The 288358-nt window shown below is 39.3% G+C and overlaps 2 protein-coding genes and 2 long non-coding RNA genes across 14 annotated transcripts; 2 read left to right on the forward strand and 2 right to left on the reverse strand.

Annotated features, from left to right (window-relative positions):
* Positions 1-13147: 13147 nt before the first annotated feature.
* LOC129347993 (uncharacterized) lies at positions 13148-17255 on the forward strand. Its single transcript, XR_008600376.1, has 3 exons — positions 13148-13376; positions 14005-14163; positions 15093-17255. It is a non-coding gene; the product is annotated as an uncharacterized LOC129347993 (long non-coding RNA).
* A 19357-nt stretch (positions 17256-36612) lies between these two features.
* Positions 36613-159632, reverse strand: ntng1a (netrin g1a). 11 transcript variants are annotated; one of them, XM_035953057.2, is made up of 10 exons: positions 156742-157538; positions 144830-145490; positions 97962-98605; positions 68509-68681; positions 55688-55714; positions 51087-51131; positions 49976-50035; positions 48236-48403; positions 45729-45863; positions 36613-38313 (listed from the first exon to the last, which is right to left on the reverse strand). In XM_035953057.2, the coding sequence occupies exons 2-10, from the start codon at positions 145076-145078 to the stop codon at positions 38057-38059; spliced, it is 1758 nt and encodes a 585-aa protein (XP_035808950.2). In that variant the 5' UTR covers positions 145079-145490; positions 156742-157538; the 3' UTR covers positions 36613-38056. The 11 variants fall into 11 exon arrangements, with proteins under 11 accessions (XP_035808950.2, XP_054863054.1, XP_054863053.1 ...); XM_055007079.1 differs by lacking the exons at positions 48236-48403; positions 156742-157538 and adding an exon at positions 159275-159631 and having other exon boundaries at positions 49976-50032; XM_055007078.1 differs by lacking the exons at positions 48236-48403; positions 156742-157538 and adding an exon at positions 159275-159631.
* Positions 159633-169174: 9542 nt separating this feature from the next.
* On the reverse strand, positions 169175-173152 carry prmt6 (protein arginine methyltransferase 6). Its single transcript, XM_055007087.1, has one exon. It carries the CDS (start codon positions 173089-173091, stop codon positions 172042-172044), a length of 1050 nt encoding a protein of 349 aa, XP_054863062.1. The 5' UTR covers positions 173092-173152; the 3' UTR covers positions 169175-172041.
* Positions 173153-273729: 100577 nt separating this feature from the next.
* Positions 273730-275174, forward strand: LOC118470459 (uncharacterized). Its single transcript, XR_008600341.1, has 3 exons — positions 273730-274110; positions 274813-274921; positions 275078-275174. It is a non-coding gene; the product is annotated as an uncharacterized LOC118470459 (long non-coding RNA).
* The last annotated feature ends 13184 nt before the right edge of the window (positions 275175-288358 follow it).

Here is a 288358-nt window from a genome sequence, read left to right on the forward strand (position 1 = left end):
AGAGTGGCTTTTGCTAAAAGTACAGTACTAGTCCTTTTACTAAGATAAGCTTTGCCTGCTGGGCCTTAACTTGTAGTGTAGCACTATTATTTTACGGTATTTGTAAATATACTTTAGGATCCACCTGCTTCTAAACCTGATGGCTACCAAAGCAAATAAAAGCAAAAGAAGATCCACAGAGCCAGCATGAGTTTAATTTGTTAAGCGAATAAGTGTGACCCATATCAGTTCAAGGGTAAAATAAATTAGAAATCAATAAACAAATACAGTTGGTAACTAAAGAGCATGCTGTGCCTCAAGGCGCCGCTTTTAATAAGAACTTGGGTGAGCAATTTTGGGTTGGCGGATATTTATATATAAATATATTAAACAGTTGTTTTTAATAAGACAATAGTAAGATGGACCCTGATAAATTCAAGGCTGAGACACACATTTTGATTTTGACCATGAGTGCTGAATTCACTAATAAGGAAACAGCTTCAGCACCTGCAGGGTTACACTGAGCTCATTAGGGGCAGCATGTAACTCTTTAATACACATAAATCATGAAGAAATATGGACATGAAACAGCCTCTGGACCTCACCGTGGTCAGTTTCATCTCTGTAAGCCCAGCTTGCCCGAAAGTGAACGTTCTGGCGCAAATTGGGGCTTTAATGACGCAGCTTTTGTTGTGTTACTGCCGTGTTTTGTTGCTGTTCCCTCAGCAGGACTTAAATAACCTGCAGCCAGTGGGGTGCTGTTTCTCACTACCTTATTGGCTAATAAGTGTGAATGAATGTGGGGATAAACAGTGGGTCTTGTGGCTGTGATCATGCTGATAATAATGAACCGAGTAAACCTGACTTCTAAATATAAATGAATGCAAAAAAAGGTGCATGCTAAGAGTACTGTGGGTGTGTGAAAACATGTAGTGAATAGTTGTACATATGTTGAAGAAGTTGTGTGTACAAGACGCAGACCATATGCTGGTGCTTCTCTGCAAAAATGACCAGAACCGGGTCTTGTTTTTGTGTGTGTGTCCATGTGTGGGTGGTGGTCTCCTTGGCCATCTGGTGCCTGGTTACCTGCTGTAGCTGAAGCTAGAATGAGGCTCGGACACCGAAAAGGATCAATGGTGCCGGACTATAGCAGCCAGTGCTGTTGGCACTGCAGGGGTGGAAAGAGATGCTGTACCAAATGCCCACCAGGCGGGCTTTGCCTTGGCCGGACCAGTGTGGATCAGACCCGTCCACTTCCAGCTGAGGCTGGACCACCAGTGTGACAGATGGCTGGGTGACATCCGCCTTCTTCGCTGTTCTGAAAGAATGTGAGACCCGACTTTTTGGATTGCTGCAGCCCCGTCTGATATGAGATTGTGAAGATTTCTATGGCACTGAGGCTGTAGGACGAGAAGCACCAATAATACAAACACAGGGATGGAAGGCACTGGACCTCTGATCACAGGATCCCATGAATCAAAGTATGAACTTATACACCGAACAGAATTTGTTCCACAGGCAGAATTTTATTTCACTGGACAGAAATTTGGTAGTGTGGGTTTAGTGATTCATGGGCATGCCAGCTCATTAGAAGTATGTCTAACATTATGTCCACACCCCTGAGTGTGTTGACTCGCTACTAAAAATGTCACAAGTAGATGGAAAACATTTTACAGTGCATAATTAGTCAAAATATTGCACTCTGCAAACACACCAGCTGCTGTGCTAAAATAACATCCTAATCAGCCAACTGCATGACTGATGAGTTTAGATAAAGTTTGCAGCACTTTTGTTACTTTGTGTTGAATCCTGGCCACTGCATGGTATATGTAGGCAAGTGTGAACTGAATAACATCGATCATCACATTATAATGCAATATTCTTCGATTGATATTCATCATGCTGTCTCATCATCATCGCAGCATCAGGGTGGTTCCTCACTGTCCCACAGTCTTTCTCCAACATGACAGTGACTCCAAACATACAGCCAGAGTCACAATGAACTATCTCAAGCCCATATTTTAACATCAAGTCATCAAACTTCACCAACTTACTTAAAGATCTGTGGCCTGTGCGCGAAGTACGTGCTGAATATAATAGATCGTTTGTGGACTCTAAGCCTTGAGTTTCTAATTTGGCCCTCATCTTGTTAGGCTTTTAAAACTGGATGCACTGAGTGAGGGGTGAATTGGACTCTAAATTACAGGTGCCCCACCCTAAAACATCCCGTTTTATCATCAGTTTTACTATAAATAAGATCATAATTTAGAAAATGATCATCATGCGGTATTAAAACTACATGAACTCATGACTGAGATTATAAACTCTACTCTAAACATTTACTAATGTTTGCATCAAGTCATTTCCTTATTGACTTCTATGCAATCAGACTTTTTTGCAACAACAGCAGCTGCCCCCTGTTGGTGATTAAAAATAATGCAGGTTTAATGAATTTCCACACTGCGTAAAGGGGCGACATCCACCTTCTACATACAGTACATGGTCCAAAGTGGCACAAAAACCCATCAGAATAGTTTTACTTCCTAAAACACAAAGGTTATTATAAAATCCAGCCAGAACTATTTGGATATGGAAGATTTTCCAGTATATCTATGCTGATGCTGAAAAGTGACAAATTCAAAAGCTGCTACATTTGGTCAGAAGAACAAACCTCAGGTCAAACCAAAGTGAAGAAATAAGAAAAAAAAACATTTGTAAATATTGCATCTGACTTTTAACACAGACATTTTCTTACTGTTCCAATAACAAAAATGTACCAACAAATCTTGTGGTCAGCTGTAACTTTTTTCGTCTATTTGTCACTAGCAATAGCTACATCATAATGTGAGTTTACATGTAATGTTGAATAATTATCGGATGTGAGGGTGACAATGGATGTGGAGGGTTTCTGGTTACCAGATGTGGGACACGTTGATGTTGGAGGCTCTGTTTCAGGTGATGATACTAACAGTGCTGGACAGGATGAACAGGTTAGGACGAGGCTTGCCAGGAAATTAGAGAAGGAGGTGAGATATAGTTCTACTCCTGAACCTTAGTTACCAACTTCATTTCATTCAATTAAACCTCTGTAAACTTAGAAACTCTTTTCAGGTTCTGCACTATAAAAAGTCGGATTGTTTGACATGACATAACAGAACTTTAACCTTTAGATGCGCGAGTAATTGGACCCTACACTCTTCTATCAGTGGGTCGACCCACATAAGAATTAATGTGGGGTTTTTTTTTTTGCCACTTTTGTCATTTTGGTAAAGAAATAGAATTTGTATTATTGTTTTTTGTTATATTTTTGTCCACACAAGAATGATTTCATGTTTGAAATCTGTTTATTTTTCACTTTATAACAGATTGTGAACATTTTGATAATTGAAAACAAGCAAATGTTACACAGAGCAGCAATAGAAGAATGCCAAAGCCCATTTTGTTGACATTTTTCCACTCTTTTTCTCCAGCTGTTGCTGCTCTCCATCCCTCCAAGTTTGTACACTTCATCCCCTCTTGTATGATATTATCAATGATAAAGAGTTTGGGGTAGTCATAGAAACATTACAATTTCTTTAAAAGTATTAAAGGCAACTTAAACATTTAAATGGAATGATATGAAAAACATATTTTTTGAGGAATAGCTGGAATATGAAATGATAAGAACTTGACCTCACTGGGTCATTTTTGACACACTTATGAATCTAAGGGTTAAATGCAATGATTCAGGCACACATACAAGACAATATTTAAAACTTTACTTTTTCTTTGTGTCAAAAATATCACCATCCAAATGATGGCCATTAGTAGCAAGTCCCTCTAATACCTTCTAGAAAAATGTCCTCCTTTGTGAATTAATACGATTATTGTACAACGCATGCAGTAACAACAGTGAGGACACAACAGAATCTGCTTGGCTATCTGAGCATGTTTCAGTTTAGCACTGCAGCCATTTGTCTACTTTCCCTTCCGTCTCCTTTTTTCCAAATCCTTCATAAAATCTGCCATGTTTTGACTTCTTCGACTGCACTCCATATATCCCGGTCTATTTCTCACTCTGTCTCGCTTGTGCTTTCTCTGGTTTTATTGCTGTCTTTTGGGGCCATGAGGGAGCCATCATCATTGCCAGACGGTATGGCTGCTGTGTGTAAATATCAAGCAGCACTCTTTCCCCCCCTGTTTTCCTGGAGACTATCAGCACTGCATAAACACCGAGGTGCTGTCTACGGAACACACTCAGACAGCTCATCACCATAAAAACATACACACACACACACACACACTTGTCCATTCAGAAACACACACTCACTCGGATGTTGCAGGCATCTTTCGGTACTGGTTGCCACTACATTACTGTAGCCTCCAGCTTACTCTCCTGCAATAGTTATTCATGCAGTGTTGATTCAAAGCAGTGTATGTGTGCTATAGCCCCATGTGCATGTTGACATGGCTTGGCATTGCTCAGGAACAAAAGTGATTGCATTTATTCCAGCTGGCACCGCCATGAAAAACACTCATGCATACTATAGTGCACTTTTCATAGCTGCAGTTCTGTCGCAGCCTTCTTTTTTTATTCACACATACGAGCACAAGCGCACGCCAGCTATAATGTGTGCCCCCACACACGTATGCATGTGCACACACTGGTAACAGATGGTGGCACAAACATCGCATTCGATAATAAGCAGCATTATGAAACTGTTAAAAATGCACCCTTTAATTTCCTGAAGGGCTCCCTCTAAGATTTATCTGCCACATTATACGTGCAATATTTAACACATTCAGCTCCCGTCTTCTAAGAGACTCGCTGCTCTGAGGTGCTGTCCTTCCAGATTCACATTCAAGGTCAACCAGCAAGCTTCCTGCATCGCTGAAACACAGAGCTTAGAAGCAGGTAAATCTAAATGTAAATGCATTGAAATGCACAGCAGACTTGACCAAAGCATTTTACCGGGATACAAAGCTGATACTTGCAGCAGTTATATTCAGTCTGTGCTGTAAATAACCACTTTGGTGTGATGACACCCTGCGTGTCGCACTCTCAAGTTGTTTTTCAGTGTTAGGAAAAAGATTAAACAGAAGAAAAAACTGGGAGTGTATCTGTGTTTGCATGTGCACCCGTGACCTCGTCATGCTATATATCTAGAATAAATCTATGTGGAAGTAGCAATAATACATGGCAGAAGGTTATAATATATCAACCTCATGTAACATTACAGTTATTAGTTCTTTCCCTAACCAGTATGACCTAAATAATTCCAGTAGGCTGACATCAGTTACCATGGTTACATGACAGTAAATCATCACAAATCTGCACTGTAGTCTACCATATGTGATTGTGAAATAAATTATACCTCATTAGTGGATTCTGTGCATAATGATGTATTTGTAAAATTATGTACTCTGTGTTTAAATACACAGCACACTAGGACTGTGGATTAACCCTCTGAACCCCAAAACATTTCATCTCTGATAAATGGTGTAATTTCAGTGACTTTTTTAAAGACAGGAGCTGTAAAAACAGAAAGAATCACCAGCTTTTTGACTTTCCATGATCTAGCCTATTGATGATATTTCACAAAAATAACTTGATTCTACAATCTCATTTAAAAATTAGCCAAAAATACATGCTTTGCACAAAATAGATTCTGTAAAGGACAAAAATTCTGCACTCCACAGCACAAATGGAAAGGTTTTAGTGACTTAACTGCAACCAACAGTCACATGACGGGAATTCAAGGACTTTTCAGCTGAACTGCAGGCTGTGTTTGTATAGAGGAGATAGGAGATGCATGTAAAAACTAATTTAAAAATTTAAGTATAGTATAGTATTTAGAAACTTTTTTCCCAGGTTTGGATACAACTATGGAAATGTTGTACATGTTGATTCCATAAGTTTACATTTTTTTGATCAAATAAAGAGTCAAACAAACTCTACTTTCATATTTAGCATTTTTTTTATGATTTGTGGGAATATAGCATTGTCAGTCTGGACTGAGAGCATTTTTGAGTTCACTCTACTCTAGTCATGGTTTCTGGAGTTCATGGATGCTGTTTCCATCGAGATAAAGGAGCATAAAAAGGCCAAGAAACTGTTTGGGGTTCAATGAGTTAAAATCTATGCAATGTATGAAAACAGATTAAACCAGATTAGACTAGATTACATTAGAATCACTAGTCATTTGTCATGATTAGTTGCTGGTATCAAAATTGTAATAGGTTGTACTGTGTCTATCATTCCCATGCTGCATTCAAATGTTGGGCCGAGGCTCCTGGGATTCATGGGAAACAATGAATGTATGTGCCGGATGAAATGAACAAGCCAGCATATTTTACATCATCTGTGTGACAAGCACATATTTCATGTAACGACACAGTCCTGGAAATTAACAGCTGATTGCAGGCATTTTGAACAGGAAACCTATTTGCAGAGGCACAATTACTGCTAGATGTGTAGCTAAAAAGAATAAATAAAGTAAAACACATATCCATGTAGCCATTGTTCTTACAAAAAGAATATAAATATGGGGGAAAAGGTCTCAGGTGGTTTGAAAAACTGACACAAATTTGTGATGTTTCAGTAAAGGAGAGAAAGCTGTGTGTTGACATGTTTTGCTTTGTTGAAAGGCCTCAGTATGTTTTACTGTATAGCTTTAACTCATGCAAACTTCCATACAGGTCAATCCCATATAATTATATTTAAATTTGTAGTTACAATCCTGAAGTTTCCTAAAGTATCACTTGTGTCATCCTGAATCACTGGAAGTTGTACATTAAAAAATGCACATATAGAATCCAGCATTCCATGCAATAGCTCAGACTTAAAAAGATGCTGTGTTGAATTTGAATATTTTTCTTACTATAAATATGATATTGCTTCAAGGCACCGCAGGGACATGCGGATACAGAATGTGTGATGTTAGTTAACAGTGTAGAAAGTGTTATCTACTTTTGAAGCAACCTGAGGGCAAATTTAGGAGAAGTACTGGGAACATTAAGTCTAAAGTGGGCGAATGAACTCCAATCACCCTTTTAATTTTACTCCCGCAGATTTAAATTTTTAATTGGTATTTTGACTCGTGCTCGAGTGAAGTTCATCACAACAGAGGTGCGTCCACATGTCCAGGAGAGGCTGGAATTCTCTCCTCCCCTGTGGTTTGTTCGGGATGCCGGAGCTCACACTGATCCACTCCAATTTGGCAGCGGAGATGAGGAAAACTATCACCCTGTATGGTAAGCTGCTGCCTCGGTTAGATTTCATTTGCCCCTCTCTTGAAACTGCATTAGCCCATCATGCCTTGTATTACTGAAGTGGGACTGGAAGGATTTTCCGGCAGCGTATAACTTGTGTTACAGGATCCTCACTGCTGTAATGATTAGTTCAGACAGGCCATATGACATGACACTTGCCTGACATCAATTATATGAATGACAATCACGTATCTAATTTGGCAGTTTAACTGAGTGAATGCATTTGCCCTACCGTGATATTGTGTTTGGTTTGTGCATGTTGTAATGAGGCTGCTGGGAAACATTGTTACTGCTTATATAATGCATAGACGTACAGCATGTGCACAAGCATGTATAAATCTGCCATACATAGAGTAGTTTTCCCTCAGAGCACAACTGTGGTTAGAGGTAGTTGAAAGAAGACACCTAGAGCTGTCTACAGTATAGTATATATGCAGACCCCTGGCTCCCCCCTCTGTGGCAGGAGGATGATGGAGATGTGGGAGGCAGAGCTTCTATTTTGGGTTGTTTGAGTCAGGCTCACTCTGCTTTGCCTCTCTCTTTCCCTCCTAACCTCAACTGGCAATCGTGCCATTCGCAATGTGCCCATTCCCCAGTGTCCCCCGGAGCACCTCCACATGTATTCAGCTCCCATTTGTCATTCCTGGGAATGTGGTGGCGTCAGCACTTATGTCCCAACCTCCACCGATGGCACCACACCACACCACTACGAGAAATTTCAGCCCCGCCTGAGGTCACCCTCCTCCCTTATTACAGTTTTATATCTTCGGTGTGATGGATAATGATGATGCTGTTGCCCTATTTAGTCTGCTGTGGCAACCAGGCTCACGCATGAATTGCTCATTCAGTTGTGTTTCATTTATGCCTTGGCTCGCTACTCACAGAGCTGTTAGCTACACTTGTGCATTTAATGCCAGACCTGAATGAGCAGAATTCTGCTTTATAACCAGTGGTGTGTTTCTGGTCAGTGGCAGCTGGCAGCATAACTGGATAAGAGATACGTGAACATTTTAATGTATTATGTGCAGGTTTTCAATGACCTTTTTTCACATGATATATGACCTGTCAGTGTAGGGGCAGTACTGGTGTAATTAATAACATTAACAATGACTCTGAATAAACTGAAGCAAATAAATGAAATTCTGCCACCATTCATTTTATTATCTATATTTGCATTTCTTACTTTATCACATAAGTATCTTTTGTGGAACAGCTCTTCAAAGAAGCTGAATTTTCACACTGTGGGACTTATTTTTGATATGAAAATAATTCTAATAAAACTCTATGGCAATGATAGTGACAAGTTACCTGCAGCTGGAATATAACACATAGCATGGCTTAGTACTATTACTACAGCTACTGTGTAATAACACAGGGGAGCTCACTTTTTTCTCACTCTTTCATGATCTTGCCATGCTAAGTTGTTATTTATCATTATTCCAATAAATAAAGAATATAACTAATAAGAATATAAATGAAAAGGAGTTGTTGCTGTGTGTTTTTCAGAACCACAGTGAATTATTTTGTTTTTCTGTTTTGTTTTACAGGAATTAACATCAAGAAGGTTTGCTTTTCTAATGTTAGAGTTAAAATGTTTATGATATAGTGCCATCACACATCAGTGGTGATTGCAAGAACACCAAGCATTCCAGTACCTTTATTAAATTAGTAATGAATCATGCATTAATCATAATTAAATAATGAGCTCATGTGATACATGATCCTGATCATGTATCAAAGGTCATTATTTAATGAAGATACAGAAATAGATACAGAAAAATGCAAATGCATGACAAAAACACCATAACCTGAGTATTTGACAGAGCCTCACCCCACAAACATTTTAGAAATCGTAATTCCAGGCGAGCTCATGTCCTATTAAATTGAGCAGACCTTCCCTTGGAATCCCCTCGTAGTTTGGAAACTGGTTGAAACCCTAAGTTCTAGGGGAGCAACATAAAACTCGATGAAGAGTATGAAAAGTCAGCCTTTCTGATTCCTTTATAGCCAATTATAAAAGCTTAAATTGAATTTCAGGGAGAGTGAACACCAAAATAACAAACAAACTGCTAGAATTAAAGCCTGCAAATGATACAAGAAAACTTAAAGCAAACACCAATTAAAAGTAAGAAAGCAGTGCAAATTTAACAGAAGCAACCACCACCTTTCCAACATTTAGCTGCCTGTAACACACAAATGAGCTACGGACTAATTCTGCACTAAGCCCTGTCAGTAATCTCAGTGTAAATGTTGTAGTTTAAAGCAGGGGGCAGAAAATGGCCAAGAATCCTCTTCAGTTATACAATCAGATGGTCTGTGATTGGCTGCAGGATTCACCTGCCAACAGCAGGAGGATGAACTAAAAGTGATGTCCACAGACCTGCTGTGAAGTGATTCTGGCCTGCAGTGACCTCAGTTGGTATTTCAACCTAATGCACACTCCAAGTAGAAATGATGAATGCCTTTTTTTGATTTGAATCACTTTGTTCAGCTCAGTTCAAAGACTTTAGTCACTGGATGTGCAGCTTTTTTTTTTTTTTTTTTTTGCTGAGCAGTTGCATCACCGTTCAAATCCACTTAAGCACAATGGTCGGGGAGTGCGTCATCATTCACACGACCCGACGCTCAGCACCCATTCAGTGTTTTCAGTTCAAGCTGCCATGTTCAGCTGAGTACAAAACAGACCCATATGAGCGCTGTGCATGAGACTAATAGCTCGGCAGTCTATTATTTATGCGTTTTTAATGAGCTACTGATCCACTCAGGGACAGTGGTGATTTAACATTTTAAGCTAACTTTAAAAATCATTGATAGACTTCACAGTTCAGGGACTGAACAGTGTGTATGTACTGTGGATTTGAAAACAGGTGCAACACTGTGAGGGCAGTGAGAGTGAACCAAATGAGTAAAGCTGCAGGCTGGAAGGCTGAACAATGAGCTGAAACTCATTATAAAGCTCCTTAAAGCCGAGGCTAACTGCACATTCAGATGATGATTCTCTGTAGGTTCATCACTTTGCATGATTCCTTTTACTTTTTTCCACATTGTCATTTGATATATCATAAAAATATTGATCACAGCTGCATTAAGTCTAAAATATCATGCATCTTAATGTGTGCTATAAATCTCTATGTCATTGAATCTTAGTTTGAAATTACTGTGATAAAGACAGATATAGATACAGTCCTACAAAACCTCTTTATAATGGGAGGAGAACATGTTACAAAAAGCTAAATAACGTGTTCAGTTAAAGAGATTTTTCCTGGATTCATTCCACTCACAAAACCAGAGACGTGGTTTATGTGAGAGGATTTTTCTATAATGAATCACAGCAGCTACTGAGACGAGATGTTTAGGCCTCCGGTAACTTGTTGAGCAGCTAACAGCAGCCCTCATTTGAAACAGATCTGACAGCTCTGTGCTCATCCCTCGTAGCTACAACACTCACTTACGGAAACACAAAGACCCAACGGCAGCGTACACCGACGACGATCTAATAAATTAAACTCAATTAATTACCATGTTTAGCATAATTCTGGAGTTTAACAAAGGTCTTTGTGGTAGATGTATGCAATACAACAATTATTCATTTTGATGAGCAGGGATTATAAATGAGGCAATTAACACCCTGTCAGATTGGAGGGGAAAGGCCCTCGCTACCCGTTCTCTCTGAATCCTACTTTTTTGCATGTAAACCTCAGAGCGGAGTGCAGCAGCGGCTGGTGTCAGGCTGTCAGATGGGGAGGGCCGAGGGTCAGCTGGGTGCTGGAGTGACCGGGACAGCAGTGGACAGTTGACCCCATCAAAAACACAGAGCGGCTGAGTGGAGATGCTGCATCCCTCCATCTTCTCAGGTTAACCTGATTTAACTCACACACACTCACACACATGCACACACACAGGCTGCCAGCGAGTTCGGTCCCCAGGCGAGAACTGGGGCTGCAGAGAGGGGGAACACATTAGCCTAATAAGGGCCATCTGGTGGCCATTCATTAACTTGACCATCCTTGAAGTCCCCGACCCAAAATGTCATTTTTCACTTTGCTGTGAAATCCGTTAGGTGACAAGATGAACTTGGGCCAAATTACCAAAGATGGAAAACATGAGTGTAACAGAAAGACAGAGCAGACAAAGAGCTGGAATGTGAGGACGAGTGGTGGAGCTGAGAGACGGTGACGGGGAGTGGGAGCACGAGTGAAGCCAGAAAGGGAAGATAATTAGCAGAAACTGTACACGCTGTGGGCTGATCCTGTGTGATGCTGTTAGTGACACACTGAGCACTTTTAACCCACTAGTTAATTCTTCATATTATACACACAGCTACTAATATGTGTCGACAATTACTTTTCTCACACAAAAATACAGAAAAATGTGGCGGTGAAAACAACAGCAGCTCTGACGTCCACTAAGACACAGTGGAAACGTGCTTTGTGCAAGGATTAATGAGAAGACACTGTGACAGATACCTTTGCAGTGCATCTCAGACCTTGACTGACACTCATTTACTATGATAAGTGATTCTTAAATGAGTGTACGCTCACACATGTGAGCTGCAACGCCCTCATGCAACAGGGGGTCTGCACGGGTTTAATCAAGCTGTCTGATTAGATGCCTGCATGGAGAAGCACCTTTCTGTCTCATACCAAAACACTCCACAAGGTCATATGCAAATGCTCCTATAATTTCTCACAGTCTTAAAATTCTTTCAAGTGGTAATATGAACGGTCAGTCTGTTTTCTTTTTGTAATCTGCGGTGCTAAGCAGTCATTCCTTTTCTCTGCAGTTTCCAGAGAGGATACATGTGTTTTTATTTCAAATGCTGTTTGCTATCTGTGTTCAAGGTTGTTTTAGGCGCAGCAGGTGAAATTTTCTGGATGGTTTTACATCATTACAGCACATTGAGAGTCTTATCTCAGTAAATTGTTCAACATTCTGTTTTTTATAAGACCTCATCATCATGCAAGGGTAAACAGTCTGTCCAAACTTACAGAATCATTTTCTCAGCATAGCTGATGTGTACATTAACATATGATGTACAGGATAACATTCCCCACCTTGGCTCAGTGCTACTGTCAATACTCTATTGTTATATGACGAGTGACAGAGCAGGAGATAGCTGGAGTTTCTGTGTGTGCTCTTTGTCTGGTCCAACATGTACCTTGTACATGTTCTTTATTCATGTTCTCAGTGTCTTTTCAGTGTCATTCATTCTATTGAATCTTTCCTTCCCACAGTTCAAATACACTTTTTTATTTCTGCTCCTGGATGCTTGAAATCCTTGAACCCTTGTTTGTTTTTTTTTTGTTTGCTTGTTTCTTCCTCTGAAAGCCAAGTTTCTTACACATCAGAAACTTTTCATGGACACTTCCTTTTTTCCACCACAGACACTGTTATACTCGTAGCTGCTGCAGCCTACTTCATGTCGTTTGCTATACTTGTTCCCCTACTAAGCTCTGCCAAACCAGCCATTGCTGGTTGATGCAATCGCTCCCAGTGCACCATCGCAGGAATGCTGCAGCGCATTCCAGATTTAATTTTCCTTTCTGTTGGTTAATTACACTCCAAAATCTCAACTTTGCGCATTGAAGTTCCACATTTAGAAGTTTTCTTGCCATGAAAATAACCTCTTCCTGTGCCTAGAAATGACTCAGATGAACTGTTCCCTCTAAACTGCGCGCGTGCGCAATTGCGCACTGCTGACACGGTCTCACGCACAGAAAATCTGCGCTGCGCACAAAAAAAAATCCAACCTAAATTGTAAATAAAATAAACACGTAACAATTCATTCTATGCTATTTTTCGATGTGAGTCAGTGAGTTACCGGTGACTGGCTGCTGCAGCCAATGATGCGATTCACATACGTATTTACCATAGACTGTATATAATGGTATTTACGCAGCTAATCAACGTCAGGCGTCCTTATGTGCAGCCACCGTTGTTCTCGTAGATATGAATGAGTAGATAGGACACGCCCCTTTGAGCTGCGTGCTACAGCGAGGCTAAGCTAGTGGGGGAAAAGTTTCAGTGCATTCCGTTGATGTAGACGGCGTGAAAACGGAAACAAGTATGCCGGCTCACTGTGCTGCATACAGTTACACACTGCGTCGTACGATTGAGACAAGGAAACCTGGAATGACTTTTCATAGGTAAGAATAGTTTTTGGCTCTTTTTTCATTATGAAATCTTGTTGAGAGCTTCCAGTCTATGAGAGCTAACTAGTTAGCCACTAGCAAAACGCTAAGGCGAGCTAGCAGCTTGACAAGCAAATACCAGACGATTAATAGTAGCTGTAGTATAGTTGTACAAGCAGTAGTAGTAATACTAAAAGTACAAGCAGTAGTAGTAGTATAAACAGCTGTTAGAGTCGTAGAAGTAGTATCAGCATTTGTAATAGTATTACAAGTTGTAGTAGCAGTGCCAGTATCAGCAGCAGTAGAGTGTACTACTACTACTAGTAGTAGTAGTCACATTGCTATTACTACCACCAATACTACCAATAGTAGTTATAAAGCCTAACTCATGTATATCCAGATTACCATCTATGTTCTTCCTCCAAACCCATTTTATGATTGGGATTACAGGCAGTTCTTTAGGACTGCTCTCAAATAATTGAAATGTTACTAAACAAGGTTTTACTTATCAAATTAAATAGCTCTGGTCTCCAGTAAATTGGCGAATTCAGTTCTTTGTACATAATTTATTAGCATGATTTCTTTTTAATATGTTGTGTACAGACTTAATTACTTCTCTGTCTACTTTTCTTACTCCATGTAGGTTTCCCAGAGACTATGGGTTGAGGAGGAATTGGAAGTTTGTCGGCTTAGACCTGGTGTCATTCCATCAGTGTTAAACTTCCCGGCTCATCTTGGAAGAGTACGTGCCAGAAAGACCACGACCAAGCAGCCTTGAGATCTTAGACAGCGTCTCCCTGAGGTGGGTGTCGATGGTGTTCACAGTCAGGTCTGTGGTAATCCCGTCAAAAAACAAAACAGAAAAAAATCTAGATTATAAATCAACATGTAACCAAAGCACTCTGTGTATAACGCCATAGTATAGGATGTAGTTCAGAAAATGTCAAAGTATAGTATGCTTTACTCAAGAATAACATAGTATGGCCTGTAGTTCATAGTACAGCATGTTGACAAGAAAAAAAAACAAAACATAGATTATTATGTGGTTCAAAAAGCGCAAAATGATAGGATGTTGCCTAAAATTGTCATGTATGATATGTGGTTCAAAAAATGTCATAGTGCAGTATATTGTCAAAATAGTATGTAATTCAAGAAAACATCAGAGTATAATATGTCATCTAAAAAATGCCATAGAATAATAATTTCATTGCACAAGTAAAAGTATAGTAACTTTTAAAACTGTTCGAATTCTTATATGTTGCTAAAAAAACAAAAACAAAAAAAAGTCACAGTAATATGTCAATTAAAAAAGCCTATAGTATAGCGTGTCGCCCAACAAACATCATAGTATAGCATGTCGCTCTAAAAACGTCACAGTATAGCCTTTAGTCCACAGCTGTCAGTAGGTGAGGAGCAACACAAAAACAGTCCAAACGCTGGTTTCCAGAGGGTTAGACGAGTATTTATTTGAAAGAGTAAGTTTACAACAACACAACATGTGAGGGGGTTAAAAACAAATGGGTGTTAGTAAAATAAAAATAAATAAACAGAACTAAAAGTGAACTTCATGTTGACATTGATGGGCATTCCAACCAGGAACAAAGTAAAAGATAATCAATACGAAAAAAAACTCTTCCTGTTCACCTCTTAAAACCCAAAAACACACCGCAGTAGCATCCTAAACTAAAACTACCAATGGGTTCCCTGTTTTCCTTTCTGAACAATTCAAAGGTCCCTCTCTATCTCCCCACACATCCACCAACCACTGGAACACATCTCCAAAGTTCTGCTGGGCCAGCTCAGCTTCCCCTCAGAAGAAGTGCTGCCACCTGCCAGATGAAGGAGCCTTTTGAGAGGCAGCTGGCATCGTGATTGGACTGTACTTTGGTCTGTTCCAATCCAGCTTCAGCTCCAGAGACGGCAGGCGGGACGAGTCAACGGAGGCCGGATGGACGAAGGCATGCAGCTGAGTACAATCCAGAAAACAACAGAGGAGGAGTGCAGCAGCCCAGAGCCAGAACAACCAGAGTAGCATCGTATGTCTCTTAGAAAACATCATAGTATAGCCTTTGGTATGAAAAAACACCATCATATACATTGGATATTGTACAAATAACAAGTCAAAGGAAAGAGACATACATTGTAGAATTCTAGTAATTGTGGGCTGACTGATTTACTGATTATCAGTATTTTATTTTTTACTGATTTACGGTAATAAATACATTTAAAAATGGTGCTACTTTGGCTCTGAACCTTTATCTACCTGTGGTCGCTCTGTCTTCTGGAGTGATTTGATTGGTTATACGTCACGAATAAAACTCCTTTAACTTAACATCTGTAAACAAAACAAAAACGTATCAACAAAGTTTTCTGTTAGAGTTTGTGTTCTTCTAAGTTTAACTCCAAGATTTTAAATACTTTCATTTACTGCAAATGAATATCTACTCCAAATGTCTCACTAATAATCATTATCAGCCTTAAAAACCCACAAAACACCCCTCTATACTCCACCACACTTAGTACAGTCCGGTTCCCCCTTCTATAAATCTGCTTGGAATCTTCCACTTCCTGTTTGTCAAAGTGGCCTTCTACCTGGACAGGTTTTGTTGGAGCTCATGCAACAAACATTTTGGGTAACTGCACTTTAATATGGATGGATGACACTGAATTAGAGTCTGTTTTAATGAGACTGAGTTAAGATGTGTAGCTCTGTCATTAAATAGGAAATTATTTCTCAGAATTCACAGAGAAAAGTCTGAAATGTTTGCTAGGTTAGCGTCCCACATGTTCTTTGGCTCAGCTAAAGCTAACTCTCTCCAACTTCTGGATCTCTTGAGTTGCTTGTTGTTAAAATATCTTGCTAGAGGTGCTGAAGCTCAGAAAGTCTGAGATGTTTGTTCAAAATAAGCTCATTCTCAAGTCTGATCTGAACTGTCCTCTTTTGTTTGAACTTTCCCTAAACTTAGGAGTTAATGACAGAGCAGCACATCCAGACTCAGTCTCATTTATGTAGAGATTAAACTTCAGTGTCATTCATTGATGTTAAAGTGCAGTTTTTCAAATGTTTGTTGCACATGCTCCTGACCAAACCAGTCCAGGTGGAAGACGATGTGAAGAGAAAGCTCCAGAGGATGAATATCACACATTTACGTTGGAAATAAATGTCCTTTAATTAGACATTGTCATGCAAAAGTTGGATTTCCCTTTAATGATGTTCAAATCTTTGTTGAGTGTTTTGTTGATGTTGGTTTCTAAATGTTTTCTGACACTCGGCCCCAAAGATTAAAACCTTCTACGGCTCACAAGCTGCAACAATTCACACATTATCAACTATCTTTCTGACTAAACTAAGATAAAAAGTGAAAAACTGCCTGATTCCTGCATCATGAATGTAAATCTTTTTGGTTTTTATGACAGTAAACTGAATATATTTGGGTTTGACATTTTATAAACCAAAACAAGAAATGAATTACTGGAGAAAACAATCAACAGATTAATGGACAAAGAAAATGTGTTTTCCAACATATATGGCTGAATTACTCCAACATTACAAGATACATACAATTTGAATTCAATTTTATTTATATAACGCCAATTACAGGTCAAATTGTCTCAAGATGCTTTATTTTTATATTTTTTGTCATATTTAAAATATGACAAAGTAAGAAATTTAAACCTCTTGACTAATCCAATTTATTATTTGGTTTTTAAGAGACTAATCGACAATTAAAATAACTTTCTCCACTAAAACTAATAAACATGAGGTCAAATAGAAGGAACAGTTTTAAATACTGCAGTCCCACGACGACAAGAATAAAGTTTGTCAACAAAAACTAAATCTGCTGGTGGATTCCATTAAAGTCCTAATAAATGATAATAAAGTGTGATACTAAAGGTTTGTGGTGCTAAAAATGTCAAAGTAAAGATATCAAGTTGAACATCTGGATGGAGGTTGATAAAAGTTGACCTCCCTTCATTTCTCTGGAGCGACTCCATGGATTTTATGGATGGTGGTTAAAGACCTGCTCTTCTAGTGGTCTTCCTTCTAGTCGCTGTAAAAAGTCAGTCCATCCTGGCCGACTTCAACACCTCTTCATGACAACTTGTTCTGCCTCCGACCTGGTGGAAACTCCAGAAACTCGGGAAAACCTGTGGAGACTCGAAGAACTCGTGGAGACTCGAAGAACTCGTGGGGCGGGGGAAGGTGTGGTGGGTGGTGGGGGGAGGTGGGGGAGTAGAGGGGGGAGGCCGCCACCCACCTCCCCGCCTACTCTCCGCCCTGACTCCACCCAGACTCCGCCTTGGCTCCACCCATGTGGTCACTTCAGGAACTACGATGCCAAAGGGACGACGAATTTATTTCTTTGTATCTGATCTGTAGCTCAGTGAGTTAAGGATTTGCCTATGGAGCTGCAGGTCGCTGGTTCAAGACCAGACCCTTCTTAAGTTTTATCAAAATCCTGACAAAGACAAAGAAAGAAAACTGCCACTGGTGGGTCTTGAACCTGCGACCCTCCGCTTGGTAGTCTCTCTTCTTATCCCCCTGAGCTACTCGCTCAGATACTAATTCTTCTTTTTTTTGCGCATTTATCATCTATTTTTTGTCGTTTTCGAGTTTTTTTTTAACTCGAGTCTCGACTCGACCGTTTTTCTCAGGAGGTTGGACTTCAGCCTTTGTGCTGGAGGGTGGAACCCTCATTTCCAAGACTTTCCAAAGCCTCCAGCCTCCCGAGTCCTCAGGACCTGAGCTTTCAGCACAGTCTGAGGGCTGAAATTTTCTAAGTCCCACAGTAGTTCTCTGTTAGTTTGAACCTTTCAGACAGTCCGAGGACTGAAAACCTCGAAGTTCTTGAGTAGTTCTCTGTTAGTTTGAACCTTCAGACAGCCTGAGGACTGAAATCTTCAAAGTTTCTCAGTACTTCTCTGTTAGTTTGAACCTTCAGACAGTCTGAGGACTGAAATCTTCAAAGTTTCTCAGTACTTCTCTGTTAGTTTGAACCTTCAGACAGTCTGAGGACTGAAGTTTTAAAAGTTTCTCAGTACTTCTGTTAGTTTGAACTTTATGGTTAACAGAAGCCTTAAAACTTGTGACCATGAGTCTTGATTTCACATTTAGATGATCCATCTGAGTTCTTCTCAGACCTTCACCTGTGGGTTTTTCAGAAATCCTTAACAAACTTTGATTCTCTTCACTGAACAGTAAAGTTTGTGGAGATCAGAAGGTAACATTAGTTTAATCAATGCCTTCAACTACTAGTAGACTTTATCTGGAAAGCAGTTTTCTGAAATGAGTTCTTAGTAAATCTGTCCCCAATCAAACCAAGAACATAGAAAGAGGAAATGTTTGAAGAAACAACTTGATGTTTTCGTTTCAGACTAGAAAACGCTTTAAGACTTTTATCTGTATTTGCTCCTTTTGATCGTTTTATTGTCTCTTCTGTTTAATTTGATCTTCTAAAGTCTAACTGGTGTCTTTTCAAATGTTTTGTCTTTAGTTTGATTCTTCTTAAACATTTAGGTTTGCTCTTTTCTAACCTTTTATTCTTTTCTAATGTCTGATTTGATTTCCAAATGTTTTGTCTTTTTAATGTTTAATTGTTTTTTCAAATGTTTTATCGGCTTGTTTGAGTTTCTTTTTCTTTCCCAATATTTAATGTTTCGATTAAATCTTTAAGGTTTTTCCTCTTTAAATGTTTTACCACCTTTTAATGTTTAATTTCTTTTAAATGCTTCATTGTATTTTCTGTTTAATTCCTATTTGAAGTTTTATTGTCTTTAAGATGTAATTTTCTAATTAAACATTTAATTTTTTAATTAAATGTTTTGTCTTTTTAAAGGTTTAATAATCTAATTAAATGTTTTGCATTTTTAAAAATGTTTAATATTCTTCTTGTTTAATTGTATTTTTTAAATGTTTAATTATGGAAAATATTTTATCTGTAATTTTTAATATTTGTATTTTAAAAATTTTGTTTAATTTCATAATGACATGTATTGTATCTTGTTGAATTATCTAATTCAATATTTTGTCTGTTTAATATAATTTAATTGTATTTAATGTTTAACTCAAACAGACAAAATATTGAATTAGATAATTCAACAAGATACAATACATGTCATTATGAAATTAAACAAAATTTTTTAAAATACAAATATTAAAAATTACAGATAAAATATTTTCCATAATTAAACATTTAAAAAATACAATTAAACAAGAAGAATATTAAACATTTTAAAAAATGCAAAACATTTAATTAGATTATTAAACCTTTAAAAAGACAAAACATTTAATTAAAAAATTAAATGTTTAATTAGAAAATTACATGTTAAATTTCTTAAATCTTTTTAATAATAAACTTTTTTAAAGGTTTTATTGTATACATTTTTTTCCTTTGATTTAATTGCTTTTTGTTATGTAGTTTATTTCTTAATCTCTTTCTGTCAAGATTTTAACCCCAACCTTAAAAATGAAATAAACCCTTAAATCACAATGAAAATACTTCTGTTGTCACAATCATGAGTTAGTCAATTATTCAGTTTATCAATTCAACTTTATTTGTTTAGCACCTTTTACACAGATGACAAAACTAAACAAGCAAAGAGAAAAAAACTATGCTAAAACTAGGATTGAAACGCAAAAACATTTTTAAAAAAGATTTAACATGGTAATAAAATATGTTGTGTCCAGGGGATGGAGGGAGTTTATTGAAGTCTTCTTGGGCTCACATGGGAAATCATTTAAAATATAAACTTGATATTCAGTCTAAGGAAACTGCAGAGCGACAGAAGAACCAACAATATCTCCTGTTTTCTCCTTTAATGAGTCGACTCTTCTTGTGCTTTCAGACCAAAGAACTACAGACTCTTCACAACCTGCTCAAACTCTTGGTACAGGACCTCACCACACGGTCAAGAAGGTTTCCATCTCATTTCTACTCTGAAGCTCACCTTCTCCTGCTCAAACTGCTGACAAATGTTTCTGCTGCTCTAAAGTCTGGTCTCCAGAACTTCCTAAAAACTCTCAAAGTCTCTTCTGCTGCAGGTTGCTTTGTAGAACTGTTCCAGAAAACCTCACTAAACCACATGGAGGGGCCTCAAGATAGTCGTCCAAATGAAACCATACAAAAACCAAACTAGCACAACCCAAACGCTAAAGTCTCCTGCAGCCTACCAGAGAACCTCTGAGAACAGAGAATCAGGACAGGAACTCTTACCTTCTGGACAACCAACGCTGGTTCTCAAACAAGAATACAGAATGTGTCTGACCAAAAACCTCTAAAGACTCACTACAGCCAAGATAAAGACACAACTCAGCTGCAACAAATCCACTAATCACTGCACACATTAGCACCATGTGCTAACTGTGGCTAAAGAACCACATTTACCAAGACAACTATCCAGTACAAAGCCCTAAAACACACCAAGAAACACATTAAAGACGATTTTACTGCTGGAAGCTGCAAGCCAACGCCTAAAGAACAAACTGAAGCAATGGAGCCAAACCCGGTTCACTGGTGAACAGAAGCAGAGGAAATGTTTGTCTGCAGCTAAATAAAGCAGGAAGACACTGAGCTGCTCAGGTGTTCCTGATAACACCAAGCTGCTCAGGTGTTCCTGATAACACCAAGCAGCCACCTGGACAGCCAATAGGAACACAGCTTACTGGAAGTCCAGAGGGCTGGCTTAGTGAAGGAAATTTAGTTTAAAGTTGAAGCAGAAAGTTAACAAAGAAAGTTGAAAACCACCTTCTGATCCCTGAAATCTCTGAGTTTTCACACAAAGAACACCTGAACATGTCAAACTGGTTCCATAGTAGAACCATCATTGTAAAAACGTCATAGTATGGTGTGTTGCTCAAAAAACATTAGGACCCGGCTGTCAGGGGACAAACATGTAAGAAACATGAGAACAGAGAGAACCCAACCAGTAGGTCACAGTTTATCATCATCTAATCATCTCCTGAAGTCCATATGGTGAGAGACATCAGTATCTGGTTGTTAATTTACCAGAGGATGCTTATAATCATGCTGATGTGGTCTGTACTCTGCAGTATTTTAGTGACTCAATAAATGCCTAAGTTGTTTTTTTTTAATGCTTTTTAGTTTTTAATAAACATTTAACAGCCTATATGTAATCAATAAATGGCCTTTGCCTATCTTAAGAAAAATTCACTCAGAACTCTGATATGTTAACAGTACTAAATAAATCAATAAATACATGCATACACACAAAAATAAGTTAATACATTAACTGTGTTAAGATAAGATTTAGATTTTTAAAAAAGTTGTTTATGTTTTTGCAGAATCCAGTATTGCTCACTGGTTGGTCATTACATTTTGTTAGTTTGATTTCACTGTTTAAAATGATGCCACCTCTTTTCAGACAGAACCTGTGATAATAAAACAATACAAAATTTTTAGTTCCGTGTTAATAAAGCACTTAAAGCTTTAAGTATGGCTAAATGCTTTTTTCAAAATTAAATATATCACTCCTTAGGTGGTAGTGGCCCCAAGTTCAGTAAAGTTGGAAAGATATTCACAGATTGGGACTTCCAGCATCAATAACTCATTAGATATAGGTTGTCAAAACATAAACGGTGCCTCTTTCTCATTGTTGCAAGGCAGACAATGTGCTACAAGCCCAGTTTTATCAAAAGTAGCTGTCTTTCAAGCTACAGGAATAACATTAGTGTCTGTGGAGTGAACAGGGTCCGTCTGCAATTTGCAAAACCACTGCAATAGTAAAGAGACACAAATATTCAATAACTTCACTCTTATACATTGTAGTGTCACTAAAATCACTGCAGCCTTCAACTGGCTCCTGTTGACAAAGTGTTTTAACAGAAATGTAAATGCTGTAATTTGATTCTTTTAATGAACCATGTAACTTGAATGGATGTGATGCTGGTGTGACCACAGTGCACACGTCTGATGTTGCTCACAGTGGTCCAAGGGACGCTCAGGGAGTTTGTGTGTTTGCTCACACTCAGGAAAAATTAGAGGAAACATTGCTCAGATGTAACTCTGCATGTTGCTACCTCTAGATATTTGAAGCCCCTGGTTCTCTCTCCATGTAGCGCTACTAACTCACCAATCAGCTCACCTTCTACTCTGCTCAAACGCTGTAAACCTACTCTAAAGCCACATAATGACAAGCTGTGCAGCTTAACATGAACCCAAACCATTCCTTTGTTACATATGAAACCCTGGAAGTCTGACTTTATGTTTTTCACACTGTCATCGGAGAACATGCTCAGTCTGGGCACTGACTGCTCATTTTGATCATACTGGGTCTTTCAGCATATTAAAAACACACCATTTGGTAATGTGGACAATACTGGATTTTCACAAGAGGGAGTCTTACATTTCTGCAAAATAAACTACAGAGGGATTTACCTGCATTTAGAGGCTTAATAAGCACTGTGTGAGCTCATTTGCTAAGGGTTTAAATGTACCAGACATTCATTTATATGTAAAACTCTTGCACTCTAGCTTTAAAGGAGACAAGTTTAACTCTGATAGAGACATTATATGGTGGAGAACCACAATAACTGCATGCAAGGAAAAAATACAACACATCATGTGTCATCTTGGTTTATCATGTTGGAATGGTAGCATTTTCCATTTAGTCAAGACACTGAGACATTGATTGATCAGACTTTACCAAATGGTTTAAAGGCACAGTTGCTCAGAGTTCTTAATCTTATCCATCTACCTGCCATGGAACAGGAGAGTAAATTTCATTGATAAAACAAGCAACAATACAAGCCCAAATAGTAACAAACACCAGATAAAGCAAATAACTCTCAGAAGTACAACATGAAAGTCAGCAGTGTCCATACAACTGATTTAAAACTTCAGTTTCTTTAGTTACTGGACCGACATGCTGAGACTTACAGCTATTTCCAGTCACCTGCTGGGTCACTCCTGACTGGAGAGATGGTCTTGTACGTGGCACAGGGATTTATGAAACCTGCCTGGACTGGTGTTGCTATGGTGACCAATTGGCTTGGGTAACGATCACACTGCTTATTCATTATTAAACATATGGGATCACCGAAGTTATTATCCAGAGACGTGGCATCAATGCCTGGTATTGCTTTGACATAAGACACACAGATGGTGGACAAACAGAGTGGAAATACAGCTAATATTAGTTTAAAGGTCTTTGGACTCCTGTGCATGTGGGTTTTAAGAGTTGGGAAATTGGCAGATATAAAATGTCAACCATATTTCTCAACCTGGATTTAATCTAGACAGACACATATTGGGAAAATGTGAGTGAATAACTACAAACACGGCTAAATCCATCATTGTTTAATAGTCTGGAAGTGCTTGATTATGTGGTCAGGATGTATATTTTTTCCTATGCTCCTTCTACCTGATTTAATTTTCTACACTGCTCTAAAAAACAGGGAATGATGACTGTCAGTGGGGTAAGCTCAGATTTATTTATATCTTCACTACAGCTGAAGCAAACCAGAGCCATGTGCAAAACTTTAGTGGAAACTTGCCATACATAATGATTTCACTCACACCTGTTTGTGTCCTCGGGGACACACAAAAGCAAAAGGGAGAAAAAAAAGAAAAGAAGGTGTTTTCTACTGCTCCTTAATGAAGCTCTTCCCAGGCAACAATGTAGGTTACCGAATGCATTTGCTCATCAGCAGATTCTCAGCTGGTTGGACACGAGTTTCAGGGAGCGGTAAAAAAATGATAATGAGAGAACATAAGACATTTTCTGTGAACCTAAAAGTTCAAAGATAATGATGTCACTCATCTCAGTGCTTCCCCACTGTGTCTGTAATCAAAGCTTCTCAGTTGTATTTTTAACATTGCATACATGGAATGATTTTCCTCATCTTTCTCAACACTGTCCGACATTTGTTTCAAGCTGCCCAGTGTCGTCAGTCTTGCTTCACGCGGAGCACATCCCCAAAGGCGGAGTAGATGTTACTTGCTCAAGGGCACTTTAATTCCAGTGGATGAGAAGCAGAGCGGGAGATTTTCATTTACTCTCCCTGGTTGTAAGAGCAGAGCTGCCAAATAACACACTGTGCTATCCAAACCCTGGAGGTTGCCCAGCGGTCCAGTCGCCAAGCTGAAGCACTTTTAGCCATGTTTGTGTCTTTACCATCCAATAAACTGGTTCCGTTTGATTTGCTGCCAGAGCCTTTGCAGAGATATTCCCATTAGTTGGGCTGGACAACAATACGGCTGATTATCCCATCCTTATTAAAGCTGCAGGGATGCCAACAGTGGAGCAAACTGTATTTACAGCATCAGAGGTGCTCTTTTGTTCTCCCAATAAAGAGAAGATACAGGAATGTTGGCTAATGATGGCACAGATGACCATCTTGGCCCTCATTTGTAGTTAGCAGGCTGCATGAGGCATCACTGTCTCTCTCAGATCGTCACCTTTTTACTCCCATCTCCCACTACATGCTGTACCTGCAGAAACATCAAAGATAGCAGGTATTAGCCCTCCTCTTTGAAGGTGAACAATGCTAGAGTGATGCTAATTCTCTAACCTCCATTTCCTTTACTTTAAAGTGGAAGAAGCTTCAAATGAAAATATCAGAAACTGTCAGGCATGGCCTCATTTTTCTCAGTAACCAGAGACAGTAAAGGAGGGAATTATTTAGCTAGGATGGCCTTACATACAGCACAAAAACGTCAAACTATGAATCTCATTGATTGAATCACCATCTACAAAAAAGAGGGAGAGAGAGAAAAAAAAACAAACAAACACAGCCAGTCCTGGCAAGGATTTCTTTTCCCAGTGTGGTTTTCAAACGCTTAAGCTGTGATTCTCACATGTCTGAAAGTGTTTGTACATCAGGTGTCTTGCCATAGGCATGGCGCCGAATCAATTCTATTTCTGCTGAGACAGATGTCTCTGGTCTTATTAGTGCATCACAGACAACACTAAACACTGATATAAATGCCTTTACCTGAAGATATGTGAACAATAACCGTTGAACCAATTACTGTCAAAACAAACCCACCCTGACTGACGGTAATGTGCCAAATAGCTTTTCACTTACATCTTTAATTCAATAGATTAAACCGCCTATTAGGCACAAAAACAACCAAGAGGTTCAAAACTGGGGAAAAAAGGCACTAGAAATTTAAAAAAAAAAAAAAAAAAGTGGATCTCTGTTCTTGCTATGTGAGCTTTGTGACTTTTTATTTGACCCTGCATTTGTTCAGGTTATTAGTATATATACATATAAACACTGCACAGCCAAAAAAAAGTCCAACAGTCTAATATTTTGTTGGACTGCCTTTAGCTTTGAGTATAGCACGCATTTGCTGTGGCATCATTTCAATAAGCTTCTGCACTGTCACATAATTTAGTTCTGTCCAGAGATGCATTAATTTTCCACCAAGATTTGTTATTGATGATGGGAGAGTCGGACAAAGTCTTCTCCAGAACATCCCAAAGATTCTCAGTGGGGCTGAGGTCTGGACTCTGTGGAGGACAATCCATCTCATGTTCCCTGATCCACTCATTCTCAATGTGAGCCCCATGAATCCTGGTATCATCATCTTGGAACATGTCCATGTCATCAGGGAAGAAAAACTCCATTGATGGAAAGACCTGGTCATTCAGTATCTTCAGGTAGTCAGCTGACCTCATTCTTTGGGAACATAACGTTGCTGAACCTGACCAACCCCAGATCATAACTCTAACCCCCACAGGCTGGTAGTTACTAGCCATGATGAGGGCATCACTTCATCTGCCTCTCTTCTTACCCTGATGCCCCCATCACTCTGGAACAGGGTAAATCTGGACTCATCAAACCACATGACCGACCGCGTTCGTTCCTCAAAGATGATGGTTCTCCACTATCCTTCAGGTTTTAATAATTTGTTGGATGGTTCTTAACCTGATTTTAGTAGTTTCAGAAATCTCCTTAGCTGTTTTCTTTGCTTGATGCAGGCCAATAATTTGACCCTTCTGAGACACATTAACATCCTTTCCATGACCACAGGATATGTCTTCCAACATGGCTGTTGAAAAAATGAGAAGCTCCTCACTGCATCAGCTAGGGTTAAATATGTATGTGTGTATATATATATATATATATATATATATATATATATATATATATATATATATAGAGAGAGAGAGAGAGAGAGAGAGAGAGAGAGAGAGAGATAGATAGATGGATATAGGTAGATATATAGATATACAGGGAGAGAGAGAGAGAGAGAGAGAGAGAGAGAGAGAGAGCGAGGCTGTTGACACTGTGGTGTGACACACTGTTTGTCCACAGCACACACTACATCTGTGGAAAACAGCCAGTGTGTACTCAGGCTGATACTATACACACTGCAGGGAAGAGCATGACACAGAAAACAAACAGTCTGTTACTTCAAATCTCTGCAATTCTATATTCAGTCATTTGCTTTATTTTTGACTTTGACACCAGGATACAGCTGATTCAAGTGTGTCATGAGAGTCCGTCTGTTCTCACGGAGCCGTACAGTGTAAACCCTTGTAGGGGGAGTTGTACTATTTTTAAAACATACAATCTAATGACATGGATTTCTCAGAGAGTAACAATCAAAGTATTTAAAATACAACTGAAAACAAAAGAGTTGTGGTCTCAACTAGCATACTGACACTAAAACAGCACACTCCAGGGTTTTGATGTGTTGTGACAAATAAATAAAAAGTCAGAATAAATGACTTGGGGCCTTTGAAAAGGAACTGTTCACTCATGCAGATGGTTTCCCTCTTTCAAAGGTTGCGTGGGTGTATATGGATGTGCTTGATTAACATTTCCCTCACAAGCAACGTTAACATTCATATTGTTATGTTGATCATTATGACCTGAACAGTGAGCAGAGGTCCGATCAGGTAGAATCAGTCAAAACTCCTGGATGGGTCTGAAAAGCTTTCTAACACTGCTGTTTTATTTTTTTTCAGTGTGAAACTGATCTTACATGCAGGTGACAAGTGATGTAACAAATGCCCTACTAGGGGACATACACAGTTTAAATACTAAATATACAATCAACACAACAATGCAGGGTATAGAATACATAATTTAAATAATGAAAAAATATTGAAATATTTCAAAATCTATTGGATGGATTGGCAGAGATTTACACTACAGGCGCACATGGTCTCCAGGGCTCAGTTGGTCCGAAGTCATTGATTGGATTCCTGCTATTGGACTGAAAAAAAAAACAACAGAAAATGGATTAGATCACATTTTGATCAAACCTTCTCTCTGTGTTGTTTTTCATGAGGTCCAAAAAAAAATAAATCATGATCCCTGCAGAAAGCTGTGTTCAGGAAGGATTTCAGGAGAAGTTAGACAAATATTACAACATTTCTGTTATAATAATAATAACAATACTGGATTAGATTTTTATAGCGCTTTACAATGAATCCATTATTCATTCACTCACACATTCTCACTCTGGTGGTGGTAAACTACATTTGTAGCCACAGCTGCCCTGGAGCAGACTGACGGAAGCGTGGCTGACAATCTGCGCCTACGGCCCCTCCGACCACCACCAGCATTCACATGCATTCATACCCCAGTGTGAGTAGCAGCACTGGAGGCCAGGTGGGTAAAGTGTCTTGCCCAAGGACACAACAGCACATGACTAGGACAGAGCGGGAATCGAACCGCCGACCCTTCGATCATTGGACGACCCGCTCTACCACCTATGCAGTAAATGCAGTTATGCAGTATATATACATTTATATATATTTTGCACTTAATTTCTCTAACTGTTAGAGAAATAATGTAGACATTAGACTACCTGTTACATATTTCAGTATAGGAAAGTAAAAAGAAAGGCTTTTCCCCATATAAACATGGGAACAATCCTAAACAATGTTTTCTCTACAAATGAAAAACAAATGAAACAAAACTGAATGAAACACATTTCAAAATATCCACATTATATTTGTGAATAATGTGTTTTTTTCACATTTTTTTGTTGTGGGTCAGACAAAAGGTCTGACTGTTTAATTGAAAGTGAAAATAGAAAGGGACGTGGTTATTGTTTGTTTCTGCTGTATTCTGTCTCTTTAAATAGCAACACTTAAAGTGACCCCATGTGAGTTGTTCTGTGTTTGTATCTGAAACTTAATGACTGAATGTAAAGTTGCTTTGTAAAACAGACATAAAAATAGATGGATTATCTGATCCTGGATAGCAGAACATAGGATTTCTAAATCTAGATCAGTTTAATCCAGATTAAAGTGTTGAAACATCCAAACCAAGATGATGAATCTAACTAACTTTACTGTTTGCCAGTGTTTTCCTCTAGCAACACCACAAGGTTAATATTTGCGATGCTCATGAGTGAAAGATCAGAATTACTTGCTGAGATTGCCCGTTAAGTAGAATATTCATCTCCCCCTCGGGACAAATTGAAATGACTTTGATGATTCTTTAATTTTTCATGCCGAGTCACCAGAAGGTCAAAATTTGAAATTTTCCGATACCATTAGCCTCAGCTTTACTCTGTGTTTAGTGCTAATTACTGAATGCTAAACTGATGTATTGATTATGGTAAACATTATACCTGCTAAACATACACGATTTTCCCATGATTATTTGAACATGGTGACATTAACATTTGACTCGCTCTTAAAAATGATCGATCACAAAAGACTTTTGAAGTTATGGATGAATGATGCATGAGAGGAGACTGATTAATATTTGCACCAATATAGAATTCAAATGACTTTATTTTCACTTAAGCTCACCGAGATAGTATAACATGAACGAGCATCTTAAATACTGCTTGTTGTCCTTGTCTTATGAGTAGTTTTGTCCAGATTGCAGTAAAATAATTAGTTAGGTGTGATTATGATTCTAATTTTCTCCTTTTGACATAGTATGTGTACAGATCAGATTTATAGTTTTTTTGCACGTGAATTTTCTCTAGCATTTCAAGAAGTGGGACTGCATTTACCAAAATGATCAATACTCAGAGAGCGCAGCCAAAGCTGCTCAGTCGTTGTGTCATTTCTGATGGCTGAAATCTTGAAAAAATTTGTGGCAGAAATCACGGCACTATAGAATGTGACCATTTAATATAGACGTACCCACGAACAAAATGACCTTGTGCTGAGCACAGGTGTGTGTTATGCATGTGTACGTTATGTACAGATACCGAATCATGTGACCTAAATATGTAGTGGACGGCGGGAACTGATGGGACTCGGAAACACCCCCACAATTTAATCAGTTGCTCCCTGTATCATTTCTGATGGATAAGTCCTGATAAGTCTGCAGTGGTGGATTTGTAGTAGGATCACAATCATGTGATCATCAGCAGGCAGCTGACGTGGCGTTCCCTTGTTGTCATAGTTACAGTGACACCGTGCCACTATCTTGCAATGATACAGAAATTTTTAACAAATCCGTGGCTCCAGACTATAAGCTGCATCACTGGCAAAATCTAATCACTTGGTCCTTGTGTCATTTCTGATCTTCCTTGAAAATTTCAACCAAATCCATTTGTCTGTTTTTGAGTAGTGTTGTGAACAGACAGACAGACAGACAGACAGACAGACAGACAGACAGACAGACAGACAGACAGACAGACAGACAGACAGACAATAACAATAAGGGGAAAAATCAAAAAGATTGTATTCAGCATTGAAAAAGTAACTTTGTGCAAAAAAATCTAAGTAAAACACATCTTCAAAGAGCATTTCCTATTTCAGTGTCAGAGGTATTGCACAAATATTCACCAAAGTGTCAGAAATGAATACTGTTTAAGGAGGTAAACATACACCGATCGTCACATAACTCTGCTGATCCTCGACAGAGAAATAATACTATCAAATACTATCAAATTCTCCAGTCTTCATTAATATTTATTTTAAAATTAGCCCCAGTGATTTCTTGTTTTCCTTTCCACTTTGTATGTGCAGCTGTAACATTACCAAGTCCTTTTACGAAGCGCAGACATCATAAATAGGATTATTCCCAACTCTGGTGCAATTCTATCCACAGAATTACCAGTTAGATCTGGCTCTAGTTTCTGGTTACAGGTGCATCTATGAACGGAGCAGCAGAAACCTGTCGCTGCAACATCAAACCTGTTCCAACCCTGTGACGAAGGCTGGTGTCACCTCCCCTTCACTCCTGACTCTCCCTGCCATCAGAGCCGTATTTGACATCCATCATCCACGCAGAGCCACGATGGGATTTCACTCTTTACATTTCAAATACTCGCCTGCTCAGACACATCAGGAGAGTCAAGTATTTTAAAGTACTGGGGGAAAAGCATGATGAAGCTGGAGCCAATATGACTTATCTCTGTACCCCGGCACAGTGTTTCCACTGCAACAAGCCTCGGTCTCACTTCACAGTCCCTTTGTCTCCTGTGTGTTTTCTCACTCTGACGGTATGACGGAGCCCAGCACCAACATAACAGACTGTACTGATATCATGTGAATCACAAGGTAATGAAGAATGTGTTTATTGTTACCGATCTACAAAGATGTGGTACTTTTTTTTCCTGGCGAGGGGCACAAAATCACTAATAAAGCACCATACAATAGTGCTGCAACAAACGCTGTGTACAACATACATGTTACTGGATTGCATTGGATTATATTGTAAAGTGTGTTTGTCACAATGCCTGTAGAATACATTTTCAACTTACAAAAAAACATCAATAACATTCTTCAATTTTAACATTTCTTCTGCCTAACTTTAATAATAACCAACGATTTCAAACACTGCAGGAACTGACGATCTGACATTTCCCCCAAGAAAAATGGATATAACACCTATATGTTGCTGCTATTTAAAATCCAGGATGTAACACTTTATCACCAGAAGGAGACGTATTACCGTGGTAACATCACTGTGGAAACTCTCAGGTGTCCCGGTCTCCAAAGGAATCTGTACCTTTGAAAAATGGAGCCTTGAAAGTATTCATTAGTTAGCCAAGCAGCGAGATTACCCCGCTAATGCCAGCGTGATTTAAAAGGAAAGATGTAGGCCAAAGGAAAAAAGAAAATGTTTTGCCTTTTCAAAAGAACCATTTCTAAAGGAAAAGGAAAGAAAGAGAGTATGACTGTCGAACAATTTCAGTCAAGCTCTGTGAAAGCTTCTCGCTGAGGAGCAGCTTAGTATTCACTAATGGACGTACTGTATGTCTGGTCTCAGTGTGGAGAAAACTGGCAATGGAAAAAAGCACCGACCACTCAGCACCCACACTGTAGGAAAAAGAAACACTGATCAATAAGTGCTGTGTGCGGTTCAATAAGTGCATTGATCATCACACACAAACACATCACAACCATAGCGGGAAAAATAGTGCTAGGCCAAGGTCAATACCTCTCAACCCGACCTAATGTAAGTCTGCTTGGGTTTGCTTTCACTGGCTGTCTTACAGAGCATTTGTCAATGAGCATCTGAAGTAGAGACACTGAATGTAGGCTAAAAAGAAAAATGTTCGACATGTGAGATGCCTCTGTTGATGCCTATGGGTAGAGTTCTTTTTTAGTCTTAAGCAATGTCGGGATCCAGGACTTTTTTTGGCCAACAAGGACACATTGTGTAATCACTTAGCCAACCTGAACAAATGGGAAATCTGTGCATTTACTGTAAGAAAAGGTGTCTGTGAACATATAGTAAAATCCAGTTTAATCTTAAAACTGCTATGAGCAATATTTTTATATAAACAATGGGTCACATGGTTGTTTTGTATGAGACAACTGTTACTTGTAGTGAAGAATCCAATGAGAGTATCATCTAACCCTCAGCTCTATGGCGTATTTTAAGAACTTTCTATTCCTTACTTGGTTTCCAGCCTCATACCTTTGCTATGGTTCACACTTAATGCTCTTGTTTTTGGCAGCTCAAGAGTTTTAAAACTCAAAACAAAGTTACCAAGTAAAATGATCAACATAGAGAGTAATTCAGTCAGCAAACTTTGGTGCTGAAAAATAAAACCAACACTAAAGAGCACAGTTCCTTGAATGGCCACTTGTGGCTGACCCCAAAAGTGAGTCAGTCCCCATAGGTCTCCATGTTGAAATGTCCAATTTTATAGCAGAAGTACACCTTTACGGTCTGGTACTAAAACAGTGTTGGTCTCTAAAACTAATATTCCAGTTCATGATAAAAGAATGGGGGCTGAGATTTTAAAGAAATCATCTGTTCAAATTGTATAAAGGCTTAAAGTGACGCATAAATAAAGGTGTGACCACTTTAAGTGACCATCATAGGACAGCTCATATCCTAGAGACCTCTGCTCATTTCTGGATAGGCTGGGAGTTAGAAGGAGAAGTAAGGCTCTGACAAAATGGCGACAGCTGGAGCAAACACTGATCTCCAGAAGCTTTCAGGAAACCAGTGGGTGACGTCATTTTACAGGTAAAGAGTCATATCTTTCCCTTAGGAAAAGGTGTTCGCTAAAAACAAAGCCAAAGGAAAAAAATAACATTGGATTAAATCTGATTTGAAGCTTTTAGCTAGATTATACATGAATAGTAATGGAGTTTTGTTTGTGTGCAAGTTTCCTGTACTAACAAGCTCATTAATGACATCATTTCTCTGCATCTGAGCATAAATTGTCCAGCTAATAATCCTCATACTCACGGCACAAAAGTAAATAAGTGTGTTGTATTTCCTAATATATTGAAACGTCTGTGTTCAAAACACACCACAAATACAAAAAAACATAATTTGAACCATGTCTAAATGTGTTTCTGTGCCTTCTTGTCTCTTCCGTGATTCATTTTGCTTGAAGTCGACGACTAGAAATATATTTCCATCCACTAAAAATAGTAGATGGGTAAAGTTACCTGAAGCTAGTTTGAAAACCAAGGATGCATCTTATGGGTATTTGGCTAAGTATAGCAAATGGGAAACACGGAAATATATTATAACACTAGTTCTGTGTTATATACCATATGAGAAAAGGAACTTTACATTGCATTATGACTTAATTCAGTATAAATGGCAATTACAAGTCATTACATATGGATGTTTGGACTAAATGTGGAAGATATAATGAGGCATTTTCATCCCTGCTACCGTGACAAGTCCTGACCTCAAAAGGTAACCCTATCAAGTTCTCGATTTCTTTGATTTTGTCTCTCCAAGACAACTTACAAGTCCTTAACTTCTGATTTGAATTGCTGCATTTGACACTCACCTTTTTATCTGCACAAATCTGACAAAAATGCTCGTCCCCCCTTTGAGCGGCGGTGACCTGTGAGCGACACGAACAGTCGTTACATGACGGGAGAATTCCCGCTAATTACAGCACACTTTCAAAGACACATCTGCTGCCTTCAGTGCTGAAATGCCTTTGCTGAGTCACTGACAGATAAATTCCACACTGTTTTTGCTACGGGGCAGAAATAAAAAATAAAACACCCATTGCCCTTTTAAACACTTTTCACCAGTCATTTCCACAAAGCACATTACGGAGGGGAGATAATCCAGCGGCGGTAGATGGTTTGCTCCGAGGTATTTTGGCGATGCTTCATGGTTGGGTCAGCCAACAGCTGCTGGAGGTGAGATATCTAGGATGAAGTCCTCTCCCCAAACGACATCAACTCTATTTTAATTCTCCACGCAGCATGGTGCATTGACACCTGGGCTGAACACATGGTTAAAATTAGGGCCACTGTAGGGGACCTTGACAAACAAGTGACTTTGACTGAATTCATCAGGGCGTCCCTGGAGTCCCACACTTCTCACACACACACAACACTGGGGCTGAGGAAACTTTGTTTTAGTTTGTGCTGTCCATGAGCTCTAATTTTCAGTTTTAAAAGACAATTGTTGCATTAGTCTGCCTGTGTTTTGCTAACTCAGATGGAAATAGTGTATTTTCAGCACTTTAGAAGAAACAGTTAGAGGTTTTATTTGCATTTACAGCACTGAAGATTTCATTCTTAAAATCTGGACGTGTTTTGGTAGCTCGTGATCAGACAAAAACAAGAAAATTAAATATCTGTATCCATTAATAAAGCATATTGACACCAGTATGCCAGGAAACAGCAGTCTGTTGTTACTGAGGCATTAGCACAACAATCAATGGTTCTAACTTTTTTCCTCTGTCTGAGTTAAACTTTTAAAAAAAACAAAGGATGGACTCTGTTTAGCCGGAGCTGCGGCTTGAATATTTCAGGTTATGGATGAACTGTCGGGTGTCTGACAAGACCCACTATATAAACTTTGAACACAGGCTCTCAGGGAGACATCAATAGTTGTAAATATTTAATTTGGTGCCTCCGACAATGCATGACACTGAAACAAATCTTTACCAGATTGAATTCAAGATAAATAGCACGGAAATATTACCAAAGCTGATACACAGATTTTTATGCCACTATTTTGTCAGGGTGGCCTCGTTGGGGTTTTTGTTCTATAGATCGCATATTAATTTATCTAATGTGTCAGCGGTTTTGAAGCAGCACTAAAGGCTGTATGGCATTTCATACTGTCTGTGTGGTTATAATTGAAATAAACAATAGAAAACGGATGGAATTCATAAACTAATACTTGCAGTAGTTTACTTTTATTTTCCATTTTATAAAGTCAATGACAGACAAGCGTGAGGTCTTTTAAACTGGTTTTAAATACACTGATCATGAATCCCTGTGCACAGAGCGTTAGGTATCAGGATTAGTATTAACAATAAACACGAGGAGTTCCATGATGTCTTTTTTAAACCATTATAAAGGGCAATTTTGTATCACAATAGGACTCACTCTAGGCTCTTATTATAGCTTGTGTCCTGTTATTACAATCTGAAATATTTGTGAACACTCAGAATTGATTCGATTCACAGAGCGTAAACAGACAATGTAATTAGACATTGAGCAAACTGACACTCCTCTCTGTCATTGTACTAAATATGACAGCATACTATATAAAACATAATAAGAACCTTTAAAAAAAGCCTGTTCCAACTGAAATTGCTTCACAAATTTACTATGTTTTATTGAAATATTAATCAGTATTCTGTGCAACTGTAATGTGAAGGCATAAGTGGTTTATTTGGCAAGATTATAAGAGTCTAATAATTTCTGAGGCATTTCAAAAACACACATAAAATTATGTCATTTGGTTCAATTGATACAGAAAATAAGTTTGTCTCTGTTAGAAAAGCTGCATTTTAAACCAGTGGTATACTGGTATGACATATATGTTTGCTCAGGCACTATTCTTAAGTAAAATTAAGTACAGTTTAAAATTACTAACAGGATTAATAGAACTATTAGCATTGTTTTATACTAATAGTTCTTTTATCTTCTTGTTCATCCTTTTTACAAGAGAAATGCTTTACTTTTTATGCCACTACATATATCTGATTAATGTAGTTACTAATTTATTTGCACATTAAGACTAATAACACAAAAATATAAAAACTAAATATGACTGATGTAGTATTTTCGGATTGTATATCAAAAAAGGCAGAAACTAATAAAATACAGAACTAAACACTGACTGACCGATGCTAGAAATGTACATAAATACTATGCTTCAGACAGATTTTGAGGTCACTGCACTTTGAAGTTTTTAGTATTTTCATTTTTCTGCTATTTTATACTTTTAATCCACTACAACTGCTGAGTTCAGTTTAGAAAAAATAAGCGGGGGATTCACAAATCACTCAGCAAAATACAAAGTTTTTCAAATCAGCCTTCCCTTTAACAGCTGCAAAATTTAAGTAATGATCATATTAATGCCACTGTAATTGTAATTGAGTAACACCATATTAATCCTTCTGAAATCAGTCATAAATACTTTTCTTTTGGTGTTTTATATACAAACAGCATTCAGTACACAGGAGTGTATTGAATGGCGCCTATATATATTGCAAGGAGGTATTTCTACACTGTGGCGTTGCTTTAATTCTCACTGATAGAACTACATTTCTTCTACCAAGCAAAAATGCTTATTTTTTATTATTGGAAATTTTATTCTTTACACACACTGAACTGTACAGTGTCACATTTGTTTCACGCTCAACTGACCTGCTGTGCACCAATTAAATCACTCTCCAGGGGACTCTGGCACTTCATTTGAAAACATTTTTCAAACATACCAACTGAACACTGTCTTTAATTTTAATATAATGCGTTGCTAAATTACATAGTTCTTTTTTTTGGACGTGTCTTTGAAACTAGCAACCCTGAATTAAAATGTTAATAATGCAAATACTGGATTTGGATGATTCTTGATACAGAAAAGGTCAAAATGACATCTAAGTTCAACAAATGATTGACACAGTTTAATTTTTAAACTTTTATTCACTTAAATTCTCAAGTGTTAAAGCAAGAATAAAACATTTATAATGTCCTTTGGTGGGATTTTATTACACTTTATTAATACTGTATATGTAAACTGATATTCTTTGATGCCAGCACGTTGCCAATACAAAGGAAAATCAACTGCACAACTAAAAGTCATAAATAAAAGAAGTGAATGTAAGAAATGGAATTAAACTGAGAAAAAAAAAACAATTGCTTCTGTATTTGGATGTCTTAAATAGATACATTAAAGGTTGCCTTTTTTCAATCACAGTTCGGCAAAGATACAAAAGGACTACATGACTCTCTTTTTTTGTTTGCTCTGTCAAGAAAAGAACTTGCAAATACACTGATGGTTTTCTATGCACTTCTCGTCTGCTCAGGTGAAAACTATCCTCGGACCATGATCGTAGCGAGCGTGGTGGCTCTAAGATAGAAAAAGAATCAGACAGCTTTACTGGAGTATCTTTTTGGAGGAGGGGTAAAGGAGGGGAGGGGGCGGGGCTTCTTACACATGTGCATCACTAACATCGGACAAAAGAATCTTTCAACCAACAAGGGTTTTACAGAGTAACGTTCACGAAAGCACAGGTCAGTGGCAGCATGGTGAGGGACTCGGAGGGTCGGGAGGAGGGGGATGAACAGGAGGGAGGATGAGATAGAGCTCGAAGGAGAGACAGAAAGATAGAGAGGGATCAACGTGGGCAAAGTTTAGTGTCACAAAGTGGCAGTCCGGACAGATTTCCTTCTATCCACAATGCACTGACAGCAAAGAATGCTTCTTGGGTTTTTCACCTCTTTCTGTTTGTCGTCGCATTGAAGTGTAACAGTTTAGTTTCTGAGGCCAGTCTTTGCCATTCAGCAGGGATAGTTTGTTTATTTGAGATTTCTTCGGCGTCAGTCCAGCCAACATTAACTCGCAGAAGCATCCCGGGGGGATCGGCAGCCACTGTCGGCTCGTGCGAGAGCTGATTGGTCGCAGCTGTTGTTGCCGTGGCAATAAGAGAGGAAGTGAACAAGTCTGTCATCTTCAGTTATCCCTTCTCAAACTGGAAGGAGCTCGTGTACCTGGTATGGCTTAGAGGGGGAGGGGGGACTCACTGTTCTTTGCTCATTTTACTCTTAATAGGCAAACGCTCATATTTTTAATAATATCTGGCTTTTTTAGAAGTATATGTTTTTTCATTTCTATATATTCTTTGAAATTAGATGAAAAGGTTTTGCACTCATTTGTCTGGCACATTCCCTTTATTGTCAGCGCGAGTGTCCATTGAGTCTGGCGGCGGTGAAGCTCAGTACATTACAGTCCAGAAAGCTCATGGTTGTTCTTTTTTAATGGGTGTTGATTATTTGAAAGGAAGGGACGGGAGGGTTAAGGTGGAGGCGGCGGGTAGTGTGTCACTCCCACCAGGTAATGGGTCTCTTTAGAGCACGGCGGGCCAGCAGGAGGCCTCTCTCAGCAGTGCCGAGCCCAGCATCAGCAGCATCAGCAGCCTGGAGGTGGACGGAGGCGTCAGGGGGGCCTGGCCCGAATCGGGGCCCCCGCAGCCGCCCAGCTCCGACTCGCAGCGGGGCTTCTCGCACAGCAGGCCCGTGTAGGCTGAAGGACAGTTGCAGCGGACGTTGTTGACACACACCCCGCCATTTTGACAGCGCAGGAGTTCGTTGTCACACACCCGGGCTGCGGTGGGAGCAATGTAAAAAGAGACAGCAGTGAGAACCCAACACACACACAAGAGCTGGGCAACACTTTACTTGAAGAGCATCAAAAGCACATTATCAAATCACAGAAACGCCTGAAATATTGGAGATAAATTTAAAATTCTTTGATGTTCTTGTAGTACTTAAGAAACTCACAAAAGCTTTTCTTCGAGTAAAGTGTTACCACATTTTCTCCAGATTTCTTAAGGAATACGTTTCAGGAAATATACTTATTCAACATCTTGCCTGTAGTTCGATGGAGATAGATCGGTGCCAGACTAATACCTGTGCAGTAAATATGGAGATGGAGAGTTTAGCTTAGCGTTAGCATTGTGTAGCTCTGTCCATAAGTTACAGTTTGTTTTACAAGTGGTTATTTGGCAAAAAAAACTACCACAAAGGAGCATACAACCTCATGGAAAACATGTCATTTTATACACTTCACTATGGACTAACAAACAAAGTATGTCTTAATCAGTGAAATTTAAACACGCCGATTACAATGTCCCTGATGTTGGTCTTTATGCTAAGCTAATTTACTCCAACTGCATATTTACTGCACTGAGATGTGCACCAATCGTCTGATCAAAAACGTTGCAAGAAAACAAATAGGTATATTTCACATAATGTTGAACTAGCATTTAAACATTTCACCAGTGGAGCAAAAATTAGGATACATACACGTAAAATGCATGTAATTTAGATTGATTTTTAAGACTCTGCAGTGCATGCATTGTGATAAAATCTTTGAAAATTTGGACAAATAAAGTTAGTAATGTTAGTGTAAGCTTAAGAGATAGCAAACACGTTAAAGCCAATGTAAAAACTAAAAAAAAACAACAAAAAAACCCCGATGCTTCTAGTGCCCCCTGGTGGTAGCAATAAAAAATACATAAAAACTTGACACATAGTTGCTTTAAGGTCCTTTTTTAAAACACCATCACACTTGTGATTTAAACCGGTGACACTTCCTCCACAGTTTTAACACCCTTTAAATAATTTAATGCCACCGTTCACATTTTTATAGTGAGCAGAGTTTTCATCATTCTTTTTAAAATGTAAGCTCTGTAAAACTTCACATCCTCCTATAATAATATGACATGCAGTTAAACATTACAACATCTGACATTTAACCATGACAATAGTGAGGATTTTAAAGCTTTTACAGTCTGAGGTTGTAACACAATTCTGTCTCTAACAAGACTCCTGTCCGTTGGTCTAATAACAAACCTTATTAAAGCCCCATCAAATGAGCCATGTTGCAGCACAGAAATCCACACTTTCCTCAAAGCCTGCACGGCTTTCCCCAAACAGCACTGACTTTAGACAAACTGAACGTCAGGTGAAAATTGGTGTATATTTAGAGCTGGGACACCGAGGCCACTCTATTCCCAGCGGAGGCAAACTGTCAAGCAAGCTGGAGGCAAACAAAGCAGCGCTGCACAAACTAATAAACCAACAGAGACAAATAAACAGTGATAAACACAGGGGCCACTTCTGCCCATTTCAGTCCTTTATGGGAGTGGAAAACAATGTGGTGAGCAATCTATGAACTCTCTGGGACATAAATATCACAATAACAAATATAAGACCTCTCTCCTAATACTTCGGATTGGATGCATGCTGTCTCCCAGGAATAGCCAAATAGGGTTTTGATGGGAGGCTTGTTAAGAAACATTGACTGTGTGAATCCTATTTGTGCCACGTCTGTTTTGTTGGAGAAGAGAGAGCTGCTGTTTGGCTCAGTAAGTTTTGCTTCAGGCCACAGCTCACCAATTACCATGCACAACTAGATCCAAATAAGACATCTGAACTCCGTCTTTGTTTTTTTTCCAGCTGACATACCAATTTCATGACCAATTCAACCACTCAGAGGAAACTACAGTAATGAATTAATATATACAACTGCAACCACTGCTGCAAAACATAGTCAGCCTTTGTTCTCTTGGTTTTCTGCTCATAAAGAAGCAACAGTTGAACTTGGTAATTAGACCGTCTCCTCCAGGATGGCAAGGAAGAGCCAAAAGCATTAATTAAAGAATCGTGAGGGCTTGATATGATCAGTACACAGGAGAGACTCCTTTAATTAGACAATGACCTTTCATCTTGTCCATCTTCTTCCTCCTTGATGTCGTGATAGAATGCTAATATGCATTTCTTAGTGGTTTGTATTCCTCCTGTACTCTAAATTTCTCCAAAAATACTCGAAATGAGTTGCAAGACACTACTGTGTATGGCTAGCTTTTCAAAATAAAACCAGCTCAAGGTCAAGCTGGTGCGACAGGCGACAGCACAAGAGACTAGGAAGTGATGCTCAAGCAATGCTGGCTTCATAAGAGACGATGGCAGCTTTACAACGTGCAGCACCTCACAATAACTGAGAATTTAGTCCAAATGGATTTTTATGACAACAGTATAACCTGATGTGAATAATCTTTGGTTTAAGCTATGATCTGGAAGGGAAACCTCACGGAAAAGACAACACAACCCTTCCCTCCACTTGAGGTGACTGCAATCCATTAGGACAACCCTATCCCACCATTCACAGCTGTGTATGTTCACTCTTCGCTCCCTGTCGCTTTTGTCTCTCACTGCTGGTCATAAGGTGAAGCAGCCAAATCCACACAGCAACGTTGGCATTTGATAGTGTGAAACCTGTAATAAGCCAAAGTGGGCTTCGTTGAAGGTTAACAGTTACAGGAATGCCAGATTAAATTGCCAGTTTTTGATGTAAACATCACAGGTTCCTGCACAAACAGCATGCAGTAATCAGTAAACGTGATTGTAGTATTTATCATGTATACGATATATGTATCATGTAGATATAAATAACCAGATTTCTCTGTGCCTCATGTAAACACCGCATCCTGAATGTGATCAAAACCAGAATCATCCTCATAACCACGACACTGTTGCCCAACTAAACACAGTCAGGGATGTACGTTTTAATCAAAGTAATTTCCAAATCGAATTGGTTTCATTTGTCAAAACTTCAGCTAAAAACTACTTTTTAGGCAGTTGTAACCAGTTAAATTCAACCATTGCAACCCAACGATAAGACTGAAGTTGCAACCAAGTGTACAGCATCCAGTTCAGCTGTGTTGGTTATAAATAAATGTTAACTAATAGCTATGTGGGATGGCTGACAGCTAACAGCTATCTTGAGCAGCATAGTTTTCAGAACTAGTTCATCGTCTTCCAGAAAATAGGCTAAGGTCAAATATGACAACATATGAATTAAGCAAAATAGCTTGTTTCTTTCGGAAAGATGGGGAGAAATTGTTAAGGGCATGAGTCCTCTGTGATTAAAATGTAATTTTCTTCTGACTCCTATCAGTTGATGTGCATTATGTGTACATAAAGGTATTGTGAGTGAATGTTGGCTTTAAGAATCATCCCATTAAATGCTGCACAATGCTCCAAACTGCATCGCCAGTTAAGTTGATTTCAAAGGAATGTTCAGGTAATGCCAAACCCCTGCAGGCAGACTGCTTCATCAGGTGCCAATTAAGCTAAGCTAAAGTCCAAAATGAAGCAGAAATATTGATCATTTAAAAAGAAGCATCAATAACAAGTTGTTGCCAAAGATGTAGGGTCAGTAAGATTAAAGGTACTATAGCACTTTGAAGGGATGACCACCTGAGGGCACATAAAGCAACAGCGGAGGGTATAATGGTTCATAAACTCTCCTTTTACTGTCTGTTGGCTTGAAAACTCACTTGGGGTGAGAATTCTTTTCAGAGCTCTGCACCTTTATCTGCTTTCAATTTCTCACATTAACCATTTTGCATTACCGCGTGTAAACAGAGCCGGCACAGGCAGTAAATGACAAGATTTGTTGCGTTTACTTTTGATATGAGTGATAATATTTAGAGAGGGGACCAATGAACTAGGTGAGCCTGACTGGGAAAGTGATGTGTTTGACGAGAGATTTAAGTTTTAATTGCATTTTTCAGTCTGCATGCAGATTGAGTCTGGTCCATGCACATAAATACTGCAGCAGCACGGACGCGAAATAAGGTCGAGATTGAAAAGTTTTCAAACTTTTCCAGTTGGAGAGTCATTGACAGATCTTCTTGGGCAGGGAATGTTTCAGGTGTTTCTCATTTAAAATGTTTTGTGGAGAACATTTTGTGCAGCTGATGTGATGACAAATTCTCAGCTGAGTATTTTTTCCACTTTTGTGACCCATTGGTTGTTCAGGTAATCTTTCTAATTCGTATGGAAAAGTGGCTATTTAAGTTACAGCCAGAGCAGTGAAGGATTTTTTTAGATGCTAAAACACAACCACAAAAAAAGGGGAAAAAATCCATAGTGGAGTAAAGATGTCTCCACTAAGGCTTCAGTAGACCACAATGCAATGGAGTCAAGGCTTCATTATTGAAGACTGTCAGGACAACACAGTGTAAAACAATGTGAACTCTTCACCTGCACTAAACTTAACATAATACTATTCTATGGAACCCTATGGCTGTAAGGATGCTGCATGTTTCTCGTCTTGTTGAATGGTGCTCATTGTTGGAAATGTTTCATTACTTTGATAGGAGCAGTTTGAGAAACGTTAGTTACAGCCTCAGTACACAGGAACTTGTTTAACTAAGGAGGCATAAAGTACCACATTTTAAAATTAACCTCACAAATGTGTTTTGGCCTTTGTTACTTCTCTTGTACGTTTGACCTTCTCTGTGCAGAATGTTGTATGCAAAGAGTTCAACACTAAAAGACTCATCTGCTGAAGGTTTCTATGAGAATTGCACATACATCAATAAAGTTCTTTGTAGGAGACATCTTGTACTCAGAAGTTAAACTTCTGAAATGAACAATATTTTAATATTCATAGGTTCTGTGTTTTTCTGTGAGGGAGGGGTTTTTATAAAATTTTTAACCAGGTAATTACAATTCTTTATGGAAAACCATATCAGACTGAAACTGCGTTGCAAAGCTGAGTATTTTTATATATCCTTCCACAGTACTGGATTCTCAGCCTTTTTACGTGTCGCAGTATTGCTTAAAGCTCTTAGATCTGGTAGGGGGAGGAAAAGTTTGAGGCATACTGATGCAGAAGTTTTGAGAACATGCAAATACTTCACTCAGTGCTGTTTGATTTTCTGATCACTGCTTCATGACTAATCTGACAAATAAAACTACTGATCCATTCTGTGCTCTCTCGCGCTGTATGTGACTTCCCATCTGCTTAACTTGGCACTGCATAACAACAAAAATATATTTTCTCTCACTTTTTCCCCCCTCCACTTTCTCTTGTTGCTTGTAAACATTTAATTACTGCTGTTCTACAGCTCTGCATTCTCAATATTTCTGTTGGTAATGCCGGATTTGCACATGTATTCATCCTGAGATGCTATGGGATGTGGGCCATATCAGTGTTTGCCTTCATGCCTACCTTTTGTGTAGAAACAGATGTGCGTGTTGACAGTGCGTATTTAAGCAATACACACTGAATATTTTAGTCCAAACAGAAACAGTGCATTTTAATGAACATCCATTTCTCTCTAGAACTACTAAAATAAATCACTGACAAATCACTGAATTTAAATAAGAATGCACCAGGCTTTAAAGCACTCTCATGGTGCAGACTAACAATAGCTAAATACAACAGGGAAGCAACAGGGTTATTTCTAACAATGTGGTGTCAAGCTGCTGAAAACATGCCATTAAATATACTCAACATTCAGCAGGAATGACAGTTGACTGAAAGTCATAATTTAGTTCTTTTGGTTTTCAATCAGTCTCATCCACCTCCACAGCAGCTCCATAGATGAAACAGACAAAGTTGCGTGCTGCATTGCATTATGGTCGACTGAGTCTCCTGCCATGAAAGAGAAAAATTCAGTCTTTTTGAGTTTGACGTAACATATTCTGCCTTGAACAGCACCAATGAGCAGATGTTCCTGCGAGCCTGAAAACTTCAAAACCTGACATTTACCAATTTAGACCGTAGATTGTTCAGCAACACACATTTAGTTACACATCGAACAGTGCGCTCATATTAAAGCTAGGGTAGGCAGTATTTATTTGGGGTCAAATTCCTTAATAAGCATTCACCATATTGCAATTATAGTTGTCTGAGAAGCAACTAGTCTTCTGCACCTCCATGTGGTATTGTTCTCAAGCTTTACAAAATCTTCTTCAACCAATCACAGGACTTTTAATCCAATTTCCAATCAGAGGGGATGAGTTGTGGTGGCACAATGGGAGAAACAGAGGACTTTAAAAGTGTTTACTTTTAGCTTCAGCATGTGGATTATTTTTATTTTATGTTGTTTCTTTCCAGCTTTCTCCTTACTGCAGCTTTAAGACTGCATTTTTTTACATACACCGTTACAGGCTTTTCCACAATGACGTACTATCTGGAGCTTAACTAGCATAAAAATAAAGGTGTGCAAGTCTTTCCTGATCCTTTGCACTGCATTAACGAATGTCTTATTGGATCAACATTCCAAGTTTTGTGATCAGACGAATACTTCACAGAAAGCAGACGAAACCTTTCACCATGATGATAATGCCACACCTTACCAAATAGATGGCACTGCCCCGTGGAAAAAGTCTACAAATCTGAAGTAACTTGATACAAAGATGACAAGTGCCAATTAGTAGCAACTATTATCTGATCTGACAATAAATTTTGAGAGTCCCCTAATAAGCAAAATAAATAAAAATCATAAATTAGCAGATCCGAAGAGGCTTAGTTCTTCATCAGAGAGTTAAATCCATCATCCTGAAGTGTTTATTTTTGTTGCCTTCATGTCGTTTTGTCAGTGAAGTTTGTCTCTGTGAAAAATTTGTGACATTTAAAAAACAACAACAAAACACTACATAGGGCATGCATTGCAAAATGACCAGGGGAAATACAAACGATAGACAGTAATAAATGGGCTGGAACTCAAAATGACCTGCATTCTCCTTTAAAAAATGTTGGCGTTGGATGACATTGTCCTGTTGTGGATTGGCAAGGGAGTGATGGCTACCCAAACAGATCACAGGCAGCCTGTCAAGCAGACAATATTGACTCAGCTGTTGTGTTGTTGGTGTGTGACACGGCTGGATAACTGAGTTACTGAGCAGCATGCATCCTGCCATGCCATTGCTTTGTTCTCTATTTGAGCCATAAAGGGCACCTACTGACATTACGCTGGTAACGCAGCCACAGCAAGTGTGAAATGCAGGTGCAGGTAAATGGCTTAGTATATTGGGTTAGCTCGTGTTTTGTGTTAGGTCTGTATTTGTCAAGGCAGCTGCGCATGTGCCGCGCATTCTTCCAGCCAAAGCTCAGGAATCGCACAGAGAAAAGACATCAGAGAGAGAACAGAAGAGAGACAGAGCGGAGGGGGAGAGTTGTCTGGAGCTGCATGGTGCGAGGGTTGTGGTTCTACTTACATTTGCAGCCATCGTCCCACAAATAGCCGGGTAGACACTCCTGACACTTAGGCCCTGTAGTGCCCTCCTTACATATACAAAATCCTGTGCCATTACAGCGATCACTGACTGAGCCAAAGGGATTACAATTACACTCTGGAAAAACAAGACACACACATACACACACAGGCTGGAGAACAGGGTGGTGCTTTGACTTCCCGGCACACGTCTAGGACTTTTCACAGCGTGGACCACAGTCCTGGAGCTCTATTATAAGCTCAACAAGGCGTTTGATTATTATCTTAAAAAATGCAAATAGACTTAAAGACTCATACAGTAAAAAAATGCTACCATTTCAACTGTAATGGAGACAGAATGAGAAAGAAATGAAGCTGGTTCTAGATGTATGATCATTATATATTCATTACAACGTATTTGTAATTAAAATATAATTATTTTTTCTGTTATACAAGTACAGAGCGTGCAATGAGCAATTATGCAAAGCATTATCAGTAGCTTTGATTTCAAATGGACAAAGTGAGCTTATCTGAACATGCTCTTATAAAATCTGAGTCATTCATACAGTTAGAGATAGAAAAAGATGGAAAGAGAAGACAGAAAATGTGATGCGCTGGTATCAGATGGATGATGGCATGAAACAGAGATAAAGACTGAATGAGTTTTTAGAGGGATGAGGGTGCAGTACATTGAAATGGGCATTGTTGTAATATGTTCTTTAATTCTAACAACTGTAAATACTTATTGTTATCCTCTGACAAGGATTCGGCACAGTCTTTAAATGCCTCTTAGCCATTAACGGAGGTGAATAGTCATTATTCACAATTACTAAAAAATAGCTTGTAAAAAATAACCTGTCAAGTCTCTAGCGTCCTACACTTGACTGACCTCCTGACGTTCCACAGCAAACTGGAGCACTCGGCAGTCAAAGTGACACCTATTCTGACAGTCCCTGACCATCACATTGCACCTTCTGTGGCTGTGCTGGCTGCACGTGGCTGCACCCGAGTGACATCCAGGGGTAAGGCAAGAGGAGGGAGGTGACGGCAAGTGACAAACTGGGGGGTCAGTGAGAGAGAGGCAGGGCGACGGCGAGTTTGGCACGCAGTAACGCCTCGGTGACTCTTAATGCCTTGTGACGGGTTTCAGCTGCTACTCCTGAGGCCATTTCATGTATATGACATATGCACTTGTGTGGCACCTCTGACTGGCAGTGTGACTCCCCGGCAACATTTCTCGCAGAACTCTTGTTGCTTGTCAGACTGCCCCCTCAGGACTCACAAGTGCACCTGGCGCTGAGCATTGTGAATTCGGACAACACGTGCTAGCTGAAGAATTCATTAGGGAGCCAAACTATTGCTGTAGGAAATATGTGAAATGTAATTTTTACACATAACCAACCTAGATGATGCAGTTTATGGATGTCTGCATAAAAGTCATGAACAAAATAACAGAAACACCAGGTGAAAAAAGCCTTTTAATTTTGACACTGTAGCTACAATTAAATAGGCAAGTCATGTTGGACTGTATCAAGTTAGTTGCCACTTTAAAGACCAATTTCACGTGTATCAGATTTTAAAGAAAGCATGGCCTATAAGCAAAAGAGTAATATTTAATATGCTTTGTTCCCAAAATGATACAATTTGCATCAACATGGAAAACTGGGGCTGACACTTTTAAAGCTTGGTTTTGGTTCACATTAAATAAGTGTTTATTAGTGAGCTCTTTAAGGTGCCGGTAGCCAATTTTGGTTACAGTTAGACACAGTAGAGTGAGCTGTTTTCCTCTATCTAAAGTATTTGTGCTAAGCTAAGCTAACTAGCTGCTGAATACAGCTTTGTATTTTGTATTTCTTTAACATGGAAAGAATTTTTGAAGAAAATTGCGACTTAAACGACAGTGGCAAAGCGAGACCATGGTGAAAAATTCAAATTTACCTGTAATAAATAAAAAAAAATAGCTATTTTGATCTAATTTTGGTGTTTTCATTGGATTGTGTTCATGCTTTATTTTTCTGTATGTGAAAATCAGATAGTTACAGCTTTATATCAATGCTTGGCTCAGCTGGAAAACAACTGCAAATTGCTACAAAAAGAAATACAACGTAGGTAGCAGCTAAAAAAAAGGCAATGCCCTACCTCAGTACATTTCTTTAACAGCATAATTATGCTGTACTGCATTAACCCTGAGTCAGTGTGCAGGTGTTAATACCACACCTTAGAGAAAGACGATATATCACTTAAGCACAGAGTTAAAGTGTGTGTCTGAGTAAAGCTGAGTGACTGTCATCCTGCATTCCGTTAAATACTTATTCTGACACTGAAAGCAGAAGAAGCAAAAGAGGAAGACCACTGATGGACGTGGAGAGAGGAAGGTGTAGTGATGATGAAGTGGTGAGGGATGAAAGGTGACACTTTCTCTGGTGAGGAGTCAAAGACAGGAGTTGAGGCAAAGAAAGTGTTTGTGGTGAAAGCATGGTGGCAGTGAAGGGGGCCGGATGGGGGACTAACCTATGCACACATTTTCATCGTCCAGTTCTGCTGAGGCATTGCGGTAGTAGCCCAGCTTGCATAGCTGGCAGTGCTGGCCCCTAGTGTTGTGCTTACAGCTCACGCAAATGACGGTGTTTAGCAGCTCGATGTAGCTGCATCGGTTGGAGTGGCCGAAGCATTCGCAGTCTTGCAAAGAAAGAAGTGTGGCGGCAAGAGAAGGAGAGAAAAGAAAGAGAGAGAGACGCGATAGGAAGTGTTGGAATTGTTGCTGTTGCTGGAGGGCTACGGCGGTGGGGTTAGCAAAAGTCTGAGCGAGGCGCCATGGCATGCGAGGTTAAAAATGGAGACACTGCGTGGTGGTAGGAGGAGGAGAAGATGTTGAGGAAGTGATGAGCGGTAAGGTCTTTTATGATTAGTCTGGCATGGGCACAGCCAGAGGTAGAAAGAGACATCACACAAAAAAGCACGGCGTTAGAAGAGGTCACATTACTTCAAGCACACCACAACACGAGGCGAGGAAGGCTCCGAAATGATGGCACAGAGACACGATCACATCGGGAACACCACACAGCATGAGGCAGCTCAAACCATGAATGAAATGGACCTTTCAACCACTGGGAATGGTATAGGGGGAATTCTGAGGATTTTTGTGTATTTGAGCTCTTAATGTCATGGTTTACCTGATTTGAAGTGAGAGGATGAGATGAAACTTAATATCACGACCCACTGCAATGAATGGCTGTAACCCCTAATTTACCTGACAAATATTTATTGAGTAGCTGGGTGGTTTGTCTTTCTCCAACCCAACTTAGAGGATACTGTCTTCAAACAGCAATCAGTAAGGCATGTGAGCTTCTGGTGACTTGCAGCTGGGAGAGAGTGTGTTATTGCCTGCTATCCAGAGTGATGTCATGCTTAATTAGATATATGGAGTTGAAGCTGGACTGCAAAATTCTGCTACAGTCTATGATAGTCACTGGCAGCCCTGCCCTCAAGGCATGCAGGATAGTAGGGTGTAGCCTCGCCTCGGCTCTCTCCGACGGAGGATCAGTCTGCCACGCTGAGTGACCACTGACACCATGTGTCACAGTGCAGACAGATGTGACCCTTAAGCCTCACTGGCAGCCGCTCAGACAGAAAGCCCACTCACGGCTGCAGAATAAGGGGTTAGCTGATGGGGCTTTCATCCAAGGGATTGTGGTTATTAAGAATCCGTATTGAGGTCAGTTCTCTCTGTCCGGCCACTAACAACCCGACAAGGCTTGGACACGAAGGAACGGTAAGTCCAGCTCACTCTACCTTTCACCTAAATCAGCAAGTCTTATCTGAGTGTAAGCTTAGATCTTCCACATTAGATGCCTCACTCTCGCAGACATACTCTCAGAAGACAAATAATCTCTCCTTTCTAGAAATAGGCTAAGGTCATAAATCATGCACGGACGGGGAATAAAAAGTCTTGGAAATACGTCACTCCAAAAATAGTTGTAGTCTCAAACACCCACTTTATTTGCACTGAAAAGTAAAATGATTTCAAGGGACTTTTATAGTGTTTAGAAACGATTCCATAGACGAATGAGTCCTTAACGTGCCCCGACAGTGAAAGCCATCAGTCCAGTACTGAGCTGGAGGTTTGGATACAGAGTGCACTGGGTTAGTGCTACAGAGGGTTAGGGGGCTTATAGGTAAACAGAAACATCATACAGTCAGAGGGCTTGGGTGTCATCTGGGGGGGCAATGTATGAATTCCAGAGCTCCTACCTCGCTTGCTGTTTGCAACGTGGACAGAAGGGGCAGTGGACAATGCAACTTGAGGAGCTACTAGACAAATTAAAAGAAGAAACAAACAAACAAAAAAAAACATGATATTGCAATTAAACATAACACATGTAATGTCAGAGAATTAAGAATACCAAGCATCATGCCTAATAAAAATAGAACAGTAAAAAAAGAAAGAAACATACGCAATAATGATGAGTGATGGCATTGAGAAATAAGGAGTGACATTGCCAAGTGAAGCTGGCTGCATGTAGCAGCATCTGTTACAAATGCCTTAGATGCCGAACAATTCAAATATTATGGTCCCTCTTTTACGCTTCATTTCATTAACAAGCGCATTGTATAATTCAAGCCTCTGTGTATGTTTCCCTAGACAGAAACTATCCCCTGACAAACTACTCTGCACCTCGGTGGAGGCCAGCCAAGAATTTTCACCCTATAAATTTGTGCACAGGAGCGTGGGTAAGGAAACTGGGTAGCAGTGAACACATCAATCCCTCCATTCTTTTCCGGTCATAAAACAAACAGTGGGAAAAAGAAATAATAGGGCCAGCCTCTGCTATTGTCCTTGGTGACATAAGGCCTTGACACATACACTGTGTTCGCTTGGCTGCAGTCATGGAAACACAGAGCTGAGTGTTTGTGTACTAGTTGCGAGGTGGCTGCGCATCGCATCAGCATGATGGATTAAACTGAGATGAGGGCAACATCTACATAAAACTGCCATGAAACCTCTCCTGCTTTTCATCTTTCAGCGCTAATACACAGTTGAGTGGCCCTGCAAGCTCTACACCTAATTAAAAAGTTTATGTATAAATGTTCAGTGCACACATTGAGTGTTCGAGAGGATAAAGTGCGACACTGCAACTTGTTGCAACACTGTGAACACACAAGCCTCCTCTTGAGCAGTCATCAAGAGCAAGACAAGCAGACTGAGAATGTTTGGTTCTGTCAGGAAGGCTGGAAAAGGGTAAGATACTACCCCCAAAACACCCTCAGCGACCAAGGAGTTATTTCTTTTATTACTATACAAACACTGGGGTTAAATGAATCTGTGAAAAAACATAATTGTTGCATAATCTTAGATGCCTACCTTCTTTTCGGTTAGCGACACCTAGGGATGACACATTCGGCCGAACTGCGTGCAATTGAGAGAAACCAGGAGTTATTCATGTGTCCTTGCGTGATGCACTTAACAGACCGTTTAGAGGGGGGACTACGTGGTAGTTGACACACACAACTGGAGACACGGACATGTCCAGCATGACTCAAACCAGTAAAATCAGGAAACAGCAAATACAATGGGGCAGGGCTGACATGGACGAGCAGAGAGAATGCATCCAAAGACCCATTTAGAGGACATTGGAGAGACGTTGTATGTAATTTGTGTGACTTCCATGATCTGGCTGTGTATGTGTATGCTGATGGCAATGGCAATGATGAGTGAGAAATGGAAGAAAAAAGATAAAACCCTGTTAAACTTAGTATTTAAGTCATGATTTATGCAAGAGAGTCTCAACTATGTATAGCAAATGAAGACGTTAGGGGGGCATTTTGTTTAATTCATCACATTGACTATGTAATCAATATCTAATTACAGTGTATTTCTGGCGGAGGAATAACAATGAATAAATAATGGCAGGTGTTGAGACTTGGAATGACGGACTGCTGTGGGTAGCATAACCTCATAATTACATACAAGTCAGTATTTCCGTGTCAGGGAAATACTTTGCGGTTGGAAATGGAGAGGACTCAAGCAAAGGGAGGAATACGGATAAGTTTCCTCATTGTGCCCCTTCATCTCTTCACTTGATCTTTCTGTCCTTTTGCTATTGACTCCATGAATCATGCAATCTTGGGCAATTAACATCCTCTGGTGCCTTGGCAAGAAGCCTATTACCCTACGTGTGAATAGAGAATAAAACTGCTGTTCATAAGGCGAAATCGTTTTTTGGGAATGACTTTCTCCCACTGAATAATTGTTTCTGTGCTCTTCTACTGGTCTGGGATTAAATAATATATTAGCTTGGAGCTTGGCGTGTCTACACACAATGACAATCACTTTTAAAACACCCTTAGCATTACCAGTCATGGTTTTCAAAACTGCTTGAACAAAATACTATCATGCAGTATCTCCTGTCTCATCCGGCTCTTTCATTTATTTATTTTTTCATCTTCCCAAAAAATGTTTCACAACTGATCCTGCGTGGGGATTCTGGCATCTATGATGACTGCGGCATCTCCAGTGGGTTATAGTCATATGAGTCACTGGATGAGAGGCTCTTTGAAAATGACAGATTAACAAATAAAGAGTTTCAGAAAAGCATCACCACTCAAGCTCAGCTCTTATATATCTTAGAAACTGTCAAGTGCCTTTTTTTAAAAATCTGCATTTACACCCTTTGTTGCTCTGATAGGCATTTAGCGGTGGAGCTGTTAGCTCAAAAACAAATCTGACTTGCAAGGACATAAACAATTACCGTGTGACGAATACACAAAGTATGCATTATTTGGTGAAAAAGGAAACACACATGACAAAACCGCACTGTCCGGATCTCAAATGTCTAATTGGTAAAGTAAGTTAATTTTTAATTATTCTGTGTTGGCAACTGATTGGATGTAATACACATCTGGGTTCCATTAATTATTTTGTTATGGGGAATATTCAGGTAAGGTGAGCTAAATGAGTGGTGACGGATTTTAATCAATGCCATACTTATAATGAAATGCAATCTTGCAGAGCCAGAATTGTTTTTTAAAATATTAATTTCACTTTAATGGTCCGCATTAGGCAATTCTGCCTGGCTTAATAAACTTGAAATAGAATTGAGAAAAGTCAATAAGGAATTCAATTACCTTCAAACAACAACATGAAAAGTGCAGGGCTTTCTTTTTTTCCACACAATAGCTTTGCTTCCAGTCCTTTTAGCAACCTCAAGGACATCATAACCTTTTTTTCCCCCACTCTATTCCTTGTTTAATAATGCGCTGAAATAAATTTGATTTGTGTTTGCACCAAAAACAGCCTCATCCTCTTCAGCGTGCTTTAAAAAACAGTCAGCATGTTTAGTTTTTAGCGTCGTGTTGCTTCTGTGGGAGGCTGCTGCGACTAGACAGCCACTCGTGAGAAACCTAAATCCCTGTGGGCCAATCTGGATGAGAAGTGAAGACTTTGGTTTGTCAGAGTGTCCTTCTACATCTCCCACCCCCCCCAAAACACACACTCAGACAGACACACTCTCAACCACACACTTATCAGCATGCACACTCGCCCTGTAAAGGATTTGAGGACAGCCGTTGGACATGGTCTGGCCTGGCATTTTGGATGGAGAGGAGTGATGTGCAGCAGTGAATATGTATGTATGTATATACAGCATGTATGAAGAGCATGCAGACACATACTAAGTCATGCCATGCGTGGAGAGGGAGCATAATTTGTGGTGACGGAGCCAAGCAGTGGAAGAATTTCAGGGGAAAGGTGACGGGTTTGGTTCTTTTGGCCACATGTCCATTTCTGATTCATGACATAGCATCAGACTTTACAAACAGTGATCACCTTCTGTGCAAGCTACCGCGCTAAAGTCTGATTAAAAACCACCTGGGAACAATCTGTTTCCACCCTATGTCGCCCACAGCATGTTTTGGGAAACTTGCCCAGCAGTCATCTTAGTCCTTAAAATGACAAAAACAAGACAAGTTGGAATGTGTCATGCACATGTCCTCTGGGAAACTTTGGCTTGGCCATATTTCAGCATAAATTGGATGCTGAGTGAAAGTAAAGCAGGAATTACTTTGAAAATCAGAACTTATATCCATCTCACAACCATGAGAAATAGTTAGATATTTTAGTGGGTGTTAGGTGAGAAGATTGCCATTCTGTCTGCTCCAAATCCCATTAATACTATAACTACTACAAGTACTACTACTACTAATAATAATATTAATAATAATACCATCAGTATTAAGACACCATTAGTACTGACCCTCAGTTAAGAAAACTATATATGACAAAAGTGAGTTTTAGGAAGAGATTTGAAGGAGGATACTCGGTTTGCATGACTAACATCTTCAGGCAGGAAGCCCAGACAGCAAAGGTCAGGTCACCTTTGGTTACATGACAAGAATTAGGAACCATTAGTAGAGACCTGCCGTGGGTCTCAAGCAGCCATCAGACCTTAAAAACAATGTTGAAATCAAGTCTAAAACTCCCCCAGTAGCCAGCAAAGGGCAGCAGGGAGTGGTGTAATATGCCTGCTTCTCTCAGTATTTGTTAAAAGCCTGGCAGGAGCATTTTGTATTAACTATAGTCTCTGAATGTTACGCTTGCTGGCACCAGGGTAAAGTGCATCGCAAAAGTGGAGTCTGGATGAGATAAGAGCATGGATGACCTTTTCTCAGTTTGCAGAGAAAAGGAATGACCTGATCTTGGTTAGCCGTCTCAGTAGGGCAAAGAAGGGCTGCACTGCTTTGGTCACCTGAGCATTAAGGACAACTGCGTCAAAAATAACACCAACTGTGGGCCCCTTTTCAAACATTATTAGGAAGGCACCCAGACTAGAGGGGAGATTACCACTGCTGCTAGTGCTGGGGCCACAGGGCGTACTTAATTACTTCTGATTTGGAGGCACTGAGCTGCAGGAAATGTTTGGACATCCGATTTTTAATTTCAGTAAAACAGAACATAATACAGAATCCATCCATGGTAACTATCAAGCTTTTTCAGGACATATAATTGAGTGTCATCTGTGTAGCACTGGATAAAACTAAACAAATGTAAGAGTAGTATCAATCTTCTCATCTAACTCCCAGCTTATTTAATTCTCAAAATGCTGAACTATTTCTTAAGCCAAATTGGAATTTAAAATATGAGTATAGCCATGCCTGGTATGGGTGTTTGGTGTCTAAATGACTGTAGTGTCTGCTGCTGTTTATCATCATTTAACTTGTGATCAGTTGATCTACTTTATGAAAAACTTGCATGCCTCTTTAACCAGCCAGTCAATGTAGGATCATGATCAGGCGGAGAGGGAGCTATTTACTAATCAATCCACTGCCCAGAGAATAAAGGATACTCGCTAAGAATAGGGCAATGAAAGAAAAGATTAAGAAGAATTGAGCCGGGCCGTGAATGCACTTTGACTTGTTCAATACAGTCCTATGGTTCCTGCATCACACCGCCTTCCAGGCAGCGGTAACTTGAGACATGGCACCTCTCTTCTTTTCTCTCCTCCTCAGGGGCTACTGGTTGACGAAGATAATACCAGCTGAGGCGCTTGCGGCTTATATTAAAATGACCTCCTGTGACATTATACTGCCAGAGAGGTCTTGGCACTTTAATAAAGTCTAGATGCCATTTATTTATAATGCATGGGAGAGAGGAAAAAAAACAAATGACATTCAGCATGCAGAGCCAGGCAAGTGTTATCTGGTTCACTTGAGTTTGGATAAAGTAAATTAATATGCCCACATCATGACAACATAGCCTCCAGCTATTGCTTATATGTACCCCCCAGTGCCCCCTCCCCTCCCAAAAAAAGCAGGTTAGTCGACAATTGCTGAGTGATTCTTTGTAGGAAGATTGGAATCAGAAATGAACACTTGGCACCAAATTTGGGGATGTACGGTGAAGGGTGGAACAATAGGCAAAGCAAAGCATCAAGCATTCATAGAATTCCTTTGTAAGTGTTTACTTACTAACTGGACCAATGTTATTAGGAATACCTGCAAGAGAGGAAGAGAAGAAGAATTTAAATTAAGAAAAAACAAACAATAATTGCAACATTTCTCTTTGTTTATTGACAGTTCTGTATACCTCATAGTTGACTTTTTTTAGACGAACGCGTGAATCATCTTAATGAGCTGTATACACTTGAAATGACAGTGTGAGACTGTGTCAATGTTAGTCTTGTTCCCGTGATTCGAAAGTGTTGCCACAGTTGTTGATAATGCCAGTCGCTTCCCTCTGCTACAGCAAAAGGTATCACAGGGCTGCACAACATGTCATGTGCAGAAGTCTCATCGCAAGAAAAAAATGTGAAGTAAGGCAACTTACAGAATGAAAACTTTCACAGTTCTGTCTGTGTATTCTGAAAAAGTTTAACAGAACACAAACAGCAAAACAATGTCTGGTGGAAAAGAAGTGCAAAGTTAGTTGTATGGAATTATTTCAGCTACAGAAAGACGGATGTTGAGCAGAAACAGGTAATCTGTCGGCGGTGTTGTGCAATTGTTGTCACCACGAGGCAACACAACTGGTTTGTTTGACCATTTAAATCAGCACCACTGAGTGCAAAGCCAGAACTGAATGGCATCCAAAGCAAAAGACTATTCCAGATGCTTTTGCCAGTGTTACACCATATGATAAAGGTTCCAAACTGTTTTTTTCAGCTGTTTTTAAATGATCTTTTATTTTTGAAGCAGATGTGCTCGCTTACAAATCATCCTAATCACTTTACAGTCACAAATTCTTTTTCAAAAAAGTTACTCAAGTCATCTGGTAAAAATTGGCGTATTTTTTTTCATTGCAATATGTATCCGAAAACCCAAAATATTGCAACGCCGTCATTTCAAATATCGTGCAGCTCTAAAAGGTACACACCCCAAAATGTCCCAACATCATTAAAAAACTATTTCAGTGAAAACAACAGGCTTTTGGCGGTCAGACTAGAATATTTTAGTAATTAAATCGCATCGGTGCGAAGGAAATCTGCTGTGAAACACATATAAGACAGAAATCTCATGAGCACAGACACAGTCACACATGCATATCCGATGGCATCAGATGGCAAACTCTGCTTCTGACACCAAAGGAGGACATGTGTTATCCTGCTGTCTGCCTGTCCGTCCCTCCATCGAGCAATCTCTTGAGCCAGGCAGCCACTGAGCAGATAATACAGTCTGTCTCATCCCCATGGTGACCAGATCGCTCCCATACCAGGACGTTGGCTGGCCGAGGATCTGAGGAGACTGAGACGTTCACAGACTTCTGACGCCCGTCATTCCGCCCATCTGAACCAACTGCCGACATCTTGGTTTGTGTATTAATTAGGACTGGAAATGTGAATGGCACACGTGTTCACATTTGTGGTGGCATCAGACAACAAGAAGACAATGTTAGAAAGCACTTTGCCATCTTTCTCTGTTTGAATCTGTATTCCTCAAAGGCACACGAACACACCGGCTGTGTATTTTTGGTCAGCATTCGACTTCAGAAGAATTTGTTTTCAGGACATCGACGCCAACTCCACTTTTTCTAATCATCCCTTTGAACGGAGGCCCTCCCTCCCTCCCATTTGCTCTACCCCCTGCCCCCAATAAGGCAGTCTGCCCGCAAAAACAAACAACCCCCTCACTACAGGAAGGGAAGCATGCTGGGCAATAGGAGACATGCGCCCACATTTCTTCTAAACTGAGGAGGAAGAAACGAAATAAAAAGGCTTCTCTCTTCCTTTCTCGCCCGCATCATCTGCTCACTATCACACCTACAGCTGAGGAAGCCGAGGAGGCATATGTGCAGGATTTTTTGGTGGGGCCTTTCATCTAATGGAGCCGACGCCGAGCATCTCCAAGCACTCAGGGAAAACATGAGGATTTCCTGAGAGCGTGCATGTGTTTGTGTACACGGACTTTGATCAAACTGCTGTCATTCAGTCACTTTTCCTCTGATCTCTGCCTGCAGGTTGTATTTAGGAGCCAAATCTGTGGCCTGTCAGAGGACTGTGAAGTGCAGGAGGCTATACTGACATATGGAGACAGAGTGTAATAGATGTCAAACCTCAAGAGGCAGGGCAGATGTGAAGCAGAGGACAGAGAGGACGGGGCAAGGACAGTCACAATCACAATCATCTTAATTGCCAACTACTGTTTCATTTGGCAGCACTGGTTCACTAAAGAGTCTATACTGATACAACAGAATAGTAAAATCCATAAATTCAAACCAAATCTTAGTCTGCCTCAATGTAAAGTGCATAGTATTTGACTATATGAAAATAATAGCTATTATTGAATGTTAAATGCTGATGTTACAGTTGTAGTCACAAGATTCTAGCATGATAGCATCTACAAAGCAATCTGTACAGGGTTTTTATTATAACCCTCTTAATCCCAAAACCCAACGGCAGGTTTGAAAGGCCAGTTCTCTTTAAGAAATTGCAAAAATGGCACCTTATATCAGAGAAAGAAACTGTAAAAACAGACAGAACTGTGAGAAAATTGATTGTCCTTGAAATGCGCATTTGTGTTGTTGAGATATTTTGGCAAAATAATTTTTGATTGTATATGCCTTATTTCAAATTCTTCAACAATAAACTGTTTGCTCGAACTAGATTTGGCAAAGAACAAAAAAATCTGCAACTAACAGTCACATAACAAAAACTCTGGGACTTGAAATATTACTAGGTCCAGTTTGTTTTTCACTGTTGATAACACCAGGGGGCACTTTGAAACCTGGGGGCAATATTGTACATGTAGAATCAATTTTTTAAATATATTTCTTAAAATCTATGTTTGTAAATTTAATATATTTAATGCTTTTATTTTTTTTATGATTTCTGGCATTATAACTGACATATTGCACAGATTAAATGTTCGAGTTCTCTCTACTTCTGCTTATGGTTTTGCTGTTTCCACAGAGGTGCAAGAGTGAAAAATGAGTCCACAGTGAGTGAAAATGTGTATTTCAGTTTAGAAGTTTAAAGGAGTGAAATATAGAAGGATTAAAAGGAACATTTTCAGTTTAGTTTATTTCTATTTTTTTCCTTTCTGTTTGTTTGTTTGCCGTACCGCAGATACACTCCCAGCTATAATTTCAACCAATTTATTTCCTTACAGTTGCAAGCTAGAAATGAGAAGGCTGCTTTTGTTTGAAAAACAAAGCGAACCCCATCCTTTTCAAAAATAACTAAGAATTTTGAGTGGCAAATCTGTCCCTGTTGTTTCTGTAAATTGCAGCTCTGCTATGTGTGAACAGGAAGCCTGACAGTGCAGTGAAGTGCAGCAGTAACTAAGGGTTTAACAACCTCGCATGTGTATTTGTGTAATATCCAGCTTCTATAATAATTATTGTGCTTCATCATGTCAAACATTAACACTATCATTATCTGCTTGTAGGTGCATGACCTCAATTAGACATGTTCACAGAATTTAAAATGTGATACTAGACATGTTTTAGTTCTGTAGCCATTAAAACAGTAATGTAGCGCTAAAAATAGCCTGATTAAGTAGCTGAGAGAGCAATACTAGACAAGCACTATCTACATCTGGAAGATTAGCAGCGGACCCACTACATTAAGTAGAGAGCAGCAGAAATCCAAAATCAGAGACTGAGAGTGGGTGACTTGCTCTTCTGAGTATGGTGCAGGCTTCCATTAGTGTGTAACTGTTCACAGCTTATGTGGAGAAAACATTTACAATGTGCTGCACTGTACCAGCTGTACATGAATGCTGGTTGCTTTCAGCTAAATGTCAAAGATATAGCAGCAATAGGCTGAAGAGGCTCTGCACTTAAATGACATGTTTTAAACCCATCACACCACAAAGTAATATAATGTTGATGTATCACATATCAGATGGTTCATGTCTATACAAATGATGTGTTATATTCATTATGCATTGCTCTATGTTGTGTTATTTCCCCACCTGCCCTCATGTAATATATTTAAATGTTAATTAAAATAACAACTAATTTGTCAAATTGCCACTTAGTTGAGTTCAGGGTCAGGTAACCTTTTCTTCCAGGTCATGATCTCAAACACCAGTGGCCTGCCAGTGCAATTATTCGCTGCTTTATGAACAACCTGTGGGGTTCCAGCAGATCCAGGGATCCCATGTCGGGTCATTCGATTAATTTTCAATCACCGTCATTTTCAATCCCCTTCACCTGCCTGGCCACGCCATTATGGGCCACGGCTGCAATCTAATTTTGTCCTATCACACAGGAAGAGCATTAGGAGCTGCTTATGTTGACGGTGTGCGCCATTGATTTTTATGCGCTATGCAGGGATCACGGTTGCGAGCTGCTGGGTGGTGAACATGATCTCTGAGGGGCTGTGTGATTCACTGAACACGATCTGTGCACATGTGGGGTCAGCCCATGTGACACGCACACAAATGGAGGCATTAAAACACAGTAGAGCTTCAGTCGTGTGCGGCATCAACAGACTTGCAATAAATCTCACTTCACAGAGCAGAGTGGTTAGAAGTCTCAGAGATGTTTACTCGACACCGGATCGGTTCCAGTTATGCTGTCAACCATCCAAGACCTCGCTAATGGATTATCAGAAACCCATAATAAAATGTTCTCCCGTGGATAATCAGGCTCCAAATCTTTGGCACACATCCTATTTTATCACTAAACAAGCTCATCTGTCACTTATTCTCCCTCAGTGTCACTGCTCAGAACAGAAAGAATTTTCCATATGCATCCTACAACTCATTCCACTGTCAGGAGCATTCAGTTGTTGTTGTGGAAGTCAGATTACTTGTTTGTGCATGTATGACTGTGTGGTTCATTACATTGTTTCTGTCAGTATCCATTCTGCTCTGACCTTCAGTGTGTCTCACCTGTTTGCTTTGGCGCTACCTGGACTTCCCTGGAAAGGGGCTTATCTGCAAATTTCCACTGCAGGCAAAGTTGGTAATTACTTTCCCTGGCTTCCATCATTTTACAGCAATCCATCAAAATCTGGAGCTCTTTAGTGATATAGAGCCTGCTGATGGTGACAGGCATTGCTAACTGGTTAGCTGCGGAAAGGCTGCCAAAACACAAGCGTGAGGCGAGCGAGTTGATCGAATTCCTCAGGAGCAAAATTACAGCTTTTCTCGCCGGAGTGCCCGGCTTCGCCTGCTCTGTCTCAGAGTGTAGATTTGAATTGAAAGTGGCAAGTCTTAAAGTGCCCAGGAGCCAAGTTGGAAGAAGCACAGTTTAAGATTTCAGCGATGGAATGAGGTGTACGTCGGTGCTGGCAGCGATGGGGGAAAGAGGAAGAAAAAAAATCTGGAGATGGAAGAAACAAATATTTGAAAGAAAGATTACCGTCACAGCTGCACAGAGCTGAGATGTGGAAAAGACAGAGTAAACAAGCCTGGTCTCTGGGGTGGTTGGGGGTGTTGTGGTGGTGGTGAGAGAGAGAGAATGCTTGCATGAAACAATACCGAAAGATGGTGCGAGAACAGGCAGAGGCAGACGAAGAAAAAGAAAAGAAAGGGGAAAGAAAAAGGTAGAAGGGAAGAAAAGCAGAAGGGAATGAATGAGAGGATCCAAAACGACAGTCGATGAGTTTTACAGAGAAGAAAGAGAGAAGAGAATGAGGGTAAAATGAAATTCAAACAACTTAGGAAAAAGGAGTAAAGGCACAAATGGGTGGGTGTTGTATGTGACAGAGAGGGAGGAGGGGGAGCAAAGCTGTGTGTATGGATGCATTAACATATGCTGCTAATTGAATCCACAGTGGTGCTGTGAGCCTGATGCAAAACACAGAGCAGTCAGTTTGACGCTAACATTTAAGGAGGATTGACACTCAAGTGAAATGTAAGATTAACAAAAGGGCATTCATTTTTTTTTTTTTGCAAAAAAGCCTCAAGTAATAATTTCTTATAAGTTGAACACATGTATTGGCATATGTGTAATGTTATTACATTAGTACTTTAATAGTGCCTCATTGGTGAAGTAATTAGACTAATGTGCTATTTAGGACTCTGATCCCCAGGACTCATTAAACCCTTTTAATGCCTATAAATATATAGTTGAGGAACAGCATTTTTTAAAGACTTTTTTTTATGTTTGTGCAAACCATTTAAGTTAAAGTCAAATCTGAGGAAAGGAATCCATATATAGCGACCCATATACAGTAACTGTGTTCAAGCACAAACAATGAGATTTATTTTTCAGTGGCATCATCAGTTCCTGTGGGATTTGCCATTGAAATACTTCCCCTGCACAAGAGGGAAGATCAATCAGACAATCTATATTTGTGTGTCTATGTGAAGGAGTGAGATGTTATGTGTGTGTGTGTGTGTGTGTGTGTGTGTGTGTGTGTGTGTGTGTGTGTGTGTGTGTGTGTGTGTGCGTGCGTGTGTGTGTGTTAGGTTTCCACAAGCAACAATCAACACCTCCCGGTAGGACAAGGAGACCAATAATCAGACTGGAGTTTCTGGAAGCTCTGCGCTTAATGTGCACAAGTTAGAAAACAATGGCAGAAAATGCAATTTGTATGAAATAATAATTGTTTCTACTGTGGCGGTCACCTCCAGATAGAACGAGTGCTTATTATCATGCTAATCTGGGATGCAGCATGTGCTAAATGCTCAGTGGGAGGATTCGTGCCAGAGAAATCCACTGCAAGTCCACGCCTTTCACCGCTTTGATCAAAGGAGATCCATAAACTCTGAGGCTTGCTTCAGCTAAATCTGAACAAGCGTCTCTTAATCCTGTGCTGATTCAGTGATCTACATTTGATCAAGATACAAGGAACAAATGAAGACCTATTTTGTGAAAATGTTATGCATCATTAAAGGAAATAGATTATTTGTAAAAAAAAATCAGAAAAAACCCCCACAGAAGCCTGTTTCACTACTTCCTGACTGCGACCATTTAAAAAGTCTAGACGCTGGCACCAAAGACTTTCAATTAGTGGTGTCAGTCAAAACATCACACAACAAATAACTCCTCTGCTAGTCCCTCAACAGACTAAAGGATGTATTATGTACAACTGTGTGATCATCATAAAAAGGAAATGGCTGCAGGGGATGAGTAGGATATCTTATTATGGCTGTCATAACAGCTATCATCCAACTCAACAACTGAACATTTACAAGGCTGTCACCGTGCAGCAAGGCCGCACTCACCTTATGTAACTTCACCGCTTATGTCACCATGTAGACACAGGTCACAACCTTCAACAGCCTCTCTCTATTCAGTCCTGCAAGCTTGTCTTTCACTGGTGCCATTTGCCCTGGATGAAGACAGACTGTCTCTGTCCATGGGTGAACAACTACATAATTACATGAAAGCAGTCTGCAGGTGGATTTGAATTTATTTTTTGTGTGAAGATTCAAGTTTATATCAGCAACTTTTACAGCGATAAATCATCCAGATGCCCTTCTGTCCTTAAAGTAAAGCAAAGCAGCCCTATTTTGCATTTTTCCACATGCATTCATCTGTCTTTCACTATGTTTTAAATTCTGTCTGCTGTGTGTGGATTTCAGCCCAAACCCATTTGCTCCTGTAAGATCTTTAAAAATAGGTTATGGATGCAAGATTTCATTTTTTGGTAGTTTAAACAAATGTTACTCAGCCATTACTAAGTGCCTCATTCATTATGTGCGTACACCTGTCAGTTGCAACATTAAAACCACAGACAGCTGGAGTGTATACCACTGATCATCTCATTACAATGCACTGTGGGTCCTGCATTCATGTAGATGTTATTTTGACACTCACCTAAACCAGACTAAGCACAAGTCCCCCTGGCAACAGGACCCCCACCTCCAGCAGGTTAATATGGCCAGGCCTGTACTGGAAGAAGTCAAATCCACAGAGGCCCCACCCTGCAACCTACAGGACCCACAGGATTTGCAGCTACTGTCCTGGTCCTGGGCATCTTAGGACACCCGCAGAGGGTCAAGAATACATGACCCACTGAGTCAGAGCACTTTTGGGAACCTGAAGTGGAGCCTGGTGGTAGTTCACTAGTGGCAACAACGGCACAGAGGAAAGAGACATATCAGGGTTTGGCCACACAGGCAAAGCTCTCTGGTGGGATCAGATCATTATTATCTTTACTTACTGTTTGTGTTAATAAGAAAAATATAGCATGTCACCAGATTTATGTTCCACAAGCAGCTGTAAATGTTTTACATTATCATTCAAAAGTTTAGTATCACTTGGAAATGTCCTTATTTTTGAAAGAAAAGCATTTTTTTTCAATGACGATAACATTAAAGTAATCATAAATCCAGTGTAGACATTGTTAATGTGGTAAATGACTATTGTAGCTGGAAACAGCTGATCTTTAATGGAATATCTCCATAGAGGTACAGAGGAACATTTCCAGCAACCATCACTCCTGTGTTCTAATGCTACATTGTGTTAGCTAATGGTGTTGAAAAGCTAATTTATGATTAGAAAACCCTTGTGCAGTTATGTTACTACATGGATAAAAGTGTGAGTTTTCATGGAAAACATGGAATTGACTGGGTGACCCCAAACTTTTGAATGGTAGTGTATTACATCGAGTAAAATTATTGTTTCAGCAGATTATCCCACCATGATATAGCCAAACTTTGAGAAAATTAGTAAGGTCATAAAATGAAGAAGAATCAGCTAATCAGGTTTTGATATAGATCCAGAAGCAGATTGAGAACTTCGTACTATTTCCTCCTGTCCAAATATCAAATTTAATTTATGGAATGTGCTACCTTAACTGAAGTAAACTTTCCCACTGATGCCAGTCTGTGTTCTGTAGGGTGTCAGTCAGATGTGAAGTAAGTTCAAGAAGCTTTCTGGACTTGACTAACGGGGCTAATCTCTTCCTCCAACGTACCTTCACACTGCACGCAGACAGGAGCGATTTTCTTTCCAAATCAAGTTTTCTGTTTAATGTGCAAATAAGGATCCTAGCTTTAATATAACATTCAGGATACATTTTTACTATTTGAAATCAACTTTTCAGAGGCCACCAGGAACTGCCCCCCTCCACCGACGGCTTCTATTTCCCTCTGTATCCTCAGCCCTACAGTGAAATGAACTGCCATGGTTAATTCTCAAACTGATCCCTCTCCTTCTGTCTCCACAGAGGAAGGAAGCGAGAATGAGTGAGGATGAGAGAAGGCTGGGGAGTGTGTTGGGGGGAGTGAGAGACCTAGACAGAGAGAGGGAAAGCGAGAGAGACAGAGCCACCCCAGAAGGCTGAGCTAGCTGTGACAGAGAGTGATGCCCACTTCCCCTCCTTTCTATCTCTGCCATCCTTTTCTTTCTTCATCACTTTTTAAATCCCGTTCTTCTTCTGCGCTTCCAACACAGCGCCATTGTAGGACGACACATCACGCCCCAGCCCCATCCACACCCCCTCCGAATGATGATTCATCGACCTCCTTATCGCATCAGACGACTTGATGGGCATAGTAAAAAGAAATTAAATCTTAATTAAATTTTCATCTTTGACAAATTTGTCTCTGCAGAGCTGCCATATGCTCGCTGGGTTTGGGGGAAAACATTGAGAGGGAAGGAGACTTTTGGAATTTGTGTTGAATGGGTCTTGAAGATTACAAAACAGCACAAGGTGCGTTTTTCTGTCAGCCTTGTGCACATTCTTTTCTATTCAGGAGGGATAACCTTGCATTCCTATAGATTTTTCACTGCGTTATTACATTATGGATTTTTCCACCTCCAAGACAAAATATAATAATGCACTTTATACTAGGACTGTTTTTCATCACTCGCAGGGCAAAGGGAGAGTGTGTGTGTGTGTCCTTGTGTAGCTACGAATGTGTGTGTGTGTGTGTGTGTGTGTGTGAAAGCTTTGAGGAGTGCAGGTCTAGATGAGCACCTGTGTGTGTGTCACCTTTTTTAATAATGTGCTGTCAGTCTGGGCTCTGGGAACGGCCATTTCACTAACCCTCCCTAAGTCTCATAACGCCGATCCTCTGGGAGGGGGAATAAGTCATCAGTGGTCGAGAGTCCTCGAGTGGCACCGAGAAAGGCAGAAATCACAGTGGATGCGATAAGGAGACGGGGCGGGATAAAAGTTGGGCTTTCAATTAATACCTGCACACTTGAACTTATAGGCTGTATAGGTTCCTGGTGCCCATCACTCTGTTTTAGCCGATATATTTGAGGAACAGTGGCTGCTGTGGAGCCTGTGTTAATGTGATTCTGTAAGGAGAGGATAACAGGAACGGGGTAATGCTGACTTTTAATATTAAACGTAAATGCTATATCCGTCATCCATTCATCCATTCATTCCTGGCACTGCAAAGTCTCCAGGTGAGCTGCTGGACCCGGATCATCTCACAGCTCCTCACATCCGTAACACTAAACTACTGTGTGTACAGAGCGCTGTCTGACACCGTGTCCTTGCTTTATTTGTACCCCAGCAAGAGCAGATGTTGCTTTTCTGTTAGGGAGCAAAATAAATAATAAGAAGCCAGAGTTTAGGGAAATGGAAATTCTAATATATTCCAAAATTTGTCTTGCTTGTAAAAAGCTTTGCATTCTTCTCTCTTGTCAAGGCAAGTTTCACTGTCGAGCCTGATATCACAAACAATGGGCTTCATGCTAGAATTATTTCTTTTTACTCTCAGAATGAATCTTTCCTAACTCTCTCACTGCAGTTTGCTCATACATGCGCTACAACTAGCATTCAGCAAACTCACTTCAACCTGAAAAACATTTATTTTTTTGGCTGCTTGGGGGCAGTGGAGATGAGTTGGGAACACAGCATTCACATATCACCACCTTTTCAGTTTACACGGCATTTATGGTGCAACATGAACATTCATTTAAAGACAGGATTCTGGCCACTTTCTCCAATATTCATTCACTTTAGCTTAATCTCTTTGTTTCTACCAACTGTTTGATGATCAGTATAAACAATGACCCTACATTACTACACAATATTTCCAGTTATATCTGCTCATTTTATTCACAAAACTGTATTTCAAGAGTAAAAACAACAAAACTTTTTTTAAGAGGAAATGGCCAAGTATCAAATATAGGACTACACTAACCAAAGTTGCTCAAGTTCTGTGCGAAGAAAACAAGCAAAAAAAAAGAATCTCCTCATATGATGCGATGTTACTAGAAGACAAAGAGGTTGGCCCACTTATTTCATCTCAAGCAGGGGTAAATAATTGCCTCTACTCTACATTAGCATTGCAGCTGTAGCAGGACAGCATTATTTATTAACTGTAATCCATATCGTGCATTGGTGTAAAGGCCTGGACTCCTACATCAGCAGGTACTTTAAAATATAGTAATGCCAGATCATGAAGATGTGATGCCAAAGTCTAGGCCATAGTGACTGATATTAACCTGTTAAGAAAAGATGCTGCAATCACAAGTAGATGCTAAAAATTGAACAAACTCCGGAAGTCTTTTGACAGTATGCATTTGCAATCATGTCTTGTGTGCAGGATTGAGAGAATTGCACATTGTAGCGACTTAAATATTCTTATTTTTCCCAGGATCATGTCAAATCAGAAATAATTGGTGAATGAAACACTCCCTTCTACTTTTTCAAAAGTGTGAACAGGAAGGCAGCACATGGTTAACAGTCAAGGGTGGAAACACTTGTATTTGCATCACAAAGCAAGACGGAATCACTCGGGATTTATGTTTCCTCTGGGACATTGATGTGGTGGTTATATAGATTTTCATTTTTGTTTTTCCCACCAGAAGGTAAAAAAAAATAAAACATCACTAAGACTAGAGGTTCTGTTCAGCCACATATACAGTAATCATCTCTGTGTCTACTACCACCTCTTGATATAGTGTTCTGTTGGTGTGACTAAGCCAGAATATTCACCACAGTAGTGTTTATTTCATGAGGTCTGCGAGTCACTTCCACCGTTGAACACAGTTTAAAGAAATAACTTGAAACTGAAAGGTAGTGAGAACTGAAACCCTGATACTGCACACTCAGTTTGTTCACATACTGAGGTGTGAGCATGTGTGACCTTTTCAATCAAAGCACTGACTTGATGCTGTGGGTGTTTTGTAAAGGATAGGCAGACGGTAACGAAGAGTGAAGTCAGACACAGGGCATCTGCTACTGCTGCTGCTGCTTTTGGGCAGTGTTTTCTTACACTTGTGTTAACATGGGGTCAGGAAGGAGGACTCTGAGATAATCCTCCTGCAACTACTGAGAAGTCAAAGCTAAAAATGTAGAATGTTCTGTGCATACTAAGTTGCTAATATAGAGCAAATTTTTCCTCATTTATTGCTGCAGCACAAGTCTGAAACAGCTTTGAGAATTCTGTTTTTTAAAACTATCTTCAGTGCTGTTATGCATGTTCTCTTTGCCCAAATGTAGCCTAATTTGACATGATTTATGCAAAGGCTAAGTACAATTCCAGCTACTCGTAATATGCTTCTTTATGTCACAACATAGTGCTACCAGACCAGACAACAGAACAGAGAAATAAATCCTATTTTTTTTAGCTTTACTGCACCCTGCTCTTGATTTTGGTCATGTTTGTTTCCACATCACATATTGAATAAGTTTGTCTCACCACCGGCTTTTCATTTCACCTCTTTTGTCTTTTTGAAACTCTGTTAATTCTATCACTTTGCTTTGAAACGTCTCACTCCTTATGTGGTGACAGTGCAAGATGACACATGATACTGCTAATTGGGATATAACTTTAAATTTGGTTTAATTAATTCGACAAATTCTTCATTATTATAGTGTGCATATGTTTGTCTATATGTTATATGCTAATTCCTGCACTCTCACGTCGTCTACTGTTGTAATTATTCAGCATGTCAGTGGTGATTGTTTGTGTGTGTCTGTACTCACAGATATTAGCCGTGCCCTTGGGGATGGGCAGGTAGGAGCCAGCGCTCCACGCTCGACCCTGGTAGTTCCTCTTACAGCGACCGCAGTCGGGCCCGGTCGTGTTGTGTTCGCACTCGCAGCTCAACTTCTCTTTGTCATAGACGCAGCTGTTGGCATGAAGATTGCACTTGCACCTGTCAAAGAGGGGGAGGAGGGGGCGGGGGTAGGCAGAGGACAACCAACATGAGTGAATGGAAAACAGACAGCTTTTATTTTGTTGGACAACGCGGCTGAAGGGCAGAGCGTCCTTGACTGGCGGTGGCATTGGAACACAGTCGGAACAGTTAAAACAGTTGCTTCCTCAACTTCAAGAGGCGCTAGTTCAAAGGAGGCAGGCGACTGTACGAGCAAATCTGGCATCATTATTTCCTCTCTTTTCTCTTCCCCCCCCTCCCCACCCGTGAAGGTAGCTCAGTTTTAATTGTCCCACTGGAGGATGCATAATTGTTGTAAGGTCACAGTCGACGGGCGAGGGGAGATCGGGAGGGAGAGAGGGACAAAGAGGTGCGAAGGGGGACGCCGAGGAAAGCAAGCCGAGTTAAATTGTGGAACAAGCACTTGGAGAATGAAGGAATTGAAAGGCTTGTAGCTGTGCAAGACGATGAATAGCTCAGAGTTAGCCAGAGGGCAGCATGGAGCAACAGCACGACTACCTCCTCTATGACAAATTAATATGAGATGAGATCTCAGAAGCATATTTTCAGTTTGGAAAGAGGGACTCCCTTAAGGTACACTAAATCCTCACTCACATCCTGCTCACCAGAACCGCCATTTAACAATAAATTCATTTTCTGCCGTGGCTGGATGAGTATTCAGGGGATAGCTATCTGTTAAATTAATTTATGAGCCTCTTGCAGCATGAGGTACTTGGAGGGATGTAGAAAATTTAGAATTTCTAGACCTTTGCAGCAGAAAACAACGTGTGCTGTGAAATGTTCCACACAAAAGTGGTGAACAGGGACAACACATTTTAATGTTAGAAGTAGGTGAAAACTCTGAGCCTGTAAGCAGAAGCATTGCATTTCTCAATCTTTTATATGCAGTAACTGTCTATATCTTTGTCAGTGTGATTAAGCTACATCAAACACGGAATGTTTTCATTGTTTTTCTGTTCACAGGTTGCTGCTCTAATGCTGACATGCAGCACAAGACACTCACAAAATCAACCTCACTGTTTTCAAAGTGTACCGATAATCCTGTGCCAATACCTGCACCAGGAAATCTGACTTCCAAGAGTCAAGTCTCATTATAGATAAATGGTTCTGTGTCTGTCTCAAAGCAGTGGAAGGGACATGGAGGTAAAGGTGTTGCAGGAGCAAAGAGATGGCACAGATTAAAACAGATAAAGTATTAGTGAGAAATTCCGGTACCAGCTGGCCTCTTTCACCCCACACATTCAGCCTCACCGCAGCTTGATCTTTGAATAAATATAATAATTCCGAGGAAGGGCACAGTCTTAAACCGCTCACTGGTTCTTGACCTTGATACTAAACCACCAGTCTGCTGTTTGCCACAAACTTAAGGGCTCTGCTGAATGAAGGGATAAACACAAGAAATGTCACCAGTAGCAAATGTTTGCAGTTGTAGCTAACCAACATAAATTCTGTAAATAAGGTTCTTATATGGCTTTTGGCTTTTTGACATCATTCTAACATCATGAGCATACTATGTGCTCATGCAATTTAGCAACACCAACGCAGATACAATCATTTTAAATATTCATATTATATTCTTTTAAATCATGTCATATTATGCTTATAAGCATAATAGTCTGGTTTGGGACACCCAGTGTTTGGAGTTAGCACTTGTAGCTCATATTAGAAGTGCAAAAGTAAGTAGTCTACACCTTTTATTTTTATCATGTCGGATATATTTTTAATCAGCATTTTAATATCTTATGCCGCTCGGTCTCAATAACACTTTTTGACAGTCTTGGTCTAGTCTTGGAATTGACCACATTTTTACTCTGTCTTGTCATAAGACAAGACAGAGTAAAATGTAAGACAAAGACGATTCTTGATTTAAACCACAAAGAGTTCATCTGCAAAAGAGTTTCCAAAGGAAAACACTAATCTGCAGGTGAATTCAGCAATTCAGTGTTTACTGAGGGAAAAGTCAAACTTTTAAATATCAATCTGCTTCTGTATCAAAACTCTTCAGAAATTCTCTCAGTACTCACTCAAAGAGATTTATCAAATATAAGCTATACATATTAGCTACCTATGTATATATTGTACCTTTCTAGTCTTAGTGGTGAAATGCAATGGTTTGCAAGTTCCACATTTTATCATCCGTCATGCAATATGGAACCCGCACTGGTCTGGACCTGGTCTTCATTTGCTCCTCTAGTACCTTAATCTTTACTTGGTCCCAACCATAGCCTATAGATATAAGATGGATATAGCCACTGTGACATCATTGATTGGCTTGAGGATTACCACACTGAAACATCATCCTTAAAATTTGATGGATGTCATTTAGATTTTTTTTTTAACTGAATATAATAAGTAAGGTGTAGATCTGGCAGAGACTTGGTAGCACCTTGTCAATCACAAGGTATGCAAAAATAACACCCAAAATAAACATCATGCCCTATTAAAGGAGACTTGCAACTATCAATTGAGACCATAAACTCATTAGGAAAATGTTTACTGAAGTAACAAATCAAGAGAGAACTAAGGTCATTTTCTCATAAACGTCTATAGAATCTGACTTGTTTTACACCAGAGGAGTCACCCCCTGTTGGTGATTAGAAAGAATGCATGTTTAATTTGGCATTGGCTTGACTTTCTTTAATCTTAATGGTTAAGTCAGTCTTTAACATTAGATTAATAGTCTCAACCTCTCAACTTTTTCTCATTTGTGGGTTGCCCTGTAGAAAGAGTACCAATGAAACTAAGAGAAGCTAAAAACGTTGATCTAAGTACGATGTTTGAGTTTTATTTTGAACTTTAGCTATAAATGTGACAGCTGGCCCTAAATGGATTTGACAGGGGAGCTGAAAGATTTTGATCAAATGCAATCCAGCCCAATGCAACCAGGACGATGAAATTCTATTTGGTCATGACGTTCTCAGTAATACAAATATTACCGCCACTCTCCTCTCACTTCAAATATTTTTCCCCAATCCACAAAACTAAAGCAGTGGCATAAAGGGAAAATAGAAAGAATGCAGAATGAACAATTTATTTCAACTGCTCACATTAGTGTGGTTGCAGTGACACTACAGGCAGCGATTTATATCTGGGCACGTCCAGATAAAGCAGAGCTTACATTTTTCATGTTTGTTTGAAGTTTCACCCTTGTTATGGTAGTTCTCTGGTACCAATGTTCAAAAAATAATGAAGAAAAAGAAATAAGTGCAGCTATTCTTTTGCTTCACAGTCATCATTTGGATGCATCTTTAGGAGTCCGAATTAAGCAGCCTGACTGTGACATCCTTTAGTTACAGTAGATTAAACCTTCTGCAACAACCTTCTGTAGTTTGATTGATAAAAAGATGCTGCTGTTAAGTCAATGTATAGTTAAAATCAAGACAAGATCAGAACAAGTCTGATGCAGCTCTGCACAGTGTGTTTTCCCACTTTTCTGTTGTAAAAGTTTGATTTTCAGACAGCATATATGTGTGTGGAGCGAGGTAGGCGATGTTTGGTGAAACGACTTCACATGGAGCCCTTTGTGGTTTAACCTTCAGCTTCTTTTAACATCGGCAACATTTTAATCAGCGTCCAGAAATGATAGCGCCATCGGCATAATGATGGAGACCGCCAGTGAGGCCCGCAGGGTCTCATACCCAGCAGCTCTGTTGTGCTTCCAATCAACATTGGCTCCTGGATGTGGATACCAGGGGAGGCTCGCTCACTGCTGCAGCAGCAACAACATCTTCAGAGAAAGAGCAAAGTAAACTAGTATTTAACAGCATTTCAATAGCAAATTTCCTCCAGGGCTTCCCATGCGATGCAATGTCTTCATTTCCTATTGGGCCTGCTTCACTTTGAAAGCTCTGCGGGATGTCTTCTCCTGGCTTTCTATCAGTCTTTGCATCATTCTCTTCATATCTCTCTTCTCCATCCACCTATTGGTCTGTCATTTTTAACTCTGCTCCAGTATCTCCCATTAATAAATATTCATGGAGCTAAGGCGTCTTTGTTTTCGTGTGGTGCTCTCAAAGTGATATTGCTCAAGGCATTATTGAGTGTGCCAGCCACCGCCTGTGAGCTAAAGGTCCTGATATGTATTCATAAAATTACCCATGAGGCTGTGAGCTCAAATTGCTACACTGGCAAAAAAAAAAAAAAAAAAAAAAAAAAAAGGAAGAAACCGTCACTGAAGTTTTGATTTCATTTTGTCAGAAAGAAAGCAGCAAACATATTCTCATATCTGACAAGGGTTTAAAGTTCTCCTTGAAACGTTGGAGACAGTAGATATTGTTGGCTGCAAATTTATTATTTTTCTTTGCTCTGGTGGTGCAGAGCTGCACGCTGAGACTTAACTTACCTGGAGCAGTTTGTCTGACCTCTGCAGTAATAGGATTCTGACTGACACCATGGGTGCCCACGACATATTGCGCCTTCCCACTGATGATGCCGGCAACAACAAACAAAAACAAAGCAAGATAAAGGCCCTGGTTCTCAGGAAAACACCAGTTTCCTTTCTATCACTTCAGCCGCTATCTACATAACGCCGCTCAGCCAAGTTCGTTCCCAGCCATCGTTCTATTTCACTCATTGTGGCATCAAAGCCAAAAGTATCAACCACTAATTAATAGTAATTATCCACAATCCAAGCCTCCAACATCCCCGATGCACAAAGCTGCTGATCCCAACAAATTGAGCAGACTAAACTCAACATGGTCCTTAAGTGGGTTAACTAAGTGAAGCAATTAAATTTCAATCTAACGCCCAGGTGTTTTCATACGCAAGCCAATTGGGTCAAACGCTCGGTTAATAAACGCTTTTTTTAGCGCTTGTCTGCATCCGGTGTCGGCTGCAAATGAGCGACAACACACCGGGGGTTGCGAGGGGCAGGCGGTGGGGTGGGGGGAGTGGCAAGGGGCAGCTGGTTCAGAGAGCGCTACGGCTTAATTATGTGTGATGAAAATGAAATAGAAACACAGGAGAGGCTGGGAAAAGAAGGTCTTGAGGTGTGTGCATAAGTGATTTGTTGTCAGTGTAATGGTTAATTGTGCACACAGAAGGAAATCTACTGTACAATATATTTGTTCCACCTGATCTTCCCCAACACACACCTCTTATAGTGATATACACTACTGGCTCCTTCCCCGTTGTGTAGCTTGCAGCTGCTGTCTGAATTGACTTTAAACGGATCAGCCTGCCTGCTAACGTGTTACCTGCTAATTGCCTCCTCTACCTCCGTCCCCCTGGCCCACAGTGCATTATGGGAAGTGGAAGGAGTGAGCTCTCAGCACAAGCTCTCCTGGGAGGGACCTCAGCCCCCCCAACCTCCCTCCTCCTCCTCTCACTAGAAAATAGGCAGTAAGAGAAAAATGGAAGCTGCGAGAAAAATCATGACAGTTTTCCTGTATTATTTCTCTCTTAAACATCAATATTTAATTCAATTTGTGAGCCGATATGGCGTGAGTAAAAATACACTTACAGAGCCAGTGATGTGATCAGTTAATACGGTATATGTACAGTTTAACCTAAGAGCAATGCTGGTGGTAAACTGGAAACATCTTTAACATTAACACCACTTGAGAATTCCTCAACATGATACACAACATTTACACATGCTGACTTAATGGAGTATTTAGCCACGGTACATTGCCATAAATGTGTGGCAACCACCTTTTGGTCTGGTAAGATGAGGTATATGTTTTCTTTATAATTATATTTGTAAACAGGTCCATATTCAGTCCTATAACCTTTCATTTTGTTTTATGTATTTGGACAGCTGGCAACTAGAAAGAGAACGCAGGAGACAAGCTGTTGCAAGAAGTTATCTGAGGCCAGAGAGGGCAGGGCTAGCAAACAACAGTTTTCATTAACATTTCTAAAGATGCAGCATGCGTGGAAAAACTTCATGTCGGGGGGTTAATTCTCTGCAGAACCCACAGCCATGACTGCTAAGTGGGACTATTGGAAACGAAGGCTTAGGAGTAGCCAATTAAGCCTGGGGCTGGCACACAAAATTAGGCTGTTTAGTCTCACCAAAAAAGTGACATGTCTGTGTTGGTCAACAGCACAAAATATGTTACTGCAACTACAGAAGAAAGGCTAATCACGGGGTGGGACTTGCTATCATAGCAACATGGAAAAAAAACCCAAACTTTTTGTTTAGCATTTTAACCCTAACAAAAATATTTTCTATAAATTAATCAAGCAGTTTTGGTGCCTAAAGTTAAGCAAGTAAACAAAAGGAAGCCGCAACCGACAAATGCAACAGCAAATGAAACTAAAGAGCGACACAAAACTGGACCACATGGGATTCAAATGGGTAAAAGTCCTGTAACACATGCCTCCAGCCTCCTTACATACACTTTATTGCTATACATGAGATGTAACACTTGCGTCACGCGATGCAATTGAAAAGAATGGGCAAAAATCCCTATAATTGTACAGTAGCTAATGGAAGGCAACTCAAAAACATGGACTGCATAGAAAAGATGGTCTTATCCATTACAACGTGACCCATTGGATTGTGGATGTTTAATTAAAGGCTTGAGATCTGCATTTGGCTGTCATTATCTTGGTCTTCTGAAAGTGGAAATAATAAGGGAAGGATGGAGCTCAAGAACTTAAGGACACTATTGACAGCGATACCTTTGTGACCTGTCAAACACAAGTTAGTCCTGCCCTAATACATATCCTGTTTCATTGTATAGAATTATTCTAAAAGGGATCACAATTACAAAAATTAACATTATACTGTATAAAAAAATCTTGAAACTAATGATTGAGACAATAAACTTCTTAGGAAAATGTTTATAGAGGTATTTTCGAGTGTATTTTCTAAAGGAATTCTTTATAATCAGACTTGTTTTTGTAACTAGAGGTGTCGCCCTCCACTGGTCACGACAGAGTGCAGGTTCACATCATGTTTTTAAACCCAGTGATCAGGTCCATCATTAATATCCATTCCATGCATTCAATGTCTGTCTTTTTCTAAAGGTTTGTCTCGGTACACTCTGGTCTTAGTCATGACTTGTTCTTGAATACAACACCAACAGCTTATCTCATTTGCATTTTTTCAAACCCAAAGGCTCCATCGATCTTTTAAACACGATTAATGCTTAAAAATCTGAGGATTTAGAATTTTTTTAATTACTGTTTTCATGAACGATTGTGTGGTTCTTGCTTTCTGTTGTATGAGCTCGTTATCAGTCTGAAGGATTACAAGATCTTCCAAAACTAACACACCTAGATAATAAATATTAGTTTTAGTCCTTCAGCTATATAATAAGCTGCACAATGTCAAGAAAATATTACAATACATCCTTGTCATCGCTCTGTAAGTTCCTCTGTTGTTCTATGTTATTGAGGTAAATGTGCTGCCTGCCTGCATCAATCCGTTCGAGCCATCCATCTATTGAATCTTGAGCATTACTAATGTATGGAGTTGGACATGCTATCCAAGCAGGAGTCAATCAAGAGGTCTTTACTGCCAGTGACATGCCAAGCCAGTTCAATATAATCGACATGCTGGGCCTCACTGATACTGCTTTCAGCTAAAGACTGGCTGTGGACCCAGCGGCACAAAATGCACTGTGGAGGCATGAGAAAGCTTCATCGCTGGGAGGATAGTGCAGTGCAGAGCTGAAGGCGAGGCCAGGTGGAGAAGTGACATTAACTGATCTTGTCATTTCATAAGCAACATCACTGCTCAGAGGCCTTAACGGAAGTAAATCCCCAAAGATGCTGCACAATCGATCAGTTTGGGTCGGTAGCTAGTCTTCAGACTGCGAGAGGTTACACTGCATTTGACCTCAGTATGTGTGTTTGTGTGTGTGTGTGTGTGTGTGTGGGACAGTGTGAATGTGTGGGTAAAAAGAGAGAGAGCGAGCATTTGTGCTGCCTTATCTGCAGCCACACCATTTGTCTTCATTCATCTGATGTTTTTGTACAAAAAACATCCACTTAAGACAAAAAATGTTATTTACTCAGGATAATAATTTGATCATTAAAAGTAAAAATAAAAATTGTGGATATTTAATACTGGTGTAACTGTTTTATCAATTAGCGATCTCAGGGAAAAGCAACTACTGCCTTCATTTAAAAGAATTAAATATAGACAATAATAACAGCCAATACTTTTTTGTTGTAATCTGTTATCTTGTTGCTTCTTACTAATGTCACTAGCCATTAAACTTTGGCAGCCCTCTTCTTTGTTACTTAATCCCAGTGTCTGGAGCAGACATTTCCCATGGCTACACCCACCAAGGACCATAATCTGAAACCAGAGTAGGGCCCAAAGAGCAGGTGTAATTACAGAAAATGTTGGCAGTTTCCCAGCTAACAGAGGGGCTAGCTCTTAGCACGCTTAGCATCTCTTATCCTGCTTAAACCTCGGGTGAGGGTCATTAACAGCTCAGGTGGTTACTATGTTCATTGTTGTGTTGAAAACAAAAGTCACTGGTAGACCAGGGAGGCAAATGTTGAAAATGAGGAGCTGCATGACATCCTGGTGATTAATGAGCAGCACAAGATGCAAGAAAAAAAATGCTTGCAGGAGTGTGTGCAGGTGTGTGTGAGAGAACATCCAGATCTGGAGAGCTCCATAGGGTTTGTGAGTGTTTACATATGGCCATAGCTTTTGTCACTATTTAACTGACCTGTGATCTCAATTGTGTGCTTGCAAAAACAAAGGCTTACAAAAGCTGACAGGTTTTGCGGATTATGAATTAAAAGGATTTTCTGTACCTAAGCCTGCAGAATGTTGGGGGGAAAAATGGTTCCTGAAACTGATTTATCATTGCAGATTTAATGCTACAGCAGGGGGTGGTGGCATAGCTGGGATTTAATATCTGGGAAAAGCAGGTGTAAAACTTAAGTTATTTATTTATTTAGTCAGATGTTTTTTGGAGCACAAAAAGAGAGAGGTGGCAAGTGAGAAAGAAAACCAGAGAAGTAGACAGATAATGGTGATGTCTTTAAAAGAACAGAGAGGAACCAAAGGAGAACATTCAATGTTCTTCTTATTTTAATAAAACTTACTTAATAAACACACACACACACACAAACCCACCCACCCACCCACCCACCCACCCACACACACACACACACACACACACACACACACACACACACACACACACACACACACACGCACGCACACACACACACACACACACACACACCAGTTTTTTCTTACCTCCTCCATTCTGCACATTGTGGCTGCAAGTAACATCTTTGGATCAATTCATTTCTTAATTATTCATCCTTCTAGCCATCTATTTCCTTCTACCACAGTTGGATTGCAGTGAAAGCAGACTACACAGGACATTTCAGACATTCCTCTTTCCAGTTCCTCCCACGGGATCCGAAGGCGTTCCTAGGCCAGATGAGATACACACTCCCTCCAGTGAGTTTTGGGTCTAATGCAGGGTCTCCTCCCAGTTGGATATGCCCAGGATACCTTCAAATTACACCCAGGAGGCATCCAAATCAAATGCCCAAAACACCTCAGCTGGCTCCTTTCGACACAAAGGAGCAGCAACTCAATTTTAAGCTCCCACTGGATGTTCAGCTCGTCACTCTTTTCTCTAAGGTGAGCCCAACCACAATGCAGAAGAAACTTATTTAGGCTTCTTGCATCCATAGGCTCATTCTTTCAGTCACTACCCAGAGCTCGTGATGACAGGTGAGGAATGGAACGTAGAGTCGCTGATAAATTGAAAGCTCTACCTTCCGACTCTGTTTCCTCTTTACCACAATGGTCTGATACAACACCCACATTACTACCTGTCCATCTTATGGTCCTATTTACCATCATTTATGAACAAAATACTTAAATTCCTTTGCCTAGAGCAGCAACGAACCCCCAACTCAGAGAGAACAATCCACCTGTTTCTTGCAGAAATTTAAGGTTCTGTATCATTCCAGGCAGAGCAGAGCAAAATGCATTTGAAATTTAACTTCTAGGGAGGGCTGCACAGTGGTTCAGTGGTTGGCACTGTTGCCTTGCAGCTAGAAGATCCCCGGGGTCTAGGAGTCTGCATGTTCTCTCTGTATATATGTGGGTTTTCTATGGCTGCTCCGGCTTCCTCCCACCCTCCAATAACATGCTGAGGTCAACTGATGATTCTATATTGTCCGTAGGTGTGAATGTAAGTGCACTTGTATGTCTCTAGGGGTCTCTATATGCAGCCCTGTGATAGACTGGTGACCTGTCCACGGTGTCCCCTGCCTTCATCCTAAGTCAGCTGGGATAGACTCCTGCCCTTCCATGGCCCTAATGAGGATTAAGTGGTGTATAGATAATGGATGGATGGATGGATGGAACTCCTAGGGAGAGCAAGTGGTAAGTTTGCAGCATATAGCTTTACTGGGAAAACAGAGATAGCAAGATAAAACAAAAAAATCCCTTTTCACCATCAACACTTGAGTATCAGCTGTATTGCAAAAGATCAGTCCCAAAAACAGAAACAAAAAAAAAAAAAACACGAGTGACAGAAACAAACAATTCAGCAGCACAGTAAAAGATGTATGAAGATGGGGAGCTATCCGTTCAGCACCACAAAATCCCAACACAAGCTAAAAGAAACGCAGAGTGTTCACTGATGTGTGATCTGTCTTTTGACAGCAGATATCATGTCAAGTCAGGACCATGTTTAAAAAGTTTTACAATCACAAGCATCCATCCCATAATTGTTTTAGTAGCTCTAGGAAGCCTTTTTGCAGATTTCTGAGGGTAATTTTTAAATAATGCACAAAAAAGGAGAGAAAAGATTTTAAATGAATCATTCATAGTACAAAAATAAATGAATGAAAGGTAATAAAATGTCAGTTGCTCAATATATGTACAAATACAGTCACATCAATACCGAAATAAGGAAAGAAAGGAAAAGATGTGTTTGCTCAGTCCCTTACCAAATTTGGCATTTTAGACACATTTTACGGCTGCAATCCTTCACATTTTCATCACATCACCCTCACTTCCGATACCATTTATGACTGGCAATGTGTAAACACTCATTGGATACCTCTCTTTGTACTAAAGTAAATGTCATTTACTTAATTTTTTTGCACAATTTGCAAAAGTGAAAGTGGAAAAAAAAAAACTGTCCTGGATATTTTGAAGAGGACTTCAGGAAGAAAAGGCAAATGTGAGGCAGGTACTAATGAGGATCCAAATAAAATAAAGGAACTGAATGATAAATGTGTCATTTAGACTCTTGACATTGGTTTAGTTTTGCTCTTTTGATGAAAATATATATTCAAGCCATTAAATCACTTCATTCTCATTTTTGTGTTTTTAATTGTAATATCTTTTTAGGCTTTTTTAGATCGCAGTTTGCAGTTACCATGGTTACTCTAGTCTTTCACGGGTTTAATGGAAAAGGTTCAGTGCCCATATCTCTTTGCTCTGCAGTGACACAGTTAATGTTATGATTTCCAAACGCTCTCTTTATTCGCCCTGTTCTCACCTTAGCATTAGCATTAGCATTAGAAGAGCTATAATGGGCTAAATATTGTGCCATATTTAGAAGCTAAAGAGAAGTTTGAAAGGTTGAAAGTCTGTGTTTACAAATTTAAAATCTAACAAAACTAAAAAAGAGACTAAGTTTTAAAGGACTGTACAGTGTTCTGATAGGCTGAAAAAATGTAATCTCTGCAGTCATTATGTTGTATTTGAAATTCAATTTTCACAACTCTAGCATTCATTTTTGTTTGCTCTTTTTATTTCTATATCACATTTTCAAAGTTTCACATTTGTCACTGTTCTCTGTGTCATAGTTTGTTTGCCAAATTTAAAATTCTGCAAATAATGATGTAAAAATTTGTATATAAAACTTTGTCTCAAGAGCAAATCTTTGTGTTTGCTGATGTACATTTTCACTCATACAGCAAACAGTTTTTTCAGAGCTGAGTTTCTAACACCCACTTTATAGAGTTCTGCCTACACAGTTGGAAATTTGTGATCTGAAACTCCAGCTTGCTATTTGCTCTCTGATGACGTTCATTCAAGTCAGCCTCACCCTTACCTGATTAGGTGGGATTGAAAGACTGCTCCGCCAAGGATGAGCAAACAAGATGCATGCTTATAGTCTGGCTGTTTCTAAGCAGTGGCTGTTGCAGTCAAGGACAGCAAATATAATCAGCATTTGTTCACAATGTGACTGAAATAAGAAGCTAAATTATCTTAACATTCCTTTGGCGTTGGCGAAATTAACACTGCTCTTGAGCTCTTGTTATTAAGACAATCTTGGCATAAGTACTGGTGTCAGATGCCCAATCAAGTAGAACCGAAATCTTAAGGATTTCGCCATTCTGTGTCTGTCAATATTCCAACTAGCTGCAACATTTGTGGTGATGCATATTTGTGCAGCCCTGGTGGTAATTTGCTTAGTAAGTCAAGAGCATTGAAGTTTGCCCTGACCCTCTAATCACCATCCCCTAACATCACAATCACTGTCCTTCGCAGCCATCAGCCATCATGACTGAGACATCGTGCTCCAATAAGTAACACTACCTTACCAAAGGAGCAAAGGTCTGGAAAATTCTACACAGCGCTTTTTCTTTGTTTGATTGTATTCTTCTCCTCTTTTGTCAGTTGCAGCTCTATTGTACAATCCTGTTCTGCTTGAAGGCTAAAGCACCATCGGATGGCTATACATAATGAGCGTCTGCATTCACTGGCCTCCGCAAAAGATAACTCGCTTCTCATGACTCAATGATCCCATTATTAGGCAGTTTTTATTCATCACTCCCTGTCGTCTTCAGATCAGAATCAAATATCTCGCTTGGGGAGGTTTAGGATTTTACCACATCGGCGCGGTCACTGTGTGTGTGTGTGTGTGTTTGTGCGAATTCACGAGGCGAATTAGACAAACAGAAACAGTATGATGATGCTGTCGACACTTCTCCCTCTGTTAGAAATGCTGTATCTGCTTCAGCTTGTGAAGGGGAAATACTGCCATATGGCGTTTTCTTCTCTGACGAGGCTCTCTTCTCATGTTGTTCGTGCCGATATGGCTAGCTGAGCGGGAGGTCTGACTGATGAGAGGATGGCAACTCTTTTTGGTACTTTACTTCAGATTGTGTTCTACTGCAGAACTAATCACCACTTTCTTTTACTTGGGTCAAAATGAGCGCTATAGTCGCCTTTCTCATGTCATTAGCATGTGTTGTAGGGTCTCACATGTCCTATTTTTTTACATCAATAAGTCATTATCACATTAATTTTGCAAGACAAGTACAAAATACCATTATGAGAGCATGGCTAAGTTGAAGTTTGGTATGTTCACTGCCAAAATAGCATTAATTCCCACAGTGTAACCTACAATAGCTAAGAATATGAAATTATAGGTATCATAGAAATTGTATTGTTGGGTTATACAAAAAATGTTGCGAATACTGTATTAAGTACTGCCAACACCAGTGGTATTATCTCCTTTTAAGGACTTAAAATCAAGATTTTTACCTTCTTAACATGTCGATATGGTGTTTTTAATCCATTGGGGATGATATCATGAGAGAAACAAGATAAACACTCAGAGAGCGCAGTACTCCACCAAGGTTGCTCAGTTGTTGTATCACTTCCAATGGATGAAATCTAGAAAAAAATTGTGGGAGAAATCACGGCAGGATAGAATGTGGCCATTTAGATGTACCACAAACAAAATGACCTTGCACTGAGCACAAGCGTGTTATGCATGTGTACGTTATGTACGGATACCGAATCACGTGACCCAAATATGTAGTGGGCGGCAGGAATTGATGGGACTCAGAAACACCCCCACAATTAAATCAATTGTTCCTTGTATCATTTTTGAAGGATAAGTCCTGATAAGTCTGCAGCGGTTGATATGCAGTAGGATCCCAATCATGTGATCATCAGCATTCAGCTGACGTAGTGTTCACTCGTTGTCATAGTTACAGTGATGCCGTGACGCTATCTGGCAATGATACAGAAATCCTTAACAAATCTGTGATCCAGACTTTAAGCCACATCACTGCCAAAATCTAATCACTTGGTCCTTGTGTCATTTCTGACCTTCCCTGAAAATTTTATCCAAATCCATTAGTCCCTTTTTGAGTAATGTTGCTAACAAACAGACAAAGTAATGCCAACAGTCACATAACTCCGCTGAAGCTCTGCCTCCTTTGCAGAGTAATAAGCAGTTAACATCATGGCATTTCCATCATAAAACTACAGTCTACTGATGACAGTCTTAAAAACACGGATTAAGATTTCCAGGATTTTATACATCATAAACCAAAGGAACCAATCCTGTCAACTTGCTGGGTGAAGCGTTCTGTGTTATTCTTCTTCTTCAGTATCAGTTTGGACACATATGGCTGAATTACTGCAATATTTCAACTTGTAAAGTGTAGCGTAGAGTAGTTAGTTAGCGTTTGAATAGAGCTGTAGATGAGCTGATGTGCTTTAGTCATAATTGACGCATCACAGAGGAAGCTGTGGAATCTAAGCCATTAAACATTTCTAAATACATACCTGTAAAACACAGGGATGGTTAAATCAACAACCATAGAGGAACTTTAAGTTGTTATGGCAACCCTGCAGGCATACACTTGCCATTTTATACATCAAGCTCCCTGCTCCAGTTTCCAATAATCCACTGAATATCAACATTAGAGTCATGAGGTAATATGTAGAGTCATTCCACATTGATGTAATTCTTAGAATGCTAAAATAGGACAAAGATGAATTTAATTCAGTGCACATACTACTACGTTTTGCAGATTTCCTGGCAGATGGAGCAACGGGTAATGGAAATCTCACACATTAATGTGAAAGCAACACAATGAGTATCATCCATCATGAAACAAAAAGGGTCAAGGATGTGGTTTTAGTTTTGAAAAACAATAGCACTCAACTGGCTCCAAGTCACCTTTCTATTTATCACACATAAAATCGCATTCCGACTAAACCTGAATTACATTCTAAAGCCTGCTGCTACAACCATATTTACCTACAGTACATATTCATTTATACTAACATGTAGAACCCTAGGAAGGGATTGGTTTATGTTTTTCCAGATGCCATTCACTACGCAAAAGTGTTACCAGCATCTCCCCCACCTTCGAACCCGTTACTGAATCACCAATGTGGCGGTGGGGGCTGTAAGTGAAGGAGAGGTCAATGAGGGGATTAGTCATGAAACCCTGACAGGAGGGCCCATTACGAGGGCGGCTGCAGCCGGTGAAGACGGGGCGGAGACAAGACGAAAAAGGCCTCTCCATTAATGAAATGGGTCACCACATGAATGTTGAATGTGTTCTGTCGACAGCCAGGAAGAGAAAATGCCCCTGAAATGCCTGGTTTCTGTGCTCAGGACCTCTTTTCTAGCACAAAAGAGGAAATTGGCTACCCTAGCTTGAAGATAAAAAGGCTTTATAAGAAATCAGATCGTAAAATGGCTCATTGCACCCATTGAGGGTGTCATGATTTTAATGTACCACAAGTAAACACTTCATAGTTAATCATTTGGTTTGTATATTTATCATGAAGGGAATCAAAAATGCTGACTGTATGCATGTGTGTGTGTGTGCATGCATGTGTGTGTGTGTGTGTGTGTGTGTGTGTGTGTGTGTGTGTGTGTGTGTGTGTGCGTGCGTGCGTGTGTCTGTGCTTGTGTGTACTGGGAATTTTAGATTAAATTCCTGTTGAAGTATATTTGGATTTATGGAACACAATATGGGATAGATATTGCCTGGAGGATATGTTTTCAAAAATGCACACACACATTAAAGATGAGACATACACACACACACAGACGCAGACACTTCGCCTTATTCATGGAAATACTGTATACAGGACACCAGTGGAGCATGAATTGTTTCGTCATGCGGGCCACATCAGAGGTGCAGTCTTCCAGTCCAAGACATAAATTCAATTTGTTGTCTGTGCTGGCTACTAATAATGGCGAACCCATTGGGAGAGAAATCAGCGCACAAAATACAAGCTCTGCATTATCAGCAATGCAGCACTCAAGAAAACAAGCAATTTTGTATCAAGTTAGAGTGCAAACTTCGTCTTGTGAAGTGAAAAATGAATGTCGCTTCATTCCTGAGAACTAGAAAAGGATTTGTTGAGGCGAGGCGCCGCCTGTCCTCTGCTCTGCTGATAAAATCTTTCATGTCACTTGTCGCTTTGCACCTCATATCTCTGGACTCGGTTGATTCCTCTGGCCTGTGATAAATAGGAAGGGATTGGCTCGTACACCTTCTGTGGGTTCAATGTCAGTGACATGGTGGCTTATCACTTGATTTTATTTGTACATAAAGCTTTCAGTGTGCTTCATTTTATCTTAGGACTGAACTGCGCTCTGCTATTCCTACAATGCTCACAGGATTTATTTTTATGTTTGTCGTCACTGGGAAGCGCCAGCACTAGCTGCTTTCACTATGAGCACTTCAATAGGAAAGAATGAACATTTTTTAATCCAATATGTGTCAGTAGCTTTACTACGATACATATTTAGTTATTAAAGTTACCCTATGACATGTGGGTCCCATTTTAATTTCATGTGGTCATGGGAGGAATCAGTTTATCTATTAAAAATGTAAAATGTGAAAAGAAACAATGTTCATTCAATGTAAACATAAATCTGACTACCTCAACAGGGCATATACAGTCATGGCGGATAATGTCACCTTTACATTAATCAGCTCATTTTATGACTAACAAATGTTCAAGGCTTGAGAAGTAGCTACTGATAGTATCATTAAAAGCAAATAACCATTATGTATTTGAAGTTGTTTGAAACGATCTTGTACTCGTGTATTTTGAGAAGCAAAGTCACAACCAACAGACCTGAGAAAAATTGCCATTTTTACCCTTAGCAACGTGCTTGAAAAATCAGCAGTAATTTTGAAGCAATATTCATCTCAAAAGCAAAGATTGCCACTTTCACCTGACTGCTTTTCCTCACACAAGATACGCCTACAGAGATTTCTATATGCAGTCTTCTTTATAAACACTGCGTCTGCTGCAACGACTTCATTCAGACAGGGAACAACAGAAAGCAAACACTTTGTTGTTTGTGTTATGAATATATATATATATACACATATATAAATGAAACAGCAATGGCCTTATGAAAGTACAGTACAATAGATTTAAGCTGGATTGTCTTTGGAAAGGGGCAATTCAGCAAACTGAGTCTAAGCAGTCAAAATCCATCCTTCTTTCATCCTATCATTTGTATGTGAGAGCGGTAAGCAGTGTGGGGAAAAACGAAGTTTTAAAAGGCAGCGAGAAGAATATGTGCTTGGAAAAGTCAGTTTATACATGGACTCAGTGTGGAACTGAGCATCTGCCAAAGACAAAAAAGATGGATAAAATCTGCTACCAACACAGATGCACAACCAGTTTTGCTTTACAAAAAGCATTTCCTCTTCAAACTTTTCTGCATCTGTACATTGCATAAATCTAACTTTCTGAATACCTGGAAGTTACATAACAAAACGCATAAAAGCCCATTAATATGGCGGTAAATGTAGTAATAAGAGTTCTTTGGCTCTCTTATTTGTTTAAAGTTTGTGTAAACTAGATTTTCCAAATTAATAGAGAACAAGAAAAGCACTCGGAGGGAAGAGCACTCCTCCAAGGCTGCTCAGTCACTGTATGATTTCCGACGGAAGAGTCCCAATAAGTCCTCATTGGTGGATTTGTATTAGGACCGCAATCATGTGATCATCAGCAGGCAGCTGACGTCGTGTTCACTTGTTGTCATGGTTACAGTGATGCCGTGCCACTATCCTGCAATGATACAGAAATCTTTAACAAATCCTTGGATCCAGACTATAAGTTGCATCTCTGCTAAAATCTAATCATTTGGTCCTTGTGTCATTTCTGACCTTCCCTGAAGTTTTCATCCAAATCCGTTTTTAAGTTTTTGAGTAATGTTGTACACAGATAAACAGACTAACAGACAAACGTATGCTGATGATCACATAATTCCGCCGCATTCCTTGGCAGAGTAAAAATCACTTATCACATAATCACTTCTGTCTGTGAGACATGGTACAATCTTAATGCCTTAAGATTAACTTCATTCTGTAAGTTGTTTATGCCTTTTTGTAAAATTCCCCTCTTGAACTCTATTTTTATTGTCTATCTTCCACTATGAAGACCACTTTGAAATTGCATCTTAAACAATTATGTGTATAAATTAGATGACAATACAATATATTGTGTTCCATTTCAAAGCAAATGTAATTACTTTGGCAGGTACATGCCAAACACGTTTTATGAAATCATGTGCTCTTATAATATTAAAGCACAGAATTTAAAAAGACCATTTGATGCATGTTTGGCTTCACTGCTATCCTGTGGGAGTAAGAACCTTGTCAGTGGTTAAAAAGCAAAGCTACAAGTGCCTAATTAAAAAAAAAAATGGAGCAAATAATACATTTCATGTAGGCTTAAGCATTTCTAACTGTGCCAACAACTAATATGAGTCACTCTCAGCCTCACCACATACAATAGTATAAAAATACTGAGGTAACAATGGAGAATACAAACATTTTGTTTTGTAAGTGGACAATCTGGTCTGTGCAATGACTTCATGTTCTCACTTTTTAAATGCAGGTTAAATACGCTGGTACATCTTTCTCAAGGTGTGGAAAAAGCAAGACTCAGACCTAGCAGCATCCTCATCATTATAGAATGTTAGCATTTCATTATTAATTCAAAACACAAAGTACAGCTGAGGATAAGAATATCAAGTAGTAGACAAATAAAAAAATAAAAAAGACTCAATGATGAAAAGCTAATATTACACGTCATCCTGTGTGGGATGTGTGGAACATGCAAATCTGAAATAAATTTCCTGGCATCCATTCAACAGTTGTTGGGATATTTCACTCTGGAAAGCAAAAACAAAACGCTGACATTGTCGTTGGCAGATTAATGCCCCCAGCGTGGCTAAAACTGTGTTCGCTCTCCTTAATGGGGGCTAATTAAACATCTGAACCGGGGCCTGACTGACAAGTGAAACATCATGCACAATATTTCCGTCCTGCCATCTAGGAATATGCCCCATTTTTGTCCATAGCCACAGAGGACAAAGATGTGGCGGCAGTGGTCTGACGTTGCCAGCAGCTGTATTTGGATGTCTCTGTACTGGCAGCTGTGGCCTCTAAATGTGCCGCACAACACTCTAGTGCTGCCATCCCAATGTACCTCACATTCTGTCTGTGCCTGTGCACTATTGCATCATTCAAAGCCCCTCTCCTCATTTGTTTTTTTTACCTTCACGGTTCACATGTGTACTGCTTGGGGAGGTTTTTCCAGCTGGGAATATGCAGTTAATTGGATAAGGGGGGCAGCTTCTATATTAATACCGCTCACATAAGAACACACCCACGACAGCTGGCTTGAGAAGGGTACACGTTGGACTAAATGACTAATGGAAAACACTGTAAACAAATTCAACATTAGGTTTCTCATTGTCAACATTACAAGTGTTTTTTAAAGTGAGAAGTCAGGAATGCGACCAAGGGACTGCAGGTGGCTTTGCGTTGAGATTGGTTAGAAACTCCAGGAGGACAGGTGGAGATAATAAATCACATTAGGATTTATTTCATGCAGGCGTATGTCTCTGTTTGCCAGCTTGTCCCTGCTCCTTCGCAGCTGGAGCTTGGTTCCAAAACCTTGACGATGCTCTGTTGTCCAAACAGCCTCGCATCCAGCATGCACACTTTTCAAAGATCTGATCGTCTTATGAAGCAGGCTCTTCCAGCGCATGGGAGGAAGGCGAGCGAAAAGTTTCTGCACCGACTGATAAAAATTTCTTTTGAGCACCTCAAACTGGCAGACTCAAGCAGGCAGGGCGTCAGCTAGAGACAAACTAAGAGAGGAGGATCAAAGGCAGGGAGGTGGAGAAATGGCCTGGACAGAAGTCAGAAATGACAGGTGATGTAGGTGTTGATGGAAGGAGGAAGAAAGAGACAAAGGGAATAGAGAGGCAGCTGGGGCTGTTTGGTAGCTGGCTGACTTCTGCCAGGAAACACAGATGCGAGGAGATAAAGTGGGGTACAGAGGCATCCTGATATAAATGAAGGTCAATAGCAGGTCAAAAGCAGAATACTCCCTCACTGATGTCAGCCAAGGTCTGAAATGTCAACTCAGGACTATAACTACTATCCCTTCAGCTGCCAAGTGGATCTCAGTTCTCACATCAGAAGCAAACCCATTCTACTGTTGGCTCATTTAAAGCCCCTGAAAGCTGGATGAAGTCTTGAAACAAAAACTTTAGAGGTAGCCATGCGCCTTCAAAGAGACGAGGTGTGATTTCAGGAGAAAATTTGGGGTCATCAGCTAATAAAGAATCCTGCACTTCTTCTCTCCGTGGACCCACGAGTGTAGGAAGGCAGCTCACATCTTCAAAATAAACTGATTCAAAGCAAAACAAAGACATAGATTAAAGAAAATCTGTTTGCACTGTGAAGTGAGAGGAGAGTAAACAAGACCAGTGAGGAGAGGGATGCAGGTACAGGTCAGAGGACACACTCAGCCAGACTACAATTTAATTTTACAGTTTGTGTTTGTAATCTAATGACTCCATTTACAAAAAGCCACAACGCAGAGAATGAGCTTCACTGGCGTACATATAACATAAAGCAACTGCTCAAAATAAACAACCCTGAAAATGCAGTTCCTGGAATACTATGTGTGCTCAAGTACAGTACATAAGGCACTTGAGTATTTCAATTTAAACCTATTTTATATTTCTGCTTCACTTCATTTGTGAGAAAAAGCACGACAAGCTTAAAAAAAATCCATCGCACTGCAAAAGCTAAAAATAAAACCTCTCTTTCAAAACTTCTCTACATAAGCAGGGTCTAGTTCTGGTGTTTCTGTACTGCCTGTAGGATCTTAGCAGCTGCACCCAATAGTCAATACCTGTCTGAAGCTTCATATGGTTTTAAAATAAACAGTTCACGATGCAAGGAGGTCAAATTGTCTGATACTTTCCACAAAGGAGAAACTAGAAAGTTTCTTTGTTTAAATCAAATTTACCTTGTGACGAGTAAAGTTATGTACTCTTGATTGTCAGCCATGTTAACAATCATAAATGATTAATTTTTAAAATAAATGATCTATAATGATTGTTTTTCCATATGCTGATGAAATAATTTTTCACCAGAGATATTTAACGTTTGCTACAAAACTGTCTCAATTTCATTAGCCCCGTATACTTGATTTTTTCTGGAAGTCATTAACCACTCCAGAAATCTCTGTCTTAGTGACCCCTTGCTAACTAAACATTTAAAATTCCCTTGGCCACAAAAATACAGACAACTACCTCACCCAACAACCAAAATTTAAGCACAACTGAAATAAGTGTCACAAAACATTTAATGATTTGGATATGAACATTCACATTCCCATTATTCTTTGTGCTTGTCCACAAAGAACTACCTGTAGTGGCGACTGCTTCCTTGGGTCTGTGCAGTATTAAAGCCATATAATGTTGACTAGCTAAACCGGACAATGGTCGACATCTATTTCACAACTTGATGCTAGGAGTTCATCAGCTTGTGTGCTCGTTTTATGGACCCTCATAGGCAATCAGAAACACAAATATAATGTAACCCGGTACTACCAGTAATGTTCAGTACATTTTCTGACACCCATGTCCCCCTTCTTCTGCCTCATTAGTTAATATAGTTTTATTCTGTTAAATTATTAATGAAAATTAATTGATTGATCATTAACCATTAACATACCTACTAGAACACTTTAAACAGTTCTAAATTGTGATGTCTGGACTAAACTATCACAGTAAATAATTAAAACTAGCTGTATCATAAACTGCTACAACAATAAAAGGCTATATTTGCCATGATGTAGTGTTGACAATGCAGAAATGGGATACACAATAGTATATCATTCACAGGAGGCATTTAACTTCAGAACTGATACTTTTATTTGTGGCTTTTTCTGCACTTCTTTACTAAGAAAGGAGCACAATATATGATTATACACTGTAATGGAGTATTTTTTCTATTTTAGCATTGCTATTGTAGCTTAAGTAAAGGAGCCGAGTACCTATTCCATCACTACTTACAGTTTCTGCTGTGCGTTAAAGTGTAATAATAATAATAATAATAATAATAATAATAATAATAATAATAATAATAATAATAATAATAATAATAATATGAGCTGAAAAGTGATTGATGTCACACATTAACAATTGTGAATGAATAGGGTCTATGAATGTTTTGCAGCTGTGGCCTTTGAACAGCAGCCACATCACTGCTTGCTGCGTTTCCTCTTTGATGAGTCACCCCTGGACCCTCCACTGTCATTGACGAAAACATACATTACACATTTTGACTCACAGCCTCATTGACTCCTGAAATGCCTCACTTAACTCATTTTTGCTGGACTAACAAAAGGCTGTCGGGTCATTTGATTACAGCTATTAAACTAACATGTGGCGTGAACGTTAACAGATGGCCCAAGTTATCTGGACCGGTCGCTTAGCCGGTCCCACAAATGCGGCATTCTCCCACACAATGACTAATGCAGGCTGCTGATTCAAAAAATAATGCTGAAATGCAGAGCACAGCGCGACGTAAGTAGATGCTTATGGTGGCACTGAGAGAGAGCGCGAGAGAAGAGGGAGACTAAGGAGGGTAGACAAGTGGAATGACTTATTCAAGGGGGATGTGGGCAGCAAGAAACATGAAATTAGCACAAATAGATTATCTGTCGACTACAGGCAGGCCTAAGAGCAAGCCAAGCACTGTGGAGGGAGAAGGGGAGAAAAAAAAGCAGATCGACTTCTTGTTTGTTCCTCCCTTAGGGGAGTTCCGATGGAGCCATCACTCACCAAATTGCTGATCTGTAGTTGGAACAGCTGTATCCAAAGCACACATGCACGGAACTACACGGCAATTAGAATGCACCAATAGAGTGACCCATGCACTGTGGGAGAGATGAGGAGTTTAATCCCTCACAGATGGTATATTTTTTGCAAGCCTCAGATGAAAAGCTTGCCTTTATCACACTTTTGGACAATAATGCATTGTTGTCGTGTAGATTTGATCCGAAATTATACTATAGTAGTGACAATGCTAAATTAATGACAACTCATCCTCAATAATGCACAGCGTTGCAATACACACTCCAGCGCAGACTCGGAGTGGTTTTATTGCACAACACGCAATTAATCAAATGTACAAAGTGCCAAAAAACAAATAAATATTCCGTTAAGTGGGTGGGAATGAAGACTGAAGTGTAAAGGCATTGTGGCGTGTTTACATTCTGTAGGCTGTTAGAATGGGCACAGAAATATGACTGCTACGGGTGAATTGATGCCAATTTTACAGAAAATTTCATTAAATTTTCACAGAAGATTTAACACAATAATGCAAAAACCCTGTAAAAATACAATTTATTTCAGAGCTAACATCCAAACAGTCAGTTAGTAAGCATTCCACCACTGTATTATCACACTTATCTGATTTAAAGTAGTTTAAAGAAAAAGGATGCAAATCGAGATTGCACCTTTTTATTCAGCAAATTCCTCATCCTTGTCTAGATCTGGTATCTACATTACCCACAATGCAAATTGGTAGAGCAGTATTTGGGTTAATATATAATTGCGGGACTTTTTGTATCATAGTTGATATTTTCGCTGTTTTCAGGCCTAAAATCAACATGGCCGCCTCTAACCAAACACCACATGGCATTTTTACAGAAAGTTTCCTCTAAAATATTATATACACAATTGAGTAAAATTGAAATAGAAAGTTATTTATGGAAATGACATCATGTGGAGCAGGTCATGTGATCTGGAATTAATACACTTCCTTGAGAGGTGTTTTTGTAATGAGTAACTTAGTTGAAAGTGATTTTTCTGGTTCAGATACAATTTTTTATTTTCCATATAAAACTTGATATATTGCCAAAAAATAAATATCTGTCATGATTATCTCAAATTAATAAAAAGAACACAATCAAAACAGTTTTTGAATAAGCTCATTTTATTATTGTTTAGCTAATTAGAAGGTGGTTGTTATTAAATTCGGAAGGTTATTTAGTTGACATTTTAGTAATATCCCGTAATTTTTTTATTAATAAGTGATTGTTTCCATAATAAATAATTATGGAATTTGTAAAGGCATGATCATAATGAACATAAAAACATTATTATTTTTTTTACTTTTAATAAAAATGTATGCAAGATATATCCCTCAATTATATATTGACCCAGCTGTTCCTTGTGACTGCAAGTAATATTTATGTTCAACCTTAAAATTGTATTAAATGTCTACACTGGCAAAACATTACAAACAAAAGTTTACCCCTCTGACATATAATCTTAGAATTCATTAACGGTGTCTTCCATATGGTCAGATACATTACTTAAGAATTGTTTTGACAGTCAAACTAACGCAAAAACCTTCTAAAAGAACCTGCAACTGACATTTGGTGATACATATTCACCAACAACAGCTGAGACCAAATCAGCTCTATTCCACTATAGTGGAATAGAGCTGAAAGATCCTCTCCGGTGAAATTCAAGTTTTTTTCAGCTTGTTAAAACATCCATATGGTGTTTTTTATATGCTGGGAGGCACATCATGAGCAAAATTAGCACTGCATACATGGCTGAGCATTTCCCCCTTAAACCTGCCATGTTCTGGTAACAGTCTCATAGATGCAGACCTCCAGGGTTTCACATGTGACAAACCCAAGGATCCAATCCTGTCAACTTGCTGGCTCGGTCTTTCTGAATCATTGTTCTGATTACAGTTGGACAAATATGGTCAAATTGCTCCAGTATTACACCTTGCTAATGTGATGGCATAGAGTAGTTGTACAGGGTTTAAGCAGAGTCACAGGTGAGCTGGTGTGCTGAAGCTGCAGCATGTAGTGAAAAACTAAGTGGAAAGAGAGGACATACCTGCATAATAAATACATAATTTGAGTTTTAGGCGTTTCATCAACGACTGGAGAGGAACTTAAGTGATCCGAAGTTGGGGGCCTTGTTTGTTTAGTGAACTATTATCAAGAATTTGATAAAGAAACAGAATGTATGAAGAGAATGTGCTTGTCTAATATGTTAATTCAGTGGACTTCTGCCCCTCGCTGCCAGGCACTATGGGATGTCAAGGGAATTAATGTAAAAGGCAACAAGCGGAGACCCTTTTCTATAAGATCCAAATAACCTTTCCAAGAGTTCTGAACTGGTGACATTACTGTATGTGATTTCAAGACCCTGGGAGAGTTCAACATGAGACTGTGAGTCGTCCCCAGCAGTATCCTGAGATTTTGGTTCATCAGAGTGGGGAATTCACAGTCAATGAACAAGCCCTTCTTTCTATGAAGCCGAATGGAATCTAAACCAGAAAAAAAGGTTTGGCACATCTAATAACCAATTTGCTGCTTCAAGTAAATGACCTGTCTACCCCTGCAGTCAAGGTGACCGTGAACTCTGAGGCTGTTTCTGACCTTCCCTGCTAATGCCCCTCAGCACATGTATGTTTTGGAAATTGAATCACACCTCCCACATGTACACAAACAGAATAGAAAAAAAGCTGAAAATTTAGTTCATAATATGAGGCTGATGTACACTACCAGTCAAGAGTTTGGACACACCTTCTCATTCAGAGGTATTTATTCATTTACATTATTTTCTACATTGTAGATTAATACTGAAGATTCACACGTTTTTGTTTACAACATAATTCCATATGTATTCTTGTCTTCAGTATCAATCTATAATGTGCAAAATAATGAAATAAAAACCATTGAATGAGAAGGTGTGTCCAAACTTTTGACTGGTGGTGTATATACTGATCCTATGAACAGGTTTGGGACTAATAGCACAAGCAAAAATCTGTTGTCAGACTGGAAGGTTATTTAAATCTCTGGCCTAAAACGATTGTTCTGGTGGATTTTGGCAATTAAAAACTATGATTACCAAAAAAAAAAAAAAAAAAAAAAAAAAGAAGTGCCAAAAATCCCACCTACAGTTATTCCTATTTTTTGTTTTGGTGGTGGGTAATGTTTTGTTTTTTTGTTTTTGCAGTTGTGTGGTTGGTGTTCATCCCTCTAGTAGTGTTACAAGAATTGAATGGGCAAGGGTCTTTTGTATATATATTAAGGTAAAAAGAGAACTAGAGCGAGACAGGCAAGAGGGACAGACCCCTGAAAGGGAGAAACTGAGAGCCAGAAAGATATCCTTTCGTAGCCAGAATCTTCTCCAGCTTTAATTACACTATATTGATCACAGGGGGGAGCGAGGAAAGGGAGGGGGAGATCGAGTGAAGAGGAGAGAGAGTTGGTGAAACTGTAGGCTATAGTTACTGTAAAGCATGTAAAAAGAAAAAAAGGAAAGACACAGCAATTATACCAAAGTCATACAGTCGATAATTAGAAAATCCTCCCGACTCTCCATGCTTTCTCTCCACACATCCATTTAGCGCTGCTGATACAATGAAACAGTGAGGATGTCGAATTCATTTAAGTCACCAGTCAGTATGCATTGTTCACATCCATCTCCCAGCTCCATGCCTGGTTTGATTTGAAATTCTCAGCATCGATTTTTACCCCCTTGTGCCTTTGGTCGGCTCCTCCCTTGTAATCAACCATAATAGAATGGTCATGCATGACACCGCAGGCTTCCCCGTAACAACTTTAGCTGCATGTTACAGATGCAAAGGGGCCTACGTCTGCAAAATTGTGCTTCTTCTCTCTTTTCTAGGTTGACCTACTTCGGCAAGGAGCTTAGGTTCCTTTCTTTGTTTCTCGCTCTGTTGTGGCAAGGGCACAAAATCTGCAAGCTTTCCTACTGTAGTTCCCTCCACACCCACTCTCACTCCTGATCCAGGCGGATGGTAGCTGAGTCCAGCGCAGTGAAATATGCCCGATTCAACCTCGCTGCCCCTGCAAAATCTCTCCCGGCGAGTCTCACAGAACTGTATTCTGGGGGTTAAGGAGCTTATGTCTCGTATACGACGCATGGAGAAAGAGGCTGAGCAGTGATTCGCCATGGGAGGGGGGAAAAGAAGAGTGAAGCCTCTCTGTGTAGAGTGTATCTCATTATGTCTGAACTGTGTGTTACCTTTAGTAAACAGTGGGGAACATTTCTCAGGCGAGCGTCACTCTAAAAGCAGCAGGCTGGTAAACGACCGCGGCCCGATGGTGCCGCACAGCCATTGCTCAAATCTACAGCCCCACAGGGATGTATGAGTTCAGTCATGATTAGTCAGATAGAATAAATAATCTGCGCTTATGACAGCCCTCTTCATTTCTGTGTGTGTTGAATGGATGCCCCGTCCAACTCTTTTGTGTTAGTAAATTCCCTCCAGTTATTTTTGCTGAATGACCTTCTCAATCACAAGAAAAGTCAAAAATTCAATTTCTGAACGAGGCATTCATTATCATAGCCCCTTGTGCTCAAGGGTACCTGCCCATTTATGGAGCATTAGAGCGCTGTGTTGTATGGTTGCACCCAAATTTAATGGCACATTAAAGAAATACACAGATTAGAGATTCATTAAATGGCTTTGAGGCATTTGACACTATTAAAGTAAATAATGTCACAGCAGCAAACATATTATGGCAATACAAATACTCTATGTTTTAGCCAGTGTGTGACAAGAAGTGAAGTAATTTTTTATATTATCCCCTGATGTTAACTCTAAAACTCAGCTGTGAAAACTCTGATCTAGTTTTCCACACAGCTACACTGATGTCTGCTGAAGACCGAAGAGGACGCCGCTGATGTTTCTATTTGTAGTCATGTTTCCAAGTCTATCTTCAGGCGCACTGTGACACAACCACACTTGTGAGCCGCGGTCTGGCAGGCTGGCTTCAACACTTCCACCCATTTTGTCGAATTGTTGTGACATTCCACTACTCTGCGCTTATGTACAGCGAGCCTCTCATGTGTGAAGAGCAAAACAAGAGTAATTAAATCTTCATTCCTTCACCCCAACAACCATATTCACATCTGTTAAATTGAAAACCCACACAGTGTAAAACAGATCCACTTAAATCTATGCCCCTGTGACTCTTGTAGTAGTGTCAAGAAGCAGGGGAAGCTTTTGTCGGTCTTCCTGCTAACAGAATAATGCCGTGTTGTTTTCATGTTATATGACCCCCTGTGGACTCTGTAAATCAAACACTAATTACAAGGTGCAGTGACCTGACGGCTGAAACGCTACATCTAATGTCTTCCACGGGCTAATAGACAGCTGAGTGAATTTGATGTCCAAAACTGAGTGGTTCAGCAAACCGTAAGCAGCTTGGTTAATTAAGACATGCTGACAACTGGTGAACTCTGCACATCTTTATGGATCCGGAGCCTAATTGGAAAGAATGGTTAATGGTAAACACATTTTTCTTCACTACTAGGTAGCTGCACAGTAGCTTCAAGAAAACCAAGAAAAAAAACTACTGACGTATCAGTCTATAGAATAGTCTTTACATTAACGCTCCTGTTGTCTTCATTTACGGCAACCAAAAAATACTGCATCCTTGTCTGAAAAAAAAATAAAAAATTCAGCAAAAAATATCCCCAAATTTCTGAAAATTTGCAAAACCTTCAGGAAGAAAATTCCAATAATTTCTTTAAAGTTTTCCTTAAAAGTTTTATTTAAAAAAAAAAAAAAATCCCCCAAATTTGGCAAGAAAATTCTTGCAAATATTTTTTTAAAAAATGAGTAAAAATCTTCCAAAAAATGAGTAAAAATATCTAAAGTGATCACATATATATCAGTTAAACTTGTAATATTTTCTTTAAGAACATTCACATAAAAATCAACCAAAATCCAGTGATTTTCGCTGGATTTTGGTAGATTTTTTGTCAATGTTCTTAAGAAACATTTTTAACATTTCTTTTTTTCCACCAAAAAATGTTCAAAATTTTCCCAAAAATGTTGAAGTTTCACTGTGAAAATATATATTTCTTTCCACATGTTCAAACTTTAAAACGGGTCAATTTGACCTGCAGGACACCACAAGGGTTAAGAAAAGAGCCCCTTCAAAGAAACGGCCCAGTCATGGCTGGATAACTCTATAAGGACACCAGCTAAGGGTTTTATGTTACTGGTAACCCCACTTTGGTTGATTCATTTAAATTTATATGGGGATTTAAGCCAAATTAATCGTCAATTCATGACATATATGATGGACCTAGACATGTTATAAGGGTCTAGGGTAGGTGACCACTTTTCCTATTTGGGTATTCAGTCTTAAGTCCACCACACAGCTGTCATACAGATGGATCTATATCTTACCTGCCCTGAACTTTGATGTCAGAAATGGCATAGAAGTATCTGGACAGGTTGTTCTCGTCAACCATCGTGGCTCCTGTGGCCGGCCGGAGCAAGCGGATTCTCAGATCGGTAATGGTAAAGAAGTCCCTCAGGTTCTTGGTTGTGTCCAGTTGTCCATAAAGCGAGGCCATGTTGTGGAGCCGGGGCCCAGCAAACAGCGCAAATCGGTCCTTGATCTCAAAGCGCACAGTTTTGTCATACTTCCACACATAGCCTCTTGAGTACTCCTCAGTGCAGATGATGTCCAGGAGGGTGTGCTGAGTCAGGTCCTGCACTGTCTTGGGCTCCATGGTGAAGGCGTCCAGGCAGTCAGTGGCATAGAACTGGTAGGGCTGCCAGGTTCGCCCATAATCTAGCGATTTTTCTAGGACCATCTGTTCGGGCCGGCCTGACTCAAAGGTGAGGACGATGTCGTCAGTCAGCTCAATGGTCTTGTTCCAAGATAGCGTGATGTTGACCAGGAGGGCCTTTGGGTACTTCTTCCAGGATGTGGACTGCCAAAAGGTTGTGGGGTTACGGCCCTCGATGTCAAACATGAGCTCTGGAGGGTGGGCGAGCTCCTCAGTGCTGGCGTCACATTCATTATTACACATGTAAGGGTTCTCCTACATAGAGAGAAAGCAGAGGAAACAGACAGAGGCAGAACAGGAAAGTTAGCTGTGGCATTAAATAACAAGAACAAATCAGGTCATTTCCAGGGTTGATTATTTAGAGAACTCCGTGCAAGGATGGCATCATTATGTCTCATATACCACCATGTCATTAGAAAAGAATTCAGGGATTTTTGAAGCCTTGCGCTCTGCATGAAAGCCGAAACTGAATCTCAGTGAGCGTTTCATGTGCATACACATGCTCTGCAGTGTGCAATATGAATATCTGAGGCCACTAAGCTTTACGTTACACATTTATCTTTTAAGAGTCTGCCAACATCTCTGTTAACTCGTCACTACAGCACCTTTTCCTGTATCTGCTGCATTGTTACACCGTGTAACTACAAATTTCATGTCATGCCATTCTCAGTCAGGAAATTCAGATGTCTCAGTTCCCCTTCTCACCAGTGTTGGAATCATTAAAAGAGTGTGCCCGGTGTGAACACAAATTCATTTGTGAAATTGTTTGATAAAATGAAAAACTTGCAAAAGAGCAGCAGAAAGTTGCCTCTTTCAGTCTCTTTTGCTCTTCAAGTATGTGCAGTTACCTTGAACTACTCGTTCCAGATTGAATTGCTTCATTAACACATTATATTCACTCTGTAAAACATGCACCCTAATCTTTTTGTGGATTTAATTATTTTCATCAACTTCAATCTGAAAAGTAGATGCCTTTATTGCTTGGCCCTCATGCCTGAATTTCACTTGTGTTTTTTTGAGTTTCTTCACAAGCTTTAAATTCATCAAGCCCCTTGCTTGAAAGAGGTCTTTCCAAAAACACTTGTCCGATTTACCACAAATCATTACCAGGCAATGTTCTCTCTCCTTACTCCCTGGGGGCTCGATCTCACTGTCAGGGGGAGGAGGCACTCCTCCAAGAGGACCTTTCAAGTGCTACAAGCTCCAATTTATCAGGACAAGATAATCCACTACTTGATTAGGTGGGAGATGTCACACTGTGTGTATGTGTGTGTGGAAGTGAGTGTGGTGATGTGGTGAGGAAACAGGGAGAGGAGCAGGCCACTGATGTAAGGCAGTCTAATGAAGCGGTGAGGCAGAGATCGAGTAAGTTAGAGGGAGAAACAGCTCCATTCGGCTAATAAGCTTTGCAAGTTTTTTGTCGTCCTCCAAGGCAAGGTGACAATGAAACAGGGTTCTGTCAGGCCTTCTGACTGTTGGAGGGCCCCATTAATATCCTGTCTGGACCATCCCCTACAGGCTTCTCTCAGCGCTGGGCAGCGATGGCTGAGAGGAGACAGTGGAGGAAGAAGGCAGACTGGCAGTGGAAAATTCCACTTGGGTTTTAGTATACCATCTCATGGTGGGAGGTTAGGTGTGCCATTAACTGCAGCATCTGGTGCACTGTGTATCCACACACAGATGTGTAATAACTCATAGGCGACAGTTATGCGTGCTGAGGGGACGTGGGCAGTCTCTAAAAAAGACACTTGGCATGCAGGATGCTTGACTGTGTTGCTGTGGCTTGTTGGGAATGTGCATTCATTTAGAGGGGGACCTAAAATGATTATTTAGTGGCAGTGGAGGGCTCTGCTTTGATACATGTACAGACTTGAGAGGAGAGAGAACATGTTCATTATTATTGTGGGTTATTCTGTGTTTATATCATACCATAATAACTGGACTACTTTTAATAGGGTGCATTTTTTGATCAGGGTTTGCCTTTTAAAAACATGCCCTTAGATGTTTTGTGTTTTATTGAGTATTGCTAAGAAATTCATATTTTGATGAATACTTTGCCTTGAAATGAGGATTTCTGATACTGTATTATTTCAATGAGCAATTATGACCTGCCTCTCACATATACAGATTTTGCTTTTATAATTACTCAGTGTACATATGCTTCAATAGAAATGAATGTCCTTCATTCAAAACCTCAGTTAAGTACAGACATATTCAGCAGAATTTAGTACCAAAAGCAAAAGCACTTAAAATATATGTTATATTGCATATGCTATCTTATTGACTTTGGACGACATCCCCAAATCCTGGCTTCTTTTCACTGGCTTCCTATTCATTTGAGAATTCATTTTAAAATTTTACTGATCACCTTTAAAGGAGGTCTGGGTCTGGCCCCGAGCAATAGCAGAAAAGTGGACCCTAGATGAGCCACCTCACAGCCTTAGATACTCAGCTGGGGCCCTTCTGGCTGTTTCAAAGTCATGGTTTCAATTTAAAGGTGATGTTTCAGCTTTGGGACGACCTGAGATAAGGCTCCATTACTTCTTAAAACCTTTTTGACCAACTTGCTTTTATGTAATGTCATTTTACTGTTTATTAGGGCTTTAAATGTTTGTATTTATTTATTTGTTAATATTGCAGTATAAAGCACAAGTACCACAAGACTGCAGTGAACTGTCCATCAGGCCACAGTATGGCAGTGTAAGTTTAAACAAACTGCCTAACACCTCTATTCCAAAACCCCAGCTGTAACTTATGTTTAGTCTGAAGAGTAAAAGGAAACAAACAGTTCTGCAGGGGTCTTCGTGGAAGCAATTGAATCATCTCCGAGGTCAACCTATTTGTTCCTTTATGTCTAAAAAAGGCAGATCCAGTGGTCAGCTATTACTGTAACACCCACAGATACACACACGGGCTACTCACACACAAACTGCTGTCCTCCCCAGCACATCTCTGTAATCAGACAAAGATGTATCCCTATCGATCCCTGTGGTCGAGCAGCTGAAAATCTGCTGCGTGTAGCACCTGGCAGCCCTGGCCAGTGGTCCAGCAATCCCCCGAACACACAGGTTAAAAACCTTTCATTACTGTCTCCTCCGCTTCTCGCCTAACGACAAAATACTGCCTTTATGGAGATCAATAACCTCACCAGTCTGCCAGAGAAGAGCAAGGAGATAAAACGCTGAGTATACGGCCTCATGAAAATCAATGACAGATTTCTGTATTTTACTGTGGGGCACCATTGAGGCCTCCGCTAGCGAATTAATGGTTTGGCACATATTAAAACAATTGACAGCAGCCGGCACGACAACAGCACTATTTCTGTAATTACAGAAGATGTTTCTATTAATCCCAGTGTGATGATAAGTGGGCAGGATGGGGGGCAGCCAGCACAGATTACAAAGCCAGCGCTGTGTTCGCTGGAGCGGATAGGTCACGCCAAATTGCCGCTAATAGAGATGCCGTCGTCCCACCCAAAACACACCGGCTTAATCCGATTATTAGCATTGTGATGCACTGAGATAGTGTGGGAGAACAAGAGTGTGTGAGTGTGTGTGTGTGTGTGTGTGCAGGTGGGTGTTCATATACCAGCAAGTACACGGTTGTGGGTGGATTTCACAAATGATCAGGAAGCTGCTCTAAATTCCTTTGGCGTTGTCCCCATTATTGTCAAACTGTTCAGGCTAATTTAGCCAACTGACTAGAGGAATAAAAATCAGCAGGGCTGCAACATAGAGGATAATGAATTAGACTAATCTAATTCAGCTGCACTCTATAGACCAGCAGTATTCGTAGTGTTTAGGTCATGGGATGTATTTTTCTCTTGTTTTGCCATCCAAGGCTTTTAGACATGTTAGTATAATTTCCTTGATGCACTCAGAGAGGTAACACTTGCTACCAGTGGTGTGAAGCAATTTAACTTTCAAACAAGGCACTGTTTTGGCTATTTACTGTGACCATGTAACTGCTGCAATTTCATGTCAGTCATTTAAGCAATTATAACAATGAAGTTAAAATATTCTCCTCTTGAATGAAATCAGAAAAGGCTCCTGAGCATTATCCTTTTCAAAAATTCTTCTTACTTTTATGCAAATTCTCACCTTTTTATGATTTATTGCTTGACTGGAAGATGTGAATAAAAACTGCGTTCCTGGGAAACATACCGTGCTGCATCATGCCCTTCTTACATGCATTTTCTCATTGTGACTCTACATACAAGATAAAAAGAGGTGTTTCATGTTTAATGTTTTCTTTTAAAAAAGTGGAATTTTCTCCAGTGGTTCTTTTATTTGCAGTGGGATACAGAAGCTGCAGTTTGGGCCCATGACGAGCAGATACACTCTGAGGACACACATACACAAAAGAAGAGAAGAGCAGATAAGTTTGTGAGGTTCTGACTGGGTCTAGTTTTAAAATAAGATATGACCATGGTGGCTGACAGCCTTGGCCTGGCCACACAGTAACCACTGATGGAGGATGGGACTTGGGGGAATATAAATTTACTAACTGCAGACAAGCCATCTAGATAGATGTGCTCACACCAATCAAACCAATCCGCTTGTGTGACAGATGTCTTGGACTTGGAACCCAGATAGCAAATTGAATCCACACTCCATTTTTCTACCTTACCCTCTTGTCGTCTGCCTCCAGCTCTTTGTTTCTTGTTCTAACACATTTCATTTCAAAAGTGATCGCCATCTAAGAGAAATTAGTTTTAACATGTGATTTGATCTCGTTCTTTTACTTGAAACCCTTGTTTTGTTTTGTTTTTTAAGGGTGCTTCTTGACACAGAGAAGACCAAATACTTTGATTTAAACAACAAGCTTTTTATACCTATTCTATTTATAAAGACATTTCTATCCACTCAACAGACTTCCTGCCAGAAAAGGCTGAAGCAGGACCTGTAGTGCAATTTGGATAAACGAGCTCTGAGATCAAGATTCTGAGCGTCAAAGTGCTTGAAATCAATACTGGCCCTTTTCACACCTTAACTACATCATGTAAGTTTTACTATTCTGTCAATATATAACAAGAGGCAAACTGAAAATTAATTAAAGCTAAAAACTATTTTGAAGAGTCTGACCAACACTCATGGAATTGCTGTGACATTCACATTGAGCTTCAATGCCTCCCAAAGAAGGAAGCATGTCAAATGTGGTTAGTTATTTATGATATAACACACCAGTCCAGTTTTTATAGCACAAAAAAAGAAGAAACGTCTGTTCCCATCTTTGACAAACCAGAATAATTGTGTTTAGAATGTCATGACAGCACTAACATGGTAAATATTTAACCTGGTGTTAGATATTTACAATGATTTTTACATTTAACAAATATGATAGTCATTAGGTGCAACTCCAGTCCCACATTTTGCACATTATGTGCCCTACAATACTTCTGTTTCAAGCCGTGGCTACTGTTTAGTGAAGCAAAACCATTTTTAGTCCATGCACCATCTACGAAAGCTGTTCTGTAAAAAAGAAAACAAAATTCGAGGACGGTTTCTCTGCCACTAATACTGCTCCTTCTTGCTTAAGATATTTCATCAGATAAAGTTAATTCATTTGCATAATGCCAGTACTTAATTAAATGAGTGACTGAGAGCAATATTTTGGTTAGCGCAGACCGTATTATCTAATAAACTCCCAACTATAAAGCTTCACTTCACAATCATGCAGCGGTCTGAATACTATGGCTCAGGCAGGATACTTGTTTAGGTACACAATGCTGCAGCCGGCAGACCAATATCCATCCAACCAAAGCACATGTACAATCCTTCCTTCAGTGTCCTGGTAATACAAGAGATAGACTAAGACAGATGGAAAGAGGAGTTTATCACAAAACACACAACACCACAGCTCAGGAACTCCTGCTTGGCTCCTCGTTACACATTCCTACCTCAACAAAACACTTCACCAATGACCATTTGAAAACATTTTATGTCATGCTTTTAGCCATCCTCCTTTTCTTTGGATCATCAGTGAAGATTTAATTGTTGTATTCTGCCACAGAGAAAGAACATCAAAATTCAGGACAACATGCTGCACATTACTGTCCATAAATCATCACAACAATGATAATCAAAGACAATATTGGTAAGAATAACTGGATATAAACACAATCTCAGGACACTTAAGATCTTATCGCTTCACGTTTCAATCCATCCATTCATTGCTCTGCATATCCTGTCCAAGGTCGAGTGGAAACGGTGACCATTACTGGCCAAGATACTGTCTATCATTCATCCTGGATCCGCTGTCTCGTACAGGGCTGACTATAATAAATCATCATTTCAGCTATGATCTGACAATAAACCTAAATTACTGCTGAGCAAAGAACACCACATGCAGGACATTTAAAGTTCAACATCACAGAAGGTCACAAAGCAGGTAACTACTGTCATTTCTGTTTGCTGAACTTCTGTTACAACTTTGTCCCACGTGTGTGAACATTTCATTGCATCAGCAGAGCAGAATTTCTCCCACCTTCTCCACAGAAACGCATCATCTCTCGCTCTCTCTGGTTTTTTAAATCTATCCATTTCTCTTCCATGTTTCTACCTCTCTATCCTCTGCAAGGTGTGTGAATGTGTGTGTACATGTGCATGTGTGTAAGACGGGAGGGGAGGGGGGTTGGGGGTTAAAGCTATCCCTGCTGCATTAATGAGACCTTGTGTTCCACAATAGATTTCTTCACCCCGACCCAGGGGCTTGATTGAAGCAGTGCTCTCTCAATTTCAAAACCTCTCTCTCTCTTTCTCTCACTCTCCAGTCATGCCAACAACCTTACTGGATCCCACCTCCCCCTCTCCCTCCCCCTCTCTCTCTCCCATGGTGATGGGTGGTGCAGACAGAAAGAGGAGCTTAACCTGGACGTGGAATGAATATTGGATGCCAGTGTGACAGATTACAGTGGTAATAGACACCCAGGCCAAATCCTCACGAGGATTACAATCATATTTTCAAATGGCTCAGGGTCGGCCGGAGGTCGTCCAGCCTGGACCGTGGTCAACAAGGCAAAGGGGGCCCTGAAACACACTCGCTCACACTCCCCAAAACAGATACTCCTGCCAACTGTGTGAGAGCTCAGGCATGGTTTAAGCATGTATGCTCACAGATTTTATTATGGCCTTTTAATAAAACAAACACATTTTGCAAGTGCTTAAAATGATATGATAATTAAATGATGAAATAAATAGGGGAAATATGAAGGTTTTAAACTATGAAACATTCCTGAAATATATGTGAAATGCTCATCCTTAGTGATGTTACAATGATGCAACATGATCCTCAGGGTTTGTAATAACATATCAAAGCAATAACAGTACGAGAAACATGCAGATTTGTTGTCTTTATGGGGCTTATATGGGGAGGTCAATACTACTTCCACATCCTAAATATGTAGCTAAAGCCAGCAGTCGGTTAGCTTAACATAAAGAATGAAAACCGGCACTGCCAATCTATTGAAATCTACCTACCAGCTCTTTTACATGTACATTACCAATCGATTTGGACACATCTTCTCATTTAATGGTTTTTCTTTATTTTCTTGACTATTTACACTGTAGATTCTCACTGAATGTGATTGGTTCTTGTCATAATATAGATTCTAACAGTTGTCAAATAGGGCTGTCAACTGTGTACCAACCTGACTTCTGCACAACACAACTGATGGTCCCAACCCCATTAAGAAGACAAGAAATTCCACAATTTAACCTTGACAAGGCACACCTGTGAAGTGAAACCATTTCAGGTGACTACCTCATGAAGATCACTGACAGAATGCCAAGAGTGTGCAAAGCAGTAATCAAAGCAAAGGGTGGCTACTTTGAAGAGTCTAAAATATAAAACTTGTTTTGATTTATTTCATTCTTTTTTGTTTGCTACATAATTCCATATGTGTTCATTCATAGTTTTGATGCCTTCAGTGAGAATCTACAATGTAAATAGTCATGAAAATAAAGAAAAACCATTAAATGAGAAGGTGTGTTCAAACTATTGACTGGTAGTGTATGTGAGTAATTATAATCATACAATCAGAAATACAATGAGAAAACATAATGAAATAAAAGTTTTATCAGCAAAATTGATCTCATGACATTTGCTGCAACTGCATACACTAATACAAATTATAAGAATACTGGTGCTCTGCCAAAACTCCGCAGCTTGAAGTGGACTGTCGACCAGCAGCTCAAAGGATCCAACAGATGAAATATGCTGGTTTGTAGTACCACTGGGGGAAATCCAACAGTGATCTAAGGCATTGACCTGCACCGTTCAGCCATCTTAAGCACCACAGTGTGGGCCGTCCAGTCGACTGAGGAGAGGTTATGAGGTGAGACGATGTGTAAATGTCCTCGTGTTGCGTTCAGAGCGATCGCTAGCAGCGATTTAGAAGATTCATGAGCCTTAAAACAATAGCAGGGAAAGCCTTCAGCACGCAGCCTCTGCACATTCAGCGGATATAAAAACAATTTTATATTCCATTATCTTTTATAAGGCAATGCGGGCCCCACCGGGTGCCACTGCGATATGGTTTGGAGGACAGGGCGATATCCCCCATTTAAGAGATGGTACATTTGTGAGAGCGAGGTAAGTACACCCATCAAGAGCAACAGCCGAGGGTTGTTTGATGGCTGTAAGTGCACCTTTAACACAGATATACTGTTTAGATTACTTTTCACACATCCATGTCCACATTGAGATGTTACAGACAGCTCAGTATGTGGATAGAAGTTTAATTAACTGTAAGTTCTTTCTTTCTTTTTCCTAATATGTAGAAAAATATACAGTATTTCATCCTAATGTAGCTAACAATAATGAAATATCTGTGAGGGGTATTTAAGGACGATCCGGTGGTGGTGGCCGTGTGCTACGGTACAAAAAGAAAATGTTTCATTTCAAATCAAGGGCTAATTCTTTATTTAAATCTACCAAAGAGAAATGGAACATTATTAATTTACAAGTAACTTAACCAAAACTTTTCAAACTTTTCTGTTTAAGTGCTATCTGGTGTGGTCACAGACATTATGGATAATGCATTATGGGTTATATAAAACTGTGACTCATACAGTAAGAACTCCACTGCTCCACTTCCGTGTATACAGTAGATTTGGGTCTTTGTAGTTTCAAAAACAAAGTACACTGTAGGTGCTGCCCGCATCAAATCAGGAATGGATCAGTGTTATTTTCCACCGTTTCCGAGACAAGTGTCATTCATCTTTTATTAAGATGACATTCCTGCAGCGCAGTAATACACTGGGGCATGATCGATCTGCTGGCTGCTGCAGTGCTACATCTCTCAATCAAACTGTCCTGTCTGATAAAATGAAGACTTGGGAATTTTTCACTATATATTAGGAACTGAAAACAAGACTAGCCCGCAGACATGATCACCCCTTATCTTTTAGCTGAGAAATCCCTCAGGGGTTGACATCTAGAAGCTGAGGCTACATCAAACTCTCACAAGCACTCTATCCCCCATCGCTGCTCCTTTCTCTATGGTCATCTCTCAATCCGCTGGTATTTTTAATGGTATAATAGCACTACATATCCTACATAGAAGCCCTCTAGAGAGACATGGATCACTGTCACCTTGACCAAGCTAAGAGCATAACCCTCGCGCAGGGAGCTGCCCTGGCTTCTTCCCCATGGATGCAAACCCCAACCTGCCTGCAACAATAAGCCTACCTTACAAATTAGTGCTACATCATTGGTTTTCCTGACGCCAGAGGGGAAAAAGTTGAAACCACAAAGGAATATATAACAAAGTGCATGGTCAACAATTATTGTTGGTATGGCAAAGCAAAGCGTGAGATTTTTGATTTCTACAGCGACTCAGCCTCTGCAGCCAGTCAATACTTTGATAAATGTAAATGCGTAAAATGTTAGTATGAAATTTTAAAATAACTAAATATAACAAGATCTTTGGGAGCCACACATAGCAACTCTGCATAAGATAAAACAATACTTTCATCCTAATGGCAAAATGTAGCAAGAAACAGAATGCATCTAGCTGGAATACACCCGTAACCAGCGAGTTAAATATACACACACACGCCACTTCGGTGCCTCATGTGCGCAATGCAGCCAATTCAATTAACTGGCGCACCGAGACAGGAAATAAAAACCTCATGGAGGCTCTGATCTTCCTCCACTACCGCTGCTGTGGCGTTCCTGCTCATTCCCTGGTCGAGGTGTGTTGTGTTGCGTGGGCTGTAGCATAACGCTGCTGCTTTGTTTGCTCATTTAGGCTGCTAAGTTTTAAATACATGTCAGACCAATGCTGCTGTGTGCTCCCCTGCTGTGGTGTTGAGCATGTCCTCAGAAATGGCTTAAAGGTAAAGAGGCTGGTGCGGAAGTTTCCTGCTGTATTTAATCACTGTGTGCCAAAGCTCTGACTGTGGGAGTGTTTGGGCAAACAAGGTACCCTCTTGAAGTTACTGGTTGACTTTATACTTTTAGAGAACTTGTGAAAAGCGTAAGGTAAAATTTGTACGCTCTTTTAGTGAAGAGACTGCCGCTACTGCTTTGTTTTGCACACTTAATCACGAATGCTTTTCTCACATCTTCATTGTCATTCATTTTATGGAAAATGCTAACTTGGGTGTGAGCACAAAATAACTTTATTCTTATGGTATCATATTTTCATTTGCTTTCATTCATTCTATCTCTACAAATATGGCAAGTCTTTGTTTTTACTTCCTGCAGTGCCAAATAGTTTTTAGTATAGTAGTATATATATATAGTAGTTTAGTATATGATCAGTATGACCTCTACCTTTTGCAAACAGCTACAGTTCTGTAGTCTTTCCTTTATTTAGTTAATTTTATTTGTATTCCAGTGATAATGGTTTCTGGGTATATTGTTGTCATTTAACAGCATTTGTGTTTTTTATGATGAGAATTGGCCATTTTACTGACTCAAAATATTGGTATAAACCCTTTGGTTTGGACCCCAAGTCCATCGAAAGAAGATATTCTTTAGGTGAAATTCCCAAGGAGAAGTAGTTCATCATTTGACCTGCAACATGACCTCGCCTGGCTCAGTCATTAGCAGTCAAATATAGTGAAAAGAGAATAACAGCTGCAATCAAATTGAAAGTTATACCTTTGACTGTAAGATCACACTGAGTATAAATGCTGTGGGGAATACATTTAAAACTGTTGATATGAACAGTGTTCACCAGTTGTTGTTTTTTTAAATGGACTGACCAAAAATAATAATTATTCAGTCAATATTTACTGGTCTTTTCATCTCCATGTTTGTGTTTACCTTTGCTATGAATGGCAGTACTGTCAGTCCAACACTTTGGTCCAGACTGAAACATCTCTACCATCTTGTACAGGTATTTGTGGTCCCCAGAAGATGACTCCCTGACTTTTCTAGCACGTTTCTATGGTTCCCAGATGATACAAGTTGATGACTTTGGTGAAGCCCCTGATTTTTCTCTATGTAGTTTTAAGCAAAGATAGATAAACAGGAAAAAAAAAAAACATTGAATGAGTTGTCAAAAAGTTTGGCGCAGACATTAATGTATTCCTTAGGATAACCTTAGTGATAATTTTCCATCCAGCACCATCACCAGGTCAAATTTATAATTCACACTTTGTGTTTAGTTCTAATTTGAAAGTACAGTTTCTTAGTAGTAGTTTTGCCAGTACTTACTAGTTTGTCCTTTTCTGGACTAGTCAGACTGATCTCCACACTTCTTTGTCAGCACTGGAAAACAATGTGGCTACACCTCATGATCATTCCTATTTTTATTTACCCCAAATGCAGCGATGGTGTCATTGCAAACATAATGTAGGGGGAACTTATTTTAGTGGAACATGTTTGAAAAATGAAACTTTTTCCATAACCGTTGGGCAAACATGCTAGAGTGTCACTGGTAGACGGCAAATGTTGTAAACATTCTTTGTAGATCTTTAAAACCATTCACCGAAAGATCCAGGCCTGTCTTAATAATTGATTTAAGCCCGTGTCAAAACTTGTCAAAGTGTGGAATGCTGGCTTGGAGGTTGTTGTGAGAACTATACCCACATTCTACATCCGGTGAGTGACATGTTTTTTCAGGTTATACCCATTCACAGCAAGTGTTATGGAGACTTTCGGGCAAATAGGGAAATATGTAGAGAAAGATACTTTTTTTTAGTTCTAAACCATGCAAAACTTAGCAGCGATGAAAATAAATGCTGTCAGGAGAAATAGTTTTACATCCGGCCTACTGCCAATAAAGAACAGTAGCGGAGTGCCCATCATGTGATTTTTGCTCTGAAAGCTCTTTACATTATCGCAGTTCACTCCAAGTGAAGTCTTCTCAATCAAGCTCTCATCATCAAGCTTCACCCCTCATTAGTGGCTGTACAGAGCGCTAGGAAAACATCAGGGATCTAGTCGTGATAATGAGGGCTTCTGTGACTTGGTCAGCAGCGGCCAGAGCAGGGGGTAAATTTAGAACCTTATAATTATCTCAAAAGGGCTCTTTCGGTTTCACAAAATTTCTATTTTCTTTACTCCAGTCTTTAGGGTCTCTTATTTTATTCATTTCTTAAAAGTCTGAGCTTTTAAAAGAAAGATTAAAATCAATAGTGTGGTAAAGCTCAGCATTCCCGGAGTGGATATTTAACGGTGGAGAGCGTAGTTGGGATGCAGCTCCAGGCCTCTCTGTCAGATCACTGAAGGTCTATTTAGTCATTCTACAGGGAGACTTTCTTCTTTTTCTTTTCCCCTTTATTCTTCTTTTTCTGTCTCCTTCCCTCCCCGCCATTTTTTTTTCTTACCACTGAATCTGAGAAAATGATTGGCAGATGACTCCTGGGAAAAAGAGCTTGGGCCTTTTCCTCTCTCACAGCTCAGAGGATCACGACACTCAAACACACTGACAGGCAAAGTGGCTGCACGCACACACACACACACACACACACACACACACACACACACACACACACACACACACACACACACACACACACACACACACACACACAGAGGGCTCTTTCTAAAGGCAAGTCACACAGAACACTGAGGAAAAAATAAGGACACACACAAACACACATAGGAATCAACTTGGCACTATTCCTATGATCTTTGACAGCTGAGTATATTTACAAAAATCAAAGAAAGCCTCAAATTTGGCCAAGAATGGCCTTTTCAGATATCTTATTTAATAATTCAACATTTAAAAAAGCTCAATAATACAGTATTATGAGCAATTGTAACAGCACATGAGGGCGGCGCCTCTTTGCAATCACTACTTTCAACATTCGCCAGGGAATTTTCCTTTAAATGTGCTATCAGTACGATAGCATGACAAGTTCTTACTTCAGAGCTGCTGCAAAACATTTAAGAAGTGCCACTACTGAAAAGGAAGCCATCAAAAATCGCAGGAATAACAAATCAAATATACTGAAATATGGAATTCTCTAACATGCGTCATAAATCCAAGTTTGAGAATTCTTCAATACCACCAGCAACAATGCAAAAAGATGCACTTGATACATGGATTTTCTGAGAACTTGTTGCACTCCTTCCCTTCTCCGCCTGCTAGGAGCTAAACAAAGGCAGCAGTCCATAAAATGAAAACCAGAGGAGGATTCCCATAGTGCGCAGCCAGCAACAACGGAACACAAGTGGATCCACTTGATTCCACGGCAATAACTTCAAGCATCTGCCATCACTGTAATCACAACCCTCAGAAAGGAGTCAAGGGTGCTTTGCCAGCTGATTGTCTCTGGCCTCCTGATGAGCCACCATTATAAAAGATGAGAGAGAAGCCACAGTGGGAGGAGGGTGGGAGGGCTAAGAAAAAAAAAATACAGAAAAGGAAATCAAAAACTTTAACAGGGCCAGAGGGAAATACTACACTAATCAACTCCACTCTGCTGAAATTATAGATGAATTAAGCTCTCTACTAGTGATTAATTAAACCAAGAGATTCAAACTAATGAGACCACACAGAGCAATGTGTGTGTCTGTGTGTGTGTGCGTGCTGAGGGGGTGGCCTGTAAAATTTCTTGTGTACATTTCTGGCACCAAAAACTGCAGCAACACACCGGTTTCAGGCTGCAACCCACTTTAAAGAGGGATTAGATGCAGTGGTTGATCTTGTGATCGCTGCACACAAGCTGTGCTCATTAAGTAGCCAAAAAATAGGCTTAAAATAGCTGCGATAAAGGGATATCTGCACACAGTCTTTGGTTTTTATATTTTAATGTTCTCCGAGTGTAAACAGAAACTTTCTCCTCCCTCAAGTAAACTGCATTTTAATGGAAGACTTGACGTAAATGTAAATATTTAATGTTCATATTGCAACGGACTCCTCGGGTGGTTAGTCATGAAGCGAGCAGCAGGTGTTCATGTGTTGTTGTGATGAAAGCAGTTTGAGGGTGATGCTGTCTGCTGCAGGGGGCAGAGAAACAAAAAGGAACAAACATTTTATGTACTTTCATGTGGAAGCTTTTATGCTCATTTTATTTCACGTTTTCTATAGTCTACATTTACATATAGGGGTGTAATACAGTGCTACTACCTGTGTACCTGACTTAAGAAAGTAATGTCTATAATGGCTTTTTTACATTGACTTTTGAGCTGATTATAAGATCTGATATTCTGCATAACTTGAATATTTCTGAAAAAACAGATTAATTTCAAATTCTGTTTTTTTTTTTTTTACCTTGATGCCCCTACCTGTCTCTAAGCCCCGCCCACACCATTATCTGAATGGTTAGACTTCATGAGAATTAACCAATCAACACAGAAGAACAAATGTTAAAAAGTTCTGTTTTTAACTAAATGTGTAAAACATTTTTAAAAGGCATTTCCCTGATGCTTTGTGGGAGTCTGTGTACTTCTAAATTCTGACACCAAGATTTGAACTTTTACTGGAATTGGTCTCACTGACTTCTAAAAACTGGCATCAATATCATCCCTGAAAAAGCAGCATGAGTCAACCCCTATGTCTGAGACAGTCCAACACTTCAACGTTCTCATTTACTGTAAAGTCTCACAATATGGGATTGTGAGGTAACACCTGTGCAATATGAGTCAAGCTCAAACCTGCACTGTCCAACAAATCTGGAGGAAATGCTAGAAAAGTGGTGAACGTCACACAACTTAAAGCTGTTTATAACTCTGTGCTGTTGGCTTCTATATAACCATACTACTAAAATAATATTTGCTGCTTGTATTTGCTCATATCTAAATAACTTGATCCTTTAAAAATCTAAAAGTTAAAACTGAAAGCGGACCAGTATTTCATTAGAAGCTATATTAATGAAGCTTCCACTAATGGCCTTTTCTTTTCCTTACAGTATGAGTGAAATCCATGCAGCTTCTCCGCTAATGAGCTGCTTCTCTGATTGGCAGCCCTACAAGGGGAGAGTCACACTAAGTTAGAACTGATTGGTAGACTTAGACGGGTCTGCTGTCTTGACAGACACTAGTACAAAATCAAAATGACTAATTCAAGTGTGCTTTTTTATAGTCAGTGACTCTGGGGAAACTGTGGGATGAAGATCATTCAGCTTTCCTCTGTTTCAGAGCTCAAAGTACTAAAATCAATAGAAACAATAAGAATTACCACATTTAAGGACTTTCTCCTTTAAAGAGAGCTGTCCTGGGAATATAACACCATCCACACTTAGGCTTTTTCATCAGCTCTTAATACAAATCCACTAACTGCTAAATTGTCTTCTTACAGTGTACAGTATGATCTGGCACACAGAATGGAGTAATATTCCCTTTTCTTGTTTGTAGAGGTGTTAGGTTTTAGTAGACTGGGTTTTTAACATGAAAGAACAGTGCTGACTTCAGGTTCCCAAATCCTATTTTGGTGCTTGACTATTTATGAATCTCTATTGAGATATATTGCAATTGAAACTGAATTTGTGCTACGGCAGGGAGATTTCACCTTCCATTCTGAAATTCTAAGGAAGGTTTGCTCATTAAGGAAGATGCTGGGAAATGTTTGTGCCAGAGGAGCATTTTTGTATCTTTGTTGGTGTTTAAATATGAGATTTGTGTGTGTGCGATGCGGCATCAGGAACCATGTACACAATTACACAATTCTACAGTTTCATTTAGCAGATGCTTTTATCCAAAGCAATGTACATCTGAGAGTAGATACAACACAAGCAACCTGGATAAGTGCCATGAAACAAGTTCAAGCGTGCGGGTGTATACGTATGTAACAGAGCCATAAATTAGTAGGTAAAACCACAGAGGGAGTCATTAATTCATGTAATCAAATGCAACTGCATGAAACTTACATATGAACCATTAGCTTAATTACTTGTAACCAACCAACAAACCCCTGGTGGTACATGTAAAACAATACCTGAATTACAGACATACAACAAAATAAATAAAATAAAAGGAAATTGTGTCTCTCGAGTGAATTTATGCCATTACTTTCTCCGTTTACTTTGTCTACTGTTTGTGTCTTACTGCTGACTGAACATCTGTGGCTCCGTGTAGAAGATTCCGAGGATCTGCCATCTACATTCAGTGGTATTGACGTTTTACTTTTATGTGCTGGTGCTATTATTTTCCTATTGATTTAACAGTGACATGCGGATTTACTGCATTAAAAATCCAAAGGCCAATGTTTGATTCATGAGTGGCACTTGAGAGGTAGTGTTACTGTGCAGTGTCTATTTTGTTCTGTAGTTATTGGACTGTCATGTATGAAAACATAATTTATTATGCATCCCCATATGATCTCTTTTTTTTGGTTTGTTTTTGTACCCACTTGAAAAAAAGGTTGTGACTGGGAACATTAAATTTCGTAATGTAGTGATCTACATTTTTATTTATTTATTTTTTTTGCTTTTGACCATATATAATCAATTATGTTGATATGGGTGTGTTTTCTATGTGCATAATAGACAGAATGTGTGTGTTAGATAAATACTAACTAACTTCAAATCTATGAATTCTATTGTATTTTCGTCCATGTTCACTTTTTAAAAATCTCTCTGTTCTCTGGCCTCAGATCATCTGGAGAAGTTTTGCAGATTCCGCTTTCTACTTAAAAGTACAGACTCTCCCTCTTTGTTTTTCATAGGCCAGCCTTCACAGAAGCCGGGATCAAGCCGATCTAATACCTGTGGCCTGGCTAACAGCCTTGAAAGGAACAGACTGCAAAGCATTCTGGTTGTTCTTCCCTTTCCAGCAATAGAGACTAACGCTGCCCTTTTCCCCTGTTTTCTCTGCACATCCTTTTTAAAAAATAACTGCACCTTTGCAGTACATACACAGCCTACTGTTGCAGCATAACTAACTTTTTAGTGGTCAACTGTTTTGATTCTGGACAATGTCTATAAGCACCATGCGGTTGTTTCACTCCCAGACACTAGATTGAGGATTACCGTTTCTCCTTTCAAGGTACTTTTTCTGTATATTCTCACCCTTTTGACGTTTGTTGAGGTATTGTGTACCACCCCCGCATCCACACACCCCACGCCAAGGCTCCACTATTTTTTTGCCTGTGACTGACAACAATAACAATACATAGTGAAACTAGGGTGCAGTGCCTGTGTTTTCAGCCCCAGCAACATCTCAAAACCCTTCTCGATAAACAGAAAAAGATCTCACTCTTACTCCTGTACGTGCCTCTCCCTGTCTCCACCTCTACCACCTCCTCTTTTTCTTCCCCTCGCTGAAAGTTGATTTCATCTGACGTGACAGAGTTGTGGAAACCATGGGCGGAGGTGTTACAAATGCTCTGTCACAACGCTAAACATGGCAGGAAGCGAAAGCCTCGACAGCTCTCGGATGCAACTTGGGAAACCGGTGACGATGTTCTGCCTTGCCACCGCCTGTTTGACTTCACCCTTTATCTCTCATTTCAACTACACTGGCAAACTGCTCTGTGCCTGCTCTGTTCAGCTGGCCTAGTTTTGATACTGGTGAGGGAGAACGTGCTGGCGGGGAAGTAGTGGCAAGGAAAAAGGAGAGGAAAGGTGAGGAAAGGGAAGCGATGGATGCCAAAGGGAGAAATTCCTGGTTTAAATGATGCAGAAACAAAGTAAACAGACTTAACAGACCATTTGCAGGTTTGACATTAAACACTAAATCCCCATCTATGGTATCAAAAGCACTGCAAAACAAAGAGCAGCAGCTTTTTTTTTTTGATGCTACGGGGATCAACAATGTCAATACCACTCAAACTGGCATTTCATTTCAACGTAAATAAGGTGTCACCGGAGTGGCGGAAAAAACAGACGTTAATGCATATCACTGAGGAGTATCAAACTTCCACCTTTCCTCTGACTCAACAGTATCGACAGGAATAAGGCCTGGCTGTAATTCAGCCTTCCTTATAGATTTAATCTCTGAGGCATTAACAGCCCACTGCCTGGATCAGAAAAGATGTGTGTGTGTGTGTGCATACATCTGTGTAAATTTATGCAGTGTGTTTATTCAGATCAACTGGGATTCAAATTTTGGTGGCAATGATGAACAAAGTTAGTCTGATGTACAAGGGGCAGCGCAGAAATTAATTCCAGCTTTAATGCCTCTGCGTGTGTGGTTCAGATGATGGTTTTATGAGATTTAATATCCATATGGTCCTTTATGCATAAAATCATCTCAAAGACCATTTAGAGAGAATTAAAAATGCTATGAAAATCTAGTTAGGCCTTGGGTGTATTTTAGCTGGAAATGTTCCATCTTTCCACTATCCATCACCTTGAAAGATTCTGTCTTCATTGTGAGCTTTTGATCTTGAAAGATTCACTTTTTCTCCGGAGTCAAAAACAGAAATAACACAAAAGCCTAGTCTTCACTGCACCAGAAGAAATATCTTCAATATTCCTCACAGTCCACATGTTTTTATACCTTTGGTCTGGTGCAGTTCTTTACTGTTTGGACGGTGTCCACTTTGGTAAAACTTTATGGTATGATAGGGTGATGACTGATATTTCTACAATAGTGTACCTCCAGTTTGGTGGCAACAGTTTCCTTTTTCCAGGTGACAGTGCCACCATCGCTCCTAGTAAGGCTCATAAAGACATTTCTCTTTGAATTTGGTGTGGAAGAATTAGACTGGCAAATCCAGATTAATGTCTAAAGGTATAGCCACTATGGTTCGGATGTGGGTAATAAATAAATACTGATGTGTAGTCGTGTGATGTAATTCAAATTATAAAATATGTTGTGAAAAAAACAAAAACAGTGTATCAGTTTACTAGAACAAACTCATGTACTCAGTCAAAGTTGAACAAAAGGGAGCTGAAGTTATTATCAAAGCAGGAAACGCAGGCTTGAGTCTGTCTATAAGGTCTTCAAAAGACCCATTAATGGACATGCAGAGATGTCTTTACTGGGAAAATCTCTGCAGCCAGTTTACAAAATATTGTTAAATGCTTTTCCAGAAAACACTGGTCCATGGTTTAAGAATGCTTTAATGCTCTCATGTCCACAAACTTTTGGCCATTTAGAGTGTATGTGGGCATTTTTGAAATATAAAGCTTTCAGCCATGGCTGTTGAAACCAGTAAATGTTGAAGAGCACCAACAGCAGTTGGGGATACAAACAGCTAAATGGACAATCATTGACAATTTACTGAAATCGTTGGGTTGTAATATTACTCTAATCCATAAAATTATGCCTCGGCACATGAGGCTTCTTGCACTGACACACACAGTGAAAGCTGTCTTGTTTCACTGTCAGTGTGTGTGTGTCTGCCTGCAGTTCCAGACTGAAACCATTGGAGAGAGTCTGTTGGCAGCAAGACAAAACTGCCTTGCCAAATCTCCTCCCAATTTTAACTTCTTAATGGGGACATGGCAGCCAATCTACCTGAAATAATAAAACTAAACATCAAGAAACCCTTCATAACAAGCTATGGTGCTGTGTGGAAATGAAATATAATTGGACATTTTAAATGTAAATGTAACTTGGAGACAGTGAGTGGTGTAAGTTAGGTTCTAGTAGCACTGTAACAAACTCTCAGCAATACATTTTGTGATGCTCAGTCTGACAAGTTGTTTTCTAGCATGGAATTAATGTTCAAGTTGTGTTCAAGTGGTGGCAGGACAGTCAAACAACCAAGCTCTGAAAACAGAACTCAATGTATCCACTATCTTCTCCAATGCTGAAACTCTTAAGGCAGAGTAAACAAACAGTAAACATGCAAATCATTATGGAAGCTGAAGCTTTGCAAACTAAACAGTTTTGGATTTTTGCATTCTGCAGTGTCAAGCAAGCAGAGAGTTTTTATTCTCTGCAGGTTTACGAAAGTCATATTGCACCAAATGGAGTTTCTTCAGAAGCTTTTCTGATTAGAAGATGCAAATCTGTTTGTCTGAGTTGTCTACAACATGAAAGCAGTCATGTAACAAAGTGTACTTTTATTTACATTTCTGAGAAAGGAAGTTCACTGAGTACCAAAGTTGTTTTGTCCATATTCAGTGTGGTGTCAAGGCCTTAATAGTACATGTGAAGAGCTACGTTTTGCACTTTGTAAAGCTCAATAAGCCTATTATGAAAGCAGGTGAAAAGTCAATGCTTTGCTATGTGTTTATAGAGCGTTATATCATCAACATAAAACTTGATCTACCTTGCAACGGCACTGGAACAAATGCTCCTTGGCCCTTAACATTTACAGTAGCTCTTTGAAGCTTATTCACTGAGAATAAGTAGAATCACAAATTCTGCTTTTCTATTCACAAGTCTTTGTATGCATTTATTCCCCAAAATATATCCAGACTAATTAATTCCAAATATGCATGGTTTAGATGTCTACAGTTAATATACCACGAGAAATGCATGATGCTAGAGAATTTACATATTCCAGAAGCTAATTGGTATATTATAAAGGAGTTACTTAGTTTCCACTTTTCTCTTCGTGTACAGTATTGAAAGAAGTTGGAGAGATGACCTGAGAGGATTCTGAAGCCTCAGAACTTCAGCGAGGGCTGGTGTGTGAGAGAATCAGATGTGAAGAAAAAACAACCTGATAAAAGTTGGGACAGAGAAAAAAGGAGACCAACTTGAGTTGTTTGATTTTGTGCACAGTGTTAGTGTGGGTGTGTAGTTGGTGTGTACATGGCAGCCTTTATTTAGACCTGTGTGAGGATGCATAGACTGTACATGCAGAAGAAGCACCTCACTGGGAAACCTGCTTAAACAGAACTTAACCTTTTCGGGTATACAAAACTGCATAAAAATCTCAGAATTTAATGGATTTTTAAAAACGGAAACTGAACAAAAATGATGCTCATGAAGAGAGAGATGAACGGCAGTGCTCCTGTGAAAGCCTGGTGTTTTTACCTAAACCTGAAGCTCCTCGCAGCAGGATCTCTGCACCGGGGGGAGAGGGAAGGGTGTGATCAGCAGCCAGGCTGGTTTTTCAATAATTCAGTCTGGTCTGCTCCTCACCTCAGCCTGCTTCACACAAACCTACTCGCTTCCAAATTTCAGCTTTGGCTCGTGTACTGTACCATTTAGAGACGCAGTGACATACTGTACATCCATTTAGCCTCCGCCAGCACCTTTGCACACATCAACCACTGAAGTCACAGGTGACGGATGCTGTTTCAGCTACTGGGGATAATCAGAGGGTTGGCATGCCTCAGCCCTCCAGCTCTGTCAGCCGTTTAAATATTATTGTTTGTAGGTTTCAGAACATTAGCTGATTACTCCACGGGCTCCACTTTCCAGTGTTTTATGGCCAACGATAAACCTAAATCACTGCCATAATGCTGGTCTAATTTAATGTAATGATTGTTTTGCTATTTTACATGCAGCTGAGGTCTGCAAGCATTTTGATGCTGAGCAGACACTGATATGACATCTAGCGGCTCGGCTGGCAGCACAGCTTAGATTAAAATACTATTTAGAGGCTTTTTTTTAAATTGGGAATGCATAGCAACACCTGTCCTACAGGCTTAAATCAAAGCAGGGCTACAAATTAGACGTATATTGAACATTTCATTAAGGTGTCAACAATTCAGGAATAAAACTTTCATAGTATGTAATATAAGTTTGTGTCCTCTGTTCTTGCCCCACACTGTTTTTCTCAACAATTAACTGGGCTTCTGTTTCTGAAACTGAAAGATTTATAATGTACTGGATCAATGCATCTACGGCAGAAGGCAGTTTGCACTGTGTACAGTATACAACAAACTAGATTATGTATCATCAGTATCTTCCAGGCAAATCTAAACTGAAACACTAAGAACATCCATAATTGTGGCACCAAACTGCAACAAATGTCAACTGAAACTGCTTGTCAATTTTCAGCAACGTGAACAAAACTCGCTCGATGCCTGGTTGTATTCCCTGAGGGTATATATTTTCCTTTTTCAGAGGAAAAACAAAGACCATTGTGAGAATATCCACTTGCTAATTTGAAAAGCAAACTAAACAGCGAACACGGCTGACTTGATGACAGCTGTCAGCGTGACAAGAGGTATTATCAGGTGGGATTTAAATTGTTATGCTGGAGGCAGCCAGGCAGTGTCCAGAAGGGATTTGAGGTGGGGGAGGGAGGTGTTTAGTGTTTGTCACTCAGACATATATCGCACTTCCACCAGGCCTTTATGTAAAAGTTTGAGTGTTGAATATTCATATTTTTATACTTATAACATCCTTTAAAAATTAAAAAAACTGAATTATGCCACAAGCAATTAGATAACAAAAGCAAGTGCTGGATTGGTGTACAGTAAGCCAAAAACAGAGCTTGTTTAATTTTTATTTGTGCAGTAATTGCTTCAGGGACTAACTATGGTGGTTAGAGAGGAATAACTGGGTTTGTTGTGATTAGACAAATGCTTTAAATTTGACATGCCAAAGCATTGGAGTAACAACGGGGATCCACCCCCTGAAGCAAGAATATTTTTACCTAGTTTACTAGGTACCTGGCTGGCACACAATTAACATAGATTTGTTTTTAAGTGGAAACAGCAGTTTGTCCGACGTGCCGTAGCTGCAGGACTGTATTATAGCAAGTGGGAAAAACAAAACCTGATGCTCTTCTGCTACATGTTATATTGAGGTTTTATCACCTGGGTGAGCTATAGGACAATGTGCCACAGCTACAGAACACAAACTAACCAACATAAATATCTTGGAAAAAAACTGTAGCATGAAATTAGTCTTAACATTTCTTCATGTATCTAACATGAAGCTACAGTATTAGCCTCACAGTTATCAGATACTTGAGCTGCCCTAAACCACAACCTCACATCACAGCAGAGTACTTCTGTCAAAGGAGTTAAAGCTGCACCAAAGCGTGACCACACTATTTGTTAGTGGTCTCAAAATATCCTTCCTCAATCACAAATATCAGTCCACCCAATTAACAGACATCGTTGCTAAGAGTTGTTGCTAAGAGATACACGATCTCCCAAATGAGTTGATAATTACTTATCCCACCTCTCATGTGCATGTAAGTCAGGTATAGGAGCTATGGAACAAAACAGATATTAATCTACATTTTAACTGTGTGTCTTGATTTATTGTCTCGTCTATATTAACCCTCTGAACCTCATGCAGTGTCTGTGTGTGTTGTTTTTTGTTCCTGCCACTGCGGATTAATTTTTCACTGCAATATATAATAGAAGTCCTGCGCTTCTATTGAAACAGCACAACCATAGCTGGAAGTACAGAAAATGTATGTGCAGTATGAAACAGTTATAATACCACAAATCTTATAAATATAAAAATACATCTTCATTGATACATCATACTAGTCTCCTATCTGCTCTATGTAAACACAGTCTGCAGTTCAACTCGGTTCAAATTTAAAATTTTTGTTAAATGACTGTTGGTCATTGCTGAGTCACTAATGACTTCACGGTTATGCTGAGAAGTGCTGATTTTGTGGTTCTGACATGATTTGCTTGTTGCAAATGATTTATTTTATAACATTTCCTAACATTTAGATATGCAGAATTAAGTAATTTTGATTAAACATTATGATTTCAGTCATATGTTTTGTTAATGGACTGTTGGGAAATTGAAAATCTGACAACACTTCCTGTTTTTGCCGTTTCTGGCTCTATTAAATGGTGTCATTTTGGCATTTTTTTAAAAAGATAAAATGCCTTTTCAACCTGTCGATGGTGAGTAGTGTCAGCATGTGTTACCTTCAGGCTTTCTACAACCCTTCCGATAATTTAGAATAACACTCAGTTTGAAACTATAAATACAGAAGCGGACAAAAATTAGGATTTTGAATCTCTCATCCCCAGTGGAAGAGACACCTTGAATACACAAGTGGAAGTAGAGTCTGTAAGATAGATATAGTGAAAAGTTTCACAGTTAAAACAGACCAATCCATAAAAAATGCAAAGGCAAAGACATCAAAAACCTGACAAGATAGTTGTAAATTATGGCCAACCACATTGTCTCTTTAGTTAGACTGCTCCTCTTCTGCTATTTACCAGATACATACATTCAGATGCCTGTTGATCGTTAATATAGGTTTGCATACATCTACAGGTGGAAACTGGTAAAGAACCGGTTTGACACTGCATGCTCGCTGACCTTTTTGCCCAACAATATAAGAACCTGGGTTATGGGATTTAATTATCTGAGTTCTGCACACTTGAAACAAGCTAAAAAGGCGGCCTAACAAGGGTAAGCACTGGTGAGGCAAAAGCCTGTGAGCACCAGCAGCCATATGCCAGCCTCCACCTACACTTCCCAGCAGGCACTGGCCTCTTGTTGCAGACCTGTTTGCTGACTGCTGCCAACATTTCACTGGCAGAAGTCTTCTGCAAGGGATGCATCCAGTCAGCACAACAGTCTAACACCTTTACTTCAAGAGCCAGTCTCCCTTTGATTAAACAGGAACTCTCACATAATTGTGCCGTAATGATATGAAATGTTTAGGATTAAAGTAGCTACATAATAAAAACAATTACACCTGCCTATTACACGATAATATCCCTAATCACCACGAGAAACTGTCCTCTATTAACAATGCTTTAACAACCCTACAAATTCCCTGCCCTTGCAGGATTTAACTGCTTTTTTTAACTGCTCTCGAGTGCTTTGTCATTGATAATGTATTTCAAATGGCTTCTCACAGTGAGCATGTACAGCATATAAAGTCAATACGGTGCGCTGCAAGAATTGTCACATTAGAAATAGAGCAGCCCTACAACTTCCAACAAAGAAGATTCCGAGGTGAAATCCAGTAGGCTGGCGCAGCGAGCGGCTTACCCTGTGTTCTTATCTCTTGGCAGAGCAAAGCCGAGTCGCTCGGTGCCACATGGCACCCGGATACACAGCGAGACACAGTCACACACACCAACAAACACACTGACACACGTTGGCTTTTATGATCTATTCCCCCAAAGCACTTCCGCAGGTTCAAAGGAGTCGATAGCAATGAATCATGGGCTTGGGCCAGGTTTGGCTACATTTTATCATTAACATGAGGCTAAAAGCTGAAAACATGGATGTCTTTACTTGCTTTGTCATCTGATATAAATTTAGTCATGCTTCATCTTTTTAAAGACAATTTAACTTTACAAAGAACTAAATTTTTTAAAAAATCATAGCGGGAGCTCAGATTTAGAAGGAGGAGAGCATGTGGTGAATTTAAGTTCTCAGGATGGCTGGTAAAATAGGGAAGGATTTGAAATGAACTCTCCATCAACAATTCTAAAGATTTTATACGAAGAACCTCAGTGACAGAAAGTAGAACTGATCTTACCCACTCTATGTGATCAGCAACATTTAAGTACAAAAGATTCATTAAAAATAAGTTTAATGAAGTTTTACAACAGACATTTGGTATATATGGTATAAAACTGAAACATTAATTAACCTCAATATTAACAGCTGCTAATACCTTATGAATTTAAAACACAAAATCTGACTGATCCTAAAATAGTGAGACAGTTAATCTATCACCTCTATGAGACTATTTACAGAGCCACGCTTTCAGCTAGATGCTAACAAAGACAGCAAATATGTGACGACACATAAAGTACAACTGATGGGAATTTCATTCATTTTGCAGGTATTTTGACCTATACCAAAGTATTGGACCAACTGAAATTTTTAATTGATGATGGTTCCAGATGAGAAGTTATGGTTCAATACAGTAATTAAAATTAATTATGGGCAAGTCATGCCAAGTCAATTCATCTAATAGTCATTAGGACAATTTCTTCAATATGACAAACCTCAAAACCTGCTGGTGGTACAAGTGGGAAAGTCCAGGGTACACCAATAAAGTTAAGGTTCATCTTTTGGAAATCATGATAAATGACTGTTTAAAGTATATTGGAAACCCATCCAGACTATGATTTCCATCTGTAGAGCCACACAGCTGGGTTGCTACAAACATACAGACAGTTAACAGATTCATTTGAAAACCATGACCCCTTTGACCCATACACTGAGGGGATTCAGACGTTCTGTTATGCTGTGAGAGGCATTTTGCTGGCATGGTTTGGATCTTTTTGCATTCTGGGATAGAGCGATCACAGCAAGTTAATACAGAGCTGATCGGAGTGATCACCTTTATCCTACGATGAAACATTTCCCTCCTGATGGAGATGATCACAATGACACTATCTATAGAGCACCAGGGCTCACTGAATGGTCAGATGAAATGAAAAAGATGGCCTTCACAGTCACCAGATCTTAACCCAGCTGAACACCTCTGTGCTCCCTATCACCATCATCAAACATCAAATGAGGGAATATGTTTAGAAAAAATGTTGTTCCATTTCCAGTAGAGTTCCAGAGGCTTCTTGAATCAATAGCAAAGTGCACTGAGGGTTTTCTGGTGGCATGCAGTAGCACAACACCTTACTAAGATATGTTATGTTGGTTTTTCCTTGTATTTGTGACCTGTCTGTATATATTATATGCAGCTTTAAAGGCAGCCATTCCATTTTTGGTCATAATTTTGGCAATATCTGTGTTTAAAAATAACCCAGGACAGAGAAACTTAGTGTAATATCATGTGTGTGTTTTGTGAGGTCCTCTGGTGACCTTCTAGATTAAAAAAAAACAGCTATTTGTGAGTTAACTACAACTTACCACAGTAACAACACCACTTTCACCTTTTACAGTGGCTGAAAGCCTTCATCAGTCAGACAGGCAGCTGAGAGGTAGTGGCAGGGCTGAATGGGTTTCAACCTCAATTGCACACCAGAGGGAGTATTTAGAGGAGGAGGGGGGAGTACATTAGGGAAGCTAATTAGGATTATTAGCAGGACGTATTTTATTCAGCTGGGACTAAAACAAATTGTTCAGTCATTGCAGAGCAAAATTGAAAATGACTGCAGAATTACAGACAACCAAAGTGCAGTCACACTCTTTGAAGCACTGTGTTGTGAGCCGCAGCGTTGCTACATGTCTGACACGGTGGGATCAGCAACGGTAGCACTGCATGTGTGACTGAAAATGATCATGTTGTGAAGTCTATTTAAAGCGTCAAACATGACAAATCAAGGTCTTCCATGATTATCACAGCTATATCACTGTACATCACACGACAGGTGACAGTGCCTTCAAAAATATGCTGACATACTCTGTCTCTAGAAGCATGACAGTGTGGCATCTTCACACTACAGCCTGAACATTTACATACGTATAGATATATAAACTACTGTTCAAAAGTTTGGGGTCACCCAGTCAATTTCATGTTTTCCATGAACACTCACACTTTTATTTATGTGCTAACATAATAGCACAAGGGTTTTCTAATCATTAATGAGCCTTTCAACAGCATTAGCTAACACAATGTAGCATTAGAACACAGGAGTGATGGTTGCTGAAAATGTTCCTCTGTACCCCTATGGAGATATTCCATTAAAAATCAGCTGTTTCCACCTAGAATAGTCATTTACCACATTAACAATGTCTAGACTGTATTTCTGATTCATTTAATGTTATCTTCATTGAAAAAAAACTGCTTTTCTTTCACAAATAAGGATATTTGTAAGTGATCCCAAACTTTTTATTTATATATATACACACACACACATATAAACACATATACACACACACATATATATGTATATATACATATATACATATACATGTGTATATATATATATATATATATATATATATATATATATATATATATATATATATATATATATATATATATATATATATATATATATATATAGTTTGTTTCAAAATTAACAGTTTGTCATTTTAGAAGATATGCTTTTTCACTTTTTCTGCTGAGAAATAGATGAGAAGATTAATGCTGCTCATTAATCTCCCTGCTAAATATGAATATAGCTTACCTTAGCATAAAAAACAGAACTCTTCTCTGTCTTACTGTCAAGCTAAGCTAGGCAGCAGATGTCTTTATATTAAAAGTACAAATTGTTCTCATCTAACGCTGCAGTAATTTAAATAAGTACATTCCTCAAAATGTGGAGCTTTTAATCAAAGTTATGTGCCATTGTGTTTTAGCTCAGATGGCTGATGATGACATTCTCACAGTTTAAACCAAACTGAACAATTATAATTCCCTGCAACAATAGAAGAATCTCAGAGATCACCATAAACAGCATGGAGGTGCTGGCAGACATGCAGTCAGCAACGCATACTTTTCATACCAGGAGGATGAAAAGCTGAACATGTGCTGAAAGGCAAGATATGAAACATCTCGCTGCACAAGGTATGCCAGAGAGACATGTATCAGCCATACAGAAATCTGATATTCACGTAATTGACAACTGATCTGTAATTGTCTGCATTTCTGCATTTCCCTCATATTCTCTAAAGCAGTAAGGGTGATGGCAAGACAGCAAGCCAGCTAATAATACGGGTAGAAGAAAGCCCGTGATGAGATCCAAGGGAATTCAGGCGAGGAGGGAGTAGCAGACTCATATCAAACGCCAACGCTCCCTGCCAGTGTTTGCAGCTTGGCGTATCGCCCTCATGTTTACAGCGGGGAAATAGTCTGAAGCTACGCTGAATGTCGTTGAAAGAGAGCCTTCAACGCGACAACAATGTGTGTCCCAGAGTAACAGCTAATGCCTGGCACCTCTAACTAAATCATTTCATTTAGAGCCTCTGATGTGCAGACAGAGGGGATGAAAAATGCATTTCCATGCCAAGCCTCTCAATCGCTAGCTGTCCTTGCGAACAAACTGAACAGATTACCGTTTGCACCCTTGTCACATCATGCTTCTCTGACAAGTGCCTGGCACCTTGTGGGAGAGGTTTTCAATGCATGCCCTGGCATTCCCAACAGTGAGGCCTGGAAAAAAAAAGACTGGAAACTAGTTTAGCAGCCACAGGAAATAAGACAAGTTGCTAATTAGAGGAGCAATGGACTGAGGCAGACAGTATTGCCTGAGTGGATGGCTTCGGAGATGGATAGGTTGAAATGCCAAGTGTCTATATCCCATCTCCCTCAGGTCAAAGTCCTACAGACACAGCAAGTCTACACCCAATTTACCAATTACTCTCTCCGTCCTGACTCGGGTTAATAAAATGCTAACCATCTCAATATCCATGACGGCCTTTTGCTAACTACCTCCCCTCTAGTTAGATTCAGCTTCTCTTGTCCTTTTCCCTCCTACAGAAAGAGACCGTAACTCCTGCCTCGGCTTAATCAGGAGGATTGCTTATTAAGGAAAAGCTCTTGGGTGTTTCCTAATTTGAGGAGAAGACTGTCTCGCCAGTGCGATAACTGTAGATTTATGTCAGAATTAGGTGTAAATAGCTGCACTGGTTATTCCCCTTCTTTAATTAAGCAAGCACATTTTCCAGGCCTTTGTCTTGTTCGCTGACCACTCCTGTTCCCTCGGCGGGACAGATAGTAGCTCACAAAGCAACTTAGCCATGTGTAGGACAGAGCACAGAGGAGACATTTTAATGTGCTTCCAAAAGTTCAAATGGCTAAAAAAAAAAAAAACTACTTCTGTGACATCTCTTATATTTTTGTGATTTCTGGAATGTATATCTGTGTGTGGGTTTGATGGAAGAGTTCAAAGCAGAACTTCATTTTACCTGTTTTGTAGTCTGCTGTCTTTTTGAACTAGTAATCCAGCCTGTTTGCAACTATCAATGAGTAGTCATCCAGGATGATACATGGCAGCAAATGTCAAATTACTTCTGAGAGTCAGATCAAGCTGAGCGCACAGGAAACTAAAAAAATGTTCTATGAGCGTATTATCACCTTAAAAGACTGCCGACTCTGTACTTTGAAGACAATTCCATCTGTGGCCTCTCATCTCCCTGAGTTCTATTTTTTGTGCTCCATTTTTTATGCAGGTCCCAACAAACTTCACACTTTCTCTTAGCTGTGGTTCTACTCATATCTACCTGGGAGAAAAATAGCTGTGTTGATCAGCGGAAAAATGCTCTTACAGAGTTCATGAGGGGGTACTCATCGTTCAGATTCCGCATTCAATTTCCATCGCTGATAGCGTTGCTATTGATTCAGAGTTTGCCCTATGCTCAGCGCAGGCCAGACATAACAGATCTTATGGTTTGGGAGCTGTCAGTCAAGGTAATCCAGGACTCTTTTCCGAAGCCTGTCAGGGTGAAGCACGCAGACTCACATTTCCCTCAAACAAAGAGGATGACAGAATGGGCCTAAAAGCTGTCTGAGAGGAGAAAAATGCTCCACGGGGGACGTCAGTGAGACTGAGCAACCAAATAAAACATTAAAATTCTGTGCAAATGCTTAAAATATCCCCCCTTCTTTTTCAAAGTTAAATTCATCAATGCTTTTAGCCGGCAACAGCAAATAGTGCTCGCTATCAGATCATACATCATTTTGACTATCAAACTAATAATTATTTGATATTTTGACTTCAAAAAATTGCCCTCGCATTAAAGCTCTTAATGTATAAGTTTATTCTGCATCTACAGATGCAATGCTTCTTAAGGTTCTCCTTTTTATCTGATGAAGACCTCATTAATTCCAGTGTTTCTGACATTACAGAAAGAAAAACAAATGACATGGATGAGTCATTAAGGTATGCAGCCAACATGTGACTTGTATTTTAACTGTTTCTCTTCAGAGTTACATTTCCACACATTTAATCTAAAACAGCAGATGCAGTAAACTGCAATTAGATTCTGTTTTCCACACACCCAGTGAGGAAATGTCTTGATTATGCAATCATAGTGCTTGGTTAGGGAAATAGTTCATAATGACTTAAGAGGTAACATGTTTTTTTTTTATGTTTCAGTAAAATGCCAGTCTTCTATTAACTCAACCAGATTTCTCTCTGGTCTCTGACAGCCAAGTACTTTTTATGCCTTCCATCCACCCCGACAACCTCCTACTGTATCCGTCTCCCTGTCTCCTAAAGATTCAATTGGATATAGGAAATCTCCATTTTATTTGTGCTTTGAGAGAAGCACAATGACTCCCGGATTACGTTTGTTTGTGACTTAAAACAAATACTTTTTTAACCCACATTTGTCATTTACTTTATGGTTTTCCAGCTGTCACATGTTTTCTGCCAACCAACCATTGATTAGATGGGATGCTGACAAAGAAAATAAGGAAAGCACTCAGAGAGCGCAGAACTCCACCAAGGCTGCTCAGTCGTTGGATTATTTCTGGATGAAATCTTGAACAAATTTGTGGCAGAAATCACAACACTATAGAATGTGACCATTTCATATAGATGTACCCACAAACAAAATGACCTTGCACTGAGCACAGGCGTGTGTTTTGCATGTGTACGTTATGTACGGATAAGGAATTGTGTGACCTAAATATGTAGCGTGAATTGATGGGATTCAGAAAGTCCAGATAAGTCTGCAACAGTCGATTTGTAGTAGGATCACAATCATGTGATCGTCAACAGGCAGCTGATGTAGTGTTCACTTAGTCATGGCTACAGTGATGCCGTGCCGCGATCTTACAATGATACACAAATCATTAACAAATGTGTGGATCCAGACTATAAGTCGCATCACTGCCAAAATCTAATCACTTGGTTCTTGTGTCATTTCTGACCTTCCCTGAAAATTCCATCCAAATCCATTACTCCGTTTTTGAGTAATGTTGCTAACAAACAGACAGACAAACCAACGGCAATCATCACACAACTCTGCCGAGGCTTCGCCTCCTTGGCAGAGTAATCACAGAGAGGTTTTAAATATTTAGGGAAAGGGTGTCATTAAATCCAAACTGTAGAAAAGCATGTTTCCCTAACTTCATTAAGTACTTTTTTGCCTGACCCTAACTAAACAGCGAATAAAAACAACAAAACTTAAGTCTAAATATAACAGTCTAACGCAAGACAAAAACACCAGTCTCCTGGCTGAAAGTCTGAAAGTCCTGTCATGGACTTATGTCTCCAACATTGGTCTGTCTTCCTAATGCAACTTTGTGGCTCTATGTAAGTGGAAATATTTCCTACTATGTCATGCTGTTACTTTACCAGGAGAAACTAGTTTGTTTCAAACCGTAAGAGAATGCATTTTAGTCGAATAGGAACACATTTTTTAGAGACAGTGTCGGACTCTGAGGTATTTTTCCTCTGAACATAATCCAGCCAGTAATTACATTGCACCCTAACATAATTGGGAAGAAATTTTGTTACACAGAAACATGTTTTCTAGGAGGCAGATTGTGTATTTAAACACAGCATTGCTATGACAGTAAGTGAATGACTCATCTGAGGTGACTATCATGAGACTGGTGTAACAGCAGCACAGCCAGCTCCCCTGATGGGCCAAGTGGTGTTATGAAAGCAGAACAGGTGAAAATAAATCAATTCGGACATGTTGGTGACATGTTGTGTTTGTGTGCGTCTTTTTATAACACATCATAGTGGCTCACAGAGTACGGCACATACAGTAGCTTACATCCTAAAATAGATGTGAAGAGTCATCAGAAGCAGTAAGATGTGAACCGCAGTTCAGGATTCATGAAAGGCTGTGGTGTGGCTGCAGATATAGACACAAATAGAGACAGACGGAGTGGCACACACTCACACACCACATACACCAGTCACTCCAAAAAAAAAAAAGGTATTTGTTGTGCTGATAAGGGATGGGAGGCCCTGCTGCTTTGAAATGCTGAGTAGAGGAGGGAGAGCGTCTGCCATGGCTGTGGGAGCATCTGACCCCCCACCATGGATAAAAATGAGGGATGGGATCACTGGGACCGCTTTATTCACAACACTCCCTCTTATCTGCCGCAATTAACATTAAAAGCCCCTAACACAAATAAATGAAAACATGAGTACCTAGAAATATGAATGCTACCATATGCCATGCTTTGGGCCCTGTAAGCCTGTCTGTGTTGGCTGGTGTGCTTTCCATTTGTTATCCATGTCCCAAACAGGGAAGGGGAATATTGTGAAAATCAGTGTACAACCAAGTGAGCTCTGAGGGGAATGCACCCCAGAGGTTCAAAGAGCAATTAAAAGTCAAACAGCCCACTGCTGTATCTCCATCTATTCTCCGAGCCTCGTGCACAGAGGTGGAAGCAGAACAGGGTGGTGATGGGGGGGTTCCAGGCCATAATTTGCCATGAGTGATGAACTGTGAAATGCAACAAAAGCTCCCATTACTGTGAAAGGGATTTAGAGCCCACAGTGCAAGAGAAGAGAAAAGGGGGTAAAAACGCCTTTGTCAAATAAAGTACATGGGAGAAGAAAAACCCCTATGTCACAGAATTCAGACTGTGAAGGCCCATATGGTTAGTTCATATTATGTGTGAGAGCACTGAGCATTTAACGGAGACAATGTGATATTTCTGGGTGATTTCTAGTCAATAGCAAGAGCCTTTAAGATATTCTGAGGCTAAATCTGAGCTATGAGAGATCATTCCTCCCTTGACTTATATTCAATACTAATTTTCTGGGAATTCATCATTTCAGTATCTGGAAACCAAAGCTGAATGACAGAGGAATATGTTTTCCTTCCCAAGATGAAACATTAGCCCTTCTCCAACTGACGTCGCCCTCGCACATGCAAGAGAATATTTTCCAAGTTGCACTTTCACAATCTAACATGTAGTTTCACATCGAAACACTATAAAGATACTGAGATTCCTCGGCTTCTCCAAGCTTTCCCCTCCATAGTTTATGGCAAAGGAGGAAATGTTTTGCTCCTAACTTTGAAAAAAAAAGAGTCAACAGAAAACCCTGTGGGAGGCTGGAGTCAAGGGGGCCCCCTGTTATCTTGTTATGGGAGTGTAAACGGTGAGGCAACACTGCACGCCTTGATGGAGCCCAGATAGACAAGTCACACACTCACACAGCACAACATCACAGAGCAACACCTGATGTTGTCTGCATACCAACTTTTCACTAACTTCACTTTTACAAACTTTTCTCTCTCTGGGAGTAAACATTTCCTCCTGTTGGCACTTTTCGAAAAATACTCTCATTTCCATTCACACCCAAACCAAAAACAATCACATAATAACACTGTGCTGATAATTGTGGAGGTGATAATGGTGGTGAAGCGATGATATTGAAAACAGGGAAGGCTAAAAAGCAGTAATCACAGCAGCAACCAGCACCCAGAAAAAGCTTGCACAGATCGTTTGTAATGATAACACTGGCAGATTCACCACTTAAATTCTTGGTAATTTTTGAAACAAATCTCTAATTTCAAGCAGGGGTAAACAAAAGTAGTTTTTTCATATCTAGTGAAGGACCACCGATTCATGGCAGATTTAATAAGCAGTAGCTACCATTAATCAGTGAAGGACCACTGATTCATGACAGATTTCATAAGCTGTAGCTACCTAGCTAAATAATTAGCCTTCAATAGTTTCATAAGGTGGTTGACCACACAGACTCCAGTGAACCTTTTGATAGGTGTGCATGATTAGTTGTGAAACAGAAGCTTTCTGAAAATGGAAATGTGGTCTTGAAAATGCACTCCAAGACCTGCTCTGGTCACAGATTAACCCCCTAATAACTCACCACTGTGTATCTTACACAAAAATATACACTACCATTCAAAAGTTTGGGGTCACCCAGTCAATTTCATGTTTTCCATGGTTTCTTACACTTGTAGATAATACATAAAAAACGAATGCAGCATCCGGGTCTGAGATAAGTGAAATGCCGTAAACCTGCATTTTTTCTAAGAGCCAGCAGGGGCGACTATTCTAGTTGTAAAAAAAAAAAGGTCAGATTCTATAGAAGTCTATGAGAAAATGACCCGACTACTAAGCTGATTTATTACCTCAGCAAACATTTTCCAAATGAGTTTATGATCTCAAACGCTTGTTTCACATCACCTTCAGTACATGTTCATGTTCATTTAGAAAGTTTTGATCCTATTTAGGGTATAACAGGTGATAAAGCAGCATATGTTTTAAGGCAGAGTTGCCTTGTGATTGACAGCTCACTACTGTATCGGCAGGTGTAGTGTGACACCATATGGACATGTTAACAAGGTGAAAATCTTGATTTTCCTTGATTTTAATCAGAAGATGTATTTAATGGTTGCATATAATATTTTGAAAATAGACTGTGGTACAAAATGCATCTTCCTTGTGAAAACTTGCATCCTCAACAGCTTATCATTCATGTAGATTATGAAGGGAAGAGTCAATGAGTAAACCCAGTTGTGGTTTCAGACACAGCCATAGAAATAAATAAGTGTAACGTTAGTGTAACTTTTGCTCGTCCAAGTATATGCCACTTTAACGTCATGTCATTTCATGAATGCACACAAATGAGTATGGAAAACTGCTTCACATCAGCTGTCTAACGGTAATTCAGAGTTGACAACATCTCCCATTTAATTGCAGAAAAACACTAATGACAAGTCAACTCACTGAAAAATCCAGTATCATAAAAATACAACTGATTGGACTACAGCTGTTATTGTATTTTAAGTGTGGTTCCACTTTGCAGCCAGCTTCAACAAAAACACAACAAAAGCAGCTAATTCAGGCTGTTCATCTGATGGGACAAGAAGGGTAACACTATAGTATCTTGCAATAGAAATAGCAATAGCAAGAGAAAAGACACTCTGGAAACATGGCAAAACAAGAGTGCAGCAAAGCAATGCATTTACACATTTTATCAAATCACTTTGTCTCTAATAATGTCATCCAAAGTATCATAACTGACAAAGCTGACAAAAGAAAACCCAATACACATCATCAAATTCACAACAGAGCAGATATAACACACACAGACAAATAAAAACCTTGAATGAAATCAGATCACAAGATAGAAGAATAAGTGTGGCAGGATGTTTCTTTGCTCAGTCTTGCTCAGTCAATGCAAGGCTGAGCCACAACATGCCCGTAACAGAAAGTGTGGGATTTTCTGCCAACACCTGTTTAATGGACTTCTCTTGAGGTCGGCCCGGGCTGGCTGACAAGCCTGTGTTTGTGTTGGCGCTCGAAGGCCTGGAAGAATGAGCGGTTGGAGGAAATAAGAAAATGATGAAAATTCAGACAGTGCTCGACGCTCATGCAAAGTTTATGGTGCAGGAAGTGTCGGAGAGAATATGATGAGTTTTTCCTGTGACTGCGGTGTCTATAACCTTCCCATTGGTCAGGGAGATACAGCCTGACTGTCTGACAGTTCTCTGCTGGGCTGGATGATGTCCGACCTATTCTCTCTGCCCTGGTAGAGTTTCAGGTGAATGTATCAAGCTACACAATGAAAGGTTGTAATACTGCTGGGTTCAGATGAGGGGAACATTGGGAGGAAAAGTGTTTAAACACAGTGGTTTGGTGGTTAAACCTGGAGGACCCACAGTAGAACCCCACTAGTGGTAATCTCTTTAATCATATGTCGTGTATATTTAACATAAAGAACTTATTCAATTTAAACACATTGTACAATGGACAACAAAACATTTAAAACCCTGCTCAGAGTAAGACTGTACAGATTAGTCTTAAGAATGGCAATGTTCAAAAAGTTGTTAAAAATGCTTTGAATTGGGGCAGGCAGTCATTTTTGGCATCACTGGGCAATAACTGCATTCTAACTTCCAGCATATTGCAATTGAATTGGTCTGAGAGAGAAACTAGAATTCTATATCTCCTTTTGGCCCTGCTTTCTAGTCGATGACAGGAGATCTTAGCCAATCACAGGTCTTTCCACACAGATCGTGTAAAAGAGTAAATTCAAGTCCGCAATTAAATCATCATGTGGTGGCGCAATTGATTAGATGGAGAACTTGCAATTTGGAGAGTTGGGTTTGAATACTGGGGAAGCCTCAAAATAGTCACGACAATGTGCTTGACTATCTTTGCATGTTTTAAGTGCATGCTCATGTGGTGGGAGGGGTTTAGAATAAACCATATTTTTGCCAACTGCAGCTTTAATTATTGTGGGACTAAGAAGCAACAGGCCCTTTAGTGGCAGAGTTTTTAAAGACATATCTGGCTCTATGTTATATCATCTTATGCAAAAGTCTTGGTCCGTGCAGTGATTTTGCATTGCAGTCACAGTCAGAACTGTCAGAAAGTCATGACACAATGAGCAATTTTGAGCCCTTTTTTTCTCCATTTAGTTAAGCACAGAGCAGGGACGTTGAAAGGACAACAGTGAAACGGGGAGCAGAAGTCCAACGGCTTCAGGGCTCACAAAGTTTGAGAAAGGACAGATCAACTCACTTCTTTTGTGCTTGATAATCTCTCTAGAAAGATGTATTTATGCACTTAAAAAACCTTAACTTCCATATAAACCATAAAACGAATGAATCTTTTCGAATCTCTTGTCCAATCCAGCTACCATATTTTGTATATGTCAAAAACAAGCAAGACAAGAGAGCATTATCCAGATTATTATAAACAGGAAGCTGTTTTAATAGACAGGCAGTGAAATCTTACCTGCTTGCAGCTAATAAAATCAATGTACACACAAACACATTGCTGAAAGTAAAAGCTGTTTTCCCAACATTTCACTATTTTTTGGCCATGTAATACAGCCTAAAGTCATCAGCACCTTATATTTTTGGGGTAATTTGGAAGCTCCAGTACCTATGGCAGCAGGCTGACAGCTAGCAATTAATATTATTGATTATTGTGTTTATTATGCATATGAATTAATCAGTCATTCTAGAAAGGAGTGAAAAATACCCTTTGTTATTTGCCTCAGTCCAAAATGATTACTTCAAATGTCTTGTTTTGTCCTGAATCCAAAAATATTCAGTTTACTTTTATGTATGACAATGCATCCCATCTTCACATCATAATGAAACTGATGCTGACTGATCATTGGAGCGTTTACTACATCTACTGGCTCCATCAGTGACGGCAGCTTTCAGCTTGTGTATTTTGTGGCTCTTGATGATAAAAACGGCTCTGCTCATGAAGAGTACAATCAAGTCAAGCATAATTAGGAATGTACACTGTAGTGTGTGCTACCTTAACTTCAAGTTGTTTGTTGAGTGCTGATTAGACAATTAATGACATAAAAGAGGCAGAATTCCCTTGAGCTCAGATTAAAATCGAGCGCGAAAATCCAACCAAGTCTCAAATGCTGCCTGTTAGTGAATTATGCAAAAATAATAACTCCAGTTTCATTTGACACTCCAGATAACCATCACTGATCAAACACAGGAACAATCACTTTTCCTTTTTGCTTGTTTTGGTCCGTGTTGCGTGCCTCTGACATGATTTTCAGTAAACCTTTGATTTTGTTTGGACTGGAATGAAAGCAGATACTTAATCGTCTGATGTTAAACAGTTCTATTGAATGAGCGATTACTTATTCAGTGCTGTTTAATTGCTCCATTCCTGGAATCTGAACCTTTTTAGACTAATCAGCAGAAGTGAAAAAGCCACATTTGTGCTTGTTCTTGCAATCTCAACCCCTCACAAAAGTGCCAATATAAACAAGTTTATGAGAGAAAATGTGACAACGCTGTAGCCCAGCTAAAAAGCTGCCGTCTCTTTTCTCTCAGTCTCATCCCCCTCTAACCCTTTCATTCACTGCGTGTTGTGCTATGAAATGAGACATATTGCTGCTGACAGCGCATTCGTTTCTCAAGGAAATGTCAGTGTGGAGACTGTCGAGAAGCGGCACAGTGTGTCAGACTGGGAGGGGGGGTGGAGGGGAGGGTACGGGGGAGTTAAAACGCTTTGTCTATGTGAAACCTCTAATCAGGATAAGCTCAGGGAAAGGTCAGATTTGTATACCGCAATGTAAACCCATGGGATCCCACAGCACTCCTGACTTGCATGCATTGGCTAACACACCTAGAAAAGCTCCTGTAAGGGGTTTCAGTGGGATATTAAGCTTCCCATGAAAAGTGGCATCATGACTGTTGCTTGTTGAAGGGGCAGTTTTTTCACACTTGGCATCAAACTTGAATAAACTGGAGTAGAAAGCTGACTACTGTACCCATGCATGGTATGGAAGAGGTGTAGTCGGGTGCAGTAGACAATTGGGAAGTGTGCCTTTTGTGAGGATATATGGTAATTACATGAATGTCTTGACTGACTTCTTCAAACATAAAAAAGCAGTTCTCTGCACCATCTATCTCCCCAGAAATCTGCGTATACGTACATATTGAGAGCCCTCCTTGTCCATGCGGGTAAACCAAAAACAGCAGCAGGTATGTAGATATAGACACTGACCAGTGGTGGAGTCAGAGAGGAGACAAATCCTACTCAGGCACGGTACAGAGCAATCATATCTAATATGTAAGCATCTTTATCTTGGCTTCACCCCTCCGAATAATACGATGAAATGAAATCCAGTCTGGGATATTGGTCTGAACTGATCTTTAGCTCACATTGTTTGCTAATATCAGAGGTTTATAGTTCCAGTTTTCACCCTCCTGCGCTGTTCGCTGACTCCTTGAGGATTCCCTGATAATATCAACCATGTTTGAGATTCAAGACTGAAAATGTGGATGGCTGATAACTCCACTAGCAACCTAAACAGTCGCGCCCTTGAGGGAGGCTAACACTACCTACAGATATTAACACTGTAAAGCTGAAATCTCACCTCCTAGCCACACGCATGTTGAAGATTAAAGAGAAGACTATTTGTGAAGCTTTTTTTCTTATATGCTTGATGCAACCAGATTTGAAAATCTGTAAGGATTTTAAAACTCCCATAGAGGGAGCCCAACTTTAAACACACCTTGTGAATCTTAATCCTGTGACTGAAGCCTGTATTTAATTTCTGATACTTTTATATGATGCTTTTTAATTAGATGGCGGTTTGGGAGTCTTTCAAAGAGATGAGGGAATGTAAATTTTTAATAATAGATGTTCGTGCAAAAAGGGGGCAGTTTTATTAACAAACACAACCTTAAACTGTGGCAAAGTCGAAGTAAACCATATTGAAGCTGAAGTTGAAAACCACAAACAAAAGGCAGAATTGTCCCATGGCCTATAACTTTTTCTACCACTACAGAGACGTGAGTAGCACTGCTCAGTCAGCCAGAATTAAACTGGAAGGTACCATCTACTGAGGTAAAAACAGGGGTGAGTTAAATGGGATAAGTTCTTCATATATTGAATATTTTTAAAAGAACACACCTGTTAAACAAGTTAGTGTTTTGTTCATTAAAGTTAACTGATAAACTGTTTAATGAACAAAACACAAGGCTGAAAATAAGCATATGACACTGAACTCTGTCGGTTCACTGTATTTAGCTCACAGGTGTGCTGCAGAATAAATCCCTCATATATACTTTAGCATGAAGTAATATCGAATGAAAAAAGTAGATAATGAACCAAAACATTCCCATCATTCCATCAAATACAGGTATTCAAACATGCGCACACAGCTTTATAACAGAATTTTTACTGAAAAACAAAAATATGCTCAAAATTTTATTGTGAATAAAATAGCACATACTCCAACAGGGCTGCCTCATCTAGCAGCTTGGTTGAAAAGTTCACTTTTAAAAGCTTAAATCGGTTTTCTCATTAGCCAAGCAGATTAATTAAGACACTATTTGTGATCTACCTCCTCTTATTATGGCAAAGCATTAAAGTCCTCTTATTGAGACTAAAATGAGAAAAAGCCACAGGCTGCAGCACCTCTTAACAATCCCCTTCGTTTCCTCATTTAGATTTGATTGGCTATGAAATGCACCAGCCTGCCGGGACTCAGGTTTCAGCATTCATCAGCACTTCCTGGTTGTAAATTGATGGCACAGATAGAGACGTACAGTACTTGCACGGGAATACAGAAGAACATCCACAGACACACACACAGACACACAACCAAGCATGTGGTTTAAATTATGGAGCAACACCAATATTGGAGATTCCTTTATGTTTAATGCCGTGTGCATCAAAGAAGAACCAGCACATGATGCAACGTCGTGCTGGCTGTTAAGTGTTGCAGTGGTTGAACGGTCATTTTAAACCTCAAAATCTCTGCAGTCAAGTAAATCAGAAACAGGTAATTCCCTCGAGTGTCCTTTAGTATGATATGAGGGCTCAACAAAGAAGAGGTGCAACTACTTCTTATTTTATCTCAACAACAAAGATGCATCTAAATGTTTTACTTGCAATGGTTTTGTGATTATGTGACTTCTTTATTTTTCTAGGGTTTAGGATTTTCTGAAAAAAAAAAAACACAATAATCAGAGCTTTAAGTGCATCTTTTTATACAAGTTGGTTAACACGAATCAGCGACTTTGGCAATGATGCATCAATTTAGTATGAACTCAAAGCTGCTCTCTTGAATCCTTCACTAACTCAATCATCAGCTGTTTGAAGCTGTGAGAGCTGTCCAGGCTTTTAAAGGCCAGTCTGAGTCTAACTGGAGGGGACAGTGAAACCTTATATGATGGCAGATTCATGTGCCAGAGTTCAGTGAATGCCAGCTTATTGCTATTGAAAAGGTCACTGGGCTAGAAGGAGAATAAAAAGTCTTTACTGGGGAGAGTGGTGTGTGTCTGTGCTAGTGTGCTGTGTGTGATGCCGTCTTTCTTTATCTGTGACCCTGGGATGAAGGCCGCAACCTGAGATAACTATGCTCATATAAGCACCACGCCCTGGAGCTGCTGCATCTCTCCCCGTCTCTCTCTGCTCTTGTCAGGCTTTGGTGTCTGTTACCTTCAGCACTCCAGGAAGCAGACACGAGGCTTTAAAATACACCCGCCTCTACGAGCGCAAAATCAATTACCAGAGAGATGAAATTCTCCGATAACGCGCTCTAATGATAATTGCCCCGAATCTGCAATGATCTGACTTATGATACAAACCACTATTGGCATTGCAGCAGCGTATCGGCAGCCGGAGTAGCTGAAATATCAATGATGATTGTTCTGATGTTGATTTGGAGCCACGTTACTGCCTGGGGTAAACATAAACCAATTGCAGAGAATTGGACTCTATGGTAAGCGGCAGGGGTCATGTTTCACTGATGCTTGTGTGATTTGTGATTAGTACAGTACAGCAGAGGGAGGAAATGGTTATGTGGGAGCTAACCACTGCCTGTTTAATTGAAGCACTCCTATCACATTGACTGCCGGAGACATGAGGGCGACAGCGTGGCGCAAACTCCTGCTAATTCAATAAGCGATCATCAGACTGTTAAAAGGCTGGCAATAATAATTATAAACTCGGTTTCAACTGTGCGTCCAGAAATAGAACAGCTCCTCTGAAGCATCCGACACGGATGACCGCTGACGATTTATCCACAACACAGCTGCTACAAAGCAAATCAGAAACACTTCAGGTTCAAATGTGGATCAATCGGAGGTCACGGAGCTGCCCGCGGGGAAAATGGAGGGAGACTGCATGTTGACGGCGACCGCCCACATAGGCTTCCCACACCTTCTAACTCACTTTGCCTTCAACCAACCTTGGAGTGAGCCGATCACAGGAGTCAGCATTTTTCAAAAGTGCCTGAGAGACGTTGGGCTGAATACTGTGTCCTATGAATAAAACACATTAGCTACAAAACATGTTGAATTATTCACATTTCAGAGCCTCCATCCCTCCCTGCGCTGCAGATATTAGTTCTTCAGTCATCATATGCGTTGCACATAGTCCTCTGAGTCTGTGTCTCCCTCATGTTCGCTCCTTCCTGCTTCTCTCTTGATCATTCTCTCACTGTCTTTGTCATCTGTGTTTTGTTAATCCCTCTCTGTTCCGCTGTCTCTCCTCTCAGCTGACTTTCTGCTGATGGTGACTGTCTATTTATACCCCTCAAGTTACTACTTTTCCTGGAACATCTCACTATTTATCTAAAGAGCTCTTGAAGCCATTGAAGAGTGCATTTGTTCTGAGAGAATCTTTGATGATTTGGAAATACACGCCGGCCCAAAATGGATTCATCATTTAGCGTTAATCCGAGGCGACCAGCTGTGAGTTTCAAAGTGAAAAAGACCCAAAATAAGTAGGAGGGTGTTGCGCTAATTAAATACTTAACCTAATATGCAACTTTTGCTTGTTTTCTTTTCAACTCCACCAGGAATTCGTGATTTTCATGATTGCAATATCATTTGCAGAATCAACAGCGTCACAGAAAACTTAAAAGGGTAGACCAATTAACTAATCACTGCTTTTTCTTGTGCTGTTTACATAGAAAATGCATCTCATCCTACACTTTAAAATCATCATAATTTTACCAGTGAGCAGTAATGTTATGTGTCAGTTTCGTTCTGTGATTCAGCAACCCATGTGCGTTATTTTTCTAAAATTAAACAGAAAACAAGCTAATTGGTTGATTTTCTTCTAAAACTACCCTTTGAAGTTAAGTGTTTTTGGTCAGAGAACAACTTTAGTTAAACAACAACTTTAGAGTTAAACAAGCTAATTGGAGCTATTTTGTCATCCAAAAAAGATATTAACACTCTTTCTCTCTCTAAATAGAACAGTGCAATGATGATTTAACCTCTCCATGAAATCTGTGTTGAAAATACCACTGTATCACAATCACTGGGAGGCTGTAATATGTAGGGACAATGTTGAACATGTTCATCATCTCAGCTGGACATGTTATGTTAAGATACTGATTACTAGGTACAGCTGAGACAGGCAAGGATGTTTTACAGTAAATAAAATTGTTAAAACTTGAACCTTACAATGCATATGTATGTATCCCTCAATATTTAGAACACATGCATTTGCCCTCAATCAGTGCACATTTGTCTGTCTGTCCATCTGTTTGTCAATGTCAGTGTCAATGTCAGATTTATTTATATAGCACATTTAAAAAGGCCTATGGCCAACCACAGTGCTTTACAGTAAAATAAATTATCAACAATAAGAAAACAAAAAAGCAAAACAATAAGACAGTGAAATAAAACAGATAAAAGATCCATTAAGGGTGACTCTGCTCAGCCAAAGGCCAGGTGAACAAGTGGATCTTAAGACGTGTTTTTAAAATGGAGAGGCTATTCGCAGACTGCACAGAGAGGGGCAATGCGTTCCACAGCGTGGGAGGCACAACTGCAAAGGCTCCATCTCCTCTACTTTTCATGAGGTATCGAGGAACGTCCAAGACCATCTGGTCAGCTCACCTAAGGGCTCTAGAAGGTTGATGCACCTTAACAAGGTCAGATAAATATTCTGGAACCAGTCCATTCAAAGACTTAAAAACAAATAGAAGAATCTTAAAATCAATCCTGAGCCTAACCGGAAGCCAGTGAAGTGAGGAAAGCACCGGCGCTATGTGCTCATGTTTCTTTGTCCTGGTTAGGAGACCAGCTGCTGCATTCTCAACAAGCTGCAGACAGTTGAGTTCTGACTGGCCAATGCTGATGTACAGGAAGTTACAGTAGTCCAAGCGCCATGTAATAAAAGCAAGGATAATTTTTTTCTAGATCAGCCCTTCTTAAATAGGATTTGTCTGTCTGGTAGCAACATTACTCAAAAATGGACCAACAGATTTGGATGAAATCTTAGGGAAGGTCAGAAGTGAACAAGGACCAAGTGATTAGATTTTGGCAATGATGCATCTTATAGTCTGGATCACGGATTTGTTAAAGGTCTCTGTGTCATTGCGAGATAGCGGCATGGAGTCATTGTAACTATGACAACAAGTGAGCACTCTGTCAGTTGCCTGCTGACGATCACATGATTGTGATCCTCCTACAAATCCGCCGCTACGGACTTATTGGGACTCATCCATTGGAAATGATACAAGGAACAACTGATTAAATTGTGGGGGTGTTTCTGAGTCCCATCAATTCCCGCCGCCCACTACATATTTAGATCACGCAATTCTGCATCCGTACATAATGCACACATGCATAACACACGGCTGTGCGCAGCGCAAAGTCATTTTGTTTGAAGGTACATCTATAACAAATGGCCACATTCTATGGTGCTGTGATTTCTGCCACAAATTTTTTCAAGATTTCAGGCGTCAGAAATGATAAAACTGAGCAGCTTTCCTGGAGTACTGCACTCTCTGAGTGCTTTTCTTGTTTAAAATGAATTTACTGAATTAAATTAATTCATCATTGATGTAAAAAGGTGCCATATACACATTTAAAGACCAAAGAAAAGACACATAAGAGGACAGATGAGTAAATCCAGCTTATGTGTGTTGGCTCAGCAGGGATAACAATAAATGAGAGAAGCTGAGCTACAAAAAAGAATAAACTATCTGAAAGCAGAACATACTACCGAAAGCCTCTTTGTAGTATATTCCATTATATATACATATGCAGCAAAATTTGCCAGAATGCTATAAATTGTTTGATGCTCTATATTTTTTGGAAGAGGATTTTGTGGTCTGACTATCCATCCGACCAACTGGATGATGATACAATGTGTTACCACACAGCTAGTATGTCTAAAAAATGGAGGTAGTGGTCAGCAGGTGCGCTGTACAGTATCAGGAAACTAGCAGATTCATTTTTCACAGGACGGCATATATGCTTCACTTCAAAACAGCTGTGTCTAGTCTCAAAATTGGGCGCTCGATTCCACAAATGAACATTTTAAGGGTGATCAGTGCCAATTATTATGTTGGCCCCAATGTTTACTTCAAAAACCAAAGCAGTGAACACTTGGATAAAGGTGCTGCTCAGTGCAAGGGGAACAATGCCCTTGTGCATTTGCACTGAAAATAATGCTCCACTTAAGTTCTCATACAGGCTGTTGTATTTTTAGTCCACCTGTGTGCACTATTTCACCCAGAGATTGTTTGAATTTTTAGGCCGCTCGCTCATCCAATGCTGCTAGCAGACAAACATTGGCGCTACATTAAAGCTGTACTGGGACGTCTTTTTCCCTTTGAATTCAGAACAACTGAGTAAACTATATTTTTATGTGACTCTGGTGTGTGTGGGGGGTGGGGGGGAAGTGAGGTGAGTGTGTGTGCATTCAGTGATAAGTCACATTGAAGACACAGTGTTTTCTGCACCGTCAACAGCACATCAGACGGTGTTTGCAGTGCACACCGAGAAGCAGCTCTCTAAACAGTAGAACATGACGTCAATGGGCACAAACCTCCATTTCTTCAGCCACCGCAATGTGTCTGAGGCACACAGGCTTTTAAAAGTGTCTGTCACGGCTGTGGGGTCAGAACAAGCTGAGTAGATACATGATACACAGCAACAGATAAGAAAGCTTCCTTGTTTGTTTGTTAGTTTTTCTTTTCTTACAAGGTGGAAAACTTTTTCAAAGATGACTTTACTTTTACTCACCAGGGCACAGTATGTTTCCGGAGGGTCGCCACAGGTGATGTTGGGAGGATCCAGGGTGACCTTCAGGTACTGGGTCATGTCTGCGGCCTCTGGCTGGCACGCCATGTAGTCCCAGGTTAAGCCTTCGTCTGAGTAAACCTGGGACTTGCACACATCGTAGTGGCCCCAGGCTGCAGGGTAGTGCTGCATGGCCGCCTGGCAAACACCAGTCCATAGCGCCTGCAGCGTCAACGCTAAATGGAAACGCATGACTGATCCTCTCTCAGCTCCTTCTGGAGGAGCCGTATCTCCTTCTGAGGGGTACAAACAAGGGATCACTCTTCTACTTCCACTTACTGCAGCTTACTCAGCTGGAGTGAGGAGGCATGCCAGACTCCCTTTAGGTGGAGCACAGGTTGGTTTAAAAGTGTTTCTGATTTCTCTCCTTTTTGGGTTTCTGGAGCGCTGGATGTCTGTGAGGGATGGTGAGGCTACCAGCCCATTGAGAAGATAAGAGGAGAGGACTGAGGGAGGGAGGAGGACGGTGGAGGAGAAGGAGGAGGAAGAGGGGGGAGGCGAGAAGGAGATAGCTCTCTGACACGCTGATAGGAAGATGAGTGACAGGTCTCCTCAGCTCGCCCAGCTGTCAGTCATGGCCTTCGTCCTGCGTGACGATCTGGCACTGTGGAGAAACAGAAGAAGGGGGGGGGGTTGAATATATCTCCCTTATGGGAATAGAATTTGACAGTCAGAGAACATTAGCTGGGGCCACAGCATGGATAAAAGGTGCATGTGAGAAGAGAAAGTTGGATGGGTGCGAGAATAGGGTGCCACATTGGTGTTTGTTGTCCATCAAAACACAGAAAATCAGTAAGTGAGGCCATCAGAGTAAACTTATCCTGCTGCTTTCACACCACACCCTCATCGCACTCAGCGGTATCAAGTCTACAGTGTTACAGCTTTCACCAGCCCCCCCACAACCCTTACACTGTCCTCACACTTCACACAACCCGAGCACCCCACCACATATGGCCTGGGATGATAAAGAGCATACAAGATACAAAAAATAAAAAACAGAGGAGTCAATCTAGGAGGCATATAATGGGAAATATGACACTACTGTACTGGTATATTGAATCAAATCAAATTTATTTGTATAGCACCTTTTTATATAGAGGCAGTGAGTGGCAAAGTGTACTTACACATATCGATACAATGCATTCATACAGTGGATATAGCAATAGTCACCACATGACTGGAATAATCTCTATTTCTATAATGAGGGGGGTGGTTTTGTAGTGCATCTTCATCACAATAAAAAAGTGAATTTAAATAAAGCTAAAAAAAAAAAAAGCTATTTGGAACCTTTCTTACATGATGTAACGTTGGCACAGACATCCAACACTGTTTTTTCTGCTTTGGATGGCATTCAGATCTGGCTTTCCACTCGTTATACAGAGCTTTGTGGTGCTGATTTAAATAGTAAGAAAAACTAGTTGTACTGCTGAGAGAATATCTGTTTTTGTCATCCTTTCTGGAGCCAAACTGGTGTTTCTCTGCAACCAAGTCTTCCTTTTCAGCGTTTCTCTCGTTTCCTCTCTTATTTTGCTGTGCACACATGGTGTCTGCACGTCAACAAGCTACATATCTTGTAAATCAAGGAAAATAAAGAAGGAAAATGAGAACCGGAAGTTGTTGCATGATGTGTTTGATCTGAGTTGTGCACACACATCACCCTTATTCATACACATTATCTAACACACATGCATATTCACATAGATATTCAGCTGCATACATTCATGTATAAAAATCACAATTTTAAGGCCCATAAAAGATTTGATCAAGAAAATGTTTGACTGAATGCAAAGGTTTCAATTTTGCTACTGGAAGACAGTGATGTTCTGTTCAATGTAAGCCTAAAGTCCAGGTTTACCCTGTTATGTTTTTAGATTCACTGGTGCGGAATGCTCTCTTAGAAAAGATAACTTTCATGGGATAGGAAAGGAGTGATCAATGCTTTAAACACTGCCATGAAGTCTGTGTAAATTCTCAGCCATCCTGAATATGCACATACAACTGCACTATTAGGGATTTTGCAGTATCTGTTGAATGTAGATGTTTGGTTGGGTGTATCTGAAATGTGTGTTTTTTTAGGATATATTTTAAATTATGTGATATTTATTACCATTTTTTTTTTTAATTCTGTTTTAACTTGCATTGTTTTCTTTTAAGATTGCACTTAATTTCATTGCTTTGGTTACAATGACAGTAAAGATACTGAATTGAATTGAATTGAATTGTATAGTTGCAATCAATTGTGCACTTAGTGAACATACCTGTGCCTTAAGTAGTTGAAAAACAAAAGTTAACAGTATCAGATGTATTACACTGATACTGAAATGGCTCCTATTGAGCACTACAGTCATTGATGCACCAGCAGGGGATCATGGGAGGCTCTACTGTTGTGTATGTGTTGTTATTACTAATATACTGGTTATTTTTTCAGTCAAACAGAGATAGCAAACATCAAACTTCCACCTGAATTAGTACTTTATTAAATGTATTTAAACCTGAACTGACAGCTTTTTGCACCAGAATGACAAAATATTTCGCCTAATTACACATCAGGTATGAAAAACTGCTGTCAAACATTTTGCATCTACCTGATCAATAAAAATCTAATAAAGCAATATCCAAAAAGCCCTTTAGCAGCTAATGTTTCAATATGTTCACATGTGAGCAGCTAGCTGTCTGCTGTTTGGTGCCAGACAGGTGGTGTACATTAAAGCTTTTAAAGTTTTTTATTTTTATTTTTTTTGCAACACATTATTTTTTGCAAGGGCTTTCTGTGCTGATATGATCAGTGAGGCTGAACCAAAACAGCAAATTTTCAGGCTATAAAATGAAAACAATGAGCACTACTGCAGTTATCTGATCCATAATTAATATAGCACTTTTAATTACAGCAGCGTTAATTTTCCATTCAATAGAGTGAGCAATAGCAACATGAGAGCTTCCCTTAGAATAAAGTGGCCACTCTAACTTGATGTTGTCCCACTTTGCAATTTACCACAAAACAGTCCTGTATTATCACCTTGTGACTGCTTTCAAGTCTTAAAACAGTCTCTTAAGTGGTGGATCTGCCTACTGCAGGAGCCACAGCACTATATCATATACAGTGATTTACTTCATAGAGTATATAACATCCATTTATAACTGCCAACCATTGCAGGCCGTGGCCTCGCATTTCCTTTTGTCTCCAGCACTTCTTTTGAAATGCCTAATCAGTGTTCATTTTCCGGCTGCCCTTTTCTAAAACTCACACTGCTCATATTATTGGCGTTTTTAAATTTAGCTTTCGAAACTGACCTAAAATGTCTTTTAAATGAGATTGTCCACAAGCTGCACGCGCTACGATATCTGAGCGGAGAGCAGCAGTGAGCCAGGTGGCCAAGGCCGTGGACACAGCCATGTGAAGGTTTCCTGCCTTCAAACAGCAGCCCGACTGAGAGTGATGGATGGAGACCAGAGCTGGAGACGGAAAGGACAGACTTATGGACATTTTCATGCTGCTTAATCAGTCAGAATGTGTGTGCTACCCAAAAACACCCTCTAGTCATTAATGATCAATTAGACCTGCTGTACACTGTAGACAGAGTTCTTGTTTGTTTCAAAAATACTGGTAATTAGTTCAGATTGTTATTTATGATTAGATTAGATTGGATTAGATTAGATTAGATTAGAATTAAATAAGAAAGAATAGCAAATAACACTGGTAAAATTGGATTACATTACCGCACCATATACACGTGATTCTTTATAGGGACATGTAAAAAATAAAGGAGTGGCAAAAATGAAGCTGAGCACAAGCTGTGACACAATTATAAAGTGATGTTTGTAAGGTGAGAGTGTGTCATATGTAAAAAATTATATTTAAAATAGCAGTTGCATTCACATTTTGTGCTCTACTTGAGGCTAGAGATGAGGTAAAGTGACTTCCAGATGATTTACTTCATTATGCAGACAGTGATAAAATGTGCCGATGTGGAGCTGTGACTTACAGATGAAGGGACTGCACTGAACAGCAACAATGTAAAGGCACACTACACACTATTTTACATGTACACATGGTGGTGTGGCAATACTGGAATTTGCATTTGCCTCTCAAAATGCAAATAGGATGCACTGTACTAAAGTACGACAGATATAGGCTGTTGCTGTGTTCCACGCTGTGCCATTCAGAGTCATTTCAATCGGATTGAGTGTAAATCCTCATTTTAAGGCACTACCAAGGTCAGGGGCAAAGCTTCAGTAGCATTAAAGCATAAATACTGTACATGAAAGCAGCAAAGGCAGGACATCCATTCATACGACTGAAAAACCTGGTATAGGTTAAGTATTCCAACATATTATGTTAGGATGCAAAATATTCTCCAAAATTGGATGCAAACTGAAAAAAAATCTCACAAACAGCCTCTTGTGGCAGATGTCCTGTTCAAATGAAATAAAAGTTTTCATTGCATTCATTTCAGCACAGAAGAAAAATCCATCCCTTGAAGTGAGACGAGCGTTATCTGCGGCTTTCTTTGGAAACCGGGATTAAATTTTGCAGCAGACAAACGAGAAAGACAATGTAAAATCAGCACAAAAAAAATGCAAGAGCAAGTAATGTTAAGTCAGAGGACAGAGGGAGGAGGAAGAGGTTATGGTGGAGAGAAGAAATGAAGCACCTTAAATGTAAAATGTAAGAATGTCAATGGGGAAGATGTCAGCAGGTGAGGAAGCAGCCAATTATCCAGGGGAACTCTTGGCACAGAGCTCCCTGTTCCCATTAAGAGACATAATATTACCGTGTTAGAAGGAGAGTAAAGAGAGGGCCAGAGTGTGTGTGTGTGTGTGTGTGAAGGTGTGTGTGCATGCGTCACGTGCAACCCCTGGATAAAAAGCAGTTAGAGTCGTGGGTAATGAGACAACAAGCACTGGCGAGGGCTTCGATAACAAGCAATAGAGATCACAAAAGCCGGGTCATTATTACCCCACCATCCTGGACACAGCAGCCCCCTACCTCTCATTACTCCCTGCTTATAACCCTCCGTCGCCCCAAGGAGACGAGGTGAGGGAGAGAAAAAGGAGAGCAGATGGAAGAAGTGTGGACGTGCATTTTAAGTGAGAAAAAGGTTTATTTTAGGGCAGGCCGCTTCCTCCAACCATCGATCACGGTCTGAAGACATCAGAGGAGGCGTACTCGCAGGAAGTCTGAAATTCTTCCATGTATATTGCATCGCAGAGCGATAAACACTTTCAGCAACAGTGGGAGGTCGCTGGGTGTGAGGGAGGGTGACTTTCAGAAAAATGTATTATTTAAAAGTTTAAAAATTGCTTTTTTTCCCTTCTAAATCATTGTGAGTAGAAATACTTATGAGATGCATCAATGGTTATGCAGGTATATTTATCTAACATTTCTACTAGGTACATCTTAAAATATGTGAAAAATGAATATATAAATATATTAAAATAAAAATAAAACGGGAGTGGAAAGTGGCTCGGTGGATAGCACCATCGCCTTGCAGCTACAAGATCCCTTGTTTCACGTCCCAGCCTGGGAGTTTGCATGTTCTCCTGTGCATGTGTAGGTTTTCTCCAGCTTCCTCCCACAGTCCAAAAACATGCTGAGGTTAGTTGATGATTCTAAATTGTCCGTAGGTGTGAATGTGAGTGCGATTGTTTGTCTCTATATGTAGCCCTGTGACAGACTGTTGACCTGTCCAGGGTTAGAGTTCACTCTATGTCAGCTGGGATAGACTCCAGTCTCCAGCAGTGTATAGAGGATGGATGGATGGATGGATGGATGGATGGATGGATGGATGGATGGATGGATGGATGGATGGATGGATGGATGGATGGATGGATGGATGGATGGATGGATGGATGGATGGATGGATGGATGGATGGATGGATGGATGGGAGTGGAAAGGGAAATACAGTGCTTTCAACTACTTTATACTTTGTTATTCACCTGTGCAAGAGTTTCAAAACCATAAAAAAAGAGGAAAATTAATCCTGAAGATACAAACTGTTTAATCACCTTCTTAAAAATTCACAAAGCTACATTTACCCTTCCCCATCATTAAATAATCCATAATATGTCATTTGCAATTACTGGCCCATGTAGGCAAATATATAGCATTTTTCCACAACTATCACTGCCTTTATTTTTAACCATATCTTAATAAATGTACATTAATTTAAAATTGTGCACTTAAGCAGCCTCTTTCTATCTGCCCAAAGCACTATTTGATAGTTGATTGATTACATGATACAAGTAACAGCCTTGGAACAATAATGTGTAATTGTAGAAAAGTTTTTTTTAAGAAGGTGAAGGCTCTGGGGAAAGACGTGGTGGTTGGGAGAGTGCAGACCACCACTACTCCAGGGCCAGTGTTGGTGCAGATCTCCACACCGGCAGACAAGGACTCCGTGATATGGAAAATATATTTTTAGCCATTGACTAACATTTTGCGTTGGGATTTATCTCATTTTGACAGTAAGATTTTCATTTTTCTACAATGAGACATTATTTCTCAATTACCAATAATAGGTATCGGTACTGGCTTTGAAAAGAAAACATCAATTAATCCTTATAGTAAATACACATCTTCACTGTATTGAGGAGCACAGGGAGACACTTTCACAGGTGAAAGTGAAAAATCAAACTGCACATTCATACACCATTAAACATCACAGCTGAGAAGCTCCCATGTAGCTCAGAGCTGATTGAGAACTGTCATTTACATTTAGGTGAAGTTGTCGGTCAGTAGGAGGAGTAAAGCGCTGACCGTCCAAGTGAAGAAGATAATAATGTGGGTCAGACAACCACATATCTATTAGAAAAACATCCAAGGGGAAACTCAGCTGTTGGGTGTATTTTTAACAAGCAGCTGTGCTCTGGAACATGAATACAAATGGTAAACAACCTGGTAAACTGAGGAGCACAAGTCTCCAGGATGAGCAGAAAACCATTTTCATGGCAAAGAAAAGTCTCTTTATGACTACACAGCGAGTCAGGGAGGCTCTCCAAAATGTAAGCGGACGCTTTTCCTTGTCAACAAGCAAGAGAAGACTTCACGAGCGGAACCTCAGAGGATTCACCACAGGATGAAAACCCCGGGTAAATCTCCAACGCAGAAAGGCCACCTGCAGCTCACCTAAACATCCAGAAGGAAAAAAAAAAATTTTTGTGAAATAATGAAACAAAAAAAACGACCTTTATCTGAATGACAGAAGAGGGAAGTGTGGAGAAAATAAAGGAACTGTTCATGACACAAAACGCCCCTGCATCTGTTAAACATGGTGGCGCTTCTGCAACGGTTTGGGAACGTATGGCTGCCAATGGAGGTGGCACACTGACATCTATTGAAGATTTTACTGCATATAGAGGATGAATGCAGAGGTACACACAGGAGCATTCTGTGTGCTCACAATCAATGCATTACAACTCACTGGACAATGTTTAGAAAGACAATAGTGTCTCTTAGCCAGACCATTCTGCAGAACATAATGGACTGGCTGCACCTCAGTAGCATTCTGCTGGAGTGGAAAAACACTCTGGCTTGTTTGTATTTCTGTAAACCAGTTGTTGTGGACGGAGCTAAGGAAAGGATGTGGCTTTGGCGTTGCCTCAAAATAATGACAGGGAGGAATTATCGTGGTGAAACATTTGCATGTAAGGAGTCGAGAACTGTCATTAAAATGGATCTTCCACAGAAAAAGAAACTAGCATGATTCCAATCACTGGGCAAACTTTTCAAAGTTCCAATGGTGGCATGGTAGGTTGCTAGCCCAGAGGCTGCCGATTCCTGTAGTGAAGTGACTCTTGAAAATGGCAACACACAGATTGCCGAAGGAGAGCAGAAGGCTGGCTGACAGGAGCAGCCAATGGCAAGCTTCTACCCACATCCTACATCCAGTGACTCACACCAGCAAGACAATGACCCTAAACAGCAACCGAAGAGCTGTTCAGGGTGAAGAGGTGGAATATCATAACTGGCTGAGTCAATCAGCCGACACTAAAGACCAAGAGACCAAAACGCAAGAGCTGAAGGAGGCTGCAGTGAAGACCTGGGAGAAAACCACCTGTCAAGAAACTGCCACTGACAGCGAAATGTTCTCTCCAAAATATTAAAAGTGACTAAACCTGAGACTGTGTACCTCGTATCCATTATTATTATTATTTCAAACTGAATATGGAGACACACAAAGCCCGAAGAATAAAAATAAACTGTCCAAATACGTGCGGATTATAAAGCTTTTTATCTCAAAAAGTTAAAGCAGCAATTTCCAAACGTAGCAACAAGGGAAATAAGAGATATTTACAGATGTAGGAGGATGTTAGGCCTTTAAATTATTTTTAATAAATAATGGAAAATTCTAGTGGAGAATGTAATATTGGTCTAAATGTTTTTAGGGGCTATTTTGGCCTCAGATGAATACATTCATGGTGGAAATATTGCATGTTTTTCTGCATGAAAACAGCTTGCACCGTTGCCAGCTTCAGGTTTAATACATCAGCGCAGGTCTTCGTTTGACAGACCTGGTAAACCACAGACCAGTTTTGTGAGGTGTGCACTCACAGCTTTGTGAACCGACAGGAGGACCGTAGGTATCAGGCCGCCACCGCTGCAGACCTCCTTTTTTTTATATTTAAATACATGAATCTTTCACAAGGCCTGGTTAAACTGGGGCGGGGTTGTGTGGTTGCTGAGGTCATCTCCCACCCAAACAGCCACCTTTTGCACCCGACCGCTCGCCCCGTCTCCGGGGCCGACAAACCCCCGGTGTCGGCTTGCATTTCATCCCCGAGACCGTTCGAGCATGACTGAGTGTTTCTCTAAATCACGAGGCAAATGTTACACGCATGTCCCCAGAGCTGCTCTCCACTTGTAAATCATGGATGTCATTAAACCCACTAATGGGGAACAAATCCCTCATTTTCTGTCATATTCCTAGTCTTTTACATGTTTTTTTTTTCTCATTTTAACCTGAAAACGCATATAGGTGCACATGTCATTCATGGTTCTGCTATTACAAGGCCTTTAAGATGTTTTAATGGTGGTTTTATTGAGGTTTATGGTTCAATCTAGCAATGACACACTCAGTTTGTTTCTTCCTCCCCTCTGCTCTTAACCGCTTTATTTCCCATCCTTCCACTTTCCAATTTTTGCCCATATTGATCGCTTTCTTCTTTGTTGACCAGTGGTTTGTGTGGGTTCAGCATTTCTCCTGCTGTTGGCTGTAGGGTGCCAACATTTTCACCGGCTCCAGATCGCATTTCTTTTGTTGTTCTGTTAAAAGAAAGGCACTTTTTTTTTTTTTTATTTCGGTCGTTCGCCCACACAGGAAAGAGCTGTCAGGTCATAATCTCGCAAATAATCTGAGGTGGCCCACAGGGGGCAGTACTTACACAACTGACACATTATTTAGCAATTTAACGAATTATAAATGTCCTTAAAAAAAACTAAAATTTTAGCTCTAAAGCTTGTGCTCAGGCCGGAGTGAGGTGGAATAATTACAAGGTTACCACTGATATCTGGGCGATTTTCCCGCCTTTCATTTTTAATTTCACGCATTTTATGCACTTTCAAGGGCAATTTCTGACCCTGCTTCTGTCCTGTCACTACCTGCTTTCATCTTTTCTTACTCCACCTGTTTCACATTCCCCACCAGCGCCTTACCAAAAGAGAAACAAGAGCGTAGGAGAGAGAAGGGGAGAAAGACAGGAGGGCAGACAGTCAGAAACAGATGAAAGATAGATAAAGATAGAAGCTGGCCCGGCATCAGAAAAAAAAAAAAAGCCTCCTGCTTTCTCTCTGTGCTCCACTCACCAGATTTCTCTGGCTGCCTTTCCAGAATCCCTAATCTTGCCTGTTAACAACCTGCCAATAGGGCGGCTGTCCTCATGAATAAACATACGGAGAGTGGAGCATGGCCCTGCAAACATGACAGCCAGCGTTCGCGTGGAACAGTGAGCACGCCCATAATGCATCCCTGGGGCTCGCCTCCGAGTCGGTCCATCACTTAGCGCTCTTTTCCACTTCTTAAAATGTCACCACCTTCAATCGGCAGGCTTATGATCTTTTAATAATGACGACAGGTTAGCAAATGGGTGGAGTGCTGACAGCTGGTTAAGTGACTGTGCGTTGGGGATGGGTGGGCTGTTCCAGAGGAGCTCAGAGTTGAGGTTCTGCTGTGGGGTTAGAGAAACAGTCTGGCTGTTTGGTTAGCAGGAACCAGGCTTGTTTTCCACCTCTGGCTTGATAAATGCCCGTCTGTGTGTCTGAGCCGTAACAGGCCTCTCGCTGAATTTCATCAGTTTAGAATTTGGTTGCTCATGTTTCCGAGGCTTTTCCACCCTTGTGAAGAAAAAAAAAAGAACAACAGAAGGAATGAAAACTGAATGATGCTGCCTGAACTCTAAGGTTCCTGTAGCAGGACGCGGATGCAGCCTCCTCTCAAAGCCGGCATCAGCTGGAGCCAGACAGGTCAGGCCTCCGAAGGCGTGCAAGTCCCTGCCTGCCGAGGACGTGCCTCACTCGCCTCCACCAGCTGCATCTGCCACAATCCTCTATCACTCCCTCCTCCCACCCCCATCCCCCCTACCCTCCCTCCATCCGCCGAGCTGCCGAAGCTGCCTCATGCACTCTGTGTGTGTGAGAGCAGCACTTTTGACAGGGTGACTGTGGCGATGCTGCCCCAAGTCGAGCTGAACACCCTCGGGCATCAGTTACTCCAGCACCACATACACAGCGGCGCACAGGGCACCCAATGAGACAGTGAGACAAGATCACGCCTCTCCCCACCCTCCCTCATCCCCTCCCCTCCCCTTCCTCTCGGCCACCAAGCATGCCTCCTCTTTGCGACACAGGAACACCTTATGCATTATTAAAGACACTTTTCCTAAAAGGCTGCTAGCACATTATTCTGCAACCACAGTGACATGTCTGGATACTCAAAATATTCACTTTAGCTCTAAAGAATGTGCTTGCCCAGGTAGCTCTCTCAAGCTGACAATATTGTGAAAAGGCTGGAGCAGTCACATGGTTTAAAGCGACAGCTGCTTTAGCCGCACAAAAGATGACTCATTACTACCTGTTATTATTTCATGGAGCGAGTAAAATATTAAAACGGACGATTACAAAGCACACCAAATAACTGGAGAGCGAACGTGTGAGCTGTAAATTAAAATCTAACGTGATCAAGTGTGGTTAAATCTGCATGTGAGCAGCTGCAACCTGGTTTTTGACACGGTAAACTTCAAATCCAGTTAGTATTTGGCTTAACCCTGAACCCAGGAGTAACTGTGACAATGGATGTAAGTATATATTTAAAGGAATAACTGTTAGGTATTATACAATGCAAGGCCAGAGTGAAATCATGTGCAGATTCTGACCATGACAAACAATATCAGAGCTGCCAGAAGCTCAAAGGTGCAATGAAATCAAGCATGTTTGAATTAAACAACACTGAACCCATGTACCAAAACCAATCTCACTGTAACAGGCTGTTAATATAATGACGTATTGAAGGCTGGCCAATTGGATGCAGCATGACACAAATGCAATTATGCATGATAGATAAACAACGATTTGGTAATTTCCACAAGGGGGCGCCTTTAAAAAATGACCCGAGGAAACTGTGTCAACTTCTGGATGCATTCAAGGTCGCCTCATTTCTAATTACTAGTGAGTTGTTCTTTGATTCCACTTGCCTTAAAAGTTGTTAATGCTGCTTAGAAATGTTAAAACCACCCCAACACATTTCCCTTTCCTCATCTGTTTGTGGTAGAGATGAATGCAGCCAACTTTATCGAAGGAGGAGTGTAGAATTTACGATTCAACGCACAAAAAGTAAACTTTACAAGCAAAGGGAAAACTTACATTTGTGGAAAGCCCCTCTCGGACCGGGTGCTCCCTGTCCCAACTGCTCTTAAACGCCGTTCAACAAGTTCAGAGCAGCAGAATGAACATGAATGAAGAATGAAGCTCTTTAAGATGCGCTCCTTAACGGGAATGTGATGAGTGCGCACGTCAGTCTCTGAGGAATCGCTGCGCGCACCATCTCTCACTCTTGTTTCAATCAAGAGGAGGATTTTCCTGCCACTTCAAAACAAATGACTGATCACCGTCCCGAGGGCTCGGTCAGCACCGCGCCGGGTGTAAACGGGAGGATTTCTGAGCAGGAGCTCCGGTGCCAAAGTGTCCATCATCTTCTCTCCAAGTGTCATTCCATCACAGCGTCAATCAGTGATGTCCGCAGGAAAGAAAAGCCCCACTACTGCAAGAGAAAAGAAAACTTTGACCTGCTGCCGTGCCTTCCTCCTAATTTCCGACCTGTTTAGAATTCCTTCATTTTCCAAAAGACTCCTGCGTGCGGGTCTCTGCGCGATTTTTTTGGTCCCCCACTCGCCTCTTTCTCTCGCCTTCTCCCCGGCTATGAATAGGTTTCAGCCACTCAACAGGGACATGAATCACACCAATTAGTCTCAGCTGCTGAGAATATCCGCTCGCATCAACGCGTCCTCTCCTGGCCGCTTCCCCGCACGGCGCAGCACCAACCGCCCAGACGGAGATGACGGGGAAGATAATGCGCTCCGAGGCTCTATTAGATGAGACGCACACTCAGCTTGTTTCCCCCACACACACGCACACCTATGGTTGTTCTCCCCACCCCTCCAGCCCCTTCTGCACCTCGCCCTCAGCCCCCCACCTCCTCGCAGACCTCGACACGCACCATCCCCTTTCGGGACCCGTTAAGAAACTCAGGAGGGAGGCGGATCGCCCGCAGTTGAACCTCTTTTGGTGGAGTTTAGCCGACTCGCCTCACCGCGTTAAATTATCCAACAAATAATACAGTCCCACAGGAATAAGGCGATTGCATCCGGGCAAAACAGAAGGAGGAAAAATAAGCACTCTGGGCGATTATTACAGGCAAACCTGCCAGCAATGTGAACAGACACTTAGGATATTTGAAGAAAAAGTGTTTTGTTTTATTTTTTTACATTTGTGTTTCGGGCTCCACACGTGCCAAACCCGTTAGGAACAAGCTGGAATGCAACATTTAGTGCGTGATTTTATTTATTAGTCATCTTTATATGCACTTAATAAAACAAATGCACTATTTGAGTCGGTTGGGACTATTCAGAATGGTGCGTAATTGTTCCAAAATTCCAAAATCTCTCCGGGTTTTACTATCCTTGCCCCACTAAATGAGTTGTTTAAATTAATAAATGAGCACATTCTAATCAGAATAATGAAAATATTTAGGTGTCAGTGAAGCTGTCATACAATTTAAAAGTCCAATTAATCATTGGTAATTAGATAAATGTAGCAGGAGAAGAACATGAGTTCAGGATAATTTAATAGCAGAACTTCCAGATCTGCTGTGGATAAACTGGATGAGGCGGCATGGCTTAAATTAATTCCAGCTTTACCTTTAGCCTGCAGAAATAAAACATTTTTAAAAAGCAGAAATGTCTTCCAGCGTGCTCTGTCTTCTCGCACCTTTAGTTGATAATCACAGTGAGTCAGAGGAGGAAGAGAGGGGGTGTTAGAAGGAGTCAGGTCATGACACTTGGCGCGCAGGTTAACCTCGCAGCAGCTAGACAACCCTCTACACAGCTCAGTGTGTCCATGTCCACAGTGCGTGTCCAGCCTCAATAGGCCCACAGAGGCCCATAATCACCCCCGCATATATCACCCTGACCCGTGAAAGTGCCTGTAATATTCAGAATTATTATCAGAAAGAGAAGAAAAGTCAAGCAGACCTCCTCACAGAGTCAGACTGTTTTGTTTTTTCACCAGGTTGGTTTTAAAGCAGGAATAAAGACAGACGGGTGGGTTATCCAGCGTGAGAAGAACATTCTATTTTTTGACAGGAGCGCTGTCTTCGTGTTATCCGCAAATGGAATCATGTGTGTTGTTATCAGCACAGAGCATGACTGATTCATTCCGATTTAGATGTGGAAATCCAGAACCCTTACCGCTGTGGTTCTGTGCGCCCACCGCGCGTCCTTGTGCCACTTAAACACCAAGTGAATTACGCACGAAATTGAATAAAAGGCAGTTTGTGAAGAACAAAGTACAAAACGCATCTTTCCTCTACAGTCTACAGAGAACATCAAGGCTACACCTGATTTCTTTTCCAGCTCTATAAGATGTCGCTTGTGTTGATGAGTGCATTTCCGTGACCGGGAAAAGGTAGAGCTAACGGTGCTGAATGAAAAAGCACGCAAAGATAACCTAAAAAAATAGCATCTGTTCTCAAAATAGTCGGCTTACTTTCTCTAATCACGACGCACAATTTGGCCACCCACTCGGCGCGCGTCGTAGCGAAGCTTCAAAAGTTTACGCGCCCCACCATCCAGTTGGAGATTAATGAAATCAAAAGAATTCGGCCGTTTGAGCCTCTCACCTTGGTTTTCAGTGCTTCATACCACCGAGAACAGCCAGTCATGTCTCCTGTTGCAGCCAAATAAATCCGCTTTAAAACGGGACATGTTAACGAGGCGCAGGAACGGGAGACTCGGCGTGGAAGCGACCCGCTCGTCTCCGCCGCTCCCGGGGAATGGAGGAGAGCTCCCGGTAACCGGCGCAACGTCACCGGACACACAGGTGGAGATTGAACAGGGGAAAATCGTCCAAAGCCAAATGTTGGGTTTTTTTTTTTTTTTTTTTTCAAAAGTTAGCAAAAAACGGAACGGCTGAGCAGCAATGAGAGTCCGAGTGTCTCCTTAAAAAGAGGCTGAGAGACAGCAGAGAGTGACCAGACTCGCTGCTCTCAGACACAATGAAGCTGTGAGGCTTTGACAACTGACTTTCACCTGAAGTTTAATTCTTTGCTGAAGGCAGCGAGCAGCAGCTGAGTGCAGCCATGAAGAGAAGCGTGGTTTAATTATTTGATGAATCGCACGGGTTTGAGGGCTTTTCAAATTGACCAGTGACACATTTTATTGTCTAAAGATGTGATCACATAAAATCTGATAAGAGCAGCAGTAGGACTGAGTGGGAAGCCTATTGGAGTGCTTTATAGCAGATCATTTTATTGCAGGCCACAGGAAGAAAGATAAAGCTTACATGAGAGGCTGCTGGTAAAAATCACTTCCAAATAATGTAAAAGCCACTTTCCTGGGACACTGAAATCTCTGCAGACTTTGATAAATGTGCTCATAATTTGGAGCAACTGCTGCCAGATAGTTGTTGCCACTGGACTTGGTGATAATCTTGTTACTCAAAAGTATCAGATTTAATTTGACAATAATGTAGTGATGTTTAAAACTGCTACACATGGCACTTTTTAAAGTTACATAAAGAAATATGTGACTTTCAGTGAGATGTATGTGCAAGAAAGGAACTGCAACATGAATCATATAGTCTGGAATGGACAAAACATCCCCACATGCAAGCAAATCAGGGGAAAAAACTACAAATCTGGAAATATCATGTCATTTGCTCCCTTGTGCTCATTCTGTAGCAGTTGCAGTTGAGAGAACAGGCTTCCAAAGCACAATATGATCCAGAAAAAAGAGTTTTTTATTCTAGAAATATCAACAACAAACCAAGTTGGTATTAATCGATAGAATGTAACAAGCCAAGGAGGCCCTAAGAACACTAACATTTTGTTTTATGGGACAGTTCAGATGTCACTTACTTCATCTTTAACTTTACTCGTGTCACAGTGGAAAGGTTAAGGATACAGTGCTGACTATGTGAGCGGTGGAGACAGCCCTTCATGCAGCTGCCTCTCTCTTTTTCCTTCTCCTCTGTGAGCCCAAGGGCAACTTGCCTGACATGAACCTCTTTTTCTAATTCACTCAGCGACAAGAAAGAGGAGAGCACAGTGGAAAGCTACCAAAGAGCACATTTAATTCCCACTTATTGACTCAATACAAAGACACCGTATAAAATGTTCACTCACAATACATTTCAGAAGCTCATCCGCAGACCGTTAAGCTCTTTTCTGTCTTTCCTTCAAGGCCTAAAAACACTACTTGTGCAGACAGAGTTTGCAAAGGGATTCTGCAAATGAAGCCGGGCACCAAAAAAAGGTTAAAGCACTTGAATACAAATTGATAATTATATTAACATGTTATGGTAGCGCTGTATCAAATGAAATGTGCAGGAGGTCAACAAGATGAATGAAAAGAGGATTTGCCTGAATGTGGACAAGTATTACTATTATTCACAGTCATACAAAGAAGAAAACATGTGCCTTCATTTCCTTCAGTGGGTTCAATGGGTGCTTCTTTACCCATAAGACTCATAATCACGTGGCCCCATCTTCCAGTATCTCACCTCCACTCATGTGTGCTGTTAAGTTTCTTTTTTTTCCTCTGTTCTTGTCATGTCTTGTGATGGCTATTAGAAAATTGATGGGTAAAGCTGTTTTTGCACATCCCTGTCTGGCGGACGCCAGGCACTGTGGTATTGAATTTTTTTGCGCCTGTTCAGTGGAGGGTAATGTTGCCTTTATCCGGAGGAGTGTGTTTGTTAGTGGAAGAGGTGGAGGGGGAGGGCAGGTTATTCATAAAGAAGTGCTGCATTTAAGCCCGTGTTCGATAGACCTTTATGTGGGGAAAATACAGCTGTGTCATCGAGAGTGCACGAGGCCAGGGCAGAAAGCTGCATATTCCGGCAAATCTGCGGAACGGAGAGTGGCGGCTTCCAGAAAAGAAAGCAGGGTTCGAAAAAAGTACAAGAAAAAAGAAGTAAAAGTCCTGCATTCATTATTTAATTTAAGTAAAAGTACGACAGTATTAAGTAACAGTAAGTATTGTGAGATATTGTTGTTGATGCATATGGTTGGGCAAAATGAGTACTTTGACATTTAAGTCAGTACCATGAGGATGTTTGTAAAAATAACTGTTTTTGTCAATTTGCTTCATACAAAGTGCAGGAAACAGAGAAATATAAATGAAATAAATATTTGGTGAGACCATGGCACTTGGCAGGTAAGTTGCTCCAAGCATGTTTGAGAACTTGCCACAGTTCTTGTGTGGATTTGGTCTGTCTCAGTGTCTTCTGTCTCTTCCCATAATCCCACACTGACTCTATGATGCTGACATCAGAGCTCTAAGCGAGCCATACCATCTGTTGCAGGATTCTTGCTGCTGAAGATAGCTCTTTGTGACTCTAGTCTGTAAGTTTGGGGTTGTTGTCATCCTGCAGAATGACTTTGGGACCAATCAGATGCTTCCCTCATGATTTCGCATTGAAAGTACACTTGATTATGGTTATTTTCTCTATATAAGCTTTCTCAATCTAATCTCAGATGAAAGCCCCCTATGCCACAATATGCAGATTATTGAGTTTACGTTGTTGGATGGTGAGACGTTCAAAGAGGCGGAAAGAGAAACGAAGACGATGAGTTTTCTTTACAGTCACTTCTTATGCAACTTTGACTTTGGAAGCTTTTGACTGCTGTCTAGCATAATGTGGACAAGGTGAATGAAGATGAAGACATCAGAGTTGCTCTCTACTTATTGCATAAAGTGTCTGACTATGCAAAGCATTCAAACTTCTCCTGAGAGGTGAGACACTTAGTGGGAGTCAGGACAAATAGCGTGTTCACATCTCAATGCGAGATGCCTTGGAAAGACTGAATCAGGTCATTCTCGCCACCTTTATGCACCTGCTCCATTTGGACTTTGTGTCAAAGGTTTATCACACTTCTTTCAGCCTGGCACTAACCCTCCACTCCAATCTGCTGCCTGCAGACCTCTGCTGCTTATCCAATCCTGCACGGTGTCCTAAACCCATAACCCAACTCGCCCAAATTGAAATATCATATTAAGTTATAAAACAATACCTGAGAAGAATTACATAGAGGCATAATCCAAAAAGTGCATGATTGAAAACGGATTAGTGGGAAGGAGGATGTGGCCTCACAGTTTGGTGGATTTGTACTTTGCTCACAGGCTGAGAGCCATCTGCCTCGGGCTGATTGTGAATCGGGGCCATCCCGTTCCGATTTACGTGCCCCTGCGAGTGATTTGGGATTTCCTTTCTTAACAGGCGGCGTCCAGATCTGTCCTTGTTGTACGGTGTGTGTCCGTCCATGAAGTCACGCCTCGGTGCTTTCATCTGGATGCTTTCCTGATAGGCTGTGGCTTTCTCGGCTGAGATTTGCCGCTCAGGGGTAGAATAAATACTGTTTCTCATTTAAATAAGCGTATGGTTTTATTACTGTTGAGGAAAAAACATATGAGGGCAAACAGCAGGACAGAGTTATTTTGGGGTTTAGCAGTAGGCACATGGGTCAGTTCCTGTTGCTAATGATAATGATGACAAATGGTCTGGCCTGCTGGGCCCCAGAGAAATGAAGTCCACCACTCTAGAGGCTGCCCACAAAATTAGCTTTTGTCAATACCATGTTCCCAATTTGTCCTCACAGGATATGCTGACAGGAATATTGGTTACTGTAACCGACTGTGGGAATTGAATCCTATTGGCCTAGTCATGGTGTCGTTAGCATACAAGGATGAATGAGAGTCTACGATTAGATACTGTCAGCCACCAGAGTCCAGTCGGGTTTCAGTCGCTCTGAAGAAACATATTCAGTGATTTTCCAGTTGAGGATTCATACTGTTTGGTTATAGATATTCATGTTAATCAGATCACTACAAACTTCAAATGCAATGCTGCAGGAATTAAAATGGACTCCCAACACTGTTCACAGTTATCTCCTATCAAATCAGATTATTTCATTAAATTTTAAGATTAAATTTTAGAAGAAAAACTTCATTGTTTTTGTCACAGGGGACACTGCTTGATTTCAGCACAGTAACAGTGAAGTGTTGAATGTGGAGGTGACATGCCCTGACATCCATCACTTTTCATGTAGCTTACAGTGCAAACAAAGTGCGAACTGGTTTCTAGATTTCCTTTTTTGTAATATGGTGAAAAACCCATTGTTTTCCTAAAGTCATGTTGTTACATTGTTAGCACTGGTATTTATAAATGGAGTCCTGTTGAGTCAGATGCCAAACAAAATGTCAGTCTAATTTTCTGAGAAAGAGGAGCCTTGCAACCTGAGCTGAACAGCTCCGATCGTGGTCAACACAGATGCGAAAAGCTGTACGCCGTGTTCCCATCTTTCTAAGGCTGACAACTCGAGGACAAACAGATATCCCTACTATCACATGAAAATCATAGAAATGCAAGTTTTGCCTTTCTGTAGTTCTCTTTTGAGGTGTCCCGACTGTGGCCAATATTTGAAATACACACTGCCTGATGGAATATTTTTTTACTATTTTCTATTGTTTGTAAATATTTAGCTACAAATATAAAGCTATTGAAGAAAAAACACGATGGAATCTGACATGCTGGACTTCAGACTAATAAATGGAAGCTGCAGTCCTGCTTCAAACCATTCCTGTGACCTACGAGGTCTTCTAAAACCCCATTAGCAGTCATTTAAAAGCAACAAATCCTGTCAAAAAACTCCCTTTGTGTTGACACGATCCATATTTTTTGACGTAATATCACCAATATGGCATGCTTATTAACATACACAACCCATCTGTGGGCAAAGGAGAATCTGAAGTACTGAAGAGAACTGTCCAAAAATCAGAAGGCCACTTGGAGAGCGCAGACCTCTGCCAAGGCCAGTACGCCAATCCGATTTTACAACCCAAACCGAAATGTTATGGGTTCTTCCTTTGCCCAAGCTCCAACTCTCCACTATGTTTAACAAAAATCGGCCTGGTATTTTCTCCATATTCCTGCTGACAAACAGCCAGACGAACAAAAAACAAATAGTAAGGCGATGTAAAAAGGCAGAGCAGTGAGGAGGCACAGATCTCAGGAGGAGTATCTGATCATTACTTACACACTCCAGCCCTTAGGAGGAGTTGACTTGGCTTTATAATTGATTCACTGGGGGTCTCTCCCCAAACTGAGGACATCGGCAAGGACTCTGGTTAGATAAGAGATGGACAAGGTCACAATCCTGGACTACTGAGTGAAGAACTTTTGACTGATACAGCCAGAGTTCATTAAAAGACACTTCAAGATGAGTGAAATCAAAAACCAAAAGTAGACGTGCAACTTGCGGTGCTGGTGGTGTCAAACCATGACATCTTCCCTGGCATGAACTGGGAGAGTTTTGGCACGAGAGGAAAGAATGGATAGGACCCTCTGCAGAATGCCAAAAGCTTCAGACTGGCTGTTCAAACACGACCTCTGGCAGAGAGTCTGGCAATGGAAAAGCTACAACACAAGAAGCAGGAGGTCTTGTTTGTATCTCACAGGGAGATTAGTGGTAATCATTTGTAGTTGATCACAGATGTTTTCTGTCCAACTCAAATGATCTTGAGCTTCTGAAAATAAGGATGTGGGAAAATCCCAAATTGCTGATTTGGCTGCCAAATTGTCAGTTCTAATGTGTGGTATGCTTTATTTACATTGTGCTGTGTACTCAGTGATTGAGATGTTGCATTTAACTAATGCTTATGTTGTTCATGTTAAGTATTTTCTCATTTTTATGCCATTATTTTTAGGTTTTGTCTTAAATGTATAGTAGACTGAGTTTACTCGTAACAAATGAGCTATACAAATAAAACTTTGTCAGATTGTCATAATGTAGGCAGCTGAGTGATTCAATTATATTTTCCTATTTCATTTCATCTGTTAAACCTCGTGAGGAATGTGAAATATTTGTAATGGTGTATTTTCCTCAGAGCAGCAAATCTCATTCCAATCCTTTTTAACTTAAGCCTGCGACACTGATAAAAAGACATAAAATGTATAACTTAATGCTTTCATTGTATGTGTTCTGCACGCAGTGTGGCTTTAGTCCTTCAGATAATATAAAGTTGTAGAAATCTGACATTTGGTCCCAGACTCTCAGTCCTCCTGTCTCATGCATATCAGAGGACTTAAAGGTGGTGAGCTGAAAATATTTTTATATCAACACAACATATTTTATAATACAGAATTTTATTTCTATCCAATAAGCAGCTTTTTTCACTGTCAAAAAGTAGAAATGTGACTTCTAAGAGCAGCTGCAGATGTTGTGACCCCAGTTCGCTGAGTCCTGGTGGCTGCTGTCTCTCCACCTCGTTCACCACTCCTCCAGCGAACAATGGGTCCTGAAATCAGTTAGATTAAGCACTTTGTCTATTGATTGGCTCCTAAATTGCTGTGTGATACAATACAAATAATCCCATTCCAAGTTTCAACACTTGTTTCTAATGGTTTCCAAATCATGTCAGGCATAGAATGGATCACAATTAGTTTAGCATTTAGCGGCAGAGAGTGGCCGTGCATGCAAGAGTGTGATTCTGGGCTTAACGGTGGCTGCCTGTGCTGCATTTGACATTTCTATCCTTTGGAGACCTTCTTTTGTTCTGCCTGCAGGGCTTTTTATCAGACACCTGTGGAGGCTGAGGACAGACTGAGTCACTGTGGTGCACATCAGCCTAGATGCAAGTGGAGACTTTAATTTTAAAGGAAAAGTAAGTTTTTGTGGCATAAATGTGAATTTTGTGCCAATAAAAGCGACAGAGAAAGAACTGCCTCATGCACACGTGATAAAAGAACAAGAACCTGTTAGACATTTGACAACAAAGACCTCGGTCTAACATGGTCACAACCACTGCCTTGTTTCCCAAAAGTGTCTTGAGGCTAAAATGATATTAGACTTAGGGTTAGAACAGTCTGACAGGTTGACTTTTGAGGAAAAGAGAGAACACGATACATACTGGATGGAATGTAAAGCTTAAACAAGACTCTTTTCAGGAAAAAGTGCAGGTTTCACCACAATGTCCACACAATCCACCATTTTGAATCTCTGGTACAAAACCACTGCCGTGATGCTTTCCATAACATAGTGGCATACTTTGCAATGAAGTACATGAAATAACATTTGTACATCCAGGAGCCCAAACAGTACATTATCAAAAAGTCTGGTAGAAATGATCCAAAGTGGGTTGAGCCCATGTTCCAATGTCTGTGCTCCTATTTAGTATCTTCTTCATCATGTACAAGACAAACGTTGTGATCTTATATAAACCCAAGACGTGAAATATGACACTTTTGTTGGATGTCGGACATCCTAAAAGTATCTCCAGGTCTGGATGTGCTTGTAAGGCAAATCTGTCTGTAGAATTTTTAAAAAAGCTAATTCTATTTTAGGAATGTTGACAACCAAAAGTAGTTAAGTAGTAATTAGGATGAAAAGTATTCTAAAGCCCGAGGTGGTGACTGCTGACTGATGAGTGTTATGTAAGGAGCAGGAATCTACCACAATCACACAATTTTGTCTAGACTAAGAGAAAATTGTGGGTCAGAGTTACACTTCAGATTGTTCTAAGAGGCTTTGGTGTGGGATTTGCCTTTTGTCAGTGACCAAAACCTGCTTTAATAGTTTGGTTTATGTCACTGAGAAAAAACCAATTTGTGTATTATATCAGTCTTCTATTGGTTCACTTTCAGTCTTCGCATGAACGTTATTAGTTTTACCCATCATAGGCTCAAAATGTTCCTACATTTTATTACATATTATATTGATATACACTACTGTTCAAAAGTTTGGGGTCACCCAGACAATTTCATGTGCTAACATAATTACACAAGGATTTTCTAATCATCAATGAGCCTTTCAACACCATTAGCTAACACAATGTAGCATTAGAACACAGGAGTGATGGTTGCTGGAAATGTTCCTCTGTACCTCTATGGAGATATTCCATTAAAAATCAGCTGTTTCCAGCTACAATAGTCATTTACCACATTAACAATGTCTAGACTGTATTTCTGATATATTTAATGTTATCTTCATTCTGCTTTTCTTTCAAAAATAAGGACATTTCTAAGTGACCCCAAACTTTTGATCGACAGTGTAACTGTATCTGCATGTTAATAATGGATTATGTTTCATTTTTATGACTATAGCACAATGTATCTAAATTATATAAATTAAAGTGGAGAAATTCTTGTATGATTCTAAGTTGATAATTATTAGATGACACCTTCTACTATTTTAACACAAATGCATTAAATGAATATTTATAAAAAATGAAATTCTGAATCTAAATGGAAACCACAAATACCACAAATATAATTGCAGTTTAAAAATGTGTCACAACCATTTTTCACTTCTCCCTGAACTGACAGACAGTACCGTTGATTTGCAGACATTGTAGCTTGTGATTAATTTCCAGTGTCTTCATTAGAGTGGATCCACATTTGCACTGCTGACACTAAAACAAATGAACACCACATTCTGGGTGATGATGGGGTGTGGAAGATGAATTATTAGTTGACATCTCCAAGAATCTACGTTTATTTATTAACTACTGTTTCATTAAAATGCAGAAAAAGGGAACTTTTTCTCGAAGACTTACAACTAATGGCTTAAAGTCAGCGGTACAATCAGCACAGGTTTAATCAACATGGTGTCCTTGGTCTGACTGTAACATAATATTTCATAAGAGAAAAAAATGCACCTATAGAAATATTGATTGCTGGAGAAAAATGTGTTTCAACAGAATTTGTAATTTAAGAACGGATTCATTGCTGGTATTAAATCTTGCGTTCTGAAGACAGTCATAGGGCAGGATAATAATGTCAGATCAATATAACAGTTTAGAATGAGACAGTCGTATTTAAGCACAATATCATCATCGTGGTATTTTACTTTAATATCACAATCATGGATGTATTATGATTATGATATTTAAGTAAAATATGAATTTAAAAACATATTAGACCTATATATTTTACAGAAGTTTTTATCGTTTTTATTTTATAATATTCTGCTGGTATTTTTATTTATTTGTTCATTTATTTTTTTGTGGCTCTTTAATCTCCTAAGATCCGAGCTTTGGCTGGGCTTGCATTTTAGATTTCTTCTAGTTATTTGGGATAAGGAGTAACCAAGAAATATAATTATCGGATAATATTTGATATCTGATTATTTTAATAACTATCATTATAAGATATATTTTATATTAATCTTTAAAGATATTTATTTTTACATTATTATAATAAGGATTATTGTAATAATCAGATATAACATAATCCCCGATAGGATAATTAGATATTATCCTATCGGATAATATCTAATATCAGATTATATGTGTGTGTGTGTGTATATATATATATATATATATATATATATATATATATATATATATATATATATATATATATATATATTAGTGGTTGGACATGATAAAAAAAATTTATCTAATTAATTACAGGCTTTGTAATTAATTAATCGCAATAATTGCAGTTTTGTCAAATAGCAATATTTGACAGTAAGTGAAGCTCTTCAATTCAAATAAGTTGAATCAATGAATAGACATATACGTGTATATAATTTAAAATTTATTTTAAAAAAGGAAAATGGGACATATAGAAAAAAGTGATTTTAAAGCCTGAATTTATTTTCCACTGTATGGCACATAAAATCAGCATAAGTAGTTCAAGGAGCTTCAGAAAGTTGAAAATCCAGAGATTCATTCTATTTTCATCTTTTCTGGGTCTGATAAATGGTGGAATTTTGATGGTTCTTTTTATAGGAATATCAATTTTTATGTAATTTTTTATAAACAAAAAGTTTATAATTAAGTTATTAAAAGAGATATTTTTGTTGTTTAGGTTATTCCTCCTCCAAGGAGGCAGAGCCTCAATGGAGTAAAACCTTAAACCACAAAAATGTTTCATTTCTATTTATCTGCATTTTTCATCTGTCTGCTACATTCACAGATTACTGCAAATCTAAGTGCAATTATAGCGATTTTATTCAACATTTTAAGACTTTCTGTAAACTCAAGCACCGTCTAGAAAAGTGGTCTATTATGGGATGGCTACACCGTTAGCCGTTAGCATGACTCGTAGCTAACGTTAGCTCTGGTGCTAACAGCAACATGTTTTACATTGAGGTGATACCGTCGGCTTGAAGGGACGCAGTGATCAGAAAACTCTTTGTTGTACAATTTGCACACAACCAGGCTTTTATCCAAGCTGCCATCGGGAAGATTTTTAAAAGAAAACCTTCTGCCCAACAAGCTCAATCTGGTCTTCCTTCACTGTTCATCAGCGCCTGACTTCACTCAGTGCTTCCTGTGCTTCTTCTTCATGGCTACAAACAGACTTTAGGTTCATTACCGCCACCTACTGGGCTGGAGTGTTCATCAGAGTTACCGGTGTGCCAGAAATGAGGGAGCCGAGGAGGGTGTAATCAATTGCGTTATTTTTAACGCGGTATTTTCGCTGTAATTAATTCAAAATAAAAGATGTCTACATATGTGGGCGGGAGGTCATAGGAGGTTAATAATGTATTAGTATTAGTATTTGTAACAGGAATATAAAAATGCTTGTATTCTGACACAGAAAGAGCACCACCCATCTCAGAAATATATAGATACTAAAATCTGTAATAAAACTGGAATAATGAATCAAATAAAGTGCAGTTCTGTTCTCCTGAAAAAAGACACGAGACTCACATTTAAAGAACAGTCCTGTCCCTTGGCAGTAATTCAAGATGAGTGCTTAAACTTGGAGATTCCATGTGGCAGATTATAGATTAATGAGTGAAGATGTAGCAGAAAAAACTGCACTAGCGTCGACGCATGATCCTTTTTCTTGAGGACTATCTTTTTTTCAACTTAAGACTTGTGGCACATAAAACAGTCCATTTATTAGAGTCCAGTTCCCATTTGCTCAGTAAAGAGCCCAACTGGTACACAATTTCTATTTGACCCACAGAGGTGTCACTTAAACTAACTTTAATCAAAGACCCTGCAATATAGCTGTCAACAAACCCTCCACACTCACTGAGCAGACAATGGCTCTGACATATAGCAGGTAAACCAGTGATTGATCACTGACCAGATCCTTTTCAGTCAATAAATGATGAGTTATATCCCAAACTATAAAATCTGCTGTTGCCTGTTACAGTGATGAAAAACTCTGTCACTCTTAAACTCAGATTGTCCGTGTTTTTCACAGAATGCTGAAGCAGAATCAGAAGCTTTCTGTTTTCTGTCAACAGATGACGGTTCATCCTAGTTTTAGGCCAAAATAATGAGCCAATTTGGAACTTCATTAAAAACCTCCTGTATGATGCCGCCTCCTGCCTGACTGCAGCTAGTCCAAGTCAATATATCGGTCCCATGCTCATCTGAATGCAGCATTTGGATTCCATTCCACCCAATATTCATGATTGAATTCATCAGAATATTACATGTCTGCGGCGTGGTGTCGACTTTATTCAGCACTTTGGAAATCAGTCTAACGCTGTTTAAAGATGAACTACAAAACCACTTCAAAATCATACCTTTAGTCACATTTTCAGGACAGTTTTAATCTCCACTGACAGCCAAATGTTGTTTCAAATGCATTTCTACAATGATAATCTACTGTTATCATTCCCCCCTCCCCCCCACCACCACGATAGTAAACTATTTCTGAGGCGTTTTGTTCAGTCAAAAACACCAAGTCATCCCAACCTCCAGCTTCTCAGCTCTGAGAATCTCTTTTTAATTTTCCTCTCCTTTTAGAAAAGCAACATATTTGAGATGTGGTGCGTTTTCTTACCAGTTTTCTGAATTTTTCTTTGTATACCCAATGATTTCTCAAAGACTGTCTGCATTTTAATGATTAATAAAAATAGCTGTCAGTTGCAGCCTCACTCAGTACTACTGCAATGCTTTGTTATAAAATGCTGCAGAATGCATATACAGCACAACAATATACGTAATGGGCGTTTGGTTAAGTGAGGTTAATGCATGAACAGTTGATCAGGGTTTGCATTTTCCCTCTTCCAAATGAGGTGTTATTTATAGGTGTGAAAACAAACATTAACATAACAAACACTGAAATGAATTTGAATGTATTGAAAGGATATCCCTATGAGATGTAGAATCTCATTCTGAGATGGGCCAAAACAAAAATATACTGTAGTTGGCATTAGACTGCAGTAACCACTGTTTGTGTGTTTAGAAAATGCACAGAAGTTGGCTTGGAGATCTATGGATCAGCAGCAGATCCTCCATTTATTTGTGGATGAAGCTGATGTAATGTTTTAAAAACTAAGTGACCACGTGGGTCAAAAATACAATCGCTGCACCAAATCCCCACGACCAGGTTGGTGAATTTCAATAACATTTGATGAGACAAGGTCTTGGGCATTTGACAGTGATGTTTGTAAACTGACCTAATGTTAATGTCCCACTATGACTGAGCCTCAGAGCTCCAGTCAGGGATGGAGAAAGTCTTGGACTGTGTTTTCTGCTCTCCTATACTGTAGTCCACATGGATACATATATGTCTGGCGCTGTCCTCCGAGGGGTACATGCTGACCTCTCCAGTAACCGGCGTGTCCTGCACCACTTCCACCGGAGCGTCGAGGTACAGCACCGCCTGCTTCCAGTGCGTCTCCGGTTTGAACGGGGACGTGGAGAGCACCAGCGGTTTGTCCGGGCAGGGGAAAGTCACCGTGAAGTAAACACAGAACGCGTTCACCGCCGCCGAGCCGAACGACTCGCACCTGAAGTGGCCCTTCACCGCGCGGAGCTCCTCCACGGTCACCGAGTACAGGTCGAGCTCGGCGAAGCGGGCCGGGTGGGAGAGCACGTCCTCCACGGTCACTGAGTTCACCGTGATGTCCGAGTTCATGATGCACCTCTGGGCGAAGTCGGACATGCAGGACATATCGACGCCGTACTGGTCCTTGACGGTGTACCAGAAGTGTAAGCGGTCCTCCACCACCGGGTCGCTGATGGGAGCGATGTAGAGCTCGGCTTTGCTCGGCAGAATAACGCCGCCCGGCTTCAGCCACCTGTCTCGGGCGTAGAGGACCGAGTTGAGCATGGACTCGTGGAGGAGGGCATAACCCATCCACTCGCTCACTATCACCTCCACCTTCTCCGGTAGGTCCACCGTCTCCACCGTCCCTCGAATCACCTCCACTCTGTCGTCCATGTTGTTGTGTTTGACTATTTTCACCGCCTGCTCGGCTATGGAGCAGGCTTCCACTGCGTACACTTTCTTAGCTCCAGCCTGAGCACAGAAGATGCTCAAAACGCCGGTTCCTGCCCCGACGTCCAGCACAACTTTCCCCCGGATTGACTCACTGTTCCTCTGTATCGCCGTCCTGTACGTGTTGGTGCGGACGTGGTCCGCTATCATTTCCTCGTGGATAGTCACATCGGAGTAGCTGTCGAAATAAAGTCGGTCCTGCCGGCTTTTATCCAATTTTCTCTTTTTGACAACATGAGACATCTTTCCCTGCTATAGCGTGCTGCAGCCGAGCAGTGTTTTGTTGTAATACTTCCGGGTTCTGTCATCTGGGACTTGTAGTTTTCCTCAACACACGATAAGCAAGACGTAAAGCCAATCGGACTACATTCCCCACAAGCAAACTGCAGCTGAGGTCGGATTGCTGCATTCACTGTCAGATGAAAAGTGGTACATATGAGTTTCTACCAGGTAAAACAGCGATTAACGACAGACTCTTCTCTAATTCTTTTTTTAAACTGCTTTATAGGGTTGTTACAAACGATTACTTTCTTATTATTAATCCATAAACTATTTAATCAATTTTTCAATAAACTGAAGTGATTTTCTCCAATAAATCAAATTGACTATTCATTTTAAGTGCATTCATGTTTTGTAAACTACAGTGGTGGCTAAAAGTTTGCGAACACCCTTAAAATTTTACACAATCTCAAATATCATGAAATGTTTGTGGAAAAATCTTTTTTGTATTTCAGAAAGTGTGGCTGCATTAGACAGACACAAACAAATACAAATTATATCTTTTTTGTTTGTTGTTTACAAGAAAAACTAACAAAACATTATACAAAAATCTTATTTTTATGAAACCAATCAATTTTAATTTTTTATTATCTTCTTTCAGATTTGTTAAGTATTATGGCTGTGATTGTACTAAAAGAAATTGCACTTGAAGAGTGCACCTAAGAGTGATTCTTAATGCAACATACACGCAAATGTATGGGGTGTCCGAAAACTCTTTTCCACCACTGTATACCAAGAACCAGCACAAAATGTGAATAAGTAAAGGCTTAAACTACTAGCTGAATTAAATCATTTTTAGATGACCAACAGCACATGTCCCAAAAAAGCCCAACATGCACAAACCCACATATAGGCACCTTCAATCCAAGATAATACACCCAGATTGTAGCTTAAATGCTGTGTGTTCCAGTTTCCATACTACTATACTAGTGTCATGACAATATATACTATGCCAAGTGTACTATGCCAGAAATATTAGTTTTTGTGGCCATTCAAACCCACAATCCTCTGTGCAGTTAATCACAGAAGATTGCTCAAGTATAAATAAGCTTGAGGTACTGAGAGTGCACAGACACACGACTCGTATTTTGCAAACTGTGACAGTCCAAGTTTAAGGCGCATTATTATGACAAAGTGGTATGTCCCACTTGTGTGCATACTGCATAAAACAGCACTTTGTGAGGAAAGCGGTAGTATATACTTAAGGTAAAAGTACGCAATTTGGAATTTTCTCAGACACTCATTTAATGCTAATTCTAAGGTAGTAGGCAGACAACCTTATGGCTGCATGAGTGTATTTCCCAGCTACAAGCACAAAAGATAATAAAACCTGCACTACTGATGAACTGACAGTGTTCACAGTGGTTTTGCATATTCAGGGGGGGCATCCTCCAGAGAAGCACCTGTGTGTTCGTGCATTGCGTTAGTGCTGCTGTGTTATGTCATCAAAATTTTACACAGTGTACAAACTACCATTTGTTCGGTGGTAATCTGAAGTATTTCCCTACTTTTGAGACCTTGGGTCTTTGGGAACTTTTCAGATGCAGCTGCTGTCATTTTGTGAAGCCGTAGTGTTGACTGCACCTGACGAAAAATGGCAAAAATGCTAAATGTCAAGGTGCAGCTGTTGTACGTGATATGCAAGAAAAAAGTTGCAAGAATGAACTTAAGAATTTTAGAAGAAAGATTTTAAATATGGTGGATCAATTTAAAATACTGACGTCAACATAATGACACACATGGCAGCTTTGTTATGCTGGATTTTGGAGCGTACCATTTCAGTGAGGTCTAGTTGGTGGTAAATGGACTTTCCTTGAAATGCATAAATAACAGAAATGACGTGCATTTGATTTGCAGCTGTGTGTTTTTATTCTGCATGTTAAAGTATATGCAAATAGTGCAAACCAATTTCCCACTGTGGGAAGTGTAAATTCAATCAATATTAAAACCATGTGTGCTAATAATTGCTTCATTCATGTCCCCTTGTGCAGTGGGACAGCCAGACAGTTTTACAGCTGAGACCATTACTCACACTTGGGTGGCACAATGCCTCATCATGTCATTTTATTTACATTAAAACAATTTGCAGCAAATCGTTGTTGGTCAAATAATTTTTTGGTCCTTCACTCCTCCTATTTGCTTATGCAGGCAAATACTGCCATGCAGACGTACATGAGAACTCATACAGAGTATAATGAGTTTATTTATGTAATCATCAGTTAATTAAAATGTGAAACAGTTGCTTAAGTAAGTGCTTTAAGTGCCTCAATACTTGATATTTAATTTTTTTGCTATTATTTTCCTTCGTGTTCAAGTGTTTTCTGCTTTGAATAGCACATTTTCTTTAATGAGGGATTCACACACGCTGATGTTTGGAATGTGCGAGGAGACAAAAAAGGAGCTGAGAAGTGTGTTTTAGGTGACACTGACACCAAGGTTAAAAAAAAAAAAAGATCTCTGATATTAAAGTGCAGTAATAAATGGGACTCTTATCTGTGAATTTCTGCCTCTCTAAAAACAGTGTACAATTCTCACGCTTTGCTCTACAATTTGTCGATTGTAGCTCAGCTGTCATTAGCTCCATTGTGTGTCTCTCTGTCTTAAAAGAATGAAGTCATTTTGACATTAAGCATAAATTACCCCAAGTCCTCATTGCTTTGCTCAAAAATACTGAAGCATTTTCTATGAAGACTAGAGAGAATTTAACTTTCTGGAAAGTCTTTGTTGTAGTATTACCCATTTCCACTAAGTATAATTTTTAAGGTTACAGTGACCATGTAAATGCAGTGATTCTTGGTATCTTCTAGTCATATTGCCATTGCAGGCTTTTGCAATTCAGAATACATGTATCAAAAATCAACCAAAGCAATAAACTGTCTGTAGCATCTCGCTCTATAATTAATACAGAGCCTAATCATCTGTAGCACATCTACAGTGTCCGTCATGTAACTGCACAACACAACATGATCATTACCAGTTCTGAGCTTCCCCCAAAGTTATGGCAGGCAGAGCACAGCTGCTCGTGGCTCAGCTCCTCTCTCTTCTAGTCAGTCCTGTGGGAGCCTCTCCACTCGGTTTCAGAGATCTCTGGCAAAAGATGCTGGACAAATGAGCGGGAGCTGCATCCCATTTCATAAAGAGGAGAAGCAAGAGAAGGAAGCAGTGGTTTGAGGGGAGAAGAAGCACAGCACAATGCCTTGTAGTTGGCTGTTTTCAAGACAGCAGCGATATTGTGCAAGTGAAATAATGGCATTGCAGCATAAGAAAAAAATATATTACACGGGAATTTGTGTGTGTGGGTGGATAGGTGGGTGTTTGAACGTGCAAGCACATTTAAATTCTTTTAAATCTGTATCTAGTGCTGCCTTTCAAGCACTGATCCTTATGGGAATTGTGCATTTAATTATTCTTCAAAAGTGGAGACTAAAGCAAAAAAAAGCTCCTCTTTTCCCATTTGGATGTACTTTATTTATGTTAAATTAGAAGCACAATAACACCGAACATTATCTAAAGATGCAGCGTAATCCTTAAGTGCAACAAATATCAAAGCCGGCCGCCCACATCCAACTGGTCAAATTCAAAATTGGACGAAGAGCAAAAGAGGAATGGAAATATACAATAGGATAGATTGCTGGAGTGTGAAATACAGACTGAGGAATTCAGATTGTGATTCTGTGCGCTTGGCAAAGGGGGTTTGCATGCATTGTAGCTGGTAGACAGAACGGACAGACAGGCAGCTGTTGGACGTGTTGTGCTCTCCTCCTCTCCTCTCAAGCTTCAGGGAGAAGCCAACAGCCAACCCCAGCTACAGAGGAGATGGCTGCCACCCTTTACCTTTATCTGCAAAGTAAGACAATCCATACGTGTGTGCATTCATGCTCAAAGAATCAAAATGACAACGCTTCGGATGGTAACATGCTAAGGTCACACCGCTGGTATCATATGATGCAATGAGATTAAAATGTCTTTCTCATATTTAAAAAATTGGACAGTTTCCACCCTCTGCTTAACATTGTAATCAGAAAGCATTATGGGTACATGTGGATGATTTAGACCAGTGGTGCTACACCTTATGAATAAATGAATAGCTGTCTGTTCCAAATATTTTTTCACTACTTTGAGCTGTCTGGTTTATCCAATATAGTTGGTTATTCAACTATCATACTTTTAGGCAACTAAGTATTTACATTACTTTAAGATAAAAACCATTTATTTTCTTTGCTTGCAAGTTTTCATGCATCTAGCAGCATTTAGCTGAATATTTACATTATTATTCACTTATTTATTTTTAATTACAAGTACAAATACCCTCAGTTAGGAGTCAGCAGCTGAGACCAACACGTTCAGTACTCTTCACAGGTTAACAGAATTATTACCTTTTTCTTCTATATCAAACACACCACTTTATGCACATTTTAAGAAGCAAGAAAAATATTCCATCAGTTGGTTTATTCATGTCAGCAGGGAGACTCATGATCAAATTTTTATGCTCAAGAAGAAGAAATTTGTACAACTTCAGAAGGCTGAAGTGTTTATACCTGATTTGAATTGAAGGTGAAGTGAAAAGCATAGTGAGGAAAGTGGGCATGATAATGTTTAAACACGGGGATAAGGGTGCACATGACACTCCCAGGCAGCACATATGAAAAGTGCCACAAATAGTTGTGTAACATTCAAATGAAAGAGTTCAAATCCACTTTGCTTTCTCACACCTGCACAACTGACTAAGGACAGCATTAGGGAGGGGTGAATGTTGGATTGCTGCTGGAATGCTGGATCATACGTTCTACACTTATTGCACGTTAAATCAGATATGTTTAATGTTATAAAAAGATTGTGGTTATGGTAAATAATAATACAAAATAATAAACAGCAGTGAAGATGGTAAAGCAACTAAGACAGTATGGTTAGGTAAAGATTATGGAAAGAGTTTGTAAAAAGGCAAACGTTAATTGCAGCTCTGTGACTGGATAAAAAGTCTTTACTTTGTAGACAGACTTTATGTAAAAGCTGAACATAACAACCCAATGGTTTGATTTGATCATCACCATAACGAACAAAGGGTGGCTCTCGGACACTGTGCATGCTAATTCGGTACTGACCTGTCAGTCACAAAGTAGCCCCGCCCTAAAACACATCCTGCTTAATTGTCCATTGGAAGTCCAATGGGATCATAATTTACAAAACAATCATCCTGCTGTATTAAAGGAGACTTGGAACTAGTATTTGAGACCATAAACTCTTTAGAAAAATGTTTACTGAAGTGACAGATCAAGCGAGAATTAGAGTCATTCTCTCAAATGGTTCTCTACAATTAGTCTTTGTAGTCTTCCCTGCTGGCAGTTAGAAAGAACACAGGTTTAAGACACTTTTGCATTGGCTTTACTTTTCAGACATGGAAGTGTCAGCCATCTGTTATGTACAATCTATGCTCCTGCATGAAACTCAAGCTTGTAACATGCACATCTACCTGTGAGACCTCCACACCTTCACTTTTTGCCTAGCTACCTGTAGGTACCACTACCTGCATTCGTACTGACCATTTGCATTAGGTGTAAACTGTGTAGAAATATACTGCATATCGTTGGAAAACTGGTCTCTGTTTTGGTATTGTTGTACACTGCTGCTGTACAGTATGTCTTTTATGTACATGAACAGAATGTTATTCTACCATTCAGTCTTAAACACTACCCATTAAACTACTCCTTTTAGCATGCTTCCCCACTCTCAAATGAGTGCAGGATCTTTAAAAAAAAAAAAAAAAGCCACATATTTGCACAGATATGCACAACTCATCCTCTTTAATTAAACTTGGCCAGTTCCTGTTTGCATATCTAAGCCATAGTCCCACATAGAACTGAGTGGAGATCAGGTGTAAGGGAGTGCAGAGCAGTGCATGAGTTCGTATGTGTGTCTTCGTGCTGCATGTGTGCCGGTGCCCCATTTGAGCCTGAAACATTTCGAGTAAATCCAGAGATAATACTGAGGGCAGGAAAGATGGTGGGAAAAGCAGCGGAAGCCTGAGCTGGTCAAGCATGGTGGGACTGATGGCAGCACAATCACTTTGGACAATGAGGGGTGTCGTGGAAAAATCGATAACCAGCTTCTTTTTTTTTTATTTTCCCCCTCCTCTCCTCCCTCACACTAAAAAAAAACTGTGTGGAGACTGAATCATAGAATTCATGGCAGGCGTGCATGTGTATCTTCAATGTTATGGGAGGAATGCTTGCAAAGAGAGCAAAAGACAAAGCAGGAGGCCATATCAGCAACAAATAAAATTGAAATAAGCAATTAGTGAAAGACTGGGGGATAAAGTGGACGTATATCTAAAGAGGGATGGAGAGATAAAGGGGAAGCGCTGTGTGGGCTCTTTGTACTGGAAGCCCATCAGCAGCTGTGCGTTTTCTTGGCCAGCTGCTGTCAGCATGCACGGCCTCATGGGAGTTGCCTGCATCCTGTCACTATTACAGGACCTGTCAGCTGCAGCAACAAACACACACAATGACACAAACTCGCATACTCAGATATGTAGACACGCATGCATGTATAGAAAACTTGCAGAAACAGCATGTAGACGGCACGTCAAGCATTCCTGAAACACACATGCACACGCTCTACAGAAGGTATACATGCAGAGGCACAGCCATTAGTTTTGGTGTCATGATCCCCCCTTTCAGAGGAAGGCACACCGCTGAGCAACAAATACTGAGGTGCAATGGCTTCATATTGATTGTTCCCTGGGATCAATACCAGGCTACTTTGATATCTCACTCCTAGAGAAAGAGCTCGCATCTGTAAATGCTGGTGTGTCATAACATGCTTTCCATCTCTTTTTCGACTCCTTATTCACCCATTTCTTACAGCAAACATAATTCATCTCAACCCAAAAGACTGTTTCACGCATGGATCCATCTGGGTGCCTTTTCCAAGTGTGTGTTATCTAGTTTCATGCTTTGACATCTCCCTATATGGACACACTGTGTGCCAGTACTTATCAGTGGAAAACTTATAACAACGGGTGGAGCAAAAAATTTCGAGCCCCAGGCGTTTTCATTCTCCTTGTTTGTACAGTCCACAAATCATCACACATACACACAGCATTCTCAAGCCGGCCTCCTTTCAATTGCTCCAGCCAATCGCGTCGCAGGATCTTCTCCCGTCAGTCCAGAGCGCCGGTAATAAGCTTATTAATTAGGCCCCTTTCCCTGTAGACTCACTTCCCTTATGCCACCCCAGTATCAGTTGCATTACACTGCAATTAGATTAAATTACTAAGTACAACCTGCCTATGACAGCCGTTATGGCAGCATCGAGGGGGTATTATGCTGACTCCATGACAAACCCGCTGCGCAGTTTTCAAAATGGAAATATTGTCTGTTTGTTAATGGAGGCTATCTGATAAGTGAGTGAGGAAGTACTCTATTAGTTCTGTTTCGACTCTGAAAATAAAAGTGTTTGACGTAGCTGTTCAACTTGAAATAAGGTTTCAAGACAAGACTCACTATCTATACTGATCAGCTGATTGATCAGTCTTCAGTGGAATAGTTTAGGAACACATAGTTTCTTTCTAGCCAAGACTTAGATGAGAAGATTGGACTGATATGGCTAAGAGGCCTCATTAGAATAACGTGTGCAGAAAGTTACCCTTCTGTCAGTCTATACACATCTGCTGTATGTGGAGGTGCTGGTTAACTATTTCTCCCTGTTTGCAGAGAAAGCGAATCACCCAGTTCCCCTGATTTATATTTCAATCAATCTTCTCATGTTATTATTGGCATGGAAAACAATTAGTGAATCTCCAAACATCCGGAAATATTCCTTTAAAGAGCATAAATAAAATAAGAGACTATCAGGGAATATCTTCTTGATGGGTGCTCCCTTTTAGGTTTTTTGAGTTTCTCAGTTTTCTTCACATTCTACAGCAGTGTTATAGTGACTGAAACTTTAAATTCTGGCCTGGTGGTAGCACTAGATGAAAAGTCTGGGAATCTCAGAAAATTAGTATGGGTCAACTTCTGGGCACCATGAATCCATCCATCCATTATCTCAAGATCAAGGTCAAGGTTCACTTTATTGTCTCCCGTGGGATAAGTTTGTCTTAGACAAAGGAAAAATCAAGCTGCACTGCAACGCATAAAACAGAACACATGCTACTAAAAACATATAAAATATGTGACACAATAAATAAGTTAAAAATAATAGAGAGAGTCTGGAGTCTATCCCAGCTGACTGAGGGTGAAGGCAGGAGACACCTGGACAGGTAACAGTCTATCACAGGGCTACATATAGAGACAAACAATCACACTCACATTCACACTTATGGAGAATTTAGATTCACCAATTAAACTCAGCATGTTTTTGGGCTGTGGGAGGAAGCCGGAGTACAAAGAGAAAACCCATGCATATACAGGGACAACATGCAAACTCAACACAGAAAGATCCCAGGAAGGAAGGGACGTGAACCAGGGATTTTCTAGCTGCGAGGCTGAGGTGCTAACCACCCGGCACAAGGAATGCCAAAATAAAATTTCATGGCTATCCGTCCAATAGCTGTTGTTATATTGTCGTGTGAACCACAGTTGTGCACCTTCTGGCAAAGCGACATCCACCAGCATTGTTAATAAAGTCCAAGGGCCCTAACGTTCTTCTTTATGGACAATAATGCACTGAACTCTATGAACTAAGTAGAATGTGCTCCTTAAGTGAAACAGCACTGAAGCTATCGTTGAAGTCCTACTTTCTCTTTTCTCACAAAGCGTTCCTTTCCAGAGCTGGAATAGATGTGGCACAAGAAAGGCTTCACATATAAAGCTGCTGCAACTGTGTGTATATAACCTGCTACATCCATATCTCAATGCTTTCGATCAGTACATTTATGTCAAATAATGTTGCATATTTTTATGACTTATTTATTTCAGATGTATCATAATTTCACCGGCGAGTCGGTCTTCTACTGTAAATTCCTAATAATGGATGAGTAAAACCCTGGTGGAATTGCAGATACATGTTTGTAGCTTAGGTGTCTTGGCATTCCTGCACACCAGCTGTGTTCTGTACATGGCAGGATTACAGGATGACATGAGACGCCGGCTCCTCTTTTTCATTCACATCAACAAAAGGACAAGGACTGTGAATCTCCACCAATATACAAACCACTAAAAAATCTATTCTGTCACCGCTCTTTTTCCAAGAAACACATAATTCACTTGCGATGCAAAGCGAGCACGCAACACAAGTCAAAGGGCAGAGGAAGAGTGGAAAAAACGGTTAACTACATGCAAATGCATGCTGTGTTTGCTATGACAGGATCAATCCACTTGGTCAAAGAGGACGACATTTCGTGTAACGCTTCGAGCAGCTTTCATATTATTACTCATGACGAGGCACTCTGAGTTGTTGGAGCCCTTTTTCTCTATGGGGACAATCAAATAGTGTCAAACTGCTGATGGATTAACACAGACTACCAGTAAACTCAGTTCAACATTCTGTGAAATATCTTGCTGTAAATACAGAAGCATAGTTGACAGGTTTTCCTGCATTTTACAAACCATAAATTGTATTTATTATGTGTGAAAAATAGAGCACATATATTGTCAGGACTTCTTTTTTAAATGCTCCATGCACGTTATTCATTTTACTTACTAAAATAAAAGAATACGGGGGTTTTCAAAATGTGATTTCTACCGTTACACTGCAGTTCTGTGTGTGTCAGAAAGATTTCCATACCAACAACACACCCATGTAATGAGTAATGTTTGTGTTCAGATAATTTGCATCTTCTTCATTTCTTCTTTAATGCAACCTTAGCTGCTGTGTTTTGCTGTCACTTCTAATTCTGCTCATGTACTTTGGGCCAAGGCGAAGTCATTCACCGGGAAAGAATTAATTTGAAATCACTGTCACCTGCCATGATTAGGCCCATTACTTGTTTTCTGCCTCCGAGGCTGCGTTTGTGTTGTCTTTTACAGCCTAAGTATGATATCGCAACCAGTCAAGGAAAAGCTAAGTCTGGGGTTATGAGGTAAATTCAGCCTGAGAAAAGAGACGGTAAACAGGCACGGAGCAATTTGAAAGCGCTAATATGCATTGCTTACAGCGGGAACCATAAAAAGAAAAGATATGTAACATCATAACACTTTGTTCAATTTAATTTGAAATGCCTCGGCGTTTAAACATTTAGTGATTTGTTGCCGTGCTGTATGCAAGGTCGCGGTAAGTCAGACAGCTGTGTTCTCAACTTCATTTGTGTTTATTTTCCCTTCAATAAATAGACTGAGAGAAAGGCCTGTACTTCTAAGGTGATAAGATCCTCCCGGCTTGTTCTTCACGCTGACCTTGGGTGCTGCAAAGTAAAAATCGATGCTTTTTCAGAAGGACAGAAGACAGTATTCACTTTCTGTTAAGGTACTGTGCATCTTCCACACAAGGCAAGACAGAGAAAGACAAGACCTGTTAGTCAGTGCATGACAATGGGGGGTCTATCTCAACAGAGAAACACAGACCAAACAGATATATTCAAGATGTAAGGATATTATACAGCTAGTGGCATGTGTGAGTGGCATAATAGGCTTCATTTATAGCCCCCTCTGTCTCACATACAAAAGTATATTTTTAAAGCTGCTAGAATCTATATTTTTATAATTGTAATAGATCAAATGCATAATGTGAAAGTGGTCACTGACACTGATGACACTAGCAACAATTTACAATCAGTTTTTAAGTTTCTCTAAACCAAAGAACTTCTTTTAGCCTTTTAAATTTTTGGAATTTGGTTGACTGTCTTCGAAGGAGCTCTAACAAACCACTGTACGTTACCGACCCAGCACCAGACAGCAGCAAGACAGCATGGAGCTTTGGCCTCACTGTCAATATTCAATGTCAGTAGATATATAGGAGTTCTACCACTTTCAAGAAGTCACAAGACTTTCTTTCAGGACACTGAGGTTTGTGTCCTTTTCTGTCCATTTTTATTGCAATTTGTCACTTGAATCGTTGTTTTCACTCACTGTGTGGTCAGGTTTAAGCACCAAAATCCCTCCTTAAAGGTTAGGAAGACACCAAGGTTTGGGTTAAAGTACATGTGATACCAGCCACGTCTCCCAAAATTATGTCTCTTTAAAACTACACTCCAATCTCAGCGACATTTTGAGTGAAATGCTGTGATGTGTCTCCAATAAATCAAATTAACATACACTACCAGTCAAAAGTTTGGACACACCTTCTCATTTAATGCTTTCTATTTATTTGTATTATTTTCTACATTGTAGATTAATACTGAAGATTCACACTTTTTTGTTTACAACATAATTCCATATGTATTCTTTCATAGTTTTGATGTCTTTAGTATTGATCTACAATGTAGAAAATAATTAAATAAAAGCCATTGAATGAGAAGGTGTGTCCAAACATTTGACTGGTAGTGTATCTTTTCTATTTATTTCATTGCATGTATGTTGTATTTGAATGCAAATCAGACTATTTTCTTAAATCTAACCGTCATTATACTGCTGTTTTGCTCAGGTTTTACACTGAACCAAGTGTTTCTAAATGAAATAACATTCATTCAAAAAAAAAAAATGACAATGCAGTTTACATTTATAGGAAAATGATTATTCAGAGACGGTTCACATTAACTTCATTTACAAGTCAAACATCTAACCACCTGAAGGACAGAAAGTGACGACACCAGCAGAACATTTCACGACCGACTCATGGCGTCCATTTTTGACATAAATTTTGTAATTTTATATCGAACTATCCTCCACATTAAAAAATGACGCTAAAGTGTACCGGTGTGTTCAAATCTGACCTGACGAAACGAAGCTGCAATAAAACATGGCTTGTTTAGCATGTAGCACTGAAGAGCCACACATTTCTAAGCCCAAATGAAAGTGTATTTTGTATTAACTTCACCATCAGGTGGCTAAGTCAAAATGAGTGACAATATTGCTCTGCATCTACTGAATGATTAAATAAGCCACTGTTTGCTAAGAAGCATAGTTCAGAAGATAATATGTTTGCAGCTCATGTTTGCTGCCCTGAAGCAAAAAAAAATTTAAAAAGTGTCTCATAATGTTCTAAATTTGAAAAACATCAGCCTTAAAAAGTCACATAGGGATTTAGCAATATTTAAAAAGAGTTTTACTAGTTTTACTATGAAGACATGGACGCTCTCCTGAAATGCACCACCATCTAATAAATAAGAAATGCTGCATATATGTTTGCCTTTTTTTTCAAAGTCTACCCTCAAAATCTGAACAGGTGTTCTGCACAGAATTCACTTGCCCTATTATATCAGTCCGAAGTCATAATACGGTGCATCCGGTGTGCCTCTGGGAGATCTGCCTGATTGAATTTGTTAGCTCAAATGAAATTCTATTGACTAGTATCGCCACATCTCCACCTGCAGAAAGTGACAAGTTAAACAATATTCCCAACCCAGGAATGTATTTGTCTCCATTGTGCCTTCTGTATTCTGTGCAAATCACAGACTGTCAGGGTTAGTAGACACAAGTGTGCTATATGCACCTTAATGACAGACAGATGAACAATATAAGAACCTCTGAAACTGTGACTCTTTGAAGAATTCAGCATTTTCCAAGCCTTCATTGGCAAAATAGTTTCTCCATTAAAAAGCTGTGAAACTGCAATACATGACAGTTTAAATGCTCTGCCTCGGAATAATCATTTTTGGATGGAGGTATACTGATGTAGTGTGTGGGTGATGCAGAGGTGCTTTACTCTTCTCTGACTGTACTGTCAGAGAGACGCTGACTGAGGACAGATGGGGAGAGATTTAGCTGTACAGTATTGCTTTCCTCCAACCAAATCAGAAAATCCATTCAAGCACATTAGCACAACTGCTAATTGCTAGGGTCTGTGTGTCTAATTGCACACATTGATCTGTCCACAACCTCCCCGAGTTGAAATAGAATTGTGAAATGAAAGACCTTAAGTGGACAGATAAAGGATTTTGTGCCACATTCAGCCACATGATTTGGAAATAATGAATAAAAGCATTTGCTATAGAACCTGAAAGTGTTGCGCAGTGGTGGGTTTGATCAGCTACATCCTCTGTTAGGTCTCTTTAGCTTAGAATGACACATGTTATTTAAATTCTGCATGAATAATTCAAGTCCAGGAACATGAATATGCCCTTTGTGCTAAAGTCAGCATAATCTTATCAGTACTATAGTATGCATGTGTTCATTTAAACATCCTGTTCTCTAACCTTCAACAAAAAAGTGGAAGCCGCTGTCCACAAGCCAAAAATAGCTTGGAACGAATTTGTTAATCCAGCCTCAATGATCTCATTTTTCATTAGCATGACAGATTCAGCATAAAGTGCTTGGAACAACATGATGCAATGTTGCTATACTGTTTATAGTACTGTGATCAAGGACATGCACAAGGCCCAGCTAAAGATGCCCAAGAAACAGCTCGTTTTCAATACAAACAGCCCATAACTGCTAAAGTTAGACTTTAATCACCAGATCATCCAAATTTTCATTACTTTTTAATAAGTATGCTTTGATAAGGTGGCCTCGCAATGTAAAAAGATAAAATGCCCCCTTTCATGTGACCCTGTAACATCCAACCTTGGTATTGTTGATGTTGTATGAGCACTCCTGGTGTCTCTTTTAAAGCTGTGGAAATGATAACATATTCACCAATGGGATTTTCTGTGAATAAAAATCGCCACATGTTTTTAAAAAATACAAAACTCGTTTGCATCACATTGTGCAGTACTGCCTGATTGTATGCTATTATCTGAGCCAAACTTGTCTAGCTCACTGGCCAACATATAGGCTGTGATGAAAGAAGATGCCTTTCATAAAGAGAGGAAGAGCTGAGGGAGGCAACTAAGCTGCATCAGACAACCAGCTGCCAGCATCCTGAAGCGCTATGACAGAGATGTCAAACAACTGCATCACAACCTGCATAATTACTCTGCCAAAGAACGTGGTGGGGTAATGTGACAATCGGTGTGCATTTGTTTATCTGTCTTACTGTCTGTGCGCAACATTACTCAAAAATGGAATAACGGATTTGGATGAAATTTTCAGGGAAGGTCAGAAATGACACAAGGACCACCTGATAAGATTTTGGCAGTGATGGGGCTTATAGTCTGGATCCATGGATTAGTTAAGGATTTCTGTATCATTGCGGGACAGTGGCACGGCATCACTGTAACTATGACAACAAGTGAAGACTACATCAGCTGCCTGCTGACAATCACATTATTGCGATCCTACTACAAATCGACCATTGCGGACTTATCAGGACTTATCTGTCGGAAATTATACAAGAACAATTGATTAAACTGTGGGGGTGTTTCCGAGCCCCATCAATTCCACTGCATATTTAAGGCCGCACGATTTGGTATCCGTACATAACACACACCTGTGCTCAACTCAAGGCCTTTCTTTTTCAGAAGCATTTTTTGGAAGTAAGCTAATAATTAACTACAAACTAATATTTTGATCAGCGATTAATACACAATATGTTGTATCTGTGCATAGTACTGTAATTTAGTCCCATTTATCATGTAATGTGAAAGAGAATGCCTTTCTGAGGAGTGTGTTGGAGAGCCACGCTATCAAGTTAAAGACTTCTAATAGCTGTTATGAGATATGGGATGGTAAGGCTAGAAAAAAATGATTATGTATCCATTATACTTGGTAATTGTTCTGTATCCAATTTGTACATGTTTTACATAGAAAACTGGGCTTCACCAAGAGCCAATTCACTGTTAGCATCACATCCATGAGAAATCAGCAGACTACACTAAAGTCTTCAGCTGTGTTTCTAAAATATGGAAGCTGATGATTCAGTCAGACATCTAGAATTGCAGTGATTACAACTGTTAAATCGACAAAGTATACACTATAAGGTCCATGCTATTGTAAATAGTAGTTTTACCTTTGATCAGAAAATGCTATTTACAATGGCATTTTTATATTTAATTTTAATAATTCAGGTAAAGCGCTACAACACTCCAAACCAGACAGTGAGCGAGATCATGCTGAGCATTGGCAGACACATCTGACAGGTACATATGAGGGTGGTAATGGCATAATGTGAGAGAGTCACTATAAAAAGAGCTCTGTCAGTAACAGTTGGATAAAAGGAAGCATAGATACAGACCTTTTTTCAGGTTAAAGCCAATAAAAATATCTGGTGTTAAGAGAAATCTCAATCAGTGAGTTCAGTTCTATTCTGTCTTTTTTTTTTTTGATGAAGTTTCACTTTAAACTCTATCTGTAAAATTGGCCATGTTTCCACAAAGGGCCACAAAGGTTCAAACTTGAATCAGGTTTACATGAGTTGGGATAGGCAAGTGGTCACTGGTTGGGCTTTAAAAAGTTATAGGCACTAGCATGTCAAATAGATGAATAAAATCTTAAAATCTTGATGAATAAAAATTACTGTAAACTGCATTATTTTTTATGAAGTGAGAGTCAAACAAGGAACCTATGCTTTCAAATATTAGCCACCCAATTGGATTTTTTTTCCTGTGAAATAATAAAAGACTCCCAAATCCTAAACAACGATACGACCCCATACAAGTAAAGAATTCCGTTTGGAGTACATCAAATGCAATTGCTGTTATCAACAAATCAAATGAAGGTGAAACCTAACATTCTCATTTTGTCACATTGGAGTGTGTGAGCTTGTTGTTAGACAAAATTGACACAAAGTAAAATGTACACTCTCGCCTTGGGTGGTTTTGATGTCCTTATTTAAACCTGTCATGGCAACTATGTGGGCCCCAGGCAAAATACAGCCTGTGTCCTCAGGCAGAATAAACAAAGTGCTGCTGTCCACCCCAAAAAACGATTTGTTTTCACGTATAAAGAAGCTTCACAGCAGTTGTCTGACATAAAGCCACATACTGTATGCAATATACTGTGACTTGGTTTTGTAGCATGTAAACGTGAAGTATTCTTTGTCCCACTGGGGTGGTTGCTGCATTTCTTTAGTCAAACCTCTACCTGTCTGTTCCACCTCCTTAACACAAAGACTAAATGTGTAGTTTAGCTGCGTCTTTCTAGAAGTGACCCATTCTTAGAGCCGTTGACTTTGCACTTTAAGTGAGCCCTGCCTCTTCATTTTGCTTTGTGTTCATTACCAAACAATGACATCATCTATCTACAGCGGTGCGCTGCACAACTACCTCCATTCTGACCTCTAATTGGCGAGGCAGCATGTGCTCGGGGGAACATTACACTGCATTCCTAAATGGCTACTCTGGGCCACTGAACAGGACATTTAGTTAAAGTTGGTCATTCTCCATCCCTGGAGAGCCAGTAAAGAGTTTGCCACATTGCCTGGAAGAAAAGTGCAAAGACATACAATGTGCTGTAGATGACAGGATTCCGCTGTGAGGTCCCAGGATGCAGTCAAGATGGCAGGCCACACAGCGTGGAGCTAAGTAATGCCCAACTGTATCTGGCTAATAAGCTGTAAATAAGCATCTGAGCTCCACTTCCCCCTTTTTCTCTTTATTCTTTCTAGCATAATAAGGAAATATTCTCTTGGATCGAAGTTTTTTTTGTTGAACGGCATGGGGAATGGGTCCCCCTTGGTGCATCCCTTGTTTTCCAGAATTACCTTGGCACAACATGGACGTAAATTACAGACAGGACTTCAGCACACTCTAAGTGAACCTTTGTTTTTGCAGTAAATCAATGAGAACTCCTGCTGGCATTTTCCTTTTCAAAAATATTGTAACTCAAATTGAGCAGGATGAGGGATGTCAGAATTGTCTGCCATACCTGTGATGTGGGTCCATGTCGAGTCTGATCATTTACTTGTTTTATGCAATCTGGAATCTAAAAAGACAAAGACCAAAAAAAAAATGTTGTTTTTCATCTCTGGTAGGCTTGAAAAAGTATTTCATCAGTATGACAGGAGGACTGCAGCCTGCTATGAATGCGACCGAGCATTTCCTGCACATAGAGATTTGAGTTTCCTGAATTAAAGCCCTCAGGTTAAAGCTTCTGCTGTTTTTTTAAAGGTTAGACAATTACCCTGCGGTGCATTGCAGTGAGGATTTGTCCAATTTGTACTAAAACCACTTTGAGAAGAGACAATGACTCTTGGAAACAAACTCTGTGATTTGATGTGCTCGTGCCATTAAGCATCATCTAGTGGCCTATGTCATTTAAGGAGTTAATACCTGTAGAATTTAGGCTAGGATTGGATGATTTGAGGTGAGAGTCTTTCCAAGCCGATTAACTTTTTGGGCTCTCTATTTGTGACACAAAGAGTTCCTGATCTCACAACTTAAACCTTTGCACTGGCTATTTTCACTTTCATCAGTAGACTTGAACAAACAGGCAGCATCATGACCACATATAGAGATTATGTGAGTTAAATAAGGTAGTGGTTTGTATGGGAATTATTTTTGAAAGAAGTCTTATAGGAATAGCTACATATTATGAGTTAGTAAATAAATGCCATGACTACCTTTATAGACTTCACACAGAGGCTATACACAAAGAAAAACTCATTCCCCTTAAATAACGCTTTTACTGTGAAGCTGATGTTGCCTCGGGTTGTCTCTGCTGTTAATTCATTATCATTAGCCTACTGTAACCTACAACTTGGGACTTTTGTGGTCTAATAATACCTCGATTATTAGTATTATGACAGGCTACAGGTCATCTGTCAGCACTAATGACTGCATAGTAAAGGTAGCTATTTGTCATAAACACAAATTCTCCTCTGAAATCATTAAACTGCTGGGTAGTTTGCTCTTAAAAGCTGTGTACAGGAGTCACTTTCTATGCATGTGCATGGGAGGGAAAAGTCAGATATCAGCTGAACAGAGAAACAGAAATAAAGCGTTTGTTGTTTTATTCTTACTCTTATTAGATTTAGCATACCTCCATGTTTTAATTTTCACATTAAATACCAAAAAAATAAAAAAAAGGAAAATGAGCATCTTTTTTGTCACATGGATTAATAAAAGACAAAAGTTGAATATTGTGATTTAAAAGGTCTTGTTCCTGATGGCTGTGCTTTAACAGTTTGTAATACTCCACTGTTTGAAGCCAACATCTTCAGCAGATGAAGCTTAACACTGATAAACTTAAATCAGAAATAGAGGGAAATAACAGCTGTTTAGCCAATTTATGGTTTTTCATTGCAAACAAGACTCCAACACGTCGGCTCTTTTGAGCTGCACGCTGTAAATACAACAACCAACAGGGTTTGTGTGACACATAAACGTTAAAGTGGTCAGATAAACACTAGGCTACTAGCTTCAGTGTTCTTCACTTTATATAGCCTAGATCAATGCCAACTAGACCATTAAGGGAAACGGGCTCCATTAGAGACTAAAGACTGGATGCTCTGTGGTGTAGGCGCACAGCAAGAAGTGCATCTCTGCACCAATGATCTGGCAATTTAGAGGGGCAGAGTGAAGTTATTTAGTGTTTGGACAGGCTGCTATATGGTTCTCAGTGCATCGCTGTGAAGAGAGGTGAAGCAGAGGGTGGCATTTCTGATCAACCAACACTGCAATGTTGGTGGCAAAGCCTCAGAAAATATTCCCCCTAATCTGCAGCTCAACGTAACTCTATTTCTCAGTGTTGGTTTCACAGGTGGAAGCATTACATTTTGGTTTAGCTTCAGCTATTCTCAAAAACACTAGCCTTATCTTCCCAGCATCAAATGCAAAACACAGGGCAGTATTTTAATGCTACAAACTCCAGATATTTCCCTCAGGAGTTGGCCAATACCAAAACAGAGCTAAGAAGAAGCAGGGGGTCAGGACTTACAATCAGAACAATGACAAAAGGGGAAACAGCAACACAAAGCAGTGGGTACCTATCATTTCTTTCATTATCTTTCACGTTATCCCAGTGTAACGGGATCAGTTGAGCAGCAGTGGTTGTGGGTTAAATATATACGTAACATTGTATTAGTATTATATAATATACCATATATGTTTTATTTTGTTGTTCTTTTACTGCTATAATTACACAAAGCTTGGTCTGTTTCTCGGTTGTTGTGTGGAACCTTCGCTGGGGGGGTCCCTGTAGTCCTACGTACACTTTTAGCTGCCCCACACTGTCCTATAAATGAGTTGTTTCCACCTTTACCTCTCCCCTTTTGTATATATGCTCTGAAGAGAGGTAAGCAAGATTGTGCTATTGTAATGTGTGTGTTTTAATGTAATATAATTCTACTTCTAAGTTTACTTTCCCATTCTAATGCTTATGCATTATTACATTTCTGTAGGAGTACAAGTCTATGTGACGGATGATTTTGTGTATCTTTTTTATCGACTGTAAAGGTATGTGTTCCGTCTTGTACTGTACTGTTTCCCGCCTTATGCAGCCACCATTTTGTTTATGTGTTTTGAGAGGTAAGCGATATTGTGCAGTCGTAATGTGTGTTTTAATGTAATATAATTGTACTTATAAGTTCACTTTCCCATTCTAATGGTTATGCATTATTTAATTTCTGTAGGAGTACTAGTCAGTGTGACGGAATATTTTGTGTGTCTTTTTTATCGATTGTAAAGGGCTGTAATAAACGGAGATCGCCTCCAAAAAAGATCTATGTGTCGGCTGAATTAACACAATGCAGAGAAGAGAAGCTACTGGTTACACGAGCAAAAACACAAGAGTTATGTACAACAAAAAACGGTCACAAAACACTACACACCTAAACAAAGGATCTGAGTATTTCCTCCATCATTACCCATCTCTGTCCACCAAGGCAAACAAACAGTTAACTGATAATTATATGAATTAATGTAGTATCTAGATTTTTTAACTAGTGAGGTCAGGACAGCTGCAACCTGACTGTATCTCCTTTAAAGAAGGTGCTGATGTCGACTCAGCTCAGTGCAGGAAGTGAGTCTCTCCAGAGGCCTGAACTATGAAATAGGATTTGGGGTTGGCGATGAAACTTCAAGTTTAACTCTGGGGTTTCAGGACAACGTTGGTGATTCAATTCTTACAAGGGAGTCATATATAGAGTCATCTCAAATATAGCAGGCAATATTTGAGATGACAGACGAACACTTCTTAATTAATTAAAACATTGCCTTCTTACCAATCAATTCTCTTAAAAATAGCATCACTATTCCCAGAAGATGGTGCTGAGAGGGTTTCTCAGGAGGGCAACAGCTTTTTAGATCTGTAGGTTCTCCGATCCAGCACAGAGAAGGAGGGAGGGACTCCAACTGGAGCAACACACCACAGATCAATGTGTTTGTTCAGGCATACATCACATATAAGGGAAACTAAACGTCTTTGCTTTAGATAATGTGGGACTTTCTTGCAGTTTCACTAATTTAGCTGCACGGTTTCCACTTGACATCAGCTTATCTTGTCGAACGCATATTGGCTTTTATCAAATGCTGTTAATGGCTCTTGATGGTCCGGCAGGGGAGTAGGAGGAGGAGGCTTTTAATTTTTAAGAAACACAAAATGCTGCACTTAGCATCCTGTTTATGTTATGTAAACTTGGATCAGACCAGTAGAGTTTAATTTCACACTCTGGGTCATACGCAGCTTTCAGCACCTGCATTAATGAAAACGTCATTGTATCCAGCACAGAACTGTCTGAGTACATACTGATGATTAAGCACTTGAAGGTTTGGCCTGTGAATCATTTATTTTTTAATGAGAAAAGCTCAAGTTTTCTTTTTCAATACACCAGACTTACTAAAACCCAAATGCAAATGCACTCTCTCATGTGAAATCATTCAATCTCTTTTAAACACTGAAGTGAGAAATTTTTTAAAAATCATATTCTTTTGATAAATTGTTTGACCTGCACACACACCATAAATGTCATATTTGTAAATTGTATTTTTAAAAACCCATTACATTTCTACAAGAACTCAGTACAGCTTCATTAATTGTGACCGTAAGCTGTTCTACTGGGTTTGTCTACAGCTCAGGCTGAAACACTTAAAAATGCTTACATTAATAATAACCTCGTGAAAATATTGTTCTGCTTCTTGTGTTGGTTGAGAATATCTTGCTTTTATATTGGATTCGATTACATAAATTAGATGCACAAGTTTAGGTGTGAAATCATTACATTTTGTTTTTTATTTTTAAACTAACACATGCCTTTAATCAATGGCCTATTTAGACAAAAACTATGTTCAAAAAGTAGAAAAATAATGTTCACAACAACATTGGTGCTTTTAGAAACAGAGGTACTCGTTCATTATTCACTCATGTCCACAGCTGTTAGACAGGTAAGAAATCCGTTGCTTTATAATATTTTATTTTGAAAAGCATTTAGTCCTGTTGAAATTACTGTAACTGTAAAGCTGACGTAAGCCAGTATAGTTAGTAATGGTAGTACTAAGTAAGTGTTGACATTTTAATTACCTAACACTGGTGATGATGTTTTTGTGAGACTTTTTTGTGTGAAATGTTCATCATGCACATCATGATTTAGCTACACTTGATTAAAGTGTGTCGCAAACTACTGGTGTTGGACATAACCACAATATGTAAAATATTAAACTCTTATATGAACACTCTCACAGACTCTCTCCACCTCCCTACATTCATATTTTGAGCAAGAAAAGAAACAAAATACAATTTAAAAAGTTAAAAAATGAATTTCACAGTTATACACCACCATTCAAAAGTTTGGGGTCACTTAGAAATGTCTTTACTTTTGAAAGAAAAGCAGTTTTTTCAATGAAGATAACATTAAATGAATTGTTAATGTGGTAAATGACTATTGTAGCTGGAAACGGCTGATCTTTAATGGAATATCTCCATAGGGGTACAGAGGAACATTTCCAGCAACCATCACTCCTGTGTTCTAATTGTGTTAGCTAATGGTGTTGAAAGGCTAATTGTGTAATTATGTTAGCACATGAATAAAAATATTTGGTTACGTTTAGGCACCAAAAGCACTGGTAAGATTTAGGAAAAGACCATGGTTTGGGTTAATATACACCTGTCCCAAAGCTTTTGGTCGCTGTTTACTTTCATTTTCAGTCCCTGTTGTTTGTCATACTGACAGTCTGCTTTTCTTTACACAGCAGAAATACTTGCTTAAGCTTAGCCACCAAAGCTACTTGGCAAAGGTCCTGGTTTGGGCTAAAATACATCCTTTCTAACAACAATGCTGTGGTTACTACGTTGCTATGGTGATAAATTTCGGCACATGAATAGGTCCAAAAAAATGCAAGAGTCCTACAATTTAACTGCCTGTTTTGAGACAGTTTTGCATTTTGAGCTGTGAATTAACACATTTTTCAAATATTTTTGGTGAGACTTTGGGCTCTTCTTTGCTGATTTTGCTTTTTGGCTCTCAATCAAATGTACAAGGCCAAATCTACATCAAACTTCTAGCTTGGATTTTACCTCGGAGCAGGTATCTCACTTCAGTAAACGTAAAGTAATAACTGTGACGCAGGTGCTACAAAACATTTTACCTTAAGATAATTCTTCCATCAATAACTTGTGAAAACTGTGACAATTAAATGAGCTTTATGACGCATGACACAACTATTGAAGGCAACTCTGCTTTTATCACTTTAGTATCACTCCATTTTGTTCACACTCACTGAAAAATGAAAGAGGCTCAGTTTTCAGGCAAAATTAAACATATGACTATTCTAAGCGTGATCAGATTCTCTATAGCTTCACTGTGCTGTGTGTTATTTCATACCTCTTGGGGTGTGTGACAAGTGCAAACACGCTGGATGACTCGATGAATGCAGCTGCAGCCTTTGTTACCTGACATAATGAGACCTCGCTAACAACCAAATGAATTGCACGTCTAATGAATCCCCTCGCTGAAAAGACCCAGCAGCTCCTCTGCGTCTTCGACAATAGGAACAAATTTGCCAGTTGTGACCTTTTCAACCTTTCCTTATATTTCCCTGTGATAGCACGGATGAGACCTTTCTGGTAGATGAGATTGCGCTGCCTTGACTGTAAATTAAATGCATCTGCTATTAAAAGATGTCCCTATGCACAAAATAACTCCGCTTCAAGCTGCAAACTCTCCTTTTACATTCTCGTCTCTTTGGAACTGGTGCAGAAAAGTATGAAGCTTTGCCAGGAAAGGCTGGATCAGAGCATTAAACGACAATAAACAGGCTCTACAGTATTCCCTACAGTGCTCGGTAGTGATTTGTGTAATGCAACAAAAGAGTAGATGGGTTGATTTTTTTTTAGAAGTTCCCCGCTGTTGTGTCATCTACTTCCAAATGTAAGCGATCAGTTGTATTAATCATTTTAATCCTTTTTTACTGTCATGTTAATTAAGAAATGGGAATGGCCCAATTACACGCCTTAATTAACAAGTAAACACACACACAACACACACACACAGTCAACCACGAACAAATCCATTCCTCTATGCGGCGTTTACCAAGTGACTCCTCCTCCTCTCTTATACACCACATCTGTTACAGGGTCTCTGCTTTTCTTCAAGGTGACTAATTTAATTTGCCTGATTTGACTGACCTTTGCCAGAGTTGTTTTGATGCCAATGATTTCCTGTCCCTTTGCTTCACTTGCTGCAGCAAACAGAGCAAGTGTAGCGGTCTGGTTTATGTTCCCGGCTCTCAGATGAAATGTGAAGTGAGCTGTAAAGAGATCCTCACGTGTGGCTGAGGGTCACCATGGAGGGAACGGACGAAGGAGCCTTTTGAGACAATATATTGCAGCTGTGTAAAATGCTCGTGGCCGAGGGTTTGGGAGTCCCCTGAAATGTTAAACCCATATTAACAAGTTTTATGGGCTACATCAAAGGGTCACTCCTGATTTTGTCCCGTATGACTGAAGACACCAGCATGTCTCACAAATAAAGGATGTGTAAGAGTTTGATTAGGACCTCTGCATGGTGCAGTGTGTGTCCATAATGAATGAATGAACGAATGAATGAATGAATGAATGAATGAATGGTTTTATATCGGTTACAAGAATACAGTACAATAATTTCATTTTGTGCGTTCAAAAAATATATTATACATTCTTGCAGGAAGGTTTTTTTTCTTTCCCTTCTTCCCTTCCTCCTCCCCTCTTCTCCCTCCCCTCCCTCCATCCTCCTCTCACAAAAAAGAAAGATGAAAAAGAAAAGAAAAAAGACAAAAAAATCTAACAAAAAAAACATATAAATATATACAATAATATATTTTTTAAATAATTAATTTATTAATTAATGGCAGAACTGAAGAAACTCTAATGCAGGGGTGTCAAACTCATTCTAGTTCAGGTTCCACATTCAGCCCAATTTGATCTCAAGTGGGCCAGACCAGTAAAATCACAGCATAATAATCTATAAATAACCACAACTCCTGATTTTCCTTTTATTTTAGTGCCAAAAAGTACATTCTGAAAATGTTCACATTTAAGGAACTATCTTTTTAAAAACATTATGAACATCTGAAATTTCTTAAGAAAAATTAATTGTATTTCAACAATACTAAGCCTCAGTTTATCATTTACACATTACAACCTACAGATCACAGAGTGTCTACAAAAAGGTACAAAACTTTTAGCCACAGGTATCTGGAACTGATTGATATAGTGTTTTACTTTATGATCAAAACAACAAAAGTCAGACAAAAAATGACAAAAAAACAAAAATAAGACAAAATGTTACAAAAATGAGACACAAAATGACAAAAGTGAGAAACAAAATGACAAAAAATGAAACAAATGACATGAAACAAGAGACAAAAAACTTGATAAAAAAAGTGACAAAAAATGGACAAAAACAAGACCAAAATTACACAAATGGCACAAATAAGACAAAAAAAATGACAAAAAAGAAACAAAACAACAAAAAATGGACAACACAAGCGAGACAAAAAACACACAAAATGACAAAAACGACACAAAACAACAAATAAAGCGAAACACAAACTGGGAAAAATAAGACAAAAAACACGAGAGACTAAAATGATACACAAAATGACAAAAATGATAAACAAAACAACAAAAACATGAGACAAGCAACAAAAGTCGGACAAAAAAAGACAAAAAAACCCAACAAAAACAAGACAAAATGTTACAAAAATGAGACACAAAATGACAAAAGAACCATGAACAATCTAGTATTTTATTTTATGATCAAAACAACTTCTCATGGTCTAGAAATTATTTTAAATTTATAGTTTTACAAATTTACAATTTGCAGTTAATGTCTTCTCTGTAATTTTTTACACTTTGAGGGCCGGACTGGACCTTCTGCCGGGCCGGTTTTGGCCCGCGGGCCGCATGTTTGACACCCCTGCTATAATGAAATCAACACTAATGCTTCATCTAATGACTCTTATCTTATGCATATTTGTATCTTGACGCTTTTCTATTAGGCACTGCATTTATTTTCATGTTATGTAATTTTGTGTACAGAGCAATATCTGGGTCAAGGATTTCCTTTAGGATTAATAAAGTTCTGTCATATTTTGTCTCATTTTAAAACTTCACAAAGAGAAAAAGGAATAGCTTAAAGAACATGAAGTTTAGTACAGATATGACTTTAAATATCAGATGACCACATATTCCTGCACTGAGCAATTGTTTAACAGCTGCATTAAAGGTAAAGTCAGTGATTCTAAACCCATTTACTATTTGTCAAATTCAGTGAGTATCTCCTCATAGTTCACTAGCTGTCTGTTCTGTGTGGGCGCTAACAACAACAACAACAACAACCAAAAATCCTGTTCACAACCCTGGCTCCGTGTATGAGGGAACAAACAAAGCGGTTTACACCGATCCAGACAGCACTGTTCCAGTGTGTCCTGTGCATGCTGGCGTTCACGTGCAGGGTGGGGGAAAGGGAGGATGAAATGAATAAACATGCTAACAAGCAAAATATCAGCAATCTTTCTCAAGAATCACAGAATCCACCTTCAAGCAGCTTTATGCTGGTGGCTCTAAATAGCTGCAGGATGTGGTTCTTTGAATTTCTGAAAAGCTTTAAGAACATTCTCATCCACATAGTATTCAGTATAACATAAATTAAATTATACCATCCTCAGAGTGGTATAAAGTTGTAATTCTCAGTTCCAGCTTTTACAATTACATCTAATTCACCAGGAATACAAATGAGTAGCAACTGGTCTATCTGTTTACAGAATAGCCAAGCAAACTCATGTCTGCTTGTTTGTCAGATGTTTTTCAATTATTGATAATTACTGATCTGATATGATGTAAAGAGTCACACTGTTAATAAAGAGATACACTTAAGATGAATATGTTCTTTCCTATGAGTCCTTTGTCAACTTGATTTCAGCGTGGTTTCATTTGTTAAAGGCGTAATGTGCAAGAATTAAACATAAATATAGAATTAATACAGCTGCAAACTACAACTGGCTATGTAAAGATATAGTGCAGTAATGGCATCCTAAACAATGAATGAAGTCACACTCCACTGTGGCAACTGTGATCTGAGTTTCTCTGTTATATGCTTTGGTAGCTGATCCAGCCATGCATGTGAATCCCTGTCTTTAAAATTGTTGGCCATCTCTGCACTTATCCAAAGACTGAGGGTGACCTCTCACACCACACTGGAAAAACAAATGTGCAATCAAGCATTAAGTCAGTTTTCTTTATGTGATTTTTTTTTTTTTTTTAATTTATATGAACTCTTATAAGGGACTCATTTCAGTTCAGTGTGACAGTTTCTATGACTGTTTTGTTGCTCTTTGTGTATTTGTTTTCACATATTCTGGGTACTCCAGTTTTCTCCCACTGTCCTAAAACATGCTGGGGTCAATTGGAGACTCTAAATTGTCAGTAGGTGTGAATGTGAGTGTACTTGTTTGTCTCTATGCGTAGCCTTGTGTTAGTCAGCTGGGACAGACTCCAGGCCCACCGTGACCCTAATGAGGATTAGGTGGTGTATAGATAACGGATGGATGGTTATTCTAGGCAATACATGGGTCCACTATAGTCCAAAAGACCATGGAAACAGACACACATGGAGTGGAGCAGAAACAAGCCAAGATAATGAGAAAAAACATGTGAAGTGAAGATAATGTTATTTGCGTTGACAACAACTTTGTTATAGCCATTCCTTGTACTTTACACTGCTAGCATGGACTTAAATGTTGTGGTTGCACTATTTTTTGTTGGCTCTGGGGTTCACAGCCTTTGTGGTTATAAAAGAAAGTGAAAAGAAAGAGGAGCTGTGGCTGAAGTGCCAGTTTGTTTTAGTCTGACATCTTCATTCTCTGGGGACAGCCAGTGGTTCTAAATGTTGCACTCAGAACCTTGAGAAGTTTGTGATAAATGTCACTCACAAGGTTTTTACTTTCAGCCCAGAACTTGTATTTGTCACCTATCATTCAGAATGGTTCCCTTTCATTAAAAAATACACATGATGATATCAACCATCTATAGGTAATGATGAAGATGTTCCTGATGGTGAACAAAGGTTGACAGTGTCACAGTTGTAACTTTGTCCTGGAACAGTGTGCACATGATCACCCACAAATGTAATACTAAATTCTCCAAAGCAGTAACTTTTTTGTTGTCTCCCCCAAAAAAGGCATCTTATTAACAAAGGAAAATGCCAGCTTATAGTTCTTTGTTCCACTCTCCTTTGCATTCAGTGAGATTAGTGTGGGCCACGCATAGTGTGCTACCCACGAGAAGAGTGTCTTTAACAAAAGGCCTGTCTATGACAATGACCTGCATGGCAGGCAAGTGTTTTTGTGTCTTTGCATTTGAAAAGCACTGGGAGTTTTTAAGTCTGGCAGTCTGCACTGCAAATGCTGAACTATATCCAAATGTATTTTAATCTGTCTGTTTTACTGATCTGAACGCACAACAGATAACAATCTGCCTTCCTACTGACATAAAATTAATGTTACTAGCAAGATATGTGCTGCACTGTAGCTCACAGGCATCCGTTAGCTTCAGTTCTACAGTTTCTCTGTTCATCCTTTGCAATGCCTCGTCTGTCATCATCAGTCCATGTGTCGCATATGCAGCGTTCGTGGGTTGTAGGTAACATTTTCAAGGCTACATTTCTGTGGGGATTGATGCTAAAAGATTTAGCACAGTATTATACAGTATTTCTCCTATTAAACCAATATTACTTTGAGACTTCTTTTAAACTGCACAAATGGAGAATATCTAAGAGGACGCACACATTTCCAAGAAGCATCAATATTTTAACCTTTGCACAGATGATTACTTAGTTTTAAACAATAATTCTATGTCAAAAGCTAAAATCCGATTTTGCATTAGCCGGTGTGTCATAGCTAATGGGCCATTTGTTTTGACAGTATATAGCTTGTGTGGATAATTATTTGGACCAGATATTTTTGCATGACTTGTGGAAAGAAGAAGGATAAAATGCACAAGATGCTTCAGTTGGATGTTTAAATCATTTTTCTTACTTCATCTACCGAATTGTGACCAATTACAGTTATCCACAGCCAACTTAGCTGAGTTGGCAACCTATTTAATTGGGTGGAATCTATTGTTTACTGTCAAGAATCTGAATCGGACTAAGACCATGCAAGAAGATGCTGTCATGTCTTCATTTCAACTGTTGGATGTCTTCATTATTGTGGTATGCATTGTTTCCTAGGCTTTAGGGCATAACACTAATGAACCTCCTCCTCTGACTTAGTCTTTGTGCTTCTGGTGCCTTAAAGTGTTCTTTTTCAGTATCAAATGCTCACCCCCTGTAGGCTTTAAATGTAGCTGCAGCAATAATCCAGCTGACATGAATTCAAGCTGACCACAGCCGCTGTTCTCTGTGAAGAATGAAACTGTCAACTTTTAACAGCCACCTTTCAAGCCCACAGGGGTGAACATATGATGTTAAAAAATAGATTTCGGGTGACGTAGTACCGCTGGCAGAAGATGTTCCTATGTCTTGTACCTGACAAAAGCTCCAGGTAATAAAAAAAGGGTATGAAGTGACTTTGTCCTGTTGATCAAATTGTTTGCACTGTTATAAATATGCTATGTAAGTAGCTGTCCTGAAAATCACTAGGTCATCTGAGTAAAATAATCGCACATACCAGTTTTATTCATCTTCCACTTATCCGGGGTCACGTCACAGCAGACTAAGCAGAGCATACCAGACAGTCTCCTCCCACCAAACCTTTCCAGCTCTTTCAGGGGGATCCTGAGAGGTTCCCAGGCTAGATGAGATATCTAATCCCTCCAGTGGTTACGAGTCTATCCTCGTAGACGCTCCTCCCAGTTGGGTGTGTCTGGAAAACCTCCAAAAGCAGGCATCCAGGAAGCATCCTAATCAGATGCACAAACCACCTCAGCTGGCTCTTTCAAACACAAAGAAGACTCCACTTGAAGCTCACTCCAGATGTCTAATGATATCTAAGGCTGTGTCAGACCACCCTATGGAGGAAACCTGTTTTGACTTATTGCATCCGACATCTAATTCTTTCGGTCGCTACCCACAACCATCAACTGAGTATGTTCCGTATCAGTTCCCTGGTCATCAAAATGGTCCGGCACAAGGCCCACATTATTTCGGATACTACCCCAATCTGTCTCTTCATCTCAGCATTTTCATGTCACTAGTAAACAGGATCTTGGAATGCTTCTTTGCTTAGAGAAGCAACTGGCAGTATACCCAAAAGGAGCAATGCACCAGTTTCTGGCAGAGAAAGCCGTGGGGTTAGTTTTATTATTGGAGCAAAAGCTGGCTTCTTCTCTTCTCATGTGGGTGTTTACAGCTGCGATAGCACCCAGACTCCTATGTCATTCAGCACATTTACGTGCACTCAGTAAACCAGGCTACTCAGAGAAATCAGGTTACACAGGTAATCAGAGAATGCTTTCACACGGACTGCAACCAGGTGACGCCACTGAAAGTGTCTCAGTTTAACAAAATAGCAAACGCTCAGCCCTGCTGAAACTTATTTAGTAAGACTTCTAAATGCAATTTTGTGTTTCAATTTTAGTTGGGCTTTCAATTGAATTATCTGACATACAAGAACGCACTGCTATGTATAATTGTATATATATCGTTTCATCTGGTTGCTCTGCTGTCTAAATGCCTTTGTCTAGTGCATGCATACATATAAAATATTGGCTTGAAACGTAATTTAGAGAAGATATGTCCAGGTCCAACAACTTGGCATTCTGCAAGAGAAAACTAGTTTTTGGTTTACATTGTCTGGTACAGTGGGGCTCTGACTACTTACAGCAAGGGGGTCCTGAGTTCAAACCTGTTGGCTGCCTGTATGGGTTTTCTCCTAAATTGGCCATATGTGGCCAATGGTGTCTGTCTGTTTGTGTTAGTCCTGTGATGGACGGACTGTACCCCGACTCTTGCCAAATATCTGCTGAGATAGGCAACTCAGGATAAAGCAGGTATAGGTAATAGATGGATGGATGGAGAGTTGGTTACAGAAGTGCACAGGCAAAATGTAAGTAAGCACACTGTAATTGCTTGCTCGAATTTAGTGGCACTGTGTAATTCCCAGCATAGCTCCACTCAATCTCACACTGCCTCTGGATCTAACTGGTCATCTGTGTCAGGGTACAAGGTGCCAGTATGAAAATTGAGCATCAGGGTGAACTGGGCGAACACAGTAAAATGTGTGACTTTGACATATCTATAGTCATTCCCAAAGATGTAAGGACTTGATTGCTTTACTTTATCTCTAGTTCAGTGTGTATAGTCCAGAAAGACCATGTGCAACACTGGAAACATTAATCGTTTACAAGGAACAGGTTTGCCACGTATTCTCCAACACCTGCCACCAAATCAGCCACACCTGCAATATTACAGCCTGTTTATCTATCTGCCTTTCTACAGCCAGTTCCATATTCTCTTAGCAGGATATAACCTGTGAGTGACAGCCAAGTATATTACATTTTATTGCCCGGCAATGGAAACGTGGTGCGATAGGGCTCTAATCGCGGACAGGCAGCGGCATTCTTTTACATGGCGAGTAGCTGAGTCAATGCAGGGACAGCTGATAAGCAATAATCTTTAAATGGGGGGCATTTATTTCTGAGCTCCACAGGCCACATCCGTAGCAGTCGTTCATCTGGATGGGGATAAAAAGGCAGCAGCAAGTGGTGGTGAGTCAATTTTAGAGGGTCGTGCAGGGGTAAGTTTTTAGACACAGGGGCAAGGAAAGGCAAACTGGAAACAATATCTGTGCTCCAATAAAGCTCTGTGGGGCATAAGGTCCCTTTGCACGACAGGACTTGAAGTCTCAGGACACCACTAACTTTGACACCCAACATATCACACCAGTATATTTAAGAAACTGATGCAGTAACAGTTGGATTGTTCATCGATGTACGGTATTTCACTCCAGTGCTCTGTGGGATGGCCTTTAGCAAGAGCCTTGGTAGGATATTTCTACACAATCCAAAATGGAAATAGGATGTAAAAGTCCAAAGAACAAAAGCAGTTGTTGATAAACCCCCGATCGTTTCAAATACTCTCTCTAGGAGAGGATATTAAAAATGTCCTGCTCATGAAATGCATACAGTCAGGTAATTTCCTTGCAGGATTTGCAGTCCATGCTCCTAAACAGGCAGCCTATCTCCGCATGCAATTAGATGAGCAGCGGCTTGATTTGTTCCATTTCTTTAATGTTATTCGCAGCGCCTTTAACAGTTCTGCATTCTTATTGCCCTGACTCCAGTAATAAAGGGCTTTCTGATACTTTCAGGTGACTTGAATGTAAATTTACTACTTTATTTATCCCTCCATCATGAGATTGGTTTTGCTTGAGGCTCTGATCACTGTGTGGGAACACCAACATAAAATGTGGAGGCACTACTTCACTCAAACAAACTAGTTTAAGATTTACCACACAGCCGGACTATTTACAATAGCACAGAGTTGTTATTCCATAGTCTACGGTTATTGTGTGTAAGTACGCTATTACATATTACAAACCGCAGAACAGTGGCTTTTTAAACTCGGCTGTCATCGGCATGAATGTTGACATCTCATTTAAAATCTTATGATTTCACCTCAGCCGGGATGTTTCTGCAGCCTCCTTCATAACCACTGCACACATTCACTCGTCAGTGACAGTGAGGTGTCTTTCCCAAAGAGAGCACTGGAGTTCTTCTGAGTGTCAGCCTACAGCCTATTAAAGCACAGTCAGGCTGGAGGTTTCAGCCAGAGAGCTCATACCATTATGAGTTGCCCATGGCCCTGTGAGCCGCTTCAACCACTAGCCACAGAATGCCAGGTGATTTAATATGGCCTGAAGAAAGCGGGTCTGTATGGATAATCCTCCCTCGCTCACATCAACAGCCTCTCAGTATTCTTTATGCGCCTGTTCTCTGTTCACTCAGCTCCTAGGGGGATGGGATTCTGCAGGAATCAACAGTGTAGTTTAACAGGAAAACTGGGTTTAGTGTGAATATTTCTCTGTTGATGATGGGGTATTGGAGCTGATACATTTCATCAGAGGTGCTGGAGAAGTCAGCATACTCTTTTAATGGATGCATGCATGTATGTGATTGCTTAGTGTTGCAAAGGCAAGAGAAAAAATATTTGCAGGTTTGCTAATGTTGACCTTTAAATAAAAATCTGAGATCAATGAGTGATCCCCAGATATGATGAAGGAGAGTTTCCAATTTTCCTTAATACCTCCAGGGTTGTCAGTAGTAAATATGTCGCAGTCTATTCCCTTGGGGAATGCTGTGATTATGGGCAAAAAGTTTCAGCCACAGCATGAACAGCAGCATCCAGCTGAGGCAGGTCACATGGAGGATCCAACTACCTCTGATGGTGCTCTGATGCTCTCCTTCACAGTCCAGCAAAATTTAATCTAACATGTGAAACTATAGGAGAGCAGACCAGGAGCTGACGTTCCATCCTCATGATCTCATAACTACAGTATACGCTTTTACTTCCTCATCAAAATGACTTATACTGCAAGACTGTAATTATTCTCTATTTAACAGATACTTCAATGCCATGCTTGTGTGGACAGCTAAGTGCAGGCCTCTCTCACCCTCAACAATCATTTTTAAATTCACAGAATTAGACATAATACCAGTAGCAGCTCCAGAAATTTTTTACCAGGGTGTTGGAAAAATGTTGGAAAAGACATAACTGAATTTCTGGAATTCTATGATGCTGTTGTGGCACAAAGGCAAGTTGAAAATCATAAAAGTATGAGTTAGAAATCATATATTTATATATCAGTAAAATAAGAAATTATTTATCTGGTATGGATAGACTAGTAGAGGTACAGTTAGTGTTTTGGTTATTAGGGTAACCATCATTTCAAAATAGCTCAGTAGAAGAGATGCTAGGGTGTATTTGAGGAGAAAGGTTCACCCTTTGGCAAGACATCCCTAGTGTATTTACGGTGTACCATATTCTAAACATTCTGTCCATGTGTGATGATAATTTATCAAACTACAGCTACCTATTATATTGTTACAAGGAGATCTGTTGCCACACTTTGGTAGTAACTTTATTGACTGTAGAGGTCCCGTTCTGTAATGCATCCATATGAACAATAATGTCACTGCTGCAAATATCCTGTTGTGAAACAGAAAAATGTCCTTAAAAGGAAATTATTTGGACTTTGATGAACTGATCAGACTTTTACAGTGAAAAGAACATCCAGCTGTGATGGAGTGTGTAACAAATAATTTACCCGTTGCTGATTAACTGCAACTTTTTGAGTGACAACTCACCTGTCTGCAATGTAGGAAAGTGCACATTGTAATTTACAGTTAGATTCTGATTAATTCCGTCTCCACGTTGGGAAAAGTTATTATAAATAATTGCAAACAGCTAACAGATTTAATGGTGTTGCTTCACATAGATAATTGTGTAACTCTCTCGCTTTGGAAACATATGGATCCTGCTGCTTTCTGATGCCTAAGTTATTTAATAAACTCAAATGAAAGACTCCTAAAAACAGTTGGAGGCAACAAAATAAAGATAATTTCCTGTTGAAGTCTGTCCTTGTTGATTTTTAAGGACATTTCAGTTTGTGATTGATGTGAAACTGTAGCGCAAAGTGAAGCAGGCAAAACTCATCATACATGAAAGATGTTTTGTAATTTTGGAGAGGTCTGTGTTGTGTTCTCAGTGATGTTTATGGACGGACCACACAGGCCATCTAGCTACTACTGGGCATCGCTGTAATACCCATCTATCAGTGCTTTCACCTGTGTTCGGACACTGTAGTTGCACTCACTGAAACTAGATTGGACATTCAGTGAATGAAGTTGACCCATTAGATTTTGGGTGGCCACAGGGCCAGCCAATGAGATTTCAGAGGTGACTGTGGCCCTTCCTGACCCCACTTAGAGGCACCTTCTGCATAATAACAATCTTCAGATTTCAGAATTCATTTGGGGATATTCAAGAAAAATAATAACTTTGCTTGAAAATTTGCCACATTTAATTCTGAGATGCCAAGTGCCTCTGACAGAGAACATGTCAAATTAGTGCCCAAGGCACTTAAAGTTCTTATTGTGATCTGATCCTGAAGGGCCCAGCAAGCCAGCAGGCTTTGGACAGAGTCAAGCTTCTGGCCAGTGAATACAGCTCTTTCTTATGGAGTAGAGAAAGAGAGATTTTAATTTTTTGTGGTTTTTTTTTTTTTAAACAAGCATAATTGTCCATTAAAAACCATCTTAAGTAGAACTTAATTAGTTTCAGTGGAGGATTTGAATGTCATGTCTTGGTCTACATGGTGTCTTCGTGGCTTTTTAATCATGCCAACAATAGAAATGAGAGATCTCCTTGAAAGTATTTGCCATTTTGTTTTGGGAGAAAAACAACAACAGCTTCAATCCAGAATCTCTGAAAGACTCAGCTTGGAAGTGTTTTAGATGAGAACCAGTTCAGAAAATTTTGTCTGAATCCTTCTTCCACTATCAGCCATTTCCAATGTGCAGAGGCCAGTGAATGGATGAAGAATACTGCAAACACTGACGACGACACAGAGACATGGATTTTAACTGAAGTATAAATTATAATGAACACACTTCTAATGCTTATATTCCATGGACTTAACACAGAATGACTTACAGTGAATTGTCAACAGGCAGAAACACTCGCAGAGATCAAAGCTGTGACCTCTTGGCTACACGACGGCCTCCCTAACTGCAGGCTCACACTGCCAACTCATTTGACCAAAATTATAGAGAAGCCTGTGGGCCTGAGTGTGACCGTGAATATAAATCATGAACATGCTTACATGTAGTCAGTCTCATGCTGCTGAATAATAGCAGGCTGTTTATGCGTGCCTTATTAAATTGACGTGGTGTGTGGACATGGGCAGGTGCTGCCAGCGGGATGGTGGTATATAAATAGGGATGGGAAGCCATTTAGAATGCCAAAAAGGTCTCAGGAACATGACTTGGCATCACATTAAATTCCCCAGTTAGGGATTTCCATCTCACAAAAGATAGTTGCACCTAGCGATGAGTGCTAGAAGTACAGGTACACTTGTAGGTAACCCAGTCTTGCCATTTGACTTGTTTTTATTTATTTATTTTTTTTTTTTGGGGGGGGGGGGGGGGGGGGGGGTTGTTGCATTTAATTTCAGACGCTCAAAAGTGGGTTCACTGTTTGGATTACATTCTTAAAGAAACCCAGCAGCAGCAGCACTGCAGTATACAAATGCAGGCAGACTCTACATAAGGACACTCTACAGGGGGATGACGCTCGCTGTCATATCATTAATTTAAACTGCTGGCTGTCGCTTATTTTGGGATCCAAACTATTTATTTGCTCACACTGCTGCAAAACAATCACTGACATAAATAACCAGAGTAGGATGCTAATGTTCTTTGCAAACATCACATTCTGGATAAGATTCATAACTAAAATACTCTACACTTCTGTGCACAAGCGCAACCTCAACTTGTAATGATGTTGTTTTTTTTTTTTAATTTAAAGTCAAAATATGCCACAACAACTCTAACATCCATTATGTATAATACAGAAATGAGTAAACAACACTATACAAAACACTGTAGGTAACCATGAAGGTAACACTGTGGGGCATTACATGGTTTCTTCTAGATGAACAATTTATCTCACATATCTAAATTGCTTGATTATTTTCAGTACAGGCCCATTGTAGAATAAGTGCAATGGGTAAACTGTGCAATGTAAATAGAAAGTGGATGATTTTATGGCACACTGACATTGTGCCTTAAAATGGCACAATGTCAGTGCACTCAGGACATAAAGATAAATATGCTGTAACCTGGATAAGGGCTTTGAATAGCAAGGTTTATGTGCCACACTCAGAAAAAACATTTGGCTAAACGCAGTGACAAGCAGCGCACCCAGAGGATGCCACACCCAAGATCAATCATATAAAGCAAAATTATTCCGTTTCCAAATAATGCCTGCTTCTAACAGAAACTAAACAACACGCAAAAGGATGGAGGGAGTCTGGGCGAGCCATGGAGCTACAGAGCTTCCCCCCCGACTTGACCAAACTAAAAAGCTACAAAAAACTAAAAAACTAGACAAACAGATCTCCATCCTCAACAGGAAGCAAAAAAACAACAACAACAAAAAACAGAAAGCAATAGAAATACAGGCAGAGGGACTCAATTTGCAGAAGGGCTGCTTCATCTGAGAGAACTCTTTTAGCTCCACACTCCCTTAAATAGTCTGTGGACCAGAACCAACTAGAAAATACAGAGAACAGGTGCACCGGAGAGGAAGAAAAGCACAAGAACGGAGGAGCATGTAACACCTATCCCCGTACGATACAGCCAGAATAAGGCATATATATATATATATATATATATATATATATACATATATAGGGGCGCAAGTGTGGATGTAAAATAGTCACTGACAGCTACTTAGACAAGTGTTATTCAGAACTACTGATGCTTTCCATTACTCACTTTAACACATATTGTACTCAAACACTCAAATTGATCTATAAAACAGACCAACTGGATACGGTTCATTTTTTATCTGTCATCTTCTGTCAACATCCAAAACTCAAATTCTGTACCAAAAATATATCAATAGATGTGAGAATATCTGAGAATAATGCTCACAAAATGTGACACATTTGACTCAGACAAAACATGACAGGATTTTGTTATTATTTCTATTTTCTTATCCCCATTCTTTCCTTTATAGTTCACATGAATTGTGTGTTTCCTGTGGTTAATGAGATACGTGCTGGAGTGTCTCCAGGTTTACTCTTAAGAGCATTTAAATGCTTATCTGTCAGTCGTCTTCTAAATTTAGATTCCCTCACATTTGTGTCAGAAAAAAAAAACTGATCCACAAAAGTGTACAGATGCAGATAAAGCTGCTTGCTGAAGATTCTTGCAGGTTCCAGAAGTGATGTGGATGCAGTTGAGATTTTAGCTGGACATTGTTTGGGAGGTTATAATCTGATCTCCACCTCCAAAGGCCTGACACTGTAGCTACCATTCAACCTCACATGAGGCCTCCCAGCTGATGAATGACTCGGTGGTGTGTCAGAACTGAATTGAATCTGGGTCTACCTTTCAGTGGGCAATAAATATGAGTGGCACCCTCATAGCTGGAGGTCCACCTGTTGATACAGTACAAGCTTTTTATTGGGTGTCTCTTTCTTTCCACAAAGCACTTCTTCAAAGAATTGCGCATCTCAACTCCTGCTTGTTTTTGTCTGTCTGCTATTGGCCTGTCTGCTTTCTGTTGTCACCGTGATTCTAGTGCCAGTGTCATTAACAAGCTAGATTAGTGTGCAGCTAACATCACTGGCCCAGGGAACGAAAAAAAGCGACAAATGCTAAGCTTTTGGAAAAGTAAAATCACACACTGCCCATGTACAGATTAACGCTACTAATGCCAGCTGTTTCCCAGCAGGATGGGTAGGTGAACACACACAGCCACATATTTCACCCATAAATTAAGGATAAACATGTCACCTACCACCTCCGCAGAGCAATCTCGTCTGAGGAAACATGCTGTCTGCGTCCTCATTTTGTCGAGGTTTTACATAGCCTATGTTTGACAGCTGTGACAGAACTGTCACGTAAACAACTGCATATAATACAGCATAGCCAATGTGTTTATAGCAGCGGGTGATTACTTCAGTCTTAATAAGGACAGGTAAATTGTTTCTTTTTTGTTTTTCTCCACACATTTATCCCAAAATGTACACATAACAGGGAGAAGGGCTTTAATCTGCACTAACAAGCTGTCATCCACATTGGTGTCAAATAATTGTGTGGCTTAATACGTTTAATAATGTTCAATGAAATGCTATTGTGAGTACAGGAACATAATATAATGTTGGCAAAGGGAATTAATAGCTGATTTGAAAGAACACAAAATGAGCTCTGGCACACATCATGCAGGGCTGCTTTACATCCAATGTATTGGCTGTTCAGAGCCAGAGAGCAATCTGAAGCTTGTCAGGCAACAGGTTAGACACGCCCTCACGGCCTGCACGTCAGATACAATTGGAAACACAAATCAATGCAAGGTCCTATTTGCAATCATGACACTTTGAACTTGTCTACAAGGGTGAAACCACAACAATTGAACGAAACATTTACTAAAGCTTCTCTTGTTTTGACAGGGGTTAAAAACTCCTCATGGTCAGGCACACAATTGATTTTGCAGTGAACTGTCAAAGTGGACCAAAGGGCACACAGAGCAACTAGAAGTACGTTCATTTTGTATAACTGCATGTGAGCACTGCATGCATTAGCAGCTCACTGGTAGTTAAATGTTAAATGTTTAGGGGGTATTCTAAAGCGACTAATGGAGACATGTAATTACTAGTGGTGGGACGCAATTAAAAAAATGTATCTAATTTAATTAGAGACTTTGTAATTAATTAATCACATTTTGGTCAAACAGCAATATTTGACACAACTAAAGTTTTTTAATTCAAATAAATTTTGTTTGACAGATGAATCAATGAATAGGCATATTCGTGATTATAAGTTAAAGTTTATAAAATTTTAAAATGGAACATATAGAAAAAAGTGATTTTGATGATTTTAAGCGTGGATGTAGTTAGCTTCTTCCATTGTATGGCACATAACAAAAGCATAAGTAGTTCAAGGACCTTCAAAAAGTTGAAAATCCACAGATTCATTCTGTTTTCATAGTTTCTGGGTCTTATAAATGGTGTCATTTTGATGGTTCTTTCTTAGAAATATACATTTTTATTTATAAAAAAAAAGATATATCTTTTATAAACCAAAAGTTTAAAATTTTTCAAAGACAGACAGACCAACCAATGTCGATCATCACACAACTGTGCCGAGATTCTGCCTCCCTGGCCGAGATTACTGTAAACTCAAAGTGCAATTATAGCGATTATATTCAACATTTGAAGACTTTTTGTAAACTCAAGCACTTTCAGTGTCTTGAAAAGTGGTCTATTATGGGATGGCTACACCATTTTCCGGTACCAGGACTGTCGTAGCTAACGTTAGGTCTGGTGCTAACAGCAACATGTTTTGCACTGAGGTGATAAGAAAATTCTTTGTTGCACAATTTGCACACAATCACACTTTTATCCAAGCTGCCATCGGGAAGATTCTTAAAAGAAAACTTTCCACCCAACAAGCTCAATGCGTTCTCGTTTTCCTTCACTGTTCACCAAACTTTCTTGTGCGCTGACAGCACTCATCCTGTGTATCTTTTTCGCAGCTGGCAAACAAACTTTAGGTTCATTACCGCCACCTACTGGGCTGGAGTATGCATCAGTGTTACCAGTGTGCCAGAAATTAAGGAACTGAGAAAGATGCAATTAAATGCGTTATTTTTTTAACGTGTTATTTTTTCTGTAATTAATTAATCAATCGAAATTAACGCATTAAAGTCCCAGTCCTAGTAATTACTGTTCTGTTTCTGACAGATATCCTCCAAGTCTTAGAAAACATTTGTCATTTACTGTGTTTGTCTTTCTTGATCTGAAGAAGATCTGTCACAATGGCAAATTATTGCTTTGCAGTTTAGCACTGGCCCTTTACTCTGCAATAATGTAGCGTTTAATGCTTCCCATAGCTTTAATAATTGCTCTCAGTGACTTCATGTTGTTGCATCCTTTTATATCAAATGCCTTGCAACCTCTGCAGCACAGCTTTAGAAAAGCAGAAGTAAAACCTTTCATGAACTGGCTATAAACTGAATGACTCTTCTGTCAATCAGCAACAAACTGCAGTGAAATGCACATCTTTCTACATAAAAAAGTTTTAGATCTTTTTGTTAAAGCTGAAGCACTTTCAAGTCCAGGCATACTACCTGAGATTGCAGCTATAAAAGAGAGACACTGATGGATTATTTAAAGCAATGCATCTCCCATCTTGTATGTTTTAATGTGACATTTCTTGTATAGTAACGTCATGCCTGCAATACTCAAGTGCATTGTGACACGCAGGAACAGGGCTTTGGCTCTGACACTGAGGAAGGTCGTCTCTATCTCCGCCTTCTGTGTATAAGCCACATAAATCATGTATGCACACACCCAGTTGAGCCCTGGCTCACCCGTACTGCACCCTAACACCCGCCCCCATGCAGCGGCCCAGATAAACACGGGCACAGATGAACTCTTCAGGTGATCCCCCTGATTCCCTTGGGTACACGTCAAGGAGATTACACCGTCAATGAATATGCAAAAAGGGGCCAGGGAGAAGTGACAAGAATGTGGGACTGGGCAGATAGCGGCGGGCTAATATTTCAGCGCATAATGATGTCATCTCGATGCTTGATCACTTAACAATTGAGCGACTGTGACTGGTGATCTAGCTGCTGCTTATCTTGTCACTAAGGTCGCACGCAATGGAACACAATGTAATGCTGGAGCTGGAAAAAAAAGAAGGCGAAGGATAAATCAGCGACGTGGATCAAGTAAAAAAGAAATAAAATTAAAAAATTGCAGCATGTCATCAGGAATACGTGAGTCTGTTAACTACTGTAGCTCTCCGTTTAAAAGTCTCAGAAGCATGATTGAACCGGTGGAGAAGGGGGAGGGAGGGTGGGGCAGTCGACACAAACGAGTGCAGTGACGCCTAGAAACACCAGTTCCAGTCTATACAGAGCCAAAGCATTGATCAAGCTCACGTCTGAATGAACTGAAGGGAAGGCGACAGGGGTATCGTCTTTCCCCTCCAGAGTTGTCCAGACTTTAGACTCACTACTTCACTAAGGTTTAACCAGAATGTTGGCTGGCTGATAAAGAAAGTTCCACCCTAAAATCTTCTGGCACATTACTTTCATTAGGAACCTACCAACCACAGCTTCAGTGTGTCTACTGCACAATAAAATCCACTTTTAACAGTTAAATATGAACCTTACAACCATGTGTCTTAAAAATTACATTCCTTTCCAATTAAAGAGCATTCTCATTTACATTTTGAATAAAATGTCTCCTCAAGTGGTAAGAATTTAAGATAGTTGGGAAAGCTTCCAGTTTAAAGGAGCAACAAAGTCCTAGGAGTGTAACGGTGCGTGGATTTGTACCAAAAACTTTCGGTCTGGGCCTTTCTGTTTGACAAGCAGGTGCACCAAACAAATGCAAGCAGAGCATATGTAGAACTTATTCATGAGTGCAGTTTGAAATTCTGAATTTCCTCCTTGTTGTTGTGGCAATTAAACCAAGATCCTCCAGTGTCATCAAATATGGCTGTTTGAGAACACTACGGTTTTTCAGTTAACTGCACTGATGATGGGTGGATTGGACAAAAGCTATATACCTGCATTGTTCACCTGGGAATGAGTATTTCACTAGTTGTATGTCAAACGTGCTCAATTATTGTGTATTTTTTATTTCAGAGGATGCTTGTAATGCACATACAGCATGAAGCTGAAAGCACTTAAAACACATTTAAATTTCTAAATGCTGAATGTTAATGGTTTTCTGATATTTTTTATTTATTAGCAAAAATATTTATTTTGATTAATTTATTGTGTACATTTTATTTCTGTACTACTAGGTTGTAGCCAGCTCCAACAGTATTCACAGCATCTCTAAAAAGATACAGCTGTAGTCTGTTCATTAAATCAGTGTTAAATAAAAAAGAAAAATGAAGCAGTTTAATGTTGTTTTTCTTGTTTTTGCTGTACTGAAAACAAATAGATACAACCATAACTTTAAAACCAAGGTACATACTAAACCAGGACTTTCGTGTACCATTACACCCCTGCAAAGTTTACATGTACGTAAATGTACAGGGTAGTATGGTGGCATGAGTAAGCAACATGGCTTTCATCAGGAGATTGGGTGGAACCCATTACCCATTAGGCTATCTGGTTAGCTTTGACCACCAAAAATAAGTGGATAGGTTGAGGAATATCATGCTTTTATCAACACATTGATAAATGATAAATACAAGTTAAACGTTTAGGAAAGTGGCACAGTTTTGTCTAAGATACAACCTGATGACAACATCTTCTAAGGCATGTTCAAAGTTATCAGTGTGATGAGTCCCACCCCGTCTAGTATATCATTGTATGACTGAAAGTAAGCACAGAAATACAAGAAATGGCAAAGACATGTTGATCTGAAACATATGGACCAAAAAAAGAGCTCTGAAGTCATCTGATCAGCGTCTGCTTAAAGTACCAAGGTCAAAATGTAAACACTGAGCTGACCGGGCGTTCTTGTAGCTGCACCCAGGCTCTGGAACGAGCTCACCCACCGATATGCGCACCATCACTGACCTTGGTCTTTTTAAATCAAAGCTCAAAACCTTTCTGTTTAAAATGGCTTTTAATACCTAGCGGTATGGTGACATTTCATTTCATTTTTTTATGTACTAACTTTTAGATGTATATCTTAGTGTGGTTTTATTGCTGTTTATTTTTAGTGTTTTACTGTATATTTTACTGCTGTGTCTGTTTAAGTTGCTGTACTGTTACTCTGCCAACAAACGGAGCAGAGGTATGTGATGATCGGTATACGTTTGTCCTTCTGTCTGTTAATCTGTCCGTCCATCTGTGTGCAACATTACTCAAAAATGGATGAACGGATTTGGATTAAATTTTCATTGAAGGTCAGAAATGACACAAAGGACCAAGTGATTAGAGTTTGGCAGTGATGCAGCTTATAGTCTGGATCCACGGATTTTTTCAAGGTTTCCGCATCATTGCGAGATAGCGGCACAGCATCACTGTAACCATGACAACAAGTGAACACTACGTCAGCTGCCTGCTGATGATTTTGGGAGACAGGGCTGGAACGTTAATATGAACTAAAAGCAGCAGGAAATGTTGAGTTTGCATTAACAGGAACTTTATACAGCTCTTACACAATGTCAGCAGTAAACACGCTGATATCAGTGACATAAAACTACAAACATGATGAAAAGCGCAGAATTACATGATGCATTTCCTGTGAATAGCTATTCTTTTATACATGATTGTTCACTCCAAACTGACCTTTTAATATCAGCTCTGATTGACAAAGATTTTTTTATTCAGTTTTTAGTATTTTCAGAGGTGTCTGCCACTGACCCATAACTGAATTTGTTGCTTTTCTACATCTTCTTCACCCTGTCTTTCCTGACAATGGTCCAGTACAAAATATCCAATGAACCTTTAAAATGCCCTCATCGCTCCATAACTATAAAAGCCTATTGAAAGCATTTTCAAAAATGTCCACCAAAGTGATCACAAATCACTACCTTCTTTAACCTTGCATATTAACAGCCTGCCCCCTGCTAATGTCTAGCAAACATACTTGACCTGTAGCTAAGATAGATTCTCTCCATGATTAATCTGTGTCTCTTGTCTTCTGGATTAAGAATTCAAAGGCCTCAGTGCTAACCATTATCCCCAGGCCATGTTCTAATAGTGGAGATTGGAGCATTGTCTCGCTCACATACCCTGCCTCTCTCTCTCTCTCTCTCTCTTTCCCTGTTACACACACACATACATACATTTGCTGCATCTGTGTAAGGATATTGTGTCCTGATGTTGCCTGTGGACTCATTCTAAAGCCTTGTTTCAATGTGGTTACTATACAGGAGACATGGGAACTCTGACAGCCGTCATCCCTCTGTACTGAAGGCAAATCCACTATAAAAAATAACTGAAGATCTTAAATTATCATCTTTAATAATAAAAAAAAAATAATAAGATCACATGTTAGCCAAATAAAGATTTTTACAGTAACCCCTTAATGAGACATGCTGATAGAAGATAATGACGGAAAAGAAAATATGCTCTTTAGTCACGGTGCTTAGTCATCTATTGTAGATATCATCCGTTATCAGGAGTTTCCTCAAGGAGATTTACCCACATTTAGCTTAAAAGATGCCTCAGATAAGTCCTTGATGAATATTAATTTTGCTGTATAATAGGCATTAATTCAAAGATCTGTGTAGTGTGGAGGTGGATTGGTTTTATGTGCTGGCGGTAGAAGTGAAAGCTGGCCCAAAAAGTTGCTCGGCTGCTGAACTGCTGCCTTTTGAGGTTATTGATAACAAATCACGACTTGGCACTTGGAGGTGCCTTGATTGTTTTTCAGGTTGCAATTTTCATTTGATGTAATACAGTTAGGCCAATATCCAAGGGAATTCCTGGCTACACAACATAAAGAGTACAGTCACTGCAGGCAAAAGTGGCCCAAATCAAATTTTTTTTTTTGCTCATCTGCGACTAAGATCTGATGACAGTGTGAACAGCACGAGTCACATTCAAACTAATCTTTTCAATTCTGATGTGGGCCACTTCCAGATGTGTCCTAAACATGATACAGGTGAGACTTTTTTGCAATGCGACCTGTGATGGAGGTGGTCAAGTGAGTAACAGTAAGGCAGGGCTATTCAATTAAAAATTGACTTGGGCCGGATTTTCAGACTAAGAACATGAGCTGGGCCGGACGTTTTTAGCAGACAGTGAGCAAAGTTAACCATTTCAAATAAACACAAACAGGTCAGATAACAAACACACTGGATGTTTATAAACGTATTGCCACATCCAAAAGGACATAAACACAATAGAAGAGCAGTACTTAAACTAAACCTGTGCTGAAATACTGCTTCTTTAAATTTTAGATTTCAAACACACAACTTCAACACATTTTGATAGGTAAATATAAGCACATGTTAAGGTGCATATGAACATAAAAACTAAGTGCCGATTAGAAACATCATCTTTTGTTTTGGTCACATCTCAAAGTGCATTAAAAAGTAACTTGCTTAACAGTAACTTTTCAGAACTTGAGACATTATTCTTCTTTTGAAATAATAAAAAACAGAGTTTGTCCCTGTCCATATTTGGTCTCATCTGAGACAGTCACATCTTCAGTGCATATAAGAAAAAAATAAATAAACAGTAGGCACAGTGATAGTTACTATCCCTTTGAAACGAAATAAAGCTGACATCAAAGTGCATAATAAAGTGCAACTAAGTAAAATAACTGTCAAAACAAAATGTCTTTCTTAAATATTAAACTTCTAATAAGTGACCAGAAAATAGTCACATAAATACATAAAACTACCTTTAGTGTCTGCTACAGCACGCTGCTTTGTTGCACTTACCATGTCTCGAAGACATCTGTGGCGAGAATGTTTGACGTGTCAGACCTGTTTGATAGCAGATGTCACACTCGTCTTAACTTTATCGTCCGTTAAAACTTCATCCACGACAGCCAACATGCAGTCCTTCACAGTTTCTGAGTCTGTGAACAGCCTCTTTTTCGTGGCCCTTTCCTGAGCTGTGCAGGTCCGCTTCATTGTAGTACAGCTCCGGTTGTAAGATGCAGTCAAACTCTGAATTATAGCCGCTCTCTCATGACATCCCTCGGGAAAGTTTGTCCGAAACGCGGCATGTTTTTTCAATGTGGTGTCTTCGGACATGATAATCTTTCAGCACTGCAAAGCACTCGTTGCAGAGTAAACGCATTGGTTTGGCGTTCGGACTTGGTGGTAAATAAATAAATACTTGTCAGTCCACGCAGGATTAAACCGACGGTTTTCCTCGCCGATTTGTCGTTTCAGGATAGAAAAGACATGCTGCTATTTTCGCCTGTATAGAACTGCTAATGTTAACTTTTCAAACGCGTCTCCTCAATGCATTGTGGGTTAGTTGCTAGGTTACGGTAAGTGTTGCATTCAATGTTTGCAATAATGTTGGAATTTTTGTAAGAAGTTGTCAGTGTTACTGAAAGATGTTTTTCTGTTTTTCTCGGACCCAAGTCCCAATCACTCGGCAGTTGCTTTAGGGCTACTCGAGGGTTGCTTTCGGGCCGCATGTGGCCCGCGGGCCGCTAATTGAATAGGGCTGCAGTAAGGTGTAAAAGTATAGAAGTGCACAGGGAGATACATCCATACAAGTAAAACCTGAAGGGGTCGTATCATACTGATATTTGTTTGAAAGCACATCCAAACCAATAGCTGCCTTTCCATTCATCTCTACATAGAAGCAGCAGCTTTTGCTCCACAGAAAGCAGAATTCAAAAGTCAAAATCTGATTCCTACCCATATCATCAATCAACTTAAAAATGAATTTGTAAACACTGACTTTAATGGCTACCATGTTTGCTTCACTTCATAGTTGTTTCCCTCTCAATCAAAAAATGTAAATCTGCTGGTTGTGCCATAGGATTAGTTTATTGATCACCCCAGTCACTTGTATTCATCCTCTGGAAACCATGAATGTCTTTAAAATGTGCTAATCTAGCTGGTAATCAATATTAAATACAGTCAATTTAATTTTGTGGTTGTCAAAGTAAGTAAAATTCATTCCTTTTTGGCAATTTCATGATAAAATGTCCAATAATTGTTGAGATACCTGAATCAGAAATGTGCTTTTTGCTGTTCATCAAATTGTGGCTTTCACATTTAATTTCCCACCTCCAATTACACGCTTCTTGAGACTCAACCTTTAAAGAGCTCCTTAAAGGTCCTTAGAGCTGTTTATAATTATTATTTTTATTGCCTCTCTTTATTAGCTTCCTAAACAACAACTCATAGTGGGCTCCACGACTTTTTGTCCTCAGCTATGACTGAACACGGATCCATCTTCCTCCTTTATTGTCTATGATAATTACTAGTTGCAGCTGTTTGTTTAGCCTTTTGTCTTGACTGAAAAGGGTAGATGAGAGAGAATGAGACCCAGGAAGGGAGAAAAGACAGAACAGGCTTCCACCAGTCAATCCCCCGGGTCCTACACCACCCTGCATTGACATTATATTGAAATATTAAAGGTGAGGTAGATCTGCACCGACATATTGTAAAGCCTGTCACTCTGATCACAAAGGCACTGAAGTGAGTGGAGGATAGAGAGGAAGAGCAAGAGGAAGCAGAGAATTGGGGGGGTTAGATGGAGAAAGCAAGGGAGGCAAGGGACCTGAGGCTACAATAGAGAAAGTGTGTGTAGGTGGCTGAGAGGCAGTGGCTGGGAAAGTCACAGTACAACAAGCAATCATAATTTCTAAGCCACTCCCGAGAGAAGTTGGCGAGCAGGACAAGTGGAAGGGAATCGTATTGACACAGGGATGAGGCGAAGGATGTTGGAAACCCATGTGTTTAGAGAGGCTGAGAAACCAAGAAGGGATGTTAAAACACTGGAAAATTCAACTGAGGTCCCGTCATTGATTTTTTAAAAAACATTTATTTATTTTATTTCTTTGTGCCTTTTTGATGGGTGTGAGTACACAGTGAAACATCTTGGCTGTTCTCGTGTCTATCATGTTCTATCAAGTCGGAGGAAAATGTGATTGGCACTCGTCCCACTTGAGGTAATACTGTTTCTTTATCCCACCTTCTATCCAATTTAAAATGCACAATTCACTTGGAATTGCCAAGATTCTGTCATAGCTAACCCCACTGTTGAGGGTGACGCAGCTATGTACCTCCATCAGATAAGACGTTGTGAGTGGCTCTTTTTTTTATCTACCAGAGAGGACCGTCACTGGGAGAGTGCGATATGTGACAGAGATTCACGTTATCACCTCAGTTCTAATCCCACTGTGCAGGTGACTCAACCATCCAGTCGGACTTGTTGGTGCATTGACAAGGACGAGATCCTCATTCTGTTCCCTCCCACAAACATGGCCAAGCATGTTAGTTGGAACAACTATGGGGAATCAAATCTGCAGGTGTCTGGGATGGTGGATGGAAATGTCTCTCAAATGCCAGCATGCAACCTATAATGCCATCTTTATCAGAAGGTGCATATATGTGACCGAATATTGGGATATTCGGATATCTGGGTCCAGCCCTAGTAATAAGAAGTTATAAGGGACTTCGACGTGGATTATCCAGTCTACAACATATAGCACTGTGTATGATTATGCTTATTAAAATCTAATATAAGCTGGATGTCTATAATTTCAACCAGTTTTATCAACATTTCTGTAAAATGTTTTATAGAATCAGTAGGCTTCAGACTACAAGATGTGAGACTAACTCAAGCTTATTAAATTGACTAATTGCTTTCAGTAGTACCAACAACAAACAAAATTCACGTGATTTTCTTCCATTAATCGCCATGTATAATCGTTCGAAATAAAAGCAGATTCACACTTTAAGTGCAAAAAAACTGAAAACCAGCAGACTGTCATGACACAATAGGTAATTTTTGACTTCATATCTGTCCAACCTAAATTAAGTTTCCATCATTATAAGACTCCTTTTTTCAAAGTATTATTTTTGGGGCCTTTTCTTGATAGGACAGTGAGAGAGAGACAGGAAACATGGGTACAGGAGTCGGGGAATGACATGCAGTAAATTGCCATGAGCTGGATTTGAACTCATGACCACTGCGTCGGGGACTATAGCCCCTGTTCGTGGGTCGCCAGCCCAGCCAGCTGAGCTATATGAGATTTGTTATCGGTCTTCAATCTGTTTGCTGATTTCATATTAATAGTGCAGATTTTCTTTCCCGGATAGGAAGCAGTGAAGAAACGAAGGCTGTGTTTACTCTACAATGCAACACATTTATTCTCCCTAATTGTATTTGAGTATCCAAATTTGTACTGTGTAAATGTATCCACTATAAAGTTTCCTGCAATGGAACAAGAAAAATATGGTATCAATGGTAGGGATGCCCCAAATAAGATGTTTTTTATCAGTCCCATCTGATTAAATATTTAGTACCTTCAAATACGACTTCCTAATCAAATACCATTTTCTTAAATAATGCACACTTCAAGTACATTAAGATTGTTAAAGTAAATTCAACATATATGTTTGACGACTGAATTGTTGCAATCCATGAATCCAAGCTGCTCCTTATTGTTTCATTGGTGACCAACCCTATCGTAAAAGTCCAGTTGGGCACTGTCTGAAATCTAGTGTCAACAGGGTAGAGTGTACCGTAGCTCCACAAGTTCTTAAACAGGGTGAAAATCTGTATTCTCTACATCCTAGCTGGGGTTGACTAGGACAGTTTTTCTGCATCCCAATGGCATACGTAACAGAACTAACTAACATTTTCATGTGTCTGTTGACTAAAGCCAATATCTGACAAATGTGCTTAGTTTGCATTATATATTAATCCCATCATAATTGATAATGCTGCTTATCATTCATTTAGAAAACCATTCAAAATATGCATCAGTTGCAACCTGCCACAAATTGCGCTCCCCTTTCATGGCAACTGTGTGTCAGTGGAAGTAAACAAAGGATAAGATCAGTTAACAACTGACCCTAATCTTGATCACTGAGACTGGATCAGAGCATCCCTACTCAATGGCATAAAGAGCACTTTCTGCAATCCCACAATACAATATGCTGCATTTTACAGATGCCAAAATGATACAGTCATTTTCTGACCCAGCGGCTGAGACTGATAACACAAACTGACAGTAAAACACGTTTGAAATCTAAATTTCCTGCTCACTACTGAGTAAACGTTTTGAGTGTCCATTATATAGGGAGTAGTCGTGTGTGAATTAACAAGGGAGTGATTTCAGACACACTTAACAAGCAATTTGAAGTACACTCGAGTGACTGCAGCATCCAAATGAGAGTAATGAATCTGAATAGAGTTTCAATCCAAGCTGATTCTTAAGCTGGGCTGATATGTAAAATTATGGACGATAATGACACAGGGCAATGAATAATAAAATATCACGACTCAGACAGCACTAAGTACGGTGTCAAGGGTTACCCCTGCTAGCTATAAGCTATTTGAGGGTAATTTCACTACCTTTACTTTTGATCTGTTGGTTGGGGTAACCATACATGCGGGAACTTGTTTTTTCTAGACCAGTCCAGGCGATCCAGATCTTCAAATATAATAAGAATTGCAGATTTTTTATGTCAACCTTTATATCAAGAAAAAAAACCATTTTGTGTTATGACATTGTTATGCTTTTACACGTATTTCGCCATAAATGCTGTCAGTACAGACATCTTCTTAGAATCATATAGCAGGATTGACTGTCCAGCAGACTGTCTGGCAATAGAACATTGACAAAGAGTTAGGGATAACTTAGAAATTGAAAGAAGTTGCTGAGTATGTAATGTAAATAAATGTCATTTTGTTCTCTGAAGTGTTAACATACAGTAGCCTAGATGCCAAGGTGGCACACCAGACACGTTTGCTGCATAGCACTGCATAGATATTAACATATGTAGATCTTAATATATCTATGCAAGGATGAGTTCATGAGTCATTCTAACAAAGGCAATCGCTGTGGAGTTAGGGTTAGCCTAACCCTACCCTTAACCCTATGCAAGTTATAGGCTAACTAAGATTAAACTTAATGTAAATTCAAATATAGTTTTTACTGACATCAACAAGCAACAAGCATTTTTCTAAAAGACAAAGCAGTTTAATTTGATAAGCACTACACCCCACCACAATAAATACTTCAACCAAGAAGAAGGGATGTGAATTTCAATGCGAAGTGCATCCGTCAGGCCCTAAGAGTTAAAATGACTGAAACACGGCATTGCATAATCACAGTGACCATCACACCTGCAAAGCACATTTTTAAAGCAGTAATAATGTGAATATGGTGTAAGTGAAGTGTTTCCAGTAAATATTAAGATGTAGTATGGAGACAGCCAAGATCTAATGGTGTAAAGACTCTTGTCCATCCAAAATATAAGCATTCAGACATATTATCATGTTGGCTGATTTAAAACTAGTTTCAAAATATGTTGAAAAGATATTTAAGGATACCAATGCTTTCATTTTGTTTGTTTTTTTTTTCTTACCATGAAAGTACGAGTTTTTCATCACTTCTGTATTGCCCTTTAGAAGAGGAATATTATTGCTTCTACTTACGCTAACTCTGCAATGTTCTCACACTCAAATGCAACAATATGAGCCCATGTCTGATATCCAGCTGGCATCCTGTTACATCAAAGGAATGAGGGCTTTGAGATAAGACAGCATTAAAGATATGGGAGTATAGTTTAGCAAATACTGATCTGATCACAGTGGCTACAAGAACAGACAAAAAGAGCAGTGTGAAGGAAGCAGTCTCTATAGTCTCTGCAGGGTCTCATACACATGGTAAAGGTTTGTTGTCAGTTTAGACTTCAGTCAGTTCTTCTGGTCATTGATGCAAAGTACCAGATTTTTCCTAATTAAATTGATCTCATGAACAGTTCAATCAGCCAGAGGGGAAAAGATTAGAAAGGGAGTGTGTAGGCAGCTGGTATATTCCCTGACCCCATCATCTCCCAGATGCCCAGCATGGCAGGAGATCTGGAAGCCATGATAAAGATCTGAGCCATCAATTACAAATCAAGCTTCTTTTCTAAAGTGCTCCTCAGGCTTCACTTTGCATATGACTACAATTAAGAAATAAGTTGATTTCCCTCCACTACTGTACATCCTTCGTCATATCGACAGGATATTGTTGTACAGTGCATTTCAAAAAACGCTGCCGGGCATTAGCATGAAAAGCAACTGAACAGAGATAATAGAATGCTGGTCAGCTGGTGGGTTCAACAATTTGGCATACACTAAAATCTCAAGATTTGGTGGATGGATTGCCATTAAATGTGGTACAGATGAGAGAATGAATCCCAGTGACTTCATATGGATCATAGTGATATTAACATGTAGCCCCAGGAAAACAGCTAGCATGGCAGTGGAGACTTACAGATTGGTGACAAATTAAAGGAAAAACCCAAATCCTTGACCTCGACACTAAGGGGATCCAATGACTTTGTGATACTATGGTTTGCATTTTCCTAGCATAGTTTGGATCCACTTGTCCTCTTAGTACAATTTTGTTTTTATTTGCAGTAATCCTTCCTTCTGAGCAATCACCTTTGAGATAAACCATGTCTATCCAGATGGGAGTGGTCTCTTTGAGGATGACAATGTCCCCATCCATAGGACATGAGAGGTCAGTGAATGGTTTGATGTGTGTGACGGTGTAGTGAATCATTTGCTGTGGCCTTCACAGTCACCAGTTCTTGAACCAATTGAACATCTATGGGAGACTTTGGACTGGTGTGGTAGACAGACACCACAACATTTACCTTTTCCTACGCCATCGTAAAAACACCAGATGAGGTAATAAGTTTTGAAAGAATGGTGTTCTGGAGTTCCTGATACTTGGAGAATCAATGCCAAGGAGCTCTGAAGCTGGTCACATCGTTCTCCATGCTGGTCCAACACCTTACTAAGAACCTTTATGTTGCTTTTTTCTTTAATTTGTTGCCCATCTGTAGTCTATAAAGAACATTTACAAACTATACAGTTCTGCACTTCTTATATCATTCTGTGTATGGTCCCTGAGAAGTCCATTACACAAAAACCAGAGGCCACTGAGAGCAAAACAATTTTTTTTTTAAAAAAGTAGCCCCCCTAAAAATGTAAGGACAGCATGTGTGTTAGAATGGGTGGGTGTTGTGATTACACCATCTCACGACACTGAGTTCATGGTAAATGCCCAGTAGAATTGCTCAAACAGCCATTCAGCCCCTCCCTAGAGTTTCTCTTTACTGTCTATCCAGCAGGTTGGGTCATGCAGTGCTAACATGCAAACTGGACCTGTTCAGCATAATGGAGCACATTTGGTGATGACAAGTCTGCACACCAGCCGAGGTGGATAATTTGATGGTTTGCAAAGAATGCATTGAGTGTGTGTGTGTGTGTGTGTAAGTAGTACAGCATGTGTGCATCGAATAGCTAAGTCGCTTTGGGTTGTTCTACTTATTCACAGCATGGACGTGCAAAGCTAATTTCATGCCAGCCTGTCAAATTTAAAAAACCTTCATGTTTCACTGTTTTCTACACATTTTTAAAAACAAATTGGACTCAAATAAATTAGGCAGATTGAACACTCTCACATTTAAAGTGCCCCGTGTAGTTCAGCCTTATGAGATGTATTTCATTATACAAAAATTCTGTTGGATATTCATTGAGGCCATTCATATTTTAGCATGTGCAAATGAGCGTTTATCGATTATACTTATATACATCTTGGACATATTAGTTAATCAATATCTTAACTCTGTTGTGAGCAGTAGTTTTGAAGGTGGCTAATTAGGTTCATTAAATGTGACCAGCTAATTAGCTTTCTAAGAGAAATTTGTTGTGTTTGAGAGAAATATCACCTCCCTCTGGTTTGATTTTAATTGCTTTCAAGAAACTTGCACTATTTGACCAGTGTGGTCACACACATGGCACTTAGTTTTTCAGATCAAATACAAGATTTTGGATACATGCATGTATGTAAAATGGTCAGCTTTGACCAAATTGTAGATTAAGTTTGTTGATTTATACTTCAGGCAAAATATGTTTTTTTCAAAATAACCTTTAATTCATTCTGTGAATACTTGAGTGCAGCTCCTTAAAAAAAAAGGCTTGTACATGATCTTCACTAAACCTTGAGTTCTGACAGTGTCCTCCTATGAAACACTTTAACATCTTTGCAGCGTTGCCTCGGCACAATTTGGCTCTAGAAGACCATGGAAATGTGGCAGAAACATGAGATTATCCCACCTTGAGTACTTTATATAAGGTAGTCTGCCTGGAATACATTTGCTTTTCTGATTCAAGCTACAATACTTGTTTGAATTCATCTCCTTAATGCATGCCATTTTTGGTTTATTTTTATCATGCCATGGTAAACCAGCTAAGGTGGCTCACGTGGGGACTACAAACCCTCACACATGAAACAAATATATTTTTACTCCCCCCTCTTTTTTTTTTTTTTGCTGTGCCCCCTTGTTGGCACCTCACAACAGCAGTAACATGGCTGTACCTCTGCAGCTTAAATAACACAAGCCAGATCATCACGGCTCGGATGGATTGTAAATAGTCGAGGGGGCGATAAATTTGTCACCGCTTGGACAGAGATAGGGCACATTACCTTCAGAGGAAGCATATTTCACCCTTCCCCCGGGCTGATGAAATGCGGAGCACAGGGGCAACACAGCATCTGTAAGTGAGGCTTTCTTTATGGCCTGATTAAGTCATTTGATGCTAGCTATAGAGCCAGCCGTACAGCTTTATTTCACCTCCCACTGTGCCGCCATTGTAATCATCCAGGAGGACTATGAAGGTAAAACAGCATCGGAATAGCCCTTGTAATATGATGGGGATAGTCATTCCCTTTCTCTTTTTATGTCAGCCATTGTAATGTCTTATAAACTAATACTGCTTAGTAAGAGCCTTTTATTTAAAATCGTTCTGATTATGCAGACGCAAGTGACTATGCACAGATTGTATTGGCTTGCAGTACTGCTTAGAATGCAGATTTGTTTCTGAATTATTTTTGGAAAATGTGTAAAATAATTCATTAAGTTTTACTGAGGAACCATATGTTTGACTCGAAGGGCACTCGGACTGCACAAGCCTCCACCAAGGTCATCGGCTCTTCTCACAATTTCAGAGTAAATGATTTTGATCCACACCAAAATTTATTCCCTTTCCATTAATGGATTCAAACCCTCAGAAATCGTCTGTGTGAATCAAAGTTATGCATTTAGAAGTTTTGTTTTCCATGAAAATAATCCTTTCATGCCTTAAAATGGCTCACATGTAACACCATAGCTTCTTTGGGAATGTGCAAATCTATGAAGTCCTAACCATTCTCTTCATCCACCCACCGCTAAAACACTGCAACACTACTGTACGACTCCACACAATGGCAAGTTGTAATATGGGAGAGTAATTCAGCCATGCATGATACAGAAATTCCCATTCTTCAGACTGGCAGGAGTGGTTCTTTAGGTTTGTTACATATGAAACCCCCAAACTCTGAATCTGTATTTATAAGACAGTCAATGGTACACAGCAGTTTCAAGGTGGAAATACTCAGCCATGACATTAACATTTTATTTCTCCAGTATATAAAAAACACTGAATTAATAAGTTAAAAAAAAAAGATTTTCACCAGAGGGAGTCTTTAATGTGTTCCTCCTTTGCCTATGTGCCACCTCTCCACCAAATTCCACGTAATCTGGCTTGCTAGTCTTTATGTAATCTTTCTGACAGACAAATAGACAAACAAACTGAAATTAATTGATGACAACTCCTCTGTGGCAGGACTGTTTAACCTGACTGGTTGAGTAAACACTCAGTGAGCCTGACGAACAACCACAGATGTTGACGTGTCTATAACGTGCAACACAGATTTAGTCTTAATGTTAATGTTACTGCCTTGATTTAATCTGCACCAGAAGTGGGTGTGGTTTATACCAAAGATATTAAAATTGCCTGTAGTGCTTTACTGCTCTTAATATGTTTTGTGGTATTTAAATCCTATTTGAAACTGAGCTCCAATAAGCACTGTGTGACAACAAGCAAGTATTTGCTTTCAGCCACATTACAGGTGTTTTTCTTTAAAGACTGGAGGTTTTGTATGAAATGAGCAGGCACAATGAATGTAAAGATGGTTTTAAGTGCCTTTGAAAAAAGCAAACAGCTATTGACCAAAATCTGAAAAGCACTTTTGCCAATTTCAATGCACTTTTGAGGCAGTCCATTACTTTACCTTGTCATTTTCCATTCTCTTTACTTTAAGGTTTATCATGCTGTATTACTTTCCCTACTCACCTACTTGCATGTGAATGTGTGGATTCTGCACATGTACAATACAATAAATAGGGAGCCCTCCATAAAAATTGCTCCACAGCACCACTAGTGGTCAAAGGCGTCTTTAAGGATTTTCGCTTTGCTGAAAATGATCCTTCTGTCGTCCTCTCCCTCCCTTTCTGCCACTGCCAGCATATCTGAAACCTCTGTGCCCTTTTCGTGTTTTGTGTTGTAAAGCTGTTGAGGACATTTTCTGACAAATCTGACTTAATGTCACGCAGTGAGTCAGGGACAGAGTGAGCCATGGATCACAATAACTATGGCAATAATTCATTCATGGTAAAACGCTACACGTGGCGCTTTAAATAAACACATTTCAGATAATTACCTTCGAGGCTGTGCACATTAGGAGTAAGCAGAGGCTCGAGTGATTGAAGAGTTTTCCACAACCATTCATCACAGTGCAGAGATGAGCAGGCATCATATTACAATAATGCACCGTCCTCTTATGAAAAGTTAAAAATCAATAGTTTTTGAATGATACTGTGAGGCGATATCAGGTTCTCCTATTGTCCTGTATGCATTATATGTGATCAAAACCAAGTGCACTTTACATGCCACAGGGTTTTGTAAAAGAAATGTCCCTCTTTTAGTGTGTGTGTGTGTGTGTGTGTGTGTGTGTGTGTGTGTGTGTGTGTGTGTGTGTGTGTGTGTGTGTGTGTGTGTGTGTGTGTCCACGCAGCATTAGCCAGCCAGTAGCACTTTGGCCCTAAGTCTGTGTGTCCAGACTCTCAGGCTCCGGACACGAAGGGGCCAGAGGTTCCATGAAGAAAAAATACCAGCAGAGTATTTACCGTATGGACACTGTTAACCCTTTACTCAGTGACATGATAACAGTTCCACGTTTCAACACAATCTACAGCTTCATTTAAATAGTCAAAATGTCTGAATAAAAAGCTGTCAATTTTGGTGCATTTTAGTGGTGGAACGTGATTTAATTAATTAATTAATTAATAAGAGGTTTTGCGATTAATCCCATTTTTGTCAAATAGCAATATTTGACGTGTTTATAATTTAAAATTTAAAAAAATTTTAAAATGGGACATACAGAAAAAGCTTGGATTTAGTTATGTTTTCCACTGTATAGGACTTAACATAAGCAGTAGTTCAAAGACTTTCAAAAAGTTAAAAAATAAATAGATTCGTTCTGTTTTTATAGTTTCTGTTTCTGATAAATGGTGTAATTTTGATGGGATGGTTCTTTAGTTAGGAATATATTTTTTTATTTATAAACTAAAAGTTTGTAATTAAGTTACTCAGAGACAGACAGACAAACCAACGTCACATAACTGCGCTGAGGCTGGGCCTCCTTGGCGAAACTTAAACAACAAAAATGTTTGTTTTTTTATTTATCTGCATTTTTCATCTGTCTACGACATTCACAGATTACTGCAAACTGAAAGTGCAATTTAAAGATTTTTAAAAGAAAATTTTCTGCCCAATAAGCTCAATGCGGTCTCGTTTTCCTTCACTGTTCACCACAAACTTTCTTGTGCGCTGACAGCACTCCTGCGCTTCTTCTTCACTGCTGGCTAACAGACTTCAGGTGCATTACTGCCACGTAGCTGGCTGGAGTGTTCATCAGTGTAACCAGTGCGCCAGAAATTACAGAACTGAGAAATGTGTGATTAAATGCGGGTTTGTTTTTTTTTAACACGCTATTTTTTTCTGTAATTAATTCATCGAAATTAGTGCGCTAAAGTCCCAGCCTTAATATATTTTGATACAGTGAGAAGGGACACGTTGTTTACCTAATATTTCCACACATTCACTTTACTGTGTATCCCTGTATATGCTTGTTTGCACATGTACCAACATGATCTAACTTTCTGAGGCCAATATTATTTCAATAACACTGGATCACCGAGCTATTTATGTTTAGAGTTTAAAATGGCAAAGCATCACAAATCTTTCCCCGCTGTACATTTTGGCAGCAGAGAACAGATGGTGAGGCAGAGCCATCTGACAGACCTGTTTGTGTTTTTCAAATCATGAAATTCTATATAGCATGCCCCTTAATCATTTTATAACCACCCCCTCTCTGTTTTTATCTGTTTTGTGTCTCTCCCTGTCTTTCTCTCTCTCTCGCCGTTTCCCTCTCTTTCCCCTCACTTTCCTGTCTTGCTTATTATCGTCTCAGTATGTGCCAGACTTTATCTAATCCTCATGCCTCTTTTCCCTCTCCTTGTTTTAGCCCTCAATGAGCTGCGCTGTTTTCCCAAGATACTTCAAATAAGGAGAAGGAGAATTTGGTTTCATATGCAATAACTGACTATATTTTACCCTAAACCACTCATAATGTTTATGACATCCCGAGGAGGTTTAACGGTATAGCAGTCTAACTAAAGGCTACTGAAAGAGCTTTTAAATTGCCTCCGGTTCTTCAGCAATGACAAATCATGTAACGTGGCTACTTCCAATAGCACCACACAGTGTCATTGCCAGCACTTTATGGAAATCTTATGAGTTTTATATCCATCAGCGGAGAAATGTCCCAGTCTCTACTCTTTTGTAGTGAGACTGATACATTAGTCCACCAATGGGTTGCTTTTTGTGATGACTTTTGAATTAATTTGTAAAAATGCAGATGGATGGAAAAATTGGTAAGCAGCCTGGTGTGGTAAAATAGAGTATGAATAACATGCCAAGTCACTTCAGGAGTTATCACAGTGATTTTTGGGGTTTTCCCATGCCGCTTCACACCATACAGTCTCAATGACAAACACCCCTGTCCCAACCATAACCATTTAATTTGTCGTTTTGACACATGAGAATATGCTCACTTACACTTAAAATATGTAGACGTGATGTGAAATGTGTCTGAAGTGGTGTGCTATTTATACACAATCCTGTGTTATCACATTTTAGTAGACTGGTTGCTGTGGAAGTGAATCCATTTGTGTTAATGTTAATGTGTCAGCTATTGTTATGAAGTGGTAAAACATATCAAATATGAGATTGGTTCTATATTTGATAGATAAATAATACCTTCCTGATTGTTATTTTTCTCCTTCTTATGTCTATAATCAGCCCTGTTTTACAAAAATGCTGTACCTATTCTATGAAATTGGATTTTTAAATAATGTTTTGAGGGGAATTTATTTCCTGCTGGTGTGAGACATTTCACAAATATAAATCAACCCATGTTTGCCATTTACTTTATTGCCTTACTGTCACTTCTTCTCAGCCAACCAGTCACATATGGAATGCATATACAGAGTGAAAACCCAAAGTAAACGAGTGAAAAAGCTAAACTTAAGTCTTAGAGTGATGATCCTATGTGGGATGTAAGTCACACTCTCCTGGGTGAGGGTCCTGTTGCTGACTTATGCCTCCATCTTTCCACTGTGTGGGTATTTCAAAATAGTAGCTTATCCTACTTTGTCACAGTCTTACCTTGACGTAAGAAGATATATTTGTTTTAAAATGTAAATGAGAACACAGTTAAGCTGAATATTCATCATTCTTGGGAGACAGTGTTACTTTAATAGTAATATAAATAATGTAAAACTAGTTTTTGGTACTGTTTTTCTGATAAAACATGAATGATTTCAATTTTCCTGGTATCTTCAGTGTGTAAGGTCAATGGTATTGATTGTTTTAATGTAACTCAAGTAAAATTGTAGGGGATTTGCTTGGAAGTAGGCTGGTAGTAGGATGACAAAAAGCTCATGTAGACGACAGTCTGCATGAAACCATGCAGTCCTGTGGGTCAATACATTACAAAAAGTATTTTATAAAATCATAATCTATGGAAAGTAATTTTTTGAAAATGCATCTTTTTCTCATTTTTTTCTCCAGCCAAACAGCAGTGATTATATTACGAATGTACTGATTTTAAAGCGTATGTTTCTGCAGGTGGAGCTCTCTTCTTTGAAATGAAATGAAAAATGAAGCACAACCTCTCCTGTAAGCCGGGGAACTGACTCTGACATGGATTGATTAATACATAAAATGTAAGGGGCTAAATGTATGTAAAACTACACGTGAAACAAAAACAACAAATGATACGCAGATGGGAACAAATGATTGAATGTTCTTCTATGTTGTTTCGCCTTTAAATTACTGTGCATCAGAAATGACTGATTTGGAAAGTGGTCTATATGCAGATTTACAAATATCTTGTATTTCAATAGCTAATCATTACATGCTGGTTTATGTAATGACTTTTATATTGCATTTCCCTTAGTTATTTTATATTCAATAGTTGTTCTCAAGCATCCTGTATTTCTGAGATTTACTTGTCACACTCAGAAATTTGTGCATCCAATAGTAACATTTTGTGAAACTGCTGCACCAAGGATTCCTCTTGTTCAGCGTTTCTCTTACATCCTAAAGAATTAGTTTAGATTAGAAAGAAATTACATATATGTCTGTCTAAATAGTTTCATTGTGTCTGTGTATGCTTTCTTTCTTTTAGATTTCTTGTTTTTGAACTTTGAAGCTCTAGAAATCTCTGCCAACACATCAGTGTAAGGGAACTGACTGATGTTTGGTGGCACTTAAAGGTGCCAAAACATTGTATTTGAATCAGCAAATATTGGGACGTTAATGATTCACTTTTTATCTCATAATTGCTGTTGAAGTCCCACGCCAGTCATTCATTTAACTTCAAAAACTTAACTTCAGAACTACTCTCTGTGTATCAAAGTTAGATATTTATAAAGAAACTTGACTGACTTTGATCCAGAAGGCCAGAGTTTGCATTTCCTGATGGGCAAAAGACCATCAGGTTTAGGATTAAGTTTTGCTTTTTGTCGTTGTTTGCTTTCAATTTTCATTCCCTTCGTGGTTAAGAAAATATTAGCTTTGTTAGACACATTTACATTCGAGAAGCTTGGTGAGGGTTAGGCACCAAAATTATGTGGCTGGGGTTAAAATATTACCCTTGCAGTACACGTCTGAAGCATCTTTTTTATTTCCTGGTTTGCCAGGCTAAAAAGTCCCACCCCATCTAATACATGATTGGTTCACTGAAATGGAGCAACTGGGAAGCAGTAAAGAAAACATGGCTAAGATATGTCAATTAGAAACCTATTTTTCAAACATTGAAACATATTAATAGCTTTTTCTTCCAAATGTAACTGAGAATGCACATGATTTGTAATAGGAATGTCATTTTGTAGAGACTGAGTTGCAAGTTCACAAGACTGGTCATTAGATTTGTTATGTGTAAAGCTCTGGCTGTCTGAATCTATTTATTACTCCGCCAAAGAGGCGGAGCGTCAGTGGAGTTACGTAAAAATCAGTGTTGGTTTGTCTGTCTGTCTGTCTGTTAGCAACATTACTCAAAAACGGACTAATAAATTTGGATATAATTGTCAGGGAAAGTCAGAAATGACACAAGGACCAAGTGATTAGATTTTGGCAGTGATGCGGCTTATAGTCTGGATCCTTGGATTTGTTAAAGATTTCTGTATCATTGCCAGATAGCGGCATGGCGTCACTGTAACCATGACAACAAGTGAACGCTACATCAGCTGCCTGCTGACCATCTCATGACTGTGATCCTACTTCAAATCAACTGTTGCGGACTTATCGGGACTTATTCATTGGAAATGATACAAGGAACAATTGATTAAATTGTGGAGGTGTTTCTGAGTCCCATCAATTCCCGCCGCCCACAACATGTTTAGGTCACACAATTCGGTATCTGTACATAACGTACACATGCATAACACATGCCTGTGCTCAGTACAACATAATTTTGTTTGTGGGTACATCTATATTCAACAGCCACATTCTATGGTGCTGTGATTTCTGCCACAAATTTTTCAAGATTTCGGCCGTCGGAAATGATACAACGACTGAGCAGCTTTGGAAGGCTACTGTGCTCTCTGAGTGCTTTTCTTGTTTGAGACTGTCATTGGTTATATCACTTACATTTTTCGAGCATGTTGTGTATTGTTCAAAAATGTTCAAGAAATGTTTTATAGATGTGTGCTTAATATTGTAGATTTGCTGTTGCACCTAGTTCTCCACACTTCTGTTTGATGACTCAGAGGTACTGGTGTGTTTGCTGACTGCCTGTAAGAGCCAAACAAACTGCAAAACAAGCACACCTCCTTCACTAACTGTGGCAGTCCTGTTGATGAACACAGCAACATGAAGTTGTGAAGATCCCTCTGAGATGCTGTCTGGCAGCTTTCTGGTTTAATAGCTATGTGAGGCTCATGCTATGCCAACCTAGCATTTTCAGAGAGCAGCAGTGGAGCTGCAGGGCTAACATTCAGGACCAGCGGGACTCTAATTACACATGCTTCCAACAAAGTTAAAGCAAATGTGATGAACTGTAACAGCGAAGGCTAATTCTGAATTATTAATCTGCTGTTTGTAGATGTGGTTGACTATCAATTAAGGAACCCTTAGCCAAAAGCAGTTTTCATTCTAAGTGTTCTTAGCAGGGGATTGTGTTGGTAAATGCAAGTGACACTGGCCTTACAGTTACCAAATTCCATTAAGATCCATCATGGGGTGATTGCTGACAAAGCGAATCAAATCATAGTAACAATATCTAGAGAGGCAGTCAATAGTCATGTGAAAAAAATAATGTTTTAATTGTATTTTGGACAAACTATCTTTAAGAGGAAAGCCGCATTAAAAAGAACTCCAGATTTGTACGCTTAGCAGTGCTTATTTCTTGCAGATGCAATGCCATATTAATGTCTGTGGCCTCTGTTGCCATATCACGGTGAGCAGAAAATCTTTCCCCATTGCCTCTCCCCCGGTGGCCTGGTTGGCGGTTTAATTTTGTTGAAGTCTTGGCAGATTACCGCTACCTCAGTGCTGCTGTCATGGAGAATGCGGCACAGGCAGGCAGTGAAGGGAGAGCCGGCACATTGATAAGGACAGCTGCTCTTGGGAGATTTCCCTGGAGAAAACAGCAAGACAGGGCCGGCAAAGACACGTTGGACGTCAGGTGAAAACACCAGGACCACCCGCATTGTGGCACACCGGCTGGTATTCAAGTCCCCCTTATTATCTGATAGGCAGCTTACGAGGTGGGAGACCATCAACTTTTGTTGGCTGAATCAAAGAGCTTAAGGGTTGCCTTCTGATTGGATTCACTGGCCCGGGCACAAAAAGATCAGCAAGCAGATTGATAAAAGAAAAACAAGACTTTACCCCCCACTGGATTTATTACAGAAAACATTAAAAATACCGCTCGCACTACTCGGTTGAGTTTTAAACTTCAAAAGGAAGGCAGCAGAGACAACAGAACAAAAAAGTATTGACAACAATGAGCCTTTAGCATCAAATAAATATTTCGTTCAACTGTACATGTGAAAATACATACTTTAATGGGCTCATCGGGGAACAGTTTGTTCTACAATAAAAGCAGTAAAAATGGTGTTTATTTGAATGGGTTCGCTTTTGAAAGCATTCCCTGAGGCATTGCAGCATTTATCTTAAACTCTCATTTCCATCGCAGTCCTTTTTGTTTATCCAAAACAAAGAACTTAAAACAAAATGGCATTTCCATACAACAGCGAGGAAAGCAGCGTCCAGAAAATATGAACAATTTGCTTTTCATTGTGAAAGCCAGACGGCGGCATGAACCTTCACTTTAGAGCATTGCTCCTCCACAGGATCCCACTGGGTTTCCTTGACAGAAGTAAAGAGAGAAGTGACTTTGATGAGGAAATGTTTTCCCCTCTGTGTAAATGTTCAGAGGGAGCAGAAACTCAGCAGACTGTTTATGCACATGCATGTACAGTTCTTGGCCGTTAGGATGCACATTTCTGAGCAGGCTATCTTTGAAAAATTGGTTCTGTCATGAATTCTAACCATCTGTACTTCCTGATGTTCGTATGGCCGTGGGCAATAATGCTGATAAAAAATCTCTCTACTTACATCACAGGTTAGTTAGGACTTTTGTATACATTGACGATGAAAATGTTGTTAAAAATATAGAACATCTCTACTGATCTGCTTAATATTTACCTGTAGTCCAATTAGTGAGTTTACAAAAATACAGCTGGGTTACAAACACATTTATTGCAAATTCTGTCTAAATTAACCAAGTTCCTGCTTTAATCACATTAAACATTACTTCTTGATGCCAACTCAGATGCATCTACTGGATGTGGAATGTTTAATTAATCTCAGGGGTCTGCACTAAAATCCAATTTCTATCAAAATACCATCAACTCGCCCCACCTCTCCCCTGTCCAGCGCACTGAGCACCAAAACACCACGCAGACGGGCAAAGGGAATGTCAAGGTCAGGAAATACCCAACTAGACTGTAAATAATTTTAGGTGTATAAACCTCAAAACACTGCTGCTTAAAAATGTGAGATAACTGCACTTCAGTTAATTAACCAGTGCCACGTCATCTTAAAAGCTGTGAAAGTGTAAAGCTAGTAAAAAACAAAAACTAAAATTAATTGATGGTGTATAAACAAATCCAGTAAATGCAAGATTTGAAATTGAATCAACTTCTTTCTTTGTTTAACAAGGAAGATGTGCAGCCTCAGCTGATGAAATGAGTCAGTACAAATATAATCCATGAGGCTGCTCTCGGTTACATTGAGATAAATATGGAGTCTACAGGTGCAGAGACTCAATTTAAAACCAACCACTGTAACTGTTCCAATTGTTTTGATTATTATGAGAAAAAAACCCAACTTACTGGCACGTGTAGTGTTTCTTTCATGTGTATCAAACACACACAGCAAGCTTCCACCATGAATGTTTCCTCAAACTACAAAAAACACAAATTGTAGCTCTCTAGCAATGTATCTTCTCAAGGCTGCTTATAGGTTAGCTTTTGTTTCTTACAAATTAATTATAACTAATTCATTCACTTTGTCATTTTAAGTCAAAATGCCTCAAGTTATTGTCATGGACAGCATGTGACCCCGCCCCATTCCTGCTGTTGGCTTCTCCCTCTGCTTGGCTGGTGATCAGCGCAGAGTGAGAGCAGCTGTGGCTGTCCTCACCTGTGGATGATCACCATTACCATGGCTTTATAAGCGAGCTCCACGCTGCTTGCAGTGTGGGATCATACTGTTTGCTCAGTGGGAGTACTGTTGTACAGAGGAGACCTCCAGACAGAGGTCCTGGATCCCCACTTAAGTTGTGACTCAGCACTGGCCTCCAGACAGAGGACGTGCCTTCCCCGGATTGCACCGATCAGCTCTGCCCCTAACCGCCAAGCCTCTGGAGCATGCTCTCCTTCCACCCCTTCCCATTGTCTGTGAGTTTCTGGCCATAGTGGCTAATTATTGTTTATTCGTTAATTTCAGAATAAAGAAATCTGATTCTACCCACCTGTCTCCCGCTCTGTGAATTCTCATTTTGGGTTCCCAAATTCACACTTCCCGTAACAGTTATAAGAAATTATGGTTTTAGGTTTTAAAATGGTATCGAAATAAAATATAAAAAGACATGTTAATTTTAATTAAGTAGAGGTGAATAAAACTGAGTTATTTACATTAAGTAAACTCTATTTCAGGCTGCACAGTGGCTTGGTGGTTAGTTATTTTGCCTTGCAGCTAGAAGTTGGTTTACATCCTGGCATGGGATCTTTCTGCACGGAGTTTGCATGTTCTCCCTGTGCATGCATGGGTTTTCTCCGGGTACTCCGGCTTCCTTAATTGGTAACTCTAAATTGTCCGCAGGTTTGAATGTGAGTGTGACTGTTTGTCTCTGTGATAGACTGGTGACCTGACCAGGGTGTCCCTTGCCTTCACTCTAAGTCAACTGGGACAGACTCCAGCCCTCCCATGTTCCAAATGAGGATTAAGCGGTGTATAGATTAGATTAGAAAGTCTTTATTGTCCCAATTTGGGCAATTTGATTTGCAACAGCACTCAATAATGAAATTCATACCATAAAATAGTACAGTACAATATAAAGAAACATAGATATAAATAATACATGTCAGGTGAGATCATGACCATGTAGCCTACAGTGCAAGAACACAAGCCTAAAGCTTACTTAGAAACCCTACAGATGATCAGAGGTATCTGTTTGATTTGGCCCTCTTAATGAAGGTATACCTCTTTCCAGATGGCAAAATTCGAAACTCAGCATACAGAGGGTGGTGTGGGTCCACTAAGATGACCCACATCTTAGCCCTCTGAATGGTTCTATATAGATAATGGATGGATAGAAACTAAATTTTGTATTCATGTTTTACAGTGAACCAGAGCGTTGGCCTCCTCCTACAGTCCAAACATATACACGGTGGCTTAATTGATGACTCTACGCTAACTGTGAGTGTGAGTATGGTTGTGTGTCTCTGTGTTAACCTGCTTCCTGTAAACTAGCAGCCTCTCCCCGATCCCTCACCCAACATCAGCTAGGACCGACTCCAGCCCCCCGCGACCCTCTGCAGGATCAAGTGGGTATAGCCAGTTCCTGGATGGCTATTTTTAAGTTCACTAAGCTTTCAGAGCTGTTAATTTTGCCTCATGATCAGATATTGAAGCCAGGCAATGGTATCGGGTACTGACAAAGTAAAGTGGATGTAAAATCCATGAAGCCTAAAAAGCTCTTTATATTCACCAAACTTCAAACTGTATTTTCATCTGCACCTCCTCCCTTTGCATACCATGCCATCTCATGAGCTTTTATGGCCCGTTTCTCTTTATACCATCATAGGCACCTCACACCATTTGAGCCCCCTCCCATGTTATATACAACCTCCTGTTTTCAGAGGAGTGTCAGGCAATATGGCCTGCTGAGCCCTGCTAACACCTGATGTTCAATTCTACAATTCTGCTCCAACATTTCCATTAACAGTTACACAGCTTTTATGTAACTTTTTAGTTGGGGTTCAAATACAAATCACGCTCATTTAGTTGATTAAATTAGGTTCCTCTCAAGGTTTTGAATTCATTGCCAGCACTGTATGTACACATTTATCTGTTTTATATCAGTGGATGAATTTCTGTGCAGCCCACCATCTCCACCTCTTTCCAGAAAGATTGAAAAGCCAACCGCCGCCCCACCCACAGGCTGCTTTCTGTGACTCTTCTACATTTCATTTTGTAAAATTTGGACTAATGAAAGAAAAATGTGTTCAAAAAGCTCCTTATTTTTCTTATGTTGTACTTAAATGTAGCACCTTTTCTCTTGCTCTGTCAAAGACGTTCCATTTTACCTCCCATCTCTTTAAGGCCCTTCTTTCAAAAAGCCAAGTCTGCTCTGAGGTGAGGCTACATTGTCGATATGTCGTGACCCCAAATCTCTAAATGTATAAACGCAGCTCGCACTGAAGCGGCTCTAGTGAGGACAAAATTGTGGACTGTAAGGCAGTTACTCATTCTTTAATGCCGTGTCAAACTAGCTGTCAAACAGCCGTTATGCAAATATGATACATAGTGATGTCGATAAGTAATGAAACAACAAGCTGGACTTTAAACTAAGTGTTTCAGCGAGGTAAGGAACACAGTTTTAGTGAGAGAAAATAATCCTCTATGGCGTGGATTTTCGGTTGTTGTAGAGCAGCTATTTAAGCCACTAAGTTAAAGGGAGAATATGGAAGCAAATCAGATTCATCAGATTCTGAATTTTAAAAGCTGCTGAATTTCTTACTTTGAATTTTTTTGCATCAAAATTACATATGTGAATTTTTTATGCCTGAATTTAGCTCATCAAAATTCTAAAAACCAGTTAAAAATTCAATGTCTTCAAAATTCACCATCAAAAAATTCAATGTTCAAAATTCGCCATCAAAAAATTCAATGTTCAAAATACACTGTCAAAAAATTCGCTGTTCACATCCGGGGGACTCAGGCGTAAACAATCGATCCTGGCCAAAATCGAACCAACGCCCAGCCAATCACGTGGCGCTCCTCCGGTCATGTGACGTAGACGGTTCACCTCACAAGACCAGGGTCAACCACGGCTACATGCATGAACGACGGCGCTTCAGTGAGTGTATTAATCCTTTTTGTCCTGTATGTGGTTTGTTTTTGTGAGAGTCAGTAAGCTGTAATGCATGCCGTTAGCTGCGCTAGCACAGCGTTAGCCGCGCTAATACAGCGCTAGCCACGCTAATACAGCGTTAGCCGCGCTAGCCGCGCTAATACAGCGCTAGCCACGCTACTACAGCGCTAGCCGCGCTAATACAGCGCTAGCCACGCTAATACAGCGCTAGCCACGCTAATACAGCGCAAGCCGCGCTAGCACAGTAATGAGGTCATACAGACAGCACGTTCTGCAGCTGGGTAGTTGAGTAACAATTTTATAAACGCACAAATGGGTGGAAGTGTGATTTATGCGCCCAAAATGCAGTTAAGTCACAGAGCAGTGTAAAGAAACTGGTCACCTAGCAAACTGAATTAGTCTAGGTGACATTTTATTATGTGTTTTCTGCTCAAGTGAATGTTCTGGTTTGTTTCATTTTAAATTACTCCTGATCTTGAAAGGTTTTAAACTGTGCAGTCAAAATAGTTACAACTGTGAGTGAATAGCTTGAAATGAACTGCCCTAGACTGCTCTGTTCATAACCCACCATTGTTTCACAGCTATATCAAGAGTTATTGTGCAATGATAGTGATAAATGCAGCCCATTTTTTTCAACTGTTTCCTGTTTAGTATGCGTACCCTAGCTTGTTTTTGATCATTTGTTGTAGCCATTTATTTAATCAATTTTAGTCCACTCCATAGCAACACCGTCTGAACTGACCAGTCTGGTGAAATTCTGGACTGGATGGGAGACTCTACCACGAACTCTCTCCTTAGAAGTAGTGAATGGCAGATACCAGGCAGCCTCCACCTGCTATGAGACCTTACATTCCCAGGACGTTACAAGGACTGCGCCTCATTTAAGACTGACATCCTGGCCTGTATTTGCACTTGCCAGTCAAGATGTTATGTGTTGTTCTCTAGTTAGTTTTACTTGACTGACAAAACTAAGTGCACTGTTGGATTCCCTCCCCTACCTGTTCTCCCAACTCACCTGACAGGTTATCTGGCTCAAGTATGCGTGTTTCTGCCATACATTTAAAGTATCTGAAGTTAAGAATATTTCTGGTGAACAATACATGCAATCACGGCATTAATGCAGGAGTAAAAAATGAACTGCACTGTACGGACTTTATTTTGTCACTGGTGAATGGGATGAAAATCCGTTGCAATATTACAAAACAGCAGCCTATATATATATATATATATATATATATATATATATATATATATATATATATATATATATATATATATATATATATATATAGAGTATGCTAAATACTGTCAGGGCAAAAAATATTTTTAAATTGGCTGTCACTGTCAACCTACTTCAACAGGCATTTTTTTGCACATTGAAATTTGAGGTTGTTTGAATGACACTATCTCAGAACAGTGATGAAGAATCTATAATACTGAACAAGCAGATCAATAATCTCAGATTATGGGTGAGTTGAAATATGAAAAAAATGAAGTGGTCTATGAAAAGTCCAATCTTTCAAACCTGACATGTTGTTTTGTGTAATTAGCCCTGCATCCAGTCATTACCATGACACTGGCATAATGGAACCATGACCACATATATCGTTCTGGAGATAGTGACATTTTTCTAATGGCAAATTTTCATGCTTTGACAGATACAGTGGTGGAAAAAAGTTTTCAGGCACCTTGAAAATTTTCCACAATCTCAAATATTATCGGGAAATATTTGTTGGAAAGTCTTTTGTGTTTCAAAAGGTGTGACTGCATTAGACAGACACAAATGATGCTTTTTTGTTTATTGTTTACATGAATAACAAAACTAAATTCTACCAAAATAACCCAATACTCAAAATTTCTTATTTTTAAGGAACCAATCAATTTAAAGTTTTTATTGGCTTTTTTAGGATTTGTTTCGTATTATGGCTGTGACTGAACTAATAGAAATTGCATTTGAAGACCTCAGAGGGATTCTTAATGCAATATTTCACAAATGTATGAGGTGTCCAAAAAAATTTTTCCACTGCTGTATTTAATAGCAATCTGATATGCTTATGTTAGCAAGACAAATAAATGAAAATTTCAGGCTTTTATCTTGAATTATTCTTGAGATATTATATATATATTATATATAGCCTCAAATTTGAATGTGAGAAAAAAAATACTGAAACTAGGTCTACGGTCCACTTAAAAAAATCTAAAAGTATTTGACATACTCAGCTAATATTTCCCAGATACCATTATCTATACATGGGACAGACATATTAAGTTCCAGTAAGTTGTAAAGGTGTTCTGGGGATGTGACCATTCTTTGTCGCCCAGCTGCTCCTCTCTCAGAGTGCACAGTTGCAATGTACTGATTCCTGTTTTCTTTTTCTGAGCTGATAAGATGGTGTAGCTGTGTCAGTGCATTTAAAATAGCTGGGTAAACTTCTACTTGGTTGGATAAAGCATTTAAAAACACAAGTTCTTGTGTGCAAGTGAACTCTAAGAAGTCCAGATCCAGAGGCATGCGTCCGAGAATATGCTCCAAACGAGAACAAAGTCTCACATAAAGATGATTTAACAATAGTTCCTAGAATAGAGAAAAACAAAGTTATATAATGCAAACCACCAATGGGAAAAATGACTTAACCTGACAAAGTCTAGACTGCCTCATTAGACATTTCTTTTAGAACAAATTAAGAGGAGGTTACGCATACTAAACAGGAAACAGTTGAAAAATGGGCTGCATTTATCTATCATTGCACAATAACTCTTGATATAGCTGTGAAAGAATAGTGGGTTATGAACAGAGGAGTCTAGGGCAGTTCATTTCAAGCTATTCGCTCACAGTTGTAACTACTTTGACTGCACAGTTTAAAACCTTTCAAGATCAGGAGTAATTTAAAATGAATCAAACCAGGACATTAACTTGAGCAGAAAACACACATAATAAACAAAGTGTTACCTAGACTAATTCAGTTTGCTAGGTGACCAGTTTCTTTACACTGCTCTGTAGGGTTGCCACCCGTCCCCTAAAATACGGAAACGTCCTTTATTTGACAATTAATTGTTGCATCCCGTATTGATTCAATACGGGACGCAAGTTCCGTATTTTCATAAATGTCTCATACACGTCTGTCACACACTCATCAAAACTGCATAATGAATAAAATAAAACACAGGAAATATTAAGGGCAGCCATTTTCCTCTTCGTAGGACCTATGCAGCGAGGACCCGATGCCAGGTCCAGGGGACAGACTTCAGACGTCTCTGTGTGTCCCGTCCTGTCCGGTCCTGTCTCTGGTTGCAAGGTTACAGACGCTGCTGCACCCGCACGTTTAAAAATGTCTACACCTGAAACTCCACCACGTCTAAAGAAGCAAAAACGTTTGCAAATGTACAGACTGGAGTGGGAAGAGTGGAACCCCTGGCAATGGATACAAGGCAAACTGTGTTTTCTGTTGCTCATGGACTGGCTGAAGTAAGGCAGCATTAGGAGACAAACATGGAGGAAATATGAGAACAGAGAGAACCCAACCAGCAGGTCACAGTTTATCATCATCTAATCATCTCCTGAAGTCGATATGGTAAGTGGACATCATGATGAGATCAGCTAGATTTCCTACAGTATATGGCTGTGAATTTACCAGAGGATGCTTATAATAATGCTGATGTGGCCGTAGACTCTACACTATTTTAATGACTCAGTAAATGCCTAAGTTGGTTATTGTTTTTTAAATACTTTTTAGTTTTTAATAAACATTTATTTAATAGCCTATATGTAATCAAACATGGCCTTTGCCTAAAAAGAATAATATTTCATTGCACAAGTAAAAGTATAGTAATTTTTAAAACTGTTCAAATTATTATATGTTGCTAAAAAACAAAAAAACAAACAAAACATCATAGTAATATGTCAATTAAAAAAGCCTATAATATAGCATGTTCCCAACAAATGTCATAGTATAGCCTTTGGTCCAGAAAATGTCCATAGTATAGCATGTCATCCAACAAACGTCCATAGTACAGCATGTCGCCCAACAAACGTCATAGTATGGCCTTTGGTCCAGAAAATGTCCATAGTATAGCATGTCATCCAACAAACGTCCATAGTACAGCATGTCGCCCAACAAACGTCATAGTATGGCCTTTGGTCCAGAAAATGTCCATAGTATAGCATGTCGCTCTAAAATTGTCATAGTTTAGCATGTTGCTCTTAAAACATCATAGTATAACATGTCGTCCAAGAAACGTCATAGTATAGAATGTCACTCAAAAAATGTCAGAGTGTAGCCTTTGGTCTAAAAATGTCATACTATAGCATGTCGCTCCAAAAACGTCAGAGTATAGTCTTTGGTCCAACAAACGTCATAGTATAGCATGTTGTTCAGAAAACGTCATAGTATAGCATGTCGCTCTAAAAATCTCGTAGTGTAGCATGTCGCTCTAAAAACGTCATAGTATAGCATGTCGCTCTAAAAATCTCGTAGTGTAGCATGTCGCTCTAAAAACGTCATAGTATAGCATGTCGTCCAACAAATGTCATGGTATAGCCTTTGGTCTAAAAACGTCATAGTATAACATGTCGCCCAAAAAACGTCATATCATAGCCTTTGGTCTAAAAACATTACAGTATAGCATGTCGCTCAGAAAACGTTATAGCATGTCGCTCTAAAAACGTCATAGAAAAGCCTTTAGTCCACAAAACGTTGTTGTGTCCCGGCTGTCTGAAGTAGGTGAGGAGCAACACAAAAACAGTACAAACGCTGGTTTCCAGAGGGTTTGACGAGTATTTATTTGAAAGACTAAGTTTACAACAACACAACATGTGAGGGGGTTAAAAGCAAATGGGTGTTAGTAAAATAAAAATAAATAAACAGAACTAAAAGTGAACTTCACATTGACATTGATGGGCATTCCAACCAGGAACAAAGTAAAAGATAATCAATACGAAAAAAAACTCTTCCTGTTCACCTCTTAAAACCCCAAAACACACCGCAGTAGCAGCCTAAACTAAAACTACCAATGGGTTCCTGTTTTCCTTTCTGAACAATTCAAAGGTCCCTCTCTATCTCCCCACACATCCACCAACCACTGGAACACATCTCCAAAGTTCTGCTGGGCCAGCTCAGCTTCCCCTCAGAAGAAGTGGCGCCACCTGCCAGATGAAGGAGCCTTTTGAGAGGCAGCTGGCATCGTGATTGGACTGTACTTTGGTCTGTTCCAATCCAGCTTCAGCTCCAGAGACGGCAGGCGGGACGAGTCAACGGAGGCCGGGTGGACGAAGGCATGCAGCTGAGTACAATCCAGAAAACAACAGAGGAGGAGTGCAGCAGCCCAGAGCCAGAACAACCAGAGTAGCATCATATGTCTCTTAGAAAACATCATAGTAGAGCCTTTGGTATGAAAAAACACCATCGTATACATCATATATTGTACAAATAACAAGTCAAAGGAAAGAGACATACATTGTAGAATTGTAGTAATTGTGGGCTGACTGATTTACTGATTATCAGTATTTTATTTTTTACTGATTTACGGTAATAAATACATTTAAAAATGGTGCTACTTTGGCTCTGAACCTTTATCTACCTGTGGTCGCTCTGTCTTCTGGAGTGATTTGATTTGTTATACGTCACGAATAAAACTCCTTTAACTTAACATCTGTAAACAAAACAAAAATGTATCAAGTTTTCTGTTAGAGTTTGTGTTCTTCTAAGTTTAACTCCAAGATTTTAAATGTTTTCATTTACTGCAAATGAATATCTACTCCAAATGTCTCACTAATAATCATTGTCAGCCTTAAAAACCCACAAAACACCCCTCTATACTCAACCACACTTAGTACAGTCCGGTTCCCCCTTCTATAAATGTGCTTGGAATCTTCCACTTCCTGTTTGTCAAAGTGGCCTTCTACCTGGACAGGTTTTGTTGGAGCTCATGCAGCAAACATTTTGGGTAACTGCACTTTAATATGGATGGATGACACTGAATTAGAGTCTGTTTTAATGACATTGAGTTAAGATGTGTAGCTCTATCATTAAATAGGAAATTATTTCTCAGAATTCACAGAGAAAAGTCTGAAATGTTTGCTAGGTTAGCGTCCCACATGTTCTTTGGCTCAGCTAAAGCTAACTCTCTCCAGCTTCTGGATCTCTTGAGTTGCTTGTTGTTAAAATATCTTGCTAGAGGTGCTGAAGCTCAGAAAGTCTGAGATGTTTGTTCAAAATAAGCTCATTCTCGAGTCTTATCTGAACTCTTTTGTTTGAACTTTCCCTAAACTTAGGAGTTAATGACAGAGCAGCACATCCAGACTCAGTCTCATTTATGTAGAGATTAAACTTCAGTGTCATTTATTGATGTTAAAGTGCAGTTTTTCAAATGTTTGTTGCACATGCTCCCGACCAAACCAGTCCAGGTGGAAGACGATGTGAAGAGAAAGCTCCAGAGGATGAATATCACACATTTATGTTGGAAATAAATGTCCTTTCATTAGACATTGTCATGCAAAAGTTGGATTTCCCTTTAATGATGTTCAAATCTTTGTTGAGTGTTTCGTGGATGTTGGTTTCTAAATGTTTTTTGACACTTGGCCCCAAAGATTAAAACCTTCTGCAGCTCACAAGCTGCAACAATTCACACATTATCAACTATGTTTCTGAGTAAACTAAGATAAAAAGTGAAAAACTGCCTGATTCCTGCATCATGAATGTAAATCTTTTTGGTTTTTATGACAGTAAACTGAATATATTTGGGTTTGACATTTTATAAACCAAAACAAGAAATGAATTACTGGAGAAAACAATCAACAGATTAATGGTCAAAGAAAATGTGTTTTCCAACATGTATGGCTGAATTACTCCAACATTACAAGATACATACAATTTTAATTCAATTTTATTTACATAACGCCAATTACAGGTGAAATTGTCTCAAGACACTTTATTTTTCCATTTTCTGTCACATTTAAAATATGACAAAGTAAGAAATTTAAACCGCTTGACTAATCCAATTTATTATTTGGTTTTTAAGAGACTAATGGACAACTAAAATAACTTTCTCCACTAAAACTAATAAACAGGAGGTCAAATAGAAGGAACTGTTTTAAATACTGCAGTCCCACAATGACAAGAATAAAGTTTCTCAACAAAAACTAAATCTGCTGGTGGATTCCGGTAAAGTCCTAATAAATGATAAAGTGTGATACTAAAGGTTTGTGGTGCTAAAAATGTCAAAGTAAAGATATGAAGTTGAACAACTGGATGGAGGATGATAAAAAATTGACCTCCCTTCATTTCTCTGGAGCGACTCCATGGATTTTATGGATGCTGGTTAAAGACCTGCTCTTCTAGTCGTCTTCCTTCTAGTCGCTGTAAAAAGTCAGTCCATCCTGGCCGACATCAACATCTCTTCATGACAACTTGTTCTGCCTCCGACCTGGTGGAAACTCCAGAAACTCGGGAAAACCCATGGAGACTCGAAGAACTCGTGGCGACTCGAAGAACTCGTGGAGACTCGAAGAACTCGTCGGGCGGGGGAAGGTGTGGTGGGTGGTGGGGGGAGGTGGGGGAGTAGAGGGGGGAGGCCGCCACCCACCTCCCCGCCTACTCTCCACCCAGACTCCACCCAGACTCCGCCTTGGCTCCGCCCGTGTGGTCACTTGGAAACTACGATGCCAAAGGGACGACGAATTTATTTCTTTGTATCTGATCTGTAGCTCAGTGAGTTAAGGATTTGCCTATGGAGCTGCAGGTCGCTGGTTCAAGACCAGACACTTCTTAAATTTTCTCGAAATCCTGACAAAGACAAAGAAAGAAAACTGCCGGTGGCGGGTCTTGAACCTGCGACCTTCCACTTGGTAGTCTATCCTCTTATCCTCCTGAGCTACTCGCTCAGATACTAATTCTTCTTTTTTTTGCGCATTTATCATCTATTTTTTGTCGTTTCTGAGTTTTTTTTTTAACTCGGGTCTCGACTCGACCATTTTTCTCAGGAGGTTGGACTTCAGCCTTTGTGCTGGAGGGTGGAACCCTCAGTTCCAAGACTTTCCAAAGCCTCCACACCTCCCGAGTCCTCAGGACCTGAGCTTTCACACAGTCTGAGGGCTGAAATTTTCTAAGTCCCACAGTAGTTCTCTGTTAGATTGAACTTTCAGACAGTCCAAGGACTGATATCTCCTAAGTTCCTGAGTAGTTCTCTGTTAGTTTGAACCTTCAGACAGTCTGAGGACTGATATCTTCTAAGTTCCTGAGTAGTTCTCTGTTAGTTTGAACCTTCAGACCGTCTGAGGACTGAAGTTTTCAAAGTTTCTCAGTACTTCTCTGTTAGTTTGAACCTTCGGACAGTCTGAGGACTGAAATTCTAAAAGTTTCTCAGTACTTCTCTGTTAGTTTGAACTTTCTGGTTAACAGAAGCCTTAAAACTTGTGACCATGAGTCTTGATTTCACATTTAGACCATCCATCTGAGTTCTTCTCAGACCTTCACCTGTGGGTTTTTTAGAAATCCTCAACAAACTTTGATTCTCTTCACTGAAGAGTAAAGTTTGTGGAGATCAGAAGGTAACATTAGTTTGATAAATGCCTTCAACTACTAGTAGACTTTATCTGGAAAGCAGTTTTCTGAAATGAGTTATTAGTAAATCTGTCCACAATGAAACCAAAAACATAGAAAGAGGAAATGTTTGAAGAAACAACTTGATGTTTACATTTCAGACTAGAAAACGCTTTCAGACCTTTATCTGTTTTTGCTCTTTTGATCATTTTATTGTTTCTTCTGTTTAATTTGATCTTCTAAAGTTTAACTGGTGTCTTTTCAAATGTTTTGTCTTTAGTTTGATTCTTCTTAAATGTTTAGTTTTGCTCTTTTCTCACCTTTTATTCTTTTCTAATGTCTGATTTGATTTCCAAATGTTTTGTCTTTTTAATGTTTGTTTTTTCAAATGTTTTATCGGCTTGTTTGAAAAATTTCCTTTTCTTTCCCCGTGTTTAATTTTTCGATAAAATCTTTAAGGTTTTTCTTTTTAAATGTTTTACCACCTTTTAATGTTTAATTTTCTTTTTAAATGCTTCATTGTATTTTCTGTTTAATTCCTATTTAAAGTTTTATTGTCTTTAAGATTTAATTTTCCAATTAAACATTTAATTTTTAATTCAACGTTTTGTATTTTTAAAGGTTTAGTAATCTAATGTTTTGTATTTTTGAAAAATGTGTAATATTCTTGTTTAATTTTATTTTTTAAATGTTTAATTATCTAAAATATTTAATCTTCAATGTTTCATATTTTTGTGTAATAAAGTTTGTTTAATTTCATAATTACGTTCTGTATCTTCTGTTTATTTAATTATTTTGTCTGTTTAATATAATTTAATTGTATTTAATGTTTAGTTTTCTTTTTAAAAGTTTTGTTGTATTAAATGTTTTTTTGCCTTGATTTAATTGCTTTTTTAAAATGTAGTTTATTTCTTTAATCTTTTTTTCTGTCAAGATTTTAACCTCAACCTTAGAAATGAAACAAACCCTTAAATCACAATGAAAATACTTCTGTTGTCACAATCATGAGTTAGTCAATTATTCAGTTTATCAAATGAGCTTTATTTGTTCAGCACCTTTTACACAGATGACAGAACTGTGAAAAAAGAGAAAAAACTATGCTAAAACTATGATTAAAACAAAAGACATGTTTTTAAAAAAAGATTTAACATTGTAATAAAATCTGTTGTGTCCAGGGGATGGAGGGAGTTTATTGAAGTCTTCTTGGGCTCACATGGGAAATCATTTAAAATATAAACTTTATATTCAGTCTAAGGAAACTGAAAACTGCAGAGTGACAGAAGAACCAACAATATCTCCCGTTTTCTCCTTTAATGAGTCGACTCTTCTTGTGCTTTCAGACCAAAGAACTACAGACTCTTCACAACCTGCTCAAACTCTTGGTACAGGACCTCACCACACGGGTCAAGAAGGTTTCCTTCTCATTTCTACTCTGAAGCTCACCTTCTCCTGCTCAAACTGCTGACAAATGTTTCTGCTGCTCTAAAGTCTGGTCTCCAGAACTTCCTAAAAACTCTCAAAGTCTCTTCTGCTGCAGGTTGCTATGTAGAACTGTTCCAGAAAACCTCACTAAACCACATGGAGGGGCCTCAAGATAGTCGTCCAAATGAAACCGTACAAAAACCAAACTAACACAACTCAAATGCTAAAGTCTCCTGCAGCCTACCAGAGAACCTCTGAGAACAGAGAATCAGGACAGGAACTCTTACCTTCTGGACAACCAGCGTTGGTTCACAAACAAGAATACAGAATGTGTCTGACCAAAAACCTCTAAAGACTCACTACAGCCAAGATAAAGACACAACTCAGCTGCACCAAATCCACTAATCACTGCACACATTAGCACCATGTGCTAACTGTGGCTAAAGAACCACATTTACCAAGACAACTATCCTGTACAAAGCCCTAAAACACACCAAGAAACACATTAAAGACGATTTTACTGCTGGAAGCTGCAAGTCAACGCCTAAAGAACAAACTAAGGCAATGGAGCCAAACCCGGTTCAGTGCTGAAGGGAAGCAGAAGAAATGTTTGTCTGCAGCCACATAAAGCAGGAAGATAGTGAGCTGCTCAGGTGTTCCTGATAACACCAAGCAGCCACCTGGACAGCCAATAGGAACACAGCTTACTGGAAGTCCAGAGGGCTGGGTTAGTCAAGGAAATTTAGTTTAAAGTTGAAGCAGAAAGTTAACAAAGAAAGTTGAAAACCTTCTGATACCTGAAATCTCTGAGTTTTCACACAAAGAACGCCTGAACATGTCAAACTGGTTCCATAGTAGAACCATCATTGTAAAAACGTCATAGTATGGTGTGTTGCTCAAAAGACATTATGACCCGGCTGTCTAGGGTCGCCGAGGAGCAACACAAAAACAGGTGGTATATTCCACCCAACATCCTTGAACATAAACTTAAAAAGTTCATTCAAAGGAATATTCCACCCAAAATCCTTCAATGTAGACCAAAAAATCTTGGCGTAAAGGAGTATTCCACCTTAAATGTAGAGCTAAAGGATGGTTTGGAGTAATATTCTACTCTAAAATCTTCCAATGTAGACCTAAACGGTTTATCTGATGGTATATTCTACCCAACATCTTGGAACATTTACCTAAAAGGTTGGTTTAATGGTATATTCCCAGAAGAACCCTTGAACATTGGGCTGAATGGTATATTCCACCCAAAATACTTGTACATATACCAAGAAGTCAGTGTAAAGGAAATGTAGACCTAAAAGGATTGTTTAAAGGAATATTTAAACAATTACTTTTTTTAAAAATGTATTGTAGCACTTTGAGATTTTATATGTAAAGTGCATTATAAATTAAAAGTATTATTATTATTATTATTATTATTATTATTATTATTATTATTATTATTATTATTATTACTTTCATTATTTAATAATCTGTTATCAGTCAGAACCCTGGCAAACTTATTTTCATCAGTTTTTTTAGTGGAAGTCACAAATAAAGGAGCTCTTGGTTTTTCCCGGCGTTACTGAGTCCAAAGCTGCTGTTTCAACACAGACACGTTCACATGCATCCACAAACCTCTCAGCACTCAAACACCCACAGACAGGAGGCCGGCTGGGCCGAGGCTCGGCGGCATCCTCAGACCCACGAGTCGGGGAGTCGCTGAACTTGTTGGTCCGGTTTGAAGGCCTCCATGTGGTCCAGTAGAAGTCCACGTAGTCGGTGTTGGCTTTGAACCGCAGCGACTGGCCTCCATCAGGTGGACCGGCTCGTCCTCGTAGGGCTCCTCCTGTAGCCTTGAGGGGACCACAGGAACATTCAGTAGCTGTTGGAGTTCTTCCTGTCAGGCTCATGGTAGAACGGCTCTGAACAATCTTGTACTTGTCTTATCTGGAACAATCTAACAGCCTAAACTGTTAACAGCGGTGTAAAGAAGCAATCACACAAGCATTGATTAGGACACAAACTAGATTTATTTTAGAAAACAAATCAGCTTAGAGGCATTTGTTCACATGTGGCTGAATAGGAGGCCATCCAATCAAGATTCGAGGTCTTCACTCTGTAGGTTGGTTGTTTGGTGAGACTCTTGGACCTCCATCAGCTGACATGGATGTTTGATGGTCTTCCTCTCTAGTGCCAGATGATTCATCCATGAATTCAGCAGCTACAGACTGAAATGAAGCTCATGCTGCCGTTATTGAATTCCTGTTCCAGATCAAATGTTCAGAGCTCACCTTGAATGCAGCCGTCTGCTGTCGGATAGTTTTTCTCATTGTAGTCTTCAATAAAGTCTTTTTCCTTGTGTCAGGATGTGGTGAGACTCTTTCTCAGTCGCTGCAGACGTCCCTCATTGTGCATCTCCAGAGAAGAAACAGAAAAACTGGTCACTGCTTCAGCATCACAAACACGCTCCAGCACTGTTCCCTCTAAGCTGCGCGCATGCGCAATTGCGCACTGCTGACACGGTCTCCGTGCACAGAAAATCTGCGCTGCGCACAAAAAAAAAAAATCCAACCTAAATTGTAAATAAAATAAACACGTAACAATTCATTCTATGCTATTTTTCAATGTGAGTCAGTGAGTGACCGGTGACTGGCTGCTGCAGCCAATGATGCGATTCACATACGTATTTACCATAGACTGTATATAATGGTATTTACGCAGCTAACCAACGTCAGGCGTCCTTATGTGCAGCCACCGTTGTTCTCATAGATATGAATGAGTAGATAGGACACGCCCCTTTGAGCTGCGTGCTACGGCGAGGCTAAGCTAGTGGGGGCAAAGTTTCAGTGCATTCCGTTGATGTAGATGGCGTGAAAATGGAAACGAGTATGCCGGCTCACTGTGCTGCATACAGTTACACACTACGTCGTACGATTGAGACAGACAGTCTGAGGACTGATATCTTCTAAGTTCCTGAGTAGTTCTCTTTTAGTTTGAACCTTCAGACAGTCTGAGGACTGAAAACCTAAAAGTTCTTCAGTAGTTCTCTGTTAGTTTGAACCTTCAGACAGTCTGAGGACTGAAATTTTAAAAGTTTCTCTGTAGTTCTCTTGTTAGTTTGAACTTTCTGGTTAACAGAAGCCTTAAAACTTGTGACCATGAGTCTTGATTTCACATTTAGACCATCCATCTGAGTTCTTCTCAGACCTTCACCTGTGGGTTTTTTAGAAATCCTCAACAAACTTTGATTCTCTTCACTGAAGAGTAAAGTTTGTGGAGATCAGAAGGTAACATTAGTTTGATAAATGCCTTCAACTACTAGTAGACTTTATCTGGAAAGCAGTTTTCTGAAATGAGTTCTTAGTAAATCTATCCACAATCAAACCAAGAACATAGAAAGAGGAAATGTTTGAAGAAACAACTTGTTTTCATTTCAGACTAGAAAACGCTTTGACTTTTATCTGTTTTTGCTCTTTTTGATCGTTTTATTGTCTCTTCTGTTTAATTTGATCTTCTAAAGTCTAACTGGTGTCTTTTGAAATGTTTCGTCTTTAGTTTGATTCTTCTTAAACGTTTAGTTTTGCTCTTTTCTCACCTTTTATTCTTTTCTAATGTCTGATTTGATTTCCAAATGTTTTGTCTTTTTAATGTTTAATTGTTTTTTTTAAATGCTTTATCGGCTTGTTTGAGTTTGTTTTTCTTTCCCAATATTTCATGTTTCGATTAAATCTTTAAGGTTTTTCTTTTTAAATGTTTTACCACCTTTTAATGTTTAATTTTCTTTTTAAATGCTTCATTGTATTTTCTGTGTAATTCCCATTTGAAGTTTTATTGTCTTTAAGATGTAATTTTCTAATTAAACATTTAATTTTTTAATTAAATGTTTTGTCTTTTTTTGGAGGGGGGGCCTTTTTTAGCTTTTTATTGGATAGGCGTAGTGAGAGGCAAACAGGAAACGGGGGAAAAGAGATGCAGCAAAGGGTCGGGAGCAGGATTCGAACCCCAGCCGCTGCGTCAGAGACCAGCCCCTGTACGTGGGTCACCCACTTAACCCGTTGAGCTATACAAGTACCCATGTCGTGTCTTTTTAAAGGTTGAATGATCCAATTTAATGTTTTGCATTTTTAAAAATGTTTAACATTCTTCTTGTTTAATTGTATTTTTTTAAATGTTTAATTCTGGAAAATATTTTATCTGTAATTTTGAATATTTGTATTTTAAAAATTTTGTTTCATTTCATAATGACATGTATTGTATATTGCTGAATTATCTCATTCAATATTTTGTCTGTTTAATATAATTTAATGTAATTTAATGTTTAACTCTATTAAACAGACAAAATATTGAATTAGATAATTCAACAAGATACATGTCATTATGAAATTAAACAAAATTTTTAAAATACAAATATTCAAAATTACAGATAAAATATTTTCCAGAATTAAACATTTAAAAAAATACAATTAAACAAGAAGAATGTTAAACATTTTTAAAAATGCAAAACATTTAATTGGATCATTCAACCTTTAAAAAGACAAAACATTTAATTACAAAATTTAATGTTTAATTAGAAAATTACATCTTAAAGACAATAAAACTTCAAATAGGAATTAAACAGAAAATACAATGAAGCATTTAAAAAGAAAACTAAACATTAAAAGGTGGTATATGTATATATAATTTAATTGTATTTAATGTTTAACTCTATTAAACAGACAAAATATTGAATTAGATAATTCAACAAGATACATGTCATTATGAAATTAAACAAAATTTTTAAAATACAAATATTCAAAATTACAGATAAAATATTTTCCAGAATTAAACATTTAAAAAATACAATTAAACAAGAAGAATATTAAACATTTTTAAAAAATGCAAAACATTTAATTGGATCATTAAACCTTTAAAAAGACAAAACATTTAATTAAAAAATTAAATGTTTAATTAGAAATTACATCTTAAATCTTTTTAATAATAAAACTTTTTAAAAGTTCTACTGTATTAATTTTTTTTCCCTTTGATTTAATTGCTTTTTGTTATGTAGTTTATTTTTTTAATCTTCTTTTTCTGTCAAGATGTTAACCCCAACCTTAAAAATGAAATAAACCCTTAAATCACAATGAAAATACTTCTGTTGTCACAATGATGAGTTAGTCAGTTATTCAGTTTATCAATTCAACTTTATTTGTTTAGCACCTTTTACACAGATGACAAAACTAAACAAGCAAAGAGAAAAAACTATGCTAAAACTATGATTAAAACTCAATAACATATTTTTTAAAAAAAGATTTAACATGGTAATAAAATATGTTGTGTCCAGGGGATGGAGGGAGTTTATGGAAGTCTTCTTGGGCTCACATGGTAAATCATTTAAAATATAAACTTGATATTCAGTCTAAGGAAACTGGAAACTGCAGAGCGACAGAAGAACCAACAATATCTCCTGTTTTCTCCTTTAATGAGTCGACTCTTCTTGTGCTTTCAGACCAAAGAACTACAGACTCTTCACAACCTGCTCAAACTCTTGGTACAGGACCTCACCACACGGGTCAAGAAGGTTTCCTTCTCATTTCTACTCTGAAGCTCACCTTCTCCTGCTCAAACTGCTGACAAATGTTTCTGCTGCTCTAAAGTCTGGTCTCCAGAACTTCCTAAAAACTCTCAAAGTCTCTTCTGCTGCAGGTTGCTTTGTAGAACTGTTGCAGAAAACCTCACTAAACCACATGGAGGAGCCTCAAGATAGTCGTCCAAATGAAACTATACAAAAACCAAACTAGCACAACACAAATGCTAAAGTCTCCTGCAGCCTACCAGAGAACCTCTGAGAACACAGAATCAGGACAGGAACTCTTACCTTCTGGACAACCAACACTGGTTCACAAACAAGAATACAGAATGTGTCTGACCAAAAACCTCTAAAGACTCACTACAGCCAAGATAAAGACACAACTCAGCTGCACCAAATCCACTAATCACTGCACACATTAGCACCATGTGCTAACTGTGGCTAAAGAACCACATTTACCGAGACAACTATCCAGTACAAAGCCCTAAAACACACCAAGAAACACATTAAAGGCGATTTTACTGCTGGAAGCTGCAAGCCAACGCCTAAAGAACAAACTAAAGCAATGGAGCCAAACCCGGTTCACTGGTGAAGAGAACCAGAGGAAATGTTTGTCTGCAGCTAAATAAAGCAGGAAGACAGTGAGCTGCTCAGGTGTTCCTGATAACACCTAGCAGCCACCTGGACAGCCAATAGGAACACAGCTTCCTGGAAGTCCAGAGGGTTGGGTTAGTGAAGGAAATTTTGTTTAAATTTGAAGCAGAAAGTTAACAAAGAAAGTTGAAAACCACCTTCTGATACCTGAAATCTCTGAGTTTTCACACAAAGAACACTTGAACATGTCAAACTGGTTCCATAGTAGAACCATCATTGTAAAAACATCATAGTATGGTGTGTTGCTCAAAAAACATTAGGACCCGGCTGTCAGGGAACAAACATGTAAGAAACATGAGAACAGAGAGAACCCAACCAGTAGGTCACAGTTTATCATCATCTAATCATCTCCTGAAGTCCATATGGTGAGAGACATCAGTATCTGGTTGTTCATTTACCAGAGGATGCTTATAATCATGCTGATGTGGTCTGTACTCTACAGTATTTTAGTGACTCAATAAATGCCTAAGTCAACCCGCCCGGCCAGCAGGCAGATGGGTCCCCCCACATTAGAGCCGGGTTCTGCTCGAGGTTTTTTTCCCTGTTAAAAGGGTGTTTTCCTTGCCACTGTCACCTTTTGGCTTGCTCTGGGGGTCAGGCATATTGGTTCTGTAAAGCGTCTCGAGACAATTTGACTGTAATTGGAGCTATATAAATAAAATTGAATTGAATTGAATTGAATTGTTTTATTTAAAATGCTTTTTAGTTTTTAATAAACATTTAACAGCCTATATGTAATCAATAAATGGCCTTTGCCTATCTTAAAAAAAATTCACTCAGAACTGTGATATGTTAACAGTACTAAATAAATCAATAAATACATGCATACACACAAAAATAAGTTAATACATTAACTGTGTTTAGATAAGATTTAGATTTTAAAAAAAGTTGTTTATGTTTTTGCAGAATCCAGTATTGCTCACTGGTTGGTCATTACATTTTGCTAGTTTGATTTCACTGTTTAAAATGATGCCACCTCTTTTCAGACAGAACCTGTGATAATAAAACAATACAAATGTTTTAGTTCCGTGTTAATAAAGCACTTAAAGCTTTAAGTATGGCTAAATGCTTTTTTCAAAATGAAATATATCACTCCTTAGGTGGTAGTGGCCCCAAGTTCAGTAAAGTTGGAAAGATATTCACAGATTCAGACTTCCAGCATCAATAACTCATTAGATATAGGTTGTCAAAACATAAACGGTGCCTCTTTCTCATTGTTGCAAGGCAGACAATGTGCTACAAGCCCAGTTTTATCAAAAGTAGCTGTCTTTCAAGCTACAGGAATAACATTGGTGTCTATGGAGTGAACAGGGTCCGTCTGCAATTTGCAAAACCGCTGCAACAGTAAAGAGAGACAAATATTCAATAACTTCACTCTTATACATTGTAGTATCACTAAAATCACTGCAGCCTTCAACTGGCTCCTGTTGACAAAGTGTTTTAACAGAAATGTAAATGCTGTAATTTGATTCTTTTAATGAACCATGTAACTTGAATGGATGTGATGCTGGTGTGACCACAGTGCACACGTCTGATGTTGCTCACAGTGGTCCAAGGAACGCTCAGGGAGTTTGTGTGTTTGCTCACACTCAGGAAAAATTACAGGGAACATTGCTCTCCAGCACTGAGAGTGTTTTAGGAATTCATTCATTGTGTTGTGAACTTTGAAGGAGCAGAAACTTTACAGCTGCCAAAGATATGAGCTCCAATTCTGGATGTTTTAGGAAATGAAGTTCATCAAATGAACACTTGATTATTGCTGATAACTCTCATTAAATTACTGAAGAAATCTAACATAAAAACCTGTAAACTCTCAGGCAGCTTTTGTTAAAGTTTGTCTATAATTCTATCATCATGTTCTGGAACCAGGACTCTGCAGAAGTTCCTTCAATCAGATACTTGTGTGTTTCTATTTAAGGCCTCAGGTTTGAACGTACAGCAGAGGATTAGAAAGGAGATATTTTAATATTTTAATCAGTCCAGTAAATGTTTGGAGTAAAAATGATTAAAATTTTGATTTAGATAGATTTGTGTCAAATAATATTGTAGAGTCTCACTTAAATATATCCAAATGAGTTCAGTGTATTTACATTTTATAGAATATTTGATTTCTTAATCTTAATACTGTAGAGTCTGACCCTAAATATTATAATAATGATGTAAATCTAAATAATAAATAATATTGTAGTGCAGAGTCATTAAATTTAATCAGTTAAACTTACATAATAAATATCACTGTCCAATCTTAACCTGAACATTCATATTATTGAGGTAAATTTACATAAATCATGATATTCTAGTCTTAACTGGAATATGTCTAACATGAATCTTTTTGTATTGTGCTGATAAAAAACAATAACCCGACTTTCAGATAATATTTATTCACTGTATATTGGCTAGTACAGAAGTATTAGTACAGAATATTATTTCTTGTTTTATGTGTGATAATTGGCAGTAAACATTCTAAGAAGTGGAAATTGTCAGGGTTGTAATAGTGCTGTTCTTGCACAATATTTGTCACTTAATTGCCCTCAGGATGCTGTCGTTGAGCTACCAGTTTTACAGAACAGGCAGATGTTGCAGCTAATGATGTTGTAATTCACAGAAACAAGGAAACAAGTCCATCATAATTTGAATGTTAACTGTCCAAAATGAAAAGGTCATATACAGCTTTCCTATTGGGTTAAAGAGCCAAAAAAAAAACATGAAAAAAAACTTTGTAAAAGCTATCTGTTGTACCCCCCGTGCCCCCCGCCCCCCACTAAAATTAATCTGGATCCGCCCCTGTCTGACATGAAAGCTGGGATCGTTCTGCAGTTACTGTCCTCAACGAGCAGCAGGTGGCGCTGTGAGCTCCTCCCCTTCCCAAAGCACAGCCGTCAGTCTAGTGACCTGCAGCATCCCACTGTCTGATTAGAGGAGACCCACATCACTCCATGTCCAGACGGCAGATGAATCAAAGTCTCTGCAGATCCCGTCCTGCTTACAGAGCGGGATGGAAATGAAAATGTTTCTTCACTGTCACACTAAAATAAATCACTGCATTTAGCCTCTAGTTCAGAAACATATTTTGGGTATTTTAAACTCACTTTTTGTCTCTCCCACAATGTTGATTACAATTACATGCAAACGGGAAATTATGCAAATTAGGCGATGACATCATTTAGCGACTTCTAGTGACTTTTAGGACAGCCAGTAGCTACTTTCTTTACTGAGGAGTTGGCAACACTGGTCAAAACATAAACGATGCCTCTTTCCCACCGTTGTAAGGTAGACAATGTGCTACAAGCCCAGTTTTATCAACAGTAGCTGTCTTTCAAGCTGCACGAATACCATTGATGTCTATGGAGTGAACAGGGACTGTGTGCAAATTGCAAAACTGCTGCAACAGCAAAGAGAGACAAATATTCAATAGCTTCTCTCTGATACACTGTAGTGTCACCAGAATCACTGCAGCCTTCAACTGGCTCCTGTTGACACCAATGTTATTTCTGCAGCTTGAAAGACAGCTACTGTTGATAAAACTAGGCTTGTAGCACATGCGTCGTTCATGCTGGTAGCCGTGGTTGACCCCGGTGTTGTGAGGTGAACCGTATACGTCACATGACCGGAGGAGCACCACGTGATTGGCTGGGCGTTGGTTCGATTTTGGCCAGGATCGATTGTTTACGCCCGAGTCCCCCAGATGTGAACAGCGAGTTTTTTGACAGCGAATTTTTTAACATTGAATTTTTTGATGGCGAATTTTGAACACTGAATTTTTTGATGGCAAATTTTGAACATTGAATTTTTTGATGGTGAATTTTGAACACATCGAATTTTTTTGATGGCGAATTTTGAAGACATTGAATTTTTTTGATGGCGAATTTTGAAGACATTGAATTTTTAACTGGTTTTTAGAATTTTGATGAGCTAAATTCAGGCATAAAAAATTCACATATGAAATTTTGATGCAAAAAAATTCAAAGTAAGAAATTCAGCAGCTTTTAAAATTCAGAATCTGATGAGTCTGATTTGCTTCCATAGGAGAAGACCCAACAAGCACTTTTAATTGTGACAAAAAAAAATAAGAAAAATATTTTGAAAACTCTAAAGAGAGAATAAAACTCACTGAAGCAAAAACAAAACAAGAGGTCACTGTCATCTTTAAGGTCACACAACAAGTTCATTCCGTTCTGCTGACTTTGTTTGCAGCCTCTGACTCAAACCTCTCATATAGGCATCTTTTGGGTCTCTACTGGCTAATGAGGTTTACATTTTAATTTTGAGATGCCATTTTTTCCCTCTTGCTATTTAAGCTGATTGATTACACTGACACAAATCTGATTGCCTTGCTCTCTTTTGGTATACAGTGGTCCCTCATCATATTGCGGTTCATTTTTGCAGTCTCACTGTATGGCGGATTTTTAAATTGCATTTGGTATCGTGGATTTTTCGTTGTATCGCGGGATTTTGCGGTATGTAGGTATTTTTGACATATTTGTTATTGTGGTGAGCTGCATTGAAGAATAGCTGGAGAAAGGGTATCTGCCTTTAATGCACTCTGCAACTGGCAGATGCTTTTATTTTGACACAGAAAACGATACTATATGAAATGTGGCAGGAAGTCATCAAACACACGACATTTCACACTCATGTTCCTGACAAAACATTTAATCAAACTATCTGGGCTGACTAACCATAAAAACACAATAAAAAACAAACACTAATAACACTAATTGAAACCACAATAATGACATTTAAACCCCCAACACCCCGAACTCCCATGGTGCATTGCAGCACAGCAGTTCAGTCATAGTGATTTCAATAATATAAAAAATATATTCAAAAGTAATAATTAAAACATATTAAAAGAATATTAAATATATTAAATATTAAATCGAAAAAATGCGTTGTGTACAGCGCCGATTGGCTCAGCGGCCGTAGCGTCAATCTCCTCCGTCTCCTGTGTGTAGCAGCATTCAGTATCTGGCTTTGTCCATTTCACACAGATGTCTGATCGCTGCGCATGGTGTTGTGCGGGGTGTGGGGAGGGTTTATAAAGTCTTAAAATATATATAAATAATAAAATAAATATGGTTGCTACTTCGCGGATTTTCGTCTATCACGGAGGGGTCTGAAACATAACCCCAGCGATAGACGAGGGACCACTGTACATCTGAATACAGATATTTTTGTGAATATACACTACCAGTCAAAAGTTTGGACACACCTATTTCAATGATTTTTTAAAAATTATTTTCAACATTGTAGACTAATACTGAAGACATCAAAACTACAAAAGAATACAAATGGAATTATGTTGTAAACAAAAGAATGTTAACCTTCAGTATTAATCTACAATGTAGAAATAATACAAATACATAAAAAGCATTGAATGAGAAGGTGTGTCCAAACCTTTGACTGGTAGTGTAAATACATATGAAAATACAAAGAGTAGCATTGATTAACACACCTATATGCAACAGAAAACAAGGAATGTCTCATATAAAAAGACATAAATAGAATCAACAATTTACTGCCAGGAAATTAAGATGAAGTCAATGGACCTAATGACTGATGTGCAGTCATGAGAAAAATTTCGCTCATAGCGCCACCTGAGATTCATCCATGCCTCATACTGATGACTGGTCATTCACCAGCAGTACAGCAACTTGCAGGAATAATCTTCCCGCTGGTTTTATTACAATGATGAATGACTGCTCATTAGTGTCAGCCACCCTCTAAAAGGTAGGACTCACATGATGAGTCTCTTCCATTCAGACGAAGCCTTTTGACAACCTGATGAATGTTATATTTCAGGATTTTTCCTGCTGTACTTATCTGCTAAGGTCACAAATGAGTGGAACATGGTTCTCTTGTCATGTCGTTTATTCAGGGTCGCTCAAACTTTTGCATACAACTGTTGTTTAGATGGCAGTGCACGTGTGATAATCGTGTCAGGCTGTAGTCATCTTTATGTTTAATCATCTCTGAGCCTGTGGATTCTGAGGTCATATCTCGTGGGCTGATATTTTCTCTCCCTGTGGTATTTTTATTCCTGCACTCTAAAATCATTCAGACTTGATTGGTATTCATGTAGATCTGCTGTCTTAAACTATTGCGGTTTCTGTGGACAGTGTATTGAGTGATCTGATTGTTTCGCAGTCTGTACTGCCAAGAGGAAAAAGCATCCGTACTAAGGTAAAAGTTGTTCTTTTTTCAAGTTATTTATGGTTCTTTAAGGTGTCTCCTCTTTAGAATTACATTTTCACACTATTCTCTCTTGGGCTGACATGAAAGAACATCATCACAGCCTTATGTGACAGCATTTGCTAAATCCACTTAGCTGAGGACAGACCACTCTGTACTGTGGTCTGAATGGATCAAAACCCCAGATTGTCTCTTCTGGTGCAAGTCTGACATATTGCCAGAGGTGCAAAAGCCTTTTTATATCCCATGTCTTGTGCCGGTGCGATGCATCATTATATCACAGATTCCGGTTCCTTTGGCAACTGCCTGCCCATGTTTTGTCGCCCACACATCACCACAGCATGATCACTCAGTTTCCTTCCATGGCAATATCGTGCAAACACCTCAGCGTGTTCCGTCATCTCCAGTAAACATCCCTTCATGTACACATTCTTTATGCCAAGACGCCTTTGAAGGTCACAAAAACGAAGCATGATGATACTGAGCGAAAAAGGATTGCCAGACAATATCTTGCAACGGCGAAGAATAAAACCGCAAAGGGGTCCTTCGAAGTCAAGCTTCCTTCTGTTGCATCTGAAATATTTTCTCCTCTTTGCAGTTAATGAGAGATAAATAAAAGATGCTCACTTGTACCTCCACTGACAAAATATTTGACCTGTCTGCCAGATATCTAACTGCCTGAATGTTGCTGATTTCTATGGAATAATATGTTGACTCTCATAAAATGCAGCTAACCTTGGCCTGTATGTAACCAAAGAACACAAGTGAAACATTATTAGTCCTAAAGTCATTTTCTTCCCAACATCTGTGAATAAATATTGAATCATCCTTCAAGGCTGGTATATTACACGCATGTCATATGAAGATTATTTCAGTCCTCCTCCCCATCTGACACTGATCTGGGGCATTTTATCAGGGGCAGGGGAGAGAATGGAGACATTAATGGGTGCTATAATTGCATGGCAAGGCCAAAATAGAAAGATGAATGAAAAAAAGATAAAAATCTGAAAAAAAAATGCATTGAAGTGCTGCTGTAAAAGATACCCGAGAAGAATCTGAATACATCTCTGCACAAACTGTTTGACAAATAGCAGCCATGGCCAAGCCAACATTTGTGGGGGGGAAATAGGTCTGTGCACACTTTCCATTATACACATGAGATTTCGTGCTCTTTTTTCCCAAGCCAAGACGACTTACTTCTTGTGTTGACTATTAGTCACAGTATGGTTTGTTGTGTACTCTTCTTTGATAAGACTTCAGCATGGTTGGAATGTTTGCAGTTTGTATATTATCTGTTGGTGGGAGGATCTAGTAGCTTCAAAAACATATTTCTGTATCCCTGCAATAAGCCACAATATGTGCTCCCCGTTGAAAACAAAAAAGTTGTGCACTCTAATATTTCATTGGATTACCTTTAGCCTTGAATATGACACACATTCACTGTGGCATCGTTTCGATAAACTTCTGCAAAGTCACAGCATTTATTTCTGTCCAGAGTTGCATTAATTTTCTACCAAGGTCTTATATTGATGATGGGAGAGTCGGACTGCTGCACAAAGTCTTCTCTAGAACATCCCAAAGATTCTCAGTGGGGCTGAGGTCTGGACTCTGGAGGTAAATCCATGTGTGAAAGTGACGTCTCATGCTCCCTGATACACTCATTCACAATGTGAGCCCTGTGAATCCTGGTGTTGTCATCTTGGAACATGCCCATGAACATCAGGGAAGAAAAACTCCACTGATGGAAAGACCTGGTCATTCAGTATCTTCAGGTAGTCAGCTGACCTCATTCTTTGGGAACATAACGTTGCTGAACCTGACCAACCCCAGATCATAACCATAACCCCCACAGACTGGTAAGCACTAGCCATGACAAGGGCATCACTTCATCCACCTCTCTTCTTACCCCGATGCCCCCATCACTCAGGAACAGGGTAAATCTGGACTCATCAGACCACATTTGTTCCCTGAAAATGATGGTTCTCCACTATCCTTCCAGGTTTTAATAATGCGTTGGACAGTTCTTAACCTGATTTTAGTAGTTTCAGAAATCTCCTTACTTGTTTTCTTTGCTTGATGCAGGCCAATAATTGGATCCTTCTGAGACAGATTAACATCCTTTCTATGACCACAGGATATGTCTTCCAACATGGTTGTTTAAGAAATGAGAAGCTCCTCACTGCATCAGCTAGGGTTAAATAAGTGGTTGCAGCTGAAACATATTTATCACTGCAGTAGTTATTCAATGGAGGGCTTTTACCTATTTGCTTAGTTAAATCCAGGTGGTGACTTTTTTTTTTTTTGGACAGGCAGTGTACTATCAGATTTTACTCATGCCATTGGTTGCCATATTCTTGGTGCCCAGAGGATGAATCCCAACAGCTTTGAAGATTCTTGGGCATTGCTTTAAGTTTTTATGAATCAAGTAAAATATCACTGCATCTAACTGATGAATAGGCACAGAATTTGGTACAGACATTCATTGTTCCCAAAGGATGGATCCTAAGTTTTTCTGATAGAGCCACAGTAAAGTGACTGATTTGTGGTTTTGAACAAATGATCAACAATGACTGGATGGATTTGCAACATTTCGTACAGATACTTTTCATATCCTAATGACTAGGTGACCACTTAACTTAGCATTTTAGAACAAGTTCTGATTTATTGAACATTTAACTCACATGACTGATGAGCTGTTGCAGCTTCTTTCATTGTATTTGCCTCCGGACGGCATGAAACACGACGATCATCAGCTCATATTCAAGAATAGTTACACCTACCGTCTTTAAACTGTTCCTAAAACTTTTTGTCCATTTTCCTCTCCCAGATGACCAAAGTTTATTTCTTCTTGTATAAGATTTTTTTTTCTACTGGTTGTCAAACAGCTGGTTTGTTTCTGGCTTCTTCTACTCTGTTTAATACAGCTATATGCAACACAGCCTCCTATACCACCACCGTCTGACAACACAGCCCACTTTATTCTCTCCAAGGCAGTTCATTGGAACAAGACTAATTTGCATTTCCCTTTTCTTTTTATTTTATTGTATTTAATTTTTTGTAACATACACATATCACAAAAAAATAACATTTAGCTCCAAGTACTATTGTGTACAACCCCACTGAGATACCAGCTGTAGGCTTAACTCTGCTGAGTTGTCACTTATGCAGTTTGTCATGCAGTTAAAAACTATTTTGACCAATGTCTGTGAAGTTGTGGAATATTTAAAAAATGTCTTTCTACTGGGATCTGCCAGTTTCTGACAGACACAACTGTTCCTAGTGCATTTGCAGATTCAGTAAACAGCAGTTGATTTTTAATTGCATAAGCAGATAAATACTAAAGAGTATATTCTGATCAATCTAAAAAAAAAAAAAAAAAGGCAAAAATGACAAATGGCAAAATTTTCTGAACAGAATCCAAACAGTTCCCTTCTGTTAATGTTTGGAAACTTAGTTAATAAATGAGTTGAATTCCTAAATGAGCTGAGGGCAAATTTTAGGATCTTGGTTGCTACTGGAATATTATATCTATGAATATAATGTATAACAAAAGCAGCATATAGAATAGAATAGAATAGAATAGAATAGGTCTTTTTTGTCACTGTTACAGAATACAATTAAAATCAGTTTAGCTCTCTCCATATAGCAGCATTAAAAATAAAGAATTAAGGCAATATCGACACACCCTAAAAAAATATATATATATACAATCGAAATATAAGAGCAAAATATACAGTGTGGAAACAGTTTGTGGTTAGACCTGCTCTACACATGATTATTGCACATGATATGAATTGCATTGACACATAAATATGTGTCAAATACCAAAACCTGTATAAAAGCTGTAATGTTTATTATCTGTGTCACAAGGATGGCAATGTGCATCATATCACACAGTAAAGCAAAATTAGGGTCATCTGGTCTCCATTAAGATAATTAAACCAGCATGCTTTTGGCTTTTTGTACGTTTTGTTCTCATCAAAGAGGGACAGCTTCAAAGCCACATCCAATTCAATGAGAAAAGTTGTGACTCTGATCATGTCCTTTAATTATCTCCCAGATGTCTCAAAATTAAATCTAATTATTTGACAATGACCAGGTGATTGTCATAGCATAAACAACCACTTACATTTTGACAGAGAGCATGAATCTAATTCAGAAATGGGGTATTTGCTACCATGAATTTACACTCTAAATATTTAGAACTGAGCTAGAAGTGTGTAAAGTGTATTTAACAAATCAATAAGGTGAGTGCATTGTTGTAAAATACCTCCCTCACTCCATCCCTGGCAGTAGCCCATGTTTATTTATCACACTAAAAGAGAATATTATAGCCACGGAACAAATAAGCACTGATCCAGTTCAACAGTTAGAGGCCTCTCCGGTGCATTGGTTTGGTTGAATGCAAAACTCACATGTTGCAATTAAGCTCCCCCATGAAAGACGACGTACTACAACATGAGGGTGATATTGTACAGGAGCATGATTGGCAATTCAAAGCCTGTAAATGCTTTGTGAGGAGTGGATCAGAAGAAGCAAAGCCCAGTCCTCGGATCAAAGCCTCACTAATCCCACCTGCTGATTGGCCCTGTAATGATAATGTTTTGACTGGCCCAGAGAGAGTCGTGGTCTGCCATTGCTGGAAGGGTTTCAAGGATAACTGCCTGCATTGCAACTTAAATATGCATGCAGGCTCTTTAAACCCTGTTAATGCAGGACAAACTTGTAGTTTTGTGGTGCATGTCTGCCATGAGGTGATAACAAATTATGTATCAGTGTGGTTATTTCACTATAGTCTTTCAAAAGGTGATAGAACTTGTAATTGTAAACATATGGCATCAATGCTACTATTCCAGACTAAAGCCTCTGATACAGCATTCAGATCACATGCACTTGTATTATTAAGTCCGTTGTATTCTAAATTGAAGAAAAAAGAACAGACTTTGCCTTGTGCCTCGCGACAATCCATTGTTAAACCACCACAACAGTTGAAAACAAACCAAATTTATCTGGTTGTATCTCCCGTGTACGCTCATTGAGAAAACATCAGCTTGTTACTATTAATGTGCAACAAAGCTTACAAATGCATCGCGCTCATACACAGATCTTGTCAGGTGTAGCGCACAATGTGGAGGCCCCCGTTTTCACAATTCCCTTGAATTAGATTTCACTCTTGACTTAATCTCTTTATTCGTGTGGAGAGGCTTTTTTTGTCAAGGAGGTTGTGCATGATGTGGCTTAATCCTTCTGCCTGCATGGGCACAGGCGGGCCTTTGATCAGCTCCTGTTTGATGAGAGATATCGACAGACCTCATCTGACACAGCGGACAGCCCGCCGCAGAGCCACGCTGCCGCCTCCTCCTGCACTTGTTGAGGTTGATGAGATTAAAAGAGCAGAAGATGGAAGCGTCAAATGTCGGGAAACACGGTGGGGGGGGAAATTGCAGTGGCACCGGCAACTGGCATGGACCTTGACTTGATTTATGAGTGCACTCCATTTCTTTTTATTTCTCTCTCTCTCTCTCTCTGGGTGTTTCCCCTCTCTCTCTCCCCCCTGCATCATTGTGCATGCACATGAGTACAACAAAAACAGAAATATGAGCACGCACATGCACACAGAAAAACGCAGACTCCACCGCCTGCCACCGTCTGCAGAAGGTTAATAATGATCTCCGGTGTGACTTTGAGAGGTCACAGTGGATTCTGATACACAATAAGAGTTTGGCTTGTACATGAAGGCTGTTCCCCCAATAGTTCATTGTCCCCTTCGTGGCTGCGTGACATTTAGAAACACTAATAATGTGCTAATGATGCAGTATTTTCATAGAGCCGCCTCATGCCACCAACGGCAGGTAGTGCAGCTTTCTCGTGTTTGCCCTCTGTAAAGAGTCAAACACTTAATTAATGTCCAACTTAACCCGAGACAAAAGGTGGCAGAGGATGTGTTCATATGGTTTGATATATAGTAAGGTCTTCTTGTCACTTCGGTGCCAACATGCTGCCTAACGTTAAAAGCAACTGATGGTGAGATCAATTTTAATTTAAGAGATCATGTTTTTTTTTTCCATTGAAAGATAGTGCTTGTGAATTTGAAGCTTGTGTACATGCATTTTCAAATAATTCTAGAGAAACACTTTTTTTTTGTCAGACTGACTCATAATCTGTATTCTACAGAGCAAAAAAAGAACTTACATATGTACTTGAGTGCTTTGAATGTTATTTGGTTAGTGTATGTTATGCAGAATTGTGCATTAAGCATAGATTTGTCCTTCAGTATCCCAAAAGTGGTTCGTCAGCAGCATTTTCCTTGTGAACTGAAACTGAGGCACAGTGAGAATGTGGCTCTTTGCTGCTCTCTATCACTGACTGTTAGAACACAACAGGGATTCCAGCGTTGGCACAGACAAAGCACACTATGTTGATATTTAAATGATCTGAATTAGCAATTTTAGTCTAGAGGGAAATAAACACATCTCTACTCTATTCAGCTTCTCAACAGCAAGTCAGTGTTGTATATATATAGTGCATTTACACCAATCTGCCAGTTCTTGAGATTGATGCGTTATGTGCAGGAAAGAAAAATCTAAGAAATTTTGACAGGGGCTAAATTGTGATGGCAAGACCACTGGGTCAGGACATCCCCAAAATGGCAGAATAAGATGTATGCTGTGGTTAGTATCTAGCACGCCCTAACATTCATGTGGGTGCAACTTTGATGACATACCTTTCATTTTAAAATAATATTTAAAAAAAACAACAGCTATAGTCACGTAAATGTTTTAGGTCCATTTCAAAAATAATCACCGTGCATACTGACATGCTTAAAAAAGCCTGGCATATTGTGTAAACTGGGTTTATACCTGAAACTGCAGGTTTGCTGCTTAGTTGTAGAAAATACAGTCAGCATTTACAGCATGAACTTGGTGGACTGAACTAAAATGAAAACCTATGTAAGGCTGAATGAAGGTTTTATTAGATTTTTGTGTTTGTTTTTTTTATTTTATATATTTTTAATTACTAGCAGTATTTTCTCAAGCATATTTTTTATAACTAGTCCTGATTTGTTGTATTAATGCTAGTTATGTTGGTCCTAACATTTTTGGGTCTATTATCTAACTCAGTTCGGTGTGATACTTTTTGTATTTGTTTTGTAATTTTTTGATCCGTTAAAGCTGTTTTCTGATTCCAAATTAAGAATGTATATCTAGACAATTACATATATTTTTCCTTTATAAGTATATGATTTTAACATTGCTATTATTTATTTATTTATGCTATTTATTTATTAATTGATATCTGTCATCGGCTCTTTTTGGGGGATTTAATGGCTTGTGCAGTTATAGCTCCTCAAGTGGGATGTTTGCCATCTTTCTTTGTACTTTTCTTTCTTTTTCAAAGTGAGAATGAAGAACAGCAACGATAAAAAGGGAGACCTAAGAGGTGCACAAGGGCTGCTAGCAGAAACAGAAGGATAGGCTAAACATGTAGCCTAATTTGTTTTCTCCTTTGAATTAACCGCTGGTGGTCAAAGCATGTCTGTTTTCCTCAGGAAAATGATAATGCAATAGGAGCATGATGAATCAGGGAATCTGTCTCAGTTTCTGTCCATCCTGACCAATGCAGGAATGCAACCCTGAGAGACTTCGACCTAAAACAGAGTAATGAGCATTTCCACAGGGTTTAAGTGTGAATGATAGGCATAAACAAACCAGAAGAAACTCACCTATCTAAACATCGTTGCCGTTCACATCCACTCCTCCATGACAGCAGTATGTCCTCATGGTGGTGGCCTCTTTCAGCAGGATAATGGCCCCTGACACACTGCTTGTTCAGGAATGGTTTGAGGAACATGACAAAGAGTTCAAGGTGTTGACTTGGGGCAGTGTTGGAAAGAAAAAAAAAGTTTGACAAGGGTAAGAGAATACTTGTAGTCATGGTAAAGTAATGAAAATGCAGCGTTTTGGAATTCTAGGAGGCAAGAAACAAGCCAAGGATTCCAGCTGTTGGTAAAGTTATGCCCTAAAATCTTATTAGTCAATTAGCTGACCAAATGCAGGTAACAAATGCAAATATTCTGTTAGCAGTTGAATAGTTTTGGTTGATTTTGAAGCAAAAAAAGCTAAATATATTCTGGATTGAGGTTCCTCAAATGTGAGGATGGGCTAGTCCTTGTTGTGCTGTTTGATAGTAGAACTTGGTCTGGTAGAAAACAGACAAAGTGATTAATCAATTAAATGTGAAAATAATTATGAAAATAATTGCCTTTGTCCTGCATTCAGCATTACTGCAATGATAGAAAAGTCCCAACTTCATCAACAGAACCTCTAGAAAGAAAAGGCTACATACAGTAAATATGACCAGTGTGGCCTGACAAAAACACAGGATGTATGCGTGACAAAAAAATAAATATTTTCAACATCTGAATGAAGTTGCAATGACTAAAAAAAACCAAAGCACACACACATAAAGACTCACACTCACACAGAGGGGTGAGAGTGGGAGAGGCTGACGTGTTGTCAGAGCAAAACTCCCTCTGCTGAGAAAATAACCCTGCCTCAACCTCTCCCCCGCACACAGGAATGAAAGTGCATTTGAAAGCTATTTTTTCCCAATTTGCTTCTGTTTAAGCAGATTGTCAACTACTGAATACCAAAGCCCGGCTTCCCCCCCTGACATTATTCGCGGAGCAGTGGACCAAGCTCACAGGCTGGAGGAATTAGAAAATAGTGAAAGAAATTCAAAACAAAGAGCACTTGAGCCACAATCTGCAAGGGCTGAAGGCCTGAGTTGTTTTGATTCTTTTTTCTTTTTTTCCCCCCGTCCTCTTTTTCTCTTTAAGCCAGGAGTTATATTATGGGTGCAATTTAATATCTGAGAGGAGGGAGGGATCTGGATTTTCATAATCTTATGATAAGGAAAGGGATTAAGAATAAAGAAGGGATTAATTCGCTTGATCTGCCAATATGGTGGACCAACAATTTTCCCCCGAGGAAGTGATATGTTCTCCTCCTTGTACAAACCTAAGTATAACCCAATTACTATTCTCTGAAGAAACTTAATTTGGCCACATCATGTTCTGATGAGTGGCCCTGACCTGGTAATATTCCACATCCTTACACAATCCGTCACCTGTTGAAATGCCCCGGTCACATGATATGCAACATTTTTCCAAATGTATGTACAATACAAAATCAAGTACACTTGCTAATTATCTGGATGATCTAAATGACACACGTGTGATGGAGTAATTACCTAGATCTGTAATTATGTAAAGTGAGGTCGCACTAATTGAGCAGGGAAATGACAGCGCAAGTAAAACCATGTGGTCTAGCAGAGCAGATACTGAAATGGCTGGCATTCATTCACTGATGTAAGGCCGATGAAAATGACATGGATGGCCTCAGACTTATGATTAATGACTCGCGCCACAAGTGAAGGTGAAGTCCTGAATGTAAAAATAGTAGAATGCAGAAAAGTGGATGGGGAAAAAAGAGATAGATGATAATATCAAGAAAGCGTAGTTCCCAAAGTCAAAATGGACCACTGAGTCAAACTGTGTTTGAGAGACATTGTGGTTTTATTAAAAAGGCACTATGTGTAGCATTTTATCATTAGAAAGTCTTTCATATCAATCTTTCAAGATGAGTGTATCTGCATCAAGAAACCCTAAACACAGTGTCAAAGACAATAATAGTCTGCTGCACCTTCTGCTGGATCTAATTTATGACAACTGGTTGCTTTAAAAAGAAAAATAAAACATAAAGAGAACCATGAACATATGGGTCAATACATAAGTGAGGAACTTTTGAAATCCATGGGATACATCTTGCATACATTTTTATAAAAAAAAAATTAAATATATATATATATATATATATATATATATATATATATATATATATGGCATGCCGTTTAGGAAATTATATATATATAAAATCTAGAATTCTGAATATATTGAATGAAAGTTTGAATATATTGAATGAAAGTCGGAATATATTGAATGAAAGTTTGAATATATTGAATGAAAGTCTGAATATATGGAATGAAAGTCGGAATATATTGAATGAAAGTCAGAATATATTGAATGAAAGTTGGAATATATTGAATGAAAGTGTTCAGACTTTCATTCCATATATTCAGATTCTCATTCCATATATTCAGAGTTTCATTCAATATATTCAGAGTTTCATTCAATATATTCAGTTTCATTCAATATATTCAGAGTTTCATTCCATATATTCAGAGTTTCTTTCAATATATTCAGAGTTTCATTCAATATATTCAGAGTTTCATTCCATATATTCAGAGTTTCATTCCATATATTCAGAGTTTCATTCAATATATTCAGATTTTCATTCCATATATTCAGATTTTCATTCCATATATTCAGAGTTTCATTCAATATATTCAGAGTTTCATTCCATATATTCAGAGTTTCATTCAATATATTCGGATTTTCATTCAATATATTCGGATTTTCATTCCATATATTCCGAGTTTCATTCAATATATTCAGAGTTTCATTCAATATATTCGGATTTTCATTCCATATATTCAGACTTTCATTCCATATATTCCGAGTTTCATTCAATATATTCAGAGTTTCATTCAATATATTCAGAGTTTCATTCAATATATTCCGAGTTTTTACCTACCGAGCCCCGGAAGGGACATGTCGGTATGGCGAAACGACAATGGAGGACACCCACCCGTACGAGAGTTTTATTGAGTTTTATTTTGTAATCAGCCTAAAATACAAAGACATTCAAGCAGTGCGATGCATGAGGAGTCTGCCATGCAGACCAGCGATCCTGATCCTGGTAAGTTTTATTTCTCCAACACCCTGCTGTTAGCCCGCTATGAATACACAGCTACAGTAGTCCCACATTAATATTATGAAGGCTACACCAGCTAACGTGGTAGGACACAGCATCAGTGATCAGAGGTTGGCGTTGAACTGTTGTTTGCTAACCAGTTAGCCGCCGCTAAGCTAACAAACTATGGAACAATTCCTTATAAAACCTGAGAAAAGGAGCAGCAGTATTTCCTAACAAGACCTGTATTCAAAACCTCCCACGTTGTTACACAACGGCCCATTAATCATATTACTGAACTATATGGTAATCATTGAAATTTCTCTTGAAGAATCAATGAACTGTTTGCTAACATTATCATTAATGTAAGTCTAAAACTAATTCAACTGATCAATTTAACACAATGAAGTAAAGAGTACTGGTAATGTGCAGCTATTTTTATCATTTCAAGGTAAAATGCTGACTGTTCTTGAGGTTTCAACTTTGCAGATGTGGAAATTCAAAGCATTGATTTCCTTTACTCAGATTTTTTTGGGTGGTTTTCAGTTGTGCCTCAAAGCAAGGCATTTAGCACTGTTAGAAATTATTACAGGTATTTTTGTAACACTTTCTAACATCGTATGGACAAAGCAATAATTAATCAGTTAATGGAGAAAATGGTTTTAAATTACAGATGCTATCATCAACATTTCTTATTCATTTATTTAGTTGTCGGCCTTGGATGATGAGGTCCAGTTACCAGGATCACTACTCTGCAGCTCACTGATCCCATCCTGCAGCTCATCCATGCCGTCCTCCTCTCAACAGACCAAATCAAGTAAGATCTGTTTAGACTGTGTGGACAACAACATGATCAATATGTTAACTTTCAGCCCATCCTAAAATCACAAAACAGAACATTTACTTTAACTGTGTTTATGAATATAGAAAGTAATTACTAACAACTAATACCTTTTTGGGTGCTTTTATGCAGGAAAAAGGAAGCAGGATGCTACTGTGGATCTGCTCTTCAGATTAGCTCTGCTGTGATTAACAATCTGCCTTCATCGCAGTCACAGCCAACGGGGAAGGCAAGTAATTGTCAGAGATGTTTTGACTCTTCACACTGAACATGTTAGCGTTAGCTTAGTTACTTAGCTTCGACTATGTTTTCATCCATTACATAACAGTTAAACGCAGTAAGTTGATGATAATATCTATGTTCATCTTTACAGATGGTCTTAAGGTTAATTGCGAGGCAGAGGTCAGCTGTTGCCTGGATATCCGGGATCACGCCACTGGTGGGACACAATTGTACTGGATTTCAGCTGAAGGCTGCTGTTCTGTCCAAACTGTCATGAGACACTGACATTTTTATTGTGATATACCCACCACTGTTGTTAGTTTTTGTTTCAATAAATTGTTTGAGATGAGGAAATCGCTATTGCATGCTTCTACTTAAATGCCCTACTTTCATGATTTGGTATCACCATAGCATGAATTTTTTACATTTTCCATAAATTTCACCCAAAAGTTGAATAACTATTTGTGAGCGGTGTATGTATACACGTCATCTAAGCACACTTCAATAATATATCTGCTGCAGTAGTGCAGTTTATCTATCTTGCTTGGTGTGATATGTTCAAAAGCACCACTAATTATCTGTCAAAATGTGTGTAACAGAAGTGTGCACTGAACACTGAATAAAGTCTGTAGATTATAGACAAAACACGCATCTTTCATCACAAATTTCTGTTTATTCCCCCAACGTGCAAGAGTTAAAATACAAAACAGGTGAAGTTAAATAACTAAAATGTAAAAGAATTTACAAAAAAGAAGATTTTTTTTTTTTTTTTAAAAGATCAGAAGTAGTGGATAATGCAGTTTATTTCTGGGACAGTCTCTCCAGCACTGACACCGTACGTCCCATCAGTCCAACCAAGGTGTTTGAATTTTCATCCATCCTCTGGATGTTCTGGAGCATAGCAGTGGTCAGGTCTTGGTCTCTGGATGTTCTGGAGCATGGCAGAGGTCAGGTCTTGGTGTCTCCTCAACTGTTCCTCTGACCTCTCCAGATACTGCAGCAGATCCACAGTAGCATCCCGCTTCCTTTTTCCTGCATAAAAGCACCCAAAAAGGTATTAGTTGTTAGTAATTACTTTCTATATTCATAAACACAGTTAAAGTAAATGTTCTGTTTTGGGATTTTAGGATGGGCTGAAAGTTAACATATTCATCATCTCTGCACTTTTAAACTTTATTTTTATTTTTATTTTTTCTGTTAAAAAATTTTGCCACCCTTGTATATATTGTAAATAAAGCTGCTGTAACAATGTAAATTTCCCCTGGAGTGGGGAGAAATAAAGAACTTTATCTTATCTTATCTTATCTTATTGATCATGTTGTTGTCCACACAGTCTAAACAGATCTTACTTGATTTGGTCTGTTGAGAGGAGGACGGCATGGATGAGCTGCAGGATGGGATCAGTGAGCTGCAGAGTAGTGATCCTGGTAACTGGACCTCATCATCCAAGGCCGACAACTAAATAAATGAATAAGAAATGTTGATGATAGCATCTGTAATTTAAAACCATTTTCTCCATTAACTGATTAATTATTGCTTTGTCCATACGATGTTAGAAAGTGTTACAAAAATACCTGTAATAATTTCTAACAGTGCTAAATGCCTTGCTTTGAGGCACAGCTGAAAACCACCCAAAAAAATCTGAGTAAAGGAAATCAATGCTTTGAATTTCCACATCTGCAAAGTTGAAACCTCAAGAACAGTCAGCATTTTACCTTGAAATGATAAAAATAGCTGCACATTACCAGTACTCTTTACTTCATTGTGTTAAATTGATCAGTTGAATTAGTTTTAGACTTACATTAATGATAATGTTAGCAAACAGTTCATTGATTCTTCAAGAGAAATTTCAATGATTACCATATAGTTCAGTAATATGATTAATGGGCCGTTGTGTAACAACGTGGGAGGTTTTGAATACAGGTCTTGTTAGGAAATACTGCTGCTCCTTTTCTCAGGTTTTATAAGGAATTGTTCCATAGTTTGTTAGCTTAGCGGCGGCTAACTGGTTAGCAAACAACAGTTCAACGCCAACCTCTGATCACTGATGCTGTGTCCTACCACGTTAGCTGGTGTAGCCTTCATAATATTAATGTGGGACTACTGTAGCTGTGTATTCATAGCGGGCTAACAGCAGGGTGTTGGAGAAATAAAACTTACCAGGATCAGGATCGCTGGTCTGCATGGCAGACTCCTCATGCATCGCACTGCTTGAATGTCTTTGTATTTTAGGCTGATTACAAAATAAAACTCAATAAAACTCTCGTACGGGTGGGTGTCCTCCATTGTCGTTTCGCCATACCGACATGTCCCTTCCGGGGCTCGGTAGGTAAAAACTCGGAATATATTGAATGAAACTCTGAATATATTGAATGAAACTCTGAATATATTGAATGAAACTCGGAATATATGGAATGAAAGTCTGAATATATGGAATGAAAATCCGAATATATTGAATGAAACTCTGAATATATTGAATGAAACTCGGAATATATGGAATGAAAATCCGAATATATTGAATGAAAATCCGAATATATTGAATGAAACTCTGAATATATGGAATGAAACTCTGAATATATTGAATGAAACTCTGAATATATGGAATGAAAATCTGAATATATGGAATGAAAATCTGAATATATTGAATGAAACTCTGAATATATGGAATGAAACTGAATATATTGAATGAAACTCTGAATATATGGAATGAAACTCTGAATATATGGAATGAAACTCTGAATATATTGAATGAAACTCTGAATATATTGAAAGAAACTCTGAATATATGGAATGAAACTCTGAATATATTGAATGAAACTGAATATATTGAATGAAAGTTTGAATATATTGAATGAAACTCTGAATATATGGAATGAGAATCTGAATATATGGAATGAAAGTCTGAACACTTTCATTCAATATATTCCAACTTTCATTCCATATATTCAGACTTTCATTCAATATATTCAAACTTTCATTCAATATATTCAGTTTCATTCAATATATTCCAACTTTCATTCAATATATTCCGACTTTCATTCAATATATTCCAACTTTCATTCCATATATTCAGAATTCTAGATTTTATATATATATATATAAAATTTCCTAAACGGCATGCCATATATATATATATATATATATATATATATATATATATATACATATATATATATATATATATATACATATATTTAATTTTTTTTTATAAAAATGTATGCAAGATATATCCCATGGATTTCAAAAGTTATATATATATATATATGTATATATATATACATATATATATATATATATATATATATATATATATATATATATATATATATATATATATATATATATATATATATATATATATATATATATATATATATGTTCATTATAATCATACCTTTACAAATTCCATAATTATTTATTATGGGAACAATCAACTTATTCATAAAAAATGACTGGATATCACTAAAATGTCAACTAAATAACCATCCAAATTTAATAACAACCACCTTCAAATTAGCTAAACAATAATGAAATGAGCTGATTCAAAAATTGTTGTAATTGTTTTCTTTTATTAAGTTGAGATAATCATGACAGATATTTCTTTTTGGCAATGTATCACATTTTATATTGAAAATAACAAATTGTATCTGTGTCTGAGAAATCACTTCAACTAAGTTCCCCATAATAAAAACACCTCTCCAGGAAGTGTGTTGATTCCAGATCACATGACCTGCTCCACATGATGTCATTTCCTCCTGAAGAAAAGACTGGCCAGACTCCAAGGCTTTCTGAGTTATTTAATATAAAGTACTGTGTGAGTCAAGTGTGGATTTATCGCATGTCAACAGGTTTACTATAATATCTTTAGAAATAACTTTCAATTTCAATTTTACTCAATTGTGTATATAATATTTTAGAGGAAACTTTCTGTAAAAATACCATGTGGTGTTTGGTTAGAGGCAGCCATGTTGATTTTCGGCCTGAAAACAGCAAAAATGTCAACTATGATACCTGTCAACTAAGTTACAATAAGTCCTGCAATTATATATTGACCCATATCATCTCTCATGTTACCTAATGCCTGACTTTTGAGTCCATAACTTAGCAAGTTTTGTTGCGTAGATACAAAGTACAGATCAGGATGTGGCCCTAAATCCAAATCTATGCTCGAAGGTCTCCTTAATAGCCCCATAATGGAACAATAGACCTTATCTAGGCAGACATTTTGACCTAAATCTTGCATCACAAAACTCTTTATTAACGTTGCTAGTTAGCCTTGTCTCAAACATTTCTACTTAATGGCTGCTCCCATGCTCAGAAAACAAATCAAAGCCACTCAGAGCCTTGTAGGAGTAAGATAGAGTGCCAACGTAAATTTCCTGTGCCAGAAAAATGACAACAGAAAAATCGTCATGAAAATGGTGATATATGAAGTGTTAATAGAACAGACTGATCTATACAGGCTGTCAACAAGGTTTTATGTTTGAACATAGCAAAAATTAGGTTAACTGCTTCTGGCAGCAGCTTCCATGCCAACGGAAAAGGATGTCAGAGGGACTGATACATCACTTAGTACTGATTGATTGGCTGCACGGTGGCAAATAATTTCAGACACAGAATGGCTAAAGTCAGGAAGAATAATATGCGTTTTGCTTATTCTGGCTTGTCAAGCAGAAGTTTAAACAACGTCTAGACATATTTTGTGAATATAAAATCACGTCACATTAAATGATTTAATCCCACTATTGTATAATTTAAACATGTCTAACTGTGGCAGTACCCATAATGCAGTAGTGCACAGCAGGAGGGTGAGATGTGTCTCCCAAAAATGACATTTTTGAACAACAAAAGTGAATTTTCAATCGTGCTTTGAGGGAAACATATATTCTCCAGAATTGTATTCGTGACATATCACAAATACAGTTCTAGCCGGTGTATGATTGCTGATTATTATATTGCTTTTCAACCATCAGCCACACAGTCAATGTGGACTTTGTGACTCTTTGGAAGTGCAAATATTTCCTATTATGACACAGTGGTACCTTACTGGGAGAAAATAAGTTTCTTTCCAAACTTATTTGCAAATGCAGACTAGTCATCCTGCATGATGCAGTGTTGTTTTTTCCAATATAAAGTGACAAGACATGTACCAATCATGCAGCAATGCTTGAAGGCATCATTACCATCATATGTCTCTGGAAACAAATGGCGTAAAAAATGTCGAATACACCAGTTACAAAGCAGTGTTTGCTAGTGAATGTATAAGGCATTCTGTATGGGGAGACAATCATTTTAAAGCCTGGTGCTTTATGAGGTTTATAATGGGCACTGATCTCTATCTGCAGTGTGGAGGGAAGATGGAGGTGATTAGCAGTTGATGCTCCCTCAGGCTTGGGATTATGGTAAATATACTGGCCGTCTCTGGGGATCATTAAAAACAGCTTCCTCATCCCTTCCAAGTGACTGCTTATGTTACTGGACCCTTGGAGGCAAAGCAAAACCAGCCACCGCCGCTATCATTTTAGAGGGAAATGGAGTGTGTGGCGTATCAAAGGACAGATTTCCATTAGGCCCAAGCAGTTCTTAAGTGTCCTGTCTGTGGTATGTTAAGTATGCTGTTTTAAAGTGTTAAATATTCAGGAAAAAGGACAAGAGTTAAAATGAAAAATACCACAAAGTCAGACTTAGACCCAACCATACAGGATTTTAATAACTGCAAAATACTGTAGCTTGTCTCACTTCAGCAAAATAATAATTCAGAAATAGTGTCATGAAACCAAAACTCCGACTTTGAAATGACACCTGCCTAAAAAAATACGATACCACAGCAAATACCTGAAACATCATGGAAAGTAATGAAATATTGTACGACAGAACATCCATTCATCCATTATCTATACACCGTTTAATCCTCATGAGGACTGCAGGGGGCTGGCGTCTATCCCAGCTGACTGAGGGCAAAGGCAGGGGTCTATCACAGGGCTACATATAAAGACAAACAATCACACTCGCATTCACACCTACGGATAATTTAGTTACCAAGTAACCTGAGCATGATTTTGGAATTTTGTATTTCCAGGAGAGCCTCTTCCACTTGACCAGTCTGTTGCTTTTTGTGCTTAGACCAGATCGTATTAATATAACTATTAAATCAATAAACATTTATTAGATCAATGTAGATCGTGAACCAGCTTTGAGAGAGCCTGTTCTCATTTATTGTAATTTCTGAATGTAATTTGACTAAGTTGAAAATTCACACAGAGGACCTGCCTCTGCAGAGATCATGTATTGACTTGAGCCATTTATGTTCAGTCTGACAGTCTTGGCTTGAGCTTCATCACACAAAGTGCCAGACTTACAATTAGCCATATGTGTTTATTATTTTCATGTTCAATCCAGTTGTTCTCATATAAGTATGTTTTTGACAACAAATTATTACATTTATAACATTAATATCAGATTATTGTAAATAATTGGATCAATGTCATGGTGTTGTTAGAGCTTTTACATGTGATAATCTAATGTCCCCTATACATAATTTATTTTGTACTTGATTTTATATTTCCTACCTGGTATCAGTTAATAAACAGCATTTAAGAGGTTGAAAACAGCTTCTTTCCAGGTTTGTACTCTACTGGCCCCATTTTCTAGTAATTGAACTTATTGACAAAAATGTTCATCAGTATAAATTGATTTTTATAAAAGGTGTTGTTGATCTGCTCACTATGAATACCAGACTTTTAGCAGCTTGATAAAGTTAATGTCATCAGTGTGAAGGCTGTGTTTGCTCATACAGACCACATTGGTTTGGGCTTTACTATAAAGATAAAGCCAAGTTTAACAGTTATCGTTGTTCGTAGATAATTACCTTGTCAATCTCTGACGGTGAAAAACGTTTGCTTGTTATAAAATTATGTTTGACTATGTTATCTATCACATTCACCAACTGGTCATTCTATGAATTCTTTGTAGAAATCAGCATGTCAAGATGCTTTACTTTTAATCATTTTTTGGTCATTTTTGGCTTTATTTGACAGGTTAAGTTGAGAACCAGATAGGAAAGTAGGGGAGAGAAATAGGGGGAAGACCTGCAGCAAAGGGATGTGAGCTAGAATTGAACCCAGGCTGCTGTGTTGGGGACTATAACCTCTGTTTATGGGCTGCCCGCTCAACCAGTTGAGCTATCTGGGCACCCCAAGATGCTTCACTTATTTGGATGAGTTGGCTCCCTCAGACTGACCGACCTCCCATCCATCCATCCATCCATCCATCCATCCATCCATCATCTATACACCCCTTAATTCTCATTAGCTTCGCGGGGGGCTGAAGCCTGTCCCAGCTGACTAAAGGTGAAGGCAAGGGACACCCAATCTATTGCAGGGTAACACATAGGGACAAACAATCACTCTCACATTCACACCTACGGGCAATTTAAAATGATCAATTAACCTCAGCATGTTTTTGGACTGTGGGAGGAAGACGGAGTACCTGGAGGAAACCCACGCATGCACAGGGAGAACATGCAAACTCCATGCAGAAAGGTCAAAAGCCCAGGCTGGGACGCAAACTGGGGCTTTTCTTGCAGCAAGGCAACAGTGCTAACCCCTGAGCCACTGCGCATGGACCATAGAATTCTAAAAATTGTTCTGCTGTCAGCGCTCTGTGTGTGCTTTCGTCGCTTACTATAAAATAATTCCATGTTTCACTTCATGTGTCTGCCTTATGCACAACCTGTGGACCATCAGAAGCAGCGTTTTGTATTTGCAGTCATGTTTTTAGACCCCGAAGCTGCTGGAGAAAAAAGAAGCAGCTGTCACGCCCACTTTGCCTGCAGGGAAGCAGAGCTGCAAACACTCACTGCCCTGCTGTTACACGTTGACGCTAATGATCAGAAATATTACTCTAAGCAAATACTGCTGATCAGTTTAAGCATGTAATAAAAAAGAATTTCATATTGCGGTTAACAGCAAAGTATCGCGGTACTTTTCTAGTATCGGTAAACAGTGCAACACTTTTCAGCAGTGCAGTGTCATTGCCAATTTTAGAAAATGTCCATAATTTTGAAATCCCTCCCTAAGTTCTATCTGTGTATTTGTATGGTTCTAATGTATCTCTCATTACTCATGAAAAAAATACAAGATAAATGAGATAATTTATAATAATTTAAAGCCATCCTTTCAGTCCATCTACAGCTAATTATAGCTCTTTAACAGTCAATCCATTATAAACCTTTCCCATGAGCAAATGAACAAGCTGTGTGTTTACTCAGCCAGTCTGTCGGCAGCCAAGACTTTAAGCCACACTATTCAAAACCAACATGCTAAAGCCCACTGAGATGTAGAGGGTCAATAAGCAGACTCCCACACTCACTGTAATGGCAGTGAAGCCACGTCACCCAGCAGCAGGGTTTACCCTCTGGGACGTCCACGCCGAGGCTGTGACAGCCTTCAAGCTTTCACACACTTCTCACCTTCAGCAGAGAAACTGTTGCAAAGGCTTTGACATGAGACAGACTAGAATAAAAGGTGAGATCAGAAAGCTGTTTTCAGTGAGCATTTAAGTTTTAAACACAAGACCAGTTAAACATTAATCCATGCACACATAATACTTTCACAGGATAAAAGTAAAAAAAAAAATCATATTCAAACTATTTCTCAAATGATTCCAAATGATTTCACTGAGCCTTTGCTAGGACTTGCTTTTAGTTCTCTTGATTTTAGACAGCCACAGTTTATTTTTAGTTGCATTTAGTTAACAGCAGTTCCATTAATTCCTCCCCTAACTTGTCATTGTTTCTCATTCATTCAAAGAAAATAATGTTAACTTTGAGAATCTGACTGTGTTTGAAAACTGCCTAGGATAATAGCAGTGTGTATGGATTTGGCCAAAATGCATGGACACCCTTAAAATTTTACACAATCTCAAATATTATCATGAAATATTTGTGGAAAAATATTTTTTGTGTATCAAAAGGTGTGGCTGCATTAGACAGACACAAACAAATACAATGATTTTTTTTTGCTTGTTTATTGTTTAAAAGAAAAACTAACAAAACTAAATTCTTGACAGTTTCAATATGTCAGCACTCAACATTGTCGGTATCAAAGTCAACAAATAACAGAGAACATGTTCAAAACTGAACAAAAAATAAAGCATCACATCAAATGAATATTTAGTAGTCCTGTCATTAGCAGCAGTAGAGCTCTAATCCTGGCTGGCATTGTTACCCATGAGCCTTTTACACTGTTGAGGGGTAATCTGGTCCCATTGTTTTTGAATCACTGCTTTTAATTCTTCTAAATTCTTTGGTTTACACTTTGAAACAGACCTTTTGATAATAAACCACAGATTTTCAATGAGGCTCATGTCCTGGGATTGATCTGGCCACTCTAAGACCTGGATACTAAACTCCTGCAGCCAAGTTCTACTGGTCCTGGATCTGTTCAAGGGGCATTATCTTTAGAAACATCCAGTTTGACCTCGATGGAACAGAGCACGTGCAGAAGGGAGCACATGGGTTTGGAGAACGGCCCAATACTTGGCAGAGTTCAATGTGAGATGACCAACACCTGCAGCACTCATGAATTCCCAAACCATGATACTGCATCCACCATGCTTCACAGTGGGTGCTGTACATGCTGGAGATAATGCTTCTCCTGGTCTTCTGTGTACCCACACATTAGCAGGAGGAAGATAAAGCTGGAAACTGGACCTGTCTGACCACAGAGTCTTCTTCCAGTTCCTGGCTGTCCAGTTCTTGTGTGCTTGAACCCAACAACACTGGGCTAACCTCTGTCTCTCATTGATCAGGGGCTTCTTTGCAGCCTTGTAGGACCTTAAGCCATGATCTAAAAGTCGACCACGTACAGTGGAACACTGGACACCAGTTTGGTTTGACCACTGCTGTGAAGCTCCTGTGATGTCATTCGGATGTTTTTCCTGCACATGTGAATCAAGATGCGGTCATTTCCTGCTGAAGAAACCCTTGGATGCCCAGATCTTGGTTTGTCCTAAAAGCTGTTGGATCGTCTGTATTTCTGCAGAGTGTATCCAACTTCCGAAAGACTGCATCTGCACTTCCTGGCTATCTGGCAGCAGCTGTACCCTTCCTGGCTGGAAGTCTCCATCTATATATCCAGTATGGATCAGTAGAGTCTATCTCTCCTACAATGTGGTAAAACATGTAGGATTGCTTACATTACACGACTATATGGTAGAGTTATTAAAAGTCATACAGCATCCCACCATCATGGCTGTTTTTCCACCAGAGAAATTCTTGGATGATTGAGTATTTTGTATTATTATAGATCAAAGTACAACATATTATTTCTTGAAACATTCTTTTATTTAGAGTTTACTTTTAAGGCCAATTTTACCATTGTGTTTTATGTGGCTGTATGAGTGAAATGACACTGAATTCCTACTGAAGTTATATAGCTATTGAATAGGTGAAAAAGGTTCACAATGGGACCAAACTAATCTGTGCATTAAAATTCAAATAAAAAATATCGACAGCCAGGGAGCTGTACAAAAAGGCACCTAGTTGAACTGAAGCAAGACTAATGTCAGGCTTCCAAAGCAACCAAAATATCAGGAGAACTGCAAACACTTCAGAGAATGCAATGATTAGTCATACAATATCACACCGTCATGGTTGTGACAATCACGCCTCCACAATTATGAAAAAATATCTCTACTGCCAGAATTTCATTGTAACATACATGCAAAAACATAACAATTTATTACTGATGGAACGATGGAAGATCTGGATAGACTGTTCTAAAAAAGATACAGCATGTGTAATTAGTCCTTATAATGAGCAAGATAAGATAAAAGATAAAAGTAACAGTAGTTAGAAATTAACCTGAAAATAGTCAAGGGCTCATAGAGTTAATTTAAGAGATGCCAAAAAATGATGTGTGAGGTTAGTGTATGGCTCCTTGGCCATCCTTGGTAATGACTGTAAATAGAAAACTAAGCTGAACATGCTAACAATTACAACTTATTTTGCACATGAACACAGTTTCTCCCATTCCTTAGTCTTTTGCTTTTGCCTTTTTGTGGTTTTGTAAAACCTAAAAGAAAAAACATCCTCAACACTTTAAATTTAAACTATCCCTTTTACTACAACCATATGCACATCCCTTTATCATGAGAAAAAATGAAAAGCCTGACGGGCCAGCCATGACGGGATGGTTGCTAAAACTGTGATCGGATCACTTCTGTTTGGCCTAATCCATTGAAACAAATAATAAATAAATAGAAGATGCATGCAGGGAGACAGATGATAACCCCCTTTTGGAACTATCTTTACACAGGTTGTGTTTGCAAGTGCAAGCAAATGCATAAGTATCAGCTTATTGCCAAAAATGTGTGCTTGGTTGGTTCTCTAGTCATCAGCTTTAATACAGAGAATGTTAATGTTCCTGTTTCACACCGTCAAGGAAAAACCTCAACCTCAATGCCACTTAAAAACACAGGCTTTCAGCTCGGCCACCATGCATCTATGAGTTTATGCAAATGACTCTGTAAGAGTTTCATAAGACCAAGGTTGTCACAGTTTTTTCATCTCGTATAGGATAGGTAATCACTGATACTGGAGGCAGAGACGCTTGTACATATCTGGATTTTTCAGTTGAGAGTTTTCAGCACTGTTGCACCCATCTAGTTTTTTGGCTTGGTACAAAACAAGACAAAAAAAATCTGGAGAACATATGGGAAGATTACGGGCAGATGTGGGTGTAAACAGAACAGATACGTCCAATCACAAAGCTTCACTTACATAACTGCACACAAACTGTTGTGTATGTACGCCACGCTTCATATGTCCTTCTCACACACACACAGAGACAGAGCTGAGAGAGGAAGAAGAGAGATCCATCTATCTTTTAACAGATGTGATGAATATCAGTGCATGACCCACGCTCCTTCCTTGATGCATCACTGCAGTGTGCTTGTCATCTTTGTTTTTCGCTTATTATTCTCAGAGAGAATCCACAGATTTGCCTCAGGTGCATTTTTCATTCTCCGTTTCATTATTTGCTCAGATTAATACGAGCAATGGTATCAGCGGCGGCGTGGTCGGCTAAGCTGTGTCTAATAGGCTAGAGTCTAGACATACCCATACCAATTATCCACTGTAAATAGAATCCACGCTTTGGCTCAAGGCTTTGTTTATTCAATTCTATTCACTTCATATCCGCATGATTATAATTAAAGAAAATAAACACCTGCTTAGAAGGTGAAGGTTCATAAATGTGTATTAACGTGTCATTCCTACCACATGTAGGTCTGCACTAGTATGTCAACTTTGGCAAATATAAAGCAGCATTTATAGAACCGTTAGCTGGGGGAAGATATAAAGGAAAAAGCAATATCTTAATTACAAAGAGTGTTAATACATTTCTCAAAGCATTTTGGGAACTGTTTTAATCTTGTAAATACACGTCCCGAAATAGATATTCAATAATGAATTGATTTTCATGCATGCAAGAACTTAACAGAATGTAGACACTGTAGCTGTTATTTTCTGCTAGTCTTCGTAATGATTATTCACCTATAAACATTTACTCTGTCTTTACAGGAGGGCGTAGCACAGGCAGCACATTAGCAGAGCAGATGCAGCTTCAGTGCTCCATCTGTGTCTGCATAAAGAGGCGTACAGGCACATTATAGACCTGTAGGTCACCCACAATTGCGTAAAATGTCGGGAAATTGACTGAAAGCGTAAAAAATAAGCCGCAGTCAAACACGTGTGAGAAGGACTACTGAAAAATGCAGCTGAAATGCCTTCTGTCTAGACAAAGCTTTAGGGTTGCGATTTTTGGTAAGCAGATTATTAAGTCATAAAGGCAATGGTTCTGTCTGTCAGAATGCTAGACATGTTTTTAGGCATTAGAACATGAACTAAGAGTATCATCTTGTGGGAGCAAATGCCAACATCTATCAATGGCTGCCTTTTGAAATGCCCACCAGCTTGGATGCTGTTGCCATAATTATACTCAAGGCACTGCTGTGGGCATTTTTAATGGAAACTAGTCAGAAAAGTCACTTGATATCGCAAAATGGTGTCACACACTAATTTGCCAATAGTGACATTGGAAAGGAACCACATAATTTACATAAAATATTTATAGAATGTTAAGGGAAAAACAAAGTCAAACTTAATGTAATTTACTACAACTTTATCAT

This window comes from Amphiprion ocellaris, chromosome 22 (assembly GCF_022539595.1).
Source record: "Amphiprion ocellaris isolate individual 3 ecotype Okinawa chromosome 22, ASM2253959v1, whole genome shotgun sequence".
Taxonomy (NCBI): Eukaryota; Metazoa; Chordata; class Actinopteri; family Pomacentridae; genus Amphiprion; species Amphiprion ocellaris.

Bases quoted from the DNA above. Each gene is read 5' to 3' on its own strand.
- ntng1a (XM_035953057.2), bottom strand. From the start codon at position 145,078: ATGCGTTTCCATTTAGCGTTGACGCTGCAGGCGCTATGGACTGGTGTT. The intron at 98,606-144,829 runs GTGAGTAAAAGT...CTCTCTATGTAG, and splicing joins CGGAAACATACTGTGCCCTG to GAGAACCCTTACATGTGTAA. The intron at 68,682-97,961 runs GTAAGATATAGA...CCTCTTTGACAG, and splicing joins GACATCAAAGTTCAGGGCAG to GTGCAAGTGCAATCTTCATG.
- prmt6 (XM_055007087.1), bottom strand. From the start codon at position 173,091: ATGTCTCATGTTGTCAAAAAGAGAAAATTGGATAAAAGCCGGCAGGAC.